Source organism: Telopea speciosissima, chromosome 9, assembly GCF_018873765.1.
Source record: "Telopea speciosissima isolate NSW1024214 ecotype Mountain lineage chromosome 9, Tspe_v1, whole genome shotgun sequence".
Classification (NCBI taxonomy): domain Eukaryota; kingdom Viridiplantae; phylum Streptophyta; class Magnoliopsida; order Proteales; family Proteaceae; genus Telopea; species Telopea speciosissima.
This window is the reverse complement of record NC_057924.1, coordinates 12660753-12923778: the sequence shown is the minus strand read 5'-3', so window position 1 is coordinate 12923778 and position 263026 is coordinate 12660753. Positions and strand designations below refer to the sequence as shown.

General features: G+C 40.2%; 7 protein-coding genes across 18 annotated transcripts; 3 read left to right on the top strand and 4 right to left on the bottom strand.

Moving 5' to 3' along the window:
* Positions 1-4761: 4761 nt before the first annotated feature.
* Positions 4762-6423, bottom strand: LOC122640448 (CBS domain-containing protein CBSX5-like). Its single transcript, XM_043833651.1, has 2 exons — positions 5992-6423; positions 4762-5630 (listed from the first exon to the last, which is right to left on the bottom strand). Exons 1-2 carry the CDS (start codon positions 6327-6329, stop codon positions 4808-4810), a joined length of 1161 nt encoding a protein of 386 aa, XP_043689586.1. The 5' UTR covers positions 6330-6423; the 3' UTR covers positions 4762-4807.
* A 69648-nt stretch (positions 6424-76071) lies between these two features.
* LOC122638652 (uncharacterized mitochondrial protein AtMg00810-like) lies at positions 76072-77397 on the bottom strand. Its single transcript, XM_043831507.1, has 4 exons — positions 77251-77397; positions 76857-77058; positions 76722-76766; positions 76072-76589 (listed from the first exon to the last, which is right to left on the bottom strand). The coding sequence occupies exons 1-4, from the start codon at positions 77395-77397 to the stop codon at positions 76072-76074; spliced, it is 912 nt and encodes a 303-aa protein (XP_043687442.1).
* An 11410-nt stretch (positions 77398-88807) lies between these two features.
* LOC122639790 (splicing factor U2af large subunit B-like) lies at positions 88808-114678 on the top strand. 9 transcript variants are annotated; one of them, XM_043832752.1, is made up of 18 exons: positions 88808-89094; positions 90384-90552; positions 91037-91150; positions 91417-91484; positions 92125-92195; positions 92305-92346; positions 92435-92494; positions 106536-106596; positions 106755-106867; positions 107268-107383; positions 107786-107884; positions 108098-108173; positions 108529-108617; positions 111958-112024; positions 112121-112219; positions 113089-113170; positions 113541-113608; positions 114411-114678. In XM_043832752.1, the coding sequence occupies exons 1-18, from the start codon at positions 88956-88958 to the stop codon at positions 114540-114542; spliced, it is 1665 nt and encodes a 554-aa protein (XP_043688687.1). In that variant the 5' UTR covers positions 88808-88955; the 3' UTR covers positions 114543-114678. The 9 variants fall into 9 exon arrangements, with proteins under 9 accessions (XP_043688687.1, XP_043688689.1, XP_043688688.1 ...); XM_043832753.1 differs by having other exon boundaries at positions 88810-89090; positions 90380-90552; positions 111961-112024; XM_043832750.1 differs by having other exon boundaries at positions 88810-89090; positions 90380-90552.
* LOC122639791 (stem-specific protein TSJT1-like) lies at positions 111668-131100 on the top strand. 2 transcript variants are annotated; one of them, XM_043832761.1, is made up of 5 exons: positions 111668-111675; positions 129968-130197; positions 130327-130567; positions 130665-130785; positions 130880-131100. In XM_043832761.1, exons 2-5 carry the CDS (start codon positions 129980-129982, stop codon positions 131068-131070), a joined length of 771 nt encoding a protein of 256 aa, XP_043688696.1. In that variant the 5' UTR covers positions 111668-111675; positions 129968-129979; the 3' UTR covers positions 131071-131100. The 2 variants fall into 2 exon arrangements, with proteins under 2 accessions (XP_043688696.1, XP_043688695.1); XM_043832760.1 differs by lacking the exon at positions 111668-111675 and having other exon boundaries at positions 129892-130197.
* A 2897-nt stretch (positions 131101-133997) lies between these two features.
* On the bottom strand, positions 133998-163065 carry LOC122640404 (probable trafficking protein particle complex subunit 13 homolog). 2 transcript variants are annotated; one of them, XM_043833578.1, is made up of 12 exons: positions 162705-163065; positions 162542-162626; positions 161233-161363; positions 161030-161132; positions 160624-160638; positions 159388-159533; positions 158775-158961; positions 155956-156030; positions 139259-139375; positions 138993-139037; positions 138712-138810; positions 133998-134241 (listed from the first exon to the last, which is right to left on the bottom strand). In XM_043833578.1, the coding sequence occupies exons 1-12, from the start codon at positions 162989-162991 to the stop codon at positions 134221-134223; spliced, it is 1311 nt and encodes a 436-aa protein (XP_043689513.1). In that variant the 5' UTR covers positions 162992-163065; the 3' UTR covers positions 133998-134220. The 2 variants fall into 2 exon arrangements, with proteins under 2 accessions (XP_043689513.1, XP_043689514.1); XM_043833579.1 differs by lacking the exon at positions 133998-134241 and adding an exon at positions 138493-138570.
* LOC122640406 (stem-specific protein TSJT1-like) lies at positions 134585-135718 on the top strand. Its single transcript, XM_043833580.1, has 4 exons — positions 134585-134826; positions 134956-135196; positions 135300-135420; positions 135515-135718. The coding sequence occupies exons 1-4, from the start codon at positions 134609-134611 to the stop codon at positions 135715-135717; spliced, it is 783 nt and encodes a 260-aa protein (XP_043689515.1). The 5' UTR covers positions 134585-134608; the 3' UTR covers position 135718.
* A 7740-nt stretch (positions 163066-170805) lies between the features above and the next one.
* Positions 170806-241718, bottom strand: LOC122639926 (mediator of RNA polymerase II transcription subunit 16). 2 transcript variants are annotated; one of them, XM_043832973.1, is made up of 18 exons: positions 241358-241718; positions 240830-240898; positions 240375-240463; positions 234135-234247; positions 233639-233740; positions 218982-219072; positions 208093-208689; positions 207102-207717; positions 206936-207015; positions 202681-202763; positions 201271-201507; positions 199217-199394; positions 174420-174827; positions 174343-174389; positions 173882-174058; positions 173040-173417; positions 171423-171599; positions 170806-170972 (listed from the first exon to the last, which is right to left on the bottom strand). In XM_043832973.1, the coding sequence occupies exons 1-17, from the start codon at positions 241597-241599 to the stop codon at positions 171453-171455; spliced, it is 3654 nt and encodes a 1217-aa protein (XP_043688908.1). In that variant the 5' UTR covers positions 241600-241718; the 3' UTR covers positions 170806-170972; positions 171423-171452. The 2 variants fall into 2 exon arrangements, with proteins under 2 accessions (XP_043688908.1, XP_043688906.1); XM_043832971.1 differs by having other exon boundaries at positions 174343-174827.
* Between the last annotated feature and the right edge of the window lie 21308 nt (positions 241719-263026).

Sequence of the window (263026 nt, the reverse complement as noted above, 5' to 3'; positions counted from 1 at the left end):
ATGTTGGTATTGTTAAGTTAGGATCGAAAAAATAGACATCACACATTAACAATTCAATTAGAATTTCATATAGCCAACTCTCAAACTCATTCAATATTATGTTCTTCATTTGTATTGTTATTTGATTTGTAAGTTATTCTCAAAAGTTTGAAAGACTATAATATTATACATGTAAATTGGAAATTGGATTCAGTTTTTTTATGCTTGGCTGTTGGATAGAGATGGGGGTTGAAAGTGTAATAATACATCCCCCTCTCTCCCTTATATAGGTTGACGGCCATGTATAAAACCTTTTGCCTAGAAAAATTGAGGAATTATTAGCATATAGAAGAAGCTTGCAAAAAAAACACACTGAAAAACTAGAGTAAATTTTCCTACCGAACTAATTGATAAGAAACACTTACAATTGTTTCTTGGAATTCTCAATTAAGGACGAACATATATCAAAGATTTTTCTACCAAAGAAAAGAAACTTTTATTAAAATTAAAAAGAGATGTTAAATGTACTTGGACCACCAAAGATTCTCAAATTGTTCAGTCCATTAAGGATGAGATACAACAATGAGATACAACAATCTTGCCTTTCTGTTTACTTTCCCCTTGCTGGCGATTTACTTATCCTAGAAACGGATACTAGCAACGAACATTGGGGATGTGTCTTAAAGGCACGCCCACTTAAAACCCCCTCTGATGAACAAGTATTTATGTTGACTTGCTTCTTTTTTTTTCTTTAAATAATCTGATTTTTTATGAATTTATTATATATAGGTAAAATAACTACCACACCATGTGGAAAGATGGAAAGACAAGCACTGCAAGACCAGGTGACGTTCTGTGTCCCCATATAGATACTAGACCAACGCATGAGCCTTGAATGATGCACTGGACCTCTCATTATTATATTGCAAGTAATTAATGGTTACTTTTGGAATAAAGTTTAGAGTTCCAGAACTACTCTATTTTTAAAATTTTCTTTTTTTAGTGTTGTCACTTGCCACAACAAAAAACCAACGACCGTTTTTAATGCATTAAAATCCTTTTTGGCAATGGCGGTTCTGGCTATTTAAATCCAAATTTAAACCACCGGTACCGGGTTAAGACCTTAATGTTATACTAATAAACCAATTAATACGTTTTTTAAGCCATTACTGGGGTGTTTCCATTCACTCTCTTAACTATAATAGCCCTGAACCATCCCAATATCTCATAATCCAAATTTATGAGGTGTTTCTACTTCCGTTTCTTCTGGCTATTTTAACTCTCTACTCTCTAGTGGTTAGTTAAATTATAAACTTTAATGCTTAAACCACGGGCCTCTACTATGGTTTCAGCCTTTCATGTTGAACTTAAACCAGTCTCGACTTTCCACAGTATTTTAGGGACCTCATTTACAGCATATCAAGAAAATTTAAAAAATCTTATAATTTGCCAAAAAAAAAAAAAAAAATGTAAATTATTTGGACAACCCCTGTACTGTGGTTATTTTGCATTTGAAATAATTACTTGAACACCCCCTGTAGTTTATCATTTCTTTCCAGTAGGTCAAGTCCGTCAGTTTAGTGATGATGTCATTGATTATATTTTTTTAATGCCTAAACTACCCTTAAAAGATACTGAAGTGACAGATTTACCCCTTTCCACCAAAAAAAAGAAAAAAGAAAAGAAAAAGACAGATTTACCCCCTCCTTCTTCTTCTTCTTCCTGCAACCACATCTGGACTTAATCGCATCGGACACGCCCTTGAGCTTCTCAAGATTGCAACCCACTAACACCAAATTAAGGTGTTTCCGGGCCAACTCCAAGGCCAACCCCTTTCCGATGCCGTCTGTAAGTCCGGTCACAAGTGCCCAGGAACCGTATTTCTTGAGATCCTTTGCAGGTCTCAAGAAGTAGATGTAAACCCATCTGAGGGACTCTAAGGCAGACTTGAGCACCAGGTGGAAACCCAGAACCAAGGGCACCAAAACCCAAAAGGGCTGAGCTTTGATATAGAGCTCCATCTTTCTGTGAGAGCTCCAGTGAGACCGTGACCTTTCCTACTTAATACAAAGCTCCATCTCTCAGATACAGTGAATGATTAATGAGCGGTGGCGGTGAGACCGTGACCTTTCTTGCTTAATTAATGATGTATTGATTAAACTCACTCTTAGTCCAGACATCGATCCCAAACCTCGATTTCAAAAACCCTAATCGATCTCAGAAATTTTTCTCTGTTTTTAAACAAATTTCAAATCAAAATAACTCAAATCCTTCTTCTTCTTATAACCCACTGATTTCAGATTCAAACCCTAATCAATTTCAGAAAAAAGCAGATGCTTGATTAACCCTAATCGATTTCAGAAAAAAGCAGAGTCTTGACAGATGTTTAGGGTTCGAATGAGGTTTCATTAAATTCACCTGCAGAGCTGCAGAGTACAGAGAAACATAAATCTCAGATGGTCATTAGTCCTTTTCATGATCCCATCAATGTGACAATGTCTCCTTAAATCTCAGTGTTCCTAATTCTCAAAACCCAGATTTTATACCCTTTTGTTCGTTTGGGTTTTATCCAGATCGTAAGAGCTACAATGAAGAACAGAGTTGTACCAGTAGTATTGGGGTGTCTTCTCATTTGAGCTTCTATGGATTGTTTTTCCTCTATTTTTTCGTCTAGGTTCAGAACTGAATCCCAATTTGAAATACCCTTTCCCTCATTTCTCAAAAGCTTACATTTGGGGCGAATCCATGTTGTTTTGGTGAGAGGATTGGTACAGGAAGTCTTTTATGTCTCAAGAACCATTCTTCTCATGGATTCAGGTGGTTTGGACAGCGGTGAGAGAAATGTTTGGTCTAAGAACAGATTGGTTTCTCCAAAACTCCATCTTGTATAAGAGAAAAAGGAAAAATCAAATTCAAAACCTTAAACTGAAAATCGATTAAGGGTTTTGGGTTTATTTTGATTTAAAGTTTGTTTAAGAAAAAAGAAATTTTTTGAATCGATTAGGGTTTGAAATCAATTAGAGTTTGCAATCAGTAGGGGTAGGGGCGATGGGTTGCATGAAGAAGAAGAAGGAAAGGGGGGTAATTCTGTCAATTTAACTGTTTTCTAATGAATAAGTGATAAGGGTAAAATGGATATTTCCAATTAAATACTAACAGCAGTTTTCAGGGATGTCAAGTAATTATTTCAAACGTTGGTAATCGTAAGCAAAATGCCATTGTAAAGGGGGTGTCCAAGTAATTTATTCAAAAAAAAAAGAATTAACCACATGTTTTCCCATTTCTACCCTTGATTATAGATATCATTCTCATTTCTAAACTTGATTGTAGATATCATTCTCTTTTTACGTGTTTCCCTTTCTCCAACTTCTCAGATCGCTCGTAATGGACGAATTTACTCCTGTTTATCTTAAAAATCGGATTTTTTTTTACCGTCTTCCACTCCGATCCACTCAATCCATTCCGGCCACCGAAGATGTCCAAGCCCTCGATGTCAATCAATTCAAGAGTACAAAAGTTAAATTCCAAAGATACTAATGGAGGTTGTTGCAAAGGTTCTGTAGAGGGGAAATCACACTATCACAGTGCCCTCAGAAACAAGAAGTCCTGCAAATGCATATCAAAAGTCAAATTCCAAAATACTAATGGAATAATGGATCCAATAAATTACTGACATCGACAGTTTCTCTACCGGGCGGCACATCAGCCATCACTGTTTCCTCAGAAATCTAGTGCTTTCGAGCACTTTGTTTCCAGTTATGTGGGAAGGGTGGAATCGAAAATTTTTATGAAATTTATTCTCTATTCTGGGACTGATGATACGAGAAAGTGCCCTTTGGCATATGCAGCACAACAGAGGAAGAGGAAGAGGAAAACTTGAGTCCAATGTGTAAACTCCCCTCCCATTCAACCAAAAAAAACTAGATCACCTTTAAAGCTGCAACGTTTTCTACTCAAATTGCTCAGGCGTGTGCATCCCCATGTTACTCCACTCGAATGAATTGAATTCGAAGGTTTATAATGGCGTCACATGTAAACTCAAGAGCAAAAAAGTCCGAGATCATGTTGAACGGAGGAGAGTTACTGCGAAGTAGTGTACCTGAACAGAAGCTTGGCCAAGAACAGAGTACTGGGATTATGTTGAATGGGGAAGTGGTGTGCTTGATCAAGAGCTCGGCCATGAAAGGAGAGGTGCAGGAAGGAGGGGGCCTCCATGTTCATGGTTACTCCAGTACTTACCCTTTTGCCAAATAGGGCTCAGGATGGGCCGATGGAGTTATTATCTCGTCTCCGAAGAACTGGCCTACTACAGTTCCTGGTGGATGCAAGCTCAATTCTCCAGATAATGAGAGGTCCTGAACAAAAGAAGAGGTTCGTTCATCAAGAGCTTAGCAAAACGATATAGTAGTGGGATTTGATAGCTGCCTTCTTCCTTCGTCCTCTGCGAAACCTCCCCACCTCCACCTCCACCCTTCAAAATCTCTCTCCCACCCAAAAAATAAAACAAAAATTTCAAACTTGAAAGAAGAATATTCTTACTTTTATTTTTTTCCCTTTTCTATTCTCATTATTTCAAGAATAAAAATAAAAAACTCAGCGTGAATCTGCTTTTTTTTTTTCTGTTCTTCGGAGTTTAAAGCATTAATAAGTACTAATCCAACAATAAAAGTAACGGAAGCTGGTAACAAACCAAGATTCATATCACAAGCCGACTTAATTTGAAAAGTCTCCAACAAAAAGATTCACAGGACCTTAAATTTTTTTTTTGGCTCTTTCATGGCTTTTTTTTTGGAAATCGTAATTTTAAATTCTCAGATTTTGTTCATCACTAGGACCACTTCAAATGTTCCCGGAAAACCTTCAAAATATCTGGGAAAGTAACAATTCCAGCCAAGCTATAGTCGTCTTCGATAACCCACACGTAACTAACGCGGTGCGCCAGCGCCTGTATCATCACGGCCACTAATGAACTCCTTGGCTGACACACGATCGCTTCCGATCTCCTCATAATCCTCGCCGAGTAACTACCTGATCGGGACCTACTGACCCGACCCCGTAACGGTTCCGTAGGCGACGAAAAGTACTCTTCATCCGAAGATGAGGAACAAGAACTGAATTCCTCCATTAACTCCAACATCCCTTCTAGATTCCTCTCTTTTAGCCTTGCCTTCACCACTCTGACCAAATCTTCCGGCGGACCCCCGCAGTCGATGTAAGCCATAAGATCGCCGGCGGAGAGTGTTGCAATCGCCGCTGCAACAGTCTCGTCGCAGCTTGCAAGAGTGAAGGGAGAGATCTCCCCGATTAGTTTCCCTGAGTCGTCGACAACTGCGACAGAGATTAGACGAGTAAGGGAGCGAGCGATGGATTCGACGGCGGAGATCGCCGGTACATGGTAGTTGACAGAGAGGATTTCAGTGCCGACAATGCCGAGGGATTCGATGGACAAAGCAGGGATTGGGGAGAAGAGGCCAATGGAACCCAGGAGGAATCGGACTACGTCTTCCTGTGTGATCCAGCAGAATTCACGGCCGTTGTGGAGTGTAGGACCGAAAGAGCTTTTGTGGAGATGCTTTTTTCTTGAACTGCTCTGTATTGGAACGACGATGTTCTGAGCCCCTTCAAGGATGAGATCGATCGCGTCTAGTAAGCTGACAAATACAAAAGAAACCGACGAAAATAATTTTTAGTTAATGGAAATAATAATTAACGACGAATTAAAGTTTACAGTTGGAATAAAAAAGAAACCTAAATCCATCCACGGTCAAACGTAAGAGACGGAGAAATCAAAATTAAAGAACTCCGATCAAAACATGGAATAATCTAGAATTTCAAAAACAGAACAAAGAAGATCCGAATGTATCAAACCCTACTTTTGACAGGTTCCACCAAAAATAATAAAAATCGAAATCAAGAAATCACGCAAATTGTCGACAATGCCAGAACACTTATGAAAAAGAATTCCAAATAGCGACAGCAAAGAGAAAAGAAAACAGATCTCAATATTCGAACCTTGAGTGCGGCTCCACATGCCTCACGAGACCAGGAGTCTTCGGAAGAAGCACAGAAACAGAGGATTTAAGCGCAGACGATGGACATGAGAGGTTCTTTGCCTCGCAGAGATAGCAAATAACATCCACCATGCAAATCTTGCCTACGCACCGACAGTCATCGAAATCTGTTTTCTCCTTAGACGTGTGATCACAGCTCCAAACGCTCAGATAGCTATCATCAGATCTCTTCAGCGCCGATAAAGCTTCGCCGACGGTAGCAGAGATCGAAAGTGACCTCAACGCCGGCTTCCCAAGACAGAGGTCGGATACCTCATGAGCCAAAGAGCTTACTGCCATACAAAAACAAACAGAAAAGTGAAGCAGACAAAGATCCCAAACGAAACCTTCGAATTGCAGAGAACGAAAGAGAGAGAGAGAGAGAGAGAGAGATGTAAAGCTCTCAAAAACAAAACCCTAAAACAGGGGAGGAAGAAGAGACGAATTCTGAGTCGGAGAATGATACTAGAGAGGTCTCTTTTACAACCGAGTTGTTGCTGATAACACGGAAGGGAGAGAGGGTATATTTATAAAAGGTGGTTACCGGGAATAACAGGTAACACCGGTTTCCATCTCCTGTAGGGGTACAGTTCAGAAATTTGCGGGGTCCACCGTCCACGTCACTCTAAGGCTCTTTAGAAAATTTTACAAAGAGTTTTAGGCTGTTACTATAACTAACATAGAACAGATTTTTGCCATGTAATTTTATAAGAACTTTCCATTGACCCGAACCGGCAGTAACTGCACATTTTCTTTAGCGAGCCGACCAACTTCGACCCGGTCCAATACCGGTTCAAAATTGTATTAAGGTCTTGTTTGGTACCATAAACTATTTTGAGACATGACAACCTCAGCACTAGGCGGATTTAGGTACCAAAAGAGGGTTGATCACTTATACGTGTATGCTACGCGTAAGGTTTTTTGTTTTCCTTTTTTGGTGCAAGTTCAAGGGCGCGGAGGTCATTTAGGACGACAATCCCACTATATGGATCAACACAAAAGCCCACGAAGAGGACCAATAGGAAGGGAGTGTCTTTCGATTGTCATAAATATTTCTTCACAGTACCTTTAAGAGTGCATGTAGGAACATTTATAGAAACAAAAGGACAGATGTCATCATCTAACTATAAAGTAAACACATACGAATAGGTGATTTAGATTTCAAATGGAATACGCGACTGACCCATATGAAATTTAGGAAGGATATGCGGATTTTACCCTTTGTCGTAAGATGGCAAATCCAAGATTTTTCTAATCATTTGAATTATATGTGAAAAAAAATCATTAATGATTTGAATATATATATTATAGCATAACTTAAAACAAGATTAGGCCGGGCCGGGCTAGGCTTAGCCCGAGGCCTCAACCCTGGCCCGACCCTGACTCAGGGTCAGAAATTTTCAGCCCTGACCCGTCCTCAGGGTCAAATATCTCAATTCAAACCCTGTTCCGGCTCAGGGCAGGCCAGAGAAAGTTCGGGCCAACAGTGCCAAACTTGCACCCCTACAAAAAACAATAAATTTACTTACACACAGGTTTGTTCGGTCCTGAGTTAGGATGAAATGGCTTCATGTTTTGTTACACATGTCATCGTTGTTTATATGGTTGTCATCACAAATGATTTCTATATCGATCAAAGAATAGTTCTAGTGAATTTGCCTTTTATAATTTTTACCAAAATATATATATATATATATATATATATATATATATATATATATGAATTTGCCATTATAATCACCCTATTTTTATTGTCATAGAACTCTTTGGTTCAATGCATAGACAAGTGCTAAAGCAATGAAGGGATTATGCGGTCTCTTTACCATTTTCCATCATCAAATCATGAATATTTTGTATAAACTTAAAAAGAAAAAAAAATGTTTTTCCTGTTAAGACACGCATTTTAAAAACGTGTATTTTGAACCTTACCCAAAAAAATTAAAAGACGACACCAGGGTTGAACTAAAAATTTATACCGAAAGAAGAAAAAAAAAAAAAATGTGAAGTTATCAATCTCTTCATATCTTGTCTGCCATAAGAAGGATGAAATTTCCAACCCTACTTTTGCCCTTTTTCCATTACTCAACCTTAAGTGACCATAATACCATACTTCAACAACAAACAGATTTGAGATGGTTCACTTTTGAAAGGTGGGATACTAATTGCCCTAAATCTTTCAATGAATATTAAGGGAAAGGGGAAAAGGTGAGAGGAGAAGGGGGTGTCTTGCTTAGCTTTATTTGATTGTTGTGTAGAATAAAATGGATTTACTTTTGATATGACATGGTCTCTCAATGCATGCTGTGTTCATAAATGGATTTATTTTTTCATATTAAAAAAAGGGTAAGTTACACGTCGCTCCCTGGTTTTCAAACGAAACTCATATCACTCCCTGATTTTTGAAAAAACTCAAATCACCCCCTGGTTTAGACCCCAATATGACAAATTAGTCCCTACCATTAGTTTTATGTTGTTAAGTGATGATGTCAGCCAGTTAATAAATTTAAATCCCTAAACTATCCTTGACCAGTGTTGAAGATGAAGGAAGGGTAGTATTGTAAATTTAATTCTAATGTTTTAGTACAAGGGTAAAATAGTTCTTTCACACCAATAACTAACAACAAACTAACACCGTTATTGTAGAGGAGATGATTTGAATTTTTTCAAAAATCAGGGGGTGATCTGAGTTTCGTTTGAAAATCAAAGGGTGACATGTAATTTACCCTAAAAAAATATCAAGTAAATAACAATAATGATTTCATTTATATTTGGTATAAAACAATTATCATAATTATTCATTTAAAATTGACTTTGAGAAGGTTCTATTTTTTATTTTTTTAAATTATGAAAAAAAAAATATATTACTTAAAGATTGAAATTTACAATAGCGTTACGGACTGAAAGATTACAATGGCTTTTTCGGGTTGAGAGAATCATACATCTAAGCTTTCTATAAAACAGTTCGTTACAGCACCAGTTAATTCTAATACTAATAAGTATTAGGTGAATGTTAGTATCAAAAATCTTCTAACCCATAGCGTAAGGTCACTATCGCAGTGGCATGGAGGAAAACATTTTCAATAATGTGCCAAAATGTTAAAATGGCCAACACATTTACAAAAAATTGGTTTCATATGTGCACGTTGCTATGGAGATCTTAGCTGTCTGATTGGAACTCCAAAGCATAAATTCATAAACCTACTCCCCCATCTTAATTGAAACAAAAGTCCTTATTGACTATCTAAACAATGAAATTCTTTAGCATCATTCAAAATGAGGTGCAAAAGAATGTGGTCTTAGAGATGGTCCCACTCTTCTTACCATAAGATAGGTCACAAATATTATTGAGTTTGTCTTTTGTTTTGCTTTAGGTTTCATTTTATTTCAAAAAAAAAAAAAACTATATAAAAAGAAAATTTCAGGTAAAAACTATGTAGCAAATGTTTGACTGAGCCCGTTCCATTTAATGGGCAAGCGAACGACTGCTTGGTCAATTGGTTGGTGGCTTGCCAGGTGAGTGCATGCCTCAAGAAGGTCATGGGATTGACTCTCCTCTTCATATGTTTTTTTTTTATGAGAAAAAGTAATTTATTAACATTAGAGAGAGTAGAACGTGTTTACATCATAGAGAAAGGGGGAGATAACAGTTCTATTAGTAATAGAGAAAGTAGCTAGAGAGTGAAGTGTACGGGACCACATATTATTTTTATATTTAAACTATACAGTTGAGAAGTTTGAGGTTAGTTCAGCTAGTTCAAAAAAGTTAGGGATGATGTGTCAAGGAATACTTTTATTCTGCTTGGCTACAAAAAGGTTATGCAGATTCTTGTTAGTGATCCATATTTCTTTTAGTGGAATTCTATCAGTCACAGCGTGTTTCCACCTCTGTAAGATTCCAAGTAGCTCAGCCTTCAGTTCCTCGGTTGAAACAGCAAATCCTGCAGACGTTAAAATAATCTGACCATCAAGCAAAAAGCAGTAAGCTCATTCTATTAGGTCTACAGATGGTTCAGAAAGACCTGCGCAACATAAAACAGGAAAGTTTATTTCTTGGTTAGTGCTTGAGGAAACATCCAGATTAGTGTGCATACTAATAAAAGGATCTATCATTTGGTTGTGTAATAGTGGTGGTGCTAAATTGAGGTATTTAATCCATCTAAAAACATTTGAGAGGACAGGGGTAGGGTCTGCTGTTGCAAGTTTATGAATTACTTTGTTTCTTACAGTCCAAATGAAATAACATGTTATAATGAAAATAGAAAAAAACCAAGTAGCTGTTGGTTTGTCCATGGTCTTTGATTGAAGCTCTCCATTTCATATTTGTGCCATAATAAGACACTCCTCCTGGCTTGGTAGTTGTAGTTGGCCTATGGGCCCTTGATTAGGATAGACAAAAAAAAAACAAAAAACTAATAGGTATAGGAAGGATTCCTAATTTAGCCCACCATTTGCAACACGGGAAAGGGAATGTGACCATTCTCATCATTTGATGATGCCTTCTAGTTTTCAATATTTTGTTTTATCACTTGGTAAATACCATTGGGGATGAAACTTGACATATGTGTAGGGGCCTTAGGCTACGTCCAAAATCCAACCCCATCCAACCTATCGCATGTTAGAGTAGACTTGGAATTTATTTCTAGTCCATCAATGCAAAAACCCTATGCTCATAATAAGATTTTACGTAATTTTCTTTTCACATGTTTATTTTCTTGGGAAAAAAAGAGTAAATCTTATTGGAAAGGAAAAGTAATATTAGTAAGAAATTTTTATTGGTTTTTTTCGCTATCACTATGCTTAGTGAAGTATTTTTTTTATAACAACTATGCTTAGTGAATTATAATGCTTCACTATTTGTCACTTGGTAGGACATGAGTTAATCCATATGATAGAGAAACAAGCAAACATCTCATTGCTACAAGTTCAGCATAAAATGAGTAGAGAAAGTAGGTAAAATTATAAAAGATACCATTTTGTATTTTATATTCACTTTCATTTGATAACATTTTGATAATTATACTCCTATTTCATTTTATACCATTTTGTATTTTATATTCTCTATGCATAAATTATAAAAAAACTGGTTTAGTTTTATCTCATACAAACCTAAATTATCTATATTTCTATTGGGTAAAGGTGGACACACAACCGCAGTACACATGCCCCATCGCAAGCTCTCATCCTTATATACAATCCTTTAAGCGTGTATAATGCCAATATAAGAGATAATCCGTTGATTTGTCTCTCATTAAGGATGTACTTTCAAGTAATTTTTCAAATATAAATATTAATAACAATACATGATGAGGAATGTTGTTCATTGAGCACTTGGAGAGACTGCGGCGTATAATCAAATCGACACATACATAAAATAGGTCCCATGCACCTTGAAGATTGGTCCGATAAAGTCATAGACCTACAATTAAATAATTGAATCACACATGTGTATGTCGTAATAGTCACTTTACCCCTACCCCCGCTCCCCCCCCCCCCCAAAAAAGTCATAATAGTCAATGCATGCCCTATAAATTAATTATAAATTAAAGCATGACCAATTAGTAGGATATACTATTTTTGTAAGCTTTTTATGGACAAAGCTCGACTCAACAATAAGGTTGCTCCATTACAATATAATGATCACTAATTCAAATTACAAAATAGCCTTTTCGTGTTTTTTAAGCCTTTTAAAAGTATTTAAATTCTTTAGGACCATTGTTACAAAAAAAAAATTTCTTTAGGACCATTCAAATAAATATGCTCTTAGGGTCATGGTCCTGCTCTTCTTATCATCGAACAAGTCACAAATATTATTATGAGTTTGTCTCTTGTTTTGCTTAAGGCTCCATTTGATTCCAAACAAAAACTATTTAAAAAAGAAAATTTTTAGTTAAAATCTACATAGAAAATTATAGTAATTTTTTGGGTAATAGACTTCTTCATGTTAGTATTCAATTCCCTCGTTGAAACAAAGGAGGAGAGAGTAGGGAGCAGTGACCCATGGAATACAGAATGTTGACCGATTGAATTAAACCTTACTGATTTTTTTATGCAAATAAACCAGGGAAAGATCCATTAAGAAAGAAGTAATCTACTTCTTACTCATCAGCATGCTTTCACACCAATAAGAAGTAATTTTTTTATGCAAATAAATCACAGCAAGATCCATTAAGAAAGAAGTAATCTACTTCTTACTCATCAGCATGCTTTCACCAATTCAGATCTTCTACAGCGTGGGTTGCCCGTCCTGCTGTGCTGCGTAGACACAAGATGGCGCACATTGACTGCCTGACCCCTGTCCGAGTACATTGTCCAAGCAGAGGTAAGGCGGTCAATGCGCACCGCCTTGTGTCTGCATAGCACAGGAAAGATAGGGCAATACGCCATAGAAGATCTGTGTTGATGCTTTTGCACCTATAATCAAATTAATGACGCATGCAAGTAATTGATTGAAAATGACTACCCTCACCCCCAAAAAAAAATTTTATATGGATTTCTTTTGGGATCTAAGATTATTGATTGTACTTAAAGTTCATTATTTTAGGGGAGTGGGTGGGGGAAAGAATCTTAATGGTGGTTACAGTTTGACAAAATAAAATATAAGGTTATGTTGGATATGCATTCTAAGAAATCATGCCAAATTGAGTCAGGCAGTGTTTGGTATGCATTCTTAAAATGCATTATTGATCGATTTCGCATTCTCGGATGATTAAATAGTTGTTTTTATTGTCTAAGAATGTGAAATCGACCTAGAATGCATACCAAACACAACCTATTAGTCTTTCAACCATGATCTTTTTTTTTTTTTTTTTTTGGTGAATATTCAACCATGATCTTAAACATATGGATCCATTTAATGTATATTTGTCATCTCATCTTTTCAACCTCAAAATTTTGTAGGTCATAGGCATCCCCACTCCTGAAGATAACAACTTTAAATCGTGGTTAAAGAGAATGAACTATATCAACATACTTCAAGCGTTTGGAATCCTATAGTGGACTTTTTAAAATTAAGGCTACATTTGGTATGATTTCTTGGAATGCATTATTGACCTAGAATGCATACCAAGCGCAGTACAAGAAACTCTGATCTGACGATCTCTTTGGTATAGCATTTGGGTATGCATTCTTGAAATGCATTCTAGGTCAATAACATATTCTAAAAAACCATACCAAACACAGACTTAGTCTTCCATCCAATATCTTGAACATTTTATTTAAGGTATAATTCTTATCTCATTTTCTCAATCTCAACATTGTGTGGGTCTTAGGCATCCCACCCCTTAACTATCTCAATTCTAAATCATGGTTAAAGGAAATGAGCTATACAATTATACTTTGAAAGCATTTGAAATCATATAGTGGACTAAATTAAGGCTGTGTTTTGTATGATTTCTTGGAATGTGTTATTGACCTAGAACGCATACCAAACGCAGCCTTAATGTATCTGCAAGAATGCATACCATACACAACCTTAATGTAGAATTAATTAAATTGGTGACCCTTGGCACAACGGTTCAATTGCACTAGTGCAACCATCAAAGAAGGAGAGACTAGGGAGCAGTGACCCATGGAATATGGAATGTTGACTGATTGAATTAAATCTTACTGATCACATGGTATATCAGAAGTAATTTCTTTATGCAAATAAACCAGGGAAAGATCCATTAAGAAAGTTGTAATCTACTTGTCACTCATCAGCATGCTTTCGCACCTAAAAGAAGTAATTTTTTTATGCAAATAAACAAAAGGCAAGATCCATTAAGAAAGAAGTAATCTACTTCTTACTCATCAGCATGCTTTCACATCTATAATCAAATTAATAACACATGCAGGTAATTGATTGAAAATGACAACTAAGCAATTCCCCCCCAGCCCCCCCCCCCCCCCCTCTCCCCCCTCAAAAAAAAAGAAACTGACAACTAAGCCTATATGAAATTATTGATATGGATTTCTTTTGGGATCTAAGATTATTGATTCTACTTAGAAGTTCATTATTTCATTATTTTAGAGGGGTGGGTGTGTGGAGGAAAGAATCTTAATGGAAGTTATAGTTTGACAAAATAAAATATAAGGCTATATTGGGTATGGATTCTAAGAAATCATGCCAAATTGAGTCTTAGGCAGTGTTTGGTATGCATTCTTAGGATGCATTATTGGTTGATTTCGTATTCTCAGATGATAAAATAGTTGTTTTGATGGTCTGAGAATGCAAAATCGACCTAGAATGCATACCAAACACAGTCTATTAGTCTTTCACCCATGATCATAAACATATGGATATGCTTTTTGTTTAATGTATATTTGTCATCTCATCTTTTCAACCTCAAAATTTTGTGGACCGAAAGCACCCCTCTCGTTATGTTTTGACTTAATTTCAGATATTTCACAAATATTGACCTGAACTTGGGTAGGCCACCTATATAAATTCACTTATCCCCATTCAAACTTGAAGAAACCTTGGCTCCCTGGGCTTGAAATGGTATCAAACTAGTTACTAGGTTTGACACTTATTTATGTCAAATATTATTTAAGTAATATTTTTATATTTATTATTTCATTTACTTAAGATATTATTCATAAATAAGAAAATTCTCCTAAATTAGAATCCAATAAAAATAATTAAAAAATCAAATTCCAAAAAGATGAAAAATCAACCCCAAATTCAAGAATAAAAATTGAATTTTCAGTGATAGGTGAATTTTTCAACTTTCAAATCTAAAAATTTTATAAATATTAATACGAAAAAAACATTGCTAAAAAAACATGGTCAAAATATGTTTTTGTTTTGATGTCTAAAAAGTTATATCCATTTAGGACGATTTTAAACAGCATTCGAGCACACTAAATAAGGTTTAACTGAAAAATAACTCCTCCAATATAAATTATATTTAAGCAAAATCTTATTATAACATAAAAATATGACGTTATTTTAAAATAAAAAATTTTTTTATGAGAAAAACCTTACGGTAACCAAAGTGATGAACTAAGAAATTGTAACATTAATTTTACAACACAAATCCTCTTGATAACCATAATTCATATTAACTATCAAGACTACAATTGGATGGATCGATCATCCTAAAGATCCACAGAATAAATGCTAGAAATTACATAGATTAAATGAATTCAAACCTTTTGACTATTTTGGCATCTTTTAAAGATTTAAGTGCCTCTATTAAATTCTAAGTATAAATGAAAAATCGATACTATTTTTTTGTTTGGGTAAAAAAAACAGATACTAGTTAATTAATAACTATTTGTTGGTAGTTATATGCCATGATCTCAGCCAATTTCATTAGAACATTGATATTGTACCAAAAAAAAAAAAATGTAGGTAAATGACAGCCACCATTACATCGGTTACCTTGGGGTCACAATTGCATTGATGTCAAATATATTGTGGCTTGGAGATTGATTAACTTAAGGGAAGTAGTTTTCTGCACCGGAGTGTGGCCACACTCCCTTGTGTCCATCTCTCTCCTCCTTAAAACAAGGGGGCAGAGATGTCTTTTCACATGGGGAGGAGAGAGATAGACTCATGGGAGTGTTGGCCTAGGCCACACTCCCGAATAGAGAAAATTTTTCCTTAACTTAAATTGTTTTCCCTTTTTGGGAAATAGTTTTCCACGCTGGCAGTGTATTGTATACCTCTTATATGAACCTTTTTTATTATTTTCTCTCTCCTCCCTTGATCATATGGGGTGTTGGGCTCCTCTGTAGCACAGCGCAACAGATAGTGTAGCGCACATCCAATGGACCACAGTGCTTGGGCATGCAGCCCTGGGCTGCGTGTTCGAACACTGTAGGTCGTCGGATGGTGCGCTACAAACCCTATCGCACTACAGAGGACCCAAATCCATCATATGGGTCATGTGAATGATACTATTTTCCATATCACCATTGGTATGACGTGGAAAATTCTCCCTCCTCTCACCCACCCCAACCAACATAGGCGACATGGACCTTTATCTGCACCATTTTCTGGGCAGGTCAAATTTCAAACTGCTTGAATCAACAAAGCAATAAATATAAAACACAGAACTCCACTTAAAGATACTGAATTGCAAGAGGGAGAGATAATTCGTTTGAACACAGGACTCCTATTTTATAAAAGTGGAGCACCTCTTCTGAATAGACATATCTATTCATTCTGTATCCATTAGATCGATTGCCATCTGATCTAACGGTCCAGATTAAACCAGAGATGAACCTGTTCACAACAGTCATATCCTATCAGACGTGACCTTAGGATCTTCTAAGTGCGTGCGTACTCCACTAACGCCTCTACAGCCCACTGCCCACGCCGCGCGTGTGTGGACGGCTACGCCATCCTCGCATATACACTGTAGAATGTCTCCCTTTTCCGATTTAATTCAAGAGATAAAGAAGGTAATATAATAAATATCATTTATAACTTTTGTAGTTTTCCGATGTGGGATTAAAGCATTTTTCCCAAAATAACAAATTATTTATTTAATCTCTTATTTATTACAATCTATCTCACAGGTTCATTCCGAAGTTCTTCTAATAATGGAGAGCGAAAATGACCACCCTACCCTGCCCAAATATATTGCCTGGGTGGGTCCCCCCCCTCCCACCATTCTATTAAAAGAACTTGGAGAAATGGAACGAGCAAAAAATGGAGTAGGTAAAAATACTAGGCGACATGAGTAACTCTCTCTTTTTCGTTTTTTTACTTTAGACTTTGAACCTTGATTCTATTATGTCGGTTTTGCCACCTTTGATGTAGTGTGGTCCAACCAGATTTATGCAAAATGGTTTTAGACCAGTTGTCTTTGTCTCGTAATTAAGACTAAATATAAGAAATGAATCTTTCAAGGTGTTATTATACCTTGTGAAATATAACATTTCACTATTTACCACGCCACAGTAAATAGATTAATCAATGTGATAGATTAGCTGATGGACTGCTATCGATCGGCTTGTACACCTTACAAGAGGTGGTTAACTGAGCTGAGCCGAGCCGAGCCGAATCACTGGACAGGAGAAAACAAAGAGAGGCAATAATTAAAGAGAGAGAGAGAGAGAAGAAGACGGGGAACTCTTTGGTGTGAGGGTGACCCACCCACGTGAACACAGAAAAGACCAACAAAAAACCTCAACCATGAACCAAGAACCAATGAACCTTCACAGTGAAACAGTTGCGTTTACGGCTAGCGTACCTCTGCAAATAGGTTAGGTACACCAATGTCGTACGTTAGTACGATCCTCCCAAAAAAATAATAATAAAAAGGACAGACACAAGACTCAAAGTCCACTCTCTCTCTCTCTCTCTCTTTCATCTCAAGTACGGATAAAAAATATCATCCCTGTCAAGTCCTAATTCCCAATTGTAAGATGAGCCCTAGTGTCCTACGGCTCTTACCTACTGTAGAGTGGGGCTTCAAGCCTTCAATAGTTTATAAGAATCTCAACAACTCTAACGAATTTTCTTTTCAAATCATGATGATTCTAAAATAAATCATTAAGATTTTGTTAAATAAAATAGAAAAATCCATGAAATAATACTGAAGGTTATGTTTGATTGGCAAGAAATGGATAACAAAGAAAAGAAAATATTCAATTTTTTTTTTTTAATTTGAGAAGAGAAATAGACATATAATCAAGCATTGTTTCATGATCATGGAAGCAAAATTCAATCAAAATTTGTCGAAACCATCGAATTAACTTAGTTTTGTAGGTTTTCGAGATGAGTTGAAAGGTGATTTTAAAAATTCAGGGTTTTGATCAAAACTCAGTGATTTTGACCAGTTTCGACCATGTTTTGACCATGTTTTTGTCAAAACATGGTTGAACCACCTTGAACTATGCCTATATAATACCTCATTTCGACAGTTTTGACCATGTTTCGATAGAAACCCCTCCAACCAAGGTTTTTCCATCAATGGGCAAAAATCCCAGGTTTTGACTGGCTTCAATCAAAACTCGGTTTCAACCAGATCAAAACCTGAGTTTTTTATCCATGTTCATGATACAATAAAACTATGATGACACAATGATTGATTTATGTGTCTATCTCTTTCCTCAAATTTATAAAAAAAAAAAAATTTTGAATTTTACTTTTCTTTTCTATCAATTTCTTGTCAACCAAATATAGCCTTAGGGTTGTGATACAGATAATTCATTCGACTCTTTTTTTTTTTTAAAAAACTTGACCATGAGTCATGAAAATTTGCCCAGATTTAAGAAATGGAGGACAGTTCAAGTTCTTGTACGGCCTGAGCCGCACAGGTGGAATCTGTTCACTCTCTTGGATTCCAGCTATGCGGCACAGGCCGTACAAGAACCTAAGCTAGCCTCGCCAAATTAAGGCTGGGTCATTGATTTGGAGTTTTTGCCACAGTCATGTGAAACTCGTTGAGTATTGGGTTTTTTCTTTTTTATTGAGTCATATGCTCTACTCATGGACCATTAGTTTAGTCTATAGTTAAACAAAATCTTAGAAATTTTTTGTTTCTTGTCTTCCATAGTAGCCCATTTTTTCTTGTCTTCAATATCAGCCTTTTTTTTCTTCTGACCTCTAAAGTAACCATAGGGGTCATGTGAATCCTATGCGTAGACATAGAAGCGCATGAAATTACCAACCCCCTAAAATCATAAATCTTATCCATATTGATGCCCATGCCCGTGATCTCATTGCCCCTCACACTTGTACAAGGGCTATAGACCTGGCAACAATCTCTTGCTCCTTCAAAAATAAAATAAAAGAAAACACGATTCATTTTGATCAAGTTTGACTTGTTAGATTTTGTGGGCTTAATTAATTATATCCTACCTACTGGTGTGAGTGCATGGGTATAAACTAGGTTTGGGATCACTTTAATGTTATTGGGGCAATTCTAGTCCTTTCCATTGTGGGAGTGGATAAGGATTAAGGTTTTGTATTATAAATACACGATTAGGGTCCTTACAGTCTCTTGATCTCATTCTCTATTTTTTTCATCAAGAATTTGAAAGGTGCAAGTGGGAGAAGAAGCCTTTGTGGAAGATCCAAACCAAGGTTTTGTTCGTTATCATCGTGAAGAAGCTCTACGAGGTCTTCTCCAACATACTTGGATGCAAGGTACACATCGTTTCTCATGTATTCTTCCGCATTCATTATTTAATAGTGTTCTAATTTTCTATATAAGATTCGCTTAAGGTTCATGTAAAACCCAATATTATTCTAACATGTTGCCCAACTTATCAGTTTTGAAAAAAGCATCATGTTAGAATAAAACTTAGTTTTCCAACTATGTAATGTGTTTTTTTATTTTAAAAGAATGCATAACTTTGATATTATGTTTTAATAAAATGAAAAGTCCTAATAATACCATTTAGGGATAAACCTTGAAAGATTAAGAAAAGATAACGAAAGAGTATATTAAGACACCCAAAATACCAGATAATTGATGTGAGAATATACATCTATAACTCCCAACATTTCAATACACCTTTCTTCGAGCATGCAGGTATAGTATAAGCTTAAAAAATACTCTTTTTTTTCTTTGGGGTTGGGGGCAATTTGGATCCTCTACTGCCGAGCTGTCCGGCAGGACCTTACTGCCAAGACACAGCAAGGCAAGAATGACTGCCTTACCCCTACCCGAAAGCCTTACCCGAGTGGGGGTAAGGCGGTCATTTAATGCCTTGCTATGTCTTGACCATTGTTAGCAAAAATACGTTTAAAACTCCATTTTAAACATGTTCCTGTTTTTAACCGTTTTTAATACTTTTTGCCGTATGATACCCAAACATATGATAAAAAAAGGTAAACCGCAAGCATTCCCGTTTAAAACACGTTTTCTTTTTTTGATTTTTTTAAAGATCTTGGACTTAACTAACCATATCTTTTTCTCCTAAACTCTGATCAGCCTAATCAGTACTTAATAGCAGCACTTGATATGAAAATTCCCTTGTCCTGGTCCAAGAGAAATCACGACGTGTGATTTTGTAGTCCACATATGTCCCTGAAATTGACTTACAGTGACTGGAACCAGACTTTTTAGGTATCAGTAATTTAGTATCCATCGGTGATAAGGTACGGAATATATATTATTAGTCAAATATGATACCATATCGATATTTTTAATATAACGATTGATTCAGATATGTTTTTGAATCTCCTGGCACAATCTGTGTATTTGTAATAGATTTCTAGGGAGGATTCACTTCTTTCTTTTATTTTTTTTAGCTAGAGTTTTGTGTGGGGGAGCATGGTCTTGCTCATATGTGGGGCCAATGGATCAGGATCATCTTCAAGGAGAAAGGAACGACTAGGACGCTGCCAGCTGTTGGGCTGTGCCACACACATCCTTAGGCATGCACCGAGATGTGTGCGGCACAGCTCAACCACTGAATGCCCCCTGGCAGCACCTTGGATGCATACTCTCTTTTCCGATCGTTTTTGAAATAGTAGTAGTAGTCCCCTTACTGTCCCTTTTATGGGTCTTTGTAAGAGTTGGAATCAGCAAACATGGGGAGCAGTGGGACAGATCTGAACCCTCCATGGGGTGTGGGACAAGTGGGTGGAGCAGATCCAGACTCTATTCCCACCTTTTTCAGACCCTAATGTTCTCTTGTCTACCCGCGTGTAGGGGTTAGTACCCAAAAAAAAAAACCCACTTAATTTCTATTTTTTTATGAGGAAAAGAATGTTATCTGGTCGAATGTAGCATGAGCTCAAACACATCCCCCTTGAAATGATCGTCTTGTTTCTTACAAAATGAAAAACCCTCCAAATCGATGCCCCTGAGCATCTCTTCATTGATCGTATGCTGATGCAAGGGCCACGTAACTGAGCAGTGTTCTTTTGCCCTTTATAACAAGATATCCCGGCCCATTCTTTGGGTAGACCAGGCAAACCCTCAGCCCTTATAAGACCCTACATAGACCCATGAGAACCATGGCACCTTTTGTGGGTGGCCCCAAGTGATAGAAGAGATTGAATTGAACTAATTAGAACCTGCACTTCTTGATGTGTGGTCCATTGTGGACTGAGCTATCACTTGTGGGGTTTTTTTAGCTATTTGGATGCATTATGAAAGTCTAGGAGTACTACTAACCACAAAATCAGACTTGCTTGGGTCCCCGGCCAAGAGTAAGTCTGTAATTTTGTGGTCTCTATTTTATTTAACAACCAATATATCATTTTTTGTGTAATATTATATGAAATCAATCACATGGAACCTTATAAAATCAGTTCATTTTTTGGTATCAAATCAAGCTGTGTTGAGAGGTGTGGAACGATGGACAAAAAAGAAGTAAGACATATAGAAGGGACAATTTTCTATTTAATTTGTCAAATTGGTAAGATTCAATTTTTTATTTTTATTTTTTATTTTACCTCATTTCAACATCAATAGATTCAAGTGGGAAAAAAATATAGGTTTTTTTCGTTAAGTTTTCTGGACTAGCACCTTAACATAAATAGATGGATTAGCACTTATCTCCTAGCTTGTGCTATTCAAAGAGAATTTTCATTTTTTTTTCCTCTCTCCCCTCCTATTGGTTCTGCTTGCGGATTCCTTTCCAAACCGGTGGTGTGGAGATCCCCTCTTTTTTTTCTTCTCGAGGGCAAATTCATTAGCCAAAGATAAAATATACACCGAAAGTCTATTACCGCAGCTAGAACCACTTGGAGAAGATTTCTTTCAAATTGTTGACAGTTAATTAGTAAAGGGCAAGAGATTGTTGTTTGGTCGTGTGGCCCCTGCATTAGCATGGGGGTCAATGAAAGCACACGCAAGGGCATCAACATGGATGAGATTTTTGATTTTATGAGGGGCAAAACAATAATTTTATGCATTCCTACCTTTGGGCACAAGATCCATGCGACCAAAAAGCGTTCTATTTCCCATTGGTAAAACTTAGACCTTTTTTTACATTAGTGAACAAGTAAGCCATGGAGTACTTGACCTCTAGGGCCACATGTAATAAGGAAGAGGGTTCTCTGAGCAAGCTACATCAATGAAACGATTTCATAAATAGGAGTCCAAAAGAGATCATTTCATAGAAAAAAAAAGAGAGAGATAAAGGATTCTATCCTCCACTATTTCGTAGATGAGCTCAGAGAACCTTTTCCCATTTAGTATTTACATTATGAGAAAACGATCTTAAGAATACTCTCGACAGAAGATTTTGTAAACGATCTTCAACTTTAGAAAACAAGCTAGAAGATAAGTTGGGTTGATCAGTGGCAATATCTTATTGTTATTGATCCTCTTTCTCTAGATGTTACTCTGCTTTCTGTTTTAATTAACAAAATCTCATTTTTGTCTTTTTACATCTTTGTTTTTCGGTAATGAAAGGTTTATATTTTAAAGCGTAATCATTGCAAAGTATCCGAATTACATAATTCTTATCATGAGCAGTGAAAATAAAATACTTTCAAGCTCTTCCATCATTTCGGGAAAAGAAATCAAATGGATCGTTAAAGTTCTATTTTTGTCTTCATATATATATCTTTATTTTTTGGTAATGAAAGGTCTATATTTTAAAGCATGATCAGCGCAAGATATCGGAATTATATAATTATGATAACCAATGAGTAAAAGTGAGCCTCTCTTCTTGTATCGTAATCCACTTAATTTGGTTTATTATTATAGAAATCAAACCAAGTGGATCGACAACCTATGACAGTGTGGATCACTACATTGAAGTGGTGGAATCGAATCTCCATTGAATGAATGAAGGATCCATTGCAACCACATCTTCAGGATACTAATATTTGTTTCTCTCTCTTAGTCACCCCCATGAGTAGGAATCATCGATAGATAACCCCATATTTTTCCTAATCACATGCATGTCAAGTTTAATGACCTACCTAAAATGGGGGAATCTCTCTCTTTCTCGTCATACAATAGTGGCACGTAGAATGGTATCATCTTCATGGGACCTACATGGTCATGGTATAAAAAAAAAACAATAAAAAAAAAATCCCATGTGAAATGGCGATAGTATATTATATTGTGGAAAACTTTTTACTTAATTCATGATTGTGGAAAACATTTTTTCTAATTACTGGGACATCACGGGCATCAACATAATTAACATGAAACACAACCCTCTAGGCTTGTACACCTTTTTTCTTTTTCATAGTTAAAGATTTAAAAAAAGGGGAAGAATTCGCTAGTTGAGTTCCTTAGTCGACGGACCATGGGAAAATATTCTATTTTCGTGGTCTAGAGCTAAACTTGGTGTATAGACCCAAAAAACCTTTATTTTTAAAATAATATGGAGAAACGTTCTCTATGAAAGAGTGTACCATCCACGCCCAAACACAAGGAGGGCAAAATGACCACCTGCCCCTCATGAAAAATGGAAATCCCTCCCCCATGATGCCAATGCACATGTTCTCATTGGTCCCGTAGTTACGCAGGGGCCACACTCCCCATAAAGAATGCCGACCCAAAGAATATATAATATAATAAGATTAGCAATTCATATTAACTTAAGCAAAAGAAAATAATTAAAGTTGAAATCTCAGTGACACTCACTTTTCTTGGATAATGATTTAAAAAGAATGCCAACACAGGGACATGGAGCTATCAATTAAAGTTGGACTACCAGTGACACCATATGACCCCATTGTATTAACTTTGAATGTCTATCTAGCTTTCACCCCCAAAAAAGAATGCCTAGCTAGCTAGATGATGAAGAAGGCAACATGCCCACAAACTTGAGTAATAACTATTGGGGAGAGGACTTCCTACAAGGGCAATGTAAGAAAGAATAAGCACACTACAACTAATTAGGGGTTGGATAATGGTATCATCCATCTGGATCCTACATGGGGCTCACATGGTTAGAATAAGAGAGATATATGTCAGTGTGGGTTTCTTACCCAAAAAAAAGTGTGGGTTACATTGTTTATTATGTGAGGAATGTATAAAGGAATCTGTATAATAGCAGTGTAGCAATTTTTGTCCATATCCTTAACTTTGTACGCTCCACACCACAAGCGATAGAACTATACTAGCTATCGAATAACCAATAATCTTCTACTCAACCAAGCAACGTATGAACCCAATTATTAGTAAATTGATCTACGAACACCATTGCATGGGAGCACATCCAATTGGGATCTTGATCCTCTGTAGCACGGCTTGGTGAGTAGTGCACATCGGACGGCCCTGCCGCACCAGACATGCAGCCCAACACAGGGATTGTGTACCTGGGGCGGTAGGGCCATCCGATGTGCGCTACACGCCCTATCGCTATAAAATATATATATTGATATAACTTAAAATAGGGTCGGGGTAGGCCGGGCCAGGCTCAGCCCGAGGAGCTCGAGGCCTCAACCCTCAGGATTAGAAATTTTCAGTTCTGACCCATCCTCAGGGCCAAAATATCTTAGTCCAAGCCCTATTCGGGCTCAGAACAGGTTCGGACGGTTCCATTGATAGGGCCAAACTTGCACCCCAACCCTACCCTTTTACTTTTTAACAGGAAAAAGAACCTATATATTATCCTTAAGCTAGCAATTATGATAGTTAAGCCAAAGACCATGATTAAGACCATCATTTTTTGTGCAATATTATATGAAATCAATCACATGGAGCCTTATCAAATCAATTCTTTTTTGGGTATCAAATCAAGCTGTGTTGAGAGGTATGGAACAATGGACAAAAAAGAAGTAAGGCATATAGAAGGGACAATTTTCTATTTAATTTGTCAAATTGGTAAGATTCAAAAAAAATATTTTATTTTTTTATTTTACCTCATTTCAACATCAATGGATTCAAGTGGGAAAAAAATATAGGTTTTTAGGATGAGTTTTCTGGACTAGCACCTTAACATAAATAGATGGATTAGCACTTATTTCCTAGCTTGTACTACTCAAAGAGAATTTTCATTTTTTTCCCTCTCCCCCCTCCTATTGGTGCTGCTTGGGGATTCCTTTTCAAACCGGTGGTGTGGAGATCCCCTCTTTTTTTCCTTCTCGAGGGCAAATTCATTAGCCAAAGATAAAATGTACACCGAGATCGAGTCTATTACCGCAGCTAGAACCACTTGGAGAAGATTTCTTTCAAATTGTTGACAGTTAATTAGTAAAGGGCAAGAGATTGTTGTTTGGTCGTGTGGCCCCTGCATTAGCATGGGGGTCAATGAAAGCACATGCATGGGCATCAACATAGATGAGATTTTTGTTTTTATGAGGGGCAAAACAGTAATTTTATGCATTCCTACCTTTGGGCCGGCACAGGATCCACGCGACCAGACAGCGTTCTATTTCCCATTGGTAAAACTTAGACCTTTTTTAACGTTAGTGAACAAGTAAGCCATGGAGTAGTTGGCCTCTAGGACCACATATAATAAGGAAGAGGGTTCGCTGAGCAAGCTACATCAATGAAACGGTTTCATAAATAGGAGTCCAAAGAGATCATTTCATAGGAAAAAAAAGAGCTGAGATAAAGGATTCTATCCTCCACTATTTTGTAGATGAGTTGAGAGAACCTTTTCCCATTTAGTATTTACATTATGAGAAAACGATCTTAAGAATACTCTCGACAGATGATTTTGTAAATGATCTTCAACTCTGGAAAACAAGTTAGAAGATAAGTTGGGTTGATCAGTGGCAATATCTTATTGTTATTGATTCTCTTTCTCTAGATGTTACTCTGCTTTCTGTTTTAATTAACAAAATTTCATTTTTGTCTTTTTACGTCTTTGTTTTTTGGTAATGAAAGGTTTATATTTTAAAGCGTAATCATCGCAAGGTATCCGAACTACATAATTCTGATAACCAAGAAGTAGAAGTGCGCTTCTCTTCTTATATCATGAGCAGTGAAAATAAAATACTTTCAAGCTCTCCCATCATTTCGGGAAAAGAAATCAAATGGATCGACAAAGTTCTATTTTTGTCTTCATATATATATATATATATATATATATATATATCTTTATTTTTTGGTAATGAAAGGTCTATATTTTAAAGTGGGATCAGCGCAAGATATCTGAATTACATAATTCTGATAACCAATGAGTAGAAGTGAGCCTCTCTTCTTATATCGTAATCCACTTAATTTGATTTATTATTATAGAAATCAAACCAAGTGGATCTACAACCCATGACAGTGTGGATCACTGCATTGAAGTGGTGGAATCGAATCTCCATTGAATGAATGAAGGATCCATTGCAACCACATCTTCATGATACTAATATTTATTTCTCTCTCTTAGCCACCCAAGAGTAGGAATCATCGATAGATACCCCCATATTTTTCCTAATCACATGCATGCCAAGTTTAATGACCTACCTAAAATGGGGGAAGCACTCTCTCCTGTCACACCAATAGTGGCACATAGAATGGTAACATCTTCATGGGACCTACATGGTCATGATATGAGAGAAAAAACAATAAAAAAAAATCCCATGTGAAATGGCGATAATATACTACAACAAAAACAACAACCATAACCTTATCCCAACTAGATGGGGTCGGCTACATAGATCCAAAAGGACCATGACAAAAAAAAAAAAAGTCTAAGCATTAGTCAAAGCAGCATCCCAGGAACATCCCCCTACGAGGGATCGGCTGCACGAATCCTTGTCCTTCAAACAACTCTATGCGCAGTCATACTAGGATCGAGCCTTACCATATACATATTCTTTCTTATTACTTTTCCAATAGTCATTTTAGGTCTGCCCCTACCTCTTTTAGTTCCTTCCAATTGAATCTGGTCACTCTTTCTTACTGGTGCATCCATGGGTCTCCTTTGTACATGACCAAACCACCTCAAGTGGCTCTCACGAAGTTTTTCCTGGATTGGTGCAACTCCCAATTTGGTTCTAATACAAACATTCCTTATTCTATCTCTCCTGATCTTGCTGCACATCCTCCTCAGCATTCTTATCTCCGCTATACTCATCTTATCTATATTACTCTTTTTAACTGCCTAACATTCTGCACCATAAGTCATCGCTGGTCTTATCACTGTCCTGTAGAATTTTTCCTTAAGCTTAATAGGCATGCTTTTGTCACATAAAACTCCTGATGCTCCTTTCCTTTTCAACATTCCTATTTTAATTCTGTGGGAAATATCATCTTCTATATCACCTTCTTTGTTAAAGGTTGACCCTAGGTCATTAAAGCATTCACTTTGTAGTAGCTCTCGCTCCTCAAGTTTCACTACTTCATCATCTCTTCTAGTTTGACTGAAGTTACACATCATATATTTTGTTTTTATTCTGCTTAACTTAAAACCTCTTGATTTCAAGTTTGATCTCCATAATTTCAGCTTTGCATTAATTCCTTCCATTGTCTCATCTATCAAAACAATATCATCAGCGAATAGCACACACCAAGGGACTTTATCTTGAATATGTCTGGTTAAATCATTCATGATGAGTGCAAACAAATAGGGGCTTAGAGCTGATCCTTGGTGTAGTCCAATTGTAATTGGAAATTCACTACTTTATTCGTCTGTAGTTTTGACACTTGTCACTACGCCTTCATACATGTCCTTAACTATATCCATATAGTTACTTGAGCTCCTTCTCTTCCCTAGGACATGACAAATGAGCTCTCTAGGAACTCTATCATAGGCCTTTTTCTAAGTTGATAAAGATCATATAGAGATTCCTTTTGTGAGCTCTAAAGATTTCCATAAACCTCCTTAGAAGGTAAATATAGCTTCTGTCGTAGATCTCCCTGGCATAAAATCAAATTGGTTCTCCGATATATCATTTTCTCTTCTTGGGTGGACTTCAATGATTTTCTCCCAAAGTTTCATGGTATGACTCATTAGTTTAATGCCTCTATAGTTATTGCAGTTCTGGATATCACATTTGTTCTTATAAATCGGAACTACAATACTTCTCCTCCAATCATCTGGCATTTTCTTTGTACTCAGAATCTTGTTAAACAACTTGGTTAGCAAAGATACCCCCGTCCTCCTAAGCTCTTCCACACTTCAATTGGGATTTCATCCGGTCTTGGTGTTTTGCCTACCTTCATCTTTCGTATAGCCTCTTTAACTTCGGCTTCTTCAACTCGTTGAAGCTGTCCATGGCATGTGTGGAAAACATTTTTCCCATACTATATTGTGGAAAACTTTTTACTTAATGCACGGTTGTGGAAAACATTTTTCCTAATTACTGGGACATCACATGCATCAACATAATTAACGTTAAACACAACCCTCTAGGCCCTAACCCTTTTTTCTTTTTGATAGTTAAAGATTTAAAAAAAAGGGAAGAATTCGCTAGTCGAGTTACTTAGTTGACGGACCATGGGAAAATATTCGATTTCCGTGGTCTAGCGCTAAGCCTAGTCTATAGACTAAAAAAACCTTTATTCTTAAAAATAATATGGAGAAAAGTTCTCTATGGAAGAGTGTATCGTCCACGCCCAAATACAAAGAGGGCAAAATGACCACCTGTCCCTCGTGAAAAATGGAAATCCCTCCCCCATGATGCCAATACACGTGCTCTCATTAGTCCCGTAGTCACACAGGGGCCACACTCCCCACAGAGAATGCCGACCCAAAGAATATATAATATAATAAGATTAGCAATTCAGATTAGCTTAAGCAAAAGAAAATAATTCAAGTTGAAATCTCAGTGACACTCACTTTTCTTGGATAATGATTTAAAAAGAATGCCAACATAGTGAAATGGAGCTATAAATTAAAGTTGGACTATCAGGGACACCATATGACCCCATTTTATTAACTTTAAATGTCTATCTAGCTTTCACCCAAAAAAAAGAATGCCTAGCTAGCTAGCTACTGTAAATGTTGGAAATAATTTCAGTTTCATGGATCTGATTAGTTCATTAACCATGTGAGGTGATGATTCAAATATCTTTGGATAAATAGATTGAGAAATTCTTTGATTTATAAGCACATGCATACCAAGTTTAGTGATCAATGGAATAATCCAGTGTTTTAGTTCTCTTGTCCTTCTTGTCATAAAAATCAAGGCTTTGAGGTGACTATTTTTTTTTCCCAAATAATTCTTAAAGAATTAGTACTAACTTGACAGTGTAAAATAGGATTAATAACTAACACAAACTAGATTAAAAAACAAAAAACGAAAATTGGTTCTATCTATCTATCATGATTTTTTTTTTTTTTTTGTTGGGATGAATAACTATCATGACTTTAACTAGAAGGATTTTTTTTGTTTTTTTCTAAGTTCTCAAACTACAGCTAGATGACAGGGAGAAGGGATGTTTTAAGGCATAAGGTGAAGATAAGAGAGTCGAACCTGTGATTTCCTTAGGGCATATGTTCTATTAGCAAGCCAACAACCAACTGTGCTAGCATTGTGTTAACACAAAATAGATGATGAAGAAGGCAACATGCCTTGGTTAACCTTTTGGGATTGGTGTGTGGTTAATTGTGTGATTACATTTTCATCAAAAACAAAAAAGAAGGCAACATGCCTACAAACTTGAGTAATAACTATTGGGGAGGGGGCTTCCTATAAGGGCAATGTAAGAAAGAATAAGCACACTACAACTAATTAGGGGTTGGATAATGGTATCATCCATATGGAGCCTTCATGGGGCCCACATGGTCAGAATAACAAAGATAATTGTCAGTGTGGGTTCCACTGTTTATTATGTGAGAAATGTATAAAGGAATATGTACAATAGTAGTGTAGCAATCTTTATCCCTATCCCTAACTTCGCATGCTCCACACCACAAGCGATAGAACTGTATTAGCTAGCGGACAACCAACAACCTTATACTCAATCAAGCAACGTATGAACCCAATTATTAGTAAATTGATCTACGAACACCATTGCGTGGGAGCACATCCAATTGGGATCTAGATCCTCTGTAACACGGCATGGAGAGTAATGCACATCGGACGGCCCTGTCGCACCAGGCATGTTGTCCAACACAGGGGTTGCGTACCTGGGACCGCAGGGCCATCCGATGTGTGCTACACGCCCTGTTGCTATAAAATATATATATTGATATAACTTAAAACAGGGTCGGGGAGGGCCAAACCAGGCTCAGCCCGAGGCCTCAACCCTCAGGATTAGAAATTTTCAGCCTTGACCCGCCCTCAGGGCCAAGATATCTTAGCCCATGCCCTATTCGGGCTCAGGGCGAGTTTGGACGGTTCGATTGATAGGGCCAAACTTGCACCCCAACCCTACGCTTTTACTTTTTAACAGTAAAAAAGAGAAAGAACCTTATATATTATTCTTAAGCAAGCAATTATGACAGTTAAGCCAAAGAACATGATTAAATGAATTCACTTTATTAAATTCTTTAAATCACTTTTTTCATGGATAATGATTTTTAAAAAAATGCATAGTGACTTGGAGCTATCAATCGAAGTTGGAATTTTAGTGACACCATGTCCCCATGTATTCACATTTGATATTGTCGATTCTACCAAATCACTTCATTAGAGAAAATAATAGCACTTGGTTAGGAGTTGAGAATTAGAGTAATTCCTCTTAATTGTACATAAGTCAAAGTAATTTTGATGAAAGTTTTTTAGGGGAAATGTTCTCTGCACTGGAGGTGCAGGATGCGCCTAGATACATGCGGATGGGTGAAATAATCGGCCCACCCCTTAATGACCGAAATGCCAGCCCCATCCCACTTCATGTGTCTGGGCGTAGCCTGCGCCCTTGTGCACTCCCAAGTAGAGAACATCGCCCCATTTTTTTTATTACCATGTAATAAATTTTCCCGCAAGGTTGTAAATTAGTTATACAAAATACAAATGCTATCAATACTACAATATTAGTTAGAAGAGTAGAGGTTTCCCACGGCACTAATGCGGGATGCCACACCAGTAAGCATGTGGGAGACTTTTATATATAAAGGGGAGGGGAGGGGAGGGGAGGAAGGCTCATTTGGTGTGGAAAGAGAGTGTCAGTGTGGAGTTCACTAGTAGAAAATGAGAAACAGTGGGTAGGGGATTCACACTAGCACGGTGGGATCTTTTTCAATGGTTAGAACATCCATGTTTTTGTTTCAACCTTTTAATTCCCAAGAATTTACTTCTAACCAAACAAAGCTAGAATGATTTTTTTTCTGGTAAAATTTTACTTATGTATTAGTTTAAAATTTGTGAGGGTGGGAAGAAGGGAACATGTTAGGCTAACCCAATAAACTAATGCAATTTAGGGCTGTTTTGATATGATTTCTATTTCAATTTTATGGGGTCATAAATTGAAATTATAGTGTTTGGTATGATTTTTTACATTTTTTATGGAAATTGAAATCAATTTCATCTGAAATAGTGAAATAGCTTCGGACCTGTTACAATTTTCAATATTGAAATTGAAATCAATTTCAAGTTTATTTTGCACTCTACTTTAATGAGCATGTGTTACTAATAGGGGTAAATATGTCTTTTGACATGTCTAAAAAAAAATGAAAGTAAAACCACTCTATTTCGGATACATAGAAAATTAACTAGCTTTAAAAGGATGCATTGGTCCTCCAACAATGTATTGAAATATTGTTCTAGGACTTACTACTGCTTTCCACCTACCTATTGCTTTAGAGTTGCTTGGCTTTATACAAATGTTTTTCTCAACATCATCACTATATAATATTTACATTTTAAAGACGGTGTTTAGTAGGAGAAATTGAACGTCCACATAATGTATATTTTTTTGGGCAAGAAATCGTTGTCTGGTTGTGTGTCTGTATCAACGTGGGGCCAATGAGAGTGCGCACAAAAGAATTTATTTGAATAGAATATTTTATTTTACTAGGGTTGAACGGTAATTTCATGAGGTCTTGTGTCTAGCGTAGAAGCCACACGACTGATTAGTGTTCTTTTCCCCTACCATTTTTTAAGAATCTAATTACCTCGTCAAAAGTAGGTGATGTCAAAATCTGAGTTGGATCTATCGGATCAAAGCATGCAAATTTGCATGCATGATACTTAAAATTAAAGGGAAAAGATTCTCACGATGCTAATTCAAAATTGAAACTACACGTCTCCACCTAAAACACTGAATCTTGGCCTTTAGGAATTATCTTAAATACCCTCTATTGTATAAGACTACCTTTTCCAGTCCCTTTCCTTCGTTTGAAATTGTACACCGGCGTCGGAGGGAATATACTCCCTAAAATTAAATGATCTCACCATATCTAACATAAAACTAGACCAAACACTAAGTTATCTGAATTAATATCCAAACAAAGCCTTCGTTGGTGAAATAGAGCTTAATTTCCTAGCTCATAGCCACATGATCAACTTGTTTTGGTAGCTAAATAAGCCTTCCTTACTATACACAACCCGGATCTTTATCCTCTCAAGTTCCTTACTCGGTGTAGTTTGTGCGGTTCCTCTCATAGGGGGTGGAAATGACCACCGTATCCCCTGCCCGAACACACTGCCTGAGTAGGGTTCACCCCCCCCCCCCTCTCTTATTAGAGGCACTAGGGAATTGTACCGGACAAGAAACCTGAGAGGATAATTTTCCTAGAAAACCCGGCCTCCCTCTTGTAAATGATCGTCACCAATCTATTGGTCATGTTCTAATGGCTGATTATAATTACCATAACAATTAAGGTTGTTTAATGATTGAGAAAAGGATCCCTATGTTAGAGATTATCCATATGGTCCATGCTATGGACCCCACTCTTTCTCTCCATATTAACTATCCCTTGTAAATGATATATTTAAAGTAAAAGAAGTTTTATAACACCTTTTTCAAAAGATTTGTCGTCTTGTCTCCCACAAATTTTGAATCCAAAAACTCCTCAACTTTACTTTTAGTAAAACAAAGTAGTGCGAAATCTTTAAAATCTATATATTGGTTATGGAAAAGTAAGGGTATGGAACCGGGTATTCGGTTTGGTTCCAAGTAGTTGCAATGGAATCCAGATCCGGATCAAATCTCGGAATGGTTCTAGAATTGACTATTCTATCTGATTTTTAACGGTTCTAATTCGGATCTGGTTACAATCTGGTTCTTGTATTCGATTCTTATCTGGTTATTACATCCGGTTACTATATCCAATTTAAATTCAGTTATGTTGTTCGGTTCTCGTTCTGTTCTAATATTCATAAGCCAAATCAATGTTTGCTTCTCCATAAGAAACTTGTAAGAAACCACTCAATTGACACCCTTAGTCTGCAGTAGATCCTTCGTTTGCACTTTGTTTACCTCAGGGAAGATGAAGCGGTAAAGACTAAAGAGAAAGAAGTGAAAATTGAAGGATTAAGTTAACCATGTAACCATCAATTAGAGTCTTTTAAACCTAATAAAATATTAAGGTTATGTTAATTTTAAAGGCGGGTATTAGGTCCGAATCTAGATAGATCTGCCGGATAGGTGGGTAGATCCGGATTCGATCCGAACCGAATTATAAAGACATTTTCAGATCCAAGACTTGACCATATTAAATTCGGTCCGGATCAAAACCGAGTATTCGGTCCGGATCCAGATTCAGTACTTAGTTATTGGTTACTCATTGACACCCTTATGGAAGAGACTAGATTGAGATTCATATTATATAATTGAAACTACAAGGGTCGGGTTTCATGAAAAGAAATATTCATTATGTTTTCTTGTCTCTAGAGGTTCAAGGTTTATTTTCACATTTGCGATCATCGAATCGGGGCATGGTGACATTTTTGTTTGTTTAACGTTAGTAAAGGCATGTTCTAAGTCAGGGTTTGTTGCCAGGCTACGTGGTCTTTGCGTCAGCACGGGACCAATGGGAGCATGCATGGGCATCCAAGGGGAGGGGTGGGATGGTCATTTTAATGTCTCATGTGAGAGAACACATGGGCGTTGTTAGGCATCATTCTTTTCTTTTCCTCTTATATTTTTATTGTTTTAATTTAGGAACCCTTTGATTACCAAAAAAAAAAATTTAGGAACCCTTTATTTCATTAGGCTCGGTCATGGGGTTCGACCCTCCTTCCTGACTACTTTTTCCGCTGTTCTTACTAAAATAAATTATATCTAGATTAACATTTATTGTCGTGAAAATCCGCACGAGGTGAACCTGCACACAGAGAAACAAGAAAACAAGCCTGAAGAGATGAACGGAGTGGGCTCAAGGGACTCTCTCCAATGCCAAAATAAGATTTCAAGGAAATCACTATTGAAAGGGGTCAGAAAGAACAATAGGCTTAAGATTGGATGATTTCACCTTGTGTACTTTAAGTATTGTTGATCTATTTATAGGAAAAGGATTAAATGAGTTCACGTAGTCTTCAGTTCACGCATATCATGTAGACCTGATTTTAGGTGAGAACCGCTTAATGAAAAAGTTCGTCCTTATTCGTACTTGGCTTCATGGAGAGTCTCGGATCTGTTAGCCATGTGGACAATGTTGGTCTTGTTAGGACATGGAGAATCAGATCTCAACGGCTTCCTTAATAGTTGGAAAATCAGGTTTTGATGTGACGAGTCACCCAAGTCGAATCAAAATTTTGAAAATCTGGTCATGAATCATGTAGACTCGACCAGTGGTAAAAGCTGACAAGAATCGATTACAACCTGTGTCATATGAGACTCGATTTTTTTACCCGAATCGCAACATAATGGGTGAGAGTCCGGTAAAAACTCATTAAATTAACCCACTAAGTTGAGTAAAACAATAAACAGCCTCAACGCCCTAAATTCAAGAGTTACAATACTAGTAGTTTGCATCGAGGTGGAGTCATGTTGGAGGGTTTGAATCGTATGGACAGACATCGTTCTCTCTCCTCTCTTCTTCATCTACCAGCGACCCACATTTAGTTGTATCTTGGACAACTAGATTTTATAAATAGATTATGCATGCACTTCGAGTTAATTTCACGAGTTCATTTACCCTAATTATAATGATCTCATGATTTGGTGAACAATAGAAGAAAGAAAACAATTGTAGGAAGCATGGTTCGTGATCTCGGTATCGGCTAGATGGGGATCGCTCAAACTCGAGCAAATATAACTTTGCCTAAAGTTAGATGTGTATGATCAAGCCGAATCACCAGGTTTTTTAAAAGAAGAGTCGAGTCATAAAACTTGATTTTCCAACTATGGGTTAAACCAAAAAATTATCACCTCCAGTTCCCTGCCCGACCCAGTTCCCTAGTACCTCTAATAAGGGGGGTGGACCCCACCCAGGTAGGGGTAGGGTTTACACACCCCTTGTTAGAGGCACTAGGAATTGACCGTCCAGGTAACTGGAGGGGATAAAGATCCAACAATAGCAAAAAAAAAAAACAATAAAATATTTGTTTTAGGGGAGGGGGCGAGAGGAGGGGATGGGGTAAGATAGCGTAAGATAGCTTATCATACAAAGCAACTTTTCCCAATTTCATTTTTTTATTTTAAAGTTGAGATTCCCAATGACCATGTGGGTAAGGGTGTCAAACGGTGCGGTTTTGATTATACGATACGGTTTCTGTTCGGTGCACATTTTGCAAGGTAGAAATCAAAATCGCACTAGATAAGAATCACCCAAAATTGAAATCATGCAGTGCGATTTTAGCTGTTTGTATTTAGTTTTCGTTATCCGATTTACATGCGGTTTGTGATTTCACCTTTGTACCATTTAATTTTATTTTCCATGTCCTTATTATGCGGGAGAAATTATATTGTTTCATACACATCTAACTCTAAGCAAAGTTCACTTAGATATGCTAGTTGCAATGATAATTTTAAATGATTATTCAAGACCGCAAAATACCATAAGGGAAACCAACCTGAGGACATCATCAATCAATACCCCATTCAATTTATTAACAAAATTCACTAAGACATGCTTGTACTAAAACCTTCCGTCCCTTCATGAATTTGGCATTCAAAGTGAAATTCAATAAAGGGAAAAAGATCTTTGTCCGAGAGTGTGGCTTACGCCAGTACTTCTATGAGTCTATCTCTCTTCTTTCCGTGTGAAAAGATACATCTGTCCTCTTGTTTTAAAGAGGAGAAAGATAGACACATGAGAGTGCTAGTGTAGACCACATTCCTCTATACAAAACTGCTTCCCTTCAATAAAATCTCAGTAAAGAGTCCTAATATTCTAGAGTATGTAACCCTATTATTCTTAAGCAAATAAGAATACTCTTAATCTCGATTTTTTATTCGATTAATCAATGATTTATTTTATTTTAAATTAAATCGAACTGGTAATAAAACTTATGAGATCAAAATCACATCGTTTTTATATAGTACAGTTCGATTCGATTGAAAACGGTCAGTTTCGATTCCGACAATCGATTTCGGCTCATTTTTTAAAAGTATCGGATGTGGGGTTTATTGATAAGTACTTAAATAATACAACATAGCTTATCAAATTAGAGAATTTCCAATAGAGTGACTCTCCTATCACATCAACTTTTAACTTTCAACTTTCAACTTTCAACTTCTTAAGAACTATTTTAAGAACTATTTATAATTAAAGCTTTGATTGATTGGACCACTTTTGCACCTACCTTCATAAATGGTGAATGTTTGTACGGTCAGTCTATCATGACACATCATCACAGCATTTAAGTAACAAATCACATCCACATGTTTTTTTTCTTTTGTTTTTTTGTGGTTAAATCAGATCCACATGTTGGAGTAGATTCGAATCGAATCGAATCGATGATTCCTCTGTCTTCTTTTCCTTCGCCCACATGTTTTGACTTCAATGACTCATAAAATCACATTTGCATTGATTTTTTTTTTTTATTTTTTTTTATTTTTGGGTACAATCAATTTATCCAGAACGAGGGCAAGTATTACACTGGGCATCCTGGTGACAAAGGTCCACGAGTCAAGGATTGGAATATGGCCAAATTATCTGGCGTGTCTCAGATAAGACCTTCCTGACTTAGAGAATGAGCGATCATATACGCATCCCTAAGAATCCAACCGAAAGATGAAGTGTACATAGACATGTTGGTTTGTTGATGATGGTTACATCAACCGCAACGGTGAAAGAATTTTTTTTCTATATGGGGAGGGGCAGTAGGCTGTCATGGAAGACTGACAGAAACCAACGAAGCAACAACGTGGAATCACCGACCGTGTGACGAATATCAGAGTAAACGACAGAAATGGGTGAGCTGTGAGTGTGCTTATAACTTATATGGAATTTTTTGTACGTTTGATGAGGAGGCTAAAAGCAGCAGATGAGATCCAAATTATCACCTCCAATTCCTCTAGTAGGGGGAGTGGACCCCATCTTGGGCAGTGTTTTCAGACAAGGATAGGGTGATAATTTTCTATCCCATGTGAGGAATTAGAGGAATTAGAGGGGCGCCGAATTGGAGGAGATAACAATTCTGAGTTTGCTCCGTTTGGCACATGGGTGTTACAACGTCTTATTCACTAATTGTCCGTACCTCTTGTACTTAAATGCATTTAAGATTTGAAATCTACATTCCCCTTAAAGTTATGTTTGGATGTCAAAAAAAGAAAATGATACATCCAAGATTCACCGAACCAGTCAGTGGTTGCCACGTGTCACAAAGCGATCCGCTCCAGAACCAAGGAGAACCAACCTTGGGGTCCCACCCGGGCGTGGCCAGCACCTAGGCGCAGCCTCACCCAGGCGCGGCCTGCACCCAGGCACGGCATCATGGACGCAAACGTGATGTACACGAACACCGAGGCCGCTCGTCTATGACCCAATCGTGTCACTATAGACTTATGCCACCACTAGGACTCTAGGCCACCGCTTAGAAGTCACGTCACCCATGACGTTATCACCACACTCGAGTATCTATCCACCAAGGATCTTGATACCACTGGGACACTCCCTCCCGCGGGGAGATGGCCAATCAGGATAGAGCCCTGCTACCCAGGGCCTCTATCCACTCAACGGCACACTCGCCATCAAACTGGGACTCTCCATATCATCATACTCCACTATAAAAGGAAAGGTACACCACCCTTAGAGGGAACATCTAAACTCATATTGAATAATCACTATTCATCTGTTTGCTCAGAAGATCTAACTTTGGCATCGGAGAGCCCTAGGTCGGAACCACACCGGTTCTCTCTGTTGACCCCTAGGTCCACTTGCAAGTGACGGCACTCGCAGGACCGCTCGACGATTTCTTGACGCAACAGATTTGCGCCGTCTGTGGGAACGACGCTAGCCATTACATCTACTAGCTCGGTTCCATATTCATGCAATGGCACGAAGAAAGACTACCACCACCAACAACGTGGCGAGGGATGGATCACCACCCCCAGAGTGCTCTCTCCGCAGAGCCAATGACCAGGACCATGTCCCTCTGGAGGAAGAGATCCCCCTTAATAACCAGTTTGTGGTCGACGAGCCAAACAACGACGAGGCAGACGATGTGGTGGTGGAGGTGATACCTGACCCCAATGCACCAGCCACTGTGGGTCAAATCAACGACCTGCAGCGATAGATCCTCGATGAACAATGACTCTTTCGAGAATACTTAACACAGCGTGCGACGTCTCACCGCCGAAGGACGTCGTCGTCAGCAAGTTTGGAGTCCGTAGCTCAACAAGAGTCAAACCTTAGGAGATCATCTCCCAGGGGCGGGGGATCAGAGAGACTTGTGCAATGGGAAACCCCCACTCCGTAGTGGGGGGAGCCTTCCTAGCGTCCCAGGAGAACAAGAGACCGCCCGCCATGGTCAGAGCGTGGGAGGACACCAACACCCAGGGCGAGGGTGCCTAGCCCAAAAAGATCGGTCCAGCGGTCTGTGTTCGACGGACGACTTGAAGAAGCTCACATACCACGACGAAGTCGGACCTACAGAGAGGAAAGCCCCTCACCTTCTCGACAGGGTTCATCGCGGCTTAACCATTCACCATCCCGCCAACACTCAAGGTGGGAGGGGACATCCAGGAGAGAGCGTGAACGAGGTCGCAGTGAACGTCCTGTCAGGCATGAGGGACAGACACGGGATGAGGAGCTCCATCGAAGACTCCATGACCTGGATGAGAAGCTGGAAGGGTTGAAGAAGCAGACCAAAGGCGAGACACATTCCATACCTGGACAACACCCATTCTCGATAGAGATCATATCAGCCACGCTCCCTTTTAGGTTCCGACTACCCACCTTTGAACTCTACAGTGGTACCACTGACCCTAATGACCACATCAACTACTTTAATGGTATGATGATGCTATATGGTGGGTCGGACGTGGTCTCCTGTCGGGCATTCCCTGCATCCCTCAAGGGAGTAGCCACCTCATGGTTCTCCAGGCTACGACCGAGATCTATAGGCTCGTTCACGGAGCTATACGAACAGTTCGTCACCCGCTTCCAGAGTAGTGTCAAGCAGAAGAAGACCACCGTCAACCTATTGAACGTGGTACAGAACCCATGGAATCTCTCAGGGAGTATGTTAGCAGGTTCACCAAGGAGTCCCTGGAGGTTCGAGACTTCGACGACCAGACACAGCATGCAGCCCTAGCAGGAGGTATCAAGGACCTGGACCTGATTAAGAACCTGGCACATCATGAGACCAGGACTATGAAAGTGCTCCTGGAGCGGTGCAAAGAGTTTGCAAATATGGCCGAGGTACTACAAGCTAGAATGAAGATAATCGAGGACAAGCCGCAGGACAACAAGAGATCAGCACCTGATGACCGCAAAGAAAGTAAGAGGTCGAAGACAGAGCGTCGACAAGAGAAGGGTGACCGCCCATCTGGGAGCACTGACCGTCGCCCAGGGAGAAGTGAGAGGGCAAGCAGCCCTGAGTTCACACCACTGAACATCACTTAGTCCCAGATACTCATGCAGGTCTAAGACCGTGACCTACTTCATTGGCCACGACCCATGCTAGTAGGACCAGAGAAGCGAAACCCTAACAAGTACTGTCTCTTCCACAAAGAGAATGGGCATTACACAGAGGAATGCTATCAATTGAAGAAAGAGATAGAACAACTTGTAAGAGCAGGAAGCTTGAACAAGTATGTGAAGGGGAGACGTGACAACCGCTCAAGCCAAGGAGGCAGAGGTCGTGACGGAGACAGAGTAGAACAGAGAAGAGAAGAAAGAAGAACAGATCGAGAGAGAGATCGCCCAGATGAGCGGAGAGGTGCAACAAAGCCTAGTGGCACCAAGGGACCTCCTATCCTCACCATACTTGGAGGACCGGGGCAAGAGTCCACCAGAAAAGCTAAAGTCCATGCCAGGTTCGTGGGAGTGGTAGAGAAGCCAAGCAAGATAGCCAAGACCGAGACGGTGATCTCCTTCTCGGATGAAGACCTGGAAGGACTAAGTTTCCCACATGAGGATGCCCTAGTAGTACAGGTGGAGGTAGTCAACCGACCTGTACACAGGGTACTGATAGACAGAAGGGCTTCTATAGACGTACTCTCCTTGGACGCCTATCGACAGTTCGGGTTCGGGGACGATCAGCTCAAACCAGAGCCCACTTACCTCCATGGATTCTCAGGTGCCACCGCCTCCATCAGAGGTACCATAGAACTACCCGTCACCTTCGGGGTACACCCTCGACAAGTGACTATCATGGTGAACTTCATGGTTGTCAAGTTCGTGGTGTCCTTCAACGGCCTCCTAGGGCGACCGTCTCTGATAGCCCTTAGAGGAGTCATATCGCCACTCCACCTGAAGATGAAGTTCCCCACCGAGAATGGGGTAGAAGGCAAGGGAATGCTAAGCCACCTTCATGAAGAAGAATAATGGTAACACCCGCGGAATGGCACTCTGCCTAGAGAACATGGTCAGTGACCAAAGAGATGAACTGACAGAGAGAAGAGGAAGACCAGTGGAAGACCTCGTCCCATGGCCCCTCAGCAGGGACGACCCCTCTAAGGTCATACAGGTTGGCTCACTACTAAGCAAGAAACAGAAAGAAGGACTTGGACACCTCCTCCAAGCAAACATGGATGTCTTTGCATGGTCGACCTCTGACATGCCTGGAATACCACGTTTCATAGCAGAGCACCGACTACATGTCGACCCAACCAGGAAGCCCATCCAACAGAAGCAGCGTAACTTCACCATTGATCGATAAGTAGCAATCAAGGAAGAGGTCGAGAAGTTGAGCCAGTCAGGGTTCATCAGAAAGGAGAAGTTCCCAACCTAGCTCGCCAAAGTAGTCATGGTACCAAAGCCAAGTGGGAAGTGGAGGACGTGTGTCGACTACACCGACCTGAACAAGGCATGCCCAAAAGATGAGTACCCACTGCCCAGGATCGACCTACTGATCGACGCCACCGCCGGCCATGAGATGTTGAGTTTCATGGATGCCTACTCCGGGTACAATCAGATCCTCATACATGAAGGTGATGAGTCCTACACCGCATTCCGAACAGACAAGGAGAACTATTGCTACCACGTCATGCCGTTCGGGTTGAAGAATGCAGGGGCCACCTATCAGAGGATGGTCAACAAGATGTTCGAGGAACAAATCGGGCACAACATGGAGGTATATGTGGATGACATGCTCGTGAAAAGCATCCACGCCAACCAACACCTGACCGACCTAAGGGAAGCATTCACAGTACTGAGGAGGAACCAGATGAAGCTAAACCCTACAAAGTACGCCTTCGGTGTAATGTCAGGAAAATTTTTTGGGTTCATGGTCTCAGTACGCGGAATAGAAGCCAACCCATCCAAGAGATGGCACCCCCTTGAACGGCCAGGGAAGTGCAGAGGTTGAATGGAAGGGTCGCCACCCTTTCCAGGTTCATGTCACGGGCAGGTGATAAGTGCCTACAATTCTTCAAAACATTGAAGAACCTCTGAAGCCTTAAAAACTTCACATGGACAGAAGAGTGCCAGAAGGCGTTCGAAGAATTGAAGGAGTACCTAGAGAGCCCACCACTGCTTGGCGACCAGAACCTAACGAAGAATTACAGCTCTACCTGGCCGCTACCCCTGTCGCAGTACTGCTGAAGGAAGAGGACAAAGTCCAGAGGCCCATCTACTATGTCAGTCATGTTCTGATCGATGCAGAGACCAGGTACACCAGGATCGAGAAGGTAGCCTATGCATTGGTAATCGTGGCTAGGAAGCTACGACCATACTTCCAAGCCCATACCATCACAGTCCTCATAGACCTACCTCTGAAGAAGGGACTCCACAAGCCAGACGTCTCCAGACGATTGATAGCATGGGCAGTGGAGTTAAGTGAGCATGACATCTGGTTCTAACCAAGGACAACCATCAAAGGTCAAGCCCTGGCAGATTTCATTGCGGAGTGTACCCTATCTGAGATCGGGCCAGAGATAGGGGAACCTGAGGAGAAGGATGGCGGATCATGGGACATGTTTGTGGACGGGTCGAGTAGCGCGGCAGGAAGCGATGATGGCCTCATATTAACCAGCCCCAAAGGATTTCGTATCCAATATGCTCTCTGATTCACCTTCCAAGCATCCAACAATGAAGCAGAATACGAAGCACTACTAGTTGGACTCCGGGTAGCCAAGGCCATCCAATTCACACACCTATCCACCCGGAGTGACTCCCAGCTTGTGGTGAATCAGGTGAATGGAGAGTACAAGGCGAAAGATGATAGGATGGCATCATATCTAGCACGTGCTCAAGCATTGATCGAGGGTTTCATGAAGTTCGAGATGGTTCGAGTTCCCAGGGATGAGAACGCCGCCGTCGATGCCCTATCCAGGCTAGCCAATGATGAACTTCGTAATTTGGCTAGTGCAGTCTAAGTTGAGATCCTGCATGAGCCAACGTATAAGGAAAAGCAGGTTAACGAAATCGAGGAGGGACCTAGCTAGATTGACCCCATACTCAACTACCTCCTGAACGACGTCTTACCAGAAGACAAGGCCGAGGCAAGGAAGATTAGGATGAGAGTTGCAAAGTACACCGTCCTAGATGGGGTACTGTACAAGCAGGGGGCAACAGCACCACTACTCCGGTGTCTAGGATCCAAGGGGGCAGAGTACGCCCTAGCAGAAGTCCATGAGGGGATATGTGGAAGCCACATGGGGGGACAAGCTCTAGCCTACAAAATCCTCCGCCAAGGGCTGTACTGGCCACGAATGCAAGAGAAGGCCATACAATATGCCAAGAAGTACAAGCAATGTCAGTTGTTCGCCCTAGTACCCCATCTACCCGCCACCAAGCTTACATCAATCCTCAACCCCATACTCTTTGCCATGTGGGGGATGGACATCTTAGGAAACTTCACCGCAGCACCGAAAAATAGAAAGTACCTGGTCGTCGCGATTGATTACTTCACCAAGTAGGTCGAAGCTAAACCCTTGGCCAAGATAACAGAGCCAGAGATGGAGAAGTTCATCCGCGATGACGTCATCTACAGGTTTGGAGTACCACAGATCCTCGTCTCAGACAATGGCAAACAATTCAACAATCCCAAATTTTAAGCATTCTGTCAAAGCTACAACATCGACTATCGGTCTGTATCGGTAGGATACCCACAGGCCAATGGGTTAGGTGGAGGTCACCAATAGAACACAACTGGAAGGAGTCAAGAAAAGGCTAGAGAGAGCCAAAGGGAAATGGGTCGAAGAGCTACCAAGCGTTGTGGGCATACCGAACTACAGTACGAACACCCACAAGAGAGAGCCCATTCCGCCTAATATATGGCACTGAAGCATTGGCGCCATTAGAGGTCTGCGCCATGTCCCATAGGGTTCTTCACTTCAACGAACGTACCTATATTGACGGACTACGGGTGAACCTAGACTTTATAGATGAGGTCCGTGAGAGAGCACTCCTAAGGAACATCGCCTACCCACAACGTACTGCCAGGTACTATAATGCCAGGGTTAAGGAAAGGCTATCCACCAGGGAGATCTAGTCCTACGGAGAGCAAGTGCATCATAGCCACAGAAGGCAGGAAAGCTGTCAGCCAACTGGGAAGGACCTTACATAGTCTCCAAGCAGATACGACCAGGGACCTACCGCTTGAAGACTCCGGGGGGCAAGAAGGTAGACCGCACCTGAAACTTAGAACACCTGAAGAAGTATTACCAGTAGAAGCAATAGCTCCATCGATAGTAGCAATCAAGTAGTAGCAGTAGTGGTAGTGGTAACAGTAGTATTAGCAGCAACAGTAGCAGTAGACGAGATCACTGTTTTAAGGACAATTTGAAAATTTTCATTCAAAATAAAGAGGTATTTCAGGAATACTTGTCTTCTTCTACCACTCACTCGAATCACTGTCACTACACCAAGGCATTATGCCACCACTGAGGCTTTATGCCTAAGGCGTTATGTCACCATCGAGGCTTTATGCCTAAGGCGTTATGCCACCACTGAGGCTTATGCCTAAGGCGTTATGCCACCATCGAGGCTTTATGCCTAAGGCGTTATGCCACCATCGAGGCTTTATGCCTAAGGCGTTATGCCGCCACTGAGGCTTTATGCCTAAGGCGTTATGCCACTACTGAGGCTTTATGCCTAAGGCGTTATGCCACCACTGAAGTTTTATGCCTAAGGTGTTATGCCACCACCGAGGCTTTATGCCTAAGGCGTTATGCCACCACCAAGGATTTATGCCTAAGGCGTTATGCCACCAAGGTCCGATGACCACCAAGGCGCAATGCCACCAAGGTCCGATGACCGCCCAGGCGCAAGACCACCAAGGTCCGATGACCACCAAGGCACAACGCCACTACCAAAGTCCCATGACTGTCAAGGGTCATAGGGCACCAATGCGCAATCAACCACCAAGAGACAGTGCAATCAAAGAAAAGCAACAGCGATCACATAGAGAGGTCATAATAGTTACTACTCAAGTTCAAAAAGAAAAGGTTCAAGACGTCTACAAGTTCGATACAGCTATAGGGTCAAGGGACCACAGAGGGATGGGTCACCTCCGACCTGGCAGGAGACATCAGGTCCACCTCGAGAAGACACGCAGCAACACCCCCCTCAGGCAAGGCAGTCTCCACCTCTGGCATCGGAACGCTTGCCACCACCGCAACATCAGGAAGCGCCGCAGAAAACTCAGAGAACCCCAGGACAGAGAAGTCATAACCGGGGGTCACCTCCAAGATACAAGCGGCTAAGTCCCGGATCCCTCCCTCATACGCCGGTTGAAGCTGCGCCTGATACAACACCTAGAACGTCGGGGACACCTGGAACTCAGCCATAGCTCGCTCGCCTACAGATGCCAGCACCGCCTCATGACTCCCCCTCAATGCATGAAGCTCCTCCTCCAAGGCAAGAACCCTGGCCGAACTCTCGGCCACATCGACAGAGGTCACTCGAAGCTCCTCAGATGCCTCCAGGAGCTTCCCAGACGCCATCGCGAGCTCCTCCGATGCCCTCTGCGCGCGGGCCTCGGCCCTCTCACGGGCATCGATATGTCCTTGGAGCTCCCTCTCCACATCACGCAGGGTGCGATGTATCTGCACCTCGCGAGAAGCGTGACCCTCCAATCGAAGCACCGCCTCAGCAACACGGTGATGGACCTACAATCAGCATGACAAGCTGTAAACACTCTAAGTATAAGAGGAGCAGCGAACATGACGAAACTAAAAGGAATAACTCACCGAAGCCATATCATGGTAGAGAGTCTGGATTTGACACGCATCACTAAGCCTCTGCAAGGCTACCCTCATGGTAGGAAGCCTCACCTTGTCCACCCATTCCCATGAACCCTCTGGCACGCCCAAGGTGATCACCAGGGACTCATCCATCGCGGGAAGATCAGTGGCAGTACCACCGGAGGAACTCACCCCTTTCCCCTTGGAGAGGGGCAATGTAGAAGACCCGAAGGGGGTGACAGTAGGAGGCGGAGGCACAGAGCCCGAAACACCATCATCATCAAGAGAAGTGCGGGAAAGGAGGACACGCACACCAGAGCTTGTCACATGGGCATGTCCTGGACCACCCTTCCGCTTTACCCCAACAGCCACAGGCGCGGAAGGACCACCAACATCTGTTACTCCAGCAAATGAACCACCCTGAGAAGCGGCCTTCTTCCGTAGATTGCCACGGAGCAAACTGAAATTCGGACGCATATCCACTGCATGACAACATCAAGCCTAGACCGCCCAACCAGTCAGATGACATATATATTAAAATACAAGCATGCCAATCAAATACAGAAGACAGTGCTCTTACCAGGACTCAGCTTCCACAGAGACAGAAAGGCCTCCGAGTCCAACTCCTTGACGTGGAATGGATCGTGACCCAGGCACTGCTTGAGGGAGTCACCCTCAAAATCACTTAGCTCAAGCCCCCGGTTGACCCTCTTGAGTTCAATGACTTCCCTAACAGTCCGTAGTGGGCATCGGGGGACCATGGTAAAAAAGAAGTGATCCCTCCAATACTTCACGTTGCTAGTGATCCCTGTGAGAAGCTCCAAAGAGGCATAGGGCCCCTTGAGCACGTGGCGAGCAAAGTGATAACATCCATGATTCCCCTTCTTCAGCAGATAAAAGTGGGAGAACAGGGGAACAGTGGCGGCACGCCCCATGCAGGCAAAAAACACATAGAAACCCAGTATCACCCTCCAAGAATTGGGCAACACCTGCCCAGGGGTGAAGTGCCAATGCTCTAGCACCAACTCAACAAAGCGAGGGATGGGAAGGCGAAGGCCCTGGAGGAAAAAGGCACGGTAGAGACAGATCTCATCTGCACGATGAGAGAAGGCATACTCGCCAGGTCCAAAAATACGTAACACGACCTCAGCGAGAATGTGGAACTCCACAAGAAAGGAGACCAAGTCGGAAGGGGACAAGATACTAGCAACATGACCCAACATATCAGCAGGACCGGCGACTGAGGACGCCGCCCCAGAAGGCCTACGATCCCTACCAGGACCAGAGACACTAGAAGGTCCCACACCCCCATCAATAGCACTGGGGGAAGGTACAGAGGATGGAGTACACACAGAAGAAGGCGATCATGGGGAACGCTCCTCTGAAGATCCAACCCCGACTGAAGCAGGACCAGGGTCATCAAGAGACGACATGAACGACAAGAGAAGAATAGACTACTTACTCGAGAAAGCGATCCCCCAGACAAGAAGCTAGCAAGAAAAATGAAATGAAGATCACCTGCAAAGTATAAACAGCAGATCCATCACAGACAAGAAGAAGGAGAGTGGAGAAGCATAAGGGTTCATCGCACCCACGGGCGCGGCCACCCTAGGTGCAGCGGCCTCACACCGGCAGGAGTGGCATCGCACCCACGGGCGCGGCCTCACGCCCGCAGGCGCCGCCACCCAAGGGCGGCCTCACGCCCACAGGCGCAGCCACCCCAGGCACGGCCACCCCAGAAGCTGCCTCACCCCTGCAAGCGCGGCCACCCCAGGCACTGCCTCACGCCCACAGGCGCGGCCTCACACCCATACGTGCAGCCACACCCGCAGGCGCGACCTCACCTAGGTGTGGCCCTGCATAAAAAAAAATAAAAAAAAAGAAAGAGAAGGGGCCGAACTTACCTTAGGGGGAAGGCAATCGCACGGGGGAGCAGACACACGACGACGCGACCACACCACGAACACGATCAAGTGACAGAGACCACCAAATGCAAAGCACTTAAGCCAAGCACCACTCAAGCCCTCCAAGTAAGCAAGGCACTAAGTGAGCACAAGGCATGCACAGGGACCCAAAACCAAAGGAACGAAAACCAAAAAATGGACACTAGTCTAGGTGACCCAAGGACAAGCACATGGTGGGCACCAAAAAGAGGACAAAAGACAAAAGTGCAATGCAAAGAAGAAATTCAAGAAGAGCAAAAGGTGGGAGATAAAAAGTAAGAAAGAGAAATGAGAAGTGAAAAAAGAGAAAGTGAAGAAGAGGGACATACATCTACAAAAAAACAAAGCAAAAAAGAAGAAGGAAAAGTGTAGGAGGAAAGGTTTGAACCCCCAACCTCTCCTACCTCACTAATAGATTTACAGGCAAGCCCCACAAAGAAAGTTCATTCGCAGCGGACCGCTCACTATATAAAGGTATCTACTCTCTTGGACATCCTATCTCAAGAGAGTGGGGGGGCAAATGATACATCCAAGATTCACCGAACCAGTCAGCGGCTGCCATGTGTCACAAAGTGACCCGCTCCAGAACCAAGGAGAACCAACCTAGGGTCCCACCCGGGCGCTGCCAACACCCAGGCGCAGCCTCACCTAGGCGTGGCCTCACCCAGGCGCGGCCTGCACCCAAGCGCAGCCTCACCCAGGCTCGGCATCGTGGACGCAGACCTGATGTACACGGACACCGAGGCCACTCGTCTATGACCCAATCGTGTCATTACAGACTTATGCCACCACCAGGACTCTAGGCCACCGCTTAGAAGCCACGTCACCCAGACGGATTCAAGCACCCATGACGTTATCACCACACGCGAGTATCTATCCGCCAAGGATCTTGATACCACTGAGACACTTCCTCCCACGAGGAGATGGCCAATCAAGATAGAGCCCTGCTACCCAAGGCCTCTATCCACTCAACGGCACACGCGTCATCAAACTGGGACTCTCCATATCATCATACTCTACTATAAAAGGAAAGGTACACCACCCTTAGAGGGAAAATCTAAACTCATATTGAATAATCACTATTCATCTGTTTGCTCAGGAGATCTAACTTTGGCATCGGAGAGCCCTAGGCCGGAACCACACCGGTTCTCTCTGTTGACCCCTTGGTCCACTTGCAGGTGACGGCACTCGCAGGACCCCTCGACGATTTCTTGACGCAACAAAAAAGAAATTTAATTGGTTAAATTTTTTTTTTTGGTTTAATTGGTTAAAAGGTTTTTTTTTGTAGTCAAAGTATCTAATTGGCCCCAAACTTGAAATCTAGAACTATTTAATAATGTCTAAAACTTTTTAAAAAATGTTACTTAAGCATATAAATAACCAATTATCAATTCCTAATTATTAAATAGTTTTCATAAATATACAAATAATCAAATATCCATCTATAAGTATACAAATAAAAATGTCGACCAAATTCTTAAAATAAAATCTCTATTACTAATCATTCTAATAAATCAAAATTTCCAAATTTACATCACCAACATCAAATAATGGTCAACAAACATGTCTTGTGGCAAAAGACTTGGTTCATTTAACCAAAAAAAAAAAAAAAAAGACTTGGTTTTTAGGCTTATCTTTCGGATGCTTATTTCTCTAATAATTGGAGATAATCTTCATTGGGTGGCCTAGTGAGTGAGTGCATCACTACTAGATAATCTCATATTGGGGCTCTTTTAACTTGATGAGTTGATTATTATGTAAACTCGGTTGCATCATAAGGGACCTTTACTATCTTAAGCAGAGTGACCATTTGGCATGACTCAGTCCATCCAAATCTTGCAGAATCCAATCAAGTTGCAACATTGGAGAATCCGAATCAAGTAGAATTGACACACTCTTCTTCAATTGGTGGATGTTACTCCTACATAATAAACAATTTTTATAATTTCCTTTGGTGTTACATTTATTACTATATTTTGCTCTCTCTTCTTTTCACGACTATATGAGCTATGTGAATGATACCGTTTCCCACATCACTATTGGTATGGTATGGCCTATGGGAGATATCCCAAGGTTTTTGCGTTTGGGGAAACCCTTACTTACCCTTTTCATGAATGGCCTTGAACCCTTGATTCCATGTTGGTGGTTTTTAACATTGATTTATTGCGGTCCAACCTGGTTCGTACAAAACTATTTTGACCAATTGTTATGGTCCCGTAATAAACAATAAATGGGAAAATGGGGGGCGGGTGTAGGGACCACATGCATGCTATAGTAATAAAAGCGCACACTGGCATCTTGGGGGTGTTATTTCCACCACTCATAGGGGTAGGGCGGTCATTCCATCCCCACTATGTCTAGCCTGGCCTGCGCCCCAAAGAACATTTTTCCTAAAATGTTTGGATACCAAGAAATGAACAGAAAATAAAATAAAAAATTTAAAATAAATTGAATTAAAAAAAAGATAGACACATAAATCATCTTATTGGGCATCACAATTTACATTGACAGCTTCCGTCACGGATTACGCATTTTAAAACACGAATATCCATTTCTCAGTCGTATTGGGCGTCGCAATTTACAAAAAGACAGATTCATTTCTTGATAACCAAACAAAAGCTAATCTAATCCACACTAACAGAAAATGAGAAAACTCAGGACGTGTGATTTTTGTAGTCCACATGTGAACCTGAAATTGACGTGTGTTACAAGGATGTCAATCGGTAATGTATTTGGTATGCTACATTGCACATATATCCCATATCAATACTGTATTGAATACCAATTTGATTTAGCTGGTATCTCAATACAGTATCGAATCGATTTGGTATTATTTGGTACAAATGGTATTATTCGGTACAAATATTTTGTATGGTATCGATATTGTATGATATATTTTCAGTATTATATACATATCGATATCATACTGAATATTGACTCGATACATATATCTCATATCTATACCATATTGAATTATTTGGTACGATTTGATAGAGATAATTCGATATGGAAACGACATCGGTACATGATACACGGTACACATTGACATCCTTACATATTTATATCATATAGAAACCGGTCTAAAGAGGCCTGTTGTTTTTTTTTTCCTTTTTAAGGTGAAACCCAAATAGGGTTTGGTTGGGAATAGCCTGATTTAGATTGGAATCCGTTACTGATCTCGATTTTTGATGGGGCGATACAGTCTATTCCAAGATAAACACATCAGAGTCGTGAAATATTCCCTCGATTTGGTGATTTTAGGGTTTTTTTTCAAATCGATTCAGCTTGAATCAAATCAAAATCGACCCTAACTGCTTCAATCATCAATTATGCATTTTAAAACCCTGAACCCGCGAGACATGTTTCTTTCCCTCTCTCTCTCTCTCTTTGCTTACAAGGAGAGGAATCGTTACAAGCCAGAGTCAAGAATTTTTATCACCTCCAATTCATTGCCCGCTCCAATTCCCTCCAATTCCTCACATAGGAGCATAAATGACCACCCTACCCCCACCTTAGGTAGTGTGTTCGGGCAAGGGGTAGGGTGGTCATTTCCACTCCTATGTGAGGAATTGGAGAGAATTGGAGCGGGCAGGAACTGGAGATGATAACGATTCGAGTGCAGTTTCCCACCAATAAAGAGGTGAGAAATCAAATCATACAATAGAGTGCGGGTTTTAATTAGGAAAGGGAGTGTGGAGCCTATGGATAGGATGTGAGAGGCTGTCGGCTCAAAGAGTGTATTCCTTTGTTTTATAGGAAAAACACTAATTAAAAGGAAATTTTATGTATAATGATTTCAAGGATCTGGTAAACTATTTTGAAATTTTTCATAAAACCTTTTGGACTAAAGTTTCCCTCCACCCGGTTCACCCACCATCCTAGGGTTCACTAACCTCTCAGGTTCTTTCTTTCTTTCCTTTCTAACTCTGTTTTGGGTAAAAGCTGTGCACAATGTGGACTCAATAACGAAATTGCACATCCTCTCATGTATCGTTGTTCATGTGGGGGTGATATGTCATAAATGCCCTCCCCCTATTGTCAAATTCCAAAGGGGTTCTCTCATTTGCCTGAAACTAACACTCTGACAGTGTAGGAACCCTCTCCCTTCTATTTTCTAGGGTTTAGTGGATTCTCAACAAATCCGACTCCTTTATAGATCTATCTATGTTTGATATTGAGTTTTAAAACCTTAAAACTGTTTGAGACAAAAACTATGATAACATAATGATTGATTTATGTGTCTATCTCTCTCCTCAAATTCAAATTTTTTCTTTTCTTGTCTTCCAAACAGAGACTAAATAAAATGGATACCCTGCAACATTATCCAAAGGATCGAGTTTCCCTACAGGCCCGATGAATGGGAAGAATCTATTCACCGAGACAGGTTTAGATGGCGCATGAGGTAACAAAGAGTTAAAATCTCCCTTGTCATCATCTCCTCTTTCTTACAATTTGGATCCTCTACTGCCGAGCTGCCCGGTAGGACCGTGCTGCCTAGACACAGTGAAGCATACAATGACCGCCTTACCCCTGCCCGAGCACCTTGCTCAAGTGGGGGTAAGGCGATTATTGCGCGTCTCACCATGTCTAGGCAGCTCGACAGTAGAGGATCTAAATCCTCTTTCTTATGACAAGGTACCCCGGCCCAATCTATGGTAGACCATGCAAACCCTAGGCCCTTGTAAGACCCTACAACCCTACATGATCGAGGACCACCGTACATGGGTGGTCCCAAGTGGTAGAGAATGAATTAAACTTGGGACCTCTACTTCTTGAGGTATGGTCCTTGGCCGACTGAACTATCTCTATCTCTTGGGGTTGTTTTCAGCCATTTGGGTGCATTATGAAAGGCTAGTAGTACTTTTTTTTTTTTTTGGGTAGATAACAGGGCTATTCATTCACGCGCGCCCAACGCAAATAGAAAAACAGAATACATATAAAGATACTAAAAAAAGATAAGTAACATGACCAACTGAAGGTTTGAGCATACAGAACCCAAACCGACGGAGCGGAAAGCGACCCAGTCTCGCATGCTATAGACTGAGTCATCCGGAAAAGGGGATGGGTGAAAGCCATTGCCCCAGAAAAGTTATGTCAACATAGCAACTGTTATGCGCATGCACTTTCGTGCCAATACAAAGGACCCCATAAGTGCCGAAAAGATCAGCACCATCATGCCCACGCGAGCCTGCACGCTGCCGCGTCGAGAGGAGCTTCGGTGAACAATGACAGGGCCACAAGATTTGAACGGCGAGAGGGGTAACGGAGCCAACCATTTCCATGGCGACACCAATGCCAGAACTGGCATAACCTGCAAAAAAAGAAAACAAAGATCGAAACCTGTATTTGGAACACAAAAGAGGTTGAATGCCGATAATGGCAAAGAAACCCAACAATCCACATAGAAACAGGGGGCTTCAAAGGGGTAAGGGTATAGTTGCCGGCAGCGGCAGTGGGCATGAACCCCTGCTGTACCATTGCCTTCTCCTTCTGCTCGCGGGTCTGAGACTTTGAGATCTCACAGATCAGCATCGCCCACAGAGTAGGCCCACCATTCATCAACACCCCACAAGAGACCAGATCGAGCAATCCATTTCCTTCTTTAAACTTAGCCTTGCAGGACTGAGCCATCCCCATCGCCAAAAGGAAGGTTGTTTGCCAACAACAGCAAGAAACCCCAATAAACCTCAAAACGGAGATGAAGAGCTTCAAGTGTAGATGGAGGGAGATGGTAGCCAAAGTGGGAAGAGGGCGGCAATGGTGGGTAAGGAACGGTGCACTAAATCGAAGGTTTGGGGACAACAGAACTGAAGTAATACCAAAATTAGTTACGAGATCTACAGAGCATGACTAAGAAAGAAGAAGATCGAGAAAACTGCAGGGAAAGAAAGAGAGGGGATGAGGAAAAGAGGGAAAGAGGGAAGCACGCCAGTGGGGCGGAAGCGAACACGCCACTGTGGCGGAGAGATTTCACGCCACAGAGGCAGAAGGGTTACATCTTGGCATGGCAACCATGAACGGGAGGCGGCAGGGAGGGGCTGCAGATGCAAAGCGATGGACCTAGGGTTTCTCAATCGAAAGTTCTTTGAGCCAAGGCTAGTAGTACTACTAACCACAAAATCAGACTTATTGCCTTGGTCCCCTAGAGTAAGATATTTGATAACAATATATCATTGCTTGCACTACAACAGTATATGGAATCACATTAAACCTTATAAAATCAAGTTGTTTTGAAAGGTTTGGAAAAATGGACAAAAAAGAAGTGAGACGCATAGAAATGACAATTCTTGATTTAATTTGTCAAACAGCTAAGATTCATTTTTTTGTTTTTCCATTTTAGGCTCAGCTTTGGCTTTTTAGTACCTCATTTGTTTCGACATAAAAAAATGGATCGAAGTGGGAAAAAAATATATAAATTTGTGAAAAAGAACATCATCCGGTTGCACAACGCACGACACCCCCTGCGTCCTAACATAAGGGCACACAAAATGACCGTCGTACCCCGTAAAACCCCTGAAATGACCAGGGGTGCAGCGGTCATTTTGAACACCCCTGTGTCAAGTGCAGAGGCAACATGTCTGTCATGATTGGGTGATGTTTTTTCTCCCTGTAAATTTTTTTGATCGAGTTTCTCTCGATGGACACCTCAACATAAATAGGTGGACAAGCACTTATTTTCTACTTATACGGTCAGTTGAATTTTGCTTAAATTTTATAGGTAGAGTAACCTTAAGTTCTTTTGCTTACATTTCAATCTTTTTGTTCAAAATGAATTGATCATGTGACAAACTAGAGTATTGAAAATTTATGGGCTATCAAAAGGGTGTATATGAATACTTTAAATGACCAAGGGATGCATGAGCATATACGCAGAGGGCTAATGGTCACCCTCCATGCGGCACAATTAGGTGTGCCCATCCACCTATTTATTGTAGAAGTGTCTATCTTGAGAAAATTTTGCTAATCTTTATAATAGAATTTGTTCCATTAGATGTAAAAAGCATGAAAGTTAAATCTACAATGAGGCAGACCATTTTTGCGCTTGTGTACGAGTAGGGCATGAAGTATTTCGCTCCATTATCTAGTAAGGGAGAAGGTTCTCAAATAGGCGGGATAAAAGAACAATACCAACGAGAAGCAACAAAATAGTTTCGTAAATAAGGGCCACAGAGATTATTTCATACGAAAAAGATTAAGAGATAGAGAGAATATGCTAGTGCATATCCTCCATGGCCTGCTCAAAGAACCTTTTCTCATATAGTTAGGGAGAATGTTCTCTCTGTGCCGTAGTGCAAGCTGCGCCTAGGCACATGGGCAATCTATGCAAGGGGACAGGGTGGTCATTGCGTCCACCCCTATGTGCCTGGGTGCAGCCTGCACTGTGGCACAGAGAACAGCACCCCAATTAGTTATTACATCATGAACAGACTATCTCAAGAAGGGAAGAAAAAATTCAAGAATACACTCGAACAAGAGTTTTTGTAAATAATTAAATGATCTTCAACTCTTAAATACAAACTAGAAGAGAAGGGTTGATCAGTGGCAATATCTTATTGTTAATTGATCCTCTTTTTTTTGATTTAATACTTTTTTTTTCCCCCTTTTTTAAACCAAAAAAGTTCTCTGAGCTGTTGACGTAGGCTACACTAGCATTTCTATGTCTATCTTTCTCCTTTTCATATAAAATAACCTTCCTACCCTCCAATATATGATACCATTTTTCGCACCTAATTGATGCATTCCTCAACTTACTCAAAAAACCCTTCTCCTTTTTTTCAATAAAGTTTCATTTTTTGTCTACAACTAAAAATACGTCCAAGCTTTCCCATCATCATTTCGAGAGAAGAAACAAAATCAGATTTTGTTATTATTATAGAAATCAAACCAAGTGGATTGACAATCTACGAGTGTGTGTGGATCACATTCAAGTGGAAGAATCGAATCTCCATTGAAGGATCCAATGCACTTTCTTGATAGTTATTATATTTGTTTCTTTCTCTTTACTCTCCATGAGTTGACGTCATTGCAAAAAAAAAATTTAATTTTTTAGGCTAATAAATCAAGTTTAATGACCTAACTACATCAATAGTATATCCAAGGAGAACAATATCATCTTTGGGACCTATATGGTCATGGTACGAGAGAAGAAAAATAATAAAAAATCTAATGTAAAATAGCGAAAGTACATTACGTCGTGAAAAACTTTTTACCTAACGCACTCACGCGGTGATGGAAAACTTTCTCCTTAATTATTGGGATTTCTCATATAGCGATTAAATTAATGTCAAGCAAATCCACCTAGGCCTCTACCCTTTTTTTAATTTTTGGTAGGATGAGCTAGATTAAAAATAAATAAGTAGTATCTTAAGGATAGCAGTTCAGATTAGCTTAAGTAAAATAAGATGATTAATTAAATAAATTGAATATGTTGACATATAAAGTCACTTTTCTTGAATAATGATTTAAAAAAGAATGCCAATATAGTGGCATGGTGCTATCAATTAAAATTAGAATCAATGTTGGAAATAATTTCAGCATCATCAATCTGATTGGTTCAACCATGTGAGAGGATGATTCGAATATCCTTTGGACAGATTGAGAAATTTTTTGATTTAATTATAAAGCACATGCTTGCCAAGTTTAGTGAACTTCATCAATGGAATAATCCAGTGTATTAGATTCTTCTCTCTTTGTCTTTTTGGTGATAATAATCAAGATTTTAAGGATTTTTTTTTTTCAAATAATTTTCAAAGTATTATTTTTATGTGTAAATGTAAGATTTGATTAAAAATTAACACAAACTAGATGGGTTTTTTTTTTTAATCTACATTTCTAACATGCCCCCTCATAGGACTTTAGTTATGCTACGTTTCTACTAAACACGATACTATTTTTCATAAATTTGTCGAGCCCATGATTTTTTTGGGATTATATGGGTATTTTGGTAAATTATACCTATATAATGCTACTATGATTTTGTAGTGATGAGTTTAATCTCTGTAATATGAGAGATGCGTGAGGACAAGCGGATGTTATTTTATTCTCCATTGATAGTGAAGCAAATTGCATCTCACCATGCAAGTAGGCAATTTTGTCAAACCTCATAAATCTTTATGTATGATTGTTTATTTGCGATTCTCATTCGTTTTTTTGCATCATTTTAGGTTTCACCGTTTCAGTTTCTACATACTCTACCGGCAAAGCACCAACCAACTATAAATGTCTTAAGACAATCTAGATGATGAAGAGGCAAATTGCCTACAAACTTTTAGTAATAACTATTGGAACATGACATAAAACTCAAAACAAATTGTTTACCAAACAAAAAAAAACTCAAAACACATTTCCTACCACTTTTTCTTTTTTAACAGTAAAATATATAAAAAGTATGTATATATTATCCTTAAGAATAGGATTTATGATCAACTTAAGCCAAACAACATGATTAATTGAATTCACTTTTTTGACAATTTAAGATACTTTTCTTGGATAATGATTAAAAAGAATGCCAACATGGTGACATGGAGCTGTCAATTAAAGTTAGAATCTTAGTAGCACCATGTCCCCCATGTATCAACTAGCTAATAGAAATTGCTATCATTCTAGCTATTTCTAAATCACTTCTCAAAGGCCATAATGGCCATAGATAAAATAATAGCACTTGTTTAGTAGTTGAGAATTGAAGTACTTCTTTTTAATTGTATATAGGGAGAATGTTCTCTAGCTGCGGCTACGCCAAGACACATGGGCCTGTCATTCAAGGAGTTAGGGTGGTCATTGCGCCCATCCCATGTGCCGAGGCACAGCCTGCGTTGCGGCACAAAGAACAACGCCCCTTGAATATAGGTCTAAGTAATTTAAATTAAATTTTTTAAGAGAAAAATAATGCTATCTGATCATGTGGATTGCGTGTTTCCTGCGTGCCGCAGACACAAGAACGTGTGAAAAGACTGTTCAAACTTGAACCCCCAGTAATTAAAAAAAAAAATTCCTTCTAAACCAATGCCTCTGTGGATACTTTTGAAATGATTTATCATTATGTTATTATCAAAAGTTTTCATTGTCTTGCACATTTTTCAAGTTCACATGTGAAATGATAGTATTTATCCTCATTGGAAGAAAAAAAATATGTATTAAACTATAAGGAATAAAAATAATAAAATTACAAATTAAGAAGTGTCAATAAGAAAATTCCTAATTTAAAAGGATGGATTTTCAAGATCAGCTAATTAAAAATCTTTGGCTAAATCTTATCTTCCTTTTCTATTTCAACTATAGAGTTTAAAATGATTTTAAATCCAAGATATTTTTTTTAATAAATATTTCCCTATGCATTGGTCCGAACCTTGTGATGGTAGGGGAAAAGTTAAAAAGTTTTGGTTAACCCACTAAACCAATGCGATTAATTTAACCCACCTAAACAGATATACCAAAAACTAGTTCAGTTTAAAAGGATACATGTAAGCATTGATCCTCCAACAATGTATTTTTATATTGTTTCAGGGTTACTGCTTTCCAGCTATTCCCCATCTCCTTGTTTTAGGGTTTCTTTGCTTTATAAATATTTATTCTCGACATCATCACTAAACCCCAATCCTGTCCTAGTTGATAACTTTGTCACCAATAAATTAATTATTAATCCTTCATATTTGCATTTTAATTGAGACAGTCTGGTTTTGTTGGTCTTGTCTCCTACAAGTTTTGAATTCAAGATCTTTCCGATGTTGTTTCTAGGAAAACAAAGTAGTGAAAAATATTTAGTCTCACATTGGTTAATGAAAGATGGTAAAGTTTCATATGATATATAATAGGAATTACAAGGGTAGGGCTTCACTATGACTAATTTTTTGTCTTCTCACTCCTAGGGAATTTGACTAGAAAAATAAAGGATTTGAAAGACTAGAAAAATAAAGGATTTGACTTTAGCTCTCATGAATTATGACCTTAAGTCCTAACTCCTAAGAATTGTATAATATATATCTGGTTATAATGAGAATTTGTTCCACCAGTTCCTAATTGGTAGATCCGAAATCAGACTAATAAGCTATTGGATGGGTGGGTTCTGGTTCTTAACGGGCCGATTACCAGTTCTAATCCAAAATTGATACCCTTAAGTCTGTCTCTCTCCCACCCCCTATGAAAATGACCCTCCCAGCCTCCTCCATCCCACCCTCTCTTCATTGGGCACAATTACTAGCTCCAGGAAAACCAGCGGGTGCCCAACCCTCTCCCTTTTTTGCTCTGTACTAAGAGCGGAGGTTGGGCACGCTAGTGCCACTAACCTATACTCATCAATATGAATTTGATTGATCACCAAATGATCCCAATCTGCCTTTAACTTGAAGATAGTGTCTTCCACTACTAGTCTAGGCCCCCACTTCATCAATCACCTCGTGTGTAAGATAAATTTTGTCTGAGCAGATCTTTTAGAATTGACATGATTGATGATCCATGGACTTTCCTACCCCCAAAAACAAAAAAAGTCTTGGCCGCTCCAAGCCAATTTGCATATATAGTTTTTGTTTGTTTCACATAAATAGACATTATATATATATATATATATATATAGATCCATAAAATGATTTCTACTCTTAATGATTTTGCAAGTGGGGTTTTCTCCATCATCAAAAATTTCCAATTTCTCCTCACTAAAGGCAGCAAAATTAAGTATAAGATGCTTCTATTTTCTCCAAGTAATCCATACACTCATAAATGATTTGAATTAGCATTTTGATGACATCTTCTCTATGTAATACTTGTTGTGTTTTCCCCTTCATGAATGCCTTCATTCCTCACAACTTCTCATGCTTTTAATTTATAAAATAAAATCATATAATTTTCATTTTGGATAAAAAAATATAATTAAAAGAAGGAATTTTTTTATTTACACCCTTAAAGGTGTCAAATAATTGTAATTTCTTTTTTATCTCTTAGTTTAACACATCTTTTCTATAGTTAAACCTGTCATTTTCTATGTATTCAAAATACGTGTGAAACAATGATAACCTATGATATAATGATAAATCATTTTCAAAATAATTTTAAAAATCCTCTTTTATCCTTGACTAAAAGAACATTTGGGAAAAACACAAAGGGTAATTGATAGAAGGACCGAGGATGGTGGGTGAACCGTCGTCCTCTATGGGTGGAGGAAAACTTAGTCCTTGAAAAAATATTACATATTCTAAAGACATCTATCAATAAAGGTGTTATTCAGACAATCCAACAAAAAATGCATTGCACCACATGATATCTTCTATTTCATTGTTTTTCCTTAGGGTTCTTTTTATTTCACTAGTCAGTCAAATTTGGGGGACTTCTATAAGGGTGGTTGACCCTCCCATCGTCAGTACATTTTCCATTGTTATTACCAAAAGTAATTTATATCTATATTAATTCTAACTTTTGGATTTTACTTAATATTCAAGTCATACTAAGTTGAGTTTAATCCCATGTTTTTTTCTTCTAAATTTGCTCATATCTAATTGTCTATAAATTATCAAGTGATGTAAATAAATTTATTTTTAGGTTAAGTCAACAAGAAAAAAAAAATAATTAGTTATTCATGTAAAAATGACAGGTGATGTTTTTTAAATCACAAGATAAATTTGAGTCATCCACTTTTACGTTTTTTTGTTTTAATATAAATCATTTGTTCCCACGCAGAGTTGGAAAAATGTACAGTGATGTCTAAACTATTGGTACACATGCATGGACATAAACGGGGTGTAGGTGAATACAAAAGGGTGTATTTGATTGAATTAGCTAGACTTTGAACTTGAACACGTGACTAATATAGATCATGTCTTCTCTATCCAATGATCGGAATGGACATATGACATATCATCTATTAAAAAAGGGAAAAAGGACTCTATCTAGGAGTATGACTCTTGTGCCCAAATATAGGATGGGGCGAAATGACCACCTTGCCGCCCTCCCCCCCCCCCCCTCCCTTAATGGTGGAAATCCCCCCTATTAATGTTTTTGTGCACAGTTCTATTGGCCCCCTGCATTGGCGTAGGGGCTACACTCCCAGGCAGAAAAGTCTTTCCCTCTAAAAAATTAAAAGACTTTTGTGACAATAATAATTCACTTTTTATTTTGGGGTATTTAATTGAAGGAAAAAAAGAACTCTGTCCGGGAGTGTGGCCTACGCCAACACTCCCATGAGTCTATCTCTCTCCTCCCCATATGAAAAGACACATTTGCTTCCTTGTTTTGAGTAGGAGAATAGACACATGGGAGTGTTGGAATAGGCAACACTGCCGGACAGAAAACTACTTCCCTTAATTGAATTAGCCTTTGAGATTCGATGTGTGGCTAATCTAGACCATGTCCTCTCTAGCCAATGAATGGAATGGACATATCATTTGTCGACGTGGCAAAGTAAATGCATTGTGACATCTGAAAAAGAGGAAAAGGACTCTATCCAAGAATGTAGATCCTGCGCCCAGACACAATATGGGACAAAATGACCGCCTCGCCACCCCCACCCCCCAATGGAAGGCGGATGCTTCCGCACGTGCTCCTATTGAGCACTACATTGGCACATGGGCCACACTCCCAAAAAGAAAACTTGTACCCTTTGAAAAAACAACAGACCTTTGAAACAATAGTAATTCGCCTTTTATTTTGGGATATTTGATTGAATTAGATTTTGAAATTTGAGATATGGCTAATATAAACCACCATGTAAGATTTCTGATTTAAATAAGTTTAAATTGCCCAAATTTCTCTCTAATTATGCTCTATTGGGGTTTGCTCCTAGCTCTGGCTCACGGGGATTTTCGGGTGGTTTGTTGTGTTTTGGAAAACATTCTTTTGTTGTTGGTGATGTCAATATCATGAATAGACTTGTGGTTGTAACCTTTCCCCCTATTGGTCAGGCTTCTGCTTGGTGTCTTGTTGGACTTTATGCACCACCTGTGGCCTCTGATAGGACTGGGTTTTGGGAGTCTCTTCAGGAGTTCCTTACTGACCTTCAATTACCTTTTGTTTTGATAGCTGATTTTAACCAAATCCTTAATCCTGAGGATAAACTTGGAGGGAACCTCCCTTGTTTCAATAACTCTTCTACCTTTGCTCTAAACCATATTATTTCTCAGTTTGATCTTCTTAACCTTCCTCTCCGAGGTTCTCAATTTACTTGGTCAAACAAGAAAAAATTTCACACCTTATTAAGGAGAAATTGGATCACTGCTTGACCCACCAGGGCCTCTTGGTGGAACCAAATAACTCTTTCAGCTCTCCCATCGTTTGGCTCGGAACACAAGCCTCTCCTTGTCAAAACCAACCTCTCAATCTTGAATCACAAGAAACTGTTCCATTTCCAAGCTGCTTGGTTCTCTCACCTTGGTTTTAACCAATTTTGCCATACCACTTGGACCAATTTACCACAAAATACATCCCTTTCAACCAAGTTACAATAGTTTACTCCTCTGTTAAAGAAGTGGAGCAGCAATGTTTTTGGAAATATTGTGCATCTCCGTGATTTCCTTTTTAATAGGCTTGGCTATCTTGAGAATCTTGATCCATCTCCCTCCATTGAAAAAGATATTGCTGAGACATATTCCAACATTCAATCAATCTTTGAGGCTAAAGAAATTTTCTGGTTCCAAAAATCTAGGCATCTGTATGTCACCCAGGGAGACAGGAACTCCAGGTTCTATCATTCCATTTCCACTTTCCACAATAAAACCAGACAAATTGAGGGAATCAAGGATTGTGAAGGGAACTTCATCACTGATATCAATACAGTTGCCCAGATCTTCACTACTCATTTCTCCTCGATCCTCACCACTTCCAATCCTCTTGACTCCTCTTTTATTGAGCCCTTGTTCATTCCTGTCATTCCTGAGGATTCCCACCATGCCCTCTTAACTTTACCTTCTGTGGATGGAATCAGAGAAGTTCTGTTTAGCATCGAGCCGTTTAAAGCTCTAGGGCATGATGGCTTCTCTGCCATCTTCTACCATAAAAACTGGGATCTTCTCTAAGCTGATATTCTTAGTTTTGCTACTTCCTTCTTCCACACTGGCAATCTACCTTTCAAAACAAACCACACCCTCCTCACTCATTCCAAAAAAGGAGAATGCAGTCTCACCGGTTGATTTTAGACTTATAATCCTTTGTACGGTGTCCTATAAAATCATAGCAAAACTGCTAACTGGAAGACTCAGACCACATCTTGACTCTTTCATTTTTCCCTTCCAATCTGTTTTTGTCAAAGGATGCCAAATCTCAGATAACATTATTATTGCTCATGAAGTGGTACATTATCTGAAGAAGTGCAAAGGCAAGCAAGGTTGGGTTGCGATAAAATTGGATATGTCCAAGGCATATGATTGAATAGAATGGACATACATAACTGGAAGACTCAGACCACATCTTGACTCTTTCAATTTTCCCTTCCAATCTGTTTTTGTCAAAGGATGCCAAATCTCAGATAACATTATTATTGCTCATGAAGTAGTACATTATCTGAAGAAGTGCAAAGGCAAGCAAGGTTGGGTTGCGATAAAATTGGATATGTCCAAGGCATATGATTGAATAGAATGGACATACATAACATCATCAAACTCTTCTCCTTCCTTGGATTTCCCCCAAAGTGGCGTGACCTCATCCAACATCTCATTTCCACTGTATCTTACTCAATCAAACTTAAGGGGGTGCTTTCAATCATTTCTTCTCATCACGGGGTATTCGACAAGGGTGTCCTTTAAGCCCCTATCTCTTCATTCTTGCGATGGAAGGTTTGTCACGTCTATTAGCTACTTACAGAGAGCTTAATCTTTTCAAAGGAATAAAAATTTCTAAACGTGCTCCTGAAATCACACATCTCCTCTTTGCGGATGACACAATGATTTTTTGCCGTGCTTCCCTGGAAGATATTGACACCATCCAAGCCATATTGCAACTTTTCGAAGATATTTCTGGGCTTTCAATCAACTGGAGTAAAAGTGAAATTCTCTTCAGCAAGAATACACCCCCTGCCACTAAAACCCAAATCTGCCACCAATTTCGTTTGCAAGAGATGAGTAATCGATCTATTTATCTGGGAACACCTCTCCTAATCTCTCGGAACAAGAGCAACCATTGTCAAAACCTCCTTTCCAAGATTCAAAGGAAACTTTCCTATTAGAAAGCATCACTTTTATACCAAGCAGGGCGCACTGTACTTATCAAATCTGTCCTCTGCTCTTTACCCACATACCTTATGTCATGCTTTTTCCTTCCTAAATCTGTTCATCATAAGTTTGATTCAATAAATTCCAGGTTTTGGAGAGGCGATGGAAACACCAAAAAACAGCTTCCACTTATCTCTTGGAAAAATGTTTGCAAACATAAAAACAAGGGGGGATTAAGTATAAGGCATTCATCTCTACACAATGAGGTCATGTTGCTTCACCTTGGTTGGAGACTTCTTACACAACCTAATGCTCTCTGGTGTAAAATCCTTAAAGCCAAATATTTTCCCCAATCCTCAATTCTAAACCCTGCCTTCAAACCAAAACCTGGTTCCTGGGCATCGAACAGTATTGAAAGGATCCTACCTGAGTTGAGGAAGGCCACAAAATGGAAGATTGGGAAGGGAAATTGTGTGCCCATCTGGGATAGTAACTGGATCCCAAATCATATACCCCCCCTATACAGCTCAAATGCAAACTCCTAATACACCACTACAAGTTGTAGCTGATATCATCTCGGGAAGAAGTTGGAATTTACCTCTCATTCAATCCCTTTTTCCTCAAGATTTAGTGATAGCAATTACTAAAATACCTCTCTCCATGCATACCCATGAGGACTTCCTCTTTTGCCCATACTCCAAAACAGGAGCCATCACCACTAAAATTGCTGCACACATTCTCCAAAACCAAACAATCCAACAATCTACTCCCCAGTGTACCCTTAAGCTTTGGAAAACCTTGTGGTCTCTGAGGATCCACCCTAAATTCAAACTGTTCTGCTAGAAAATTCTACTTAATGGCATTGGTAATAGAGAAAATTTAAAAAAGACCTTTCCAATCACTGATTCTTGTGTCCTGTGTGGGAAGAGCATTAAAACCTTATGGCACCTCTTTTTGTCCTGTGACATTGCAAAACATACTTGGTTGTCAGGTCCACTGAGTTTTCATACTGAATCTCTCAGTGCTGATTCCCTATGCCAGCTATTCTCATCACTTTTGGACGAACAACCATGGCCTACTTTCCAACCAAAGCAATTCATGTCTTTTTTTGCTATCACTGCTTATTTCATCTGGTCCGCAAGGAACCACTGCTGGTCCACCAACAGTAAACCCAATCCTTTGAAAATTATGCATAACATTTGTACATGGACCAATGAGCTCCACCTCATCCCTCAACCACTTGAAGAACCACATGAGGAACCTAGTCCTAGGCCTCCACCCTCCTGTTTAAGTAAAATGGATCTACCCCAACTTATTCCTCCTAACTCTATCAAAATTATATGTGATGGCAGCTTCTTGGAAACAACCAAAGAAGCAGGATGGGCAGCATTACTATTTCAAGATGGTTATTTTATTGGGGCTTATTCTAACCATGGTTGTATAGGAACTTCACAAGAGGCCGAGGCTCAAGGGGTGTTACTCAGGTTGCAGCAAGCAAAGCCATCTCCAAGTACAACTATAAACATCTGGACTGATTGCAGTGATATCATCAACTGACTCACTAACACAACAAAGGAATGGCCATGAGAATTATTCTCGGTTTTGTGGGATATTAAGGTCTTTTTGAAGCAGGCATCCACTTTTTGTATTTCAAAAAAAGACTGATGTTTTTTTACTCATAATTTAGCTATTAAAGCCCACTGTACCAAGACAAATGATTGTATTTATGATTTTAACACAATCTAAGTAAAATCGTTTCTGATAAATAAATAAAACATTGGAAAAAATAACAAACCTTTGTTACAATAATATCCCGCTTTTACTTTGAGATATTTGATTGAATTAGACTTTAAAAATTGACAAGTAAATAATCTAGACCATGTCCTCTCTATCCAACAATCAAAATAGACATTTCATCTTTTCACATGACAAAGTAGATGTCATGTGAAATTTAAGAAAATAACATATATTTGTCATAATAAAATATAAAATATATTATTAGATAGCTTATCATTAAAAAAAAAACTTCCTTTTTCAAATTTTTTTTTTTAAATTGAGATTCGCAAATGACCATGTGGATTTTATTGATGAGTACTTGATTATAATAATAGTACAAATTGTGTTGCAACATAGCTTATTATATTAAACTGATTGATACGAGCACCTACCATCATTGTACGGTAATGGTACATGACAGATCATCACTGGATTAAGGAGGCGAAGAAGATGAAAATAACTAGTAAGTGATTAATGATACGGGATTGTGACAAATAAAAAAATGAGAATCTTACCGGAATAATTATCATCTCCAATTCGTAACAGGAGAGTGGATCTCACCTTCGGCAGTGTTTTCGAGCAAGGGTAAGGTGGTTATTTTCACCCCATGTGCATAGTTTTAGTGCATGATATCGGAACGAATATCGATAACATATAAAATCGATACAATACTGATATGATATCGGTCTAAATTGGTTGTATCTGACAAAATTACCCTTGAATTCCTATAAAAAATGAGTTTTCTGATCATTTTACCCCTTGTCTGTACCGTACTACTGATATGGTATCGACACAATATCAATATTAGTGACTAGCAAAACCGATACGTATCATCGATACGATACCAATATTTAAATCATGGATCATTATCCGATGTTATACTCGTGCGACGTTACAGGTGCCATGTATATACAACAGACCCCACATGACACACATGGCACCTATAATATCGCACGATGAGTACAATAGCACTGTAGTTACAGCAGCGGATAAAAATCCTAGAATTATGCCTATGTGAGAAATTGGAGGAATTGAAAGAAACAGGAGATAACGAGAAATCTTCAAGAACAAGGGTTCCAGAAGATTCCTAAAGAATCATAATAAAAGAGAAAGAGTTGCAGAGCACATGGACATGTTGGTTTGGTGATGGTTTACATCAACGGCAACGGTGAACGATTTTTTCCACACGTAGGGGCAGGTGAGCTGTCATGGAAGGGTGACAGAAACAGAAAAAGCAACGTGGAATCACTGACTGTGACGAGGATCAAACAAAACGACAAAAAGTAATGAGCTGTGAGTCTGCTTATAGCCTTATGATGGATAAGAACAAAAGGGAAATTGGAAAACTAGGTGGGAGCACTCTTTTTTGTCCTTTTTATAGTAATTCAGTTTGGCACATGGGCGTCGCAGACTCGCAGTGTCTTTTCCGCTGGCTTTTATTTTTTATTCTTGACCGACTTACCGTACACTATGTACGTGTCTTAAGATTCCAAACCGGAAACCGGCAACCGACTCGCTAAAACACTAGGCCGGACATTAACGGAACGATTCTATATTTTTATTTTTTTTTAAAAACGATTGATAAACAAAACCGGCTGGTTTTGGGATAGGTTTCTCGATTGTTGTAGAATTAAGGATGTCAATTTTGAATCGAAACCAAAATCGGACGTTTAAACTAGAAATCGGTTCGATTCCGATTTTAGTTTCAAAATCTAAAACCTTTCATCGATTTATTTTGGTTTATTTTTCATGATTGAATCCATCAAACCCAATTACCCATTTTCAAATTGAATAAGGAATCTAATAAATTATATAGTTTTTTTACGTTTTTAATTAATGTGAATGATAAATTTTATTTTATTTTAATTTTAAAACAAAAAAATTTAGTAGATTATGACTCTAACAAACAAGTGGTTTTCCCATGTTGCATATTGAACCGAATCGAATCGATTGATACCTTTATTTAGGACTAAACATGGATTTAGAATATTGTTGTTTCGATGATGTTAAGCGCATATATAATACCTTTACTGTTTTTTGTTTTTTTTTATTCCATGGGATCCGAATATTGTTACAAATACTCTGGTCAAGAGGACCTTGTCTAGTGTCTGTATGACAGATTGACCCATATCCACTCCTTGGCTCCAAGATGTGTTTGGAATTCAAAGCCCCTCACATGATTATCTATAAAGCTTCTTATTACCCAAAAAAACAAAGAATATGGATTTAGAATGGGTATTGGATTGGTCATTATACCATATTGGTTGTATAAAATTTAGGGAGGGAAGATTAGTAAAAAATAGTATCGAAAATTTGAGGAGTAAAATTGTTCGATCCAACCCAATATGGCCAATAAGGATTGATATTGGTATCAACGGTGACTGGTACCATGAACTAAATCCTTGGAACTGAAAGATCAACTAGGATTCAGCTAGAATTGGAACCATCAAGACCTTTTAATAAGGCATATCTAATGTAATTTATAAGGTTCTACCCAAAAAAACATGTAATTTATAAGGTTTGGGATGTTGATTTGGATATGGATTATGGAAGAAGTGTGGAAATTTGATTTATTTCTATGCTTAGGAATAGAGATTTCTTTTTTTTTTTTTTTTTTTTTGGGTAATAGGAATAGAGATTTCCTCTTTAAGTATTTGGTTTATATGTTTATATGTTTATAAATAAATATTTGATTCGAATGTTTGTATGTGTAGGAATTGATATTTGATTAATCTACCTAAAAAAAAAACAAAGAATTGATATTTGATTAGTTGAATTTTTAGAGGGTATTTTGGATTTTTGGACATTATCATTGCCCAAACTATTTAAGATTCAAAACCGGACCGTCCTATTAATAATCGATTCTAATTCCCAAGCTTGGAACCGTTTAGTGAAAAGGACAGTTCTGGGAATGACCCCTTGCGATTAAAACCGGTCCCAATTGACGCCCTTAATTTTTTTGGGTCAACATGAATATATATCGGATGGTGAAAAAATTTATGTTGAATCCATTGATCGAATCTCAAATCAACAATCTAGTGTTTTTAATTTTTCGGATAGTTTGTTTCATAAAAAAAAAAGGGGTTTGTGGGTTTAGTCTCACATTGGGTGTGTGTTGTGTATATCCGCCATTCCACGGTCCCAAAAGTCGGCTAACCTTTTGGGATTGATGTGCGGTTTGTGTGATTACACTTTGTTTCATAAAAAAAAATAAAAAAATTTAGATAGAGGGTATAGGACATGTTTGACTTGTTTCCCATTCTCCTCTTTTATTTTAGATTAACATAGTTAAACATGTTTAATTTTTTGTATTATTTTTAGAGGAAAGTTTTCATACACGGCTGTCCCAATTGACTCCCTTAAATTTTTTGGGTCAGCATGAATATATAATGGATGATGAAGAAATTTATGTTGAATCCATTGACCAAATCTCAAATCAACAATCCAGTGTTTTTTATTTTTTGGATAGTTTGTTTCATCAAAAGAAAAAGGGGAGTGTGGGTTTAGTCCCACATCGGGTGTGTGTGTGTGGTGTGTATTGTGTATATCTGCCATTCCACGGTCTCAAAAGTCGGTTAACCTTTTGGGATTGGTGTGTGATTTGTGTGATTACACTTTGTTTCATAAAAATTAAAAAAAAAATTTGGATAGAGAGTATAGGATATGTTTGACTTGTTTCCCATTGTCCTCTTATATTTTAGATTAACATAGTTAAACATGTTTGATTTTTTCTATTATTTTTAGGGGAAAATTTTCATACACGGCTGTCCCAATTGACTCCCTTAATTTTTTTGGGTCAACATGAATATATAACGGATGGTGAAGAAATTTATGTTGAATCCATTGACCAACTGTCAAATCAACAATCCAGTGTTTTTAATTTTTTGGATAGTTTGTTTCATAAAAAAAAAAGGGGTGTGCGGATTTAGTCCCATATCGGGTGTGTGTTTGTGTGGTGTGTGTTGTGTATATCCGCCCGTCCACGGTTCCAAAAGTCGATTTACCTTTTGGGATTGGTATGTGGTTTGTGTGATTACACTTTGTTTCATCAAAAAAAATAAAAAAACTTTTTGGATAGAGAGTATAAGACATGTTTGACTTGTTTCCCATTCTCTTCTTTTATTTTAGATTAACATGTTTGATTTTTTCTATTATTTTTAGGGGAAAGTTTTCATACACGGATGTGTAAGCTGTATATGTGAGATGATGGGAGTTTCAAGGCATTAATTAATGGGTAGGGGTTTATGACTTTTCCAACTCTTTGTGAGAGGGGATATGACCGTGCATGCTTACATGATCGTGTATGAAAACTCCCCCCTTATTTTTATTTTTTAAGTAAACTTTATAAGACAAGTATAAATTGTTTCACAATTTTCTTTTTTTTTTATTTTTTATTTTGTGCATAGAGATTTTCCTTTTTATATTCCTACTCTTGATATTTGACATAATGTTTAATTTGTTTCTTAGTTTTTTCTTTAAAGAGACAGGATTTTTGACGCACCTGCCAATTTGAATCAGGGCACGAAAATCATTTTTGTCAATAGGGTACCCACTAGGGTTGCAACGGGCTGGGCTTTATAGAACCTTAGCCCAACCCTAAGTCCCCTTAGCTGGGCCCAAACCCGCCCCAACCCTGATTCAAGGCCAGAAAAATCCAATCCTGACCCACCCTCAAGTTCGGACCGCACTGACCCTGATTGGCCCTGACTCAGGGCCAAAAAAATCCAATCCTCACATTAACTTGTATTAAATCATTCTCTCTCTTGTTTTATCTTTTTGGTATTTATTCATATTGTTTTGCATCATGGCCACTCCGTAGAGATACCCTTTAGTATGTTCATAGACATGTTTAACTTGATTCTCAATTTTCTTTGGTTTTTAGTTGTCTTGTATTGTAAATTTTGACAAAGTTTTCCTTCGCATATGGAGAACAAAGAATCCCAATACTCTTTGTAGTTCAATCAGACGGGACCGATGACATGGTGAGGGGATTTCTTTTTAACCTTGGGTGAAAGGAAAATTCAATTCTAAAACATTCACTCTCTTTTTTTAGTTATCAACTACTTCCCTCTCATTATTCGCATAATAGTATGCTTCAACCAAAAAAAAGTTGAAGAATTAGATGTAACCCAATGTTCATGTATATATAATTAGGGGTGTCGAATTGGAGGTTGAACCGAAAAGATTGATCGAACCAAATTGAAAAACTAAAACCAACCAAATCAGTGTCATTTCACTTTCGTTTTGATTTTAGAAAAAATCTTGATTTGGTTCGATTTCTGTCTGATCTAATTGAAACGAATGGATCGAAACTGGAAAAATCGGATAAAATGTATTTGATATATGAAATCGATTATAGATCGATAAGAAACCATGAAGAGAAACAGAGAAGGAACTGAAACCGACAGGGCCGAGAACTATCTGTTTGGATTTTGTTGACCTACTAGTTACCAGTGTTATTTCGGTTTTTATGCCCGATATATGCTAAAACAACCGACAGGACCTATCAAAACAGAACCAAACTGACTGATTGACACACCTACATATAATATAATATGGGAAAAAGAACGCTACTTAGGCACGTGCAGTACACTATCCTTGTGCCAGATACAGGGGTCAGCGAAATGACTTTTGCGCCCCCAAAAAATTCCACATGTGTCTGGTGCAGGGGCAGCGCACCGCACGCACCCAGGTAGCATTCTTTCTCCCTAATTTTGCCATGTGGCAGGATAATTTGGCAATTCCAACTGTTGGGTAGCTATAAGGGCCTTTTGACAGGCTCAGGTCCAGGTAACATAGATTTTGGGCCTGTTATTCAGACCCAAGCCCACCTAATCAAAAGTACAGTTTAAGTTGGGCCTCGACTCTGTTATATTGGGTGGGCCTGAGCCTGCCAAATTGCCACCTTTAATTGGACCTTTTTAAATGTTTTGTACGTGATGATATTGCTAGTTTCTGCTATTTTACTGTCTCGACCCACTACCCTGAGCTCTGGGTTTGGGCTTACCTTATGAGGTGTTGGAATTCTAGACATTTCTTTTACATGCTCAACAGAGCCCAACAGTCAAAAACTGAACACCTTTCTGGCCCAAGTACGGACCTAAGGACCTCAACCTGAGCCCAAATGCTTTTTAAAGGTGCATAAGTTGATGGGAAAAAAAATTAAATCAAATATCTCTAATCGATTAATTATAACATTCTTAAATAGATCAAGTAAATATTTAGGTTGTATTTGGTATGCATTTTTTGGAATAGATTCTAGGTCTAGAACGCATTCAGAAACCCGATTCTTCTTTATTTTTTAGTCTTAGAATGCTTTATACCCCTAGAATCTATTCCAAGAATGGATAACAAACACAGCCTTAATGTTCGATAGGCTGCCATGCCATGAGCTTCAAGTCACATAATTCAGCCAGTCCACTATTAGAGAAATCAAGGGTGATAATGGTGGGATCCGGATCAAGCTCGTCGAAGGCCTAGGTTTGAACGGCCATCGTGTTGCACTCAACTCACAGGCTGCCACATGGATTTCATGTCGATCCAATGGTCGGTAGACGAGCTCCTTAGCGGCTTAACATTTTTTAAATTTTGAGCGGCAATTTTGAATTTTGAATTGAGGTACGTCTACCAACCATTAGATCCGCATGAAATCCATGTGGCGAATAGCCTGTGAGTTCAGCACAGCATGATGACCACTCAACCCCAGGCCGTAGACAAGCCGAATCCGTGGGAACCATGATATTATAGAAACTAAAACTATGAGAGGAGGGTAGTGGAACTTATCTCCTCAAGGATCGCAATCCCAAATTCCCAACGGACTCGGTTTGTGGGCTAAAGTTGTAACTTGCAGTAATCTGTAACCTTAATACTGAAATTTAACCCATTTTAATTTTCAACAACAAACCAATGTTGACTATAACCACTTTAAGTATTATTTGCTATGTCGGTTCAGCATGGCTTGTTAAAGCGAGCCTGAGGCTATGGTCAGTGGATCCAGTCCCCTTAGCAAAATTGGTGTATAGTATGCACCCTCCCTCCCCCCCCCCCCCCCAAAATCAGGATCTTTATCACCTACGGTTCCTGCCCGGTATGGTTCCTACAATTCCCTAACAAGGGGGACAAAATGACCATTCCACCCCCTGACCGAACACTCTACCCGGGTGGGGTCCACCCCCCTCTTATTAGAGGCACTAGGGAACTGTATCGGGCAGGGAACCATAGGTGATAATTCCCCCCCCCAACCCATGTACTCCCTCAGGCTGCCCCTTTGGGTGCCCACCTAGTGGCAAATGGGCCCTCGATAGGTTGAGCCCAAAAAAAAAAAAATTTACATGAAGGTTGTTACTTTTGTATGCGGATATTCCTATGCATAAGTTTTAAAATTGACGCTTATTCTATCTTATTTACAAATGATTGTCTACTCCTTGTTCCTTATGAACTTTAATATACAGTTACAATTTCTAAGACCCTTTAGGCTCTGTTTGTTTCGGCGTAAAATTTTACTTGGAAAATTTTTTGTGGTAAATTTTACGTCGTAAATTTAAAATTTTACATGTTGAAAAGTTTTCCTTTTTTTTTTTTTTTTGGTAAACTTTTCAATGTTTGTTTCCATAAAAAAAAAAGCATTAGAAAACTTTTATGCATGTAAAATTTTATAAGTAAAAATTTTTGAAGCGAATATACTACATCTAGAACCTAAAAACATCCTTTTAAGTGTCACAAAATCACTCCTAATTATGTGATATTTCAGATCATCACGAGGTTACTTTAAAGCATTGCAAGCAATATGACACATAACTAGTGATCTTTCCTACTATCCCAAACTATGAAGCACTTAATTCTTAATGTAATGTTGTTCATGGCACTTGTGAATGACACTATATATTACTCATGTGAAATGTTGGGTTCAAACTAGGTTGATTTATTGATCCAAACGGGCTAGTCAAAATGCCCTAAACCTCAAAATAAAAATAGTTTTAATGATGCCAAAACTGGAAATTTGCAAATGATCATATATTCTTTAAGGGTCGACGTTCTCTATGGGGAGTGTGGCCCCTACACGTGCATGGGAGCCAATGAGAGCACGCGCAATGGCATCATGGGGAGTGAAATTTCGACCTTTCATGGGGCGGGGTGGTCATTTCGCCCTCACTCTATATCTGGGCGTGGGCGATACACTCCCCCTTCCCCCCCCCCCCCCCCCACAGTGAACTTTTTTCCGTTCTTTAATTTTATGGGCTTTTAGAATGTTGTGGGCATCCCCTTTGATGGCAATCTTGTGAACATAAGGCAAATAATTTGGAAGGCTTTCGTGACATTTCAAATCATCATGGGATCATTTAAAATATTATATTGTGGTGACATATAGTGCATCATGATATTTTCTCTCATTATGATGTGTATAAGGCACTTAAACCACAAAACAAGATGTCCTCATGACATTTAAAAGATCATGAGAACATAAAAAATCTTCCCAAAACATATTGGGAGTACAGAAAAATCAACCTCCCTAAACATCATGGGAGAACAAAAATAGTCTTCATGAACCTTCATGGGTGTATAGAAAAGGTTCCTAAAAACAACTTACCAAACAGACCATTAAATTTGTTTCTTAAAATAATAACCAACTAGGCCTGTAGCTGGTTCCAAAACCAGCAATCAAACAGGTCCTAAACTGGTGATGCCAAAACCAAAATACCCTCTTAATACCTCCTAGGGTTTTTGTATGTTCCAAAATATCCTCTCCCGCCCTGCAGTGAATGGGGATCTCATTCACAATTGGTAGAAGGTAATTCGGTTAAAAAAAATAGGACAAAACAAAACAAAAAATAAAAGTGAGAGAAACAATAAAAAATAATAAAAACAGATAGAGAAAATTGCACGCCCCTTGCCTCCTATTTTCCCATCGTGGTAGTTTAAAACAATTTTTTAGGGCAATTTTGGAAGTTTACTATTAGGCATTAGTATTAACCAACTTTGGGGATTGAGTAAATCTTTTCTTGAAACCTACTTTTCCTGTAATTTTCGTTCTAATCTAGTAGATCTAAAAAATTGTCCCAAATAAGAAAGCGAGAAAGAACAACACCCAGTCGTTTGAAACTATGCCCGGACATAGCCGAGCACAAAATGACCGGCACACCCCTACCTTTCTATGGGGGCAGAGCTGTCATTTCGGCGATCGACTGTGTCTAGGCGTGGGTACACGCCATAGCGCATGATTGGGTGACTTTTGAAAACAAACTTCTTTCACTGTACTTTATGACACATCGACACCTCAACTTTTGCCTTAGAAATAAGGGGAAGGGAGAGAGAACGCTACCTGGGTGTGTGCAGTGTGCTACTCCTATACCCAGACATAGGGGCGTGTGAAATGGCTGTCGCACCCCTAATATTTTTTGCCTTTTCGTGGGAGTGCAGCATTTTCATACGCACCCTTGTGCCTGGGCATAGGGGCAGCGTACCGCACATGCTGAGGTAGAAATGTCAATTTGAATTTGTACAATTTGGAGGGTGTCGCAGCCTTTATAGCATAGTCGTGGGAAGGGCGTAAGCAATATAATTACACGATCTGGATCGTTAAATAAAAATATTATACATAACCGATCCATAGATTGGTTGGGCATTGATTGTCTCTTAGGAACATGGATCATCGATCGTACACCTCTCAGCCAATCACATGTTTATTTTGTTTTCATAAATACCCCTCCTCCCTTGTAAATTGCAAAAATAGGACAGGTGGTTGCAATCACATGTTTATTTTGTTTCCATAAGTATCCTTGCTCTCTTGTAAATGGCAAAAATTATGACAGTAAGATAAAATGAGAAGGAAGGAGGGTTGTTGGTATTAGTGAGTGAGTATGGGTAGCGGTGGTGGTACTGGTTGTTTGTGTTAGCATTGATTGAAGAAAGAGCTAGAGATGAAGAGCTTAGCGGTGCAAGTGTTCTAAGGGCGATGGTTCATGGTTTTTGCTTCCTTCATTATCATGTCAATGGCTGGTTCAAGTTACATGTTTGGTATTAATTCAAATAGTATAAAATCATCACTTGGGTATGATAAAACAACACTCAATCTCTTAAGTTTCTTCAGGGAATTGAGTGCCAATGTGGGTGTTCTCTCTGGGGTTATCTATGATCTCACACCACCATGGCTTGTAATCCTCATAGGTGCAGCAATGAACTTTGGAGGCTATTTTGCAATTTGGCTTGCAATTTCCTACCGCATGTGAAAGTATAACGTTTGAAGAAGGAAGAAGATAGAAGAGATGAGAAGAGAGAATGACTCAAAGCACTTAACGTGGTTCAGTTGGATAGAAACCAACCTACGTCCACTGATATCTCTGTAAATCCACTATGAAATATTTTCAATGTCACAGTGTCTATTTAAGGTTGCTGATCTCTCAATCAAAGGATGAGATTTCTGAATTAAAGCATGAGATCTCTCTTGTAAGAAAAGTCAATTATCACTATTGCTAGAATTCTTATCTAAATTACCAACTGTGTATGCCAGGCTTGCACTATGGTAACAGTCCATCTTATCTTGAGTTGTGGATGGCAATCCTTCCTTAATTACCGAGATTTTATCTCTTACACGCCCTGTCAAGCTCAACGGAGAGGAAGTCACCTTGAGATTGGACAAAAGATACTAAAATCGGGACGTTGAAAGTGCCTTTGTGAATATGTCTGCAATCTGATCCTCAGTTGAAATAAAGCGCACATCGAGATCTCCCTTAGCGACTTTATCTCTTACCAAGTGGAAGTCAATTTTCACATGTTTTGTCCATGCATGGAAAACTGGATTGACAATGAGATAGGTGGCCCCAACATTGTCACACTACAATATGGGTGCACGTGGTAGGTAGATATGGAGTTTCTTTAAAAGTGATTGAAGCCAGGTAAGTTCGATTGCTGCATTTGCAAGTGCACGATATTCTGATTCGGTGCTAGATCGAGCAACAGTTGCTTGTTTACGAGAGCTCCATGAGATTAAGTTGGACCCAAGATATATAGCAAACCCACCAGTAGACTTCCGATCATTAACACAACCTGCCCAATCTGCATCAGAGAAGGCTGATAATGTCATAGAGGTAGTCCGATCTAGAGCAAGACCATTGTTTATAGTCCCTTTTAAGTACCGTAGAATTCTTTTCACAACAGCCCAATGATCAACTGTTGGTCGATGCATATATTGACAGACCTTGTTAACAGCAAACTGGATGTTTGGTCTTGTTAGTGTAGCATATTGTAATGCCCCCACTGTACTACGATATACTGTCAGGTCTTCCATGAGGTTACCAGAGGTCATAGTTAGCCGAGCAGTGGATGAGATCAGAGTGGAAACCGACTTGCACTCTGTCATATTGGTGCGAGTCAATAAGTTAAGAATGTACTAGTTTTGAGAGAGGAGTAGTCCTTTTGAGATCTGTACAACACGAATGCCTAAAAAGTACTGAAGGTCACCCAAGTCTTTGAATGCAAAAGTACCCGCTATTTGTTGAATAAACCGAGATACAAGAGCTGTATCATTCCCTGTGACAATGATGTCATCCACATAGATTAAAATATAAGTGGTCTACCCATTCTTAGCATATATGAACAGTGATGTGTCTATTTGGGAACCTTCAAAACCAACTTCCAACAGAAAGGAGCTTAGTCGCTCAAACCAGGCCTGTAGAGCTTGTTTGAGGCCATAGATTGACTTGTTTAGGCGGCACACATGGTTTGGATGAGCAGTATCTGTGAATCCTAGTGACTGGGACATGAAAACCTCCTCATTTGGAAGACCATGTAAGAAAGCATTTTGGACATCTAGCTGCTTAATCTACCAAGACTGCGACAAAGCAATAGAGAAAACTAGCCAAATAGTGGTTGGCTTAACAACCAGACTAAAGGTTTCGGTATAATCAAGACCTGCTTGTTGATTGTAACCTTTGGCAACAAGTCTTGCTTTGTATCTATCAATGGAGCCGTCAACCTTTCTCTTTAATTTAAAAACTCATTTGCATCCTACAACATTCATGGATGGATGATATGGCACGAGAGTCCATGTTTGATTCTTCAGAAGAGCAGTGAGCTCGGAATCCATGGCTTGGCACCATTGAGGGTGGCGATTTGCAGAAGTAAATGATGTAGGTTCAACATTATCAAGAGTAGCCACCATTATAGTTTTGGGGGGCCTAATGCCATCCCTAGTGCGAGTAATCATGTGATGGTGAGGTGGAGGAGGTGGTGGGGGTGGTGGTGGTGATGGTGTGTCCACAGGTACATGTACTATAAGATCAAGAGAAGGTTTGGGGAGCCCATACTTGGGGAAGGGACGGTTGTTGGTAGGGGTGGTGTTGTGGGTGTTGCTGCTGGTATGATGGTGCGGGATTTTGTATATTGGGTATTAATGGTAAAAGTGGTGCAGGCCCAAGAATGGACTTGTGTTAGGTAGGTGATGTACTCGCACTGGGAGGGGACATTTGAAATGGGAAGATGTCCTCATCAAAGATCACGTGTCGAGAAATAATAAGTTTTTTTATAACCAAGTCTAGACAGTTATATCCCCGATGTCTAGAGCTATAGCCCAAGAAAACATGCAAGCTTGACCGGTAATCCATCTTATGGCGGTGGTATGGTCTTAAAAGGGGATAACAAGCGCTGCCAAAGACACGGAGCTTATCATAGATTGGGTGTTGTCCGTATAATTTAAACATAGGGGATACATTTCCTAATACCGATGTTGGTAGCCGGTTAATTAAAAACATGGCTGTTTCAAAAGCATAGGGCCAATAAGCCTTTGGAACAGAGGCGTGAGCAAGAAGGGCGATGCCACTTTCAACAATGTGTCTATGACGACGCTCCACAGAGCCATTTTGCTCGTGTGTATGGGGGCAAGCAAGTCTATGTTCAATTCCTGATTCATCAAGCAAGTGAGAAACATTTCTAAATTCCCCTCCCAAATCACTATGAGACCGATTGATGCGACGGTCAAACAAAATTTCAACCAACACTTTAAATTTTTGAAATTGGTCAAAAACCTCAGATTTGCATGTCAGGGGATAAAATCAGATAAATTTACTGTAGTCATCCACAAAAATAAGATAAAAATGATACCCTTCAGGGGAGTTAAATGGTGACAGACCTCAAACGTCAAAGTAAATTAGATCCAAAGGACCATCTGATTGAGATTGTGAGCGTCTAAACAATAATTTGTGGCTTTTGCCCATTTGACACGCACTGCATACTGATGAAGAAGACATCGAAGTAACGGGTAATCCAAATGAAGATATAATGTTATGGACCAATCGAAACGCTGATGCCTCAACCGGTTATGCCATTGACGAAGAGAGGTATGTTCCCCTACAAGTGCCTGGAGGGCATTCTTATTCTCTGGTGCAGCCTTTTTTAGTACTAGTTGATAGGGCCCGTTCTTAGTTCTGCCTTGAAGCAGGCATTTTCCTGTGCATCGATCCTTCACATAGAAATACGATGGGTGAAATTCAAATAGTACATTATTGTCTCTTATAAATTGAAAAACCGATAAGAGGTTCCTAGTTATAGAAGGAACTCGTAGTATATCCTGCATCTTTAATTATGAGGAAAAAACAGGAATAGAGGTACGACCAACATGGGTTATAGACAAACCTGATCCATCGCCAATGTGAACCTGATCGTTACCCGAGTAAGGCTGTGCAATATGGAGATTTTCAAGATCTAATGTGATATGATTTGTTACCCCTGAATCTGGATACCACACGCTCTCTGTAGAAGGAGGGGCTGGGTACTCAGTCAAGTTGACATTGGGAGGTGGATTATATGCATGTTGATATGCATGATTAAAGCGTTGTCAGCAAGCAAGTGCTTTGTGGCCTATCCTACCACAAATCTGACATTGATCATTGGGATAATGCATGGATGGAGAACCATTAGTGGAACCACCATACTGTTGTTGCTGGCCATACTGATGGTGGTAACGTCCACCTCCATTTTCACAAAAATGCCCCTTCTACGTGAGCGTCCGCCATGATAATTACCACCCTTGAATCCACGACTACCATTACAAAAATTAGACTGATTATTGCTAGTGGCAACATGGGTAGTAGCTAAAGAGAGGTCACTACTGCCAGTAGAAGGTTGAAGCCAAAGTTCCTGTGTTAATAACATTTCACACAGGTCATTGAAGGGAATCTTGGCAATGTTTGTGGTTATTGAAGTAACAAATGCCTCATATTCGGCACCAAGACCATTGAGAACATGTAGACACAAATCCTCATCGAGGGCAGGACGTCAAGCGGCAGCCAATTGATCTGTCAAATTCTTGATTCGGTAGTGGCTGAAATGGGGAGAAACTCAGTTGAAACCTGGTGCTCTGATACCATGTGAAAGTCTAATGTTTGAAGAAGGAAGAAGATAGAAGAGATGAGAAGAGCAAATGACTCAAAGCACTTAACGTGGTTCAGTTGGATAGAAACCAACCTACGTCCACTGATATCTCTGTAAATCTACTATGAAATATTTTAATGTTACAGTGTCTATTTAAGGTTGCTGATCTCTCAATCAAAGGATGAGATTTCTAAATTAAAGGATGAGATCTCTCTTGTAAGGAAAGTGAATAATCACTATTGCTGGAATTCTTATCCAAATTATCAACTGTGTATGCCAGGCTTGCACTAGGGTAACGATCCATCTTATCTTGAGCTGTGGATGGCAATCCTTCCTTAATTACCAATATTTTATCTCTTACACCGCATATCCCACAAATTGTTGCCACAAAGAGAATCAACATGTCTAAGCTCAATAGCGCCTGCAAAACAATGTAGTCTTCACCTCTCTTTGGTGCTTTTAACATCTGGGTCAAGCGAAGAAATTGGAGTAATACTCAATAGTGGACAGCAGTTCCAGTTCTATCTGTAGGCTACTCAATTACTGATCTGAACTGGGAAGAATCAAAATTGTTCAAGGTATTTGATCTCTTGTTCTTCTAGTGATTAATCTCTTCCTTTAAAACAATTGCTAATGAGAGACTAAGCAGCAAGATAAGAACAACACCTGTACTCCCATCATATGCAGCCTTAGAGAAATTGACACATCTCTACAATTAGGGTTTTATAACCGTGAGAAATTCAGCAAGAACAAGAGATGTGTAGAGAAAATCAAAGAAAAGTTTTTTATATTTCTTCTATTGCTGAACAACCTTTATAATCTTATAAGTTGGAGCCACTACAGTTCAAGCCTTCCCTGTTGGCCCTCCTGAACCCTAACTTAACCATTTGCTTCCTTGCCTCTCTGTCATAAAGGTGCCCTGCAATAATTGAATTGAGAACATACACACCAAGTGGGTTTGCCATAGCTTCGGAGTTCAACAATGAAGAGTAGTACTTGAGCCCAAAAATCTCAGATATGATGACCAATATCAATGTCCACTCTGCCCCAAAACAGAACCCAATGATCATAGAGGATACATAAAGAGAGCCAGGAACACCAAAGACAATAAGAAGATGACCAACACATAAAAGGAAGAGGATCATGGTGAGCATTAAAGGCATTGGTAGCTTATATTTCTTCACAAAGATCTCAGATACAAACCCTACTGCAACTTGCCCCAGATAGTTCCATATGCTTACAAGCGATACAAATGTGCTTATGCTGCGAGATTGGTACCCAAGAGAAATTCCTATTTATCCCATGTTATCAATCATGGTTAATGCCCCGTCAATGCTACAAATTGTTGTCACAAAGAAAATCAACATGTCTGAGCTCAATAGCGCCTGCAAAACAGTGTAGTCTTCACCTCTCTTTGGTGCTTTTAACATCTGGGTTAAGCGAAGAAATTAGAGTAGTACTCAATAATCAGAATTGTTCAAAGTATTTAATCTCTTGTTCTTCCAAAGATTAATCTCTTCCTTTAAAATAATTGCTAATGGGAGACAGCATAGCAAGATAAGAACAACACCTGTACTCCCACCATATACAGCCTTAGAGAAATTGACGCATCTCTACAATTAGGGTTTTATAATCATGAGAAATTCAGCAAGAACAATAGATGTGTAGAGAAAATCAAAGAAAAGCTTTCGATCTTTCTTATGTTGCTGAACAACCTTTATAATCCTACAATTAGTACTAATACTCACTCACTACCATCAAATGTGACAACTATTGGCTCCAACTTATAGGATTATAAAGGTTGTTCAGCAACAGAAGAAAGACTAGAAGTTTTTCTTTGATTTTCTCTACACATCTCTTGTTCTTGCTGAATTTCTCATGGTTATAAAACCCTAATTGTAAAAATATATCAATTTCTCTAAGGCTGCATATGGTGGGAGTGTAGGTGTTGTTCTTATCTTGCTGGTTTGTCTCTCATTAGCAATTGTTTTAAAGGAAGAGATTAATCACTGGAAGAACAAGAGATCAAATGCCTTGAATAAATTTGATTCTTCCCAGTTCAGATAAGTAATTGAGGAGCCTATAGATAGAAATGGAACTGCTGTCCACCATTGAGTATTACTCCAATTATTTCGCTTGACCCAGATGTTAAAAATACTAAAGAGAGGTGAAGACTACACTATTTTGCAGGTGCTATTGAGCTTAGACATGTTGATTCTCTTTGTGGCAACAATTTATGTACAAGCCTGGCATATACAGTTGGTAATTTGGATAAGAATTTCAGCAATAGTGATTATTCACTTTTCTTATAAGAGAGATCTCATCATTTAATTCAGAAATCTCATCCTTTAATTGAGAGATCAGCAACCTTAAATAGACGCTGTAACATTGAAAATATTTCATAGTGGATTTACAGAGATATCAGTGGACGTATGTTGGTTTCTATCCAACTGAACCACGTTAAGTGCTTTGAGTCATTCTCTCTTTTCATCTCTTTTATCTTCTTCCTTCTTCAAACGTTATACTTTCACATGGTATCAGAGCACCTGGTTTTAACTGAGTTTCTCCCCATTTCAGCCACTATCGAGTCAAGAATTTGACAGATCAATTGACTGCTGCTGGACGCCCTATCCTCGATGAGGATCTGTGTCTACATGTTCTCAATGGTCTTGGTGCCGAATATGAGGCATTTATTACTTCAATAACCATAAATATTGCCAAGATTCCCTTCAATGACCTGCGTGGAATGTTATTAACACAGAAACTTCGGCTTCAACCTTTTACTGGCATTAGTGACCTCTCTTTAGCTACTGCCCATGTTGCCACTAGCAATAATCAGTCCGATTTTCATAATGGTAGTCGTGGATTCAAGGGTTGTAATTATCGTGACGGACGCTCACGTGAAAATGAGTGTTTTCGTGAAAATGGAGGTGGACGTTACCACCATCAGTATCGCCAGCAACAACAATATGGTTGTTCCACTAAGGGTTCTCCATCCATGCACTATCCCATCGATTAATGTCAGATTTGTGGTAGGATGGGCCACAAAACACTTGCTTGTCGACAACGCTTTAATCATGCATATCAACATGTTTATAATCCACCTCCCAATGTCAACTTGACTGAGTACCCAGCCCCTCCTTCTATAGCGAGCGTGTGGTATCCAGATTCAGGGGCAACAAATCATATCATATCAGATCTTGAAAATCTCCATATTGCACAGCCTTACTCGGGTAACGATTAGGTTCACATTGGCGATGGATCAGGTTTGTCTATTACCCTTGTTGGTCGTACCTCTATTCCTATTTTTTCCTCATAATTAAAGATGCAGGATATACTATGAGTTCCTTCTATAACTAGGAACCTCTTATCGGTCTCCCAATCTACAAGAGACAATAATGTACTATTTGAATTTCACCCATCGTGTTTCTATGTGAATGATCGATGCACAGGAAAATGTCTGCTCCAAGGCAGAACTAAGAATGGGCTCTATCAACTAGTACTAAATAAGGCTGCGCCAGAGAATAAGAATACCCTCCAAGCACTTGTAGGGGATCGTACCTATCTTCGTCAATGGCATAACCGGTTGGTGCACCCGGCATTTCAGTTGGTCCATAGTATTATATCTTCATTTGGATTACCTATTACTTTGATGTCTTCTTCATCAGTATGTAGTGCGTGTCAAATGAAATTGTCGTTTAGATGCTCACAATCTCAATCAGATAGTCCTTTGGATCCAATTTACTCTGACGTTTGGAGTCCGTTACCATTTAACTCCCCTGAAGGGTATCGTTTTTATCTTATTTTTGTGGATGACTACAGTAAATTTATCTGGTTTTATCCGCTGACATGCAAATCTGAGGTTTTTGGCCAATTTAAAAAATTTAAAGTGTTGGTTGAAAATTTATTTGACCGCCGTATCAAATGGTTTCATAGTGATTAGGGAGGGAAATTTAGAAATGTTTCTCGCTTGCTTGATGAATCAAGAATTGAGCATTGACTTTCTTGCCCCCATACACACGAGCAAAATGGCCCATTGCAGAGAAAGAAATGTTTAAATGTCATCTTTTGTAGAAATAACAGTAGAGCTACAATAAATTAAGGGTGCATCTTTCCTTTTCTCTCTCTTTTTTTTTGTTTTTTTGATTTTTGTTAGGTTGATCACACAAATAGTTACTTTCATACATGTTGGTTTTTGTTAGGTTGATCATATAAAGAACCTTTTCCCTTCATTTTTATTTCTTGATAAACCTTAAAAATTAAGAGAGAAATGATACTTTCCAAAAGTCTCCTATAGAAGAGTAGAATTTTATAGTGATTAAGAGACCAAAGAACCATAAATAAAGAAAGAAAATTCAATCTTTTGTAGTACAAATTTAGCAACATAGAGAAACACTGATTTTTGTGTTTGTAACAATGGAAGGTGACGTATTCGAAAACTACAAAATAAATCTGTGTTATTCACAAAATATGGTGTTTTTGGTCTTCGACTTCTTCATGGAACGGACGTTGCTGACCTTAATATTCATGTTATTGGAGATTATAAGGTCTTTATCGCAGGATAGATTGTTTTCAGATTTAGGTTTTTTTTGTTTCAGCGTGGAATCAGAACGAGATTGGAAGTGGAACAGTTATCATGTTGGGTAAAGGATAATATTATAAAATCCATTTGATTAGTTAAGCTAGACTAGCTTTAAACTTGTTTAGATACCCCAAACGTCCATTTTAAAAAATGAGGTATCTGTGGTGTACTTTTCTCAAATAATGGGCACCTCCCATGTAATTTACCCAAGAATAAATAAATGGTATACAAGATTAACATCTAGGCATTCACATACGAATACAATACAATAGAAGAAAATCTAACTTGCTTCTCCACCTTCTACATTGCCATCAACAGAAAAACTTAACCAAAGACAATAGAGAAAAAAACTATGAATTCACAAATCTATATCTTGGCCTCTCTTGAAAATCACAAAGAATATCTTGAGCAATAAAAGACGGATAAGAAGAAAAAATAAATTAGATAGCTGCATTTCAGCTCCTTTTTTTCAAGCTTGTCCGTTGCTGAATTTGCCTCTTTGTAATAGTGAGAGATCTTTCAAGTAATGGAAGAAAGAGACTGTTTGAAGTAAATCCACTATTGCATGAAGCCCTATGAGATCAACTTATTATGGATACAGATTACCACGGCATTGGAGTCGCATTCAATCCACAATTGCTGAATATTTTTTTCTTTAGTCCATTGTAGCCGATTGAAGAATATTCAACTAAAGAATTGGAATGAATTCCCAGAAAATGAATGAGAAATGACCTTCTAGAGTACGCCATGGTTTCTAAAGATCTCTTCTACCGAAACACGAGCTAGATTACCCAACAAGCACCTATCAATGTTGAGTTTTGTCCATCCCAATTCTGATTTAATCTAGATCACTTGTATAATATGTCACAATGATTGAGGAGGAAAATTCACACCAATCTGCTTTGATATTATCAGCTCTTCCATTGATCCAATCTGCTTTGATAGAGAAGGGGCACTCTATAAAAATGTGATCAAAATTTTCATTGGTATGTAGGTAAAGATTGCAACAAGATGCCAAAGCCCCCTCTACCTTTATGATATCATCATATGGAAGCTTCTTATGCATAAGGCTCCTTACATATTATCTTCATTATTTTGAATATCAATATATAATCACAAAACTAAGAAAAGCACAAGAAAAACAAGGGTATTAAAGGAAAACATTTGTAGTTTTACATGAAAAATATTGAATTAGAAGAAAAAAAAATCTATTTCTATGCTTCTTTAATTTATTTCCAACAACAATCTTTCAAATTGTAAGTATAAAATGGATTGAGCATTATACATTGAATATCAGGCTTTGCGATTGAGTTAGTCCTTTGAGATCATTACCCTCAATGCTTTCTTCTCTAACTCTCGAAAACCAATAGTAAACTTAATGACAAATTAATTAGCTCTGCAAATTTGAAAATTGTACGACCTTTGCTCCTCCTCTAGGGTATCTTTTCAGACCAAATCGAATAGTGTTCAAATATTTGCCACGGTAACAGAAATCAATTACTTTATGGAACACTGATGTTATACCCGCGCCCAAAAACCCGGGCTAATTTGAAATTTCTTAAGTGGTGTTGCGGTACTAGTAAGTTTTAACCACGATGACCTTGAGCTGTAGCAGCCAAGGAAAGGAATCTCACCTTGATGGGTGGTGTGGTCCCACTTGGTGAACCTCTAAGGCCTAATTTTATGTGTAATTTATTTCTCTTTGAAACCCCTTGGGTGTGAACCAAGTTTGAGAAATGTGGGACTTCGAAAAAATAGCCTTTTCAGCAAGGATGGTTGATCATGCGTTTGCACCTGCTGATGCAACCGGCTCTGCAATCGCCCATGTTGTAAAGTTTCAAATGGTTAACTCTTTCTCCATGATGAAATTACCCTTGCCAAATTATGAACTTACCCTAATACCCTAACTCCAAAAGGCCATACGGACTCTTTCTCTCTCTCTCTCTCTCTCGTCCTCTCCCACTTCAAACAAAATTCTTCACTCAATACGAATGAACTGTTTTGTGTGATTGTAACCTTCTTTTGTTCAATTGTTGTGTAGAGGATGGGCTGCGTGCCTGTGTTAGTTATTAAATGGGTGGTCTAAGATGTAAATTCACAATGATTCTTCATCCTCTCTCAGATCACAATATTCAAATCTTTTTTTTGGATAATAGGGAACTTTATATTAATAGGACAGTAATAGGAGTAAATTACATTCTAGGCTATTTCTTCCCTGCAGCATCATTCCTTAAAAGGGTGGAAAGTGCGTCCGGGAAACTATCTGTACACAAGTGAATCTCCTGGGGATGGTGTAGGAACCCTTCCAAGAAGTCAGCGCATGTGTTGATCTCTCTGACATGATGCGCAAAGGGTAATATTGTTTCTCAGTGAGACACGTGTCATGCCACGTGTTACAATGATAGCTACTAAGAGAAAATCAAAGCCCAACCAACCAATCTACGAATCGGTGGCGTAAAATATTCTTAGTTGATGATCCAGATCATGCAATTGTGTTGCTTAAGGGTTAAGGGCTGCGACTCCTCCAAATTGGAATGTTGTGGAAGGACTCGTGGAAGGTTGCTTTTACTTGTGCTAGAAACTGTGTCGGGTGATGCAAGAGGACCCCGACAAAATTGGGCTTCTCTCGAACTCCCTAACTACCTAAGTCTCTCCCAACCAGACATAAGCATGGGTGGGGCAAAGTGGTAGGACAAGGGCCGAAGTGGGGTCCACCCCATACACAGAACGCCATTCCAGACCAAAAATGCCAAAAAACTTTTCTAGTAAAAAACGAGTGTTTTTTTACGAAGACTGTTACCAAACGCAGTCTTAGTGTACATCTCTGTAACTTGTCTCAACATTTCTATGTTTGCTTGCAATACTAGAGTAGTTTGCCTTATTTGTAGCTCTGTACGAAGTTCTTCATATCGTTTTATCTGCTAAGAGATTTGAGCAATGCTTAAAAAATCATAAAAGATTATACTCTGATTCCTAGTATTTATTCAACTTGTTCATTCATTGACTTGTTATTTTGGGTGCTTTTCATATGTGTCGTTATAGAAATTTTTTGGTAAGAACTCAAATACATCAAATAAGGTAAATTGCAGGTTGGTAAGCTTGAATGGATTTTCATTGACCTTATGTGTTAGTAAAGATGGATTTGATGATGATGGGTATTTTGGGCCCCATTAGGTCGGGCCGAATTAGGGTTGTGACAAGGTCTATTAGCTGAAACCTCCATAAGAGAAAATACCACTCAAATACATCAAAAAAATTATTTTTCGGTAAGAAGTCAAATACATCAAATTACAACCATAAAAGGGTGTCAAAATGGAACCGAAAATGAATGTTGGAATCGAAATCGACCGTTTACGATCGAATCGAACTGCACTGTATACAAACGACTCGATTCTAATTTCATAGGTTCTATTAATGATTTGGTTCGATTCAAAATCGAAAAACCATCGATTAACTGAATAGAAACCGAGTAGAAAACCAAGATTAGGAATATTCTTATTTGTTTAATAATGGAGTTATGCACTTTAAAATATTAGGACTCCTTACTGAGATTTTTTTCGAATTTCACTTTAAGTGCCAAATTCATGAAGGGACGGAAGGTTTTAGTACGAGCATGTCTTAGTGGACTTTGTTAATGAATTGAGTGGGGTATAGATTGATGATGTCCTCAGGTTGGTTTCTCTTGTGGTATTTTGCGGCTTTGAGTAATCACTTAAAATTATCATTGCAACTAGCATTTCTTAGTGAACTTTGCTTAGAGTTAGATGTGTATGAAACAATATAACAAGGATATGAAAAATAAAATCAAAGGGGTACAAAGGTGAAACCGGTATTACAAACCACATGTAAATCGGATAACGAAAACTGAATAGAAACCGCTAAAACCACACTGTATATAAAACGATTATGATTTTAGGTGATTCTTATCCGGTGTGGTTTTGATTTCTACCTTGCAAAATGTGCACCAAACCAAAACCGCACCGTATAATCAAAATCGCACCATTTGACACCTTACATAAAACTTTAACACAAAATATATGAAATGGGGAATAGAATGCTACCAGGTTGTGTGCCTTGTAGGGCTCCCACGCCTAGACACAAAACATTGACTTGGGCACCTGGAATTTTCGCCCTTATATGGGGCAAGGCAGTTTATGTGTCTAGGCGTGGGAGCCCTACAAGGTGCATGACTGGATAGCGTTCTTTCTCCCATATGAAATATTCCCCTTGCAAAGTTACTGATAGTTCCAATACCTAATCGGTATTTCAGTATTGATACCGTTGGGGATCTGTCCTATTTATTTGTAGGTATCAAAATCAGATCCCAATATTATCCAGTTTATTAATGAGATGGTCCAATATCGGGTTTTAATGGGACGGGTTCGGTTCTAGTCCCAAATTTACACCTTTCAAATGATGGATCCACGTTTGCCACGTGGCAATGCTGCAATGGCAATTGGTGAAGCACTAAGCATCACTTGGTCTAGCGACGCTCAGAAGCTCCCTTTGAACAAAATAAGCCTTTCGGTCTTCTGCTTCGGTGAGAGATTGGGATTGGACTTTGAACAGGCGAGTTCCTCTCTCTGCTCACGTACAAACCCGGAACTCCATTAACGGGTCCTCGCTGCTGAAGAGCTCAACCATTTGTCTAAGTCGGAAAAACGGTCCATTAGGGTTCGTAGCTCACTGTTTTTCCCCTTTTCTAACGTCATCAGCTCATCCCTCATGCACAAGCGAGTCTAGGGTTAGGGTTTCGGGCAATAGCTGAGATGTCTGGTTACAGTAGTCGGTATGATGGCAATGGCGAAGGTTACACGTCGGCGTCTTATGCGCAGAACAAAGGAGTCGATAATGGAGGATCTTCTCCTTACGATGTATTCGAAGATAGAGACTCGCAACCCAAGGTTAATTTCGTGGATTTGCACTATTTACGTTCTGTTTCTAGTCATGTTTTATGGTTCTAATGGGTTGTGTTATTGTTTATGCCTGATCTTACATCTATTTATTTTCTCTTTTGGGCCTACTTTTGATTGTTTTAGTGACTTCGATATTTGTCCTATTTTATTTTATTTCCTTATTTTGGATTCAAAAATCTGTTTCATTTTTTTTCTTCCTTTCACCATTATAAGAACATAGATTCAGAAAAGGGAATTCGCCTGTTCAAGTAATTTCAGTTACTTTTATCAGTGCATGTTTGTGGGAAAGATGGTGTTGGTAAGATTCTGTTTCTTCACAACTGACAATATTTATGTTTATGCGTGTATTTAGATGTAGGGTTGTATGAGTATATAAAATCAAGGATGCCCTATGTGAAGAATATCAAGAACAGATCACCAAAAATATCATTGTCAACTACTTGGCACCCTTTAAGAGCATATGAGGCCATCACCCTCAGATATAACACCTTTTCCAAATTCCATTTTGAGAAATTTTTTTTTTCTAAACCAAAATCCCATTCTGTTAATCTAAGATTAAACCAAATTCACCAGCTTATATTGCTGCTATTGCTAATGATTCCTATATAATTTTTTAATCCAAAATAAAGAAATAAAATCAAATAGGACCAATATTGAAGTCACTAAAAGAATCAAAAGTAGGCCCAAAAGAAAATGAATGCAATAGATGTAAGATCAGGAATAAGCAAGAACACAACCCATTAGAACCATAACACATGACTGGAGAAACAAAATGTAAGAGAGTAGCGGTCGTTACCATCCTCCCTTCTCGAGGGGAAACCTTGTCTTTTTAACATAATTCAATGAAATGCTTTTGCAGGCTATGCCTAATGTTGAATATGGTCTCTTTTGGAGGCTAATAATCCATTTCAGATGTACCTGAATTTATCACGTGATTGTGAGTTTTGATTTTCACAATCTTCTAATCAAAATTTGTAGAAGATTAAATCTGAAGGATTTCATTTTTGGTCACACTAGGTTGTGTCTGCAACATATTGTCGTTGTATCCGTGTTGAATTTGAAATATCTAAAAATTTCATGGGCTGAAGAATGTTGTAACATCAATCGATTTTTCTTTATTTTCCTAATTTCTGTACTGCTTGCTAATTGATCACTTAGCTTCTATCTGGGGAAACACATATGTTCTCTTCATCTTTCCAATCCCAAATTTTGCAGATAAGCATTATTTATGGAATTTACTTGCAAAAATAATAATCTCTTTATCCAAATTGTATCAGTATGCTTCCCGTGGATCAGATCATGAGAGATCAAGGACTAGGGAAAGCAATCGGGATAGGGAAAAGGATCGTGATCGCCATCATAGGGACTACAAGGATAGAAGTATGAGAGAAGAAAGAGGGAGAGATAAATATGATGATTATGACCGTCATCGAAGCCATGACTATGACAGGTAGAGAAATATTATATGAAAAATTGTGTGGGTGGTACTGCTTTTATTTTATTTTTTGCATATGTTGAATGTTCTATTATGTGATTAAGTGTTATATGGTTTCTTCTAGTTAATAGCGATTAGCGAGGTTTTAAATTTAGGTTCATTTGTGATTTCAAACATCACTTGACTTAGTCTGTTCCAGTTCTAATGCTTTTGTGGTTTTGAAAAAAAGAAAAAGTCTTATTAGTCAAGGACAGTGTGTCTTTATTTATTAAGAACGGTTTTAAAGAATTGAACAACTTAAATTCACGTATTGCAAGTATCAAGTTAACATGGACAGAAATTGACATTATGAATTAACTGGTTACCTCTTAGACTTGGCACATCAATGTTGTGAATTGACAAATGGATGTGAAATTGAATCTAGGTATTTGGATTCGCCATCCAACCAACAAATGACAAACTTTAAATTTATATTTATTGGGTATCTTTTTCTTTGCAGGCACCATGATTATGATCGAGATAGAGATAGGAGACATAGACATAGATCAAGATCCCGTTCAAGAGATAAATCTAGGAACCGATCTAGATCACGCTCCCGGTCTCGTTCAAAAAGGTTCTTTTGAGGAGTTCTCTTTAGTTCAATTTATTTCATTTTGGCTGAGTAAATTTACATAATCTATTTGCTGACCCAATAGTTGTAGAAGTTATTTTCATGCAAGACATCGACTTTCTTGACATTCAATTTTTTCTTTGGACATGTATTGTAGAAGTATGAGTTTATTTTGTCTTATACCACCCCAGATTGGTATAGGGCTTAGATTTTTTTAAATAGCTTTCGTAGAATTAATAAGTGGCTGTAACTCTATTTTTTCTGTACAGCAAAAGGACAAGTGGTTTTGACATGGCACCACCTGGTACTGCCGTGCTGCCTATTGCTGCTGCTACAGGTCAGTTCGTAGACTCTGCTTTTCCTGCCTAACCATCTTTGCATTTACTTAACTAACTGAACTGTGTTCCTTGCATCATAGGATAGTGGTAGTTTTTCCTTACACTTTCATTTTTGCTATGACATCTGTAGCCATTTATGATTTATTTTATTTTATTTTATTTTTATGGAATATTATTTTACTTTAATTAATTATTTCAAGCTGAAACTGAGAACCATTGTTGTGGTGTTGGCTGTTGTGTGTGGTTCTTTGTTTGTGTTCTGTGTTTATCATTTGGGTAAGAAGGCAATGTTGGACTACATGTCCCACTGTGCTACCCATGGGCGTGATCACAGTAGATTTTATGTTCAACGGGGAACCAATGCACCGATCTGCTGGATCTTGTTCGCCTTCAACCGGCAACTTTTGTCATTTGGTAGTCTTACGAAATTTCTCCCAACATCTGCAGTGATGGAATTTATTTATTCTTTTTCTTGAATTGTATTCATTACAGAAGATATCAAGATGGAACTAATAAAATGAAAAGAAGGTGATAAATTCAGTTCTGGTTGTGTTGTTGCTCTACTTGTAGTAGCAACACATCTCAATTTTTTTTTATTATATTAAATTACTTATTTTTATATTGGTAATTATTATGCAGGGCAATTACCAGGTGTTTCTCAGACATCGCCTGGAACATTCCCAAATGTGTACCCCATGGGAACTGCACAGGTATGCAAGCTAAGTGTGTGGGGAATCTCAAGTGTGTAACCTCTCTTTGTTATCCTAAGGGGTTTGAGTTGATGCTATAAGCTTATACAAATTTTGATCTTTGAATTAGTTTGGGGCTATTCCAGTGCCTATTCAAGCTATGACACAGCAGGTAATGTCAGCTAATTTTTTTCAATAAAAAATTTACCCCCGGATTTCTTTGGAACTCCTTATTGATGGCTTTTCCACCTCATACTCAGGCCACAAGGCATGCACGCCGAGTATATGTTGGTGGCCTTCCTCCCATGGCAAATGAGCAGGTAGAAGTCATTCGCCTTATCTTCTCTTTCTTGTCTTTCTTCCTACTAATTAACAAGGAAACTTCTGCTAAAGTTTTGTGACAGTATCACAGTTAGCTATAGTTTGCTACTTCTCTTTGTATCTTTTTTTTTGGATTAAGAGCTTGTATAATTGGGTGGGCGGAATTAGGGGATGGGGACAGGCCCCAAGGTGGTTTGAACTCATGACCTCTTATTTGACGAGTTGGTCTTTTGCCAACTGAGCTGACCCCTTCAGGTGAACTTCTCTTTGTATCTTAGTTCAATTAGGTTTAAAAAAATGTTCCACTGATCATAGTATGAAATGCAGATATAGATTTTCTTCCCTCCCCCCACCCGGTGGCCCCGTGATAGGTTCAAGGGTCAAGATCTCGGTTTCGGACTTGGTTCTGGTCAGGCCCAAAACCAAGATGTGCTGGATCTGGTTTCGAGGTTTCGACCCTGGGTTTCATTTTGGCCAGGCCCAAAACCGAGACAAATTGAAGATTTCGGTCAGTTTCGACCGAGATTTAGTTTCATGGATAGGTGTGAAAGCAAATTAACATGATGAAGTTTAATTCCCATACCAATTGGAGAAGTGATGCAGTAATGCTTGTGGGGCCGGCTTGGACCTGATTGGAGGCCCAGACAGAGAACTGGGTCCAAGTTGGGTTTTAGGATCCACTAGAATAACTAGGCTTTAATTGGGAATAGTATTGTAATCTTTTCTCTTTATATATATATATTTGGGGAGTTAGCTATGTAGTTGTTTCAAGTTTCCTATTTTATTTTATTTTCCTAGATTGAGTTAGTTTTTATTTTCTGTTGGAGTCTTTCTTATTGATATTGGATGTCACCAGCACAATTAGTAGTGGATTGAATATGGAATAGAAAAATTGGTAAGTGTTGCCTGCATAGCCATAACAACCTGTTCGCTGAGTGTGTTTCTCCCCTTCTCTTCTCTCTCTTTCTTCCAGCAGATCCGAGATTCCCCTCTTCAGTGAGCTCTCATCCTTTCTTTCTTCTCTTCTTCATCTTCTTCTTCTATCTCCTTCCCCTTGAGTTTCTGGTTTCACTTCACAGTACCCTACTCAACGGTACTACAGCCCCTACCCATATTAGGTTTGGTCTCCCTTATCCCTCCCTTCTTCCTAATACCCTGGGGTTAACGTCACTACCCTAGGGCGACCTAGAACCTAGAATTTTACTTCCCAAATCAACCCCAATTGTGAGAAACACAAGTAGTTTCTGTTCAGATCTCATGGTTTCCGCTTGGGTGAATTTCAGGAGTTTTATTTCCTTTGTATGATCCATTAAATAACCTGTGACTGGTTGGAATTCAGAGAGTTGGGAGTTGTGGATCTTTACCTAAAATCACACCCATTGACCTGGTCCCTTTCGAGTGAGTTCTCTCACTTGCAAGCCAGCAACCTTCCCCTGGTTTACTATGCACATCGTGGGATGGGGGTTGAAGACAACCTCAAATTGTAGTTGTATGTTTAACTCCTTTTTGTTGATTTTCCTAAATTGCCCCTCCCTACCTCTTATCCTCTTTTGTCCTTATTTTTTATTCCAAGTTTATCCCTATTCAATAAATACCATTTCCCTTTGTGTCCTTGGCCCTTTTATTTACTAAGTGACTCCTTGAGGAATCTGGTTAGTCACGAGATTGCCTTTACCCTCTTATAAGTGGACTATATTTCTTCGGGTGAGCCCATAGCAAACCCAAACAATGTTTTGAACCCAGAGATAGCACCAAATTGGTATTAGAGCCCAATTTCCTCCCTAAACTCGCCATGGATACCTTGATCTCCAAACTAGTGTTTGTTTGCCCAATGGAAGATTTCTTCCTTATTCATGGTTGAAGGGCTTGGTGAAAGTCTAGTTTCAAAATCACTGGTAGATATGCTTTCGACAACTTATGAAAATTGAAATCATCATTAATTCGGATGATGATATCTTTGTTGAGTTCTCTATTTGCTCTTATTTCGATGGGTCACAATGTTGCATGTTTCCTTCACCTAAACACATCATTGTAGTAGGTCAATCATGGCTTGATGCTCGACAAGGTGTTCTCGATCCCGAAGCAAATTTATGTACTTTAAAACCCTCTCATCTACAACAAACTATTGTCTTGAAAGGGCTGCAACATGTTAGCTCTTTAAATTCAATTGAAGCAACATCAACTGTGCAACCACAAAAGGAGTTGGAAGAGTTCAAACAAGGTGAAGAGCCTGCTGTTTCTACTGAGCTTATTGAGGAAGTTCAGTCCTTTCGAGCAGAAAACGAGTTTGTGGAAGTTGTTCTGTATCATGAGTTCATTATTCCTCACATGTTTCAAGACGGACATTTGGTCGAAGCTTCATATTTTGGATTTTGTTCAAGTTGTAGACAAGGAGCAGTAAGCCCCCATTAAAGTGTTTTTATTTCTACCCTTCTTCAAAACTTGAGTGTGAATTTTTCTCAACACAGATGGAATTGATGCAGTAACGTTTATGTAGGCTGCCTCAAACCCGATTGGAGGCTCAGACAGTGAACTAGGTCCAAGTTGGGTTTTGGGTCCAGTAGGTAGGCTTAAATTTGAGAATAATATTTTATTCTTTTTGTTTAAGTTTTGGGGAGATAACTAAGTAGTTATTTCAAGTTTCCAATTTTTTTGGGGGTAAATTACATCTAGGGTGCCTAACGTTTAGAGAAACTATGTCTAGGATACCTCACTTTTCAAAAACTGTTTGGGGTACCCAAGGTTTTAAAGAATGAAATTTCAATCTAGATCGTTCCTGAATTGACAAGAATGAAATCAGTATGGAATTGACTGTAGAATTGACTTCATTAAAAAAAAAACTCATCTCTTACTCATGCTTGACAGGTGGCCTGCATTCTCCCTCCCATTGGCTAGTGAGTTCCCCTCACCCTGACCCCCATCTAATGTAGGTCCAAGTCTCCATGACCTGAAGAAGCCCCCTTGATCATAGGGTTTTAGTAGGAGCCTTAGTATAGTTTATTTCAGTTCTATATTTAGTTTTTTTTAGCAGCCTTAAGGACTTTTGATCCTATTGGCTGAGATTGTTTTATTCTTATTGGTTCCTAGGGTATCTTTTATTTCAGCTGTTTTAAGTGATCTAATCCTATTGGTTGTTAGGGAATATTTAAGTTGTCCTACGTTGTTAAGGGTAGTTAGGTCTTTTCTCTTTTAAGTGTTTTAACTTCAGATTTAAACCTCCACGATTTAGAAAGGAGGAGTTTGAATTGTAATCTGATTTGGCCCTTAGGCTCTTATTAACATAGTACTATATCTCGCGATATATCGGTATCTCGGGCCTACCGAGATATCCGAAATATCCGAGATATCGCGAAATATTCCCGAAATATTGCATTTTTTCTGCAATATTTCGGGGGTCCATCTCGGGGGGTATTTGGCCATATTTAGGCCTGAAACTTCATGGACAGCCTTATTTAAGCTTAATAAACACATTTAAACCATAAAATTGTAAAAATGTGAATTCAAATTGGTGTTTTGGGCTTGCACCCTTGATTGACATACGGTCGCCGACCTTAATGTATAAATAGTTAAATACACATAGATTAATGAAATCACAACTTAAGTTACAAATTACAAGTGCTAAACTGCTAATAGTAGTTCTTGTGCCTCCCTGGATCAATCCCACTCATGCCTCGCCGAGTCGACGTCCATTGCTCTCTTTTGAATGACATATGTGGACCACGGTATAGAATCGGAGAAGAAACGAGTGTAGTCATCCACAAGTGTCACGTAAATGGAATCATCAACATCAGTAGGTAACCTATCCTAGGATATAAACTAGGGTTACCAATCGATCCATCCGTGAAGAAGATGATCCACTGTGATATGATGTTGGCGCCGCGCAAGAGGCGATGGCATTGGCGCATGTATGGCGGTGAGGTTGGTATCTAGGTCCGCTAGGGTATGCAAAGATGTTATCTACAAAAGATGATCCAGTATGTCCCTGGGACTGGGACTGGTAGTCATAGTCCCCTACCCCACTAAACTGCCCATATGATGATGATCCATATCCATATCCACCGTAAGGTTGTGATGCACCATAATCCGATGCCAATGGAGTGGCATGTGCGTCAAAAGATGGGGCACGCCAATGTCCAGTCGGTCCTCCCTCCCTATCACCCATACTCAAACCACCAACAGAGCTAGATAGGTTATCAATGTCCATTTGATCAGTTGCAATGTGTTTGTCGACCCCTACGCTTCTGTTGTATGTATGTAGGGGGCCTCTCGAGGGTGGGGGTGCGGGGCACGTGCTCGTGGTCCGTATCTTGTGTGGCATGATCAAACTGTGTCTCTCCAGTGAATCGGAGTGGGTCTACAGGTGCCGAATCCTGGGCCTCCTGGCCTACCACATAACGCTCTCGCATGCCGTCATATTCTTCACCAGCATCACCACCACCAACATCACCACCACCAGCATCACCATCACCACCACCAGCATCACCATCATCACCATCATCATCATTTGAGGACTTAGACCAGTCTTCATCATCAGCAACATTGCCACCAGTGGGTTGGAATGGTATGGGTGAGGCTTCCCTTGCATGTATCTGACCCTCGTCAGCCATATACTCGTCCACATCAGCACCAATCTCAGAAGCTATCATGGGGTCGGGCCTACCTCCCTCCTCATCCAACACTGGCTCACCTCTATCCCTCACCCAATCCACAATAGGGTCCTCATCGTCTGAGTCAACTTGAAAGATGTCAGCTAGATCAATGGTGCCCCTCTGTCCCTCATGTCCCATGCGTATGTGTTGCAGTTTCAGCCTCAAGTTGTAGTGCACATACACCATGTCAGATAAACGTTGAGACCCCAATCTGTTGCGCCTCTTGGAGTGGATGAGTGCAAAGGTACTCCAGTTCCTCTCACAACCAGATGCAAAACATGTTTGGGCAAGGACTTTAATTGCTATTCTTCTTAAGTTTTCAGCCGATTCCCCATACAACACCCACCATTCAGCTGCATTACAAGTTTACAACAAAAAAGACATGTGTCAAATGTTGTTTCAACTTTCAACTTTCAAATTTCAATACATATGTAATTTAAAACTTAAAAGAATTACCAGCATCACCACGTGCTCTGCCTTGTATCGCAGCCTCAGTTCCAAAACTTCCCAATGCATCCCTAAATACCTTGATCTATACCCATGTGGAAAATTAGTAAGTACTTCTTCACTACTTATTTGAAAGCATCAATAAGTTGAGTTTCCAAATGAACTCACTTCATTGTTGCAAATTGCTTGTAGACGCACATCCGCTCCAACTTCTTCACTACTTGTTTCACAAAGATCAATAAGTTGAGTTTCCAACCCAAGCCTATTGTTATATTGATACTTAGGGTTGAAGTAGTATCTTGAAATATGACATATAGAATAGAGGTATTGTCAAATGCATAGGTAATTAGTAAATAATAATACTATGAATTAGTAAACATAAAACAAATTTACTCACCACCTTATGCGTGGATGCATAAGTTGATTCTCCCAATGAGCATTTATGATATCTAAGAAGTGTTTGCTCTGCGAGGACCCACACTATAGACACTATCTTTCATCAAGTCTATTAAAGATATAGGACTGGCATGGTTGGGCCCTTCAGAGCGGAGTCGCAACATGTAGAACTTGAATTCATCGCTCTAAAACTTTCACCACTTTGCTTAGTTTGGTCCGAAGTCCTCGGATGACATCGTTGTTTGTGCTTCCCTCCCATTTGCGCCTTGGAACCCTTCCATTGAAACCACTCCTCGAAGCAAACATGCTTCTCACCGCCTTCTTTGTCTCAATGCTTTTGAGGGCAATGTAGTTGGTGGCAAATCTTGTGATGCCAGGCCTAACCAAGTCACCCCCACATTTTTCCCTCAATAGATTGAGTGCATAGGAGTGGTTGTATACAAAGTTGGTGACTTGTCTTGCACTTTCAACCACAGTCTTCACCAACTTTAACTTTCCCATATCTTTTAGCATTAAGTCAATGCAATGGGCTGCACAAGGAGTCCGAAGAGCCGGTACTTATTATTGTTCATCATCTTCTCACCGCCACTTGAAGTTACTTCCATTGTCGCTATAACTGGACAACATTCTCAATACCCACATCTTTTTCCACTACTTCCTTTAACAATCAGTAAATATATTTTGCATCCTTTATCTCTTTGGATGCATCCACGATTGAGGAACACTGCCTCCCCATCACAATAAATCATGAAATTGATGATGGACTTTCTTGTAGGCCCAGTCCATCCATCTGCCATTATAGTCACCCCATATGTCTCCCACATATTCTTCATCTCACTAATGTACTCATCAATCTCACTCTTTTGTTGAGGTAGATAAACATTCATTACCTCATATGGGGTGGGGCCCTTGAATCCTGGGCCAGCCTCTGCAATGGTATCTATCATGGTATCATAATGGGGGCCTTGTGCAGTGTTTGTTGGGATGGTATGGTATAGCATCCACTTAGCTATTGATTCTTTAACCAATCCCTTCATCCCCTTCCATGCTCCTTTGATTCTGGGTTGACTGCTTCCTTTCTTCTTATGCAATTTAGGATCAGATGTTGATGGTGGTACTGGTACTGGTAGAGGTGTTGGGGTTGCCCTCACACTTTGTGATCTTTTAAAAGGATTCAAAGTTTTAGGACCTCCAGAATCGCCACCTCCTCCACTACCCCCTACTCTTTGTCTCTGTGATCATCTTGAAAACTTCCTCTACTCCTTGAAACAGTCCGCCTAAAATCCCTAGCCTCCTCTGCTTGTTTGTATGTCATCGTGCACGCAATGTCATCATCGGAGGAGGAGGAGGAGTCATCATCATCATCATTGTATCGTCTTCCTCCTCCCATCGAACTCCTCACTGTATCCTCAAGTTGTTCTCTTATCCTTTGCTTGTCGCCTTTCCTCTTCTTTCTTCCCCTCAAACTATCACCAATCTCCTGGCTACTTAGAGGGACCATATGACAACCTACAACATCTTTAGATCCTCCATCGATGTTGTTTAAGTCTCTGACCCACCTCCCATAAATTGCATGTGACAATAATTACATATAGATTTTCTCTTATCCCCATCAATGGGAGTACCATGTAACCATGCAATGTCACCCCTATCTGGCTGGTTGGTCTCTCTTGTTCCCTCTGTTCTCTTTGTTCCGTCCCCCTTTGTTGACTACTTTCCCCCACCTTTTGCTTGCCCTCGCACGTTGTCTATCACGATCCGCCATAATGATACTTGTTTACTGCAATGTAAGTAACACAAATAATTAAAAAACTTAATGTAGATGCACTTCAATTGACACTTTTAGATTACTAATACACTTGTATAGTTATTTAATATTTTTCCCCTAACCCTTATATTTTTCACAAAATTAAAACCAATTTTTTATATATAATGTTAATATAAGTATTGACCTAACACAACAAAACTATGAATTAGTAAACATAATATACATGTAATGCATCTCAAAACATATAGAAATAACTTTCATATTTTTTCATTATTTTTTAAACTTAAAACTCATATTTTTCCTTATTTATTTCTGTTTTTTTAATTTTTATATATTTTTCTTAATTTTCGAAAATTAAAAGAATTATTTAAGAGCAGAAAAATAAATCCGACATCGTGAAGCCGTAGATCGGCCATTGGTGTCTAACATATATTTAATTCATTACCATCTAAGTCATATTACCCTAATTATTTCCTATTTTAGTTGTAGGAAAATGAATTTTTAAAACCAGAAAAAAATAAAAAAATACATATGGGAAAAAATTTCGACACCGTGAGGTCAGAGATCGGCCTCCGTGTCTAACATATATTAATATCATCAACATCCAACAACATTTGTACAAAGTTTTTTAAAAAAATTGTTTTAGAGAAATATAATTTACCTTAAATAATGAAATTAGGCTTGGATGATGAGCTTAGATGACCCTCCGACGTCTTCCCGGCGACAAGGAGCTTCAATGAGGCTTGGAAGGGAGGAAGAAGAGAGAAAATTTCATTTTCAGCAGCTCTCGGTCGAAATATCGACCAAGAGCTGCGAAATATGAACTTTATAAGGATTTTGAATGTGACACTATTGTCACTTTACAATATCTCGCGATATATCGTGATATCTCGCGATATATCGTGAGTTCCACGATATATCGTCGAAATATCTCGATATATCGACGAGTTATTGTACTTTTTTATTTCGACCTTGTTTCGTATCTCGGTCATGTCGAGATTCACGAAATATCGCGATATATCGCCGATATTTCGCGAGATTTTATACCATGCTTATTAATAAGAGATCATGGGAGAGGCTCCCCCACCAGCTTTATGTTTAAAAAAATCGAGCTTTTGCTGTTGGCCTTTGCTGCTGCTGCTTCTCTCTTCAGAGACTGTCTTGTGTGTCGTATCAAGACCCCCCTTGTGAGTCATATCAAGGTTGAAGGGCTGGTGGACTCCAGTGACTCCTTGCATCTTGTAGATCGGGAGGTCCTCTCTTAGCTCTTCTTCAATCTGCTACTGTTGGAGATCAGTGTTATTCAAGTAAATATTTTATATAATTCTGCAATTACTTTCCTCTTCTTAATCCTCCACTTAACCCTAATGGATTCCTATAACCCTAACCTCACTCTAAAATCTGTCCAGCCTTATCCCTCCACTCAAAGTCATTCAAACTTCAGCCACAGATCCCTTGTTACCTTCCCTCCACTCGATCTCAGTTACAGCCCATTCCAACAGTTAAAACCCTAATCCCCTTCATTCCCCATTAAGCCCTAAAATTCCAATTTTCAGATCTTATACTTCCCACCGTAAAAAACCAACCAAATTCCAGTCAGGTTACCCTTCCACTATCCCCTACCTTTGATCCAAAGCCCTGCCCCAAAACCTCACTTTAAACCCTAAATTCCATAGTTTTCTTAATTTCTAAAACCCGATACCCTAACCCTAGTTCTGCAGAATTTTGAAATTTATTTAAACCTTGATATTTTTATACCATAATAACCCCCTAGGTCTGCGTATTAAAACCATATAAGATTCATCCCCAAATTCTAAAACCTAACCCTAGTTTTGCCCTAGAAACACCTAAATCTGCCCAATCTGTTATCGGATTTAGAGAAGGATCTGTTATTGGCTTCTAGTGGGATTATTCCTATCTAGAACTACATTACCGCCCTTGGTGCCATGCTAGGAGACTCGATCCCCGCACTCACCCTCCTCCCCCTCCCCCCTTCCTGCCCCCACCTTTGCCCTTCCTCTGCAACCCGCTCCCTTTTCCTCTCTACCTCCTGCAACCCCTTGTTGCCATCGTCTCTCTCTCTCTCTTTCTCTCCCTCCTTCTTGCTATTCTCCTCAACCCTCTCTTTTTCTCTCTCCCCAGCCCTACATCCTTCCCCCTCCCCCTCTCAACCCCTGAACCCAACCCCTTCTTTGTCTACCGCCCACCCCAACCCCAACCCCAACCCCTGCACCCAACACAATCCCTTCCCCCTCCCTCTCTCACTGCAACACCTCCTCTGTACCACTCCCCCTTTCCTCAACGATTAGACCTACCCACTCCACCCTTTCAATTGCCCCTACTCCCACCCTACCCTCTCTACAAACTCTTCCTTTCCCTGGGACGTCAACCCACCCCACCCCTTCACTCCCACTGCCCTCTGCAAACTCCCCCTCCCTCTCCTGTTGCAACACCACTCCACCCTTGCTTTTCCTCTCCCTTCCTTGCCCTAGTTCATTGAAAGTTGCATAAATGCCAAATACCAAAGAAGCTCCAACACTTGAAGTTGGAAGATTCCTGACGGCCAGAACAAAGTCAGGAGCCAGGACAGTCCCATTGAAGAGCAAAGAGGCTAATGTGTTTGGTTGCGTAAATCTGTTGGTACATGTATTGATTCTGGATTCGATTCCATAGAATGACTTTCTGTGGATTTGTAATTCTGAAAGATTAACTGTTTGGTTACCATGATTCTGTGACATGAATCTTCCTAAATAACTGTTTGGTTACCCTGAGTCTGTCAGTTGGATTCATTTGGAATCCGATTTAAAAGCTATTTGGTTCCCATGTTTCTGTCATTCGTTAACTCTTTTTCCAGCCTAACATATGCAAGAAAAAGAGTTTTTACATACTAACTCCCTCCTCCCATACAGACTAATTGCCATTACCTTGCTATTAACACTACCCCACTAATGTAATTGGCATTACCTTGCAATCCAACATAAATAAAAAATATAGGAACTGATAGGTAGAGAAAAGAGGGATTGCGGACCGGTAAATGAGAGCTTAGCTGAAAACCTGTACATGTAGGTCTATTCATTGAATTCTTTTGGATTTTGAGCGTTGGAATGGGAAAGACCGGGCAACTGGGCTGCCCAGCACCAACGCCTTAGGGAGGAGACCGATGAGGCACAACTCATATTGGAGCATCTGTATGAAGAAAAACAAAATAGTTATTTATATATACAAAGAAATACGGAGAAGGAAATCCACTTTTCTGTACTTCTTTGTAGTAGTCCTTGATTTCTTCATTCGGGGCACGGGGCCAGGTAGCCACCGGCCGGATAAACTGGAGTTAGGAGTGGAGAGAACTCAGTCTAGTCTGCTCTGCCCTTTCAACAGCTAGCCTTCCTTCCTAACTGGCAAGCTAAGTAAGCTAATGCGTACCCTTGGTAACAAGCAAGTAAACTCTCGCTCGCTAACACTTCGCAAGTAAACTACCTTACTTAGCTTTCTCGTCAGGTAGTTGCGATCTGATGTAGGAGATAAGTTCGTGTAGGAGCCAACACATACATTTGTTCTGGAATTGATTCCTGAGATTTGCAATCACTCTTTCCTCCCGCCCCACTGGTCGTCTAAATTCTATTAGAACTCAACAAAGGACCTGGAATTCCTGATTCAGCCTTAGTTTGATTTTTCAAGACCTGTAGAATTTTGGGAGGTATGCCTATCGAGTGGAGAATACATCCGCCATGATTGTTTCTACGGTTTCTTGGGAAGCGAGGGGAGGAGGAGAGGGCAGGGGTGCAGGATTCACACGAGAGAGAGATTAGTTTGGTGTTGCCTGCTGGCTGAGAGTGCTTCTCCCCTCTTCTCTTTCTTCCAGCAGATCCGAGATTCCCCTCTTCGGTGAGTTCTTTTCCTTCCTTTCCTCTGTTTATCTTCTTCTTCTTCTTCTTCTTCTTATAATATTCTGTTCTTATGCTACTGCCGAACGGGTAGGGCTGATAGAGACTTGTTCAATCTCCTTCATCCCTAATTCTTTTACTTCCTTCTTTCGCATGCTGGTATATATCCCAGGGGTGACCCTACCTGTGCCATTTGGTTTCGAAAACTTGTTGGATAGTGAGATAACCCACTGAGATCAGATCTGCCTGTTTTCAGTTCTTCTCTGAAGCAGTTCAAATGGGGTTTGCAAAATCCTATGTAATCAAGGTTTATAGGTTTGAGTCAACCCGTTAGGCCTAGTTTCCAATAATACTCCTCCCTCTTGCCTTTACCCCTCTCTGTCCCTTTAATTTGTTTCATTCCAAGTGTATCCCTAGCCTTTAATTCTTCTGGCATTAATTCTGCCGAATTGTTCCAGCCCTTTGGGTCCTCTTGAAGCTTTTCCATTTGTTATATGTCAACCTGTAGTGTAGACCAGTACCAACAACATTCCCAAATAGGACCAATGAATTTAGATAGTCTGTCTGAACAATTGGGCAGAATTAATGCCAGGTTGAACGAGTTCCATACCCTGTTTGAGTCCCAAGATATGCATTTGACTATTTGAGAGCTCTTGAGAATGCCATTCAACAAGAAGATGTTGAAAGACGGGATGAAACTCAGAGGAGTGAAGTCCCTAATGGCCAGCCACGTCAATTTGTGCATAGAGAGCCCTGTAAACGACATAGGTTTCTTTATCCACTAAGAGGTGACGTCACCATTATGATGAGGACGAAGAAGAATGGGAAATGCTCGATATTGTGCCTAACATGCAATGGAAAAAATAGGGCTGGTGACATAACAAAAAAAGTGAAGATTGATGCTCCCTCATATGATGGAAGACTTGATCCAAAAGTCTTCTTGGATTGACTTTTAGACATGGACCACTACTTTGAGTGGTATGACATGACTGATGCTCGACGCGTAAGGTTCACCAAAATGAAACTTACGAGGCAAGCCAAATTGTATTGGATGAGTATGGAGCGTCATATTCAAAGAATGGGACATGAACCTATAGAATATTGGGCTGAAATGAAAGAAAAATATCTCCCAATATCTTATAAAGAACGGATGTTGGACCAGATGATTACTCTTCGGCAGGGCAACATGTCAGTTGCCTGAGTATACGAGTAAGTTTGATGAATTGATGGTTCGTTGTGATGAAAGATGTGGATTCCCAAACCTGCCCTACATGAAATTTGGTATCAGAGACAGGTTAGTACAGCTTGTACGTGTATCATTGAGGACAAGCTTCAGCACCTTAAACCTGATTTATTAGAGAGATACTAGTGCCTATTTTCACCGGAGGTGAATTCTTCCCACCGGGGAGAATTGATGAGGAAATCCTTTAAGGATTTATGCAGCCACATGTCACTTCATTATGGCTAGATGACCAACAGTATGTTTACTTATTATTATTTTTTTGTGTTTTTATTTGGGGGACAGAACTGTTATGTACTAATGTTTCAAGGGAGTTACTGCTGGAGAAGTAGTTATTAGGGGTAGTTATTGCTGGGAAAGTAGTTATTAGGAAGATTCTTCTTTTTTTTTTGGTCCATTTTGGGTTTAAAAAGACTGTATTTGGAGATGGAAGCAAGCAAGGAAAGAATGAAAGCATGAGTGAGTATGCAATTCTTGGAGTGAAACCAAGATGGTGTGAAGCCAAGATGATCTTCTTTCTTGTCTTATCTTTTTCTTTTCTTCTTCTATCCACTCCTTTCTTTCAAACTCTATATCTACAGCAAACCATCCCTGTTTGATCCCCCAAATTTATTGTTGTTTATTCCATCATATTTCTCCCCACCTTCATTTTCATTTCCTAAGAGCATTCCATTTGTTCTTTCAACTACAATAGCCCGTAAACTCCAATAAATCGTACTTGTGGCTAGAATAGGACTGGTTTGTAGTTTAATGTGGTTTCCCAAACCTGTTTTACATCACCTATTTAATACAAGAGCCTTTTAAGATTCTCATTATTTACTGTTTTGCCACTCCCTTCATACATTTGGGATAAATTACAGAATTCGCCACTACCATTACACATTGAGCTTCTTAGGCACTTGGGTGGAGCCATAGCTATCCCAAATGGGGTTTTCGGACCCGGAATTGCATCAAGAAGTTAGACCAAAACTTCTCAACATGCCCATGGGTTATTAAATTAGAGATTTTAGAGATCTCTAAAATTAAAGATCAAAAGTGTGTGGGAGGCCTGCCATTACTTATGTAAGTTGGTGGTAGTAACATGGCAATCTTGGTATAAAATTGACGGGGCTGATCCCTGTTGCCCTAGAACTTAATGATGTGCTTCTATTCCCATTACTATTTTAAGGATAAAGAGAAGGGCAAAGCCTTGCCAAGTTTGCTTTTCGCCCTGGTTTATGGTTCTCAGCTTAGGTCCTACCACATCTCATTGGCCTCATGTATTGTCCAGACGTAGTTGAGGCTGGTTGTAATGACCCCTATGCTTTTAGTGTCTTAACATCACAACTTAAGGTGTATATGACACTGGGCTGTTTCCATTTTGAAAGAATTTAAGTAACTACTTGAAGTGATTTTGGAGAAAATCCTAATTACATCCTGTTGAGGCCAGCATAAACAGTCAATTTATGTGGTGTTTGTAATATTGTACATTTTTTTAATATTCTTTGTACTTAATAAAATAGTACAACTAGTTACCATTATCTCTAAGAAAAGGAAAAGTGAAAGGTGAGTATTACTAATGTTATGTCGGTTCTTAATCTGACAAACTGGTAAACATTAAGCTTCTATTTGTTTGAACCTTTCTAAATGGTTTCCCTCTTTGTCATTTTGAAACAGACAATTGCAACATTTTTTAGCCAGGTTATGGCTGCTATTGGAGGAAATACTGCAGGTCCAGGTTGGTTTAATCCACTTGTTTCATTTCATATAAACAGCCACAGTCAATATATGAATGTGTAAATCTACATGTGTATGTTAGATTTGTCAGTTTAGGTTGTTTTCTCTTTTACATTAGAATTTTATTGTTAAAACAAAGTTCATGTCATCTATTTTTAGGTGATGCTGTGGTCAATGTGTACATTAATCATGAAAAGAAGTTTGCTTTTGTGGAGATGAGAACTGTTGAAGAAGCAAGTAATGCAATGGCATTAGATGGGATCATATTCGAGGTATGCCAATTTTAAAGTTCAAACTCCTTTTCTTCTCTTTCTTCATTTCATTGGTAGAGGAAATGAGTTTCATAGGAGATGATATCAGGCCAAAAATAAAGGGTGAAAGGATGAGCCTTTTCACATTTATTGAAGACTGATGTAGAGATGTAAGCACATTTGTTCTTGTTTGAATAAGTCTTCTGTAGTTTATACAGATCTGACCGTTATGTCTGCATGATCTGGTTCTGGTTCAATTCTCTCTTAATCTAATGTCAAAATACTAGTCTTTGGATGGTAATCACCTAAGAGCTGAGCTTAACTGTGGGAAATATTGGTAGTTTTACATTTTAACCTGAGCTTAACTGTGAGAAAAATTGGTAGTTTTACATTTTAACTGATGTGTCTCTTGTCTTGCTAGGGGGTGTCTGTAAGGGTTCGAAGGCCTACTGACTACAATCCTTCATTGGCTGCTGCTCTTGGACCTAGCCATCCAAGCCCTAATCTCAACCTAGCTGCTGTTGGTCTTACACCAGGGTAGGTTGGGCAGTTTATTCATTGAGTAGTTTTTTTTTTAAAGGTAATTATGTTGCTTATTGATTGAAAACAAAAGTTGAGTTTATGGGGCAAATGTCAGTCACCTTGAAACTTGCTTAAGAATTTGATTAAGTGTTTTAGATTCCCAACACTTGTGACAAAATCTAGTATTTGAGATGTTGAATTCCTTATGGGCTTATCTCGGATTTTGAAAGAACAATTTAACCCTGTAAGTCAATGAGCTTTAAACTTTTAATCATGTTGATTTATGTGGGAGGATTTCATCGGGCTCGATTAGTTATTTTTCCTATTTCTTTTCCTTTTTTATAAATAGATCGCATTAGTGTCAGTATGTATTTGTTCACCTACTGTATTTTATGTTGATTTGGGTGTGGTTGACAGAGCAATTGGTGGAGCAGAAGGACCAGATCGTATATTTGTTGGTGGATTACCATACTATTTTACGGAGGCACAAATAAGAGAACTTCTAGAGTCATTTGGGTATGATTCCGTTCCTAGTCTCCTTTTACTGAAATTCTAACTCATTTCTTCTGGGCTTTTGTTTCTTGACTGTCTATGGCTTTCCCTTGTTATTAATTCTTGTACAATGCCTAATAGAGCATCTCAGATGCACCAATGAATTTTGTTCTCATATAATTGCCCAATTATTGTAGTTTTTAATTCTCTACTGCTGTGCTATCAAAACGTTTCCAGGCCGCTGCGGGGATTTGACCTTGTCAAGGATAGAGACACTGGGAACTCAAAAGGTTATGGTTTTTGTGTATATCAGGTTTGTGGAATGAAGTGGTGGAATTTTTGCAAAAGTGGAAAACATTTTTAGATCCTGCATGCAAGATTCTTAGTCGACTTGAAAGTGCCTTAATTCTAAACCAAACTTCTCTGTTCTTTTGTTTTCTCCAACTATGATCATAGATATGATTCTGCCAGTCCGCTTAACTATCTCGTGTTATTAATAAATCAATTCAACGAATTCTCTGAATAATTAATTTAGTTACTGAAATCCAGTTTGGGGAATAATGATTGACGTTCTCTGTTTCCTGCCTTTTACTTTTTTGCCTCTTCTCAATTGTTGGAGCACCATTACTTGTGATTTTAGTAAGCTAGTTAGTTTGCATTCATTTCAGGATCCGGCATCGACAGATGTTGCTTGTGCTGCACTTAATGGTCTTAAAATGGGTGATAAGACTCTTACTGTACGCCGTGCCACTGCCAGGTTGGTGTTTTCTTATTTAAGGAATCATGAAATAGTGAATAGCCCTAAATTAAATAAAAGCATGTTTGCTACTCTAATTCATCATTTCCATTCTCTAGGTGCTTAACTTGTTCCCCTCATGGTTTGATAATTCAGACAAACTTCCTTACTTTTTGGGAGCAAGATACGAATAAAAGAATAGAGATATTCCATTATTTGGGAGCGATTATTTAGTAGGGCAAAGGTTTCCTCAACGGCCCGTTGAGATGAGCTTATCTCAATGGTCCAAAGATCTGGCACATGGCAGATTGATGAGCCCAAATTTTGTGGAAGGGTAGATCCCAATGTCCCCTGCCTACGTGTCAAGGTTCGGCCTAAATTGATATTGTCTAGTGGCAAAATAAATCTTTGAAAATCTAGGGACTACGGAAGGATGGATGGAAATACACGGATGGCAGGACACATGGCAATACACTAGAGGGTACTTGATTGAATTAGGTTTTGGAAATTGACATGGGGCTAATTCAAACCTAGACCTGTCTATCCAACGGTCAGAATCACCACGTCATCCTGCCACGTGGCTTCGATAGTCCATCTCTCAACGGGGCACTGTAAGTTTAATTGGAATTTTAGAAACACTGATAAACTGATGATACTTGCAGCATTTTTTGGTGAAGTCTAGTTTTTTCTTTATTGTTTCCATCAGTTTTGATGAGATCTACTCGTGACATGGAAAGCCTGAGAATTTGGAAAAGTAAAAGTTCCTGGAGTTAATCTACTTTCCTTGGGTCCTTCAAACTATGAAAGGGAAATGTGTGTGTGATTTGCTGGTTCATTTCGTGGGAGCAGCTTTCCATGGGACACTGATGCAGGGCATCAGCCCCAAGCCCAGCCCATCATTTTCGGCCTAGGCTGGCCAGGGCAATTTTGTCCTTGCGATGCCGCTGAAATGTATCTAGTGGCCTTGCTAGGAAGCCACTAGAATATCTCCTCATTTTAGTATGTCTTTTTGTATTCCAAGGCATGATTATGAGCCTTTTTCTATTTCCTAGGACTATTAGTTAGTCTTTTCAATTTCCTCAGTAGTAGTCTAGAGTCTAATGTTAAGTTTTAATTATTTGCTTAGGTCTTCTCAATTTGACTTGTTGGGAATTACCTTGTCTTGGAAACCCAAAAGTCTCTTTATTGTATTTTTGTAGTTTCAAAAGGCATTTAGCTTCCATGCCTTGGCTATAAAAGGAAATCGTGGGAGCCTCTCTTGGCAACTATGAATTAAAATAAAAAGGCTCTTAATGTAGTTCTAGATTAGTAAGAGACCAACTAGAAGCCAATAACCAGGATCTGCTATGAACTTGGTAATCTGGCTAGGTCAAAATAGGTGAAAATTGTAAAATTAAGGTTAGGGTTTGATGGTAGGGTTAGGTTAAGTTGATGTAGAGGAGTCTATCAGTGAAGGTCTCATTAAGTTTTAATGGTGTTAGGTATGTAAACTTGAATTGGCACCATGTTAGGTTTAGATTTTTTTGGATTTTTGAAAAGGGAATAATGAAGGAATCTAGGGTTCAGGATGGTCACCTAGGGCTGATGCCTGGATCGAGTTTCCCTTTGGTGAGAGGAGAGTTCGATCCAAAAAAGGAGGGATCTTGTTGGCTGGTTTGGTCTAGGCAGAAATTAGGTATTGGGAAAAGGTTTAGAGATGGAGGGGATGCTAGGGTTTGGGTGGTTTAGAGGATTAGAAGAAGAAAGGTTAGGGTTGGGATGAATCAAACTTACTGTTGTTGCAGAATTTCCTTGGCAGCAGCTTGTTTGATTGAAAAACTTGAATCTAAATTGAATCTTTAACTAGAACTTGAAGGAGATCTTCAAAGAACTTGGAAGGAGAGCTTCAAAAGAACCACCTGGGCTTCATACCGCAAGGTGTCGATTGGATCAAACATTGTCCCACCAGCCTTGGTCAAACACTAGACAAAAATCTTCAATGGAGAAGAAGAGCAGCAAAAACTTTTTATTAATATCAAAATTCGTGTTCAATACTGTATATAAAAGACTCAAAAATAGACTCGTTCACTAAAAAGGAAAGGCCTAACCCAATCCTTAACCTAATAGGTAACTTAAACCGACTAGGAAACTGAAAAAGACTCCAACAGAGTCCTATTCCAGCCCCCACTAAACCCTTAAAAGAAAACTACTAAAATCAGTTAAACTGAAGCATTTGGTGAACTGGTTCAATTTATGAACAAAAACTCCAAATAAAACTATGTATGGAACTAAAACAACTAATCTCGTATACAATTCTTTACCCATACTTTAGGTCCATAAACGTGACCTATTACATAGAAAACCCATGGGATCAAAGGCGCAACATGTATAGAACCCAATCCTAGACTTTTCCTAAGCAAATAAGCCCAATTTGGTGATGAATCTGCATCAGCTCTCTTTGAGAATTCTCACTTGCAAACTCAAGTGGCCAAAGGTGGATCTCTTTTGGTGGACCTAGGTGGATTCCTAAGGTGGCTCTAGTGGATCTCTAGTAGCCAAAGTTAATTTTATTTATTTTAATTATCCTCTTCTTTTAACATCAACTTCAACTATACCCATCATCTTCAACCTCTCATCAAACAGCCCAAGTCAACACAACCTAAGAACCTTCAGCCTTAAACCCAAACTCTTGAACCGTGGCTAAGTGACTGTTCACCTTCCTTAGCTTGCAGCCCTTCTTTTGATCCAGAACTGTTTCCCCTCAATCCCTTAATCCTCCATTACCATTCCAACCTTAATCTTACCTCCATACAAGTCCCCAAAAGTTCTACACAACATGATCTTAATCTGGTTGTCCCCCAGAATTGATCATGAGTTGCAGATCCTTTAGGATCTGCCACCAGATACCTTCTCTGGTAGCAGCTTTCCATGTGATCTGCTGGTTTATCAAAGCAGACAACTTTTACTGATGCTTAGTACATACCTTCATTTTTAGTTTTAACTTCAGAAATATACTGACTTAGCCTGGAAACATGTTATACTATATGTTCAAGTGGGTGGATGGTGCATGCTTCCACAAAGTGAAGTAGATAATCAAAGAGTAGAGCAGAGGATCAAACTACATTATTTGTACTAGTGACGCAACACAGCTATTGATGTTTTAAGTCTAGCATGTTAGACATGATTACATACTTGTTGGGAGATCATCTTTGGCAGGTGTTTGCAGCTTTTTCTTCGACAGATAGATACTCTGAATTTTGATATTGGGCATGTTAGAAATAAAAAAAATCTAAGAAATGGAGTAATATTGACATATTTAATGAGGTACAGACACTTCAGATTCATGCCATTGCCTAAGAAACTTCTTAATTCACTCTTCCAGCAGCATGCAGGCAAAACCAGATCAGGAAATTATATTAGCACAAGCACAGCAGCAGCTCGCTATGCATGTAAAGTAACCTAACACCTTCCCCTTTGGCGCACTTCTGGTTCCTGTCATTTCTTTTCTCCCAGACTCTTAACTAATGTATGGTTCTGGATTGTAGAAAATAGCCCTGCAGGTTGGTGGCGTAAATATATCTGAAGTTGCAATGGCACCTAGAGGTCCTATGGAGACTCCTACTAAAGTAGTTTGCTTGACTGAGGTATTATGTTTTGCTGTACAAGCCATGTCCAGAAACTTTCTGTGGGTCTTTGGTACAGCTGTAACTTCATTCAGTCTTAAGCCAGTCTAGCAGAACTCACGTGCTTGGGCTGGCAAAACACAACCTAACCCAAAATTTGGGTTGGGCATTAGTTGAGGCCTTGGGCCAAGGGGCATATTGCATGTGAAGATGGTAAAAGAAAAAGGGGGACTTTACATTGCTTTCTTTTCTTTTATTTAATTTATAAAAGTCATTTGAAGTCGCTTGTAAGTTATTGTACTCTAAGCTGACCCAAGATCTGTCAAACGTTCCACCCCACTTAAGTAAATTGGAGTACTGGACTCAATTAGACCGTCATTTTTTTAAAGACCATCTTGGGTTGATTCTTTGGTTTTTGGGATGGGGGTTGACTCACCAAGCTGTCCAAGATGCAGTTAGGGGTGCTAGAGGGTTCCAATCATATCCGACCTTATTACGTGCATTTGTTTCGGTTCTGTTACATCTGGGTCTGATATTTATGGTCCGTCTCAATTCACCAGATGTTTTTTGGGGGTGGGGGTTTGTTTCAATAATCAACCATTTGAGGTATAAGAAAGCATTGAAACTTGAATTTTGTGGTAGGCAAATAAACAACAATATAATGGGAAGTGTATTTATTCTCTAACTGCATGTACTCATACTTTTTGGCTTCCTATTATGGAAGCTGTTTGCATATAGACCTGAATCTTTCCCGGCTACGAATTGTCCTAGATGGTGGACCCAAACCCTAGTATTTAGGGTTTTGTTTGGATAATTGGCTCTGGGAGTACTCTGAAGTATTTGTGTCTTGAGTTTTATGTGTTATTCCTTTGTGTTTCTATGCTAAAAAGGTAGTATTGGCTGATGAGCTGAGGGATGATGAAGAGTATGAAGAAATATTGGAGGACATGAGGGAAGAAGGCGGGAAGTTTGGTATGTACCTTTTATATGGATTGTTTCTATTTCTTATAGCACTTGAGAATTAAATATTCTGTGCAACTCATACCTCTGTCTGTCATGACCTGTTTGATGTGGAATGTCACTGCTTAATTGCAAAGGGCCTTCCATTGCCATGTTCTTTTATCCTGTTAAATATCTGGGACCAGATGAATGAAAGGGTTGAACTTTGAACTGGCAGTTGCACAGTTCAAACCAGTCAGACCACTTATTGAGCTAGGCATCTAGTTGCATTACTTGTATGAATTTTTACTTAGGGTCCCATATAAATCCTTTTGAAAAGAGAGTTTGCCATTGCTTGCACTGACACAAAATCTTTCTTATTTTGAATGGCTGGATGAATCAGGGTCCTTGGTGAATGTTCTGATCCCTCGACCAAATCCAAGTGGAATACCAACCCCTGGAATTGGAAAGGTACTGAAATTATTTTCTGCTATACCTAATTGTAATTCCTTGATCCTTTGTGTACTGATTGAGTCTCAATTTATAGCATCTGCTAATCAAACATTGTACTCCGAGTTTGTTGGTAGAGATACTAAATGAGATGAAGTAAACATGATGGGACAACCTTACTGGCGTAGGATGTAGATGACGATCGCTATGCCAATTCTTACCCAATGCTAGGCGCACATTTTTTAATGTGCCACTACAATTTGATGGAAGCCTTCTGAGCTTGCTTCCCATAACAACAGAACCTTTACATGCAGTAAAAGAATCAATCAATCATGTTGCTAACTTGCTATTGCATGGTATTTCAGTTTGTGAATGACATCTGTGGCAACTGGCTAAATCAGAGCTGTCTATTTTGTGTTTAGGGTTATCTGATGAAGTCAGTTGTGGCCTTAACTTTCACCTAGTTGTGATTGCCAAATATTTCCATCTTCTAGTGTGCACAATGTGTACATAAAAGATGACAAGATCAATTTTCTTCAGGCACTCTAATCTATACAACTGTGCATCCTCTGCCTTTTTGTCTTACACTTGGACCACTTAATTTATGGATTCACTAACGTCTTAAGTGGATTTTGTGTGCAACACTTAGGCCTAAGATGCAAATGTTACTATAATTTATTCCAAGAGTTTTAAATGGCCATTTTTAGCTCTGAGTTTTCAATGGCCTGCTATGATGTTAAAATACCTCCCAGTATCTTTTGTTCAAAGCTTACGGAATTTTTTATATCACTACCCTGGTTATGTGTTGGGGAATGTTTTTCAGGTGTTCTTGGAGTATGTAGACACGGCTGGTTCCGCTAAGGCCAAGGCTGCTCTCAATGGGAGGAAGTTTGGAGGTAGAACTGTTGTCGCCATTTATTATCCTGAAGAGAAATATTTTAACGGAGACTTGTGATGAACGATAGACTTTGGTACACTCTTTTCTGTTTTTTTTTTATGTTTTCTGAATTCATTTTCCTTATGTATAGTAATCAACGGTTAGTTCTTGATTAGAAAGATCAGATATGCAAGATTTGTTGTATAATTAACTCTAAAACACTTAATGTTTCTTCTATTTTATGTTTTCATAGGGTTATCTGTTTTGTACATTTGAGGAACTATGATGGGCTCAAACTTGGGCAGTTGTGTAGGACTGTCAACGGGTATGGTTTAGCTGGTTAACCTACCCATACCCACCAAGAGGGGTCTTTACCCTTAGTACGGCACAGATAAGAAATTGCATTACCTAGCAAGTAAACGGGGAAGGTGGGTAAAGTTTTAACAATGCTTTGGGAAAAGGTTCTCTCAGCTGCTACCACCTGTCTCCCTTCACATGAAATGACTTTGCTACCCTTCAATGTACGATACCATTTTGTCGCACTTCACTAGTACAATCATCCATGCCCCTTGCTCAGAGAACTTTCTCCTCTGTTTTTTAAACTTTTATTTGGATACTTTAAATGGATTATGAGCATAAGATTTAAAAAAGGGTTGTGTTTGGTGTAACAATGGTTGGTTACGAATTACAGTGAGCAAAATTTCTAAACTCACTCTATCCATCATCTCCTCTAAACTCTTTCTCTCTTTCTCACAAATGGGCACAGCAAAGCTCCAATGGTCGGAAAATTCGCAAGCCGTATACCCTAACCGCATCAATATCAATAACAGGAGCAGTGGCAGCAAATCCCTTAAGAAACGTCGCTTCTCCCTCTCTTCCGTCCTCCATAATCCTTGAATCGCCATATCCTACCGCTGTGAGTGCTCGCAACATGATCGGTAAGGAGGGAGAAAATTGGGGGGGTGGGGGGTGGGGAGTTGATTTGAAAAAGCAAAAAATCGCAGCACTGTGAGTGCTTGCAACAGTCGCGGCTGGGTGTTATCTTCTCAAGTACTTTTCACAAAAGCACTGGAGCATGAAGAAGTGATTTGCCATAACCCTAGCTCGCAGTAGACAAACACTCAAAACAGTGGCCACCATTGTCATGAATTTTTTTCCCTCTCCTGTCCGCTGCCCGGACAGGACTGTGCTGTCCCCTCACATGGGGGTGCGAAATGACAACTTAACCTTGCTCGGGTAGTGTGTTCGGGCAGGGGGTTAGGTTGTCATTTTGCGCCCCCATGTGAGGGGACAGCACGGTCCTGTCCGGGCAGAGGATAACGATTCCCATTATCATTTCCCATAATCCATAAACCTTGGCCAGTACACGTTATCAAAACATTGTATTCATCAACAAACCCTGCTCTATTACCAATTGATGACGATGAAAACGATTTGTCATTAACGTATCGGATAAAAATTTCCAACAAACGGATCCCAATGAACACTACCATGAAATCAATAAGATGAGAAAGAAGTTTACCTAGAACTCATTGATGATGAGTTCCTCCAAAGTAATGCAACACTCGCTGATCATTTCCTTTGTACTACACAATGGGATTACCATTCCAACCCTAATCTTATCTCCATTGTTTTAGCCACGTAAATATGGTACAAAAATATGATTAAAGCGCTTTTGTAATCAAACTTAATTACAACAAGAATAACTGTAAAAAGAATGTGGACTGATTAGGTGGGATGGGTTATGGGTCTTATCCACATCATCTCCTCTTTATCCAATGGTCAAAATTGCTACCTCATCTGTCCGTGTGGCACAAAGAGAATGGATCAAGAAGAGAGCCTATATGGGGTAACATGGTTTGAAGAATCGGTATCGCAAATCCAGATCGGTATCGGCACCCACTGATCCTGATTCATGATCGATCCTGTATCCTTGTAATGGTACGGACCAAGGATTAAAAAAAAAATATTTTTAAAGGAAAACAGGGACAAACCGTCCATTTAGGGCTGACATATAGCAAGCTTGATTTCGAATCCCACGTTTCATGCCCAATATAACAATGTGTATTTATCAATTTCTGGATAGGCTTGATATTGTCCACTATAGATTGATTCTTGGGCCAGATCTGTCTGGGTTGGATCCAAGCCGGCTGAGTTAGAATAAGTACAGGCCGACTTGCATTCCCTAGTCCCAGTCCAATTCCCCATAGGTTTGAGGAATTGGGATTGAATAGATGGAATCATGGATTAAGGTATCGATATCAAATCGGCTCTTTACCCGGAAAAAAAAAAAAAAGAAAAAAAAAAAGAGATATCAAATCGGCTGTATCTCTATCAGCATCGACCATGATTGATACCAATAGAATATTGCTGTGCTTCGAGTTAGTGATGTAGTAGCGACAAAGCCCTAAAAGCTATAATGTTGAGCCAAAGACACTCTCCGCCTTATCTATAGAAGCAGTCAACTGAGTTCTAAACGAATTAGCTCTTTGGTAATGGCTCAATCTATAAATAGAAAGCTCTATGATGAGAAATTACCATGTTAGGTCTTCCTACATATCCCTGCATGGTTCAGAATCAAGTTGTATAGAGTTTAGGATACAATGGTAACCTTTAAACATGATATTTCTTGAGTTGGTCCATATTCGTCAAATAACGCAACTCCTCCCCATCAAGATCTATTAATCTGACAAATTTTTCGGGAAGAATTTCTGTGATGGTAAAAGAGCCACTCCAATTAAGCTTGAATTTGCCCCATGAATCATCAACAATTAGTTCGGATGCTAGTGGTTGAGGATCAATGGCATAAATATGCACTGTATCTACTGCATTTCATTCTGAATAGTCTACTGCACAACGAAGAAAAAGTTTTGTTTGGAAGAGCTGGCTCTTGACTATGAAATGAAGGCTTTTCAGTGAGAGGGTAATACGAAATTTTATCACACGTTAGAGTCGTTTTTCATGTTTAAATTGAGAGAGGACAATTAGCCAGTGCCTTGTGCCGCCCTAATCGTGTGGAAATCGAACCCCCCAAGGGCAACCAAGCCCTTCTACCCCATTCGATTATCTTCCAACAACCATTCACTCTATTTATCATTCTCTGAAATGGGAGAATAAACTTGTTGGTGGATCTCGTGTTTTCTTTTTTGGGAAATTTTCACGTACCACCCTTGAGGTATCACGTAATTATAAACACCCCTCAGTTTTGGAAAATTCTACATACCCCTTGAGGTTTACAAAAGTTAACACATGCCCCCATTCCGTTAGTTTATGACTAACAACGTCAAAAGCATGGGGTGAACTGACAAATATGCCCTTGCAAGAAGAAAAAAAAAAACCTGCAACTCATCTTCCCCAAATCAATTGGGAAAGATGAGTTGAAAGTATCCTTGTAGGGAACACCATGGAAATCCACACTGATTTCATGGGAAACTGCATTCCAGTATGCGATGAAGCTGAATGCAATAAACGATGCCAGAAGAAGCACAAGGGCAACGATGGTTCCTGTGAAAAATCACTGATCTCAACCGTAATTGCATACAATTGCCTTTACGGTTGTTGATATATATAAGAGAAATTTAATTTAATTTGTCTTCTTGTTCTGATAATTTCTTTTCTGAAGTTCATTCTGCATAGCTTGAAGTTCAAATTCATGTTTAGAGTGAAACCTCTTAGAATTCTAGAACTTGGGTGATTTGAAGCTCTGGCCTGCCCATGAAATAATCGGTTCAAACCCTAATTCATTATTTTCCCAATCAAGCTCCGTGTGAGTTCCACTCCCTAAACTTTTGTGCTTGGGTTAGGGTTGTGGTTGTAGTTAAAATGACATTTGATACAATTAAGTACGTATAAATTTAAGGGCTAAAACTTCAGTAGATATGGTTAGAGATTTGGGGAAGAGAAGAGAAGAAATGGGGAATGAGTTTCAAAGTGTGCAACAGAGAAGGAGGGGGAGGCTCGTCTCTTGATATGAGTGTTGTATTCAGCTTCATCGCGTACTGGAATGCAGGTTCCCATGAAATCGGTTCCATGGTATTCCCTACAAGGATACCTGCAACTCATCTTCCTAAAATCGGTTGGGGAAGATGAGTCGCAAGTTTTTTTTCCCCCCCCTTATTTGCAATGGCATTTTTGTCAGTTCACCCAATGTTTTTAACGTTGTTAGTCATACACTAACGAAATGGGGGCATGTGGTAACTTTTGTGAACCTCAAGGGGGTATGTAGAATTTTCCAAAACAAGGAGGTGTGTTTATATTTATGTAGTACCTCAGGGTTGGTATTGAAAATTTCCAACATTTCATTATTCTCCTTTTTGAAAATGTTTTTGAATTAGATTCTTGATCAGACATACGAGCAATAACCATCTTTTATGTCTTACTTTTAAGGGTAAATTATACGTCACCCCCTGGTTTTCAAAAGAAGCTCAAATCACCTCTTGGTTTTTGAAAATACTCAAATCACCCCCTGTATTAGATCCCAATATGATAAATTAGTCCCTACCGGTAGTTTTATGCTGTTAAATGATGATAAGGGTGTCAAAACCTAGCCCGAACCATTAAGATCGACCGAAACCAACTGAAAAAACCCAAGACCGAATTGAATCGATCCTTATTGGATTGATTTTGGACTAGAGTCATAGTTTAAAATCTCGCGATATCTCGGTATCTCGGGCTGGTCGAGATGGCCGAAATATTTGAAATATATCAAAATATCGCCGAAATATGTTATTTTTTCTACCATATTTCGGCACTCCATCTCAGTGGGTTTTTGTCCATATTAAGGCCTAATACTCTATGTACACCCTTATTTAAGTTAAATAAACACATTTAAACCTTCATATTGCCAAAAAAAATGAACTCAAAGTGATGTTTTGGGTTTGTACCCTTGATTGACAGTATACGGTGGCCGACCTTGATGTATAAATAGTTAAATATACATTGATTAGGTACTAAAAGATATATAAGAAATTTAAATAAAGTAATGAAACAAAAATAACTCATAAGTCATAATTCATAACTCATAAACTCCATAATAGTTAATAGTTCAATACTCAATAGTCAATACTCATTACTCAATAATCAATACACAAAGTCACAAGTTCACAACTCACAAGGGTGCAAGACTCACAAGAAATATCACGAAATATCGCCGAAATATGAATTTTTTCCATTTCGCCTTACCATTTCGTCTCGGTACTGTTGAGATTTTCAAAATAACCAGATATATCGGCGATATTTCACGAAATCTTGAACCATGACTGGAGTATGACAGGACCGACTGAAAACCGAACAGACCGATAATAAATCGAAAAATCGAACCGAATGAAACCGATAAAAAATAATGGGTTAATTTCATGGACACCCCCTCTATGTATTCAATATGTCACGAACTTGTCAAACTTGGTCAAAATGGCAACCTTCCCCCTGACGTTAAGCACAGTTAGCACCCAAAGTTAAAATGTTCATTTTACCCCTTTAGATATCTTCAACCCCAAAACCCCATTTCCTCTTCTTCCTCTCTGTGTTTTTTCTTCTTCTTCTTCTTCTTCTTCCGCCAGCACCACCACCACTGCCGAAACCCATTTCCACCCGACCCTACCATCAAATTCTAACCCCGTCAACGTCGTCCACCTTCATCCGATCTCCCACACCCACCAATCTATGGATCTCCATCTCCTAGAGAAAGCCCTCTTAGGCCTCTTCTGTGCTATCGTTCTCGCCATTAGCATTTCTAAGCTCAGTGGCAAGAGAACGAGAACAAGCAGTTCATCACAGTGAAATAAGTTCCAAACCATGAACACCCATCTTGCAAGTCATCATCAAGGCATAAAGACAGTTGCAGTGGAGTAGCTTTGCAAGTTCTCAAGCAGTTCATCTCTTTGCATGAGCATAGTGACATGGAACATGAATGGGAAGGTGCAACCAAAATCAAAAACTCATTTTTGCTAATTCTTTTTCTTCTTTCAATTGTTTTTAAAGTACAAAATAGAAATCTGATAGAGCATTATTAGGGCAGGGCCCACCTTCTACTAGCAGGCCTAAGAGGACAATTAGAAAACCAAGCCGTTACAACATGTTTGCCAGCATGGCCACCACTTTAGTTGGTCCTGTAATAAGTCAGTAGAATATTACCTTGTTTTCCTATAAATAGGTAGAGAACAGAAAGATAATCAATGAAATCAGGCATTTTCTTCCAATTTCGTCTCATTCTCTTCCTTCTTAACTTCTCTTCTCCTCTCTCTCTCTCTCTCCCTAGTCTCAATTCTTCCCTCTGTGAACTATCATTTGGTGCTTTCATTGATTCCATGGCCGACGGTATCGTCACTCGTCAGCGTGCCTTGGATGAAACCCTCTCTCTTCTTCAAGCCACAGTCCAAGAACACTCCTCTACTCTCCAGACCATCGCTACTCAGTAGGAGGAGCTCTACACCAACCAGAACACCATGATGAACGAGATCCTTTTAAAGCTAGCCCGCTTGGAAAAGGCCCCTGAGCGTGCGCCACCCCTGTTACCCACTCCACCGTCGTCCTTGGCTTCGGCTAGTTCCACCTCTGAGCACCACACCACGCGTCTTCCCCGCGTTAAGATCTCCTTCTTTGATGGCTCGAATCCTCTCGACTGGATCTTCCAAGATGATCGCTACTTCGCCTTTTATCAAACACCTGAGGAGCATCGCGTCGACATAGCCTCTTTCTATATGTCTGGCGCAGCCTTGGTTGGTTCCAGTGGATGTTCAGGAACCATCATCTACCTTCCTGGGTGGCCCTGAAGTTGGCTATCGAACAACGTTTCGGCCCTTCCACCTTTGTTAACCATGAGGCGGCACTTTTTAAGCTGCACCAACGCGGCACTGTTACGGAGTATCAACAAGAGTTTGAGGCCTTGTGCAACCGTATTCAGGGTCTTTCGGACGCCAGCATCCTCAACTGTTTTATCTTGGGTCTCCGGTCTGATATACAATGAGGGCTTACCATTCTTCGCCCACCAATCATTTCCACGGCTCTAGGGCTTGCTTGCCTCCTTGAGGATAAGTTTTCCTCGTCTCCTTTGTCAGCCTCGTGTCACTCTGTTTCTCGCCCCACCCCACCCTCTGCCGCCCCCTCTCGTTCGGCCTCCTCCAAACCCAAACCCACCACCCTCCCTATTCGCCGTTTGTCCGCTGCCGAAATGCAGGCCCGTCGTGACAAAGGCATGTGCTACAACTGTGACGATAAATTCATTCCAGGCCATCGTTGCCAGCGCACCCAATTTCTCCTTCTTCTCTCGGACCCAGACGCCCAATTTCTGTCCGATATCCTCGATCCTGACTTGTTGGATCCTCCGGACCCTGCAGAGCTCTCTGCAGACCCACCCCCTGCTATTTCCTTACACGCCTTGGCCGGTCACTCCACCCCTCGCACTATTCGCCTCCCCGGGTCCATCCATGGTAAACCTCTCTCTGTTTTGATTGACGGTGGGAGTACCCATAATTTTCTCCAGGCTCGCCTCCCTTAGTTTCTATCTTTCCCAGTCCAGCCCTCCCAACACCTTAAGGTGATGGTTGGCAACGACGAAGAACCTCAGTGCTCTGGCTTGTGCTCCCAAGTCCCCCTCTCATTAAATGGTCATCACTTCTCGGTAGATCTCTATTTACTGCCCATTCAGGGAGCGGATGTGGTTTTGGGTGTTCAATGGCTCGAACTGCTTGGGCCTATCACATTTGACTATCAGAATTTAACGATTGAATTCCACCTTGATGGTACCCCTGTTCGCCTCTATGGCGATTCCTTCTCTAAGCCACTACACATGTCCTTCCACCAGCTCCAGCGCTCCCTTCAAACCAAATCAATTGCCTCCTTCTTCCACATTTCAGTCCGTCTGACCTTCGCCCATCCATCATCTACTTCGGTCCCTGACTTATCCTCTGTGCTGGATCGCTATGAGCTCGTCTTCGCCACCCCTCACCACCTTCCCCCATCGAGACCACACGACCACCGTATCCATTTGGCCCCAACCGCCGCACCTGTCAACCTTCATCCCTACCGGTATACCCATTTTCAAAAACACAAAATAGAATGCCTCATCTTTGAGATGCTGCGTGATGGCATCATCCGGCCGAGCACCAGTCCCTTCTCATCCCCTGTTTTACTGGTTAAGAAACGCGATGCGTCCTGGTGTTTTTGTGTGGATTATAGGGTGCTCAACGCCATTACGGTCAAAGACCGTTACCCCATCCCTACCGTCGATGAGCTTCTAGACGAGTTGTACGGTGCAAACTTCTTCTCCAAACTGGACTTACGTGCCGGTTATCACCAGATCCGGCTCCACCCATCGGCCATTCCAAAGACTGCAATTCGGACACACGATGGGCATTTCGAGTTCCTTGTCATGCCTTTCGGCTTGACAAATGCCCCGTCTACCTTCCAGACTGCCATGAATGACCTCTTTCGTCCCTTCCTTCACCGGTTTGTGATCGTCTTCTTCGACGACATATTAGTTTATAGCCCTTCATGGACTAAACACCTCTCCCATCTTGCTCAGGTACTCTCTACTCTTCAGTCCAATAGTTTTTTGTTAAACGAGACAAATGCTTGTTTGGCCAGACCTCTGTGGAATATTTGGGACACATCATCTCGACTGCCGGCGTCGCTGCGGATCCCTCCAAAGTCTCAGCCATGATCTCTTAGCCAATCCCTGTCTCTGTTCAACAACTGCACGATTTTTTGGGCTTGACAGGCTATTATTGCCGATTTGTCAAAGGCTATGCTACCATTGCAGCCTCTCTCACGGACCTCCTCCGTATAGATGGTTTCACTTGGATGACTGCGGCTACCACCGCATTTCAGGCCTTGAAAATGGCGATGACAACAATTTCGGTTCTCTCCTTGCTCAATTTTACATTGCCATTCACTCTCCATACGAATGCTTCTACAATTGGTGTCGGGGCCGTCCGCTCACAGCGCCACCATCCCATTGCTTTTTTCAGCAAGCGTCTGTGCCCACGTATGCAGCATGCCTCCACCTATGCTCGCGAAATGTTCGCCATTACGGAGGCAGTGAAGAAGTGGCGACAGTATCTCTTGGGTCTCCCATTTGTCATCTTCACTGATCAACAAAGCCTCCGCACTCTTATTCAGCATAATCTCCAAACTCCGGAGCAACAGAAGTGGCTCACAAAATTATTGGGCTTCGATTTTGAAATTCTATATAAACCAGGCAAGCACAATGATGCAACGGATGCCCTCTCTCGCCGCGAGGAGGTCTCGCTTTTGGCCATCGTCGCCTCCACTTTCCCTGTTTTCTCTATAGTGGATGACCTACGGACATTTTGGAGTGACTCAGCCAACTCCTCCCTTCTTCAATCACACAAGTACGCGGCAGATTATACCTTTTGGCAAGGCCTTTACTACTTCCACGACAAACTGGTTGTTCCAGATGCTCAGGGATTCCACCAAGCCCTCTTACTGGAGTTTCATGCTACTCCTCTTGGGGGCCATTCGGGCGTTCATCGTACCTTCCTTCATCTATCTGGAACTTTTTATTGGCCTTGCATGCACCAGCACATCCGTAACTTCGTGGCTCAATGCCACGTTTGCCAACAGGTGAAGTATGATACTTCAGTGCCCAAGGGATTGCTTCAGCCCCTCCCCATTCCACAGCTGGTTTGGGACGACATTGCTATGGATTTCATCACCGGTCTTCCCCCGGCTGCCGGTAAATCCAAGATCCTCGTCGTGGTTGATCGCCTCACCAAGTCCGCCCACTTCGTCGCCCTTCCTCCTGGTCTTACGGCTTCCAAATTAGCTGCAACCTTCTCCCAGGAAATCTGTCGCCTCCATGGATTTCCAAAGTCCATCGTCAATGATCATGATAGACTCTTTATTAGTGAGTTTTGGCAGCAGCTTTTTTGTTTGCAGGGGACAACACTACGGATAAGTACTGCATACCATCCCTAGACCGATGGCCAATCCGAAGTCCTCAACTGTTGTCTCGAAACATACCTCAGGAGCTTCGTTAGTGAGGAGCCCAAGCAATGGGTTTGCTTCTTGCACCTCGCCGAATGGTGGTACAACACAAGTTGGCATGCCGCAATTGGCATGACCCCCTTTGAGGCCCTCTATGGTCGCCCTCCCCCTAGCCTCACTTCCTACATCGCTGGTTCTACAACTGTGGCATCCCTGGACGATGACCTCTTACGTCGCACCTCGGTCCTCACTGCCTTAAAGGACCATTTTGATGCGCGCCCAGGTTCGCATGAAAAACTAGGCTGATAAGCACCGGGTTGATAAAGTGTTTGCAGTGGGTGATTGGGTGTTCGTTAAACTGCAACCCTATCGCCAATTATCTGTGGCCCACCGCCCCTCTCACAAGCTCTCCAAACGTTACTACGGTCCCTTTCGTATCAGCAAACGAATTGGGCCAGTTGCTTATAAACTGGAGCTCCCTTCCACTGTTAGAATTCACCCCATCTTTCACATCTCTCTCCTGAAGTTGTGCCGTGGCGATCCTGTGACGCAGGAAGCCCCGCTTCCATCTCACTTCCTTGACGTCCACCCCCTCCTCCAGCCACTCTCTATTCTGGGTCACAGACAAATTCTCATTCAGGGCCGGCTCATGCCTCAACTTCTCATCCAGTGGACTTCCCAGGATGCGGATGAGGCTACATGGATCGATTTACTTCAGTTCCAACAACAATACCCCACCTCACCCTTGAGGACAAGGTTGTTCTGGAAGGATTGGGAAATGATAGAGCATTATCAGGGCAGGGCCCACCTTCTACTAGCAGGCCTAAGAGGACAATTAGAAAACCAAGCCGTTACAACATGTTTGCCAGCATGGCCACCACTTTAGTTGGTCCTGTAATAAGTCAGTAGAATATTACCTTGTTTTCCTATAAATAGGTAGAGTACCGAAAGATAATCAATGAAATCAAGCATTTTCTTCCAATTTCGTCTCATTCTCCTCCTTCTTAACTTCTCGTCTCCTCTCTCTCTCTCTCTCTCTCCCTAGTCTCAATTCTTCCCTCTGTGACCTATCAAAATCTTAAAGACTATATCCATCTCTTCTGAGAAGATTTTTGTTTGATTTTTGCCTGTGATGAAGGTCTCATACCAGGATTTAGCAGAGCTTGTGGGTGTTGACAGGCAATTTGATCTACTTGTGATTGGTCTGCAAGAAGTCCCACGATGCAACATTGGTCGATTGTTGTAGGCAACACTAGTTGAAACCCATCAAATCGATCCATCCAAGTTTTAAATGCTAATTAAACATCTGAGCAGCAGAGTTGTAAAAACCGGGACGGAATCGGCCGATCTGGATTAGCTGATCCCATTCCAAAATCTAGGTTTAGGGTTCCCTGTTCTTACCCCTTCAACAGCAAAGACATTTCGATTGCATGTGGAGAAGTTCCCTGTTCTTGTTTCTTACCCCTTCCCCAGTGAAAACGATGAAGAGAGAGAGAATGGTGTTTGTATTTGGGGTTTTACCTTAAAGGGTATTATGGGAAGTTCACCCTATTAGAAGGGTAATTTTGCCATTATAAAAAAGTTAACAGGGACTTAACTGCTAAGACCTAACGGAGTGGACTAAGTCAATATAAAATAAAAACATAGGAGTTGTCTGGGATATTTTGTCCAAGTTTGGCAAGTCCATGACGGCATGACATATTGAATACTTAGAGGGGGTGTCTGTGAAATTTGCCCAAAAATAATAAATAAAAGGTTATGAATAATTGAATTGATTTCAATATTAGTGAGCAATTTATGGTTATAAAGGAAATTGTTACAAATCAATGAGATGAGGTTATGAAAATAGGGAAAATGATTTGTAACAATGTTTCTTCCATTGATCTCCTTTTTAAGTGTGGGGCTAATGAAATATTTTATGTAGTTGAAAAGAGAAAGAGAAGAAAATAGGCAGAAATTGAACCCAACTTGTTTAAGAAAACCCGGTACTAAACCGAATCCAAACGCTATCAACCCATTATCATAAAATCGAAATAGATACGAAACCAAACCGCACTGAAACTGAAACAAGTCAAAACCGAATCGTCCTTATTGGTTTGGTTTCGGTTTCCCTAAAAGCCACACCGAAAACTAAAAAACCGGACCGAACCCGGATCGAACCGATCGATTGACACTCCTAAGTGATGATATCAGCCAGTTAGTTAAATAAATTTAAATCCCTAAACTACCCTTGACATCCAATCATAAATTTTGAAAGGTAGCATTGTAAATTTAATTCTAATGTTTTAGTACAAGGGTAAAATAGTTCTTTCACACCAATAACTAACAGCAAACTAACACCGTTACTATAGAGGGGGACGGATGAGTATTTTCAAAAACCAGGGGTAGTTTAAGTTTCGTTTGAAAACCAGGGGGTGATATGTAATTTACCCTATTTTCAATAATGAATGAAAGGAATTTCTTATTCACATCGGATGCATATCGGTATTAGTATTGACGCTGATATCGTGAACTAATTCATAGGCAAAATTGATCAATTTCGATCGAAATCAGTTGATATCGATTCCAACTTCAACGAATTTAGATCAAGGTTTCTAGGGTTTTTGGCCTATTCAAATCAAAATCGTTAGTGATCGATCTCAAACCCCGATACAGATTTGATACCGATTCGGATCAATCAATTTTATCCCTATTTTTCGTTAAAAATTGATTTTTAACTATAAACCCTTGATGCGATACTGATACGTGATCCAAGATCGGGCACGTGTCGGTCGAGATATGATCCAGTCGATCCTGCCAATCCGATACGGATACCTCAATCCATGCCCATAGGAATATGAATTCCGGAAACAATGCTAAGGCATAGCAGAGTAGATAAGGGGATAGGCACGGGTGAAATTTTAGTCTTTTAACTGAGAGAGAGAGAGACCTGTATTGTGGGTCCCATCGTACGGTCCGAACGCCCACCGGATAGTGGTGGCGGGTTGTGGCCCATAGAAAAGTTCAGTATTCTACGACTCTTTCATTTCAGTAGTACTCTCTCGAAGGTTGGAACGAGACGAGAGCGTACGAAGGTTACGTAACAAACATTGATTCATTCATCCTTATATCTGTATATGCTGCTGCGGTGTATAGTCCCAAAAGAAAATTAACCCATTGATTTATAATAAGTTGGAACATCATGGACGGCCGGGATTTGGTGAGTGGCACGTGAGGAATTCGCAGACCAGTCAACATAGAGCAAGTCTCAGACATCTGACGTGGTACGTTTGTCCATCCAATCCTGACCACATATTTTTTCAAGATTGAAGACTGGACTCTAGAGAGAGAGCGATCAAACACACTCTTCGCTGCCCCGCCGCTGTAGTTTTGCTGACTCGGATCACTGTCAAGTACACGAAGTTTGAATTTTCCTTCCTCTTGTATTTTTTGGATAAGTATTCTTTTCTCTTGTTGATGAATCTAAAATCTCTTCATCGTATGCGAAGATAAATTACTTTTCACGTGCCTAGGTCGTGTTTGGTAATATTTTTAATATAATAGCGTATTTTTTTTGGAGGACCAAAAAATCCCATTCACTTGAGTGACAAAATGGAACCGAAAAAGATATCGGAATCGAAATTGATCGTTTTGAATCGAATCGAATCGTATCGAATCGCATCGCATAAAATTATTTGGTTTTCATTTCATAGGTTTTTTTCTCGATTTGGTTTTTGACTTGCATTGTAAAATCTCGATGGTTCTAAACCAATAGAAACTAGTACGTCTCACTCGAATACTAGCCCATGCATTAATTGAATTAAATAATAAAATAATAATTAATTTATTAAACAACAGTTATTGGATTATACTTGAAACATAAAATAAGTAAATTGTTTTGAGTTTTTTTATATATAATATATATGTTCAAGTATGGATTGAAAATGATGGATCATGTTAAAATAGATTACCAATATCCTATTTGTTAATGGAAGAAATAACGTATTTATCACACGAGGGTCAAGAAAAAAAAAAAAAAAAGAGGAATAAGAAAGGAAAAAAAGATCAATGAAATTGAGATGATTATATATTATCATATAGGTATAGGGAATAGGATGAGTGGGGGAGACCAAGAGAGAATGGAAAAACACGAAAATATATAGAATTTGAAAAATTGAGGTTTTCTTCATTATCGCTTTCTAAAATCAGTACTATAAATCGATTATGAATCAAATAATAAAAATCAAATAGAAATCAATTAAACCGAATCAAATACAAAACTATTCTAATTTTGACTATTTCTAATCTGATTCAATTTTGATTCCATCTTGTCAAAATATAAATCACACCGAAACCGCACCAAAAAATTGAAATTTTGGAACCACAACGACTGACACCCTTACCCCTAAACTTGAGAAATTCCAATAAAATATGCTACATAGTATGATTGTTTGACTGACATTGATGGATTGACCCCACTATCTGAGATCTATTCCTTCTGTCTTAACAAATCTTTGATTAAATGTTTAATCCTTTTGGTGGAGTACTAAACTTCATTAAAATAATAAAAAGGGTTAACGGTTTTTCGTTTGTTTAGGAAAAAGAATTAGCATTCTACCAAAAAAAACCAAAAGAAAAAGAATTAGCTATCAGGGGAGGGAAAAGGTTTCCTATGTGTTTCAACCACCATGGAATCAAAATGACAGGCATTTAGGTTTGTCAAGTTTAAGGTTGGATGTTTATTAAAAAATTTTAGATCCCTTAAAATCATATTGAACTGAAAACAAAGATGATTAATCCAAACGATTCCTTAGACATTCAATGATACATCACTCGCAAATTTGCCTAATGATAGATTCCTTTGTGTGAAATGAGGACCGTGGTGCTCTCACATTCTCTTCCTTTACTGACACTCTCTCTCCTTCATCCCATGCGAATCCTTTTCATACATTAACCATGCGACACCCCCCTTTCATTCTCAAAGTTAGACCACTTTTTGGCTATTACAACCGATTCATGTTGGTATTGATCTTCGACGATATTGATATATTTATATGGGAAAGAGAACAGTACCTAGTTACGTGCGATCGCACAGCCCCTGGTCCAGACACAAGGCCATGCATCGCACATGACCAGGTAGCGTTCTTTCTCCGATATTATATATCATCAACCGATATGATACCGATACTTAGAAACTCCCATTCACGCTTGACGTAATAGATTCCATTCCACACCGGCAGCGTGATGATCCCATGCTCTTCTTCTATAGATGGCCAAACACCTGATCTTTACCAACTGAAATTAAAAAATAATAGAAAAAGAATCTTATCCAGTGTAAGTTTTTGGATAATATCTGACATGTCATCCGGTCATCACATTTCCATTTCTTGGTGTCGTCTTCTTGTGCCTCAACAAACTCTAATAAGGCTAAAGGCTCTCATGTCTATCTACCTATAAATACTCTTACCTATCTCCATCTTCAACTCATTGTTTCCTCTTTTATTTTCATTCAATTTCACTATTCCTGTTTCGAATTTTAGTTTCTCAGAATCTCAAATTCGATTGTTCCAATCTCAAAGAAGAAGAAGAAGATGTTGGCGATCTTTAACAAGACAGTAGCTCATCCACCAAAGGAGCTACACAGCCCTGATTCTTCGAGGACTGCTAAAAAGTCTAATCTAATTTCAGAGGAGATTCTCAAGGATTTTCTCTCATCTCATCCTGATAATGCCTTTTCCATGTCCTTCAATAGTGCTGCTGTGCTCGCTTATGTTCGTCCTGACCGAATCTACTCCCCCCACAATCAAAGGTATTCATATTGTGTTATTTTATTTGTTTCTTTTGATGTTCTTCAAGTTTAGATCTGAAATCAAACTGATTATTAGAGATAAGAAGGAAGCCATATTGAAGATTTGTTGGAATTAAAACAAAATTGCAGGTTGTTCTGTGGATATGATGAGATTTACTGTGTATTTATGGGGAGCTTGAGCAACCTGTGCAGTCTCATCAGGCAGTATGGGTTGACAAAGAACACCAACGAGGCCATGCTTGTCATTGAAGCTTACCGTACCCTTCGAGACAGGGGACCTTACCCTGCTGATCAGGTCATCAAGGACCTCGATGGAAGTTTCGCCTTCGTTGTCTTTGATAGTAAGGACGGCACCGTTTTTGCTGCTCTCGTATGTTCTTCCTCTCTCTCTTTTATAATCTCAACTAATTAAAGAACATCTAATGAATGGCTGACAAAGAACACTACCTGTTTGTGTTTATGAACAGAGTTCGGATGGAGGAGTTAAGTTGCACTGGGGAATCGCAGAAGATGATTCGGTGGTGATTTCTGATGATTTGAAAGTCATTAAAACAAGCTGTGGCAAATCCTTCGCACCTTTCCCGACTGGTATGCGAGAAGACATAAGAAAGTTTAATTTTTTCTTCCGTCCTTAATACATAAAGAATGAACATGAATTGTTTGGGATTTGGTGTTGTTGCAGGGTGTATGTTTCACAGTGGAGGAGGGTTAACAAGCTTTGAGCATCCGATGAACAAGGTGAAGGCAATGCCCAGAGTAGATAGCGAAGGTGTCATGTGTGGGTCTATCTTCAAGGTTGATGTCTTCTCCAGGAACAGTACCATGCCTCGTGTTGGAAGTGAAGCCAATTGGGCTGCTTGGAACTCATATTAGCGACCGCCATCACTGATCTGACTGGAAAATATCAAATCCCTCCCCCACCCCGCACCAAAACAAAGAAACAAGAAACAAGAAAAAGACACTGTACATACTTCTTATCTATTGGTTTTCTGTGTTTTTTTTCCTTTCAATGCTTATCTAGTGAAGTAGATGTTGGACTCCTGTCACTGTTTACTCCCAGCGTTTGTGTAATTTGAAACATGAATAAAAAACGTTTCCGTCCTTCTCTCTCTCATTTGGTCTCTTTTCTCAAGAGAAAATCTCTTCAATCGTAGGATCTGATCCTTTGATTGGATTGGGGAAAAGGTATTTTCATATTTTTGACAAAAACCAGATCAATTGTATTTACCGTAATGCCAACACCATCGGTTTGTATTTATAGTAATGTCAACATCATCTGTCTTTTGTTGCGTGTGTAAATGCCTCTCTTCATCCTTAAAATGCCAGTGAGTGGGATCGGTGTGGCAGGTAACTATACAAGCAGATGGTTCGAATTTTTTTCGATCACAAATAATAGGGGATGAGAGTTAATGATGATGTTCACATTTCATAGAGTCCAATCACAAGGTTCCCTCTTCATGATGGGTGAAGAAAAAACTTAATCAAATCAGTAGTTGATTTTCCCTCAACCGATCGTGTCTACCAAAGAAGCATATAGTCACATTGTATATGAATATTATTGCTTACAGAATTTTTAAGCAATAATAATCATTAATTAAGAGTTGAAAGTATTATAATTGATGAGTTAGGCCTCATCACAATGGATTATAGGGTGGATTTAACATTCATCAGAGATGCCCTCTTTCTCCATACATCTTCTCCTTGGTCCTTGAAGTACTCTCTCAAGTATCTAGTGATGTATTGATCAACAGCTTATCTCTCCTGTCCCCAAGTGTAAGCATATCAAGTTTTCTTGCCTTCATAGATGATCTTACGATATTCTCCAAAGCAAACATCACCTCCATCGAGACCATTATGTTTTGTCTACAACACTTTTGAGGAAATGTCAAGTCTTAGCATCATCCCCAACAAATCTCTCTTGTTCCTTGCCGGGGTGTCAGAATCTGTCAAGGCTTCTTTGATTGAGAAGTCAGGCTTCTCCATTGGACTCCTTCCAATCAAGTATCTGGGTCTCCCTTTGATTACTTCTAAATTGTCCACCCACCATTGCACCCCATGTTTGATCTTATTTGTAAAAAAGGCTTCAAATTTGGAAAGACAAGCTTCTCTCCTACGCAGGTTGCTTGGAGCTTGTCAGATAAGTTGTTCAATCTTTTTACAGTTATTGGTCTGGTTCTTTTGGGCTGCCTCAAGCAACCATCAAAGAGATGGAATCCCTTATGTCTGCTTTCCTCTGGAAAAGGATTTGACTCTTTAAGATTTCTTCATCCTACTAGCTGGATTATAGTTTGCCTCCCCAAAGCAGAGGGAGGTCTTGGTTTGAGAAGGATCAAAGAAATCTACTCAACCGGTATCATCAAATTGATTTAAAAATTTGTGTTCAAGCAGAAAAGTATTTGGGTGGATTGGATTTACTCGTGCCTCCTTCACCATGACTCCATATGCACTGTCCCTTCCTCCTTTGATGCTTCTTGGGTCTGGCACAAGATTTTTCAATATCGGTCCATTGCTCTTGGAGCCATCTCCACCATTAGTGATGATGGTTCCTCTACCTCTCTTTGGCTTGACCATTGGCACCCTATGGGGGTGCTCCTCAACTCAGTTAGTGCCAGAGCCATCAATAGTGCGGGTCTCTCCAAGCAGTCTATGGTCACCGATATCATTAGCCTTGGTGATTGAACCCCTCCGACTTCTTTAGTCTATGCTCCTCAACTCAGTTAATGCCAAAGCCATCTATAGTGCAGGTTCGCCAAGTAGTCTATGGTCGCCAAAATCATTAGCTTTGGTGATTGGCCCCCTCTGACTTCTTCTCCCTCACTCTCAGTGGTGTGGAACTCTTTGACCCCCTTGGATATTAGGCTTCATGGTAATGGAGATAGGATAGTCTGGACCCCTGCCTCCTCAAGCCTATTCAACTCCAAAGTGGCATGGAACCTTCATCTGTTCTAAGGGCTCCTTACAGCTTTGGTGCAAGCTTGTCTAGTTTAAGCACCATATCCCCTACCACAACTTCACGGTTGCAAGTCCTCTTTAACTGCCTTCCAATGCAGTCTTTCCTCATCCATCGCCAAATCCTAGTGTCCCCCTCTTGTTGCCCATGTTGGAATGCTGAGGAAGATATTGACCATATATATATATTTTTTACTGGTCCCCTATCCTCCTCCATTTGGAAAAGGGTCCTTACAAAATATTGACCCAAGAATCATAAGGTTCTCCCTTTTCAACAAGAATGGATTTGGGTGCATATTTACTTTGTCGATTCTTCTATTTTCAATGTCATGGGCAAATTCGCCTTTAGTGTTGCCATCAAATAGATTTGGATGGAGAAAAATATTAGAAAATAGTTCCCTACCTCTCGATCCTTTCAACAGATTTGGGACACCATCTCTTTTGACATTAGAAACAAGTTCTCCTCCATCTCCTCCCGATATATTGATTCTCCAAAGAACAAACTTATTGTTGCTTCTCGGGATCTTTCTCCCTCTTTTCTACAGGGCTCTCCCTCCCCCTGAGGGTCTTGCCTTGCTTTGTGTAATTTTTGATTTTTCCTTTTCCCTTTCTTGGGCCCCCTGTATTCTTTCTTCTCTTTGGTAATAAATTATCTATTTATCCAAAAAAAAAAAAAAAAAAAAAAATTAACTTCCTTACTCTAAAGGGGAAAAAAATTACCAAGTTCAACAACATCAAACTGAATGATTGGAAGAAAAAAATAAAGCTTGAGAAGTTACAACAAATACTGCTGCAGCAAGGCTTGATGGAGTTAAGGATCAATAGAAAGATCCAGGGTCGGGCAAATGTTCTCCAGTTTCAAGAGAGAAAGCCTTCACTGGTCATCAAGTCAAATCTCCCAGGTGTAATAGTGATTAAATGAATGATCAAATGGATCTCTCTCTCAATAAAAAAATTGTGGGCTTTTGACATGTTTGGTTTTATAAACAAGACCAATCCCAAGCTCCAAGAGAGGACGTAACAACCAGCTTCTGCAGACCGGTACTCCATGGCTGTAGCAGCCCCACGAATAAATCAATATGCATCAACAAATATCTGCAACAAAAGAATATCTGACATGTCATCCGGTCAATCACCTGATCTTTACCAGCCAAAATTAAATAATAATGGAAAAAGAATCTTATCCAGTCAGCTTGCACAGATATCTAAGTTTTTGGATAATATCTGACATGTCATCCGGTCATCACATTTCCATTTCTTGGTGTCTTCTTCGTGTGCTTTCAACAAACTCTAATAAGGCTAAAGGCTCTCATGTCTATCTACCTATAAATACTCTTACCTATCTCCGTCTTCTTCAATTCATCGTGTCCTCTTTTATTCTCATTCAATTTCACTATTCTTGTTTCGAATTTAGTTTCTGAAAATCTCAAATTCGAGTGTTCCAATCTCAAAGAAGAAGAAGATGTTGGCGATCTTTAACAAGACATTAGCTCATCCACCAAAGGAGCTACACAGCCCTGATTCTTCGAGGAGTGCTAAAAAGTCTAATCTAATTCCAGAGGAGATTCTCAAGGATTTTCTCTCTTCTCATCCTGATAATGCCTTTTCCATGTCCTTTAATAGTGCTGCTGTGCTCGCTTATGTTCGTCCTGACCTAATCTACTCCCTCCACAATCAAAGGTATTCATATTGTGTGATTTTATTTGTTGCTTTTGAATTTCTTCAAGTTTAGATCTGAAATCAAACTGATTATTAGAGATAAGAAGGAAGCAATATTGAAGATTTGTTGGAATTAAAACAAAATTGCAGGTTGTTCTGTGGATATGATGAGATTTACTGTGTATTTATGGGGAGCTTGAGCAACCTGTGCAGTCTCAACAGGCAGTATGGGTTGACAAAGAACACCAACGAGGCCATGCTTGTCATTGAAGCTTACCGTACCCTTCGAGACAGGGGACCTTACCCTGCTGATCAGGTCATCAAGGAACTCGATGGAAGTTTCGCCTTTGTCGTCTTTGATCGCAAGGACGGCACCGTTTTTGCTGCTCTCGTATGTTCTTTCTCTCTCTCTCTCTCTTTCATAATCTCAACTAATTAAAGAACATCTAATGAATGGCTGACAAAGAACACTACCTGTTTGTGTTTATGAACAGAGTTCGGATGGAGGAGTTAAGTTGCACTGGGGAATCGCAGAAGATGATTCGGTGGTGATTTCTGATGATTTGAAAGTCATTAAAACAAGCTGTGGCAAATCCTTCGCACCTTTCCCTACTGGTATGTGAGAAGACATAAGAAAGTTTAATTTTTTCTTCCGTCCTTAATACATAAAGAATGAACATGAATTGTTTGGGATTTGGTGTTGTTGCAGGGTGTATGTTTCACAGTGGAGGAGGGTTAACAAGCTTTGAGCATCCGATGAACAAGGTGAAGGCAATGCCGAGGGTAGATAGCGAAGGTGTCATGTGTGGGTCCATCTTCAAGGTTGATGTCTTCTCCAGGAACAGTACCATGCCTCGTGTTGGAAGCGAAGCTAATTGGGCTGCTTGGAACTCATATGACCGCCATCACTGATGTGACTGGAAAATATCAAATCCCTTCCCCACCCCGCACCAAAACAAAGAAACAAGAAACAAGAAAAAGACACTGTACATACTACTTATCTATTGGTTTTGTGTTTCTTTTTTCAATGCTTGTCTAGTGAGTAGATGTTGGAAATTGGAATGCTCCTGTCACTGTTTACTCCCAGCGTTTGTGTAATTTGAAACATGAATAAAAAACATTTCTTTTCTGCTCTCTCTCTCCCATATGGTCTCTTTTGCTTCCATGTGATGAAGTTATCATGTACCCTATCCCTTCTCACCATGGGTGAAAGAGAAAATTTCGTCAATAGTAGGATCCAATCCTTTAGACTGTATTGGGGAATGGGTATATTCATATTTTTGATAAAAACCAGATCTTTTGTTTGCTTCTGTAAATGCCTCTCTTCATCCTTAAAATGGCCAGAGGTGGGATCGATGTAGACACCTAACTATACTGGCAGATGATCCAAAATTCTTTTCGATCACAATTAATAGAAGATGAGAATTAATGATGATATTCATATTTCATAGAGTGCAATCACAAGGATCTCTCTTCATGATGGGTGAAGAAAAAACTTAAAACGAATCAGTAGTTTATATTCCCTCAACCGATAGTGTCTACCAAAGAAGGATACAGCCACATTTTTTAGTAGTACACTTATATCCACAACAGATAGTTTTCACCTAATTCCCTAATTCCCTAGGAAGATATGCTCAAGACAATCCAATGAGATGATCCCAAGTTTCTAATATTACCCATATACTGCCTTACAGAAATTTTAAGCAATAATAATCATTAATTAAGAGTTTGAAAGTAATAATCAAAATTGATGAGTAAAGCCTCATCACAATGTCTACAATACTTTTGAGGATACGTCGAGTCTTTGCATCATCCCCAACAGCTCTCTTGTTCCTAGCCGGGGTGTCAGAATCAGTCAAGGCAACTTTGATTGAGAAGTCAGGCTTCTCCATTGGAGTCTTTCCGATCAAGGATCTGGGTCTCCCTTTGATTACTTCTAAATTGTCCACCCACCATTGCACCCCATGTTTGATTTTATTTGTTAAAAAAACTTCAAATTTGGAGAGGCAAGCCTCTCTCCTACGCAGGTTGCTTGGAGCTTGTCAGATAAGTTGTTCTGTCTTCTTACAGTTATTGGTCCGGTTCCTTTGGGCTGCCTCAAGCAACCATCAAAGAGATGGAATCCTTTATGTCTACCTTCCTCTGGAAAAGGGTTTGACTCTTCAAGATTTCTTCATCCTACTAGCTGGACTGTAGTTTGCCTCCCCAAGGCAGAGGGAGGTCTTGGTTTGAGAAGGATCAAAGAAATCTACTCAGCCGTTATCATCAAATTGATTTGAAAATTTGCGTTCAAGCAGAAAAGTATTTAGTTGGATTGGATTTACTCGTGCCTCCTTCACCATGACTCCATATGTCTGGCACAAGATTTTTCAACATCAGCCCATTGCTCTTGGAGCCATCTCCACCATTAGTGATGATGGTTCCTCTACCTCTCTTTGGCTTGATCATTGGCATCTTATGGGAGTTCTCCTCAACTCAGTTAGTGCCAGAGCCATCAATAGTGCGGGTCTCTCCAAGCAGTCTATGGTCACCGATATCATTAGCCTTGGTGATTGAGCCCCCTCCGACTTCTTCTCCCTCGCTCTCAGTGGTGTGGAACTCTTTGACCCCCTTGGAGATTAGGCTTCATGGTAATGGAGATAGGATAATCTGGACCCCTGCCTCCTCAAGCCTATTCAACTCCAAAGCGGCATGGAACCTTCATCTGTTCTAAGGGCACCTTACAGCTTTGGTGCAAGCTTGTCTAGTTTAAGCACCATATCCTCTACCACAACTTCACAGTTGCAACCCCTCTTTAACTGCCTTCCAATGCAATTCTTCCTCATCCATCACCAAATCCTAGTGTCCCCCTCTTGTTGCCTATGTTGGAATGTTGAGGAAGATATTGACCATATATATATATTTTTTGCTTGTCCCCTATCCTCCATTTAGAAAGGGGTCCTTGCAAAATATTGACCCAAGAATCATAAGAAGATTCTCCCTTTTCAACGAGAATGGATTTGGGTGCACATTTACTTTGTCGATTCTTCTATTTGTAATGGGGCAAGCTCACCTTTAGTGCCGCCATTAAATAGATTTGGATGGAGAAAAATATAAAAAAATAGTCCCCTACCTCTCGAACCTTTCAGCAGATTTGCAACACCATCTCTTTTGACATTAGAAACAAGATCTCCTCCATCTCCTCCCAATATATTGATTCTCCAAGGAGCAAGCATATTGTTGCTTCCTAGGGTCTTTCTCCCTCTCTTCTGCAGGGCTCTCCCTCCCCCCAAGGGTCTTGCCTAGCTTTGTGTAATTTTTGTTTTTCCTTTCCCCTTTCTTGGGCCCCCGGTATTCTTTCTTCTGCTTGGTAATGAATTATTTATTTATCAAAAAAAAAATAAAAATTGACTTCCTTGCTCAAAAGGGGGAAAAAAATTCCAAGTTCAACAACATCAAACTGAATGATTCAAAGAATAAAATAAAGCTTGAAGTTACAACAAATACTGCTGCAGCAAGGCTTGATGGAGTTAAGGATCAATAGAAAGATCCATTCGTAAGAAGAGTCGGGCAAATGTTCTCCAGTTTCAAGAGAGAACGCCTTCACTGGTCATCAAGTCAAATCTCCCAGGTGTAATAGTGATTAACTGAATGATCAAATGGATCTCTCTAAATAAAAAAATTGTGGGCTTTTGACATGTTTGGTTTTATAAACCAGCTTCTGCAGACTGGTACTCCATGGCTGTAGCCAGCCCCACGAATAAATCAATCTGCATCAACAAATATCTGCAACAAAAGCCCAGTTTGCAAAAGATATGTCACGAAAATAAACCATCAGTCAGTTGGCAATTTCAAGTTTACTGCGACATAACCAAGCCTAAACACTATATTTTCAGTAGATATACACTCAATTATAGTTTAACTAACCTCCAAATCTAGCAAGGGGTTGTAAGTTTTCTTCTCTCTCGTGTCAAACACAGTAATTCCCGTGATTTTCTGAACCCCAAGTCTTGTGGCGATCAGGTTCTGCAGACGCAGAGGGAATGAAAGAGTTCATAAAGATAAAGACTATCAAAGAAATAACAGTTTAGTTGGAGAGCTTATACAAGGACCCAACTGCTTTAAGGTTCAAGCATGGAAAAGAACAGGTTGAACTTTCAAGGTCCAACCACTAGCTTAGCAGGTGAACATCAAGGTATTATTCTCACCAGTTTGAAATCTGTGGAGCTGAGTGCCTCTACCTGTGGCAAAACCTGCACCAGGATGTTGGCCTTGGTATTAATGTCTTAAGTTCTAGATACTGCAAGTTGATGCAATACAAAGTTCTACATACTGCCTCCAGTCCATTCATTTATCCAATTAATCATGTGAGGCTATATATAAAATTAGACAGGAGGGGCAACCAAAAACATTCAAATCGGCATGGATTTTACAAAAAAATAGATCGAGAGTTACTTCCATGCAAATGCCTTACCAGTTTCTGAACACCATCAACAAAAATAGTTTTCTCTTCACGTGGCTCATCTTGTGATAACCAAACTTCAAAGGGGCCCCTATTCCTCTCTGTTTGGTTATTGAGGTTCAAATGTACCTGCCGAAGACAAGTTCACTCAGCTTTTAAGTCATCCAAGTCAATTCAAAAAAATAATCCTCAAGTTTTGCAACTAAGACTAAAGATGTAGCATTTTATTTTATTTTATAAGCTTCTGTGTGGACAACGGACAAAAATATTGAGTGCATCCAATACTGCATTAGTGATCCTACTCAAAGAGCTCAATTGGTGGGCCACAGACTGCATGAGCTATTACCAAAGCAATCTTATCACCTGATCCTAACCATCTAATCCATGGTTAACTTATGAGGTTAACTTGTGATAGGGCATATTCACAAGTTCATCATTAGGGTTAACCAATGATCAATACTAGCATCACAAAGAGTTTCAGCAACCACAAAAATTGAAGTATGTCAAATTATGTTTACTATTTGACGAGGAGTAGAAAAGCAGCTTAACCAATGACATACATCTTAACCCAACAAAAATAAACCCAACTAAACTTAGTGAAAAAACATAAATAGAACTCAATCCCCCATCTCCCCCCCTCCCCAAAAAGAAGAAGATGTGAACTAGTTAGCTTCCTCACACAAGTTTGTAAATAACATGCCCCAGAGAACTGTCCCCCGTATTCTATTTTTGTAATTTAAGTTACTTGATGCAACATCATTTCAAACTGAAATGATGTATTCTTGAACTAAAATCATTATTGAATCAGCTTGAGTTGTATTTTATTTCAATTTTCCAGTTTCGGTGAAAAATACATTAAAGCTGTTAGAATACTTGCTGTAGGGCTATTATTGGAATTGTGTAATATTGTCCTGTGGGAAAAATGTTAGTATGTAAATGAATATTTAACACTTCACTTTAAATCTCTAATATATTTGCTGGAGAGTGATTGATAATTCTCTCTAAAATTCTTTCACTAACTCTTTCTTCTTCTTCTTCCTCTTTGCTTCTCTTCTCTTCCTTTCTTCCTTCCTTCCTTCTTCACCTTTGTTACTTGTTTTCTTGCGACTTGGTATCAGAGCAGGTTGATTTGAGAGTCAATCAAGAGACTCTCTTCCTTCAAATTCAAGAGCATCAAGATTTCTAAGGACAGCAAGAAAGAAGTAACAATATGTAAGAATCTGAGTGTAAATTCACGATCTCCATTAACACCAACAGAAAGTAAAGTTTGGGCTGATTGATAAAATTTGAAGATCAGGAAATCCAAAAGTACCACCAGGTCTGGGATTCATGTCGTTTTTTTTTCCCCCCCTTTCTGGAATGAAGTACGTTGGAGATGAGACCAGAATCAAATGAGTCGCTCAAGGGTTCTTTCCATGGAAATCCTAGCCTCAACTTGTGAGATTCAGGTGTAAGTATCCACAACTTCGAACAAGGGCATACCCAGTGCACGAGGCTCCCGCTACTGCGGCCTGCGGGGTCTGGGGAGGGTCATAATGTACGCAGCCTTACCCCAGCTTTTGCAGAGAGGCAGTTTCCAGACTCTATAAACTCTATACTTCAAACTTTATAAACTGTTTTCCTTCTGGTTTCGTGGACCATCTGTCCATTTCTTGCTTTGAGTGATTCTTCTTAGCTGGGTACTGGTTCTGCTTGATGAGTTTGATGCTTGAAGACTAAAGAGTATATTAGTCTTGGTTTCTATTATGAGATATAGATATGGACCATAAAATTGAAGTTATTTCATGGCTGTGATTTATTTTTTATTAAATATCTGAGATAAAATCACCTATATTTGGGAAGAACTGTGGGTAGAGTGTGTTCGTCCCACTTGGTTAGGGTATCCAACCAACTTCCCTAGTGACAGGGGGTAGGTAGGAATAGGTTCCTAAAACCCCCCAGACTGGATCCCCAAAACACCCAAACCCGAAATTCAATAGAAAAGGTCAACAAAATTCAACTTTCTTATATGAAGGTCAAATTCTAAGAATCAGTCACAAATATATAGAATAGGACCCTCTGCGAAAGCAGGGGTAAGGCTGCGTACATTATGATCCTCCCCAGACCCCGCAATAGTGGGAGCCTCATGCACTGGGTACGCCCTTTCTTTAGGAGTTCTTCAAAAGATAGGATTGATCTAACAATCAGATTAAAAGTAATGAAAAGAACATTGAATTCTGAAACACAACCCAGAAAACAGAAGAATACAAATTAAATCAAATCTGAAGATCAGATCAGCCTGAAATTAAAATCGAGTTCTTGTCCTGGTTGGATCACACAATTCCCAAAGTATGAATCAAATTTAATGGCTAATTGAGAATAATATGAATATCACAGACCTGAAATAGAAATTTTTAAGAGAGCTCGGCATTTGTGCTAATTGTGGCCGTGGCTCTAACTTCTCTGGGAGAGGGCGTGGCTCATGGGACGGTTGTGGTTGTGGCGGCAGAAGTACAGGTGGACAGCAAACTGACCGACCTTTCAAATTATGTACCTTTTGCGGGAAGCCTAACCACACTATTGACACATGCTGGGCTAAACATGGACGACCAGAGCGGGCTCCATCCTTAGCTAATTAAGTTGTGCCTGATGGCAGTACTCTTAAGGTATTTACTGGCGACATCAATCCTGCATCAAACATGGCCGACTAGAGCGGGCTCCATCCTTAGCTAATTCAGTTGTGTCTACTGGTGACATCAATTCTGCAGCCTCATCTGGAGGATTTCCATCAAGGTTTGTGTCTCACGATGATTACAATCACCTATTAAAGCTTATACAGAACCTAAAAACATCCGGTTCTTCCCCATCCACTGCTGCTCTGGCTCATACAGGTACATCAGCCTTTCTTACCTCTACCACTACCACCACTCTATGGATCATTGATTCTGGTGCTACTACCCATATAATCGGTAAGTAGGAATTATTTTCATCTTTACCCAAAGTTTCAAACTCCTCTCATGTCATACTTGTAAATGGTTCCTCTACCAATGTGACTGGTACTGTATCCATGCACTTGTCACATGTTCTTCATGTACCTCAGTTACCCTTGAGCTTATTATCTGTTAGTCAATTGACTAGATCTCTTAACTACTCAGTCACTTTTTTTTCCTTCTTATTGTGTGTTTCAGGACCTTCAGTCAAGGAGGAGGATTGGTGGTGGGCTTGAGTAGGCTGGACTTTACTATCTTAATGGCACTGGTTAGTCTAATGTTGTTGCTATTACTATTGGTGTTCCTTCTCCACTACAATGGCATTTTCGGTTAGGACATCTATCTTTATCCAAGATTCAGCATATTGTTCCGTAATAAGACAAGAACAAGACCCCAAGTTGTTGTTGCAATTAAAGAAGATGTGCTTTCTAGGTGTGCCTCCATTTCTCTTACTGGGACTTACACCCCTAGAAATCAGTTTCTTATTGATAGTTGGGGAATTAATGTGCATTGGATTCCTACTGTTCCGAAGGCATGTTCATGGCTTCGACCTCTTCAGTCTATGTTTGCTTTGCATTGTGATGGTTCTCTATCCCAAGAAAAGGCAACTTATGGAGGGCTGATTCGTGATGCTATGGGTCTCCCCATTATTGCTTTTGCAGGTGTAGGTGTAGATAGATCAGTCCTTTCTATGGAATTGTACGCTATCTTCCGGGGTATGACTTTATGTATTGAAAAAGGTTTCTATGACGTGTCCATTCGGTCAAATTCCAAATTGGCTGTGGACTTGCTAAATGGAAAGATTAAAGGTCCTTGGGCATTATAGTGGTTGAAGAGTAAAATCCAGCATTTGAGTGCCTCTCTTTCTTTGGTGGAATATAAGCATGTGTGGAGGGAGGTGAATCAACCAGCAGATTACATTGCCTCCTTACCTACGGGTGATGTGGAGACTATTCTCCAACCGGTTGATTTCCCGGAGGAACTTTGTAAATTGGTTAAGGGGGATGCTGATTTCTGTATCTACTATCAGCTGTAGCTTCCTTGTTTTTGGCACTTTGGTTGATACGGGGCCTGTCCCGTTTTAGTTAGGGGCCTCCCATTTCCCTCTTTAAGCATATTTTAAAAAGGTTCTAGGTGGCTTCCTGTTTTTTGTATATTTATTTTTTCCTTTTTCTTTTTTTTTTTTAAATATAATTTACTTATCCAAAAAAAAGAAGATTCAGCATATGGTTCCCAGTTGCAAATCTGTGTCTCACTTGGAATGTGAAGCCTGCGAACTTGGAAAGCATCACCAGTCATCTTTTCCTGCTCGTAGTCCTTCTCATAGTCAGTATTTATTGGTGATGTATACATTGACGCTGCCCTTCCCTAACTGATGTAGATCCTGGCCAGAAGAAAAAGCAGAAGAACCAGACCCAGCTGGCCCTTTGAACCAGGTCCTTTTGGGCTAGAACTGGACCAGCTCGAGCCAGCCCAGCAGGGCTCCTAGAAGCTGCCCAAAGATGCTCCACGATTTTGACAGCCTTTTGTCCTTGACCAGTCAACTAGGATTGTTGCACCTTAGTTTCTATTTTCATGATTGCAGCCTTTAGTAGCTACTAAATTTACTAGTTTCTAATTTTGTTCCTTGCATGTTGGCTGAATTATAAAGGCTTAGTAGTTTCTAATTTTAGTTACCTTCTATTTTAGTTAGGTTTTAGTAGTTTCCTATTTCCCTACCTTTTATTTTTGAATCAGTTTCTATTTTTATTGTACGCTTGCCTAAGCTATTAATAGGCCCCCTATTGTAAGGAAGGAACAGATTTTGAAGAATAGAATTTCGGGCTATGCTAGCCATCAATTTTGGGAGAATATCCTTGTTTCAACAGCTGGGATAGCTGTGGGTGAGAGACCCAGGCTGAGAAAGCCATTCCCCTACCCCTTTCTTCTATCTTCTCTGTTCTGCTCAATCTCCCTTAGTACTGCTGCTACTAATCTGTGACTGCAACAACCGCTGCAATCGATCCCTGCTGAAGTCCAGAAGTTGTTCTCCAATCAAGTTCTTGACTGCTGCTGCTGCTCATCATCAAAAGAAGGATCGAAGTACACCTCTGCAGATCTGTGCGCGCCCTACTTCCTGCAACAATCGAACCTGCTCTTCTTTGGAGTCTAAGTCCTGTTCCAGTAGAGCTTTTGAGGATTGAACCAGACCAACAGGAAGCCCCCTTGATCCCAGTTTAAGCCCTTGTGGCTGGCTGGATTGTCTTGCAGCCTAAACCTTCTAATTTCATCCCCAACTCAGATCTCTTCTGCTGTACATCAGAATTGAACCAAACTTCCAGCAAAGCTTCATCCCTTCAAGGCCTACACTCGATCCTCATTGGAGCCCAAACACAGTGCTGGTTTGTGAGATATCCCATAACCTCCTATTTTGGTGTCGCATTGTCGCCTTCATATCTCAGCCTCTAGCCACCAGAATTGGCTGAAATTTGGAGGGAAGGTTCTTCTCACTTCCATCTACACTTGACCTGAATTTGACACAGTTCTACAGGCTTGTTTGGTTTGAATTCTAAAACTTATAATTCTGAGTTTTATTGTTACTTTGATTTATGGATTTGTTTGGGGCTAGATTAACCCTACTCTAGTCTTACATTACTAATAGTTCGAACTTCTAGGTGAAACGATAGTGAACATAGTATCAGAGCAAGGAGGTCAATTGTTCGACACTTGGGAAGTGTGTCAGAAGAGTTTTCTCAACATTTCTTCTCCTTTGGTGCCACGCGAAGAAAATGCCACAAGGACCATGGGATCTTGGCATGTATGTGCAGGGGAGTTTTGATGTATACATTGATGCTGCCCTCCCTAACAGTTCAAGCTTTTAGGTGAAACGGTAGCGAACATTGTATCAGAGCTAAGCACCACATCACGGGTTCGAGTCACAGAAATGGCTACCTAGGAGTAGAGTGAAAGCCATCAAGAAATGGCTACCTACTTCCAGGCAAAAACCCTAGGGCAGAGTGGAGCCGCTTGGAAAGGGCTACCTACAGCCAGCGTGAGAGCCGCCGAGGACAACGGCTGCGGAAGCATGGTGGTCTGTTATGTACCTAATGGGGCTTGATCTAGTGTACGGGCTCTAGATTGGGCCAGCCTAGTATGGGATAGGTTAAAGGGCTTGATTTAACGCGTTCCATCAGCTTCAGAGCTTTTGGCGTATTGATCAAGTATCTAACATTTGGTATCGGAGCAGGGAGGTCAAGTGTTCGACTCCTAAGAAGTGCATCGGAAGAGTTTTCCCAACATTTCTTCTCCCTTGGTGCCACGTGAAGGAAATGCCGCATGAGTTCCACGTGCTAGGACAATGAGATCTTGGCATGCACGAGCGGAGGAGTGTTAATGTATACATTGATGTTACCCTTCCCTAACAGTTCGAGCTTTTAGGTGAAACGGTAGTGAACATATATTTTCTTTAGTCCATTTGGACATTTGGGATCCCTGACATGTCCGTAATAGGTTAAGTTTTTCTTACTTTGTTACCTTTGTGGACGAACATTCCCGGTTAATTTGGGTGTATTTGTTAAGATCGTTCCAAATTTTTGTCTATGCTAAAAGATTTTTATCATGAAATAATGACCCAATTTGACATTTTTATCAAGAATTTTCGTTCTGGTAATGTCCTAGAGAACACTCAATGTGAAATTTCTGCTTTTGACTCTACTCATGGTATGATCCACCAAACGAGTTGTTCATATACCCTTCAGCAGAATGGGGCGGCTGAACGGAAAAACAAACACTTATTTGAGATTGCTTGGTCTCTCATGCTTCATATGAATGTTCAAAAACATTTTTGGTGTGATTTTATACTCACTACATGTTACTTGATTAATCTCATGCCTTCATCTGTTCTCCAAACATAAATCACCCTTACCTTTTGTGTTTCCCAAACAACCCTTGTTTTCTTTGACACCTTGGGTTTTTGGTTGTGTTTGTTTTGCCCATATTTTACACCCTCAAGTCGATAAGTTGTCTCCTAGGGCGGTCAAATGTTTTTTTTTTGGGGGGGTATTCTCACACTCAATCAGCTCCTACGCCAGAAGTTCCAACTTGCCAGTGGCTCTTTGCAAAAGTACTCGTTCTTGCTTCTAAAAGTCTCTAATTCCTCATACTTTACACAATCTTACCTTGTCCATATCTACTACTAACTCTATTCCTCAATCTTATCAAGAAGCTTTATCTCATCCTAGATGGAATGTGGCTATGGAAACAGAAATGGATGCTTTAGTTTCTCGTCAGACATGGACTCTGGTGGATTTACCTCCATACAAGGATCTTGTGCGGTGTCGTTGGGTGTATACAGTTAAGTACAATCCAGATGGTTCAGTTGAACGACTTAAGGCTCGTCTGGTTGCGAAGGGATATACACAGACATATAGTGTGGATTACTTCGAGAATTTCTCAACAGTTGCTCGCCTTAATTCCTTTCCTGTTCTTATATCCTTAGCTGTCAATCTTGACTGGCCTCTTTATTAGTTGGACATCAAGAATGCTTTTTTATATGGTGATCAGCATGAGGAAAATATATATGGAGTAACCTCCAGGGTATGTTGCTCAGGGGGAGAATTCACATAGAGTATGTAAGCTTCACAAGGCTATTTATGGGTTAAAACAATCACCTAGAGCCTGGTTTGACAAATTCAGCTTGATTGTTACTAAGTGTGGTTTCACACAATTTTATTCTGATCATTCTGTCTTTGTTCGTTGTCGAAGGATTTAAGGTGGTGGTACTAGTTGTTTATGATGATGAAATTATTGTATCTGGTGATGATACGCTTGGTATTGCAGAAGTAAAATCTTTTCTTCATCAGCATTTTCAGATGAAAGACTCGGGTTTTCTCAGTTTTTTCCTAGGTATTGAAGTCTTATGAAGCAAGAAAGGAATTAACTTGTCACTACGGAAGAATGTCTTGGATCTTTTTTTCTGGAAGTGGTATGCTTGTGTGTAAACCAGTAGGTACTATTATGGATCCTCACCAGAAGTTTGGTACAAAAGACGGTGAAGTTTTTGATGATGTGCACCAATAAAAGAGATTAGTTGGGAAGGTTAATTATCTCATTGTTACTAGACCTCAAATTTCCTTTGTTGTGGGTAACATTGGTCAGTATACAGTCGCTGAAGAAAATTCATTGGGAAGCATCATGTCGCATATTAAGGGTATCTCAATGGGGCTCCAGGAAAGGGGCTCATTTATTGTCCACATCAAAGTATTGATGTGGTAAGGTTTTCTAATGCTGATTGGGCTGGTGCTGATGGTGATCGGAGATCTACCACAGGCTATTGCATTTTTATTGGTGGTAATCTTGTTACATGGTTCGATCAAGAAGCAAATAACTGTGGCTAGATCTAGTGTTGAGGCTGAATATAAAGCTATGGCCCATATTGCGGGAAAGTGGTTGAAGTTACTTAATGTAGTTCTAGATAGGGTAAAGCCCTACTAGAAGCCAATTAAACCAGGACCAATAACAAGGAACTAAGGGGCTGTTGGTTTTGCAATGTCAGTGCAGTTTTAGGTCAAATCTAGAGCTTAGGTTAGGATAATGGAAGGGGGGCTTAGGGGGTATGGCTAGGCAGGTTTATAGGACTCTAATAATGTAGGTATTATAGAGTTTTAAGTGTTCTGAAAATTCTATAAAACTGGGCAGTAAGTCAGGATCGACTATGGGTTTTGGGGAAAATTAATGAAGGATGAGGGGATTAGGGTTTTGATGGACAAATATGGCTGAGCAGCAAGATCTAGAGTTTAATGGAATTAGGGTTTAATGGAATCCAAGCAAAAATAACGGGGGATCAGTTGGGAAAGGGAGTAGAGGATTAGAAGAAGAAATTAATGAACAAGTTGCTGCAGAAATCCACTAGCAACAGCTTGGACAGAAGTGAAGGATAGAACCGCCTTCGAATTGGGATCCTCCCGGCCGTCACGGCGCAAGGAGTCGATCAGATTCCACCAATCCCTTTCCACCTTGATAGAACCACAAGGATGCACACTCACAAGGAGCACAGGAGCAGCAACAATGGCAGCCAACAAGCAAAAGCTTTTTCATTAATCAAATTCGTATTCAAGGCTTTGCTCCCTTACAACCTTATATAAAAGACTCAAAAATAGACTTACTACTCTAAAAAGGAAAGGCCTAACCCAATCCTTAACCTATTTGGTAACTTAAACTGATTAGAAAACTAAAATACTAAAAGAAATAGACTCAAAACATGGCTGGACTTATAGAGTCCTAATCCAGCTCAACTTACATCACATGATCATTTAAGTTGTCACATGACCACTTAACCAAGTCACATGATCATTTAAATTGAACCAATTTGAACCGGTTCAATTAAAAAAACATAAAAATAAACTAAGTACTGGGCTAATCCCGTACGCAACCTATATACCCCTAGTTTAGGCTCATTAAAGTGCCCTACTACATAGAAAACCCTTGGGATCAAAGGCCCAACATATATATATCCCAACCCTAGACTTATTTCTAAAGAAATAAGCCCATTTCGGTGATGAATCTGCATCATTACTACTTCAAAAAATTGAGTTTTCCAGTTATTCAACCTATGACGATGTTTTGTGATAATTAAGCAACTATCTACATTGCAAGTAACCTTGTGTTTCATGAAAGAACCAAGCATATTGAGGTTTACTACCACTTTGTGAGGAATGTTGTTACGAAGAAATTGATTGTTACTCTGTTTGTTTCATTTGTTTATTAGTTAGCCGATCTGTTTACCAAGTCTCTTTTTGGTTTTGCTTTCTGGAAGTGTTGTTCCAAGCTGGGCATGAGAGATTTGTATGTTCCAGCTTGAGGGAGAGTGTTAAAGTGTGGTCATATAGGAGTCGTGGACCCCTATTGGACCCACTAATGTGGGTACATAATGTAGTCCTAGATTGGTAGGAGACCAACTAGGAGCCAATCAACCAGAATCTGTTATGAACAGGTGAATCGGCTAGGTCAAAATAGGGTTAGGGTTTGATGTATGGATTATGTTAAGTCAAGGTAGGGGATATCTATCAGTGAAGGACCTGAGATGTTTTAATGGAGGGAAGTATGCTGATTTGAATTAACAACAATATAGGGTTAGGGTTCCGGGTTTTTGAAAAGAGTAAACTAGGGGAATCAAAGATTTAGAGTGGGAGGATAGGGCTAGGGATTGGATCAAGTGCTATAGGGGCAGGGGTGGAGAGTTTGATCTAAAAAAGGAAGGATTTTGCTGGCTGGTTTGGTCTGGGCAGAATTTAGGTTATGGGAATATTGTTCAGCGATGGAGGGGATGTTAGGGTTTGGTAGTTTGGAGGATTAGAAGAAGAAAGGTTAGGGTTGGGATGAATCAAACTCACTGTTGTTGCAGAATTTCTTGACAGCAGCTTGTTTGATTGAGAAACTTGAATAAAAATTGAATCTTTAACTTGAACTAGAACTTGAAGAGAGCTTCGAAGAACCACCCGGGCTTCACACCACAAGGTGTCGATTGAATCAAACACCAATCCCACTATCGAACCACCCGGGCTTCCCACCGCAAGGTGTCAATCAGATCAAACACCGATCCCACCAGCCTTGATCAAACACAAGACAAAAATCTTCAATGGAGAAGAAGAGCAGCAAAAGCTTTTCATTAATATCAAAATTCGTGTTCAATACTTGTCTCCCTTACAACCTTATATAAAAGACTCAAAAATAGACACCTATACTAAAAAGGAAAGGCCTAACCCAATCCTTAACTTATTGGGTAACTTAAACTGACCAGGAAACTGAAATAGACTCAAAACAGAGTCCTAATCCAGCCCCACTAAGAACTTAAAAGAAAACTACTAAAATCACTTAAATTGAACCATTGGTTGAACCGATTCAATTTATGAACAAAAGCACGGAAATAAAACTAGTATGGAACTAAAACAACTAATTCCGTATGCAACCTAATTACCCATATTTTAGGCCCATAAAAGTAGCATATTACATAGAAACCCCTGGGATCAAAGGCCCAACATGTATATAACCCAACCCTAGACTTATTCTTAGAAACCCCTAGGAGTTAGTAGTTCTCACGATAGAGGGCTTGTATCTATCTTGAGTGAAGTCTAGTTAGTTTTGGTTTGTGCTTTATTTGAAAGTTTCCTATTAGAGACAGGATTCCTTATTACATTGTAATTCTATTAGCTTGATTTATGCATTATAAATAAAGGAGGAGTCCAACGCTAAACTGGCTCTCTCTTCCTCTTCTAGTGTGCTGGTTTTTGATTTCTCTCTTGTCACAGGTTTGATATAAATATGCTTTCTTTCATGGCGATTTACAAGAGGAAATGTATATGCAAGTTCCGCTTGGGTTCAAATTTCTCATAGGTGAAGGGCAGGAATGCAAACTAAAAAAGGTTCTCTATGGCATTAAAAAGTTTCCAAAAGGCTTGTGATGCAGTGCAGGCCCAACGATTGGGTTTCAAAGGAGGTTCAAGTCTGGCCCTTATTTTGGGGCAACTGATCCAGTTGATATCTGCCCAAGTTAGCCATCGATTCTGCCAAGATACGCCACCAACCAGAAGAGCTATATCCCAGATTTGGATAGATATCGAATCAACCTAAGAAGAATCGAATTCTGCCCATTCTGTCATATCGACCTGCTGAGTTGTAGGGGCGTTAATTTCCAGATTTGAAGGGGATATCATCCAGTATGTCAAGCCAATATTCTGCCTGCATTATAGGGATCAACCAGCTTTCGTTTTGGGAAGAGATTGGCCATATCGACTAGAAAATATTCCTAAGATTTACCATGGCCATTGCGTTGAGAAGATTTTAGAGGATTATCACAGTTTGCAATCACTCCTATGATATAGGGAATTATGGTTTCTTGCGTGGGATTTTATTATTTAGAAGATTAGTTTTGATTTTATAGGTTTTATTAATTAGTAGTTTCCTTTGAGTTCTCTAGGATTCTTTAGTTTCTTAATTAGATTGGGATTGGGTTCCTTATAATTGGTTTATTATAAATATGTGGCTGAGCAGAAAAGGGACAGAGATTGAAGAAAAGAGAGCCATGGTTGAAGCTGTGAGATGCGGCAACGGTGAGAGACCGTGGGTGAGAGGGCTTGGGTGAGAGACCCTGGACTGAGAGAGTCCCCTATCCCCCCTTCCATATTCTCTTCTTCTTCTCTATCCTTTTATGTTCTTCTTTCATATGTAAACAGAAAAAGGGCGTACCTAGTACACGAGGCTCCTGCCACTGCGGGGTCTGGGGACAGTCATAATGTAAGCAGCCTTACCCCTGCTTTGCATAGAGGCTGTTTCCAGAGACTCAAACCCATAACCACTTGGTCACAATGGAGCAACCTAACCGTTACACCAAGGTCCACCCTCTTTCATATTTAAACAGAAAAGAGCAACAAAAAACTCAGTTACTCAATTTTATTTTTCCTTATTTTATTGATCCTGCTGCAGTCGATCTCCCACTGGTTTTTCCCTAGTTCAAGGTCAAGTTTGCATTAGCTTGATTCAAGAGATTTAGACAAGTCACATTAAAGATTGGATACATTCATAGCCAAGCTGACCATACTATGTTTGTTAGACAAGGCAATGGTAAAATCATGGTCTTGATTGTTTGTGGATGACATTGTAGTGACAGGCAATAAGAGGGCGGGCCTCGGCGCAACAATAAGGTTCCTCCAATGCGACCTAGTGGTTGTGGGTTCGAGTCGGGAAACAGCCTCTCCGTGAAGCGGGGTAAGGCTGCGTACATTATGACCATCCCCAGACCCCGCAATAATGGGAGCCTTGTTCACTAGGATTGTAGTAACAGGATATGATCAAAAGGAAATAAAAAGGCTCAAAACTTACCTGGCTCAACAGTTTGAGATTAAAGATCTTAGTAGTTGGTACTTTAAAGCATTTCTTGGGAATTGAAGTGTTGAAATCAAAGAAGGGAGTTCACATTTGTCAAAGGAAGTACGTGTTGGACCTCTTGAAAGAGACAGGGATATCGGTTGTAAACCTGTTGAGTCTCCCGTTGACCAAAATCATAAACTAGGTGACGATAATGGTCATCCATTAATTGATGCAGGGAGGTATCAAAGACTTGTTGGACCGTTGGAAAGCTAACCTATCTCTCTCACAATCGTCCAGACAAAGCATATGTTGTTGGAGTAGTAAGCCAATTTATGTAATACCCAGGACTGGTCATATGGAAGTTGTATACCACATCCTCAAGTATTTGAAATCGAGCCCAAGAAAGAGACTGTTGTATACTAAACATAATCACTTGAGGGTTGAGGCATACCGCTGTAGACTGGGCAGGGTCTATAACAGATATAAGATCTACATCAGATTACTGTACCTTCGTAGGTGGGAACCGACTATCTTGACGAAAAGGCCCAACAAGGGAAGCAGGTGAATACTCGAAAGCCAAAGATCTATTTCGTCTCGTCCCTTAGTCCCGTCTGTAAACAGTCTGTTTTTTTTTTCTGGTTACTTGGAGGAGTAAAAAACAATCTGATATTGTTAGATCAGGTGCAGAGGCAGACTTTGGAGCAATGGCACATGGAGTTTGCAAACTCTTATGGGTGAAGAAGTTGGTTCAAGAATTGGGTTTTGAGATTGATGGCTCCATAAGACTATATTGCAACAATAAGGATGCTATTAGCATAGTTCATAATCCTGTGCAGCATGATCTTACAAAGCACATTGAGGTTGATAGGCACTTCATAAAAGAGAAATGGACTCTAGGAGTATCTGCACCGTTTGTGAAGACAAGAGATCAGTTGGCTGATGTGCTGACAAAAGGAATCGCTTCTCCATTTGTTTGGCACTCTATTAAGCAAGCTAGGCATGTATTATATCTATTCCCTCAGCTTCACGGAAAGTGTTAGAATATTTGTTGTAGGTATGTTATTGGAATTGTGTGTAATAATTGTCTTGTGGAAAATTTGTAGTATGTAAATGTATATTTGCACTTTAATTTAAATCTCTAATATATTTGTTCGAGAGAAATCGATAGTTCTCTCTAAGCTTCTCTCATGAACTCTTTCTTCTTCTTTCTCTTCTGTTGAATTCTGTGAATACTGGCTTAGTTAGTGTGACTACATCCATTCTTTATTTATAATATGATAGGGAACATTCTGGAATAGGTCCAAGGACATTATTACCCCTAGGACCAATTTTACCCTTGAAACCCATATCACAACACTCCCCCTCAAGTTGGTGCATATATGTCAAACATGCCCAACTTGCTAATTACAGAACAAAACAACTTACAACTAATTCCTTTGGTAAGAGTATCAGCCAGCTGCTCACAAGACTGGATAAATGGATTACAAATTACTCCTTGCTCCAATTGTTCCTTGATAAAATGCCGGTCAATCTTAACATGTTTGGTACGGTCATGTTGGACCAGGTTGTGGGCAATACTGATTGATGACTTGCTATCACAATAGAGTTGCATAGGAAGATCAGCACCTAGACCCAAATCTTGAAGAAGACCCTTGAGCCAGAGAAGTTCACTTTACAGTTTAAATCCCTAGTTAAGCTACTAATCAACAAATTAGTAGAAAACTTAGGGAAATGTAACACAAAGGAAAGGCAAAGAAAAGAAGTGCACTGAACTGATCCCTTTCCTGAGTTAGGAGAAAGAGACCCGTCAGCAACATGAACCTTATTATGACCAAATAAAGGAGAATATTTGAAAAAAAAAAAGAGAGGAAGAACCTGTCATATGGTCGGTTGCCCCGAAGTCAATGACCCAAGAATCAGGTATGTCCAAGGTGCAATTCCCACCAAATGGAATACCTGTGGAAGGATTGGTAGAATGATCGAAAGGCAGAGAAACAGCCAAAGCAGCCAATGAAGAAGATGCAAATGCTGAAGAAGACATGTCCAAGCAAGTCATCATGTCCCGGAGATTTTGCAGTTCAACCACAACTTATGAAAGAGATTGGTCAGCAAGCTGCTCGTCAGTAGATGCCTGATATGCACGGGCATTATTGGAACGATTGGAACCACCCTTCTCACGCCCACAGGTATCTGCAGGGCGACCATGAAGCTTCCAACATTGGTCCTTAGTGTGCCAGTCCTTCCCACAGTGGTCACATTTAATAAGGGAGTGATCACTAGTCACCCGATCACCACCAATAGAGCGGGAAGAATTCCCACGAGAATTAGATTGAGAACCAGCAGGGAGGGCCAATCGTTCCTAAGTAATGGGAGTAAACATGGCTGTACGCCTACTGTCTTCAGCCGAAAGAATTGCATAGGCTTGCTCAAGAGTGGCTAGAGGATCACGATTCAGAATATTGGCCCTGATCTGATCAAACTCAATATTTAGACTAGCCAAAAAATCAAAGACCCTCAAACCATCTTCCCACTTTCGGAAGGCTGTAACGTCAACATCACATGTTGCAGTGAAGGTTCCCAAAAAATCCAATTGCTGCCACATAGTGCACATTTTATTATAATATTGAAAGAGGGACAACTCCAACTGCTTAGTCGAGTGGATCTTCTGACGAAGCTCATAACATTGGGCAGCATTCCCGACCTAAGAGTAGGTGTCCTGGGCTATCTTCCAGATCTTGGCAACCGTATCAAAGAGAAGGTAACACCCGACAATCTCTTGGTCCATGGAATTAACCAGATAGGACATGACCAAGAAATTAAAAATCATCCATCGATCTTGTGCAATACCAGCATCGGTAAGCCTGACCGTAGTTCCAATGATGTAGCTAGATAAACCACAGGAACCAATAGCGAACAAACAAGAACGAGACAACAATAGATAGTTGTTGCCATTTAATTTAATGAGGCTGGCTGGAAACGGAGAAAATCACGTTGCGACGTTCCATCGGGGCCAGAGGAAGCAGAAGTGATCTCTGAATTGCCAGGCATGGTAGCTGGTTTTAAAAAAAATTACTCAAGAACAGAAAAAAACCTCCAAAAAATTTTAATGCATAGGGAGGTCAATAAACAGCCCTTGGTGGGAGACAACTCACCACCAAGGGTAGAAAGAAGAAGGCGACAAAGGGGAAGAGGACTCCCGCGAGAGAGAAGAAGGGCAAGAGGACTGCGGGAGATTGGAAGCGAGGCGGAAGACTGGAGGGGCTGGCGAAGGTGGCGGAAGGATGGTGAAGGCTGGCGGAAGGTTGGTGGAGGAGGTGGTGGAGGGCGGTGGTGTGCTAGGGTGAGATCATGAGAGAGAGAGAGAGAGAAAGGAAAAAAGTTGTCCCATATTCCCGGATGATTTTTGGCTCTGATGCCATGTTGAATTCCGTGAATACTAGCTTAGCCAGTGTGACTACAGCCATTTTTTATTTATAATATGATAGGGAACATTCTGGAATAGGTACAAGGACATTATTACCCCTAGGACAATTTTGCCCTTGAAACCCATATTACAACATCTTCTCATATTCTCTTCCCTTCCTTCCTTCCTTCCTTCTTCACCTTTGCTATTGTTTTCTTGCAACTAAATCAACCATACACGCATGAATTCTCTTCCTTTGTTTTTTCTTTTCCATTCCCCCCCCCCCCTCATCGCCCATGAAAACCTAGTTAAGTTTATGGGAATCAAGCAACTTCTGTGGAATCTCAACTGTCAAATTACATGGTAAGCACATTTTGGTACCTTTGGCAAAAATGATATATAATTAGTTATAGACCTAGTTGGAAAACTTTTGTTAGTTGCAAATATATACTTCAAGGCAAACCAATACATCCAAGTTATAGTAAGATAATCACCAAAAAGGGTTTCTCCAAGACTGTCAAGGATGGAATATCCAGAATCTGCAGTTCGATGTCTTGTCGTGCAATGGGCTGCAAAATAAACAAACTCGGGTCAACTTAGAAGTTGAGATTCTTACGTAAAGAACATGGTAAAACTCCTCATACAAAATATATGTATACCCTAAATGACAATTGCAGATGAATTCAGAAAAAAAAAAACTAATTGTGTAGAGGTAGAGTTCCGATTGCAAGTTGAAACAACATAAACATCTTTAAGAGAGGGAGGGGGAAGCAAAAGAGAAGGAAAAAAATATTGATAAAGAGGATAATATATCAAAAATTGGAGAAGAGAAGGACTGATCTTATTTTCTTCTGCTTTTCTTTCTAATTAAATGAACATATGTACAGATGTTTCACGATACTGTACCAATATGCCTCCACTCCCCTTCAATTGTTTTCTCCATGAGCATCATATTATTGTACCCAAGTTAGTATGCACATTCTATGAATCAGGGGCCGAAAAGTAGTAGACAAGCAAAGGGTACCTTCACCCACATGGGTTATTAGTACCTCTGTTACAAATTTTTTTTTGGATGAATAAAAATTTAATTACGAAGAAAAGAGAAAGAATGTACAAGCCGAAGCAAAAACTAACTGGGGGTTAGGATAGAAGAAGGGATGCCCCAGGAGACAACAATGAGCCTGTTCCTTGGGGAATCCTTCACATCCTTAAGGGGGAGGGATCTAACTTTAGATGAAACATAAAAAAAGATGGCCTTCCAAATCATGTCGAAAGAGCGGGAGTTGGATGTCCATCTTCTGAGGTTGCGTTCCATCCAAATGTGAGCAATAGTGGCACAAAAGGCAATCTTGCCAACCGAGTCGCAAATCGACTTCCCTCCGAAGGTCATGTCTATCCAAATCCACTCTCGGCTGAGTGGGAGAGGGGTGCGTCTACCTGGCCAGCAAAGGCGGAGGACACAGGTCCAAATGGAGGAGGCAAAGGGGCAAGTGAAGAAAAGGTGATCAACATCTTCAGTCCCATTCCAACAAAGACAGCAGCTGGGAGGGACTGGAATATGTCGATGAGCAAGAAAGGCTTGGGTGGGGAGGCATCCAGCCAGGGCACGCCAAGCGGTGAGGCTATGGCGAGGAATGTGACCACGAAACCAAACCTCTGTTACAAATTAAAATGTTTTTATACTGGAAATGTGCTTAGTGGAGGTTCAGTAACTCATCCGCACCCACTGAGGTCTTAAATTACTCAGTGGATTGATTGATGTACACTGGGTGTGGACAGGAGCATTATTGTATGTAAAAATGTAAAAATGTAAAAATGCCAGGTCACTGCCAAGACTGAAAGGTTGTAATGGTGAAATATTGGTCCACGAAAGTGTAATTTAAAAGATAAGTAAATTAAGGATAGAATGATGTTAATCGAAATATGAAGAAAAAAAGACCAAAACACTGTTCATGGTACTGTTCACGTGAACAGCATCACAGCCCATATCTGCCTTGTGTGGGGATGCTTTTTAGAAGATCTTGTGGGCCCATTAGAGATATTAAGTGGAGAAAGATTCTATCCTAATGCTGCCATAATTTAGTTTCTATTTTCAGTTTTAGAAAGTATATTTTATTTCATTGCAATAGAATCTTAGGTAGTTTCTAATTTCAGTTTGTTACTATTTTTATTTTGTTCTCTAAAATAGGAGTTAATATTTTGATGTAATGGCAACTAGATTTTATAGGATGTTTCATTTTGGTTGTCAGCTACTTGGTAGCAAACACTTTCTATTTTGTAACCCATACTTCTATTATAAATATAGGGAAGAGGGTAGCCTAGCCCAACAATTTGAGTAAAAAAAAACAAAGGAGAAACCTCATGCAGGTTTTTGCTGTGAGAGACCATGGGTGAGAGACCCTTCTATCTTCTTTCCCCCATTCTTCTTCTTCCTATTGACACCCTATTCTGAATTTACTTTCCCTGCAAATCTGAGGGTAATCAAGACTATAATAAGCTCCTGCTGGAGTTCAATATTTCAACTGAACATATTCCATTAAGTTGCTGCCAACAACTGTTGCTGATCAAGGTGGAATTCCAGACCCCGTGGTACTGATTTGAAGAGTTTTTCCTGCTGCAACTTCAGACCTTCAGAACTCAACATCCAACCATTGGAATCAAGCAATTTTTGGAGCACAAATCCCTGTCAGCATCCTCTCCACTCAATCCAAACCTGAAGTTTATTTGCTGGCTGGTTTGAGTTCTATTCATTAAGCTTCTATTTTAATGGTTAGTTTCCAATTATGTAAGTCAGTGATATCTCAGCAACCATACATAGTCTGGGCTTGAAATTTTGAGGAGTTATTTACCTACGAAATGTCTAAACTCGATGGGAAGTTAGGCCCCATCTGAGGAGTTTCACTACCAATTCCGACCAGGGTATATTTCAGGTTTTCTAGGCTTGTGGTTGCATTGCTGGCACTGCTAGTTGCTGGCCTATTGTGTTGGGAATATCCGAATATTGTAGACCCTCATAATCTTATTGTCTTCAGACCTGTGTTCTGTTTCATATCATTGTTTACAGCTGGAACCAGTACTTGTATTGGTGTCATTGTGTTGTTGGTGATCCTGACTGGGGTTGGGTTTGCTCTAGACCTAGCCTTACGTTATAAAAATAGAAGGAAACTCTACAATTATAGCAGTTCAGAGAGAGAGAAAATGAAATTGAAAGGGAAATTTTTGGAATGCAAAGAGTTTTTCCTGAAAACCATGACAGATGTCAAACTTCAAGAGAAAAATTAATCAGCTTTCTCGTAGAAATGAAAAATCTCACACTGCCAAGAATCTGTTGTGTCTGCAGGCGACCAGGTTCACCCAAATTTGTGCGCCATGTTATTTGAAGTTTACCAAGAATATTACTTCCGTCAACTTTCATTTGTGCAGAAGACAGCCTTAACTGATAGAGATAATTATGAATTCCTCCTCCAGCTCTAATGAGAATTGGTGGCTTAAATATCTCTCTGTCAATTAGCATGAGTGGAAGATAAACATGAAGTTAATAAGACCCCCCCCCCCCCAAAAAAAAAAAAAGAATCCAAAAGTAATATAAATATCCCCCTCCCCCGATGGCACGTGCATACACATTCATATCGGGATGGGTTATGGTCTCTTCATTCAACAAGTTTACACCCAACTTTTCAGATTGAATCAAATGCAAAGTGGGGTATATGGGGGTAATGAACCCTTAGCCAATTCAAAATGTTTACCTATCTTGGATGGTCTACAATGGTAATATGACCCATATCATCTCAAAACATGGGATGAAAAGAGGGGTTTCAATTAGCAATAGCTCTAGATGAATACACCACCAGGGAAAACAAATTAAAGCCAAATTTCAGCCACCTTTTACTTATAATATAAAGTTTAAAGAAGATCACGTGTACTACCTAGTTCGACAATTAATCTCCGAACTGTGCTCATCAGCTTTCAATACTGTGATGCTCCAATGCTCAGCCGGCTCAAACTCAACTTGGTCCATAAAAAGATTTGACTTTGTATGATTTTCAATGCAAGCCTCCAAAAATGTACTTTCCTGAGAGGGGAAAAGGATCCAGCAATCATAATGAAAAGGAACATTTAAAGGATCTTAGGATATGGCCATTGAACCACTTTCACAATAGGAACATTTAAAGGATCTTAGGATATTGCCGTTGAACCATATTCACACACATATTATGCATTACGCAGTGACAAATCTCAGGTCTACATGGAACAACATATTGAAGTAAATACAGAAAATTTATAATCATACGTGCCACAAACAAATGAGTTCAACCCAACAACTCTTAAACTCAAATTGAACATAACAGTATAGCAATAGAAAACTCAAGCTTTGTAATGTGCCCTCCTGGATTCATAAAGTTGAAAAAAAAAATCGGGTTTGTGCTCTCTTTTTTTTTTACCTCTATGAGCAGTTATTTAAAATTAACAAGTTATCAAGATATTCCAAGTTTCAAAGTAGTGTTAACCCTGTAAATCAACCCAGCACTTCATGCTCAGCTATCTCATATGCTTCTTTTGTCACTCTCCTATTACTTACTTTAAGTGTATAGTTTATTGAGACCATTCTATTTCAGGCAATTCAGGAAACTCAGGTGTTACCTCTTATTTAAGCAGGGCAGATCTCTACCTTAAGTTATCTATAGGAACAAGGCCAAACTCAATCAAAACAAAAGAGTAAGATACACCAAAGAAACCCAAACAGCAGAGCAGTTTCCTGCTGGTAATGCTTTCATTTGGTCCAAACTCCAAATCATGAAACTGAATGTCTTCTAGTACCATTAGATCCCTCACTGTCATTCATCCAAGTAGTTTGCATATGGAAACTCTCTTACAGACACAAGCATGCATTGATACGTCATTCACTCATTCATACAGACAGATGAAAACACAGAGGTGCAAAGTTTTAGTGAAGCAAATATAAACGAGATCACTAAGAGCCCAAATAAGTGAGCTGTGTGGTGGTTTCATCAGCTCTAGTTTCCAAACAAAAGACTGAATATGGCAGCTAATAACATAGGATACATGTAAAAAATTTCACAATTACCTCAATACCAACAAACCAGAAAAATATAACTAAAAAAAATACATGAGAACTTAACTCACCAAACCAATAAACCCACCTTGACTGAGCGAACCTGCACAAAGGAGAATCATAAACTACTAAACTCAACAATGAATGCTAATCAAATATCACATAGAGAATTAGAAGACATTCACAGGCAGCAAACCTTGGTTGATGTTACTTGACACATGCATCATATGTCATGTAAAGATCAGGACCCACCACTTTATAGGTCATAGTGGAAATAGCCTCGTCCAATGAACATTTGCAGTTTGATTCTGTTTTTTTTTTTCTAGGAAATCTTTAAGGTGGGACACATTCTATGGTGGATCTAAACCTCTGAACATGAAATACTTGGCAAATCATGGGTGTGCTAGACCATCTCCATGGATCCTATGACTCATGCCCCAAGCTGTTCTTTTTACCATTTGATTGAAATTTGTAAGACATGGCACAGATGATACCTTTGTTCTGACTGAAAGTGGGTTTGCAACAACGAACTTGAAAAATTGCGGAAGATGTTTTCGCTCACCATCACCATCATTGTACAAAGCAGTGCAGACAAGCCTGACAATTTTGTGGTAAGGAAACACAATCAAAATTTCAACATGTGCTATATGATCAGTAAAGTGGAGATGTGAGAAGTAGAAAACTATAGGTGCCTTACGTGTGTGCTCCAAGTTCCTTCACATCATGTTCTACAATGAAATCATATCTCCCCCCCGAACGTATCGATTCAACAGGAGATTTTGTAGTATCTAAAAGCAGTAACCGCTGCCGCTCTCTTTGAATTTCCGCCTGCATTCAGTCACTCTTTTTAATGTCTGGGATCAGAGTTGTTGGAATGATGAAAGTTATGTTCCAACCAAACTATATGTAAAGATAAGCTATACTATATTGATATAGTGTGGGAGAGATATAAATGAATATTTCTTTCTCAGCTTGGAGGAGCACTTTTCCCATTAAGCAAACAAATAGTCCAGAAGAAATATTTTACATGAATTAGTGAATTAAAATGATTTTCTAAACCTGCAAATGATCATTTGACAAGGTGACACTGTCAGGTGTCACTGTATGCACAGACACTTCTGGTTGTTCCAGACTATCAAATCTACACCTTTACTTGATTGTTTACTCATGCAAAATTCAATGAGTTGTTCTGTGCTTGACCGAGTTTTGCTTCTTTTTGAATTCTCCTTCTGGTTCAACTCCATGCAAGATGATCTACCTATGACCCAACCCTGTTATGGTACTTCAACAAGGCTAGGTGCCTTACCACAAATAGAATTAACCACCCCTCATGATTTACTCTTGACCTTCTCGGGGAGTAATTAGATTGAAGATTTCTGCAAGATTGATGGCTCCCCAAGAGTCCCCTTTCCTCAAGCTCAATTATGTATCCATTATTTTCGGTTAAAATATTCTCCAATAACTCCATTTCTTTCTCGCGGTTTAAACCTTACATCAATTGACATATCCATAACCATTAGACAGATAAAGACAATTTTCCATAATAGTATCACTCTTGGAGACAATAAAACAGCAGGGACAGAAAAATAAAAAGAAAAAGAGATTTAAGCGATCAAGGAGATGGGACCAAAAGGAAAATTGATTCTGGAAGTGATTTACAAGAATACATGGGAAGGGGCTACCAAGGGTTGGAACTACAAGATTGGAATCCAATTGACAGCCTCACTCACATATACTTAAGGAATACTCCTTACAATCAACTCTTCAAAGCTTCATAGCACTTATCAAAGCCAAGCCCACTAGCACTTTCTCGGTGCCATCATCACTTTTACATTATAATTCGCAGCTTATAGATTGCAAAGAATGTTAGAAAGCATTGTTTGGTTCACTCTATAATGTTGTCAATTGACTACCAAACGAAAAGCACGTCAACTGCAGGGACAGGAGGACAGTGTTCTCACAGAATGTTAAATTTCAAATAATCCATTATAAACAGATAAAATCACCTTGATTATAACGTCCCTGACTTCGAAATCAGAGCTGTTGTTGATGCTGATATAGGTGCAGAAGGTCTCGCCGAGATATATTGCTCTGCATTTCATAATTGCGAGACAATGAGTATCAGAGTGCAATAGATTGAAAATTAGATATCTAGACAGAGAAAGAGACCCAAAGGCTTGGGGTAGGATGAGAAGGCCAGAGAGGCCCATGGCATCAGTAGGACTTTGAAGCTCAAATCGATTGCGATAGGTTAGATCGGATTCGCCGGCTTTATGGTTGCCACTTTGAGGGAAGAGTCGCGGAAGCTGAGACGCAGCGATAGGGTCGTCAAAGAGGTCCTCGCCTGTGAAAAGATCGAGCGGGTCGACTCGGAGAGGACTGTCCACATGAAATGATGGCCTGCACAGCCGCATCACCCTGAAGGCCAAAGAGTGCGGTCCAGGCGTCGAGCTCATCTCTCTCTCTCTCTGAAATCTGAAGTTTCAATTCGATTGGAAAAATCAGAGTATCAGAAGGAGAAAAAAACTACTCTCCTCGACTGTTGTTGCTCATGTCGCTTGGTTTTTCAGAAAAAAGACTTTCGTGCTCAATTCTTTGTTCTTTGTTCTTCCTTCTTAGCTTTCAGGCTGAGCCCATGAAAACCTTCGATAGAAAGAGGGAAATTGAACTTACAGCCTTCAAGACCCAGATTGAATATGAAGAAACCTTTGGGGAGAAATCCAGCTTCCAGACCCGACCCACACCTATACCCAGATCCTCCTCAAGGGTAGGGTCTAGGCTCAGCAATGGGAAAAAAAAATTCTCTGCTGTGCCCTAATCTTACGATGCACTGCCATGCGGAGCTGAGAGCTCAACACGTGGAAGATACGACAACTAACGATGTCGAGCTTGAAAAGAAAGAAGAAAAAAAACTGTTTTGCATCGAGTTCGCACCGTTGGATGAAGCTTCTTCCAAGTGTCAAGCTCTCAAGACCGTAATGTAGTGCATTGTTGGATACCCGCACTGTAGAGGATTTTAATCCCTCTGCAATCTGCATCAACAACAAGGTGGGCAAAACTAAGGGCATTTGTTAGATATGTGTGTTCCTCAAACCCTATTTAAAGGTATTAATTTTGCATTTATTATTTTGTGTGATATGTTGTTCTAAGATTATACCTTAAAGTATCCACAACTAGGGATAATATTCGATATATTGTTCATAGGGTTGTCACGTTGTATATTTCTCAGAATGATTCAATAATATAGATGTGAGCATTCATATTGTAGATGTGTTGGACATGATCATTATGAGAATCTTGTATGGATCACCGTCAATTGTTTATGCGACAATTCTCTTTAATAGTTATTTTTGTCTCCACACCTGAGAGGTCCCTATTGTTGCAGGTATACTTTGTGTGTGTCTTAGTATGTCAATGGTTGATGCTTCAACGGGTATAGGTCACACCACTTGGCTGTTAAATTTTAATTGGACTTTGGTTTGTATTTATGCTCCTCCTAATAAACTCGGTCGTTCTTTTTTTTTTATGCATTTATTTTATGTTCTTAGCTTTCTGAAAGGGCATGTTTCTTTTATCAGTGGTTTTAATGAGATCTTACATGATTGTGAAAAATTTTAGGGTTCTAAACCGTCCTTGTGACTTCTTCTATTTCTAATTTTTATTTTTAACTCAATAACCTTTACTTTTCTGAATTCCCTCTTGGGGTCCCTTCTTTTATCTGGTTTTTCTTCAGTCTCTGTAGATGTCTGAAAGTTCCCTTTTTTTTTCTTGGTGATTTATACGGTAATCGGTTTAGATGGGTTGTTCAACTTGCAGATCTTAAAGATCTTATCTTTGGTGAACAAATTCGCTTTTGTTGTTGTTAGATCCATAACTCTGCCCTCACGTTTAAGAAGGAGGAGGGGGTAAATCTATCACTTTAATACCTTTTAAGGGTAGTTTACGTATTACAAAAAAATTAACCGATGACATCATCACTAAACTAACGGACATGACCTACTTGAATGAAATGGTAAAATGTAGGGGGTGTTCAAGTAATTGTTTAAAAATGGAGGGATAGTAAGAAAACGGGCAATAGTCTAGGGGGGGTCCAAATAATTTTCTCTTTTTTAAACCATAAAAAATTCCGTCATGTCTCGTTTTATTTCTCTTGTTCAAAGTGCTTTTGTTCAAGAGCGAAAAAATTATGATAACATCATCATGGCCCATGAGATTTTTCATTTTATAAATCATAAAAAATAAAAATTGTACTATGTTGCTCTTAAGATTGACATGTCTAAAGCTTATGATAGAGGTGACTGAGGGCTTTATTAGAACTGTCATAGAATCTATTGGTTTTTGTTATAGTCCTATGATTTAATCTCTATCTGTATGACAACTTGCACCTATTATATTACGTTGAACAGTAATTCTTACTATTTTATTTTATTTTTTGCTTTCTAGGGGCCTTTGACAAGGGGATCCCTTGTCACTTTTTCTCTTTCTTTTTATAATGGAGGATTTATCTCATGTGCTTTCTATGGCAGAGGATGAAGGTCTTTTTCGGGGTGTAAAGGTTGCTCGATCACCCCCTAGAATTTCCCATTTGTTTTTTGCAGATGATTGGTTTATCTTTTGTGTGGCTCTTGTAAAAAAGTCACCCTTGCTCTTAAATTTATTCTTCAATTGTTTGATGTATTTGACCGACAAATTAATATTGACAAGACTTATGTACATTTTAGTTGAAATTGTAATCCTCTTATCTTTCAACAAATCCTCCACGTCCTCGATTTCCGCAATTAACTTCAAATTCTCTATATTTAGACTCTAAAAATTCTAATGAGCCGTTCCAAAGTTTGGAATTTTTCATCTCTTGTTTAGCGTATGAAATCTGAACCCCGAACCTTATCAATGGAAAATGAATTCTTTGTCTCTTATAGTAATTAACGCTAAGTTAGGAGTGATGGAGATCAACTTCGGAAATAAGAGACTTTAAGATTAGTAGAATGAAGACAGAGTATATGATATGTAATTTTTGTCATACTATGATGGTCACTAATATAGTGCGATGTGGAAAGAGAGATACCACAAAGCGACTATTTTAGATATCTAGGGCCAATCATAAATAAAGACGATGATATAGAAGATGGTGTATCACAAAGAATTAAAGTGGGATGATGAAGTGAAGAGGTACGTCTGGAGTGTTGTGGGACCGTCATATTCCTTTAATTTTTAAAAATTAATCAAATTCGTATTAAATGCTGGCCTCCCTTATAAAGTTATATAGAAGACTCAAAAATAGACTTTGACACTAAAAAGGAAAGGCCTAACCTAATCCTTAACCTATTAGCTAACTTAAACTGACTAGGAAACTGAAATAAACTCAAAATAGAGTCATAATCCAGCCCAAATAAATAACTAAAAGAAAAACTAATAAAATCACTTAAATTGAACCACTGGTTCAAACCAGCTTTGGATCTGTTCAATTTAAAACATTAAAAACATGAAAATAAACTTAGTATAGGGCTAATCCCGTATGCAACTCATGTACTTCAACTTTAGGCCCATAAAAGTGGTCTATTACATAAAAAACCCTTGGGGATCAAAAGCCCACATATATATATCTCAACCCTAGACTTATTTCTAAAGAATTAAGCCCATTTCGATGATGAATCTGCATTAATGAGCCTCATCCTTCCCCAAGCACATTTGATCAACTCCTTTCCTAGGCTAGTCCCTTCAACCCCCCCAACTGGGTCCATTTCTCAACACTCCCCTTGTGCCCTCGCTCCATCGCTCCTGGGTCTCCCATCGCCTCTCCTGACTCACACCAGCCCAACCCATCCTCCTACTTTTACTCGATCGGCTATGATGCATGGGGCAGAATGTTGGACAGTTGAGAAGTGTCATATTGAGAAGATATATGTACCTGAGATGAGGATGTACGAAAAAACTAGGAAGGATAAAGTAAGGAATGATCATATTAGAGCTGACTTGGGAATCGCCCCAATCAATGACAAGCTTTGAGAGAGTCGTTTGAGGTGGTATGATCATGTTCAAACGAGATCTAAAGACACCCCAATAAGGATGAGTGATCTGATCTTGATTGAATGAGCTAAAAGAACTAAGGGCAGACCTAAAATGACAATAGGAGAAGTTGTGAAGAAAGACATGCATAGTTTAGGTCTTGTACTCTTGTATCTAATATGACCTCGGATAGAACTTATTGGAGGATAAGGATCCATGTAGTAGATCCCATCTAGCTGAGATTCTCATGACTTACTGGGCTGTGCCTCTTTCCCTTTACTTTCATCTTTCATCATTCATTTTTCTTTTACTTTCCACCTTTTTTTTCTTCATTACTCATCTTATCCCCCATCCCTCTTTTCCCATTTCTCCATCCCCCCCCCCCCTTTGCTTAGACCTCAGTTTTGCTTTGTTTTGTTTGATCTATGTAGTCGATCCCATTAAGTTATGATAAGGTTGAGTTGGTTGTTGTTGTTGTTGGTAGGATTGTCCTCATTAAATCTATTTTAAATTTGATTCCTACATATCAGATGTCTGTTTTCAAATTGCCAAAATCAATTTGTAAGGAACTTGATTCTGTTCAATGCCGGTTTTGGTGGGGTCTTTCTCTGGACCAACACAAATTCCTTCCCATTTCTTGAATGAATATTTGTAAACCTAAGTCTTTTGGGGGGGGGGGGGATAGGTATCCGATGGGCTGGATTCATAATAATGCATTGCTTTTGAAGTTAAGCTGGAGAATCTTAACTAATCTGTCTAAAATTTGGGTTCAGTTACTTCAATCAAAATATTTTAGGTTCACAACTTTCCTCTTGGCACCTAAGCCAAGACTGTGTTCAAATTTTTTGGAGGGGTATTTAGGTCTCTCACCTGAATTTCGTACGATGATTTACTTGAGAATTGGTAATGGCTCTCACATTACTATCTGGACTGATCCTTGGATTCCTACATTACCTGATTTTAGGATTCCTGGTCAAGTCACAACTTCTTGATTCATCTCACAATTGGAATTTGTCATTGTTTCGTTCCTTAGTCCCAATCATATTGTCAAAACCATATTGAAAAAAATTCGATTCATCTGTTGGATTTTTAAATGTTTTAAAATTAAAGATTCAAAATACGATTTTGTTGGAAGGTTGAGTGCTTTCCTAATAGACACCTAAATAACCAATTGGTGCCTATTGGAAGACTTGTTTGAGTGGCTAACAAACAAGCCTTATGGGAAAAGACATGAGTTGGGACATATCTCTTGGAGACATCCCTTAGGGGTGTCTCTTCCTCTCCTATATAAAGAGAGGAGGTCTTGCTCATTCTCTAACAATTTTTTTTGAAATACATTTTTTTTCTTCCCCACCGTAGTCGGTCAGTGTCGATGAATTAGTGAATAAAGCCTTTGGACGCCCTTTGTAATCACATTTGAAACTGCAACCTATATGATTAGAGAGTTGTTTTATCTTGGGGGTATAGATGCATGGTCAACCCAGATTGCAGAATTGGGGCATCTAAAACCTTAAGGAGAGCATTGTTTGATGCGACTCAACTCTACCATTTATTGTTCGGATTACACAAGAGGACGTGTATTGTTGATGCGGTGCGATACTATTTGTCATACCAATCAGATAAGTCTTGTATTTACTATTTATTTATTGTTTCTAGTCTTATACTTGTTGTCCATGATATTTGACTCTTACATCATCTCTTTGAGTTCTTGGATAAGTTTTTTTGTCTTTTCCCAAATCGAGTGTGTTGACTACTAAAATTACTGCCTCCTACCTCAGCTCCGGTACCCCTAAATCTGCCTCCTCTTCCCATTCTTTTCCTTAGCGCTTGAATTGGAAGCTTAGGCTCTGTTTGGTATTCATTCTTAGAATGCATTCTAGGTCAATTTCGCAATCTTCAACAATTAAAGCAACTATTATTACCATCCGAGAATGCGAAATCGACCTAAAATGCATTCCAAGAATGTATACCAAACACAGCCTTAAACGTAGTCATAAATTTACAAAGTTTCTTTGGTAGTGTGTACATAATGGTAAACTTACCAAAGACTTCCTTCTTCGTTTTCTCTCTATTGATGTTTTATGACCCTTGTGCACAACACATCATGAGTCAATTTGACATTTTTTTTCAGTTGTTCTTTTTCTAAACGAATTTGGACAGCTGCTACCTCCTTGGGCTACGACCTGAGTTTTTTGTGGCTTCTTTTAAAGTTCTCATTTTGCAACTATATTCCAATAAAGATTTTTCAAAATTGGATTTGAATTCTTTTTTAATTTTGGGTTCCAAACTTCCATTGTTATGTTCTTATGGTTTAAAAGAAATTCCATTCTTTGTGGCTCAAAAAACCCTAACCCTACACATTTAATTAGTTTAATTTCCCTTTGGACTGCTACTCATACTCATCTCCATTCTCCTACTTATAAGGTCTCTTGTGACTCGTCTGTGCACGACTTGGTCCAATTAAAACCAACAGATGGTCATACCGTCATACACTTATCTTCACTGATTGGAGTTTTTGCAAGCTTCTCAAGAAGCAGGTTGAGCCTCTAGTATATGCTTGAAAACAATCACACTTTAGTTTCGCATGATTATGGTTATTTAGGTTGTCCAATTAAAGCAGACGCCAAAACAATTGAACAAGGTACCAAAAAATGCAGCTGACCAGTGACAAGGGCATCAAGCATTTAGAGAGCTGGACAGACTCAGGTATTTTGAGAAATGGGTTGGAAAATAGTTTCACTATGGCTGCTTTTCTTCCTTACTTCCTTGAGGAGAGGGTTTATCATGTTTAGACTTCAGACGATGGATGTAATATTCCCTGCTGTGAAAGCCCCGATCGGAAATCGTGAGTATTCAAAAACTACCTTGAAGTCATGGTTTCAAATATCAGTCATAGATCGACCATTCCATATTGAGGCCAATACCGATACTTGAGCACGGTGCAACGTTTCGTAGTAGAGGTAAATTTTTCAAAAATCAATAGATAATCCATTCTTAGTGCAGAATCTCTGGCTGGGGCACTCGTAAGAGTGACTTGTGTTAGGACTTGAAATCCATCAATAGATTTTGGAATCATTATCTCAGACTCGATGAAACTTCTATGTTTTTGGAACTTTCAGCTGCTAATGCAAGTCCAACAGAATACTTTGACTAAAACCAAGAGAAGAATAATTAACAGATGATCACCGCAACATATAGGATACGGGAGGAGAACATATAGAACAGGGGAGGAAGAATTGGATGGTCATTAGCTCAAGTAACTTAATTCTCATGCAGCAGAATATTACCCTTTCTTAGTCACCAGCCATAAGCCCTCCTGCCTCCTGCAAGCAACATTTTCACCTACTAATACTGGACAACAATTAATGAAATTAACAAATATTGGCATCAATAATTGATGAGAATTTCATTCCTATTGAACTGTCAAGACTTTATTAGTTCAAAATCCTCTATTAAAACTTAATGATCGAATGATCAAATGTACAAATCTGAGTATACAAAACAAACAAAAGAATTAAATCGAAATGCTCACAATCATATTCCAGACATCCATAGCATGGATCACAAACCTATGGAAAAGAGCCTTTGTATTTACTGCTACAAGCTGCACTCTGCAGATTTGAAGTCTTTGAGCACCTCCCAGTTTCTTTTTACTCCTTTCATTTATATTTCTTCCTTCCTTCGTACATCAACCACATACATGGACATAGTTGTCAAGGCAACTAGGCAATCCAAGGCATATGAGGGGCGCCTAGACAACCAAAGGAGCCTGCCTAACCGTTGCCTAGGCAATCAATATCTATATGTAATATAGCAATGATAATTTTATATGCTTTAAGCAATGCAATATGATATATTATGCTAGTGATGACCTAATTTGGGAAAATCAACATATAATAAGCAAATTATAAGATATAATATAAAAATATTCATTGAAAAACAAAGCAATAAACATAAATTCATCAAGTGTCAACAAGATGTGCCATCGCCTTCGACCGAAGAGAGAGCCTGGATGCCTAGGCACCTGCCCTAGGTGACGCCTTGACAACTATGTACATGGAGTCGCAAAAGAGGGCATTACGAAAATCCTTGAGATTCGTGGCTCCTGGATGAACTCTGGTTTTAAGCCGTGATAAATATGTAGTGGACAGCTTAAAAAGAAAGCCTTGAGGATCAGGAAGGCAACAACTAACACCAAGCTCATAGGCTAATGCTAGCTGGATTCATGTTTGGACTTCGATCCAAACATGGTGAAACATTTCTGTTCCAACAATTCTTGCATTTGATCTCTCCCCCCATGTAGCGAAGGCACTGTTCCAACATGATAATGCCCAGGATTTTAAAGTAAATTGGATCAGCAACCACCAAGGAGGTAACCTGTAAGAACCATCCTCAGGCCAAGTTTCATGCAATAGTAAATGAAGAATTGATCTGCAATTAGGTATAAGAATCCCATTAGCAGCCTCGCATTGAAGAAGAACAAAAGAATTCGGTGCACTAAAGATTCACAGAGGCATTCTTGGCTAAAATCTTAACATGGTAAGATAAGTGGCTCCCTTATTTGTTAGGAAGAGAACTAGGAAATGAATGGAAAATCATATCAACAAACCAATCCAGTTTTGGTAGTTAGGGATTATCCATGTCAGTGAACTGACTTATTAGGGCAAAAGGACAAGATGGATCAAAATACAATATGGTGACGCAAACCCATTGATGCCCCCTTGTAGAGTGGATCCAATCATCAGCCTTGATCAATTTTCACAAAGGAAGATCTAAACCCTATTTCCTCTACATGTGTAATGCTGTGCTCATCATTGGTTATATCATGGTATGAGTTGGACATTTTGCTTAAATGCAAAGTGGAAATAGTTAGATATTCACCTAATGGCTGAATCAGTGCATGTAGTTATTCTATACAACTCGAACCCATGTTCCACCACACATTGGGCAACCATAAGACCAGCGGCTTATCCACCATGCCTCCCGGTCATTCTGGTTAGGAGGGTTGCTATTGTCAGGAGAAGTAAATGCTGAAGTTTGCCGCAAACATCTTATGCACTGCATCAACAAAATCATTTATAAATACTTGAGAACACATGCAAAATAAAACAAGAAAATGATTAATGATGGCAACAGAAGAAGACAATGCCCTAACAAAGTCATACAATGTAGCAGGTTATTGGGAGCATGGTTTTAGTTGTTCATCCAAGATCTCAACTACTTTTAGGAGCTCTCTAATTAGACCAAAAACAAAAAATGCAGATAATTGAATCGGTGTACTAAAAGGCATCCTACAACAATGATCCAGTAGAGGACCTAGAGATCTCCATGTAAGATTCTGCCACCAAGCCATGGCATCTCTTCAATGGTCAAATACACAAAACCTTGCTTCAGGAGTTACCCTCTCATGTCATGGCAAGGGTTTGAACCAGACAGGAGCAGACCCTGCAGGATAATGGCCCACATCAAAGCCCCTCTACAAGGTATAACAATATGATCATCTAACTGGATTTGAAATTTAGAACTTGTTCTCAGGGAATTCCCAGGTGCGGCCTGTTGAACAGCATCTAATAACAGGTCATCTGTATGAGTAAACCAGAAACTGAGAGCCTCCCAAACCAGAAGACTTAGCTGAATTCTGGAGTCCACTCAGCATCCAAGCTTTTTCCTCGATATGCAAATACAAGAAATCACGTAAAATCAAACATTACCAAGTGTTAAAGAGACTATTGGCATCAAATACTAAAGCGCATTTGCATAATCTGAAGGAATCATCAACATACACTGGAGATGCACTAACAAATATTGGATTGTTGCGTCAGTTTATCACAAATGGAGCATACATTCATTTGCGTGCACATACACTCCTTGTGTTGAAACTTAAAGCCATCCCAAATCATCCAATCTACAACTCTCTTTTCAAAAATGTTCATCAGAACTCTGTTTATTCAAAAGAATTTAGTACATTGATGATTTATAGCCCTCAGAATCAGTTAAGCTTCTGACTTGGAAATTCCCAAGATGGAACCAACATCTAATTCATCCAACACGTCCCCAGCACACGACACAAGATTCCCCCATTATCATAAATTTTACCTTGGAATTTTCTAGTTAAGTCAAATTTGTGTTTTAATAAATTGCTAAGTATGCAGTCTTCTTCAAAGGAATTAAAACTTAATCCCCAATGGGGAAGAAAGAACTAAAAGATGTCTCGGAGATAAAAAGGGGAGACAGAAATAGATTATGTTAGGACACTGGTTGTTATTTATATTTCATTGTTCCTCCACAAGCAAGGGATTTGAAGGCCAAAATAGGAAGGACTTGAGCAGCAATTGGTGGATAACCTAGGACATGAAATCTATTTTGCATCCATCTTCGGAATTTACTCGAAGTCACAGATACATTTACTCGTATATACTTTTTACCAACTATAGCACTGAAATATCTTTTATTGTGAGTATTAAATTTGAAAGAAGAAAAATAGAGCTTGGATCAAACCTTGTACCAAACACCTTCAAGACCGGCTTTCCACACAGCCGTAACAACATCTCTTCGCGATCCCATAATTCCAAGATATGTTCCCAGACCCACAGAAGTTTTCAAGCCAAAAGATGCATCTCTTTCTGACAGTCTGCGCTTCCTAGGCCAGAGGCCATGGGCTCCATAATAACTATCACAATCTTCTGATGAACTAAACTCGAACAGATCAGAAGAATTGCTCAGCTTGCAAGTTTCATCCACAGCACCCAAATCCTCAGGATCAGACCAGGGACCACCAAACATATTACGTCTATGCCACTCTTCAGCTGGAGGGTGCAGTTCTAACTCACGAAGTAACAAACCAGCCGCATCCGCACCTCGAGGACGAGGCATATTCTGCATCATGAGAAGTATTCCAGGAAAACTAAAAAGATGCCTCAAGAAAATAATTCTACTTATCAAATCTTAAGGAACATTAGGCCACTAGGGCCAGAACAGGATTATAGGGAAAATTGCCTTCCTGCCAGCATGATACAGCCGCAACGGTATGCTTAACTCCATGACACTAATATGGTACAGTGACACCTTCCACCCCCCCCCCCCCAAAAAAAAAAACAAAAAAGAAAGTTTCTTTGACAGTAAAATTCAACAGCCCCCTTCCTCCCCCAAACCCCCCTGGATGTTAGTCACCTGCATGGTACAGTGAAGACATATCCATCTTTGACTTATTATCCAAAAGGTCTGAGGCAATTATCCATGGTGGAGCTTTTAGCAAAGAAATGGACCAAAGCCAGGTTAAGACCATAGATGACATATTTTCTCTTGGCTACCAGTCTTCACAACCAGACAAGTAAAAATACCTGCATATGTGGACCAAGGGATGCTTCTACGACTTCTGGTAAGACGGTGTAGTTCCCATCAATATAATGCAAACGGATCTGGATATTGCCACCCCCAACCTGAGAAACTGGCAGCGGATGTGCCAAACCTGCTGTTCGCCGACAGAGATCCATCAATATGAGGAAAAGGACTTTTACCTGCAAGACAGTAACACAGATCCTGAGAGCTGTAAACTCCATTGTTCACTCTTCAACAACAAAAGCTACCATAATAATCTCTATCTGTTTTCAGTTGTCAATGGTAATCTAAACAGTTTATGCTAAATTAAAGAAATTGAAAACAAAAATTTTACAAAAGCTAAAATAAACTAAACTAATAGAAATTAGCTTTTTCATTAACCTTTTTTTTTTTTAAAATCTGTAAGCCCTGTAAGTAGAGACTCCTCATAAAAAATTAAAGAGAGGAAATGTCACTTCTTTACCTCCTCAAATGTGTATCCCTGACCAGCATTTCCAGAACCTATTCTTTGTGTCCGGCTTGCTGGACCTTCTTCCACTCCTTTTGGTCCAGAAGCAATTTGTCCACTTGACACTGGTCTAGCCGAAACAGTGTTCATCTCCTCCACTTTACCAGGAGCAGTAGGCTGAAGTTTCTGTGTATTAGAGTCGGGGTTTCTCTGTGCACCACCACTATAGCGGAGCTGTCTTCGCCGGAAGAAAAAACAGAAAAGCAACAGTTGGCATAATCTATGCAGGAAATGGCAGTCTCCAATTAGCCTGACAGCAGGTGTCCCTGGAAAGGTTCCTGTATTAATACTAATTGGTGTAAATGGAGATGGACCAGTTATAGGATTTGGTGTTGAATAGGAAACTCCATCGGCAGTGCTACTAATTTTAGCAATAGCACCTTGCACCCAAGCTTGCATCTGGGAGTTGCCAGTGGAATTTGCTGTTCCACTTTGACCACCTGGAAACACAATTGCAGTAACATCATTTAACAACAACGAAAAGAAAATAAGACTTGCTCAGCACTATGAGCTATATAAAAAAGTACAAAATTCAGCTCCAAAGTACTATAAGAGGATGTTTTGGGTTTGTCGGACATTTCCATTAGACATTCTTGAACTGATGCAGTTTTGGCACTCAACCTCTAGAAGGGCCAAGTATACAACAGCAACAAGGCAAGCCGAAGCCTCACAGACCCACGCAAGGGTCTACACAGCCGGATAAGCACCCATGTACAAAAATCCCTATGAACACCCCCCACCCCCCAAAAAAAATAACAAAGAAAAAAGGTGAGTCGTCAACAATGGAATTGGCAGATCTCATTCTCCAAGAGAAGGGAAATCCCCTTCCCCTTTAAGGGACCTGACCTTCCTGATCAAGTGCAGATATCCAATGATGAATTTAAACATGCATTCTAATAACTGTAAGGGAATCCCTGATGTAACCCAATTTTAATTGAGAATTCATGATAAGTTAAAAAGAGGGGGATCAATGCTCTGACATGAACCCCTCCCCTCTCCCCCCCCCCCCCCCTCGGTTACCCTCCTCACCCCCTCCAGCAACTCTCGTCAGCTCCACCACCACCGCTGCACCCTCCACCTCCCCTCTCCTTCTCTCCCAACCATCGCCACCCCTCCATCTCCCCCTTCCACCTCCCCACCCAACCCTCCCCCTTCTGTCCCAGCGAAACCACTCCAGTGGTCCTCCTTGTTCTCCCACCCTTCCCCCATCTCTGACTCCTCTCTACCTTTTGTCAAACCTTCCCTTGACAATGGTGTCCCCTATGCCCTCTGTCCGAACTCCATTCTGCTTCCCGAAATCCCCAAATGGGAATCCTGCTTGGTTGGACATTTCCTTGGCGCTAGGCCCTCTTACAACATCGTCAAAGCCTCCCTCTCTAAGCAATTGAAGGCTGCTGGTTCGTTAGACACTACTCTTCTTGACAATGGTGTCTTCATCTTCAAATTTTTTTCAGATGAAACTAAGGCTCGAGCTCTCGATGGAGCGCCATGGATGGTTGGCTCTAAGCCCATCTTTCTATGTCAATGGAAACCCCATCTTCTTCTCCACAGGGTCGACCTCAGCTCTATTCCCTTGTGGATCACGTTACCTGGTCTCCCCCTTCACTATTGGAGTCAAGGCTGCCTTGGCCGTATAGCGTCTGTGCTTGGAATACCTCTTCGTGCTGACTCCCAAACCCTTAAGATGGATCATCTATCCTATGCTAGAATCTGCATCGATATCTCGGCAGATGCTCCCCCTCCCTCTTCCATCACCATCAAGGAAGAAGAAGGTTTTTACTTTGAGCAACCAGCCAGATACGAGTGGATTCCTCCACACTGCTCCCACTGCAAAAATTTTGGTCATAACTCCAAGGACTGTGCTACCTCTCTGCCCCTGGCCAAAGCTGCTCTCGATCCATCTCAGTCCCCTGAAACACTGAAGGAACTTGACTCTAGCACTCCCGCAACTGACCCAGGGTTCATCCCTGCTGCTTCGACACCCACGCTTACTCCAACTGCTGCAGCTCAAGTGCTTTCCCCTGCTGCTAATCTCGCCTCTCTGAACCTGGATGGCTCTCCAAGAGCTCTCAATCGAGGTAGAGAGCCCGTTCGTCGTCATCGTCCCATTCGCCGTCGCCGTCAGCGCATTCGATGCCAACCGAATTCAAATCGCACCGCTAGCTCTCCTCCCTGTATGGTGGAGCTCCATGTCCCAGCAACCGAGGACAATGCTCCTGCTCCTGTCGTCGATTGCCATGACCCTGCTCATGCACCTGCGGTGGCCCAACCAATCAACACCCAGTCCAAGACTGCTGCAAGCCGTGACCTTGGAAGAGACACTTTGTCTCCCTCGTCCTTGCGTATGACCGATAGCAGTACCAGATCGCAAGCTCCTCCTGTCGCTGCCACAGGCGCTGCCCTGCTTCGCTCCTCCGACCATTGCCATTCTCGTGTTAATCCTTCCTCTTCTATGGAAAGGTTTGACCCCCCCCCTTGTCTTTACCTTTTAAAACACCCCACCCCCCTTCCTAATCTTCTCCCTCTTTTACCCCCTCTTCTTCCAAATCCCAGGCCCATCAGACTGCCTTGTCCCAACCATAACCGGCCCATCCCTTCAACCAGGCCCACTCCCCCTGGCCCCCTTCTTGGCCCATCTCAACCCACCCCTCTCCCTTTAAATTCCCAGGCCACCTCTCTTGACCCAAACCTTACCCAACCCCACACCCTAGCCCAAGCCCATTCTTTCTTTACTTATAACCTCCCTATTATTCCCCCCCGGCCCATCTCTACCACAAACACTTTCCCAATCCTCCTTCTCCCTCCCTTACCCGGTCCATTTCTGCGTCCTCTTTTGAGGCACCCTCTATTGCTTCCACCCATCCCCCCTCCCCTCCTCCTTGCCGTCTACCTCTGACCCCTCTCCCCTCTTTAATCCTCTCCCCTTGCCGCCCGTATGTTCGCAATCCGGCTATCTCCTATTTCCGCCGTCTGTATAGGAGCACCCCTCCCTCCAGGTCCCTGCCCCCCTCCCTGTAGGTGTCATGTCTTCCGGTTTCTTCTGGAACGTCAGGGGTCTAAATTCTCTGGCCAAACACCAGGACATCAGATCCCTCATAAAATCCACTAACTCCTCCTTCTATGCTCTTCTTAAAACCCGTGTGCTCCAGGAGAATGCTTCCCGCATTGCTTCCTCCATTGCCCCTTCTTGGTCCTTGCTCTCCAACTACAACCACTCCCCTAATGGTCGTATTTGGTTTCTCTGGGACCCTACCAAGCTCCATGTCTCTCTTTCCTACTCCTCCTCCCAACTCCTCCATCTCCGCTTCTCCTTTCCCAACTCCCCCTCCTCTTTCTTCCTCTCAGTTGTCTACGCTTGTAACCAGGCTATTGATCGCTTACCTCTGTGGGCCGACCTTTCTCTCATCAAGGCTGGTCTGGACACTACTCCTTGGGGTATTGGGGGCGATTTCAATGTGGTCCGCTCCCAAACTGAGAAATTGGGTGGGAGGCCAATTGACCCTCTCTCGGTTAATGCCTTCAATAACTGCATTGAAGATCTTGCTGTTGACGACCTTAGATGGTCTGGCTCCCCTCTTACCTAGCACAACCGTAGGGTAGGATCTGACCGTATTGCCTGCAAGCTAGACCGCTTCCTCTCTAATGAGGCCTGGCTTACCTCTTTTCCCCTCTCCTCTACCAATTTTCTTCTCTCTGGTATCTCTGACCATAGCCCTTGTCACATTCTTATCCAGGCCTATGTTTCCTTCGGTCCCAAACCTTTCAAATTCTTTGACATGTGGACCTTTCATTCTCTCTTCTCGTCCACCGTTCTGACTGCCTAGCGCATCCCTGTCTTCTCCCCCCTCCCCCTCATTGCCCTGGCCAGGAATCTTCGCCACACCAAGTCTACCCTCAAAAGTTGGAACATCTCCACCTTCGGCAACATCCCCTCCCAGCTCTCCTCCCGCCGTTCCAATCTCTCCCTTGTCCAATCTAGACTACAGTCGGACCCCCTCAACCCCTCGCTCGCTCTCGATGAGAAGAACCTCGCTCAAGAGCTCGCTTCCCTCTCTTCTCTTGAGGAAAGCTTCTTACGCCAAAAATCCCGCATCAGGTAGTTGCACCTTGGGGACTCCAACTCAGCCTACTTCCATCGATCTCTAAAAGCCAGGTTGAATTCCAATTCCATCACTCTTCTGCTCTCTCCCGATGGCACTCCTCTTTCCTTTATCTCGGACATCAAATCGGCTGCCAGCTCGTACTTCTCCAATCTATTCAATCCCCCCCCCTCCTGCCTCATTGATAAGTTTGTCCCTCCCCATCTTTCTGACTTGCTCCTTGCCATCCCCTCTGATGACGAAATCTCCAGAGCAATCCTCTCCCATAAATCCAATAAAGCCCCTGGCCCTGATGGCTTCAGAATGGGCTTTTACCTCAGCTGCTGGGACGCGATCAAAGGCGATCTTCAAAGCTATCCGCAGCTTCTTCTTCAAGCCTAGCCAGCTTGCTCAAGTCAATCAAACTTTCATCTGCCTCATCCCTAAAAAAGATGGAGCCACCTCCCTATCTAATTTTCGCCCTATCTCCCTCTGTAATCTCACCTACAAGTTCGTTGCTAAGATCCTTGCCAACAGAATTAAGGCTGTCATCCCCTCCCATGTCAGCCTTAATCAATCTACCTTCATTTCAGGCAAAAGCATTGCTGACAACATCATTCTTTGCTCTGAGATTGTGAGAGGTTTTGACCGCAAAGCTCACAACCTGGCGGCCCTCATGAAAATCGACCTCCATAAGGCATTTGACTCCCTTCGTTGGGATTTCATTTGCGATGTGCTCGCCCAAATGGGCTTCCCTTCTGCTTTCGTTCGCTGGATCTACGCTTGCATCTCCTCCCCCTCCGTCTCTGTCCTTGTCAACGGCTCCCCTGCTGGCTTCTTCCACTCCAAAGTGGGCATTCGACAAGGATGCCCCTTATCCCCTTTCCTTTTCTCCCTGGCTTTGGAAGTCCTCTCTAGAAGCCTCCAATCCAAAACCGATCTCCATCTCATCTCCCCTATCCCCAAATGCAAGCATATCAACCTCACTCATCTGGCCTTTGCAGATGATCTGATGATGTTCTCTAAGGCCTCCACCTCCTCTATCTCTGCCATCATGGACTCTCTCCACTTCTTTGAATCCCTTTCTGGCCTCCGCATTAACCTCCTCAAATCCAAAATCTTCCTCACTGGCATCCCTGATTCTGCTAAAGCCTCTCTCTTGGATCTGACGGGATTCTCCATTGGTTCCCTCCCCGTCAATTATCTCGGGCTTCCTCTCATTCCTGCAAGGCTGTCCAGCCATCATTGTGCTCCTATGCTTGACAATATTCGCAAGAGACTCCAACTTTGGAAAGGCAAACTCCTCTCCTATGCTGGCAGGTTGGAATGCGTCAAGTCTATCCTCCAAGCCTCCTACATCCATTGGACTGGCATCTTTGGTATCCCCAAAGCCACAATCAAGGCTATGGAGTGCCTCTTTTGCGCTTTTCTTTGGAAAGGGTCCGATTCCTCCAAATTCCTCCATCCCTCCAGCTGGAAATCCATTTGCCTTCCCAAATCAGAAGGCGGCTTGGGTATCCGTCGCATCTGCGACTCCAACACTGCGGGTATTCTCAAGCTGATTTGGAAGATCTCTTCCCGTCAGGACTCCATTTGGGTCTCTTGGGTCTACTCTCATCTTCTCAAATCTGACCCCATTTGGACTGTTAGGATTCCCTCCGACTGCTCTTGGATTTGGAGTAAAATCATCCTCCTCAGGCCTCTTGCTCTCCGTGGCACCTCTGCCTCTGTTGCTGATGGTTCCACCATCTCTCTCTGGCTTGATCCTTGGCACCCGCTTGGTATTCTCTATAATCTTTTGGGCCCCAGGTCGATCTAATCTTCAGGTCTCCCAAAAGCCTCCCCCCTCTCTAACCTTATTGTCTCTGGGTCTTGGACTCCCCCTCCCTCCCTCAACCCCTCTACCTTGTCCTCCTCCTTTTGGCAGTCCCTCCCCCCCCCCTTCGCCCACCCTTGCTGATAGAATAATTTGGCTTCCTTCATCCACTGGCTCCTTCTCCTCTAGGTCTGCCTGGAACTTTGTGCGTGATCCCAGTCCCACCGTCCCCTGGCACACCCTAACCTGGTTCAAGGGCCACATCCCTCGCCATAGCTTTATTGCCTGGAGATCCCTTAAACTTTGCCTTCCTACACAAGCCTTCCTTCTGCATCTTTTGTTGCAGTGGTCATGAGGATATAGCCCACCTTTTCTTTGCCTGCCCCTTCTCCTCCGCCATCTGGAAAAAAGCCCTTTCCCTCATTTGGCCCAGAAATAGAAGATTGTTGGATTTTGATCAGGAATGGCGATGGTTGGTGAAAGCTTTCTCAGGGAAGTCTGTCTGTGACACTATTGGTAAGCTGGTTTTCTGTGCTGCTATCTATCATATCTGGATGGAGCGAAACCTAAGGAGATGGACTTCCAACTCCCGATCTTTCGATCTGATTTGGAAGGCCATCTCCTTTGACGTCTCTTCTAAAGTCAACTGTGGTCGCATTCGTCGTATTTTGGACTCCCCTAGGAACAGGCATATTGTTGTTTCCTGGGGTCTTGATCTGTCTCTTTTGAGGTCCCCCTCCTCTGCGTAGGCTGGGCTGGTCGTCTTTCCCTCCCCCCCCTCTCTCTCCTTCCCTTGTATATCCCCCCCCCTTTTTTTCCCTCCCTGCCCCCTCCTGGGATATGGTAATATATTCATTCATCCAAAAAAAAAATTGAGAATTCCTTGCCTTGACCTCCCACAGATCTCACGCTAGTCACCACTCCCTCATCTATTTGCACTTATCGTGGATGATCTAACCATGAACATTTAAGACGAAGTCTCGTGGTGTATGCTCTTCGCCGATAATATCGTTTTGGTGGATGAGACAAAAGAACGGATTAACTCTAAGTTAGAGCTATGGAGGTCAACCTTGGAAAGAAGAGTCTTTAAGATTAGTAGAACGAAAACGGAGTATATGATGAGCAATTTTAGTCACACTATGATGGATACAAATATGGTGTGAATTGAGAAAAGAGAGATACCGCAAAGTGACTATTTTAAATATCTAGGGTCAATCATAAATAAAGAAGGCGATATATAGGATGATGTTTCACAGAGAATTAAAGTGGGATGGATGAAGTGGAGAGGTGTGTCCAGAGTGCTTTGTGATTAACGTATTCCTTTAAAGCTTAAAGGAAAGTTCTATAGGACTGTTGTACGATCGGCTATGATGTATGGGGCAGAATGTTGGGCAGTCAAGAAGTGTTATATTGACAAGCTATGTGTAGCAGAAATGAGGATGTTAAGATGGATGTGTGGAAAAACAAGGATAAAGTACGGAATGAACGTATTAGAGCGGACTTGGGAGTTGCCCCGATCAATGACAAGCTCCGAGAGAGTCGTTTAAGGTGGTATGGACATATTCAACGGAGGCCTAGGGACGCCCCAGTAAGGAGAAGTGATAAGATTCCGATTGAAGGAGCTAAAAGAGCTAGGGGAAGGCCTAAAATGACCATAGGAGAAGTGGTGAGGAAGGACATGCATAGCCTAGGTCTTGTTCCAAGTATGACTTTGGATAGAACGGATTGGAGGGCAAGGATACATGTAGCAGACCCCATTTAGCTAAGACTTTCTTGACGTTTTGGGCTTGTTAATGATAAAATAAAGAAAAGAAGAAGAAGAGAGATCGAGAGGGAGAAGAAGAGAGGAAATAGAGAACTTGGGGATTACACAATAAGTGTAATCTCCCTCTAAACTTCAATATATTAACTAACTTAAGGACAAAACAGGAAATACACAATTAAAAATAAAACAAATAAAAGAACAAATTTGCCCTCTCGGTATTAGCCCTTGGCGCTAATACCGAGAGCACCTAACCACAATAACACTCCCCCTCAAGCTAGAGCATAGATGTTAATCATGCCCAGCTTGTTACAAATATAATCCACTCTTGTACTCCCCAAGGACTTTGTGAACACATCTGCAAGTTGTTCTCCTGTACGAACATGATTAGGAGAAATCAATCCTTGTTGTAGCTTCTCTCAAATGAAATGACAGTCGACTTCAATGTGTTTCGTCCTTTCATGAAACACCGGGTTTGAAGCAATATGGACAGCAGCTTGATTATCACACCACAGTTTTATTGGAGAGCTATCAACAAAGCCAAGTTCAGCCATCAACTGTTTCACCCAGATCAGCTCACAGGTAACATGTGCCATAGCCCTGTACTCTGACTCTACACTGGAGCGAGCAACTACTGTCTGTTTCTTGCTCTTCCAGGACACCAAGTTTCCACCAACAAATACACAATAACCTGTAGTAGACCTCCTATCAATAGGAGAACCTGCCCAATCAGCATCCGAAAAACCTTCTATCCGCCCATGGCTATGATCACTATAGAGAAGACCACGTCCAGGAACCTTTTTAAGATAGCGTAAAATATGCACCACAGCTTCCCAATGAGATGTTCGAGGAGCAGACAAGAACTGACTCACCACACTAACAGAAAAGGCTATTTCAGGCCTAGTCACTGTTAGGTAATTCAACTTTCCAACAAGCCTCCGATACTTCCTTGGTCGGGCAGGAGATCTCCACCATCTGCAAGAAGTTTTAAATTGGGATCCATAGGAGTATCTAGAGGTTTAGAACCCAACATTCTTGTTTCTGACAGAAGATCGGGAACATATTTTCGCTGTGAGAGTGAAATTCCTTTCTTCGACTGAGCAACTTCCACACCCAAAAAATATTTCAACCTTCCCAGGTCCTTGGTCTGAAACTTCTGCTACAAGTGTGTCTTCAAATCATCAATACCAGAAGCATCATCTCCTGTGATGACTATATCATCAACATAAACCACAAGGAATAATTTGCCAACTGCAGAGCAACGGAAAAATACAGAATGATCATTATCACACCGTGTCAGCCCAAACTCTAACACAACTTCAATGAACCTGCCGAACCAAGCTCTAGGGGACTGTTTCAGCCCATATAGAGATTTCTTCAATTTACATACCAAACCAGACACCCCCTGAGCAACAAACCCAGGGGGTTGCTCCGTATAAACCTCCTCATTTAAATCACCATGCAAAAATGCATTCTTGACATCGAGCTGATATAAGGGCCAATGGTAAGTGGCAGCAAGAGATATCAAAATCTGAACAGAAGTAAGTTTCGCCACAGGAGAAAATGTATCCAAGTAATCCACACCATATACTTGGGCATATCCCTTGGCAACAAGGCGGGCCTTCAAACGAGCCAAGGACCCATCAGGGCTCACTTTCACCACAAACACCCAACGACAACCAATAGCTGATTTACCTGAAGGTAAGGGAACAAGATCCCAAGTCTGATTTGCTTCTAAAGCCAACATTTCCTCGGTCATAGCAGCCTGCCAACCAGGATTAGACAATGCCTCTGCAACAGACTTACGAATAGGATGAGTGTTAACTGTGTGTAAACAAGAATGGAAGGTGGAAGACAAACCATCATAGGAAACAAAGCTAGAAATGGGGTGTTGGGTGCAAGCCCGAACGCCCTTACGATGAGCAATAGGAATATCAAGATCATCAAGAGGTTCCAAAGGAGAAGGATCATTACCTATTGCAGGACCTGCCGGCAAAGAAGAAGACTGAGTAGAAGTCGATGTAGCGGGGGTCCAAGCACATACTTTCCATTGGTGACGTTGAAACACACTAGGTTGAGGTGCCGGTGATGAGGCAGCCTGCGGATCATGGTGAACAATAGACCGAACAATAGAAACAGGAAGACCAGCATCCAAGTCAGACAAAGAACAAGACGAACTATCATACGGCATAGACTCAAAGAAAGAGACATCAGCCCTAACAAAGTATTTGCGCAACTCAAAAGAATAACAACGATAACCGTTCTGGGTACGAGAGTAGCCAACAAACAGACACTTTAAAGCCTTTGGATCCAACTTGGAGATACTAGGACGACAATCACGAATAAAACAAGCACTACCAAACACACGTGGAGGCAAAACAAACAAAGGTACAGAAGGAAATAAGATAGAAAAGGAAATACCACCACGTAAAACAGAGGAAGGCATGCGATTAATGAGGTAACATGAAGTTAGAACAGCATCAGCCCAAAAAGATTTGGAGACTTTCATTTCAAATAAAAGAGAACGAGTGACCTCCATCAAATGTCTATTCTTCCTCTCAGCTACACCATTTTGTTGAGGGGTATAAGCACAAGAGGATTGATGAATAATACCACGTTGAGTCATAAATTCAGTAGAAGGGGCTGAAAAATATTCCTTAGAGTTATCACTACGAAGAACACGCAAAGGATGCGAAAATTGATTATTGACCTCATTCACAAAAGCACAGAAGATAGAAAATAACTCAGAACGATTTTTCATTAAATAAATCCAGGTAACCCTGGAATAATCATCAACAAAGGTTACAAAGTAACGAAAGCCCAAAGTAGAAACGACAGGACACGGACCCCAGACATCTGAATGAACCAAAGCAAAAGGTTGGTCAGACCGTTTATTGACCCTAGGAAGATAACTCACATGGTGGAGTTTCCCAAACTGACACGACTCACAATTTAAACTAGAAAGTGACCGAAAACGACTATCAAGAAGCTTCAAACTCTCCAACGAAGGATGACCCAAACGACAATGAATCTGGTGGGGTGACGCCAAACCGGTACACTCCATAGATGAAGTGTCCTCAAGTATATAAAGTCCCCCCGACTCACGACCTCTACCAATCATCCTCTTCGACGAAAGATCCTGAAATACACAAGAATCCAAATAAAAGGTCACAGAACAATTATGAGTTTTGATAAACCGACTAATAGATAAAAGGTTAAAAGGAAAATCAGGCACATAAAGAACTGAAGACAAAGACAGAGAAGGTGTAACATGAACAGTACCAGTACCAGTCACTTTAGCCAAGGAACCATTAGCTAAAGTGACACTCGAATAAGATTTCTGAAAAGAAGAAAGTATACCTGAAACACCAGTCATATGTTAGGAGGCCCCTGAATCAATAATCCAGGGACGAGAAGAGGCAGTCGAAAGGCATGCAGTGGCATTACCTGTCTGAACAAAGGTAGCAGTTGGAGGCTGGGCTGACTGAGAAATCTGGAACTATGTAAAACGAGCGTATTCCTCATCAGACATCTTCACCGTCTTACCCTCAGGCTGTGGAGGTACAGGAGACTCAATAGAAGCAGAGTTGGCAAACTGTTGCTGAGTTGGTTTGCCATGAAGTTTCCAACAGAAACGTCGTATATGTCCTGGACGACCACAACGATTACAAGTGCGCACCAAACCACTAGAACTATCAGAATTACCCTGAGGACCCAAAGTAGGTGCTTTACCAGAACCAGCCCCACCACCACGACCACGGCCACCACCAGAATGAACATTGCTACCACAACCAGCCCCACTGTTGGGCCCACGGTTTGATAGGAAAGATGCCAAAGCTGAAGTGTCAACCTCAGTAGTGCTCTCACGAGAAACCCGAAGAACTCTTGAAAAAGTTTCAGATAAAGTGGCTATCTTGTCACCACCAAGAATTTGGGAACGAACGGAGTCAAACTCCTTCCCAAGTCCTCCTAAAAATCCCATTATAGCAAGTTGCTCCCACTGAAGTTGCATCTGTTCCACATTAGAAGTAATAGGAAGTAAGGAATTAAGCTCCTCATACATCCTCTTAAAATCAGCAAAATACTGGCTCAAAGTACGACCCTTTCGATCAACCCTGTAGAACTCCTGGGACAAGTCATAAATACGGGAAAGGTTGTTCTGTCCAGAATATAAAATATTGAGATACTCCCACAACTCTTTCACTGTATCAATGTGTGTTACCAAATCGTGGATTTGGTGATCCATAGAATTCAGCATCTGTCCCAAGATTCGAGCAGCAACTGTGTCCCACGAGGGATCATCATCGGGCTTTAATTTAAAGAGGTGATGCTACTGATAACGTCCAGTTAAAACTAATTTAACAATCTTCTTCCATTGCAGAAAATTGGTAATCCCCTCCAATTTCTTCTCAGTAATACGATTGGAGGAAGAAAAAATTTCGGTAGTAGTTATAGACTTCGAACCATCACCAGATTGGGTACATCACCCATTATAATGTGTTGGATTGATGAAGTGAAGAGAGAAAGCCAAAGAGGACAGAAATCGATTCTTCAAAAAAAAAAAAAAAGAACAAAACCAGAATTTTCGTGCGAAAAATTCTCCCAAAAAAGCCAGGTAATACGCACAAACTCAAAGCCCTAATAAAGAAATCGATTTTCCTCCAACAAAAAAATCGATCTAAAACCCTGTAAGTGTCTCAGAGATGATGCTTGAGTCTTCAAAACAGTCTTCACTCCATCCAATTCCTTCAAACATATCCACAAACAAAAGAAAAAGACCTAGTTCTTAATTTATGCCATGAACTAGTCTTCAAACAATCCCAACAAACAGCATAGGGTGCTGCACCCTTTCAAACAGAAAAATAAGAGAAGCCGAGAGTCCTTTAAATCTTCAAGTACGCATCAATCTTCAATTGTAGGCTGTAGGAAGGAGACAAGGAGATGCACGAATGCTGTAGCAGTGCCTAACCTAGCTCTGATACCATGTTAATGATAAAATAAAGAAAAGAAGAAGAAGAGAGATCGAGAGGGAGAAGAAGAGAGGAAATAGAGAACTTGGGGGATTACACAATAAGTGTAATCTCCCTCTAAACTTCAATATATAAACTAACTTAAGGACAAAACAGGAAATACACAATTAAAAATAAAACAAATAAAAGAACAAATCTGCCCTCTCGGTATTAGCGCCAGTATTAGCCCTTGGCGCTAATACCGAGAGCACCTAACCACGATAACAGGGCTGTACCTCTGTCCTCCTACTATCTTTCATCTATTTATTTATTTCCCTCATTTTTCATGTTCATCCCTCTTTCCCCATCTTTTCATACCTTTTTTGGTTAGAACTCACTTTGTTTGTTTGAATCCATGTAGCCAACCCCATTAAGTAGAGATAAGGCTGAGTTTGTTGGTTGTTGTTGTTGTTAAACATGCATTCTTATCTCCAGGGTCCACCAGCAAGGGAATTTAAACATGCATTCTAATCATTGTAGATGAATCATCCCTAACAATCCTGGGGTTCTAAATTGCAATCTCCACACTGTTGATAAAGGCATTTTCTAATTGGCACCTCTGAAGGTGTCAAATGATTTGTAACCTTACTTTTTTCCCCTTTTAGTATAACATATTTTTTGCAATGAAGGCAAATAATTTCATTTCACATGCATACTCGAAAAATGTGCAAGACAATGACAGCTTTTGATAATGACAACAAGTCACTTTCAAATTATTTTTGAAAACCCTTTTGTACCTGTAACTCAAAGAACTTTTGGGAATAAGACAAAGGCAATTAAATGAAGATGTCAAGTTCTAAATACACATATAGAGGGCTTATTTAAAGACTCCCATTGATAAATGCATTCAACTAAACCCTAAGCCAGAGTGTAACCAGAAATACAATAATAATAATAATAATAATAATAATAATAATAATAATGGTCCCTCATTTATCTTTTAATACACAACCAATCCAGCCAAACCCGAGTTGCCTAAGGAGCATGGTTCAAGAACTCAGCGAGATCTCGATTAAAACTCCTTTTTTTTTTTCAATTAGTAAGTCGAGATGGGAGGCAAAATACAAAGTTACATGGACTCGGTCGAGATCTTGGTTCGACTAAGATGTGGACCAAACCCATGTCAGAGTTTGTTGACGACCTATTCACAATCAGCCATACATGCTTGATGGCAGTAGCAGTGGATCAATTCCATTATTCCCATCGCAACCGCCTCTTCTATACCCTAGGATAATCTATCTCTTTCCCGCAGCTCGTGCTTTAAAGCGAATGAATGGAACTAAAGGAATGATTGTTGACTAGACTTATACAATATTACCTCTGATTCCTATATGCTTTAATAGAGAGAATATCCCAGCTAGAATAGAAATAGGATATAGGAGAGACTAGGAAACGATTGGGCTTAGCGATTCTTCACTCCTTGTTCATAGCTAACCAAGAGCTAGCTTAATTAAAGAAAGAGATAGAAGCGAAGGCGAGTGAGTATATTAAGTAGGTTTGTTCTGGTTGGTGGACAAGGGAGTAGTAAGTAGAGCTAAGCGATCTACCGTAGATCAAACGGTGATGAGTAAGGCGACGAGAGTGTGTCAGTGTTCAAGAGAAGTCCCTTCGGGTAGCTGATGACAATACTTATCTAAGATGTGTGGTAGACTACATGCATTTCTTCAAAAACACTTTAGTCTTTAACACGGGAATCCTAATGTGGCATAGTCTGTGCCTTATTGGCTTCGGAAACATGGCTTGGAAGGATAGAGGTATATGAGTATATCATATATGTTAACATTGATGTATAATACCCTACTTTACATTTCTAATGCTTATTTAAGTTGTTTTACATTAATTGAATGCTTTGATTACTTTCTATTACTAAATTATGTGCAGAGTAGGGTATTTTAGTACGTTGTCACCTACCAACCTAGGGTCCGAAGTAAAACTCCTATTTGGACTTTGTTTTTGCATGTTAGACGATATTGTACTCTCGGTATTAGTGCTTTGAACGGCACTAATACCGAGATGAGAGAAAGGATAGAGTATGTATTATTTTGTTACTTTATTTTTTTATGTCTTTTTCCTGTTATGCCCTTAAGTTATTATTATATATTGAAGGTTTGTAGGACACCCAACACAAGTTGCGACTCCCAAGTTCTCTCTCTCTCTCTCTCGGTTCTCTCTTCTATTTTCTTTCTTTTTCTCATTATTTACATGGTATCAGAGCTATAGGCACTGTTACGGCTCTTCTTGATCATCTTCTTCGCCGGGGGGGGGGTATATATACTTGAGGACACTTCATCTGTGGCGTGTTCCAATGTGGCGTCACCTTACCAGATTCTTTGTCATTTGGGTCATCCTTCTTTGGAGGGTTTGAAACTTTTAAATTCTCGTTTTAGGTCACTTTCTAGTTAACTTGTTAGTCTTATCAGTTTGGGAAACTTCACTGTGTGAGTTATCCTCCTAGAGTCCATAAACAATTTGACCAACCTTTTTCTTTAGTTCATTCTGATGTATAGGGTCCTTATCCAGTCATTTCCAAGTTGATGACTATTCTAGGGTTACCTGGCTTTATTTAATGAAAAATCATTCTGAATTATTTTCCATCTTTTGTGCATTTGAGAATGAAGTTAATACTCCGTTTCAAACTCCTTTGTGTGTTCTTCGTAGTGATAATGCTAAGGAGCTTTTTCTTGCCCCCTTTACTGAATTTATGGTTCAACATGGCATTATTCATCAATCCTATTGTGCCGATACTCCTCCACAAAATGATGTGGCCGAGAGGAAGATTTGACATTTAATGGAAGTCACTCGATCTCTTTTGTTTGAAATGAAAGTGGCTAAAAATTTTTGAGCAGATGTTGTTTTGACTGTGTGTTACCTTATTAACCGTATGCCTTCCTCTGTTTTACTTGGAGGTATCCCTTATTCTCTGTTATTTCCTTCTATGCCTTTGTTTGAATTACCACCACAGGTGTTTGGTAGTGTTTGCTTCATTCCTTATCATCGTCCTAGTGTTTCAAAGTTGGATCCTAAAGCTCTTAAAGTGTCTTTTTATTGGTTATTCCCGCACCCAAAAGGGTTATCATTGTTACTCCTTTGAATTATAGAAATATTTTGCAACTGTTAATGTTTCATTCTTTGAATCCACCCCTTATGATCCATCTTCATTTACTGTTTTTGAGTTGGATGATGATCTTCCCGTTTATGTTGTTCAGTCTCTTGTTAACCTTAAAGCTATTAAGTGTCTTTTTGTTGGTTATTTCCGCACCCAAAAGGGTTATTGTTGTTACTTCTTTGAATTACAGAAATATTATTGTTGCTACTTCTTTGAATTACAGAAATATTTTGTTACTACTGATGTTTCATTCTTTGAATCCACCCCTTATGATCCATCTTCATTTACTGTTTCTGAGTTGGATGCTCCCCGTTTATGTTGTTCAGTCTCTTGTTAACCCTGTTCCATAGCCTGCCTCATCACCGGCACCTCCTATTGCGTTCCAACGTCATCAATGGAAAGCATGGGCCCCATCCGTTCCGGCTGCCTCTGCTCCATCTACCTCTTCGCTTACTGATCCCGCAATAGGAACTTCTTCCTTGGAACCTGCTTCTGATCTTGATATTCCTATTGCTCATCGTAAAGGTGTTCGGAGTTGTACCCAACACCCCATTTCTAATTTTGTGTCCTATTCTGGTTTGTCTTCCACCTTCCATTCATGTTTGCATACCATTGAAAATCATCCTATTCCTATTCTATTGCAGAGGCATTATCTAATCCTGGTTGGAGAGCTGCTATGAATGAGGAACTATTGGCATTAGAAGAAAATCAGACCAGGGATCTTGTTCCCTTACCCTCAGGTAAATCTGATATTGGTTGTCGTTGGGTGTATGTAGTAAAAGTAAACCCCGATGGATCCTTGGCCCGTTTAAAGGCCCATCTTATGGCAAAGGGCTATGCCCAAGTATATGGTGTGGATTACTTGGATACGTTTTCTCCTGTAGCAAAGCTTACTTCTGTTCGTATTTTGATTTCCCGTGTTGCTACTTATCATTGGTCTTTATATCAGTTAGATGTTAAGAATGCCTTTTTTCATGGAGATCTTCATGAGGAGGTTTATATGGAGCAACCTCCAGGGTTTGTTGCTCAGGGGGAGTCTGGCTTGGTGTGTAAGCTCAAGAAGTCATTGTATGGAATGAAACAATCCCCTCAGGCTTAGTTTGGCCAGTTCACTAAAGTTGTATTAGAATTTGGGCTGACACGATGTGATAGTGACTATTCAGTGTTTTTCCTCCATTCTGATGCAGGGAAGATATTTCTTGCTGTTTATGTTGATGATATAGTTATTACAGGAGATGATGCTTCTGGTATTGAGAACTTGAAGGTACATTTGCAGCAAAAGTTTCAGACCAAGGATCTGGGAAAGTTGAAGTATTTCTTTGGTGTGGAAGTGGCTCAGTCAAAGAAAGGGATTTCGCTGTCACAACGAAAAAATGTTATTGATCTTCTTCCAAAGACAGGGATCTTGGGTTCTAAACCTCTAAATAATCCCATGGATCCCAATTTAAAGCTTACAGTTGATGATGGTGATGCTTAAGTGATCCCGAGAAGTATCGGAGGCTAGTTGGGAAATTGAATTATCTAACAGTAACTAGGCCTGACATTGCCTTTCCTGCTAGTATGGTGAGTCAATTTTTATGTACTCCTCGGATGTCTCACTGGGAAGCAGTTGTGCGTATCTTGCGTTACCTCAAAAAGGCTCCTGGACGTGGTCTCCTCTATAGTGATCATGGTCATGGGCAGATAGAGGGTTTTTTGGATGATGATTGGACAAGATCTCCAGTTGACAAGCGATCGACTACAAGTTATTGTACATTTGTTGGAGGAAACCTGATGTCCTAGAAGAGCAAGAAACAAACAGTCTCATTCTAGTGCAAAATCAGAATATAGGGTTATGGCACATGCTACTTGTGAGTTAATGTGGGTGAAACAGTTATTAGCTGAGCTTGGGTTCGTTGATGATTCTCCTATGCGACTGTGGTGTGACAATCAAGTTGTTGTCCATATTACTTCAAATCCTATGTTTCATGAAAGAACGAAACACATTGAGGTTGACTGTCATTTTATTCGAGAGAAGTTGCAACAAGGATTGGCATCTAGTCTCCAATACAAGCAGTGAGGGGGACTCTGCATGATGTAGATCAAAGAAAGAACAATTTCCAGATTTAGGTTTGGTTCAGTTTTTTGGGTCATATTGAGCCCAAGGTTCAATAAGTTATGCCCAATTTTGAGTTTTCTATTGCAATGGGCCCATTCTATAAGCCCAAATAGGAGGGACTTGAAGCCTTCACGAAAATAGGTATTAGTTTCTATTTTCAGTTTTAAGTATATATTACTTGGATCTTAGGCTATCTTTCCTTTTATTTAAGTATCTTTTGTAGAAGGCTCCCCCTATATGCGTGTGCCTCTTTTATTTACTTTCTATTTTCCGTTATGAGTGCTACAAGCACCTAGATTGTAAGGGCCATTGTGCCTATTTCAACGATTTTGAATATGAATAAGAAATTGATGTTATGCAATAGCTGTGAGAAACAGTAGATTTTTAGGTGAGAAAAGTAGGTTAGTGAGAGACTGACCAAAGCCATAGGTGAGAGGCCTTGGTCATACCCCCCCCCTTTTTTTTCCTTTCCCTTTTCTCTCCTAACCTTGCACCGTTTGTTACTATTTTCTTCAACTGAACCAGCAACTACAGAGAGTATCATGGCCGTTAATCTCTCCATTTATCACTGCAGCTTATCTGTGAAGGAAGGATTCCACTATTCGCTCAACAGGGTTGACATTCAAGGAGAAATACTGTCTGTGGCACCTTGGTCCTGCACTTTATGGACAGCCAAATTCCATGGGTATTCACATCATATCTAACCAGTAGAATGAGCCCAGTTTTTGTTATGTTCCTTCCCTAGTTCTTCTCTACCTTCGGTTGTAGTCTTGTGGTCATCCAATGGTTACATCCTCCTAAGGTATAAAGTTTCTATTTTTGAACCTTACTTGCTAATTTTGAATTCCTAGCATAACTCAGGTTCTAGCCATGGGTGTGGGCTGATTTTTAGTGTGTTATGTACTTCTAGGCATGGTACAAAATCTCGCGAAATATCGGCAATATATCGTGATATTTCGTGGATTTCAACCTTACCGAGACGAAATGGTAGCTCGAAATGGAAAAAGACAAGATTTCAGTCGAAATTTCGTGAGATATCGACGATATTTCGTGAGTCCACGAAATATCGCTGAAATACACTGTTTTGACTTAAAGTGTCACGTGAGCCCATGGGTATATTCCAAAATTCGCAAGTCTCAGTCAATATATCGACCGAGACTTGCTGAAACTCATTCCAAAGCTCATTTTAAGTCCTTCTTCCTCATTTTTTGCTCTTCTTCCTCCCTTCCAAGCATCATCCAAGCATTGTTCAAGCTCCTTGTTGACAGACTGTCGCCGGAAACACGTCGGAGGCTCATCTAAGCTCATCCTCCAAGCCTTTTTTCACTATTTAAGATAAATCCTATTTCTCTAAAACTACTTTTTTGAAAATACTATGTACAAATGTTGTTGGATGATGATGAAATTTATATATGTTAGACACCGGAGGCCAATCTACAGCCTCACGGTGTCGAAATTTTTTTTCCATATGTATTTTTATTTTTTTTTCTGGTTTTAAAAATTGATTTTCCTACAACTAAGATAGGAAATAATTAGGGGTAATATGACTTAGATGGGAATGAATTAAATATATGTTAAACACCAATGGCCGATCTACGGCTTCACGGTGTCGAATTTATTTTTCTGCCCATAAATAATTATTGAAAATTAAGAAAAATATATTTAAAAAAAAAAAAAAAGAAAAGAAATAAATACGGAAAAATATGAGTTTTAAGTTTGAAAAATAATGAAAAAATATGAAAGTAATTTCTACATGTTTTGAAATGCATTAGATATATATTATGTTTAATAATTTTCGGTTTTGTTGTGTTAGGTCAATATTTATATTAAAATTATATATAAAAATTGTTTTTAATTATGCGAAAAATATAAGGGTTAGGGGAAAAATATTAAATAGATATACAAGTGTTTTAGTATTCTAAAAGTGTCAATTGAAGTGCTTCTACATTAAGTTTTTAATCATTTGTTTTACTTACATTGCAATAAACAAGTATTATTATGGTGGATCGTGAAAAACAACGTGCGAAGGGCAAACAAAAGGTGGGGGAAAGTAGTCAACAGAGGGGGCAGAGGGAGCAAAGAGAACAGAGAGAACAAGAGAGACCAGGCAGCCAGCATAGGGGTGACAGTGCATGGTTACATGGCACTCCAATTGATGGGGATAAGAGAAAATCCCAATGTAACTATTGTCACATGCAGTTTATGGGAGGTGGGTCCAGTAGACTTAAATAACATCTGACTGGCGGATCTAAAGATGTTGTAGGTTGTCATATGGTCCCTACTCAAGTAGCTAGAGAAATTGGTGACAGTTTGAGGGGAAAGAAGAAGAGGAAGGCTGACAAGCAGAGGATAAGAGAACAACTTGAGGATACAGTGAGGAGTTCAATGGGAGGAGGAAGACAATACCATGATGATGATGAGGAGGAGGAGGACATTGCAATACCTGATGATATACAAACAGCAGAGGAGGCAAGGGATTTTCGACAGACTATTTCAAGGAGTAGAGTTAGTTTTCAAGATGATCAGCAGAGACAGAGAGTAGGGGGTAGTAGAGGAGCTGGCACATCTGGAGGTTCTAGATCTTTCAATCCTTTTAAAAGATCACAAAGTGTGAGGGCAGTCCCAACACCTCTATCAGTACCAGTACCACCATCAGCATCAGATCCTAAATTGCATAAGAAGAAAGGAAGCAGTCAACCAAGAATCAAAGGAGCATGGAAGGGGATGAAGGGGTAGGTTAAAGAATCAATAGCTAAGTGGATGTTATACCATACCATCCCAACAAACACTGCACAAGGCCCCCATTATGATACCATGATAGATACCATTGTAGAGGTTGGCCCAGGATTCAAGGGCCCCACCCCATATGAGGTAATGAATGTTTATCTACCTCAACAAAAGTCTGAGATTGATTAGTATATTAGGGAGATGAGGAGTATGTGGGAGACATATGGGGTGACTATAATGGCAAATGGATGGACTGGGCCTACAAAAAAGTCCATCAATTTGATGGTTTATTGTGATGGAGGACAGTTTTCCTCAAATCTGTGGATGCATCCAAAGAGATTAAGGATGCGAAATACATTTACAGATTGTTAAAGGAAATAGTTGAAAAAGATGTGGGCATTGAGAACGTTGTCCAGATTGTAACGGACAATGGAAGCAACTTCAAGCTAGCCGGTGAGAAGATGATGAACAACAGTAAGTACCGGCTCTTCTGGACTCCTTGTGCAGCCCATTGCATTGATTTAATGCTAAAGGATATGGGAAAGTTAAAGTTGGTGAAGACTATGGTTGAAAGTGCAAGACAAGTCACCAACTTTGTATACAACCACTCCTATGCACTCAATTTGCTAAGGGGAAAATGTGGAGGTGATTTGGTTAGGCCTGGCATCACAAGATTTGCCACCAACTACATTGCCCTAAAAAGCATTGAGACAAAGAAGGCTGGGTTGAGAAGTATGTTTGCTTCTGAAGAGTGGTTTAGATGGAAGGGTTCCAATACTGCAAGTGGGAGGGAAGCACAAGCAACCATGTCATCTGAGGACTTCTGGACAAAACTAAGCAAAGTGGTGAAAGTTTTGGAGCCAGTAGTCAAAGTTCTACATATTGCTAACTCCGCTCTCAAGGGCCCAACCATGCCAGTCCTATATGCTGCAATGGACTTGATGAAAGATAGTGTCTACAGTGTGGCTCCTCGCAGTAGCAAACACTTCTTGGATATCATCAATGCTCGCTGAGAGAATCAACTTATGCATCCACTGCATAAGGCCGGTGAGTAAATTTGTTTTATGTAACTAATTCATAGTATTACTATTTACTAATTACCTATGCATTTGACAATATCTCATTTCTATATGTCAAATTTCAGCATACTACTTGAACCCCAAGTATCAATATAACAATAGGCTTGGGTTGGAAACTCAACTTATTGATGTTGTGAAACAAGTAGTGAAGAAGTTGGAGCCAGATGGTGCACTACAAGCAATTTGCAACAATGAGGTGAGTCTTACAATTCATTTGGAAACTCAACTTATTGATGCTTTCAAACAAGTAGTGAAGAAGTACTTACTAATTTTCCACATGGGTGTAGATCAAGATATTCAGGGATGCATTGGGAATTTTTGGAACTGATGCTGCGATACAAGGCAGAGCACGCGGTGATGCTGGTAATTCTTTTAAGTTTTAACTTTTAAATTACATATGTATTGAAATTTGAAAGTTAAAACGAGAAAGTTGAAACAACATTTGACACATGTCTTTTTTTGTTGTAAACTTGTAATGCAGCTGAATGGTGGGTGTTGTATGGGGAATCGGCTGAGAATTTAAGAAGAATAGCAATCAAAGTCCTTGCCCAAACATGTTCCGCATCTGGCTGTGAGAGGAACTGGAGTACCTTTGCACTCATCCACTCCAAGAGGCGCAATAGATTAGGGTCTGAACGTCTATCTGATATGGTGTATGTGCACTACAACTTGAGGCTGAAACTGCAACACATACGCATGGGACATGAGGGACAGAGGGGCACTATTGACCTCGCCGACATCTTTCAAGTTGACTCAGACGATGAGGACCCTATTGTGGATTGGGTGAGGGTTAAGAGGTGAGCCAGTGTTGGATCAGGAGGGAGGTAGGCCCGACCCCGTGATAGCTTCTGAGATTGGTGCTGATGTGGATGATTATATGGCTGACGAGGGTCAGATACATGCAAGGGAAGCCTCACCCATACCATTCTAGCCCACTAGTGGCAATGTTGCTGATGATGCTGACTGGTCTCGGTCCTCAGATGATGATGATGGTGGTGACGGTGATGGTGGTGATGGTGATAGTGATGGTGGTGATGGTGATGGTGATGGTGGTGGTGGTAGTGGTGGTGGTGGTGGTGGTGGTGGTGAAGATTTTGACGGCATGAGAGAGCGTTATGTGGTAGGCAAGGATACGACGCCTGTAGAGCCACTCCGACTCACTGGAGAGTGGAGAGACACAGTTTGATCATGCCACACAGGATACGGACCACGGAGCACGTGCCCCCACACCCCCACCCTCAAGACCCCCCTACAACCATACAGCAGGAAGCGTAGCGGTCGACAAACACAGTTGCAACCTGATTATATGGACATTGATGACCTATCTATCTCTGTTGGCGGTTTGAGTATGGGTGATAGGGAGGGAGGACCGACTGGGCATTGGCGTGCCCCATCTTTTGACGCACATACTACTCCATTGTCATCAGATTATAGTGCATCACAACCTTACGGTGGTTATAGATATGGATCATATGGGCAGTTTGGTGGGGTAGGGGACTATGACTACCAGTCCCAGTCCCAGGGACATACTGGATCATCTTTTGTAGATGACATCTTTGCATACCCTAGCGGGCCTAGCTACCAACCTCACCAGCCATACATGCAGCCAGAACCAACGCCTCTTCCGCCGGCGCCGACATCATATCACACTGGATCATCTTCTTCACAGACTGGATCGATTGGTAACCCTAGCATATATCCTAGGATAGGTTACCTACAGTATGTTGATTACTCCATTTACATGACACTTGTGGATGACTACACTCGTTTCTTCTCCGATTCTATACCGTGATCCACATATGTCCTTCAAATAGAGAACAATGGACGTCGACTGCAGCGGGCCATGAGTGGGGTTGATCCAGGGAGGCACAGCAACTATTATTAGCACTTGTAAGTTGTAAGTTGTGATTTCACTGATTTGTGAACTAAATCTGTTGTGAGTTTGTGACTTTGACACTTTGTGTATTGCCTGGGGGCATTTGATCTATTGAGTATTGACTATTGAGTTATTGACTATTATGGAGTTTATGAGATACGATTTATGAATTATGTCTTAAGAGTTTTAATTAGTTTGTTTAAATTTCTTTTATGTCTTTAACTGCCTAATCAATGTGTATTTAACTATTTATACATTAGGGTCAGCGACCGTATACTGTCAATCAAGGGTGCAAGCCCAAAACACCATTTTGAATTCATTTTTTTGCAATTTCATTGTTTAAATGTGTTCATTTAGCTTAAATAAGGGTGTCCATGAAGTATCAGGCCTAGATATGGCCAAATACCCACCGAAATGGACCCCCGAAATATTACAGAAAAAATGGAATATTTCGGCCATATTTCGCAAAATTTCGGATATTTCGGGTATCTCGGTAGGCCCAAGATACCGATATATCGCGAGATATTATACCTTGCCCGCGACAGAAAGATCTTGCCTATCTGAGTGGTTAGTTACTAATTTTGGAAGCCATTCTATTTTCTGGTTAATAACCTTTCTTATGTTCTGCCGACAGACCATATACCTCACTGTTAGTTTCTCCTGTGACTTCCATCCTAGGGTTGTGTAGCAGACCTGTGAATGTCTGAAGTACCAAAAGACCTTAACATTAGCACACTGTTTGGTGCCTCTTTTTTTTGGGTTGCTGGAACTGAGGGCTAAAACCTACTGTTTTGACACTACCTGTGACCTAGTTCCTACATTACTGCAGTAGTCACTGGTTAAAGGAAAGGTAATTTTATATGATATTGTTCATTTAATGGGTGTAGCATTTTTTGGCATCACGAGTAAAGGAAAATGATGACATGAACACTATACACTTCAGCATCGTAGCTCATAAATTGAGTGGGGTGCAGATACACCTGACATAGTACAAGAATAACCTTGCCCCCAGATTGTGAGAATGAATAAGCTTGCTTTCAACTGGCCATCATTAATCACACAGCTTTCACTGCCTGACCTAGCAAACCAGATGTGGATTTGAGAAAAATACTGTTTCTTTTCTTTTCTTTTCTTTTCTTTTTTTTTGGGGGGGAGGGGGGGTTGGGAGGCCTCTGTTCCCAAAACCACTCAAAGGTAAAAGTTTCCAATCACAAGAGAACCTCAATATTAGAGAAATTTTGCTCATGAAAAGAATCAAAAAACAGGTTCATACTTACTCTGACTTGGTGATGGAGATGCTGAATTATGTGTTGGACTAGTAACCATACTCCGGTTGCTGCCTGTGCCAGTAGATGCTCCAACAGCATGACTTGCCAACGTACGACAAAAGCTTGCATAACGCCTTAAACGTGTGATGAAGTGCGAAGCAAGATCTAGTACAGCATCAACATATGCCTGCAACAAAAGACAACATTTAAAAATTCTTTTAAATCTCAGGCTACTATGATTAATTTGATGAAGGGTCTTAATCCAATAAGAGTCCTGCTTTCAGTGTCTCAGAAGGGGTGGACTGGAGTCAGTCCTAAACTTCCGCACGTTTGCATGCAGTGGTACCCTCAAGAGGCTCAGACTTGAACCTGCGTCTTGGTGCCAGCAGTAAGCGGTTTGTAAATCACACCAAGCCAATGGCCCTCACGATGAAAGACTTGATAGATTTGATGCAAGTAAAAAATGAGCATTTCATGACCATACCAGCCCAAAACAAAAAGGTGCCCAGTTCTGGTTTTTCCAGTTTTGAGCATTGTTAGTTGTTACCGAACCAGGAAAGAAGACAGTCCTCTGGTCAAATAGGGTACAGACCTGCTGGTTCCGTCCAGATTCCAAAACTACGATTTCAGCACAAACCAAGAGAAAGGGAGTAATAATTGTTGGGACCATACTTATCAAGGCGTCGGCGTCCAGACTCCTTGGTCGCCTTGGGCGCCATGGCGGGCACTTTGCCGCCATGGCAGTGTCACCTTGTTTTTTTACCCTCTAAAACGCCATGGCGCCTTCTCGCCTTGATAACTATGGTTAGGACTGCATGTACTCTGGATGGACCTGAAGGATACACTCAGCTGACCACAGCCCTCGCGTGGGTAATGCATATAAAAGTCTTTGGATGGGTAAAAATTCATGAGTTGTTCTGTCCCACCCAGCTCCCCAGCTCTGGGCTGGATTCCTTGAAATCCAACTAGCCTGGGGAGACAATTTCAGCAAAACTCACGAGTCATGATAAACCTGACCAACCAGTCTAACCATTAGGGCCTGCACGTTACATAGTCTTTGTAAATAGTGCATAGGAATGTAAATATGAAAGATTTAAGCTTGGTGGTGTGGGCTATATAACAAGGGCACTTCGTTTTTCAAATTTTTGTTTAACTGAGTAACTAACACCCATGACCCATATCATTGTTCTTGTTAAGATCGTATGAGTATTCTTTGTGAGTATACTAGTAAAAAAAAAAAAAAAAGGAGCATCCCAGTGCATGAGGCTCCCGCTACCGCATTTGTGCGTATACATAGTAAAAATAGTAAAAAATAAAAAAGAACACGGAACACAAAAGACCCTTGATATTGATTTCTATGCACACATCATCATCTTTCTTCATACTGCAACCCAAGCCTAACCTAACATAGCCCGACCCAATCCAAGAGTCCAAGTCAACATTGACTAATGTCACCAGCAAAAGTAAATTATACTAGAACAACGCTCAGGTTGAGGCGTTGAGCACTCCCTGTAGATTCTCATACTGGGTCTGATTAGGGCTTGACCGTCCAAGTCCAGTATGTACATCGAGCTAGGCACCAAGCCTAATGCAGCAGTCACAAGCAGCACCCTACCTAGAACACACTGACAAACTGGCCACTTACTCCAGCATTAAGGTTGAGCTCAGGTCCCAAACACATTGCAGCATGCACAAGTTACACCCTACCTAGAACATGCTGCCAACCTAACAGACAAATGCAGCTCCTCCTCATCCAGACTCAATGGTCACAGAAGTCCCGTGCCCTCCTAAAAATCAAAATTGAATACTGCTTAGATCACGATGAAGCCATTAAGGGCTCTTGTAAAGTACTGAACCACTATGAAACAACTAAGAAACAAAGAAAAAGTTTCTGTAAAGTGGACCCCAAACTAGACACAGATTACGGGCTCTTGTTAGCTTCCTAGCAATGAAAAATTCAAAGTTAAAACCCACCAATCAGCTATCATAACTCTTCAAAATACCAAAAGAACTTTTCAAAATCGTACTTAAGGAAAAGTTCAACAGAAGATTCAAAACACGACCTGGATGCTTGAAACTAGTGCTGGTTCAACAGTCATTGCATCAGGGTCAATCCCTGATAGTGTCTCGCCAGAAGCATGCCAAGGTTCATTCACTAGAGTTGCAGGATTTATAAGAGCTGATTCAATTCCTTTACCCAGCATATCCAGCAACAACCTTGCTTGCATATCCAGAACCAATGCCCTAACCTCCTGAGCATTTGTACCTTCCAATAGCCTGCACTTTATCCTATCTAGAGACTGCATGAAAAAACAGAGTTCAGTACAACACATGCAAAAGCAGCAAGCATAAAAGGAGGCCCAATTCTAAATTATCAAACTAAAAAAATAAACATCAAAAAATAAAAATAAAAGGTATTATTTTATCCTTCCTGGATGAGTGGCAAAATCAGGAAGGATAAAATAAAGAATGATAATATTAGAGCTGGTTTGAGAGTAGCCCCGATTCAAAATAAGCTACGAGAAGTCTAAAGTGGCATGGCCATGTTCAATGAGGCCTTCAGATACTCCAGTTCGGAGGAGTGACATGATTCTGATTGAAGGTTCTAAAAGAGCTAGGGGTAGGCCTAAAATGACCCTAGGAGAAGTGGTGAGGAAAGACATACATAGTTTAGGTCTTGTTTCAAGGATGATGTCGAATAGCTCTGATTGGAGGGAAAGGATCCGCGTAGCTGACCCCAGTTAGTTTGTATAAGACTGATTTGTTGTGTGCTTTTCTTTTCTTTTATCTTTATTATCTTGTCTTCACTAGGACCCATGTAGCTGACCCCATTTAGTTGGGATAAGGTTGAGTTGTTGTTGTTGTCGTTGTTGTCTCATTCTAGTAAATTCAGTCAACCTCTGAAAACCTCAACCCGCCTACTCAGGTCTTGTATGGATATGAAAGATGGGGTGCTCCTAGGTGTGTGTGGGGGGTGTATTTGTTCGTGAGAATGGATTCCTCCTCAAGTCAGTTTGGGGGTTGTGGACATTTATGACTTCAAATATATATAAACTTTAAGCTATTTTAGTGACTTGTTCGACCAGGAAAAAAGGTTGGGTGCAGGGGAATAGATGACAAAGAAAACCAAGACATATGGCAGATGCTCCTGATCATATCAGAACTCAGATCAATGAAGTCATTGGACATCCTGTTTCATAATACAAAACAGAATCCCATCACACCTCCAAATGAGGAATTAAAAAGAAAAGGTTTTTGAAAAGACACAAAATCCTTCCATAGAAACCGAAAGGGTCAACAGAGGGGAGCATGATTCCGAGGAAAGAATCCTTCAAAAGGAGCAATCCTCTGCATCAGTCCCCATAATCATAACACTAATAGAGCCAAATATCCCAAAATAAGCTAATTTTTCAATACAAGGCACTCTAGGATGAATAAGCAGAGCAAAATATAAAAAGCCAGCAGAATCATACAGGACCATGCTGTTGCCTATGCTGAGCAGTGGGGAGAGAATGGAAATCCGCATCCAACACTGCAATCACACTGTTTAGTGACACTGAAAAAAAAATATATAGTCATCAAAATGAATCCACTAATCAAGGACAAAAGAAAAGAAATCAAAAGAACGAAGGTAAGCATGCCAACCACACCACAGAAGACCAGACTCACAAACCCACTAAGCCACTACATGCTCATTCATTAAGAAAAGACACTCCTTTTTATTTAAAAAATAAAAAAAAAAGGGTGTACCCAGTGCACAAGGCTCCCTCCAATGTAGGGTCTGGGGAGGGTCATCATGTACACACCCATACCCCTGCTTTCGCAGAAAGGCTGTTTCCAAACTCGAACCTGTGACCACTTGGTCACAATGGAGCAACCTTTACCGTTGCACCAAGGCCCGCCCTACACTCCATTTTATAAAGTTTTTTTAAATTAAAATTTAGAATTCCAAATGTTCTTATATCACGAGGGATGAATCATCACAAATTATTTTGGCCAACAAGCTTAGAGATACCCTAATCAAATAGGTAGCTGGATTGGCATGCTCATGGATGAACAAAGGGTGTTTCTCATATGGTAAAGAAATATAGATGACCAAGTCTAGGAAACCTTTCCAACATTACCTGCTATCACATGTACAAACTACAGATAAATGAAATTTTCACAGCGAACTAAAGTCAATAAGAGAGAGATGAATAATTATAGAAAGAACAAAGCCAGACAAAAAAATTCCAGGATAAAGTCTCAAATGATGGTAAGACCCAAATATATATTTTTAGGCAGTACAGAACTTATCAAAGAATAATTCATTAATTACCATCCAGCAACACAACCATGCATTTTTTGCATTTAGGTCCAGCTCAGGTGCCTAACCAAGATCTGCCCCAAACAAGCATAGGTTTCAGTGCCCAACTCTAATACAGGAAGACCAAACATGGTAACATCAAAAACTGAACTGGGTTCCACAAATTATGGGAAATGAATCAAATTCGGTCCCTAAACAGTTCATTGGCTGAACCAAGAATATTTGTGAAGCATAGAAAAAAAAAATGATAGAGAAATGCAGATCTACTGTAGCATTGATGATAAATAAATGTGAAACCATTTCCATATCAAATAGGGTTTAATCACAACATAAATCAGGCGAAATAAAAACTTTGAATGGGGCATTATTAGTCTCCTTAAATTTACAGTTCCGCCACTAGTTTTATTCTACCAGACTCTCAAATAGTTCTGCATATTGGTAACTGGATTGTAGCAGGTATTTTCTTTCTTCCCCGCCCCCCTTGCTATTAATATATGAATATCATCATTTCCTACCTAGTTGCTTCATTAATTGCTTCTTTTGCATTGTCTTCATTTTCTTTTTGCTCTTCTGATCGCTTAATAGTCATTTTCTTTTCACTTCTCCTAACCTTTCCCCTTTGCTCTCCCAAATAGTTTCCATACATTTCTCATTTGCTTCCGTAACATCTCATCTGCTTCTTACTTTCATTTTAAGGACTTTTAGGCCTTACAATAGTTTCACTTTTTTCTCTGGTAACTATGTGCCTGATACAGCACTTGGCTTGATAACTACATTAGGCTATATGATGGGAAATAATTGCATCTATGCCCTACATGATATGGTAGAAAATCTAGAAATGAGAGCACCATCTGGAATGTTCGTAGGAAGCATTCCGAGAATCCCTAGCAATGGAGAGGACCACTCAAATGTAACAAACAATGGAGGGGATAATTGCCGGCACATTCAGAACAAGGGGCACACATCCTCATCATAGTTGTCAAGGCAACCCAAGGCATTGGAGGTTGGGAGGATGAATGCAAGGCAATACCAACAAGACGCCTAGTCAACCAAGGTGCCTGGACACCTAGGCGACGTCTTGACAACTACGATCCTCATAACATGTTTGAAAAGGCACAGAAGTGCTTGTTACATAGGAAAATAGGATTTGAAGATTCCTATTCACTGAGGTGGTTAAATTTGGAAAGTTAAATACCACAATCAAAACCAATATTTACTTCTCACCCAACTAAATACTAACTATAAGTTTCTTGCTTTCCTAGCTCACCCCACCACTCCAGGAGAGGAAAAGAATTCAAGATCTTTACAAAACAGGTTTTTTTTTTTTTGGATGAAAGAAAATTTAATTATGAAGAAAAGAGAAGAAATATACAAGCCCAAGGGCAAACAAAGCCGAAGCTAGGAGCTAGCTAGGGCGCAAAATGGATAGAGAAAGACCCCAGGAGACAACAATGAGCATGTTCCTTGGGGAATCCTTTACATCCGAGAGGGGGAGGGAGCCAATCTTAGATGAAACGTCAAAAAAGATGGCCTTCAAAATCGTGTCAAAAGAGCGGGAGTTGGACTTCCATCTTCTAAGGTTACGTTCCATCCAAATATGGGAGATAGTGGCACAAAAGGCAATCTTGCCAACCGAATCACAAATTGAGTTTCCTCTAAAAGTCATATCAGTCCAAATCCATTCCCTGCTAAGAGAAAGGGGGGTACGGCGACCAGGCCAACAGTAGCAAAGAACAGGGGTCCAAATGGAAGAAGCAAAAGGGCAAGTGAAGAACAGGTGATCTGCATCTTCAGCCCCATTCCAACAAAGACAGCAGCTGGGAGAGACCTGCATATGGCAATAAATGAGAAAAGCTTGAGTGGGGAGACAGTTTGCTAGGGCACGCCAAGTGGTGAGGCTATGGCGGGAGATGCGTCCTCTAAACCAAACAACTCTGTGCCAAAGACAAGGGGTCCCTCTATGTCTAACCATATCCCAAGCGGAGTGGGAGCTGAATCTGCCGGAGGGGGAGGGGAGCCACAAGGTGATGTCACCTCTACCTCGATGCCCGAGGGGATGGGGGGCAGGGAGCTCCAAAGATCAGCAAGGGGGGAGGGGAGAGGGGGGGACCAGGAGGCACTGGTGATGATGGAGGCAACAAGGGCTGATCTGTCCAATCCGGAGGAGTAGATGTCACAGGGGCTCACAATGGAAGAGACGACACCAGAAGGGTGCCATTTGTCTAGCCAAAGGTAGGTGCGCGAACCATCATCAATCCTGCAAGAAATGACGTCCCTGGCTAAATGCCTCACTTAGAGAATTCTATGCCAAAGCCAGAAGGAGTCTGTCCCTGGGCTAATAGGCCAAATAGAGTCTCTACGGAGGGCCCCAGCATACACCCAAGAAGTCCAGATGCTGGTTTTGTTGGTGAGGAGCTTCCAAATAAGCTTGATAGAACCAGCAATGTTGACATCTTTTATTCTTCTGAGCCCGAGGCCTCCTTTAGATTTGGGAATGCAAAGGGAAGACCAGTTCATGGGGTGAAGGAACCTGGCTGAATCCACACCTTTCCAGAGGAAAGCACACATAATAGATTCAGCAGCCTTGATAGTAGCCTTGGGAAGGCCAAAAACACCACTCCAATAGACGTAGCAAGACTGGAGCACCGATCTGATGAGCTCAAGACAACCTGCATAAGGTAAGATCTTGGCTTTCCAAAGCTGCAGCCTCTTGCGGAGGAGATCCAAGATGGGGGAGCAGTGGTGGGCCGAAAGTCTCTCAGGTATGAGGGGGAGGCCAAGGTAGCAGACTAGTAAGGTGCCAATGGTAAAGCCGGTGAGGGAGGAGAGGGAGGCTTTGGTGGTATCAGGGACTCCAGCAAGGAAGATTGACTTGAGTAGGTTGATGCGGAGCCCGAAAAGGCCCTGAAAAAGGTGAAGGGAGGATATGATGGACTCAATGGAGAGAGGATCAGCCTTGGAGAAGATCATGAGATCATCAGCGAAGGCAAGGTGAGTCAGGTTAGTAGGCTTGCATTGGGGGATCGGGGAGATGAGATGTAGGTCTGTTTTGGATTGGATACTGCGAGAGAGAACCTCAAGGGAAAGGCAAAAGAGAGAAGGAGAGAGAGAACAGGCTCTTATAAGCAGTTGATTAGAAAATACCTTTAAAATCTTCGATATCCTCTTTTTCTCCCCTTTTTTTATTTCCGGAAGACAAACTATTGTTTAATAAGGTAACACCTCAATGACCTGAAAAGTTTAACAATTCTATTAAGTGTTGAAAGGTGCTAACGGAGAACATACAGCAAGTTTAAGAACCAAATCCAGGACAAGCACTCCAATAAAAACTCCAGTTTTGCTTAAGAGACTCTAATTAAAACATACAATAATTGCAACACTCACTTGTCACCTCTTACATCCAAAAACTAAACCTTGCTTACCAATGTTATCCTCTGCAGCACTTTGTGTACAGCCGACGGCATCCCACCAATCAACTCCAACCAAAAGACTCCACCAAAACCTGCAAAACCAGAGCCATCATCCATTAAACACCTATATGTGGTATACCAAAACAAAACCATGATATTCAGATTATTTCTTCTGTACCTGTCTGCAATAGCGCGTTCCCATGTTGCTTTTACTTTCACCTGACTGCCAGAAATAGCAGGATGAAGAACACGCATAATCTTCAAAATAGTGTGATCCTTGCTGTTTTCATGCCAAACAGAAGCCAAGCAGCAGCTAGTTGAAGAGAACGCAGGAGCAGGAATGGCCGAGCCAACATTAACAATAAAGCTATCAACTTGTGTAAAAGTTGCACCAGAAAATATGTGGACCCCACCCCGAAGAAAAGCTACAGCAACCTCACCACCATGAAGAGAATAAACAATACGAGCCAGAGTTCTAACATCGCTTGGAAGATTGAAGGGGTCAAAACTGACTCTGTTTGCCTTCTCGATACTTGAATCTGATGCATTACGCTGATCAGATAATAGTCCTACCGCAGCTGCTGCTGAAGTTTTAAAGTCACTCGTTGGTGGAATGCTTTTGTTTACCCTGGTCAACCAAACTGTCTGCATCGGTGCCTGCCCACCAAAACTAGATGTAGGGTTTCCAAATATAGGATGGAGGACAACAGGTTGAAGAGATGATTCCCAACATTGCACTCTCCATCCTGTGATTGATGGACCCTCATCAGGATCATAAGGGGACATGTACTGCCCTGCAAAAAAATATGATTGTTATTTCCTATCATAGCATCATAAAATACAGAAGAGCCGATGCAGGATTGAATGTCTATAATTAAGGTAACCACAAATATGAATATAATTACATGTGTCAGCTTCAATTTTTTTGGGGTTTTTTTTTTTTTTGGGGGGGGGGGGGGGCGGCGGGCGGGGACCAACCACCATCGACCTAAGAAACAAGGTCAACAACTATCACAACCCTGTCTAGTATTAAAACTACCGTAAGGAGTAATTTAGAAGAAATGACTAAGCAAAACAACCAAGTAAGATGGAGGAAGAAGTAGCACTTTATACCCAACAAATAACCAGAAATAAAATTCTGCTCCAGCTCCTAATCGTAAGGAAAATACCTTCAACAATTACAACAACAATAACAGAACCTCCCCGGGATGGATCAAATGCAACTGCCGTAACTCCAGAACCCCATGTGGTGGTGGCTGCTGATTGAGCTGCTGCTTCAGGACTCACATATGCAGAAAAATTTGATACTGGTGAACAATGGAGTGACACTGTCTCATTTGACTCTTGATCTGTCTGCTTATTTCCTTGCTTCGCTTCAGATGCCAAATACTCTTGCCAACTGAATAAATATGCAGCCAGAGGGGCAAAACCAGCCCAGCAAGGAGGGTTTAATGAAGGAGGGACAACATTACTGGTACTAGTCTTTGCAGTCGCCTGAAATCCATTGCCGGGACCAGGTGTAACTTCCCAAACAACTACGGTAGATGGGTTTACAATCGGAACACCAGCTACATGCATTGTGCCTGCTTCAGTTATGATAGCATCAGCAGCCATTATACCACTAGGCCCAGCTCCCAATAGTCCTTTGCTTGTAGAAAACCACTTCGACTGTTCACCACTCCGGGAGGGGGGCCATTGCGACCAGTGAAGTTGGACAGAGCCCGATGAGAAAACAGAACAAACACAAAGAAAATTTGGCCACCTAGCTGAGACAAACCCCAAAAGGCACATCAGATCTATGGCTAAACAGACTATCTAATATTCAACTGAAAGTATACATCAATAAGATGGATTCTGGCCAACAAACAAAACAGAGAATTAATCAACATAAATCCACAGCATCAAATTAGGATGTCAAAAATGCAGGATGCTATTTTTTAACATACATCAATACAGTTTAACTTATCTTTTCAAATTAATAAATAAAGTGCTAAAAAAATAGGTTAGTGGAGATTAAGAAAGCAGATTTGGCAGAAAAGGTTTTAGAATTAGAAAGGTAAGAATCACTCTGATCTCCCCCATAAATACCCTAATTTTATATTATACACAGCACAGTACATAGCAGCAGCACTTGGAACATATCCAAATTTCTCAAAATCACAAGGCATCCATTTCGTTTCATATAAAAACTCTCAAATACCTACACATTAATATCATCCAACTGAACCATTCCTCTGTTGGGGATTTGCTTGGGACCTTTGATGACAATATGAGAGCCCTTTATATTCTCTCTTATATGCAAGAATGTGCTTTAATTCTGTTGTAATATGGGTTCAAGGGAATTTTTCTCATAGGGGTATTTCAGTCCTTGTACCTATTCTAGAATGTTCCTCATGTCATTATAAATAAAGAGAGGCTGTGATCATAAAGACACAAGCCATTATTCCAATTCTCAACATGGTATGAGAGCTGGGATCCATATTGGGATCCTAACCCTAATGCTCACCATCTCGAAAGCCTAGAATCTTTTTTCTCCTCCCCTTTCTCGTTTTTTGCGCCGCCAGCCACTAACACACCTCCCACCTCTCTCTCTCTTGGTCTCGCCTCCAGCGTCACCAATACCACCGCCGACCCTCTCTCCCTCTCAGTCTTGTCTCCAGCGCCAAGCACCACCGCCACCATCGTCACCATCCTCTTCTCTCGGTCACGACTCCACCTCAAGCTTCCGCCTTCTTCTCTTCACCCTTGGTGGTGAGTTATCTTACCCCTGCCATGTTTTAAATCCCTCTTCATTGGGATTTGTTGAAGTTTTCCCTCAAGATCCCTTGGGAGTGTTGATGATTTGTTGAGTTCTTCTCTGACCAGCAGCTATGCTCGATCTGAGATCTCCACCACATCTACTAGACACGAAGGGGCTAATCGGCGTGACTTCCTTCTGTTCCTTGCCAGCTCCATTAAATTAAAATGGGAGCAACTATCTGATGTGGTCGCGATCTTGCTTTATTGACATTGGTTCCCGTGGTCTTTCTGGTTATATCACAGGGTCATCTGTTAAGCCTACTAATGCTGGTCCTGCTCAAGATATATGGATGACATCCAACTTTCTCGTGATGTCATATCTCATCAACTCCATGGATCCTAAAATCGTTGGGGGTAATGTTCTTCTTGACACCGCTGCCAAAATTTGGAAGACTGCCAAGGACACTCGTTCCCAGGTCGGTAATGCTGCCCAATGCTTGACTTCGCCAAAAAATACATGCTACCAAACAAACAGGAGTTATCCCTTTCCCAATATTACTCCAAGCTGCGTAGCATGTGGCAACAGTTGGATTTTATGGGCCCTTTACTGCTACCTGTGATGATGATGCTACTGCCTTCAAAAAATGGGAAGATGGTCTCCCTGTATTTGACTTCCTTGCTGACCTCAACATTGAGACCAGATCCGGGCTTATGTCCTGAATCGTGATCCATTTTCTACACTTGAGCAGGCTTATGCCATGGTGCAATCAGAGGACAGCCGTCGCAATGCTATGGTTCACCCAATTACTCAGGACCGATAAGCCCTCTTCTCTAATCCATAGAGTTTATCCTGTGGGGACCTTTCTCAAGGTACTAGTGATCGTTCCATTCCTGATCGCATTCCCGTGAAGTGCGATTTTTGTGGCAAGGAACAACATACCAAAGACAGGAGCTGGAAATTACATGGGCGTCCCAATGATACTCGGGGACGTGGTCAAAGTCGTCCTTCTTCAGCCAGACCTAATCAAACTTCATCTGAGGACACTGTTACAAACCAGTCCCTTCCTCAAAAGGAACTTCAACATCTTCGTCATCTAATCTAATGACCTGGCTTGATACCTCTTCTTCATCAGCACCTTCTGCAGCCTCTGCCACCTCCCTATCAGGGAATTCTGCTCCTTCAGCTTCATCCTCATCCACTCTATCAGGTATTTCTTTTGGTGGCAATTGTGCCTCGGTCATGTCCACCTCTTGGATAATCGACTCAGGTGCCACTGACCACATGACAGGTTCTCCTCCTCAATTCTTCTAATACTTAACATTGTCAGGTAACAGTAAAGTCTATGTAGTTGATGGCTCCCTTTCACTGTTTCTGGGAAGGGAATCATTAAGTGCACTCCTTCTTTGTCTCTTTCCTTTATCTTGCATGTTCTAAAATTTTCTACTAATTTACTATGTATTAGTAGTCTTACACGGAATTTGAATTGCAAAGTAACTTTCTTTCCTACCCATTGCATTTTTCAAGACTTGGAAAAGGGTCGTACAATTGGCGGTGGTAAAGTGGTTGGTGGTCTCTACATGCTTGATAGTTTCCCCATCAGCTTTGGTATCTCAGCCTCCCCTTCCTGACTCGTCGGCATCTGCTTTGGCTGAACTGCATAGGTGACATCGTCGTTTAGGCCACCCTCCTCTAACAATTTTATCTACCTTATATCCCAGTTTAGTAAAGAATTGTAACCAACAGAATTTTTCTTATGATGCTTGCATTTTTGCAAAGCAAACTAGAGTTGTTTATCTGGCATCAGATAGTAGGAGTATAATTCCATTTGGCTTTTAATTCATTCTAATGTGCGGGGGCCTGCCCGTTGTGTATCTACCTCTAGTTACATGTGGTTTGTCACCTTTATTGATTGTTTTAGTCGTACTACTTGGGTTTACCTTATGCACCAGAAGAGTGAAGTTTTCTCCTACTTTCAACTATTTCACAAAATGATTCAGACTCAGTTTGATGCCAAAGTAAAAAAAAAATTCAAACAGACAATGGGAAGGAATACATGGACGGATTTCTTCAGACCTATCTGCCTACTCATGGGATAATACACTAAACATCTTGTGTGGACGCTCCAGCCCAGAATGGAGTAGTTGAACGGAAGAATCGTCACCTCTTGGAAGTAACCAGACCTCTTATGTTTACAATGGCTGTCCCTCCTCATTTTTTGGGGTGATACCGTACATTCTGCTACCTACCTTATAAATCGGCTGCCTTCACAGAAGCTAGCAGCCCGCTGCCCTCTTAATATCCTATTGGGATTTTCTTCCTTTGTGGTGCCTCCTAAGGTATTTGGTTGTGTCGTATTTGCTCGAAATCATCATGTCAGTGGGAATTTTCATCCCAAGGGTCTTCGCTGCATTTTTTTGGAATATTCTGCTACTCATAAGGGGTATAAATGCTCCCCTGCCTACCCGAAAATTATGTCACCATGGATGTAATTTTTCGGGAATATGGGACCTATTTATCAACCCATGAACCTCTTCAGGGAGAGTCTGTCAGTGACAAGGTGCCCCTCATCGCGCCATTGGTGGATGTGTATGTGCCTACGGTGGAAGATCCATCCATAGAACTTGAGAATGGTATAACAGGACAAGAACAAGAGCAGCCTTTGATTCAAGGGGAGCAGGAGAAATTCAGGGGGAGCCTGGGGAGCCTAACACCTTAGACACATTCTCTCGAGGAACGTGGCATAAAAGAACTACCACCACTGCTCCTACTCAATCGACACTACCTGTCGCAAGTTCTCCTTCTGCTGAGTGCTTCTGATGCTAATCTTGACTTACGAATTGCTATTCACAAGCCAACTAGAACATGTACTCAGCATCCCATTTCTAATGTTGTTTCATATAATTCTCTTTCCCCTTCTTTTTATGCCTTAGTTTCCTCCTTGTCCTCTGTTTCTATTCCTAACACCTAGCAGGAGGCATTAGCTAATTCGAGGTGGAAAGACGCAATAAATGAAGAAATGAGTGCCCTGAGAAAAAATGACACTTGGCATGTGGTGACACTTCCTTCAGGAAAGAAACCCGTAGGCTGCAAATGAGTTTTTGTTGTTAAAAAGAAGGCTGATGGATCGGTCGAAAGATACAAGGCCAGGCTGGTTGTTGGAGGCTTTACCCAAATTTATGGCATTGACTATCAGGAAACGTTTGCCCCAATAGCAAAGATGAATATTGTCAAGGTAATTATTTCCCGTGTTGTTAACCAAAGATGGAATCTTCAACAACTTGAAGTAAAGAATGCATTTCTCCATGGGAAGCTAGAAGAAGTATACATGGAAATCCCTCCTAGCTTTGCTGCCCCATAGAAATAGGGAAAGGTGTGTCATTTGAAGAGACCTTTATATGGCCTAATACAGTCCCCTAGAGCTTGGTTCGGTCGTTTCCATAGAGCCATGGTGTCTATTGCATATAAACAGAGCGACGTTGATCATACTTTGTTTATCAAGAAGACAGGCCAGCATATTACAATTTTGATTGTCTACGTGGATGACATAGTAATCACTGGGAGTGATGTTGATGAAATAGGCAAACTAGACATGGGGGAGATTCGGTATTTTCTTGGGATCGGAGTTTGGTCGTTCATCTCTCTCTTTTAGAACCGAATACTCATTTAAAGAGTAAGGATGGAGAAACAGTGAATAACGGCAGCTATCAAAGGCTGGTTGGGTGACTGATTTATCTATCTTACTGTTGGAATATGTAATCCAGAATACCATGGGGATATTCTGGTTTTTTTGGGGTAGTTTTATTCTTCTTATGTTATTAAGTGTAAGTGGGCTATGTGGGTTTTAGTCCCACATCGCCTAGTTTAGTTTCTTTGTAATTTCCCCTCTATTATAAATAGAGGGGCTTACCTATCAATGAATACAACACATTATTTTCTCTCATTCTCTCTTTCTAACCCACGATTCTGTCAACATGGTATCAAAACTGGTCTGATCTAGGTTAGAAAAAGAGAAAGAAAACCCTAATCCATCTCTTCAATCGACTTCTCCCTTCTTCTCCGTTTCTTGGCTTCTCCTTCTTCTGTTTTTCTTCTTCTCAACCTTGTAAAGGGGCAGCACTAATGAGGTAAAATACAGCATACCAATGATTTAGTTGCTGCCCCCTCCCTTTCTACCTTTTTTTATTAAAAAATTATGTTCAAAATCTGCTGGAGCCATACCTACGATATTGGAGCTGTCCAGAATTTTTTGGAGATCTGATTTCTACCTAATGAAGGCTGATCCTCCATTGTTGGAGCCTCCTGCGCACCCTTTTCCAGCACCCTTCTACCCTATTCCATTGTCTTCCTTATTACTTTTTTTTTTTTTTCTCTCGATCTTTTATTAACTTTTCCAGCCCCCATACCCAAATCGATCTCAACTTGTCAGGGTTTTTCAAAACCCTAACTCCAATCGATTTTAGGGTTTCCTTTTTCAGATGCAGCTGATTTTTGGGGGGTGATTCCCTACTACTACAAGCCCTACTCGACCTAAGTTTGGACCCTTTCTGATGGCTGGATTTGTTTCTACAGCAAAAATTCCTTAACCTGCTAATTTGGTTACTTGCCAAAAACCCTAACTTTCAGGTTTCAGTTTTTGCTAATTTTTGGAGGGCTAATTACTCCCACTTCAAGGACCAATCGGCCTCAATATTGCACCTATCGAGGTTTTTTGAAGACCCCTACCCCAATCGATCTCTTCTTTTCAAGGTTTTCCAAAACCCTGATAAAAATCGATTTGGGCTAGGGATGTTTGTTGCTGTTCGAGTGCTTTGGAGGTGGTTCTAACATTAAAAGAGAAATCTCCTCCATCAGTTCAAGGCTTGCAGAAGGTCCTTTATGCTGGTGTAGTGCTGTAATGCTGCCCTACTCTACTTCTACGATTTTTTGGAGTCTCTCCCCTTTGAAGATCAGGTCTCACTCTTACAGGAGATTGATTGTTCACCTTGGAGGTTCCATTCTAGCAACCTTGGTCAGCATCTATTACATGTCTACATCAGCAATTACAGCTCCCTTTCCCTAAATCGATCTTAATTTCAGGGTTTTCTAAAACCCTGACAACAATCGATTTCAGGGTTAGGGTTTTCCTATCAAGCTCATATTTTGAGGAGAGTCTTATACATATCAGAGAAGTATTCAACCCATATTTTAGCATCATTCATCAGTTATTTTTGGAAAAAATTCAGGTTCATTTTTATGGCTCGATTTTTCCAATTATCAACCTATTTTCCTTGTTCTTATGTGGCTGGCTGCTTTAACTACGTATTGGATCTACTCAGTGATTATCTTATATTTGCTGGTTCTATTGATTGGCTTCTGTAAGCATGACTAGTTGACATGTTACTGCTGCCCTATTATTGAGACTAAGTATCCTACTATTGGAGATCGAATTTCTTTCATTATTGAAGACTCGAATCTACTCCCCTGGAGATCAGCATATTTGGGATTACAACAGTGTGTTCCAAGGTTATTGGTTGCAACTACAAACCTATTCAGTTATGTGAAGCTTTTTTGGTTCATATCCGGTTTACTTTGAGAGCTTGATCTTAGCCTTATTCACTAATTCAGATCTGATCCAAGTTTTTTGTTGAAGCTTCTTACATCCATTGCTGTCCAGATATCTTCGTCAATTCTATTTAGCATGAGGGAGTTTATAGTTTGGAATTTTGCACACTGGTTCTTCCTTGTGTGAAGATCGATCAAGTTTTTGAAGAATGGTGCCTTCTCCTTCTAAAAATCAGACTTGTTTTTTTATAATTCAGATCTGATCATTGGAGATTGGTATTTTGGAATTAGTTTGATCGATTGAAAAAGGTTGAAGATTACTGTGTTGCATTGTTTTTGTCCATGGTTCATTATCCCATTGCTCTTTTCACTTCACCACCTCCCAAAACATACCTTTGGCATATACCCATAACCCCTTTGGAAGTTAATGGTATTCTCTAATTTGCCATTTCTTCCTTTTCCATTACCCTTAGCACCTCTTGGAAATTTCTGAAATAATATGTTTTTGCCCTATCTCTTACATCATCTCTGTTATGTCCACGTGTACTACACGTGAGGGGGGATTATGTATAGTACACCTACAGACATTGTAGAAGCAGAACTTGTAGGAACACTTGGTGCAAAACATAGAAGATTAGAGTTTTCACCATTGCCAATGGGTATCTACTTTGTTATTGGGTTGAGTTTGTCGTAAGGGGGAGATTGAAGTATTAAAGTATTGAAGATTTTTTGTTATTGCCTGCCTATATGAAGTTCTACAGTTGGGTTGATTTTTTTCTGCTGCTTGATTCATCTGCTTGCTACCCTAGTTGCTTATCTTCAAGATTATCAGTCAGAGATTCATCACTGGACAGCTGTTAAAAATTGGTGAAAGTTTGCTGTTCAAGTCTGCCCAGGTTTTGAAGACCTATTTTTTTCAAGTTCTTGAAGGTTTATTTGGGAGCTGCATTCATCTATCAAGCTGGATTCTACTACAACTTAGTTTTTTCCTTTTTTTTGTTCAAGTTGAGCATTAGCACCTTGTATGCGCCAATTTGAGGGGGAGTGTTAGCATTATTAGGAGTTTTTTTTTCCTTTAGTTCAAGCTGGATCTTCTTTCTTTGCTTATTTGTATAATCCAGCTTGAGGGGGAGTGTTGGGATATGTAATCTAGAATACCGTGGGGGTATTCTAGTCTTTTTGGGGTAGTTTTATTCTTTTTATATTATTAAGCGTAAGTGGGCTATGTGGGTTTTAGTCCCACATCGCCTAGTTTAGTCTCTTTGTAATAGAGGGGCTTACCTTTCAATGAATACAACACATTATTTTCTCTCATTCTCTCTTTCTAACCCACGATTCTGCCAACACTCACACACGGCAGATATAGCCTTTGAAGTGAGTGTAGCTAGCCAATGTATGCATGACCCTCATTCCACTCATCTGGAGGCAGCGCATAGGATCTTAAGGTATTTGAAGTCTTCCCTTGGAAAAGGCGTACTCTTTTCACCTCTAAATCATCTACGAATTGAGGCATTCACTAATGCTGACTGGGCAAGATGTCCAAATGACAGGAGATCTACTTCAGGCTATAGCACCTTCATTAGAGCTAACTTGGTTACTTGGCGAAGCAAGAAGCAAGTTGTTGTTGCTCAATCCAATGCTGAAGCAGAGTTTCGGGCTATGGCATATGCAATATGCGAACTTCTTTGGCTCCAAGGACTTCTTCAAGATTTATGTGTTAATGTTGAACTGCCTATGCGTCTTTGTTGCGACAACAAATCAGCAATAAGTATTGCACATAATCAAGTTCAACATGATCGCACCAAGCACGTCAAGATTGATTGTCACTTCATGAAAGAGAAGTTGGAACAAGGAGTCATTTGTGTCCCTTTTATTCAGTCTAGTGAGTTGTTAGCTGATATTCCCATTAAGAGAATTAATAGTAAGAGTTTTTGTTCTATAGTTAGCAAGTTGGACATGTTTGATATTTATGCACCAACTTGAGGGGTTGTAATATGGGTTCAAAGGTATTTTTGTCATAAGGGTATTTCAGTCCTTGTACCTAATCTAGAATGTTTCTCACATCATTATAAATAAAGAGAGGTCGTCAACATAAAGACACAAGCCAGTATTCCTATTCTCAACAAATTTTATTAATAGTTCCCTTAAAAAATAAGGGCAACCACAAGGGGTAGCTCAGTTGGCAAGGACCAACACCTCACAATTATGAGGTCATGAGTTCAACCATAGTTGGCACGGCGTTTAGGCGACCCAAGGCGTTGGAGAGGGTAAAAAAGCAAGGCGACACCAAGTAGGAGACCAAGGCATCCAAGGCACCCAAGTTGACCAAACTCCAAAGCACCTGGACACCTAGGTGGCGCCTAGGCAATGCCTTGACAACTATTGAGTTCAACTCTCCTTGGGGCTTACCTATCCAAAAAATAAATAAATAAATAATAATAATAATAATAAGGGCATAAAAAAGGATGAAAAATTCATCACCGAATAATATTGATGTGGAATCAAAAAATTGACCTATGTCTGTTCCATCATGCGGGAACAGACATCTCTACATATTCAGTAAAACATCCAGCAGAAGTCAAAAGCCCTTCATCTAAACTCCCCACAATACTGCAGAAGGAGCTATGATGCAGGAATATCACATAAATGGGCTTATTTTAGTGTTAGTAAGCCTTTGGATTTGAGTTCTATATATGTTGGGCCTTTGGTCCAATAAGTTTTCATTATAATAGACCATTTCAATGGGCCTAAAATAAGGGTAAGGATTTACTTTATTAGTATAAGTTGGAACCTAGTTAGAATAAGAGTTGTTTTAAGTCTTTTATTGGTCAATTAAGAAGCCACTTCGATTACTAGTTGGTTTATGCTATTTGTACTTTTGTAGTCATGTTGCGTTTGTTGCTTGTTGCTTTGCAGGTTCTGTGGGATTCAGACCTTTCTGCTGTGGTGATTCAATAGAGCCTGGTGTCGCTTCCAGGTGACCTTGGTGGTGATTCCAAGGAAGTGATTCAGGTGGGATTCCTGAATTACATATCTTCATCTTCTTTACCTTCTTCTTCTTCTACCAGTTTCACAGGTCAGATCTTTACCCTTTACTACCTTGCACATCTCTAGTTCTTTCTGTTCTGTTTTCTGATTCTATTTTACTTTTATTCTTTTTATGTTAATCATCCCTTCTCCTAAGTTCTTCAAGTGCTGTTTCTGAAATCAAAATCCTACTTTTCCATCAAATTTCAGTATTCCTGCTTTAAGTGTCTTCTAAAATCTTTAGTTTGGAATCTGATTTTTAAGTTGGTGATTTCAGTTATGGATATAGTTAAGTTCTGAGTCTAGTTCTGTTTTCAAAATCTCAACTGGCCGTCAATTTCCAAGTCTCCTATTCCTAGTATGATTTCTTAAAGAACACTACTAATTTCAAAACACTATTCTATTGTTACTGCTGATTTTCTACTACTGCTTATTCATTACTCTTGTCATTATCTATTGCTGTTGTGAAACTTAAGAATCCAGCCATCAATTTCTGGTTCTTGAGTTGTCCTACTTCCAGTAAGAATACTCAATAGCTGGTTATAATGGATTGCCCTAATACTTTACTATCTTGTTCCTCCAAAAACACTGAACATTCGACCTGCATATTGGTCAAATCAGAGACTCCAATACTCTGATATTTGAATTCTCTCAAATCTGGTTGGTTCCTTACCCCTGCAATTCTGGTTTTCTGCTGGTTTTCTAAATCCTATCTAAGTTATTAGAAAGAAGAAACTGAAAATAACAAACCTGAAGATTGAGGCTGCTGAGAAAGAAACTTTTCCTCAAAAGCTGTTTTTGAGTTCCCAGTACTAGTGGAATTCGAGGAAAACCACCTATACTGCAATTGAAAGAAAAAGAAGAAAAAAACAGACTTGTTAGATTCTATACCTGGAAGACATAGAATCAGTGATAGCTTGCACATCACCAGTGAAAGTAGAACTAGAATTTGGGAGCATACAACCCCCCCCCCCCAAAGAAAATATGTATATATATTTACCAAACGCAAGTAATTAAGTACATGAAATGACAAAACTTGTGAAAAACTAAGACAAGAAATGCACATCATTTTGGTCACATGCATCGAAGATCAATATAGTAGTAAAATAAACTAGAATCCATAGAGGCTATTCATTTAGCTTGCCAAAGCATGGAACTGTATATACTCTGAATGCACACAATGGAATGCCAAGGGATAGTGGGGATCATGCTACCAATGCAAACTTTATCCCCAGCATTAAGAAATCAAATGTAGAAGGCAAAGGACAGGCATGGAACAAAAATAAATAAATAAATTGCAGACCAGTAGTCATCAAATCATCTGAACATTTCCAGCCACCTCATCACAAATTCAGGATCAAACTTTCAGATGGACTCCTTCCCATCTAAAATTTCAACCAGTCAGATTAATGGAACTGGCAGTTCTTGGACTTCTTCTGGTTTCCTTTTTCCTTTTCACCAATCAGCAACAAAAGAACTTTTATATCAACATGTATAAAAAGAATATACAATTTAGAATAACCATTTCCGTAACACATATCTAGAGGTACATATAGAAACAGGCAAGGATATACATCTACATCTCCTATGATTCTGATAATCTACCAACAAGAATCTACACTCATCCTTAAACCCTAGACAGTGTTGCCCATGCAGGCCAGTGCCACCTCTGTGAACAGACATTCCAGAAAGGGCTAGGCAACATAGGCCTAAGTGCGGTCTGAGTCTGACTAGATGCTTTCCCAGGCACTACGCATGAATCTACATGAAAATACCTCACCTTTAGGTGCCCATTTTGGAAAGGTGGCCCAACAGTCCAGAAAATTTTTGTGTGTTGTTTTTTATTGTCTTCTACTTGTTACAACTAACAACGTAAAGCTTACATCTCATTAATCACAAAATATATATAAAGACAACTCCACACAGCTTCGCCTACTTGGAAAAAATCACATCATTGATACAGCACAGCCAACGCTTATGGATTTTCCAAGGCAGAACTACACGGAAAGGTGATGAGGAATACTGTATGGTTGAATCGGATTCATAAAAACTAAAGACATAGAGAAAAGAGAAATAAATGACACACTGTCATGGGACTGTGAACAATAATTTGGAAAAACAAAGCATGTGATAAACCGAAGACAGAGTAATAGAAAGGGATTAAGGGAGAAGAAACAGAAGAATACTGGAAAGAGTTATAAGAAGGAACTAGAGAGAACAGAAATAGAGAACTTGATGGAAAGAGAAGAGAACAAAGGAGATGCCTTCACAGCTTAAACCATAAGCAGCCATACCAACTCAATCAAGAAGAAATTTTCCTGAAACAAAAGTCCAGGATCAAGTGGCTGGATTTAGGGGATTCTAACTCAGCCTACTTCCATCGCTCCTTGAAGTCCAGAATCAACTACAACTCCATTCTTCAGTTGGATGCTCCGGATGGTTCTCCAATAACAAATGTGAAAGACATCAAAGACATGGCAGTGAATTACTTCATGAATCTCTTCTCGGGTCATTCAGATGAGGCTGATCTATTCCCTGATAATGTGATCAACAAGTTCATTCCCGATGATCTCATTCAGTCTTTCAATGCGATTCCCAATGAAGATGAAATTATTGCCGCTGTCCATTCCACTAAGCTGAATCGGGCTCCTGGACCTAATGGTTTTAGCATGGACTTCTTTTTAGCAACTTGGGACATCATAAAGGAGGATCTCATCAAAGCCATTAGAAGCTTCTTTTTCAACCCCAACCAGATCTCTGAGGTGAATCATACTTTTCTGTGCCTCATTCCTAAGAAGGAGGGTGCTTCTGTGATGACAGACTTCAGGCCCAACTCCCTTTGCAATCTCATCTACAAGCCCATAGCTAAAATCCTTGCTTTGAGGCTCAAGAAGGTGGTGGATCTGCTTGTCAGTCAGAATCAGTCTGCCTTCATTCCTGGTGGAAGCATCTCAGATAATATCCTCCTTTGCAATGAGATTGTCCGAGGTTTTGAAAGAAAAAATCATTCTCCTGCAGCTCTTATGAAGATCGATATCCATAAAGCTTTTGACTCTCTGAGATGGGATTTTATTGCAAATGTCTTAATCAAGATGGGGTTCCCTATGGTTTTCATCCATTGGATTCACTACTGCATTTCCACCCCCAGGTTCTCTGTGCTTGTTAATGGCAGCCCAGCTGGCTACTTTGCCTCTACTGTTGGTGTGCGCCAAGGATGCCCCTTATCCCCATACCTCTTCACCTTAGCTTTAGAATTTCTATCCAAGGAAATCCAATTATGCACGGACCAGCATCTCATCTCCACTATACCCAAATGCAAAGCCCTCAAGCTCTCTCACCTGGCTTTCGCTGATGATCTCATGATCTTCTCCAAGGCCTCCATAGCCTCCTTTGAGTCCATCATGAACTGTTTGCAGCACTTTCAAGACTTATCCGGGCTTCATATCAACACCACCAAGTCTCTTCTCTTCCTTGCTAGAGTTCCTGATGAGGTAAAAGAAGGTCTGAAGAATATTTGTGGTTTCAGTATTGGTCGGCTTCCTGTGAAATATCTGGGCCTGCCTTTGATCCCGGCAAGACTCTCGGCGCATCACTGCACTCCTATGCTGGATCTTATAAGGAAACGGCTTCAACTATGGAAGGGCAAACTTCTTTCTTATGCGGGTCGTCTGGTGCTTGTCAAGTCTGTCCTCCAAGCCTCCTACATTTATTGGTCAGGTATCTATGGGCTGCCTCATTCCATCATCAAGTCTCTGGAATCACTCATGTCTTCTTTTCTTTGGAAAGGCTTTGATGTTACCAGATTCCTTCGGCCTATCAGTTGGGACTCTGTGTGTCATCCTTTCGTGGAAGGAGGATTGGGTATCAGAAGGATAAAGGATATGAACCAAGCCGGCATTATCAAATTGTTGTGGAAGATTGTGTCCAAGGCAAAAAGTAATTGGGGAGAGTGGATATATTCAAGCCTTCTTCGTTCTGACTCTATTTGGACTGTCCATTTATCTTCTGATGCTTCTTGGACCTGGCGCAAAATTATGGATGTCCGACCCTTGGTTCTTGGCTCTATCCAAACTCACATTGGTAATGGGAACTCCACTCAGCTTTGGTTAGATCACTGGCATCCTTTGGGAATCCTGATACATCATGTCAGCCCTAGATTGATCTATGGTTCTGGGCTGCCTAGAAATGCCTTGGTGGCTGATATTCTTAATGCCGACGGATGGGACCTCCCTGATTCATCTACTCCAGCTCTAACCCCAATCTGGAACTTATTACCCTCTATTTCCAGAAGACCCTTCATAAGGGATGACTGTGTTTCTTGGCTGCCTAGTTCCATGGGTAAGTTCAGCTCCAAATCTGCTTGGGATCTTGTTAGAACTCGGCTCCCGCTTGTTCCTTGGAGGAAGCTCGTCTGGTTCAAGCACCACATTCCTAGGCACAGCTTCACGACTTGGAGAGTCTTCTCCAACTGCCTCCCAACGCAAGCTTTCCTCAAACATCACCACATTATGGTTTATCCCAATTGTGACCTTTGTTGGAATGCGATTGAAGATTCAAACCATCTCTTCTTTGAGTGCCCCTTCTCCCGCTCTATCTGGAAAGGGATCCTCTCCAAATGCTGGCCAAGAAATAGGAGGATTCTCCCTTTTGATCGTGAATGGATTTGGGTTGACATGACCTTTGGTGGTTCTACTCTTTGTGACGTGATTGGGAAGATGGCTTTCGCTGCCTACATCAGCCACATTTGGATGGAACGCAATCTTCGGAAATGGACCTCCAAATCCAGATCTGCTTATCAGATTTGGGAGTCCATCTCTTTTGAAATCAAATCTAAGCTTAGTTTGGTTGCTCCTACTTCTTGTATTGACACCCCAAGGAACAGACTAATTGTTGTTTCCTGGGGTCTTTCTTCTCTCTCCCTTATCCCAGCTGGCTCCCCTGTTTGAGCTTCTGCTGCTGGTTCTTGTTTTCCTCCCTCCTTTTTGAGGGTTGCTTCTCTTTAGTAATGAAATTTTTATTCACCCAAAAAAAAAACTTAAATAAAACTCAACTTTATTCAATCAACTCGTATGACCAGAGGGCAGGGTGAATATGCTTATTGATAACTCTTAAAATCTGACTTCTACTCAACTACAACTTGCCTAATCCTAATACAACTCAACATTGCTTAATTAATAAGAGTGAAATAACAAATTGAACTCCAAAAGTGCCTAGGAAATCTAATAACTTTACAGTCCTAATAAAACTAGGACTAAACAACCATTGAGCTTTCAAACTCTGAATGCTATTACAACTACTACTACTACTAGGAAAAGACTTACTTGATGAAATAGAATTCATAACGCCTTGGACTATATGTTTAGGCTTTATAGTTGAGCCCAGTACAACTGAAATTAAAAACAAAGGCTCATATCCGTAAAACATTAAAACAGCCATTGTTCATGATGTGTGACTGCATAAATCAGTCATCTAATAAAGAGGTCCATTTAGTGCCAAGGCCGTTTTGATGAGTGACTGCGTAAATCAATCATCTAACAAAGAAATCCAATTAGAGCCCAAAAAAAATTTCTTGAAACACTTCAAAATTTTAGCATCTATATTATCTTTATATTCAAAATCAAATAGAAGAAAAACGCTAATTTTGGTTAGATGCTTCTACTGATGATCAGCCACAGAAGTGCTTTACATGTGTGTTACACACTTATACTATATTAAATATGTTATTTGGGGACATTAAAATTAATCAAAAGAACAAACATTAAAGAATGGGGGGGAGAAAGAAGCAAAAGCAAACAGAATTACCCTATTGGCGGTCACAGAGTGTCCAGGGAGCCCCAGATGATGAGGATGTCATGAACTCATGACATCTTTAAACAAGATCCTGTCATCTTCAGAACACAGGATACTAGAAAAAGGAGGCTTAAGCACATGTGGAAGGACTAGAAAGGTAAAGTGGGTGACACCGTGTCCAAGTGGTTCTTCCACCATAGTATCTCAGCGAACGACACCTATGGATGGACCATACTACTAGAAAATGCTAGACAATGTAGGGAAAGTTGACCCAGGCGTGAAGGGACCCACTGCATATGAGCTGATGAAAATCTATTTGCCTATGCAAAGAAACAAGCTTGCGGAATACATAGAGGCTTGAAGCTGTTGTGGGCAAACTACAGTATGACTAATGACGTATGATGGTTGGACTAGACCCACTAAACAGTACATCATCAACTTCATGGGCAATTATAAATTTGTAATGGTAGGATTATGTTTCTTAGATCAATGGATGCATACAAGGAGAGAGGATGCAAAGTATACCTACAAGTTGTTGAAGGATGTGGTCCATTGGGTGGGAGTAGAGAATGTTGTCCAAGTGGTAATAGAAAACGGCAACAACTTCAAGAAAGCCGGAGAGAATCTAATGAACAACAGGTACCACCTATTTTGGACTCCCATGTGTAGCCCACTACATCGACTTCATGCTAAAGAACATAGGGAGTGGTACAATGTGTGGTTGAAAGGGATGACCACATTTGTGTGCAACCATGGATATACCCTATAGTTATTGAGGAACAAGTATGGTGGGATTTGGTGAAACCCGGCACCACTCAATTCACCACTAACTACATTGCCCTGAGGAGCCTGGAGATGAAAATGGTTGGTCTAAGGTTGATGTTTGCTTCAAAGTAGTGGTTTGGTTGGAGGAAATCGAGTTCTCAATACGATAGAGCAGCACAGTCGCCCATATCCAGTGGTGTGTTCTGGCAGGACCTAAAGAAGGTCGTTATGATATTGGAGCAGTGGTAATGGTGTTGAGGATGGTTGACTTAGAGAAGCCCGTGCGGGCAGTGGCACCACATTTATATACTGCATTGGAGATGATGAAGGAGCACGTGCTGGTAGTGGCACCACGTCATAGCAGTGTAGCACACAGTACCTTGACATTATACGAGACCACTGAGAGAGGCACATAATGCATCCATTGCACAAGGGTGGTGATTTTTTTTCATCAACCTGAGTCAAATTACTTTCCATTTAGATAATCAATAAGTATTAACAACTTGTTTCTATCATTTCTAGTCTATTATCTCAATCCCAAGTACCAATACAAGCATAAACTTGGGATGAATCAAGATTTAAGACCTTATGGATGTAGTGGAAGAGGTTGTGGCAAAGCTAGAGCCAAATCCTAATATACAAGCCCAATGCAACAATGAAATAAGATTTCTACTTTTTTAAGTACTTAGAAATAAATCTAATCATAGTTATCAAGGAGACCATGGCGTTGGAGAGGGTCTAAAATCAAGGCGGCAAGGGGCCTGCCTAGGCGCCCAAGGTGACCAAGGAGCCTCGATGCCTTGATAACTATGAATCTAATTATAATTAGTTATTGATGTTAACATGAGCAATCATTGAAATGGATATGGACAAAGAATTTCAGCAATGCCACTGGGACTTCCGCCATGCAACTACAAGGTCTGGCCGGGAGACTACTGATCCCGGTAGGTCCATCACCTTAGTTTCTTAGTTCAATAAAAGTATGTACAAAGTATCATCACTTCACAATAATAATCTCAATGCTCTTAATGCAGCTGAATGGTGGGTCCTATACGAGAAAGAGGCACCTAACTTGAGGGAGATAGCACTGAAGGTACTCTCCCAGACATTCAACCTTCGGATGTAAGTGTAACTGGAGTACATTTTCCCTTATCCACTCCAAGAGGCAGAACCGATTGGGTAAGGAACAGCTTCAGAAGTCGGTACATGTGCACCACGACACAGTTGTCACAACCTTTAGGCAACCCAAGCGTTGGAGGGGTCCTAGATGCTATGCGACCAAGGCACCTGAACGCTTGGACAACTATGCTACAATGAGACTGAAGATGCAACACATACACATGGGGATGGACCATGACAAGGACCCTATCAAACTTAGCAACATCTTCCAAAGGAGTCGGATGAGGAGGATCCCCTCCAAGAGTAGGTGAATGAGAGAGGTACCGCTGTATTGGATGAGCCCACCATAGACCTAACTCCGGAGTTGCAGAGAAAATGGGTGTTGATGTCAACACATTCATGTCACATGAGGGCCCACTCACGGACACCACGGCCTTTTGAATCCCAACCTGTCTTCAGAGTTGAGGACGAAGACGTCGACTCGTCGCATTCCACCAACACTCACACACAGTCCCTGTCTGATGATGATAGGGGTGATCCATCTGCAGCTGTAATGACAGGTTGGGTCACGAATGACCTAACCCCAGGCAGGATCTCAGGTATAACCAAAACAGATTAATATTGCAGCCATTGCACCATAGAATAATAACCCATTCCTGAAACAGGGTTAAATTTGGAGATTTGCATGAATAAATAAACTCAAATCACCTCCAAACTCCTGTCGAGTAGCAATATTTGATTGTTGATTAAATCCCCAAGAGATGGGCAACAACAGGTTGAAGGATGAAGAGATCGACGCAACTTTAAGGTTGCAGAAAATTCCTTCCACCAAACAGAATCACAGGCACTATTTGAGTAGTCTTCAATAAGAATTTCCAGCAGTAGATTATCAGTCAACCAGCAACAAACGATGGATGATTTCAAGTAGCAGAGAATACACAATTGAATGTACTCAAGCTTGCAGCAGATAAAGCACACACAGATTGATTGGAAAATAAAAGAAAATAGAAGGTAGAAGAAGATGGATAGACAGAAAAGGGGGTCTTACCAAAAGGTTTGGTTACAAACACCTTGAAAATTTGAAGGGAAAGTAAGCAGTTAGAAGGACTTCTAAATGCAGAGATCTATAGCTGAAACTGATTTAGAGGAAATATCAGCCCAGGAAGCTCTGGTGATGTAGGCTAGGGTTTGGCGTTTTGCGATCTGCGCTATGGCGTGTCCTCCTTCTCGGGAGGAGCACCCACCTGATCCTCCCCTTCGTGGGGTCACCTCGGGTGGGTCTGCTCCTTCTTTGGCAACAGTGGTGTCTCGGTCGTTGGCCCCAGCCACCTCAGCAAGGCGTCAAGTGGATATTTCGGTGAGGGAGCCTTCTTCTTTCTTCGGTGGACCAGCGGTGTTTTTCTCTAAGAAAAAAATCGAACTTTCAGAGCAAGCCTTTTCGACCACACTGATCGCAAAGTGCAGCCATGGCAGACCGTCTCTGCAAGCGATAAAGGCCTTCCTCCATAAAAATCTATTTGTGCAAAGTGATATGGTGGTCTCGACGTTGGATCGACGTCATGTCCTGCTGCGATTCTCGGCGACGGCAGACTACGTGAAAGTGTGGCTGAAGGAGCAAGTGTATATCCAGGGGTTTCTTTTTCGTTTTCTGAAATGGTCATCTGACTTCGTTTCTGGTTGGGAATCCCCTCTGGCTCCAGTTTGGGTCTCGCTGCCGGGCCTGCCCATTAACTTTTACCAGGGAAACTTCCTGGTTTCGATCGCTGGTGCGATAGGGAGGTTCTTGAAGGTAGATGGCGCGACTGCGGCAGTGACTAGAACGGTTGAGGCCAGGTTCTGTGTGGAGGTAGACCTCAGGTGTGAGTTGCCATCGAAGGTTTGGATTGGGTGTGGAGCAGAGGGCTTTTACCAGAGGGTAGTCTATGAGAAGCTGCCTTCGTATTGCTCCATGTGTTCAAAGCTGGGTCATGCGAAGGAGGTTTGTAGGAAGGCGAGACAACTTGGAGGGTCTGCAGCGCAACCGGAAGTCCCTGCGAGCCGGAAGGAACAGCGTGACGGTGATCCAGTGGTTCACACTCAGACAGGCAACAGAGACAGCAATGGAGTGTGGGTACCAGCTGGGGAGGGAACTTCTTGGGGTGAGGGGAGGGCGCTGACGACTGCCCAGCGACAAGGAAATCGTAAACGGTCTGGCCGATGGAGGCAACCTGGTCTTTTTGCGACAGTCAGGGAGAGCTCGACAGGTGGAGTTGGGGAGGAGTTTAGAGAACTCACGGTGACAGCCCCTGTCAGTGATGGGCCACGGATGATTGAGGAAGAGGCGGCGGCAGGAAATGCAGCGCTGCCGGTGCCGGAGGAGACAACTGGTGTTCAGACCGTTGAGGAGGGAGAACTCCCCTTTGAGGGGGCTGCAACCGAAGTAGCAGGAGAGGGCGTGACTGAAATGCAATGCGGTTTGGGCAGTGTCTTGGCGGTTGAAACATCTTCTCAGGAGAGGTTATGGGTGTGTACAAGAGCCACGGAAGGGGTGCCCAGGGATAGTTCTGCTGGTGGGGACTGTTCGCAATCAGTGGGTAAGTACTCTGCTCCTTTCTTCCGGCATAGTGATCCGGCCAGGCGCACCAGGGACGACTCACAGGTGGCAGATTTCCTGCCCCCACCATGGACCGAGAGGCCCTACTAGAAAGTTTTAGAAGGTTTAACGCTGCGATTGAAGGCAGAGTCCGTAGTACAGTTGAAAGGCTGGGGGAGGAAAATAGGGAGCCTTCGGGGGCGCGTGCAAGGAGACGAACAAGGCAAGTGTCTACTCGTGCTACGTTACTCAGGGGTGCAAATGTTTACAAGAGGAAGAAGATCAGGAAGGCAAGGAGGGGTAGGCCAGCCAGGGTGGAGCCTAGCCAGCGCATCACGAGGTCCATGGGACCAATAGAGCCACTCCAAACTGTTTCCAGATGAATTGTTTATTTTGGAATGCTAGAGGAATAGGAAACAAGCCAACCTCAAGGCGGCTGAAGGCTTTGGTGAGTCAGCATAAGATTGACATTGTTGCGATTGCAGAACCTAAGGCGCAGGTCACTAAGGGGCAGAGGATTTTGCGAAGGAATGGGTTGGATTCGTTGCATACCCAAGACAGATTGTGGATTTTTTGGAGGGAGTCAGTGCAGGTAACCGTTGTGGAGGAGCATAACCAGTTTGTCACCCTTCGGTGTGTTGATGCAGGGGTGGGGACCTTCTTCATTACCTTTGTGCATGGCTTATGCACGGCGATTGAGAGGAGGGAAATGTGGTCTAGACTGGAGGCTTTTTCCAGATCAATGGATGGTCTGTGGGCGGTGGGAGGTGATTTTAATGTGGTGGCTGCTCCGATGGAAAAAGCGGGGGGTCGCCCTGCTTGCTCTCACACCCTTGAGGAGTTTGGTAGCTTTGTAAGTGGGGCTGGCCTCCTGGATGCTGGTTACTCTGGCAGTATTTTCACCTGGTCGAATAACTAAGAAGGCACCAGAAGGGTTCTAGCCAAATTGGACCGTTTTTTGGTTAATGCGGAGTGGGCTGGTGCTTTTCTCAGGTCTGAGGTCACTCACTTTAACCGGACCTGTTCAGATCATGCCCCTATTGGGATGTCTTTTGCAGCTAGTGGTTACCGTGCCTTTTCGTCTTTTAAATTCCAGCAAATGTGGTTGTCACATCCGGATTTTATAGAGTTTGTCAAGAGCCAGTGGGACAAGCCGGTTGTGGGTTCTCCGCTTTGTGTTCTGTTTCTAAAGCTAAAAGGACTTCGCGGTGCACTGCGTCGTTGGAACAAGGAGGTGTTTGGTAACATCCACCAGAGTATCAGGGATGCAAAGGACTGTGTTAGTAGGGCAAAGGCAGAATCAAACTAGTGCAACAGTGAGGAGTCTAGGGGGGCCCTGCAAGCGGCCAGGGAGGCCCTTCAAGGGGTTCTTTTACAGGAGGAAATCTTCTGGAGGCAAAAGTCAAGGGTAACCTTGTTGAAGGAGGGGGACCGAAACACGAAGGTCTTCCATTCATTAGTGAAGGTCAGACGAAGGAAAGCTGGCGTCCACAAAATCAAGGGAGGAGAGGGAGAGTGGATTTCGGATCCCGATGCGATTCAGGCAGAGGCGGTGCAACATTTCTCGGGGATTTATGCCTCTCAAGGGTGTGTGATGGACGAGGGGCTGTTGTCTTTGATCCCCAGTGTGCTATCTGAGGCCGACAATTCCTTCCTCCTGGGGGTCCCGTCTATGGACGAAGTGAGGAGGGTCGTGTTTGCCTTATCTGGGGGACAGTGCCCCAGGCCCTGACGGTTTCTCTGGGATCTTCTTCTCGGCCTATTGGGAGTTAGTGGGACATGATGTGTGGGAGGTTGTGCAGGATTTCTTCACGGGCGGGGCTCTCCCAAGAAGCTATACGTCGGCCAATCTGGTTCTCATTCCTAAGAAGGAGAACCCGGAGGTAATGGCAGATTTTCGACCTATTAGTTTGTGTAACTTCTCCTATAAGATTCTGGAAAAGATCATTACCTCAAGGTTGGCAAGGCTACTTCCATCTTTGGTGGCGGAGGAGCAAGGTGCTTTTGTGCAAGGACGATGCATACATGACAACATTGCCATTGTCCAGGAGATGGTTCAAGACTTGAACCGAAAATCAAGGGGTAGCAAAGTGATTCTCAAGTTGGATATGGCCAAGGCTTATGACCGCCTGGAGTGGGAATTCCTCTGGCTTGTCTTAAAAAAGTTTGGCTTTAGTGAGGCTTGGATATCTCTGATCAAGAAGACGGTTGAGAACTGCTGGTTCTTTGTTGTTATGGGGGGCAAGCAGTCGAGTTTCTTTAAATCTTCTAGGGGGGTGCGGCAGAGAGACCCCCTGTCTCCAGCCCTGTTTATCTTGGCGGAGGAGGTGTTTAGCAGGGGTTTAAAAGGATTGTTTGTTGATGGGCTGGCAGCCTATTACAGACTTCCGAGGGGATACCCAGGAATCTCACACAGTCTCTTTGCAGATGACACCATTATTTTTTCCAGAGGATTGAAGCGCTCACTTAAGCAGATTATGGGCTTCATTACCAGGTATGAAGGGTTCTCTGGACAGCTGGTTAATAGGCAGAAAAGCTGTTATGTTCTGGGCGAAAAAGCTTCGATGGCTGCAGCACGCATGGTGGGGGTGGTTACTGGCTTCCCCAGGAAGTCCCTCCCTATTACTTATCTGGGAGCCCCTCTACACTCGGGAAGAATGAAGATCAATCTTTTTGATGGACTGGTAGGGAAGATCAGAAGTAAAGTGGTGGGATAGAAGGGTAGGTTGCTCTCTTCTGGAGGTCGTGTTACGCTCTTAAGGCATGTGCTCTCCTCTATGCCAATTCATGTCTTGGCCACTTTGGATCCACCGAAAGCGGTCCTGCGCAGTCTGTACAAGATCTTTGCTGATTTTCTCCGGGGCAACTCTAAATGGGGCAACCACAGGCAGTGGGTAAATTGGCAAAAAGTTTGTAGGCCTCTGGTGGAAGGGGGACTTGGGGTTCGACGACTGCAGGATGTGGGGACTTCACTCAGGTTGAAAGGGTTTTGGTAGGTTTTATCAGAGCATACACTATGGAGTGAATTTTTCAGGGCCAAGTACTTCAAAAATATGCATGTCACTTTGGCTGGGCGGGTTGGGGCTGGTTCTAAATCTTGGCGCAGCACTATGGAGTTCAAGGGATTTGTTTTGGAGAGGTCCAGATGGCTGCTTGGGGTTGGCAATGTCTATTTCTGGCTGGATAACTGGGTGGGAGTTGGCCCTCTGATAGACTTCGTGGATAATGGCTTGCTTGTGGATCTGAATCTAAGTGTCAAAGATGCGGTCGATGATGTGGGGGCATGGAAGGAGGAAATCCTAAGCCTCATCGATTCGGAGGCAATTAGGGACAGCATCAGGTCAGGGGAGTTTGCGCTATCAAACAGGGAAGATTTGTTGATGTGGACTCTTGCGTGTGATGGCTGCTTCTCCTCTAGATCAGCATGGAACGAAGTCCGGCATAGGGACCCTGATAGGTCCTTTTCAAAATGGATCTGGAATCAAGCGGTGCCCCTGAAGATGGGGTTCTTTTCTTGGCAGCTCCTAATGGGTAAGATCCCCACTGACGATACCCTTATGGCCCTTGGCATTCCCTTAGCATCTAGATGCAATTGTTGCGGACAGCCAAGGAGGGAAACCCCGGATCACTGTTTGGGCTCTGGCGGTACAGCAACGAAGGTTTGGAAGTATTTTTCACGGCTGTTGGACATCCCTTTCTTGCCCTCTCAGGATGTCAGAAGTCGGGTTTTGCTCTGGCAAGGTACAGGGAGTTGCAAGAACCTCAGTGCCTACATCATTAGCATATTGCCTGCTTTGATTGTTTGGGAACTCTGGAAGGAAAGAAACAACAGAAGGCATGAAGAGAGGCGACGTAGTGCCGCCTCGATCATTAAGCGTTTCAAGGGATGGGTAAGAGAGATTCAGTTACCCTCCAAGATTGGCAAGTTGGAGTCCCCTAGGAACACCTTAATTCTACAGTGTTTTGGCCTTGTGGCCCATCCTGCAAAGCTGAAACAGCCCCTCCCGATCTATTGGTGTCCCACAGTTATATCCGTGAAGCTTAATGTTGATGGAGCCTGTAAAGGAAACCCAGGGCTTGGTGCGGGAGGAGGGGTGATTAGGGATCAGAGAGGTATGGTGCTGGCAGCCTTTGCAAATTCATATGGGGAGTGCACTAATGCCATAGCGGAGCTCAGAGCGTTAAGGTATGGTTTGGAATTATGCCAGGAGCTCGGGCTTGCAGACGTGGTGGTAAACTCTGACTCGGCCACTACAGTAAGTATGGTCAACCTCAAGAGATGTAATTTATGGAAGGGATGGTACTGGTTCCAGGAGGTTCTGGCTCTTGGCACTCGGACTCGGGCCACCGTGTCCTTTGCCTATCGGAAAGCAACAGAGCGGCAGATTGGCTGGCTAAACACGTTTGTGATATAGGCACTTCCTCCAACTACTCCCAGGACAGCCTGCCTGGGGGGGGCTTTGCAAGTATTATTAGGGAAGACAAGGCTGGTATGCCGGTCTTCAAGTTCTAGCAGGGTTTTGCATGTATGGGGAATTTCAGTAAGAGAGCCTCTGAGCGGTTAAGGGATCTGGTTTGGGGTAAGGCTGGACGTCCCCCCCCCCTTGTATTCTTTGATTCTTTTTGGTTAATTAATAAAATTCTAGGGACTGCCCCGGGTCCCAGATAAGTTCGGGTTAAAAAAAAAAAGATAGACAGAAAAGGGGGATAGTAATGGGTCTCTCACCCACAGCCTCTCACCATACCTGTCTCTCACTGGAGCTGTCTCTCACAGCCACTAATGTCGTTAACCAAGCTCATTCTTTTCTCCAACTCGACTTGGCTGTTTCAGCCCTTTTTTATTTATAAACTTCAAATCGATTACATAAAAGGGGACTTCCTTGCGTGGAAAGTAATCCCTTACAAATTGAACGTAATCCTAAATAGAAATTACTTACAAGGTATCCAATCCCAATCTAATTAACAAACTAAAGAGTCTTAGAAAAAGAAACTACTATTTATAATAAACAACCCAATAAATAGAAACTAATCTTTAGCTACAGTTTTTGCTTTGTATAAAAATATAATAAAAAATAATTCTGCATCACCAGGTATGAATTAAAGATGCATCAAATAGAAGCTTTGTCAAAAGCCAAATTACAGAAGAATATTAATAACATACCGAAGACGTCCCAGATAACCATTTTGTAATAACTGCGATATCCTGATGCCACTGAGATTCACATTGCCAGCAACTGGCATCTCTCACTAAATTGGCAGGCCCCTGAATAAGTCCAAAGACATTTAGCGAGGAAAAACAGCATGCAGGGGAAGTAAACCATGGCATTGGATATTCAAAAACCCATTCTTAAGTAAAATGGAAGTACTACTAAAGAGTCCACTAACACACGCCAGAGGGATAGTCTGACAAGAAAATTTAAAAAACATTAAAAAAAGAGAGAGGGTTCTCTGCCAAGCAGTGCGGCCCCCGTGCCAGTGCTGGGGCCAATCACAGCACGCACGGGAGCATCAACAGAAGCAGGATTTTTCGCATTCACAGGGGGAGTGGGACGGTCATTTCGCCTCCCTTTGTGTCTTGGCCCAGCACCATGCTGCAAGCCAGGGTTCTTTTTCCCCCAAAAAAAAATTGAAAGAAGTCTAACCTCATGACAACTTACTTGAGAAGGCTGAGTCCAGATAGTTATCCTCCCATAAAAATTAGCTATCAGTAAAGCACGAGGACAAGAAGTGGGGGACCACTCAATAAACTGAACTGAGTCACGTGGAGAGTCTGTCACAAATTATTGATGCAACTGATCACTAGACCTGAATATGTGATAGAAGTAATAACAACACAAATATGCCAAATTATTGATACCTATGCAGATATAATTGTACAAATCATTAACCTACTAAACCTCTATACTTCTATAACCAAATGAACAGACACAATGGCCAATGAATAGAATATAAGACTGATGTTATTGGAACATATAATAGAAAGGTCAACCTCCCTCCTTCCCATGCAAGAGGAACATGGGATTGGGTTATGTTGTCAATGAGAAATCAACCATGTCTAGGGATCTATTGTTAAACAAATACCTGCTATATTTAAAAACTAACAGCAGTGAGTTGCATTATAATACATTAAGGTTATATGTATATACTATGGTATGAATATATATATAGCTATGTACATGTGAATAGTGATGTAGGAGGTGGCAAGATTAGTTGTAAGCATATTAATTAGCATCAATCATTGTTAATTGGGTTGATTGTGTTAATGGGATCCTAGAGGTGGCAAGTTACTATAGGACCACATGGTGGCTATGGAGACAGCCACCATGTGTATGGGAAAGATGGAAGCGGCAAGGCTTAGACAGCCACACATTTAGGCAAGTAGGAGATGGACCATGTAAGGAGGATGTGGCAATGGGAGGCCAGCCATATGGCATCACAAGGTGGTGGTAGCATTGGAGTTACAGCCACATGGTTAAGAGGAGGAAGAGGTGGCCTTGGGAGACACCATGTGCATATCTAGGAGGAGGTGGCTGATATGTGGCAGCCGCAAGGAGGAGGAGGTGGAATGACTAAGACTGCCACAACATGCTTAGAGAAACCATGTGATGCAGATAAATCACATAATGGGCTTATTTTATTGGAAATAAGCCTTGGGTGGGGTTATGTATGCAGTGGGCCTTTGATTCTATGTGTTTTTTTTGTAATGGGCCACTTTAATGGGCCTAAAATGTGGGTACAAGGAAGGCATACGGGATTAGGCTTCGTAGTAGCTTATTTTCATAGATCTAGGTAGTTAAGTGTCTTTTATATTTGTAGGCAGATTTATTATTTTCCTTGTTTGTAGTTCCAAAGTCTTGAAACAAAACTCTAGTTTTCTTGGGGGTGGGGTTCAATGTATTGGGTTTATATTATCCATGTATGGAGGATGTTTTCTATATAATGGGTTGGGAATACCAACAGTCCATTAATTACTTACATGTATCTAAGGGGTTTTTGGAACTCCTTCCTCCCCTATAAATTCAAATCACGGAAGGCTGCTTTGGCATTCCAGAATTCTTCAAAGAAAGACTTAGTCTTCTTCTCTATGAGAACATGCTTGTGAGTTTATCAAGTATGCTTAGGTGAGACTCCTACAGCGGGCCTAGGTGGGACTCCTATGGTGGGACACTAGTGAGACTCTAGTTGTCTGAATTATTTATCCTTCAACTATTTCAGTCTTAGACTATCAATTACAGCAGACAATTTTCAAGTAAACTCATCAAACTATCCTTTAATCAGTCCCTGCACCCTCTTCCATTTGCAAACCTTTTTTCTGCCTTTAAAAACCCCATCCATAACCCTCTAACCGTGGCCTTTCTTACCTTCCATTAGAACCAGCATTCAACCACCCTAAACAACCCTAGCCTAATCAAACCAAGCTCAGTTCAAAACCCTATTCTCTACCAGTTTTCGATCTTGGCGTGCTAGCCTTTTAGGTCTGCACCACCATGTGGTGGCTAAAGCATGAGGTGGACTGCCACATGATGCTGAGAAGAAAATACGTGGCAGCATCATGGCTAAGGCTAGATTTAGCGGCTGAGTTAGAGTTAGTAGAAAATAGGTGGCAGCATCATCTTTAACTGAAGTTCAAGTGTCATGATAAGGGAAGGCCACATAGCTTAAGGGTTGAGGTGTCCCAACATTAGTGTAATGAGGATTTGACTAAGGTAAATGAGGTTAAGGGGTAGATTAGTGCTTGGTAATCATATGAGTTAATAAGGTTTCATTAAGAATTAAAGTTGGGTCAGGTTGTGATTAAGCCTTGTTTAATTAGGAGGTATAAATGGGTTAATTAGATTTGAAGTTGGGCTAATTACTCACATACCAGAACCGATTCTGAAGTTTGGGGAAAGAAGAATGGGATGAAGTTGAAATTATCATTCAGGTGCTGAAAGAATATGGAAAGGAGTTGCTGCTGGTCTATCATTTGGGGATTAGTAGTTAGATTTATATCCATTTCTAACTCTTCAGCAAGCAAGTTCGGTTGGGGTGTCTGGGTCTAAAAGGAAGAAAGAAGAAGAGGAAAAAGAGGAACTGGAATTGGGAGAACTGCTGATGGTGTATGGGATTTAAGATGGGGAGATAGATTTAGACTGTTGACATTGGAAATGCAAGGTGACATTGAAGATTTGAAGAGTTTCAACTTACCTGGTGAATCGAATCTTAACGAACTACTTTACATCTCCTAATTTTGGACTCAAACAAGTTCAGTTGACCAGCTCTGGATTTAGAGAAAAGAAGACGTTGGAAGATGAGAATCAAATGGGAAGTCTAAATTGAAAAAGGAATGGAGTGGGTGTGTGCAATTGGTGCTGAAATTGTAAATCTGGAAGCGAAACCAAGTACAGAAATGGTAGGAATTGAGGATAATTTGAAGAAAGAAAGAGTACTAGTGCCGGAGTAGTGAACTGAGAAGGGAAAATGGGAGAGGATTGAAAGCTGAAACCAGGTTTGGAACTGTGTTTTAAGGGTGGTGTTCATTGAAGAAGGAATTGAGCTAAATGCTGTTGGTGTTCTATTCTTGTTGAAAAAGATTCAAGGCATGGTAGGAGATGAACAGTGTACTGGAACAATGAGAAATTCATGGTTGTAAGTTGCTAAATCAAACATTTGAAGAAGAGTTGTGAATTGAACAAGAGCATTGTAAAGGTTATCAAGAGTTTGAAACCAATTTACAAGGTATTAACATAATTAAAGAAGAAATTGGTCCTAGAATAAGCTCATACGTATGAGAAGGGCCGCTATGTTTGAAGGCTGTTCAAGTGAGTTGCTGTGAATCAAGATCTTCAGAATCTGAGCTCTTAGCAAGAGATGAAAGGGAAGAAGCACTAGTGTGTCAAGAAGGAAAATCAAAGGGATTGAAGTTGTATGTTGCTGGACTTGAAAATCTGAAGAGGTGAATTAGAGAAAATAGTCTTGATTTTGTTGCTAGATCTATGTTTTTAATTGTAATGTACTTAAGATTTATGAATAAAAGAGCATTTATTATATAAGAAATGAATGATGTATATGTACTTCCAGAATGAATAATTGTTATGTTTTCAAATGGATGTTTGATGATGCAAAAGATGTAATGATATATTTATACAATGCTGAAATGCCAAGCAGGTTGGAGTGTATGTTGACATTTTAGTACATGAATAAAATGATTTATGAACTTCATGCTGTAATGCCAAGTATGATAAATAAATGTAAGAAACAGATACGAAATGAAAAAGAAAGAAAGAGAATGAATGATGTTCATGTATTTACTAATTTAAATGGAAGTAAATGGATGCTTAGTTTTGTATGCCATGTAATGATATATGAAATGTTGAAATGTCTAGTTTGATGTATGCTAAGGAATATGAATTAATATTTAAATGTATACTGTGGAGTATGCTAAGGAATGGTGGCTTATAAGCTCCATGAAAATGTTACCTTTATATGATAAGTGAAAATGAAAAGAAAATATTGAATGGAAGTGAAAGAAAGGAAATGAAAGAGAAGCATTGGTGTTTGACTAATGGTTATTGTACTAAATACCCTTGTGGCTACCACCTCTTTCCAATAGGGGGTTATGTACTAGATGAGGGTCTTAAAAGAGAAAGAGAAAAGACGAGGGGTCCAACCCCAGGGCTACGGTGCTTGGACGCATGGGAGTAGAGCGCACCTACTATGATGTTTGATTAGACGAGGGGTCCTCCCCCAGGGCTACGGTGCCTAGACACAAGGAGTAGAGCACGTCTATTATGATTCGTTGATGTATACATAGACGCTGCCCTTCCCTAACAGTTAGGGCTTTTAGGTGAAATGGTAGCGAACATGGTATCAAAGCAGGGAGGTCAAGTGTTCGACTCCTGGAAAGTGCATCGGAAGAGTTTTCCCGACATTTCTCCTCCCTCAGTGTCGCACAAAGGAAATGTCATGTGAGCTCCACTACAAGGACCATAGGATCTTGCCCTACACGTGGGAGAATGTTGATGTATACATGATGCTCCCTTCACTAACAGTTCGAGCTTTTAGGTGAAATGGTAGCGAACATGATGTTTATATAGATGAGGGGTCCTCTCCCAGGGCTACGGTGCCTGGACACATGGGAGTAGAGGGCATCTTTAATGCAGGGCTACAGTGCCTGGGAATGTTTGTTGTCGACTACCACCCTCAACTATTTGTGCACTATGGTAGTTCACTAAGTGGCCAAGACCTGACCTAATTAAATAAAGTGTGAAGTTTTATGAGGTGTCATTTATGTCTCCATTCCATCTATTATTTCTTTTGAATGCTTATGTGTATAAGATCATGTGTACTTCACTGGGTGTAAGCTCACCCTATATATGTTGATGTTTTTCATGTTTTCATGTTTTTCAGATGAAGAGTTAGGTGTGGAGGCTTATACGAAGTTTTTGAACTGTGAGTAATGTTAGAAGTTTAGAGTCTGGGGGATATTTTAAGAACAATGTTATTTCATAATATTTAATGTTGATGAATGAATACAGTGTTTATGAGATGTATATAACTGTATGCACGACATGAACAGGATTTTTGGTGTATACCTTGTAGATAACTGCCACCAGTGTATACATTTAACTTGAACTGTTATCCAATATCTGTCACCAGTGTATACAGTTGACTTTAACTGTTATCCAATATCTAATGCTTCCGCTGTGTCAGTAAGCGAGACTAGAATTTATTTATTACTCTTAATGTAGATTGTAACCTTTTGGGTCAGCGCTAGTGAGAATGGTGCCTAAGACCCTATCCGGGTCTGGGACGTTACATAGAAGCAGCACAATGTACAATTTGACTCATGAATCATGATTAGCTACTTGCACAATTACAAAAAATTGCAGTAAGCGAGGATATGGTTGCAACTAAGATTGTGCCTTAGTATAAATTACAGGCTTCCTTACACCATTGATTCATTCCCATGAACTGTTTAAGACTTATTATCAGGTTTCCTATAGATTTCTAGCATATCCAACTGTATCGTATCGTCACTAACACAACAGTGATCCTGTGTGTTCATCTCAACCAAAAAAAATATCATAAATGTTCACAATAGCAACAAATTGATTCAGAACTTGTGAGAAAACACTCAAGAGGGATTCACCCTGTGAACTGCTAATCAAATTATTTCAAGCAAATTCAGCGTTTATCAAACTCAAGACTTGGTGTCTAAATAATATATGGTCTTCTGTAAGACAGAGTGATGTAATGTGGTATCAAGACTCAAGAGATCCAAAACATGATGAATCTAAAGATTGACCAATTCTCGCTTATTTTAATTAGGAACAATTGATCAGTCAATGATTGGATGATCCCTAGCGTGCAAGGTTCGTAATCTCGGTATCAGATCGGATCAGCTGATCTGGCCAAAATCGGCCGGTCCAATCCAAGATTTTGAACCTTGCTAGCGTGTGTTGGTCAATGCTATTTTGGATCCCAAACCCTAAATCCTTGATTTCTTGTGGATGAAAGGCTCCAAATAGATATCCAGGGTGCCAATGAGAACCCCAGTAATCTATTGGAAATAGTGAGAATAAAGCCTCCCAAGAAAATTATTTTACTTGCCTCACAAGCCACTCAAGCACTAGATGGCTGCCAAAGTAAATGAGAAAGTATCCGGTGTCCATTGATTGGACTCCATCAAAGCCACGAAGAAGGTTTATGATGTTCGGTGGTCAGGCTCTCTCAAAGCTAAGAAATAAAATTTTGAGTCAACAACTACGTAATAGAAAACCAGGTGATCCCATCAATCACAAATAAACCAACAGCAAGTACTCCCATTTTGTTAATGTACAGTTGATTACACCAAGCTTAATATCATCCTACCTAAGATATAAAATAAAACCATAACACATTGGCAACATCCATACCTGCTATGACATTGAACACTGCACATTCAGTTGGTCGTTCTGGATTCACAATATGTATGGGGATCCAAAATGGTGGATTTGCATTGGAACTACAAACACATAAAAACATACATGGGGGGGGGGGGGAGAGGAAACTGTAAATCAGTTGGTAAAACTAAAAAATTGTGAACAAAGGCGAAAAATGTTTTCTTCTTTAGTTAAAGAGATTTAATTTGCCTCTAATTCAAAACCATATCACTGCGGTCCTTGAGGACAATAACAATAAAAGTTATGTTTAAATAATCACCATATATAACTTCTATAAAATAGTTTGAAACATCAAAAACTGAAAAAAGTAATATGTGCATACATAACCCTACTGCCAGTTAACAAATGCAATTAGAATATAAGTCCATCCTTTCTCAAAGACCAAAACTGCTTCTCAAGAAACTAATGCAAGCCAACAACATCCGAACCTTGGAATTCTTGCACAAGTCTCTGATGCACATGCTATGGCATTCAGTCTCCCGCACCAGGCAACAGAACTGACAAACAAATATGACAGATATAAACAGGTTAGCACCAAGGTACAATGACTCTCATCAAAGTAGAAACAAACATAAGGATAACAATCACAATCAGCTAACAAAACCCAGTCGCCCTGCAAAGCCCTGGCAGACAACCAAATAAAACCATGAACTCCCCATTATCAATTAATTGATGAATTGTATGAAGAAAGTCTTCAGTTTAAATTTCTTGTTCATTACATCACTTGCCAAAAGCTCATACAAGCCATTAGAAAAAGGGTCCCACTGAATTCCAAAGATAATGTAAAAGAGAATAAATTAAGAACCCAGAAGACAACATTTCTTTAAAACGAGCTCCACCAAATTGGAACTGTATAATAACTGACCGAAATTCATCCTTTCATGTTTCAATTCAACCAAAACCAAGAAATTCCCACTATTCGAAATTCCACAGAGCCAAAAAAAAAAAAAACTAACCTGAACTTCCGACAGAGTTCGGGGACACTCATCTTGTGCTGCAAATTCGAGCGAGGCTGCTTGAGTCTGATCCGAAACACAGTTGCCGGAGTTGCGGACTCCTCCTCCATGTGATCTTCCTTCTTGTCTGCTGTCTCAACTTCAACGTCGGCAGCTTCTACTCTCTCAGAAACCCTAGTAGCTTCAAGGCCGGTATCAGCGGGCCCGTCTTCAGAATCTTTTACACCAGACACAGTATTCATTTCAACAGACGAAAGCCCTAATTAATACTATGTTGGTAAGAGAGAGAGAGAGAGAGTGAGTGAAAGCGAGAGGTGTTGGAAAGTCGTAATTGAATGCGACAGGTATCACAGTGGAGAGAAGAGATCGGTGGTGGGCTGGTGGGGTTAGTGTGTAAGGAATTCTTCTAGTTTTTGAGATTGAACTTTAGGGTTTGCGTGTTGGGTAGACTTGGAGACAAGAGTGAGATTCCATATGTTGGGGATTCTTAATTCCATTAAGAATTTTGCCTTTCGAAGTGTCAACGTAATATTTTATTTTATTTTTTTGGAGCTTCTAGTTTTCGCTTTGAATCCAATTGGCTACCTATTTGAAGGGAGACTTTTTCACAAAAAAAAAAAAAAAAAAAACAAGCAGAGAAAAAAATACTAAGAGAAGGACGTCAGCGCAGGAGTCGTAGCCATGAGCACTTGAAGTTGAAGCTCCGTTGGAATTTGGTAATGGTTGGTGACTTGGCGGCTCTTGAGAGAACGAAACGAGTGGGAAACTGGAAACCCAGAAAGTAGGGTTGCATGTGGCATTTGTTGTGTTCTACTGTCCCAAGGATTTGCAGACAAGGGAAAATAATGCTTTTTATTTTTTTTATTTTTTTTCAATTCATAGAATAAAAGAAAATTATTTTATGAAATCCAGAAAACCTCCTGTAGAGGAGCCTAATCCAATAAGTTTTAAATTTTACAAAGATGGCAAATCTGGATTTTTTTTTTAATTTTTTGGGGGGTGGGGGGGTTAAAATCTGGGAAATCAACCACCTCCTCCTTACGACAGAATTGAAAATTTTTTCTGACAGTTTATCAAGAATGTTGATTATAATGCTTTATTGCTCTGTTTTCATAAAGATAAATACATGTAATTAAGGGTGTCAAAATGAAATCGAAACTGAATATCGGAACTCGAATCGATCGTTTACGATCGAACTGAACCACACCACAACAAAAAATGATTCGGTTTTGATTTTATAGGATCTCTTCCCAGTTCAGTTTTGATTTGCACCTCAAAATCGTAGTTCTAAACCGAATAAGAAACCGAATAGAAACCAGTACCTCTTACTCAAATACTAGTCCATGCATCAATTGAATTAATTAATAGCATAATAATTAATTTAATAAACATAATCATTGTATCATTCTTGAAACATAAAATAAGTAAAATATAATGGGTTAACTATATATTATATTTGTTCAAGTATGAATTGAAAATGGTGTATGATGTTAAAATGGATTAACTAAACCCTATTTTCTAATAAAATAAATAGTTTGTTTATCACCTGAGAGTAGAGAAGAAAAAAATTGAAAAAACAAAGACCAGAAAAGGAATAGAACGACGGTTAAAGATGGGAATTTTTTTTTATCACATAATAGGCATGGGAAATGTGATGAGTGAGGGAGACCGGGAGAGAATGGGGAAACACGGGAATATAAAGGCCTTGAAAACTAAGGATGTCATCATTACTAGTTCTCAGAACGACACTACACAAACCGTATGTAAATCGGTTGTGAACTGGATAATGAAAACGAATAGAAACCGGTAAAATTGGACGGTATGCAAAATGATTATGATTTTAGCTAATTCCTATCCGGTTCGGTTTTGATTTCACTTTATCAAAATGTAAACCGCACTGCAATCGAACCAAATAACTAGAACCGCACCGATTGACACCCTTACATATAATGTTCCATACTCCTCAATGTTAGGGGTGCAAGTTTGGCCTTGTCAGTCCGAGTACACCCTGGACCGCCCTAAGCCCAAATAGGGTCTGGGCTGGATTTTCCAACCCTAAGGGATTGGTTAGGGTTGAGGCCTTAGACAAAGCCCAGCCTGACCCGGCCCTGTGTTAGGTTATGTTTTACAATTTATTGTTTATATGTTGCAGTTTTTGTTTAATATCTAATTATCTATTGATTTACCAAAAAAAACTTTAATTATCTATTGAATGAAAAATATTTACAATTTTAAGATTGTGCTAAGTTTTTTAAAGTCATTCGAGCATAAAACAAACCAATACTATATGTTACGTAAATGGCAAAGAAGCAGGGCAAGTCAAGGCCAACCAGACCCTAGCAAAAATCAGGGTCAATCTGGTAGGGGTATCAACTGGTAGGGCTCGGTCGGGCCTAGGCAGGCCTCACGGTGCTTAAAGCCTCCACCGTGAACGCCCATTTAAGTATTCGGGCCAGGCCTAGTTGGTCTAGGTTAGGCTTCGAGCTATAATCGAGCCATAAAGGGTGCAGAACCAAGCTATGGGTTTGTTTAATAGGGGTGTCAATTCCAGGCCCAGCCCGGTAAAACTGACCAAGACCGCCCAAATAAAGACCGACCCGACCTGGCCCGTTTACTAAACATGTCGAGCTCAAGCCCGACATGTTTACTAACTGAGCGGTCCCGGTGTACGGTTCTAACCCGTTGGGCACCCGACCGGACCAACCGATTCTAGGCTCGACCTAGCCCGACCGGTTACAACCTGACCCTTTAACTTGTTAACTTTGCTATGGGCTTGGGCCCTGTTTGATTTATTGGCCCAAATCTGTTTATTACATTACTTTCTGTAGGGCTGGGTCTGATGTATTGGGTATATTTTTATGACAATTTCTATTGGGGTAGGCCTGATGTATTGGGTATATTTTTATGATATTTTTTAGCTTCAAATTATATCATATACTATATCTGGTGTCTTAAATCTTAAATGTCTTTTCCCTTTTAATGTTCTTATGCAGAGAAGCAATAGATGTGTAAAACTTGATTGAACTCCTATTGATTTCCACATCTGGCCCTGAAATATTCTATCTATTTGTTTGTAAATGCTTTGTACAAAGATGCTTCCCCCACCCCCAACTTTCTTTTATTTTATTTTTTGTATTGATGTGAAAGAACAAGAGGAAGGAAGCAGTAGAAGATGGTTTTTTTTGGTGTTGGTGCTAATCCTATTGGTAAGGGAAGAAACATCCAACCCATTGTGGCTGCACCGTTTAGAGCTCAGTTAAGGTCTGTTTAGGACTTTAGGGTTAAACATGCCCATAGCCCGATTAGGGACCGATTACACTAGCCCGATTGTAGCCCAAACCCAACCTAGCCCGGCCTGAGGACTTAAACGGGCGGTCACGGTGTAGGCTTTAAGCACCGTGAGGCCCTGCTAGGGCCGACTAGTTGACACCCCTACTGTTTACATATAAATGGGCTTTAAATGGTGCAGCCCATTAAAACTAATATTTTAATTTTGGAAAGCAGTTTTATGTCTGGGAGTGTGGCCTATGCAGTGCTCCCATGCGTCTATCTCTCTCCCCCTTAAAACAAGGGGCAAATCTATCTTTTCATATGGGGAGGAGAGAAATAGACTCATGGGAGTGCTGGCGTAGAACACACTCCTGGACAAGGTTCCTTTTTTCCTTTAATTTACAAAGAGGTGTACCATCTTGCCACCTCTTTTCTGTCTTTTCCCATTAAAAATGAATATTTCAACCGTTTGAACATGGCTGATTCATTAGAAACAAGCTGAAATAGTGCAATTCGTGTTGGCCCATGTCTTATGATATAAATGTAAGGTAAAAAAATATCATAAAAATATACCCAATACATCAGGCCCAGCCCGACAGGAAGTTAATGTCATAAAAATATAGGTTAATACATCTGGCTCAGCCCAACAGAAAGTTAATGTCATAAATAGATTTGGGCCAATAAATCAAACAGGGCACAAGCCCATAGCAAAGTTTACAAGTTAAAGGGTCGGGCTAGGTTGAGCTATAACCAATTGGGCTAGATCGGGCCAGGAATTGGTCGATCCGATCGGGCGTCTGATGGGCTAGGACCCCACACCGGGACCGCCTGGTTAGTAAACATGTCGGGCAAGCTCGATTGGGTTTACTGCGCTGGGCCTGGAATTGACACCCCTACAATCAGGGCCAACCCGTCCTAGCCTTGCCCGATCAGGGTCAATCAGGGCCAGGCTAGGCTGAGCCCGATAGTGTTGGGCCTGGGCTGAGAGATCTCAATTCGACCTAGGGCCGGGTTTGGCTTGGGTTGACCTAAGAGGACTCAATGTTGGGCTAGGGTTTACAAAAACACGGTCCAACCCGGCCCTGGTTCACCCCTACTCACAATTAAAACATAATAATGAGAAAAAGAACATTGCCTAATATAAAGTATAAACAAGTCATTAAAAAAAAAAAACAATTTCTTCCTATAATACAAACACAATTCGGTTTAAAAAAAAGGAGGGTTGACGCCTCTAGGTCTATTTAGAATTTAACATCCTTTTTTTAATTGTAATTTATCTTATTCTCAATTATGGTTCTAAAAGGGTTTTAAAAAATAATTTGAATGCAACATATCATTGTGTCACTATCAAAAGACGTCATTGTCATGTACATATTTCAAATGCACATGTGAAATGATAGTATTTAACCTCATTGGAAAATTTTGCACAAACTACTAAAATGGTAAAAAAAATATACAAATTATTTGACACCTTGAGGAGTGTCAATAAAAATATCTCTTTAAAAAAGGTTTTTCTTTATTAGGGTTATTTCTAACTATTTTGCTGCAACAATGGTTTAAGCATTCTAATATGAATGAGGAATAAGATATTTTTAGGGTGATTGAATTTTATTCTCCATGAGAAAGGGAAGATTGTTATGGATCCAGAACTCCAGATATCAGTTAGAATTGGAAATAAATGTAGAAGATCAACTGTTATCTCTTTTAGTTCAGAGAGAGGGATAGGCACCACTTGTGTGCAATAACGTAGCAGGCAGCACTAATGTGGGGGGGGGGTATCATACAAGAGAGTCAGGGGTCATTTCAAAGGGGAAAAGAGAGATAGACACATTGGTTGCTAACTTACGATACACAAGCAGTATGCCTAACCTTTTCCTAAATTAATTGTCTTTTTGTTTTTATCATTTATAATCTGTTATCTTATGAATTGAGAAGAATAAGCCAGTTTTTTAAAGAAAAAGCAAAAAAAGGCATGGCATGGCATTTTGCAAAGTGAGATCTTATTAGGTTAATTGTTGGGCTATGCCTAGAAATAAATTCAAAGGAGGCCTAATTGATGCCTTTGTAAAGAGTTTTTAGAATTTGATTCTAGATTAACCGTGGAGTACAGTATGAACCCTGTCTTTTTGGTATTATATATTTGTTTTGATTCTTTTTTATGGTAAGAAATTTGTTTCGATTCTAGTGCTATTTTCTTCTATACTTCCTACCAAATGGATTTACTTTTTTTCTTACAGTCATACAAGTGTGTTAAATGGTTTGGTTCGGTACAAAGTTTTTTAGGTGAAACCAGAAACAAACCGTTTATTAAACGGTTTCACTTATTGAAACCAAAACCATTTACTAAACGGTTTCGGTTTCTCGGTTTTTAAACGGTTTTGGTTTATCGGTCCTAAATGGTTTTGGTCACGTTTTAGATACTTGGTTCCTAAATGGTTTGCATGTTTTACGCCGAATTTAATGCTTGTTGAATGTACTCAACAAGCCACATTGAAAAAGATATGATTCTAATTTATAGAAAAACCAAAATATTCATAGAAACAATGAATACTATTATACTAATGTATTTGAATGAATTCAACTCAATTATTTTATTATAAATTTCACATATACACTTCTACCAATCCATGTTTGACTCCCATTGTTTTCAAATTTACCAACACCCTATTATATTAAGGCACGGATGGTTAATTATTGCCATTACATATTACTGATATTTGTTTCAGTTTAAACGGTTTTTTTAGTGGTTTACCAACGATTTAAACGGTTCGATTCACTTTAAACCATTTAACTAAAATATCCCACTTTGTAAAACCAAAACCAAATCATTTAATAAACGGTTTCACGGTTTCGATGTAAACTGTTTGGGTCGTTTCGGTTTGATTTTGACACCCTTACACTCATAGTTGGAAAACCAGGTCTTGACTTGGGTGATTTGCTCAAATTGAAAAATTGATCAAGAGTTGTGAACACTTGCCCAAGCTCAGTCTAAGTCGGTCCAATTTTCATGTGATTCAGTTCTATTCCCGAGTCAAATGGAACTCGACGAGTTTGGTAACTTTTTTGAATTACCCAGTTTTTATCCATAGATCATAACTACGGTCTATTACCAAGCAAAATCAAAGACAACTCTTCCTAACTATCCAAAATCCTAACATTTCAACTGACCTTGAATCGAAGACAACCCAGTTTTTTTTTTTGTTTTTTGGTGACCTTGAATCTAACATTTGGAATCACCCCATAGAATGATTTTGGTCTCATATGATAATTTTGGTACTTACCTAAGAAATGACAAAATTGCCTTTGACAAGGTTTGACCAATCAAACAACATCGGAATTGACCCAAACTTTAAAGTCGGATTTATAATATCATTGAAAAAAAAAATCAAGAAAATCAATGCTAAGTACTCAAAAAAATATTTTCAACAACACATGGTCTGTAATTTTCAACCTACAATTTAAAATATATGAATTTTCAAACATTTTTAGGGTTTTACAAGAAATATAAAATTAGGAAATCGGCCAAACCCCGATTGGACAACCTTGGCTAGACAAAGGTATCAGGAGTGTAGCTCGAATTCACGTATGAGAACCATCTCATACACCCCTGAGCCGAACTCAAGTATCAGCCCAAGACCCATCTTTGGAGGAAGTTTGGAGGATCCCAATATGAAGCCTTCAAACCCCTATTTAAGAGTTGCTAAATTCCTTCTAAGAGCCACCCAAAGTTCTCGCCCTTCTCCCTATGTGATTAGTGTGCTAAAGCCTAAAGATGTGAAATTTTAACTTCCTAATTTGGGCCATTGATCTCACCTATCCATCATATAGTTGGTAGCATTCCCTACCCAAAAAAATTCTATCTAGGTTAAGAGGGTCCTCTCCACTAAATAGGATCTCACCCCTTTTCTACAAACACTTTAGAAAGACACAAAAAACACCAAAATGCAAAAGCATTAGGGAGAGTGAAAGGATGAGAATGCCAATATTGGGAGAAGACCCTATACATTTGAACACTTTTCTTCGAGTTTACCACTCCCGATGATCTCTGTTTGAGCTCCCGACATCCCCAAAACCCAAGACTGGTGGCGACACACTACAAGAAATATGATTTTTCGTGACGGTAAGAAATATGTTCCGTAGCCAAATATAATTTTCAACGACGGATACTATGGTATCGTAGCAAAAAATTATTTTTTGCGACGGTAACTAGGTACCCGTCGTGAAAAATATAATTCGGCGACAGTTTATTTATTTTCGTCGTGAAAAATGGATTTTCAATGACGATAGTAATATTACCGTCGCAGAAAATGCCATTTTAACGACAGTGTACATATTACTGTCACGAAAAGTACATATTTAACTACGGTACAACTACTACCGACGCGAAAAATATATATTTAACGACAGTATTGCAATTACCGTCGTAGAAAATATCATCGTAATGACGGTTTTGCGAGTACCGTCGCTATATTGCCTTTAATTTTTCGCGAGTTCCAGCTTTCTTCTCTCCGATTCCATCTTCAAACATCTCTCTCTCTTCTCCTCTCTACCCGAGCATCTCTACCCCATTCTCGCACGACGGAGAAGATCAGTGATCAAAGCGGAATCATCTCAAACCTGCCCCAACCCCATTCTCGTCACCAACGATTTCATCTCTGAAATCCTCTCTCATGGTGTAACCTTAACCCTCAATCCTCTACTGTCTCTCTCCCATCTTTGCAACCCTTCTCTACTATCACCTCAAACCTGCCCCAACCCCCTTCTCTACTATCGCCTCCCCCATCTCCGCAACCCTTCTCTATTATCGCCTCAAACCTGCACCAACCCCCTTCTTTACTATCGCCTCCCCCATCTCTGCAACCCTTCTCCTACTCCCTTCTCTAGTGTCTGCCTCCCCCCTTTGAGCAGTTGCTACAGTGTAAACAGAGGTTTGTCTCTCTCTCTCTCTCTCTCTCTCTCTCTCTATTTATGGTTGACTGCAATGTTTCCATTTCAGGGTTGTACACCTTAAGATTCCATGTTTTACTCGGTTGGGTAGTAGTTCCAGTTTACCACGTCATGCATTTTTCTAGTTTAGTGCTGTAAATGGCTAGTTCTATTGATTTGGCCTCTTCAGATTTTGAGCAAATTTGCAAAGGAGCCCCACTATGTAACTTTGACTGCTTTGAAGTAAAGCAGGGTGATATACTTATGACCCAAGTGGATATAACCATGAAATTAAAAAATATTTGTAGGGAAAAGTAGTTAAGTTGACTTTAACATGGAACCTGCTTGAGGAGAATTAGAGCAATTTAAAGAGTACCTAGTGAATACAGTGGAATCATTTATCTTGCTCACTTTATCTCTGTTTTTCCTGTTGTACCAAATAAATTGAAACAATCTTCATTTAACATAAGAAATGTATGTTTATTTCATGTATATCTCCCTTTTAGAATGTTTTCTGAAGAACCTCTTAATTGCTTCCTAACAAAAACGGTTGTGTAATTTGTCTACCTTGTTATACCAACTATGCATGTTGTCTCATTAGACTCCTGTAGTCTTATTGAATGCAGTAACTACTATTTCTTTCAGTATTTCAAAATTGATATAAATTAGAAACATTTAGTACTTCATGTATGGTTAGGGTTTTATTGGATCCCGCTTTGCCTCACCACACCCTATATTGAGATGGATGGGGGCAGTGATGAGTTTTTGTTTGTAATTTAGTGGTGACAGGGTTGGTTTGGTTCAGTACCTAGGATATGGTGGTACAGGAATGACTAGCCACAAATAAAAAAGAGAAAAGAAAGATAAGAATAAGAATACATACAAGAGGGGGGAAATCTGACTTCCAATTACTTACAGTCACCAATAATTTGTTTCCAATGTTACCTGAAATTTGCATAGTCAACATTACCAGAAAGGACCTGTAACTGAAGTGCATAAGAATCGTGTCAAATAAATTCTGAGAAATGCACTCATTTATAATGGCTAGCTAATTAATAATTACCCAAAGCTGTGAACCAATAGCCTGCTATGGTCTAGAACAGCAGGTCTCTCAATAACCCTCCAAAAGAGCAATATCAGCAAGATCTGTTTGCAACTCTCATCACAACGCATATTACGTATGAGGAATGGGTTGCTAAAATTACAAGTGAAACCGACAGTTAGATTGGGAAAAATCAAGAGGTTGTGATGACTAAAATTAGAAATATAAGGTTAGAATCAGCAGAAAACAGCAACTTAAGTGAAAAAATAGCAAGCCTTAAAATAGGAATTAAGGAACAAATTAGTATAGAAAATAGAAAGTAGCTAGACAGAATTAGAAACGAAGCCAATAAGGCTCTGTATGGCAATGTTTCTATTCTAAAAAATTGATTCTAGGTGGGGGGCCTGTTGTCGATCCCTTTTGGCATTTCTAAGGATGTGTTTGAGAGAATTAGAGTTGGATGGAAGGTGTATGGCATAGCTCGTAAAGCTGATGAACTCCAAATTCCAAGTTCTAACTATCAGTTCATCTCATGTGACCTCTTAGACCCAATTCAAACTACAGAGAAGGTGTCTTTGCTTGAAGATGTAACTCATGTGTATTGGATCACTTGGGCAAGCCAATACCCATTGGATTCCCCTGAGTGTTGTGAACAGAACAAAGCTATGATGTCCAATGCTTTGAATGCTATTCTCCCTAAAGCCAAAGCATTGAAACATGTCTCTCTTCAAACTGGAGGTAAGCACTATCTCTCTCTTACTAGCCCTTCTAATAGTAAACCAATTCTTTACTATGAAGATAGCCCAAGAGTTGATCAAGGTCACATCTTCAACTACATTCTTGAACAGCTCCCATAAGCCAGATAAGTTTGATAGCAAAGGTATCAAACTAACAACGTCAGAAGATAAGTTTGATAGCAAAGGTATTAATCTCCTCTGGATGGTATGAAAGGCAACAAATGCTCTACCATGCATTCTAAAGAAAAGCAAACATTAAACAAGAAAGAACTGAGATCATAGGGAGCAGCATCATATTGGTTAAAGTTAGAATGTAGAGCTGGTCACTGTTTTGGTACAAAGGAGCTATAACAGAAATAATTGAGACAATCATGGCCTTATGTTGGGACCTTCTACTACTTTCTCCCATCCACACCCAACTTCTTGATGTATCATCCTTTGCATTTGTTCCAAACCCTCTCCCCTTGTTTTCTTGTTGTGTCATCATTTGGTTAGTTGTTTTGCCCTCTGGCTTTGATGTATCATCCTTTAAATAGTTGTTTTAGTATTTTGTTTAGGCTCCCCCCAACCCCCCCCCCCCCCCCAAGGATTGCCATTTTGGCATTTGTATTGTTATCTGCTCTTTTTCCTTAATATGTTTTCCATTCACCCAAAACAAAAGTTGGCAAAGGAATAGGCCGATTATACATCTTTAGCAAGGGGTGGCACCATTCTGTCCAACCGATCCAAACTGTTTTAAAGCAACACATTAGCCAGGTACAGATAAGAATGTCCTATCCATACTTCATATCCAATATCCTGACTCCTAAAGGTTAAATTTTGCAGGATTAAAGAACTGGTTGGGAATTGAACGTTAAGGCTACTCAACTCTATTTGTTTGAATTATTTACCAACAAAAACTCAATTTCTCTGAATCAGAGAATATTAAAAATAGATTATGGTAATGGGTGGATTTAATTCATGAGTACTAAGCATCTCATTAGCGTAGTGATTTAGAAATGAAAGTTGTAATTATTTGGTTTACACCATAGGAAAGTCTTTTTTTGGCTTAACTTAATTTAAACTATAATAACACTATTAAGAATTAATTCTCCTAATATAGGACAAACCAGATTGGAGATGGCAAACCAGGATTAAAACAAGGTCAGACACAGGAAGAGGTCTACATCCAAAATCTGGGACATTGCACCAGCTCATTGTCCGAGCCAAACTTGGATGTCTACTGTTTGCAACCCTGACTCTAGCTCACAGTTTTTTGTGCCACAAATTCCAGCCATCTGTAGGAAAAACAGGTGTCGATAGTTGGCCAAAGAAGGACATGACTGCAAGTGCAGGCTGTCTAGCCTTCAACGGAGATAATATCAATCCAAATACCTATGCTTAAGAAAAATCTATACAGAAGCCATATGTAACTTGCTCACATCGTTTTTGTTCCCCAAATTCCAACCATCTGCAGGGAAGAAAGATTTTAATGTAGGGCCAAACAATGACATGACTGCATGTTGCCTTGCCTACAAATGGAGATGCTATCAGTTCCAAAGACCTTTAGCTTGAAAAAGTATAGAGAAGACATTTGGACACCATTCATGCAACCTTTCACCCATAATGAATTATTTCTCATGGATTAGATAGTTGCATCGAATCACCTCTAGGGTAAAAGTTACAATCAATTGACTGACCACTTTATCATGGTTTTGAGCTGATCTATGACTAATTAATAAGTATTATACAAAACACAGGTACTCAATAACTAAACTTTGATGATGCATGGACAATGCCATATTTCAACCGAGGCAGGGTGTTGAACATGGTTATCTCTTGAAATGCAGAAACAGGGACCACTTACACTCAATGGATCAAAAAAACTACAAGTTTCCAAGCTCCAACTAATGACCAAATGCCAAATCTAAATTGTGCAATACATGTATATCCAGCTATCTAAAATAACACAAATGGGATATCACTTTTTCTCCCCCCCAGGGTGAATCAGTCAATCCAAGAACCAACTAAAAACTTTGACAAAAACTTTCTTTAATATATAACTACGAGTCAACTTCAACATGTAGCTTATGCCTTCATTCCATATCTATTAGAAAGCTTATTTGTTTTTCAGATTTTCTAATGAAGAAGATGATTTCATCTTCTAGTAATCCTATGGCCATTATGATTCAAGTTTTAAGTTTTCTATTTAAATATGTAAGGCTCTAGGAGCTCCACATGATTTTGAAATTAGTCCTAACACTCTCATGCCTAGAAAGGTATGTACAAGAACTTTGGTTGATGGGCTTTTTTTTTTTTTTTTTTTGTTCTTATTGTCAAGTTCAATCTTTCCTGAAGTACTAGACGAAATAAATTACTTAAGAGCCATAAAGTTATCTATAGAGGCTGTTTGTCAAGAACGTCCGTTTTCCTGTTGGGTTTTCATATTGATCTCCTCATTATTTTTTTCCCTCCACTCCCTTGCGGAGGAGGTATTTACATAATTTGAATTAAATTTTCAATTAAGTCTCTCTCTTAGCTCTAAAGTTTATATTATTTCTGGTTGCTCTCTTAGTGGCTGAACTTTGAGTTCTCATTGTTCCTTACTCTAATTTCATTTTATAGGAAAAGTCCAATGCTTGATCCTTATTCCGTACTGTTCACTAACGTCTATGTTAAAGGTTTTGGAGTCCAAGGTAATTTAAGTTTCCTCTAATTTATGCTGTCCATATTTTTGTTCTCTAAAAATGCACTTATTTTTGAAATGATCCTTCTTGTGTTCATTTGATGACTTTAAATGGAGGTCATTCTTAAAACAAATGTATTGAAAATAGGGGACTGCATTGGACTTGTGGGTCACTGGTCTGATGGTATGACCACCTAGTTTAAATTGTTTGGACATTACACAGTCATGAAGGGCCAAAAAAAAAGGACAAGGCTAGTGCTACAAAATGTGGTCACATGCACCAGGAAGGCATGTTGCTTGGTATATCTCTCATTTGAAGAACTTAACATTCTTTTAAGCCATTCTTCTCCCTTTTATGAGACCTGTTTTCGGACTTCCTATTATGGTAGTTTGGTTTTCTTGTTCTTTTTATGCATTTTGGAGATAAATATTTTCTTGGTTTTGGCTATATGAAATATGAACTGTGAGAGACAGGTTTTGCTATTGTGAGAAACAGCAGCCCATCAGTGAAACTCTAAAGTCGACTGGAGGGATTCTGATCAAGATCGGTTTTATCATATCCCCTCTTCTTCTTCTTACCTACAGTTATAAGTACAGTTCTTGTTAATCTACTTTCTGTTCTTGTTTTCTGTCATTATTAAAGGTTTATAATTGTGATCATTGGGAAGAAAATGGGTTAAATTTGTTTCAGTTTGATTGCTGTTCATACACCTGGCGGTACCCCTATTGTGGGCGAATTCTTGTTGCAAATAGGAGACCACTCCTAGAGGCATCTAACCCTTAGATTAAACTGAGGTTTAGATGTTTGTTCCCCTTCTAATATACGATGGTTTCCTTTCCCTGCCCCCCCCTCTCCTTAAATGTCTCTTGAGGATAGCCTCTATTTGAAGCACTTGCTTGGGTGTGAAGATAAATGTATCAAAACCCTTTTCTCCTTTGATGGTTGAAGTTGCATATTACTTTAGTTTTTATTTGCTATTCCTTCTTTTCCTTCTTAGTGTTAAGATGATGATTCTTTTTTTGTCCTTCAAAGGATTTTAACTTATATGTAATTTGATCATTTATGTTTTCTTCAGGTGCAATGAAGTTAGAAGCTAGAAATTCGAAAGGATGAAAATTGGAAGGAGGACGTACTAGATTATGATGTTCCTGATCTACAATGTCGAGAGCAACGGTTAAATGAATACCGTCGCCAAAAATATATTTATACTGACGGAACCCAAACGTCGTCAGAAATGGTATTTTTAGCAACGGAAAAATAAACCGTCGCCATAAATACATTTTTAGCGACGGAAGTAATAAACGTCGCCAAAGATGATTTTGCTAGACTGCACTAGTTTTACCATCGTGATTTTTTGCGACGTCACTTTAGCCGACGGACTGGCGACAGTTAGATTTTACCGTCGGCGTTATTTTTGGCAACGGAAAATGATTTTTGGCGACAGTTTATTACCGTCGCAAAAAATCATAATTCTTGTAGTGTACACAAAGGTATCAAAAATCGGCATCCTCTTTTTAATTTTTGCAATTTCACGATTTTCTAGCTATTTGTCATATTTTACATTGAAGGTATGATGACACCAATATCCTCCCTCTCCAGAATCATGCCATTTTATTTTAAAATTTTTTTTTTTGTTGGAATTAGATTCTGACTTTTTGGTAGGTAGACTCATCACTAATTTACAAATTTTATGTAATTTTTTTTTACAACTTTATTTCATCATCTTCTCATTATTTTATAAAATCCATTTTATGACATGTGAGTACCCATATTTGGGGTTTATGCATTTTAAAATAGTTAACCATATGGTTTTTGTGCATTTTGAATATCAATAACTACATTTAGGTGATTTTCATCATTGTATAAAATTTGGTGACATTTAGACATTTGCATCTATTTTTTTCAGTATCCATCATGTAGGCATTTTTTCAAAGAATGGGTATTATGATCATTTGACCATTTTGCCGCAATTTCAAAATTCATAAAATTCTCAAAATACAAATTAATTTCACTCATCGTTAAAATATGATTAGATGTAATCGAAATAAATATCCCAAAAATATGTTTTCTATCATATCATCATAAGATCATCTTAGATATGAATTTTCACAGTTTTCCGCAAACATTTCATGCATTCTAATTCAGCTTGCTTTTTTTTTTTTTTTTGGTGCAATTCAAGGGCCCACCGGCCATCAACCTCAACAGGACCCCACAAGGAGGTAATGAGGGGACCCACAAGGGGTCAAATATGGTACCCAAAGGCTCCACTTTTTGGAAAGCAATTAAATGTGGACTAGGTGTCGCTAAGGAGACTTGAACCACCGATCAAGCGCCTAACGCAGTTCTCCCAAGGGAGTAGCGAACCACCAGGGCAAGCCCTGGATCGACAATTCAGCTTTCCATACATAGAATAGGTAGCATTCCATTATTAGCCTAATTAGCCTTTTTAGGGTCTCTCTCCTTTTGAGGGGTTTTAGTATCTTTGGTATGATTCTTGTTGCCCACTAACACACCTTATGTAACAGCAACAAATTTTTAAGTACTTTTACTTCCCCTCCAAAGATAAGATAATTATAATTTTGAGTTCTTTTCAACTTAAATGTGTGTTTCCTTTCAAAATTGTTTCATTGTTTTAACCTTAAAATATTTATTTCCTAATTAGAATACTAAGTATGGAATATCGATTTAACTGGGCAGACCAGGGTACATAACACCTCCTTCGAACCAAAACCCAACACTTACCCGATCTCACAGTCGGATCGATTCAATATGAAATCAACCAAAACCAAAAACCAATGAATCAATAAATGAACACATGTCAAACTACGTCTGAAGTAAGGGGGCCGAATATAAATATCTTGATGAAATAATGACCAAATTGTGTCATCTTCACACCAAAATCTATAACTAGTATTTTTTTTATGATGAAAATTGTACTATCCTAGAAGTTTTAAGCAATTTCGATGACGTTTGGGCATCGAATTCACCCTATAGGTAAAATGATTATTTTCTGTTGAGAATTTCAGGGGCAATTTTAGGCTTTATTATCACTATTAGGGGGGTTATAGTGGTGATAAAATTCAGTCTTTACACTTATTCAACCTAGTCAAATCTGGTGTATCATCAGGGATTTGCCTTTTCTATTGGTTCCTACGGATTTGATCGAAGGAAAAAAAATTGAATAAGACATTCAATTCCAAGGATGAATCGAAAAATAAATCTTTATTGGTTCTATCTCCTATTTTTTAATGAAGAGAATAAATCGTTTTACCAAAGGATCAGGAAAAAAAAAGGCTCGGATACCTGCGGGAAATGATTTAAAAGGTCTAAAACCAAAAAGAATGATATTTGCTAGCAAGAACATAATTGAGGTAGTCAATCAATATAAATTGACCACAAATCTTATTCAAATCCAATATAATACCTATGGATAGTTAAGAAATGTATTGAATCGATTCTTTTTAATGAATTGATCTGATCACCACTTCTGTTACATCTGTATCCAAACCCTGACCCGAACTCCGAATGTAGGTCGAGAACCCGATGGATCCAGGGTCTTACCCACTAGCAACTTGTGGTGCACTGACCCGATGACCATTTTTGAAGAGGAAACCCCGATGATGTCATACCAACTAGTCCGGAGGCAACCACCAGACCTGTGTTGCTGTTCTGTACACCAGTTGATGAACAACCTAAGGTACAAGCCCTGCTTAACCAAAACAGGTTTAAATTCATTTTTCAATGTTTAAACATTGTTCGATGGCCACAAAATATACAAGAACAATGCCCCAGGCATGGCACATGCCTCAATGGGACCCACATGCAAAAACAGCAGGGATTTACCTACTGGTCCATCCCTACTGGTCGATTGGATCATCCAATTGGATCGACCAGTGTTGCTGTACTGCATAAAATTCATCTCAGATGTGTGGGGCCCAGTGTCTAGAACCCCGAATCACCCCCTTGTGCCTAGAATGACTCGCGGGAATGTTACCCTAACACTGTGATCATGTGGGGCCCCACTTTGAAGCTATTTGCATTGGAGGATGAATTTCAAGAATGCATTTTTCATAAAACTGCATTAGGCAAACATGCCTTAGTGGCTAGGCCTATATAAACAGAGCTCCAGCCCAAAAACCTTCCCTATTCAATTCGTTGGAAGAGAGAAAGAGGAGGAGAAAGAGAAAGAAGAAGAAGAAGGGAATGAGAAAGGCTTGGAACCTCCCCTTGTGCTTGGATCCTTCAAGGTAAACCCAAACCCAACAACTCCATGATGTTTTCCTACCTTTTTCATGGCTGCAACCATGTTGTAGTCTCTAGATCCTGTTGTACAACCATTTTTCCATAATTTCTGTGATAGGAATCATGTCTTACTAGCCTTAGATACTAGGATTCTTACATGCATGCATGAATCTGCTAAGGTTCACCTGTTATCTACTCTTCTCATGATTTGTACATGTTGTAGCTGACATTACCAACTTGTATAATTGATTTTCATGCCCATTGCTAGCCTTGAATGGTCCATATAGGTGTAGGAACCTAAATACCTGAATGCATGATGAACCCATGGCTTTATTTCTTGAAACAGAGCAGTTACAGAACTGATGAAGACCACTCTATATGTTTACAAACCTGTTGATCTTGTGTACAAGCCATGCATGCTTGCATAGGTACCTAAACTCCCAAGAACCCATGCATGTTTGATTTTTCACCATACATATGTTGATTGTCATGCATGGAACCCTACTGTAAATTTTGCTCATCCATGCATGCTACTGATCTAAAGATCCAAGCCAAAACAGTGTTGGCTCTTAAGAATTTTGAGTTGTACTTACATTGGTCCATTGTTACTGGTCCATTGGATGGACCAGTACCAATTAACCACTACCAGAGACCTTGCCCAATTTCAAGCCTGATCAGCCCATGGCCTATGAAACACTATGAAAGACCTTTTGTGTTGGAACCCCAGCCATCCTGGCTCTATACCTTCTGTTTGGAGTCAGTCTGACATCCCGAGACATGTATCGGGCAACCAAACCTCGTTTAAATGGAACCAAGGCCAAGAACCTATGTTGGTACCACTGGAATAACACCTAGGGACCCCTTATGAGAAATCATAACCATTACCTGATAGCCCCTGCACTTTTAGCAACTGTGACCCTATCCAATGGACCAGTACCAATCAACCACTGCAGGAAATTTAGTCCAATGCTGTCTCAGACCTACCCCAAGGTCTAAAACACCTTTTTAGAGCCAATGGTATAAACCTCAATACAAAACACATCATTCTAGCCTTGTTCCTACACTTGGAGCAATGGATTGATTGTCACTGGTCCATTGGATAGACCAGTCCAATCAACCAGTGTAAACCATGAATGAAGAACATGACCCTAACCCCTGAAACTACTTAAAATAGTACTTGGGCACCCTTTTTGGTCTAAGACCATAAACCTCTTTTGATTTTGACCACTACAGTCCTACTGGTCCATTGCCATTGGTCCATTGGATGGACCAGTGCCAATCGACCACTGCTGCTATCCCATATGTTTTGAGTCTGGCTTTGGTTTGGGACTTGTAACCAAGGGTACCCCCAAACTCCATTACTCATTTAATACTCATTGACATATGCTTTTGAATTAACAAACCTAGGCTTTGACTATTTGCTCGGTGACGATCGATAGTCTTCGGATCAAGTGGAGTATAGTCAAGGTGAGTGGATATGAATCATCCCTATAGGTGTAACCTTGTGATCGAACACTTCAAAGATAACAAGATTACTTCTCATAATTGATAGCTGTGTTATATTATTATTTATTTGCTTTTGAATATTGGAATTACAGATGTAAGTGTGGACTGTGGTTATGAACATGTTGATAAAATAATTGATGATTCAAATGCATGCCATGTGAACTGTTAGATTAGATGTCGTAATAGACAACTTGGAAATGAAAGGTATGGTGAGCCGTAGTATGGGCTGTGGGAGCACCGTACATTTCATACTTGGAAATGAGGTTTGTGGTAGCCCGCAGAATGGGATACGGTTGATACCACTCAACTCATACTTATCATGTAGATCATTGGGTTAGGTGAAGATACCCTTATGCTACAGCACTTACCGGCAGGGGTGCATGTGTTGGGTGATCATGGTCTCCTGAATGCCAAGGAAAGCAGAAGTCGGGTCAGGTTATCATGGTTATCTAGGGATCTACCAAGGGAGGAGTTGGTGCTTATTGCCTAGCGCGGGTTCCACCCGCAATCATTGAGGTGGCAACCGAAGAATGAAAGATAAGCGACTGAGGTTGTTGCCCGAGTAATTGCAAGTAGCATATACCTAGTGACTTAGTTGTGTTGCTAGGTGGACTAGAGTAATAAAATTGAATCCAAGCATATAAATTCATGATGATGTGTTGCATCTGCATGCATGATTTATTATTCATTTACTGGGCTCAGTGGAGCTCATCCCTTGGGAAATATTTTCTTTTCAGATGATTTTGTAGGTACCGGTTCACTTACCAATTTGTGATGGAGCTGTTGATGAAGCTGTAGAACTTCCGTACTTTGCTCTCCTATGAAGATCTTGTAGTTTTATTGCTTCCATCCTTTCGGAAGTGTAATCTTCTTGTGTACTGTATCTTTGAACATAAATGGATATGTGTATGGTATAATATAGGCACTTGGGATTTTACTGTAATAAATATAATCTATTTTTTAGGTAGTTTTTATCTTCCGTTGCCCTCTGATATACTTTGTTTTATATCTATCCTTGTTGGTAGTTTTGTGACATGTAGGTACTGCTTCTGGATCCTGGTGGATTGGTGGATATCGTGGGATATCCAGGTCACCCGCTAAAACCTCCTAGGGGTGGTTTGGGGTGTGACAACTTCGAATATGGAAATCCAAACCCAAAATCTCAATAGTTAGCTCTCGGTCTTCCGTTTGAAAAACAACATTGATAAAGATGTGTAGGTACACTATTGTGCAGTGAAAATTGTTTTCCATAAATTTTCCATTTGTCATTCAATAACGCAACTTCACTTAATTATTTTTGTGAGGATCGATGAATTAAACGTTATTTTTGTTCCGATTTTTGCCTCGTCTTCTCCCTTTAAATCAAACCTTTCCTTGCCATAATGGGTTATGTATATATATTACCATAATGGTTCAGTTCCTATTATCATCAACGATGCAAGTCAGATCCTAAATGTTTTTTTTTTGTTAGAAAGTCAGATCCTAGATGTAGAAATAGGAGAACGTAAGTCCCTTTAATGGGATTATCGTTGATAAAAAATATATAAAAAAATGAATTAATCAAATTTGCCTAATGTAGAGACCATTAAGAAAACTGCATAAGTGAATATATAACCTACAAAAAAATGGGCTAATTCAACCAATTTTGCTTGCATAATGGAAAGAGCCACTAGTTTATCTCTCCATCAAATCAAATTCGCCAAAGGTGTGAGTTCATTAGTCCATGCTAGATTTCAATCAATTCCTGTCAGTATCCATGCTATGAAATTAAGAACATAAATCCAGTAGCCCAAACACAATGTCCAAATAGGAACATCCACGCCCAGACCGATAAACTATTAATACCAAAAGGGTAATATCCATTGATAAGTTGATAAATAAATGGAGGGATTCATTAAACTATGAACTTTACCTTGGCATAATGTGATGTGCTTCTAGTGCAAATATAACCCTTCCAATGGTATTTAACATTCATAAAACTGCTAAATAAAATGTGTCCCAAGCTGAAATATCTCAAGTACCACCTTGTCATGGAACATTGCAAGGAAAATCATAACCAAAATCCTTTATGTCCAGCATTAAATTGTAACCGCGCTCGTACATCTAAAGCACCTTTTACTAAGATCAATGTAGGTTTATATAAAGCTAGAGCAATCACAGATGAACCAAAAAGTCTTCAGGGCATATTGTTAAGAATACTGAATTATTATTCTCATTAATAGCATTTAACCAACCCGACAACTATATGCTTCGATCCACATTGAATGTTGGGCTAGTGGTTGAAGATAAAAGTACATTGAACCCCTCCTACCATGAACATATTGCATTCATTGGGAAAATATGGGTTCGATCAAGATTTGTTTCTCCGAAGTACCAAAAGCAAGCATGATGCAGTTATGAACATAAATTCATAAAGTATGAACTCGAGAAAGAGGCTGGCTCAATTTAAATGGATTTTGACAGCTTCTTTATGGTCTAACATTCTTGCCAATACATTATCCTCATTCTGCTTCAAATTGTAATCTCTAATAATGAATATCGTTGTATGAGCAAAGGCTTCTGTCATGATGAATCCTGCGATGAATTGATGATGCGAGATATAACATAGCTTGAGTAGACTCTAGAAGAATCCTAGTAGATCCAAACTGTCGAAGATGTGGCGACATGAAGGAGTCGTTGGATCACATTCTTCTTAGTTGCCATTTTGCAAGGGCTGTCTGGTTTGGGAGTTCTATGTCCTATGTTCCCCCAGCGGGCCAAGACCCATCTGTTCTACTATGGCTACAAAGCTGGGAGGATTTGTTCCGCAGAGACAAGAAGTTAGCTAGAGAATCATTATCTAGAGCAGCCTTTATATGTTGGTATATCTGGCGAGCACGTAACGACTATGTCTTCGGCACAAAGGATTGGAGCCCTCAAGAAGTTATTTTGGTGGCGGAGGGAGCATTCTTGGAATTCCAGAAAGCTTTAGGGAAAGAGTTCATGCACTCAACGGGAACAACTTCAGTCCCTCCACAGCCTTCATAGGACGCTTAGTGGTTCCCACCACCAATGGGTTTTGTAAAAGTAAATTGCAATGCGGCGTTGAAGCAGGGTAACTCGAAGGGAGGCATTGGCTTGGTGTTTCGGACAGACACGGGGAGAACCTTACATGCGTTATCTGCTCCACTTCATTTCACAACTGCCATCCAAGGTGAAGCTCTTGCCATTAGAATGACCATTTCTAAAGCAGTGGCCTTGGGAATCTCTCATCTTATTGTGGAGTCTGATTGCAAAGAGG

Bases quoted from the DNA above. Each gene is read 5' to 3' on its own strand.
- LOC122640406 (XM_043833580.1), top strand. From the start codon at position 134,609: ATGTTGGCGATCTTTAACAAGACATTAGCTCATCCACCAAAGGAGCTA. The intron at 134,827-134,955 runs GTATTCATATTG...ACAAAATTGCAG, and splicing joins TACTCCCTCCACAATCAAAG to GTTGTTCTGTGGATATGATG. The intron at 135,421-135,514 runs GTATGTGAGAAG...GTGTTGTTGCAG, and splicing joins CTTCGCACCTTTCCCTACTG to GGTGTATGTTTCACAGTGGA.
- LOC122640448 (XM_043833651.1), bottom strand. From the start codon at position 6,329: ATGGCAGTAAGCTCTTTGGCTCATGAGGTATCCGACCTCTGTCTTGGG. The intron at 5,631-5,991 runs GTTCGAATATTG...TGTATTTGTCAG, and splicing joins CATGTGGAGCCGCACTCAAG to CTTACTAGACGCGATCGATC.
- LOC122639790 (XM_043832752.1), top strand. From the start codon at position 88,956: ATGTCTGGTTACAGTAGTCGGTATGATGGCAATGGCGAAGGTTACACG. The intron at 91,485-92,124 runs GTCAGTTCGTAG...ATTATTATGCAG, and splicing joins GCCTATTGCTGCTGCTACAG to GGCAATTACCAGGTGTTTCT. The intron at 108,618-111,957 runs GTTGGTGTTTTC...TCACTCTTCCAG, and splicing joins GTACGCCGTGCCACTGCCAG to CAGCATGCAGGCAAAACCAG.
- LOC122638652 (XM_043831507.1), bottom strand. From the start codon at position 77,397: ATGGTGGCTACTCTTGATAATGTTGAACCTACATCATTTACTTCTGCA. The intron at 77,059-77,250 runs GTTGTAGGATGC...CAGTCTTGGTAG, and splicing joins CATATCATCCATCCATGAAT to ATTAAGCAGCTAGATGTCCA. The intron at 76,590-76,721 runs GTACTTTTGCAT...CCAATATGACAG, and splicing joins GTTTATTCAACAAATAGCGG to AGTGCAAGTCGGTTTCCACT.
- LOC122639926 (XM_043832971.1), bottom strand. From the start codon at position 241,599: ATGAATACTGTGTCTGGTGTAAAAGATTCTGAAGACGGGCCCGCTGAT. The intron at 234,248-240,374 runs GTATGGATGTTG...AATTTGTGACAG, and splicing joins AGTGTTCAATGTCATAGCAG to ACTCTCCACGTGACTCAGTT. The intron at 201,508-202,680 runs GTATGATTCTGC...TTTTTCATGCAG, and splicing joins ATAGGCAACAGCATGGTCCT to TCTCTAGATAGGATAAAGTG.
- LOC122640404 (XM_043833578.1), bottom strand. From the start codon at position 162,991: ATGAGCTCGACGCCTGGACCGCACTCTTTGGCCTTCAGGGTGATGCGG. The intron at 162,627-162,704 runs GTCTCTTTCTCT...TATGAAATGCAG, and splicing joins ATCCTACCCCAAGCCTTTGG to AGCAATATATCTCGGCGAGA. The intron at 139,376-155,955 runs GTGATTATCTTA...TGTCTTCGGCAG, and splicing joins TCTTGGAGAAACCCTTTTTG to GTACATTTGAACCTCAATAA.
- LOC122639791 (XM_043832761.1), top strand. From the start codon at position 129,980: ATGTTGGCGATCTTTAACAAGACAGTAGCTCATCCACCAAAGGAGCTA. The intron at 130,568-130,664 runs GTATGTTCTTCC...GTTTATGAACAG, and splicing joins GCACCGTTTTTGCTGCTCTC to AGTTCGGATGGAGGAGTTAA. The intron at 130,786-130,879 runs GTATGCGAGAAG...GTGTTGTTGCAG, and splicing joins CTTCGCACCTTTCCCGACTG to GGTGTATGTTTCACAGTGGA.